This window comes from Delphinus delphis, chromosome 4, assembly GCF_949987515.2.
Source record: "Delphinus delphis chromosome 4, mDelDel1.2, whole genome shotgun sequence".
NCBI classification, from domain to species: domain Eukaryota; kingdom Metazoa; phylum Chordata; class Mammalia; order Artiodactyla; family Delphinidae; genus Delphinus; species Delphinus delphis.
This window is the reverse complement of record NC_082686.1, coordinates 74,888,757-75,177,114: the sequence shown is the minus strand read 5'-3', so window position 1 is coordinate 75,177,114 and position 288,358 is coordinate 74,888,757. Positions and strand designations below refer to the sequence as shown.

At 40.1% G+C, this 288,358-nt stretch overlaps 3 protein-coding genes across 3 annotated transcripts; all 3 read right to left on the bottom strand.

Annotated features, from left to right (window-relative positions):
- Positions 1-1,105: 1,105 nt before the first annotated feature.
- LOC132424409 (probable cation-transporting ATPase 13A5) lies at positions 1,106-103,700 on the bottom strand. Its single transcript, XM_069540652.1, is given in 35 exon segments — positions 1,106-2,684; positions 2,686-2,773; positions 4,178-4,257; positions 6,591-6,679; positions 10,503-10,705; positions 13,481-13,622; positions 13,625-13,654; positions 24,730-24,802; positions 26,815-26,864; positions 26,867-26,901; positions 31,850-31,959; positions 33,846-33,888; positions 36,511-36,590; positions 37,701-37,826; positions 39,413-39,573; positions 40,375-40,398; positions 40,401-40,520; positions 44,436-44,510; positions 44,513-44,585; positions 49,576-49,581; positions 52,311-52,397; positions 55,213-55,363; positions 57,040-57,101; positions 61,317-61,508; positions 65,930-65,967; positions 67,908-68,035; positions 68,996-69,069; positions 78,321-78,360; positions 78,362-78,450; positions 81,024-81,093; positions 86,726-86,806; positions 86,911-86,976; positions 87,181-87,332; positions 88,010-88,183; positions 103,638-103,700. Coding segments are annotated over 35 exon segments (3,255 nt in total). The 3' UTR covers positions 1,106-2,504.
- A 28,477-nt stretch (positions 103,701-132,177) lies between these two features.
- LOC132424820 (probable cation-transporting ATPase 13A4) lies at positions 132,178-277,103 on the bottom strand. The gene is made up of 30 exons (XM_060010933.1): positions 276,896-277,103; positions 231,420-231,593; positions 207,591-207,737; positions 198,804-198,874; positions 198,633-198,713; positions 197,088-197,157; positions 195,449-195,583; positions 191,583-191,652; positions 184,338-184,472; positions 181,817-181,987; positions 180,803-180,960; positions 180,005-180,193; positions 176,922-176,983; positions 171,966-172,116; positions 170,317-170,403; positions 169,935-170,088; positions 168,684-168,795; positions 161,770-161,894; positions 157,115-157,278; positions 156,177-156,299; positions 154,837-154,916; positions 153,377-153,419; positions 152,880-152,989; positions 150,907-151,003; positions 149,105-149,177; positions 141,828-141,999; positions 140,928-141,121; positions 139,408-139,496; positions 137,288-137,368; positions 132,178-132,736 (listed from the first exon to the last, which is right to left on the bottom strand). Exons 1-30 carry the CDS (start codon positions 276,956-276,958, stop codon positions 132,524-132,526), a joined length of 3,594 nt encoding a protein of 1,197 aa, XP_059866916.1. The 5' UTR covers positions 276,959-277,103; the 3' UTR covers positions 132,178-132,523.
- Positions 209,961-210,976, bottom strand: LOC132424137 (developmental pluripotency-associated protein 3-like). Its single transcript, XM_060009949.1, has one exon. The coding sequence runs from the start codon at positions 210,974-210,976 to the stop codon at positions 210,482-210,484; it is 495 nt and encodes a 164-aa protein (XP_059865932.1). The 3' UTR covers positions 209,961-210,481.
- Positions 277,104-288,358: the final 11,255 nt, after the last annotated feature.

Below are 288,358 nucleotides of genomic sequence, written 5' to 3'. Positions count from 1 at the left end.
TTATGGCACCATTTCTGTCTGCAGATAAACCCCCTTCCTGCAGATAAACTCTCTTCCTCCCTGTTCTTCTGGGAGGTGTGTCTCCTACCTGACAGCATGATCCAAAATTATCCCTGCATTTTTATTCTAAATTCAGTTTCGTATCCCTTTTATGTCCTACTCTCAATAGTAAAATTATAAAAGAAAAAAAAAAGGCTCTTTCCTAGTACTGTCTAATCAGGGTGAGATTGGCAGCAGCTTAATGTGTTCTGTCTCCCTGGGTGTGCTTACTTTTTAATAAAGATAACTGCAGAGGACAAATCTTAGCCCTGAACAGGAGACTGGGGTGTGGTGAAATTTCCACACTGGCCTATGGGTGAGGGAATAGAATTGGCAACACAGAGGACATCCTGAGGATCCTCAGGTCAAACCCTTCTAGAGGACTCTGAACATGTCCACTCCAGAAGGCAGTCCTAGCAGTACTGAATAATACTGAAAAGTCACAAGTGTGCTTTTAAATGAAATTCATGGATTCATTTTTCACAGGTAGTGTTCAAGTCTCTAGCAGTTTTCAGCCTTAGAGATAAGCTCACAAAGTTAGCCATCAGTCTTCTCAAAAAGTGGCCACTCTTGGTGATGGGTCGTTTAAGGCTGTCTGGTTTGCTTTTCCTATAGGTGATCATTTGATTATGTGGCCACGTTCATTGTGCTTTCGTCAAACATTTTCCCCAAGACTACTTAACCTTTCTCTGAGTGTATTTTTAATGAAGTCTAGTGTAGAGTCCAACTTTATCATGTCCAGTCCCCACCTTCAAAAAAGATGTGTGAAATAAAGATCATCGCCTATCGGATACCTGATTGGTTGTTGAAAACCTGAGTGGTGGGAGGCTGTACATTTGTTGAAAAAAGATTTAAAAAAAAATCTTTTTATGCTATCTACATGTCATAGTGTATCAATTGAATCTTCTCGTTCTAAAGGTCAAATTACTAAATACAGATATTTCAGCTCAAGGAACCTGAGCTGCCGTGTTTTAGGTTGACATGTATTTCTTAATCATAAGCTAAATTAGACACATTTAAAAATTGTCACTCTCCAAGAGCTGCACATCCAAGAAAAGATTAAAAATAAAATAAAATATTAAATGTTTGTTTGAATAGGAATTTGCATTTATGCTGCTGGTTTGTGTAAAAAGCATATAATACTATTTACAGCAACGAGTTACTGAAATTTGAAAACATTTTTTCAATCCTAAAGATTTCAGAATTGTAAAGACATGATTGAATCCATGCATCACAGCATTAGCCACGTAATGGGCACTCTTAGAATGGGACTGGTTAACTAATTGCCTATGACCCATTAAAGATCCGTTTAATTAGCAAAATTAGATTTATGCTTACAAGGAAATCCTAGTAGGGAATTTAAAATGTTCACTAGGAATAAATATCCTCTCAAGGTCACAGTGAGGTTGATATATGTTAAAGGTAATAAAGTGCAGAATATATTTGTAAAGCATGTACCTGTTCTTGTGGTCCTTAATGCGCATCTGATAATTGATTTAGATTATGAAAAGATGAAATGGAACTTAAGTCATTTAGCATCCTGAGAATTGTCATGCTGTAGATACAAACATTATGGGTCCCTTCCCTAGGATTGCTTCTTTTCAGATGAGCAATGCTGGGTCTGGGCCAACTTTTGGAGTTAGAACTTGAGATTTTCCTGTCAGTAATAAAAAGCAAATAAAGGTGCCATGCTTCTTTGAGTGAAAAGTACATTTTAATAGTTTATTTCATTACCTTTGTGATCTACTCTGGACCTTCTAACTCACAGGCCCCAAAACAATATACTTTGGGAGATGCCAACATCGGTGGTTTGCTTAGATGTTAGCTGTGCCCAAGCCAAGATTATAGGCAGTTATCAGACACCTCCATCATTCTCCACTTCCACACTTACCACAGTTAGAGCTGAATTTTCTGAAGTAAATTTCAATTCTTGTTTCTCTATTAAAACCATATAAAGAAGCAAAACGAGGGATTCTGTGACCTTGGGAAAAGATATATGCATAAATGTTCTTTGCAAGTGAATATAACGTTAAGTAAACATGTGACAATTTATTGAGAGAAGGTTTTTTTTTCAGATTCCTTTATTTCCATAGATGAAAGTAAAAATATGTTGATGAAACTTTCAAAGATCAAACTGTCCTTCATCTTTCCTTTCTTCTATTGATGTTCATACTATTAATTTTACTACCATGAAAAGTTGTGCATTTTAACCAGGATAATGCTATGCATTGTGAATAAAGTTTGTTAGAAAAAAACCGATACTCTAGGAAATGCATTATTTTTCTCAATGGTAGAGGATACAGTCAAAATAAACATATTTAAGGGCCTTTGTTGCAAGGCCCAATACACTGAGAAGTGCACTTTGAATCTTCAGATGGAGAAAGAAAAGATAAGGGTAGACTATCATCACCTCTCTACAGTGTTTTAGTTTCTGGGTAAAAGAGGAATGCTGTTAACAATTCTGATTACAATCTGGTCCAAAAATGTTGCTCTGTGGTTTGGCCTCCCAATTCGAGTTTTTCTTTTGGAATCTGTTCAGAGCTTTCATAGCCTTGGTTGATGTAGAATCCATTTGTGCCATCGCCTGAATAATCTGTCCTGTTTGTGGGAGGCCAGGTTGGGTCTTCTGCCAGTTTTTTTTTTTTTTTGCCAGTTCTTATATTGACTTTTAGAATGGATTCCACATTTTTTCTTGATCAGTAGCCAGAGCTCTCGATTTTGAAGGATGGAAAATCAGGTGGAAAAAACAATTAAACCATCACCCACTTCCCCTGGCAGTCGGGTTGCTTCCTGCCACCCCTTGTTTTCCCAGGCCTTGCTCTAAAGGTACTTATTACTGATGCTGTGGCCCCTTCTCTCTGCAGTCCCACGAAACCTAGCAGCTCCCTGGGTTCTTTCCCTTGAGAATTGAGAGCGTGCTTGTGTTCACAGAAATCTTCAAAAGCTTACAGCCTTTCATTTCCACAGATTTCCTAGTTCAATCCTGGCTGGCAATTCACTTAGAATTATTTTACTGCCGGACTGAAATGATAACAAAATAATGTACTCAAAATCAAGAGAAGAAAAAAATCACTGCTACCTGCCCCATGCCACAAGGAAGGTGTCAAATAATGGTTTGTTGAATGAATGAATGAACTCTAGAAAGCAAATGGGTTTTGCTTTCCATTTTGGGGGTGGGGTCTCTTTTTTCTGTGCTTACAAGTACACAAAATTTTTATGCATTTATAATAATAGAATTGGTCAAATCTTGCATTCCACTTTTGTTTATACTAGACTCTCTGTCATATACAGTTTGTAGCTGCCATCTTCTCAATAATCATTTTTAATGATTGTATAACATCTCTTCAAATTGCTGTATTACTATTTATTTAACCAGCATCTCTACTTCTGAACACTTGAGTTGAATTTAATATTTTACCCCTGTAGATAATACTATGATGAAAACCTTCATACATACAAGTTTCTTCTCTCTTTTTAGGTTGTTTTCTAAAATAAAGTCTCAAAAATGGAACTCCTTTGACTGTGAGAAATTTTATATGCCTTGTGTACAATGGGATATTTGTATATAAGCATATTTTTTCTTAATTTGGTCGATGCCTTTTCCCAAGGAACTTCAGTACATGAATCTTTTTATTTAACTGTCCCTTAAAAAATAGTACCTGAGCCTTTCACTGAGTAGGTAAAGTCATTTAGTGACACTGAGTAGAAGAGAAATGCTATAGGAGAAGACCTTCAAAGGGTAAGAATTGACTAGAATGAGCAATGGCTTCCCTTCCCTCTTAATTAAGGAAGCCTTCCTGAAGACATTTCTTCACTCTAAAAGGTCTCATTGAATTTTAGAGCTAGAAGGTCACCTGGTCTAGTCTCCACCAGATTATTAAAAATACTAGGGAAGTACAATACAATGCCTTCATGTGAGACAAAATTAGTGAATTTGATGTTTTGCTTTCTACACTACAGATACTGAGAGCATTTCTATGCAGCCTTCAAAGAATTTCTCATTTCCCCAAAGAGAACATGTGCAGTATCACTTTGGGGGATTAAAGTGATTGCTCTAAAAACTGAGCATCTGTTGAGAGTCAGTCCTTTATTTATCTCCCCAGAAACATAATAAGAGCTATACAGAGATTTCTTTACCTCTACAAAGAAGGCCACACAGAATTGGGTGAGGGCTGCCAGCAAAATTGAAATCCTCCATGATGTGATGGTTAGGATGAACTGTTGAAAAAGAAATGCTACCTTTATACTTTGCATACCTTACACTTCAAAAGAACACCTATTATCTAATTTAATTTATGTATTTGTAACAACTCAGGGCTTGGAGGGTTGGCATTACTCTCTCCACTTTACAGATGAGAAGGTCAGTACCTTGCCCAAGGAATCAACACCAATAAATAAATGGCACAGCCAGAATTCAAATCAGATCTGACTGCCTCTTGCCCTGTGTTCCCTCCACTGCCTGATAATAGACACGGAGTAAACGTGCCCTGGGTCGCAGACATGAGACTGGACACTCTGGAGCCTGTGTGTCTCTCTTCATCTTTATCTTCTCAAATAGAGGGAAGATTAAATCGTTCATCTAATAATATTATTACTTCTAATTCTCCCAAAGCAAAAGCTACCTGGAGTTCATTCTTTCAGTAAAATTGACATATGAGTTAAAGAAATAAAAGGGGGACAGAAGTTCACGTTTATTTTGATAGAAACTAGGTGAAAAAATTTTGAATAATGTTCCCAGCCCTAAATCTAATGGCTTGATGAAAGTTGAACCTGCCCAACCCACCTCCTTTTAAGGATTAGAGGATACACCTTGACCACCAGATACACTTATTTAATAGGTGTGAGAGCTACAACTTTCCATGGACACTTATTTAATAGGTGTGAGAGCTACAACTTTCCATGGCTGCTTCCATAGCAAAAGAATAGTTATGCAGCTCCTTTTCAGACCCTAAAGGGTATAGAATACGTAGGATGGCTGTGAAGAGGGTGGGCTGTGTTTAGGACTGAAGCCACAGACTTTCCGCAGTGTCTAAATGCTCACCTTTGATTCTCATCCCTATTCTGATAGGGGTTATTTCAAAGTAACACTATGTTATTTTTTCCCCTAAGTGGAGACAGCTTTTTTTAGGGTTGTGAAATAGGCTTCCTGGGTAAAAGGGTGGTCTGGAGAAGGCTGTAAGATTCGACAGTGGGTCAGATGGTAGTGGATAGACTGGCCCTTTCCCTCCTGCTGCCACCACCCTGATCTGGGAGGTCTCTTTTCCATCTGTTAGCCTGGAAGGCACTGGCCACACTGCTTTGGAATTTGCTTCTGTGATGCTCTCCGCTCCTAGCTTCTGGGCTACTTGAGAGTGGTGACTACATCTTACTCTTTGTAACTCCAGTGCCAAACCCACCCTGGAGCTTGATGTTTTGTAAATGACTGAAAGGTCTGGGTTTTCATTTCCTAACTGCTTCTCTCTCCACAGCCTCTCTGCTCTCACATACAGCCTTCCTGCTGTCATCTAACGAATCTGTCTTAGGTGCCCCGCTGAAAAACCTGCCCCGATATCTTCAAGGACTCCCATTGTTCTCAGCATAGAGTCAAAACATCACTGTCCGCCTACCTCCATCCGTGCCTATTCCGCAGCATGCTGCCTCAGTCTTAGCTAATTTTCCAGGTGTTCTGTGAAACAAGGCTTGCTTTTGATTTTTCTCTCTGCCACCCTACATTCTTCTGCATTTCCAAGGCAAAAGAGAATCATTCAGCCCTCTCTGTTTGTGCTTAGGCTGTTGTCCTGCCTGGGGCTATACCCGCCTCCTACTTAGCAAAATCTAGCCTATCCTTCTGGACACAGATCAAGTTTCATCTCCTGCATGAAATCTCCTATGGCAGGAGGATCCTGCCCCAGGGAGAGCTCCTCCTTCCTCTGTCCTTCCCACTTCTCTCTAGTTTACACTCTCTTCAAGCATGGACGGCCTCAGGTGGCCATGCCATCGTTTCACTTGGGTATGGCTCATCTTTGAAACAAAACAAGAGGTAGAGGGCCAGAGTCAATCTTTCTCTTTATTTTATTTCTCTCACAATGCTGGGTCCAAAAATGGGCTCAATACTTCTTAATAAATTTAATTTTAACCCAGCGCACCCTGGGTCCGGTGATGCCCGCTGAACTGAAATTCCTTACAGTCACTGCCTTACAGACAGAACACGATTGTCCTATAAGTCTATTTTTTCTCACTCTTCACAATTACATTATAAAGGATTTCTACTATATGATTTAAAAAATAAACTTGAAGCATTCATTATTGTACTAGTATAACATGGAAGAATAAAATATCCAAACCTGGTGTTCCAGGTATGAACAGAACAAATGAACCCAGCTGATGACCCTAATAACATGAAAACACTCAGAGGCTAGCGTGTGTGCGATGGAGACATGTTATTTGCTCTTCTAGTAAATGAGAATAGCCTCACAACATTCAGTGGCCAGAGAGGATATCGGAGTAAATGACTTGCAAATTACAGTGCAGATGTGGTCCCACTGCACATGAGAGTCACGGATGTCATGTGCCTCCGTCCCATGGTATATATCTTGAAAATCAGAAAACAGAATGGAAATTGTGAGGCCCAAGGCAGATACCAGCAGAAGTGAGAATATATCTGAAGAAACAGCAAACGGTATTTTTAGATGCTAAAGGAATGTTTCCTATAATTTGGCACACACGTTGCAGAATCAATTATCTCTGTTGGGCAAATACCAGATACATCTTCAGATGTTTTGATATATCCTCATATGTTTTAAAATATGTTCTAATGCTTGCAAGACAAAGGTGATATCTTAAAAATCTTTCCTTCAAAGGCTGAGCCTAGAAGCTGTTAATTAAACGTATTCTAGTAAACTCCATAAAGGAGTTACCTCAACTGAGGGGTCCTTGGGGCTGGGACACCCTGCAGTGACCAGCCCACGTAAATGGTCACCAGAGAGATCCTGATGCTTTATCACCTCAGGTCTAGTGTCGTTCATGAATAAATAAACAGTCATTCTTCTTGCTGACACCTCACTCTTCTTCATTGCCTAGAGAATAAAGTCCAAGGGTCTTGAATGATTGACGTTCAAGGCCTTCCACAATCTGGTTCCAATCAGCCTTTCTAAACTGATCTCTGGTTGCTCTTCCCTATGTGCCAGGAAAGTTAAACCACAAGCCTGCTGCTTCCACAGAGGCCCAACACTTCTGTGCCTTGGTTCATAAAATACCCTGCATAGATGATATTCTCCCAGTCTTGGCAAGTTCCGATTTTTCTTTTTTTGTTTTAAATTTATTTATTTATTTTTGGCTGCGTTGGGTCTTCGTTGCTGCGCATAGGCTTTCTCTAGTTGCGGCGAGCGGGGGCTACTCTTCGTTGCGGTGCTCGGGATTCTCATTGCGGTGGCTTCTCTTGTTGCGGAGCACGGGCTCTAAGCATGCAGGCTTCAGTAGTTGTGGCTCGCGGGCTCTAGAGTGCAGGCTCAGTAGTTGGGGCGCACGGGCTTAGTTGCTCCACCGTATGTGGGATGTTCCCAGACCAGGGCTCGAACCCGTGTCCCCTGCATTGGCAGGCGGATTCTTAACCACTCCGCCACCAGGGAAACCCCCAATTTTTCTTAGAAAGCCCAGTTCCAACACCACTTTCTTTTAAAGACTCCCCAGTCTTCCCTTACCAAGTTTTATTTCATATGGTGTCTATCACTCTGCTTTACATGGTCTTCATTTATGCATCCACTAGGCTGTAACCACCTGAAAGGGACTTTTTATCTGCTTTTCTGGGACTCTAATTGAATGAGGAAGTGAGAAACTAGCATGTATATCTGCTGGCTTCTTTATCTCCAACCTGCCCACATTGCTTCACTTTGGGGCGCTCAACTTCTCAGTATGCACTGTGCCAACATCCCTGTTCTTATCCCCCAAACCCATCCACTCCTGTGTCCATCAGAAATTTCAGGTGCTTTGTAGATGGTGCCTTATAAATGCTCTTTGATGGGATGAACACCTTCAGGCTGAAACAATAGCATTTAATCAGTGTTGATATGATATAAATGATTCTTCCAATACTCAAAATTTATAAACAAACAAATTAGATTTTCTCTTATATTCTCTCTACCTCATTTATTCCAGTGTTGGTGGTCTATTGGCTCCCAACTCCATAGAGGTCTATACCAACCAGAAATCAGAGGCAACTGTCCTTCTACAGCAGACCCTACTTTTTGAAGCCACAAAGGCTCGGTTTTCCCCCTCACCACCTACACTCACCCTCATATTCATCCATGCCTCATTTTATATATACAACTAGAGGTAGAACCTCTTGGAAGAATGCCCAGGCTTGCTTGAGAGGGGTGTGAGACAGAAGAAAAGAGGGAGCTGCATCTCCTAAAATAAAGCAATCTGAGCAGCTTGGTGATGAGAATACCCCCAGGAGATGGCTGTATGGATTTTTCACTTACTTCATTGTTTCCAAGTCCCAAGGACCCAGATGCTGGGAAGAATATGATGCCCCAAGTGTCCATCCTGATGAAGGCCTGGTACTCGCTGGAACTGGGCTGACTGCTGTGCACATCACACTGTACTCAGACTAGTGATCTGAAAAGCAGGCCAGGCTAGGGCACAGCTGAGCAGTGTAGAAACAAAATGATAAGGCTCTCTTCTTTAATTCAGCTTTGACTGGAAAACATAATAAAGAACTGAAGTGAATGTTGCCCTCCTTGGTTAGTTGCTATTGATGAGGAAAGTTGAAAGAATGGGCTCTGTTTGCACAGGTGATTTGGGAAGACAAGCCCCCCATTTTTTGTTTTAAAACATAATCTTGATTTACTGGAAATAGAAGGGTATTTTCTTTACATGATGTGGCTCACCTTGAACCAATATTCAAAATCATATTTACAACTGAAAACTACTAGAAGTATTTTTATAAGGGAGTAGGACTATCCGCTATTTCCACTATTGCTTGACATTGCCTTGGAAGTTCTGGACTGTACACCAAAACAGAAAATATAAATAAGCATTTTCGCTATTGAAAAGGAGGAACATTATTAATTGCAGATAATAGTAATTATCTTTCTAGAACACTCAAAAATCAAGGATTTACAGCAAAGTTCAGAAAGGATTCGGAGTAGAAAAATAAATACAATAAACAACACTATACCTTTCACATGTATTTGTGATCACTGATTAGAAAATATCATGGGAAAAAGTCAATCACAATATAAACAAAAATATGAAAAGCATAGAATTAGTGTTTTTAATAAATGTGCAGGATCTATAATGGAGGAAACTACAAATATTTACTAAGAGACATAAAAGAAAGACATGACATGGTCTTAAGTGTGAATACTAAATTGTGTAAACAAATACATTTTTCTCCTAGTATTAAAATCCCAAAGGAGACTTTTTTAAAAGCCTGGCAATTTACTCTATAGTTTATTTGGAAGAATGGAGAAGAAAGAAAAGTAAGAGATTTTTGAAAAATGAAGACTAATGATGATATACCAACCTTATTACTTATTAAATCATTATAAAACTATAATTTCTAAAGTATAATAGTAGATTAAAGAATAGGCTGGCCTATCAATGAAACATAAAAGACAGTCGAGAAATAACTTAATTATATATAAATTAATATATAACATAAATATAATACAAAAACATATAAATTATATATATCAGAAAACCATAAATATACATGTACATAGGTATGATAAAGATGGAATTATATTCAGTTGAATAAATGACCGAAAGGAATGTTAAATAATAAAATCTGCTGGGAGAACTAGTGACTAGTTGGATAAACTAGTTTGATCTCTACCTCAAACTATATGCCAAAATTAACATTAGATTTAAAAAGCATTAAAATAAATTAAAAAACTAAATGAGTGATGATCTATCTGGTTTTGTAATGAGAAAAAAGCTCTTTATGAATAAAGGTAGTGGAAAAAAATCACAAAGGAATAAACAACTCACAAATAAATAAGAAATATAACAGCCGCCAAAAAGAAAAAAAAATGGATATAAAATGTAGACCATTCAGAGAAGAAGAAAGACTAATAACATGAAAATACATTCATTGTCACTGATGATCAAAAAAATGCACAGAATGATTAAAGTGACTTGCCTAAAGTTATAAAACTACTAAGAGGTCAAATTGTATTTGAATTGGTTAGAAAGCCTTTTACAAAATATCTTGACATAAGTGTATGTGCTTAAAACAATTCTTGATGACTCAAATTAGGACAGGACTCGTGACCATTCAATATAGCACGTACTTACGTGCACATGAGCAGGTTTCTGCCCATGGGCTCTACTACCTGTGACAATTATGGTTCAGTACTCAATTTTAGAGTAATGCAATTGTTTCCTTCTCAGCCAATCACTTCACCAGTGAGTTGCAATTCTAGGGATGGTGGGAGAGTAGAAAAAAGTGTTTGAAAAGAAAAATTAAACTTCATAGTTACAGTTTGTATAGATGGGTTTTCAAAATGGCTTTCCCTTAGAAAAGATAAATGTTGTTGTGATACAGTTGATGGTGGTGATGGGCCATAGCGTGGTACTCTCAAAACTTAAAACTGAACTGGGAATCAGAGTTGCATTTCCAGTCCAGTTTCTTTCCAAACTTACATTTGTTGAGAAATTACTCTGGTTGTCCAGAAAGCACTTACTAGAAAAGAATCACCAGCGTTTATGGAACTTTTAATTCTATTTTTATCTAACTGGTACTGGTAGGAAAAAATTAGTTAATCACAACCAGGAGACCTCATCTTGCAAGCTGTTCCAGCCAGTAACTACCAGGACATATTTTGTTCACCTCTTGCAATGACAAAGCATGAATAAAATGCAGAGGAAGTCAAGATTGTTCTTTGTCCAGAATTCCATCTGGAGCAAATGATCTGTCTTGAAAGGGCTTGGATGACAATTTCCTATGGAATCCTTTTCGGTTCGGAACATATGAACTCTATGTGTGTGTGTGTGTGTGTGTGCACGTGTGTGTGGTGTGTTTGCTTTAGTGGACTAATGTAAGCCTCTTAACATGGGTCCTGAGTTTGAATGTGCCCACTCTAATCCACTCTCCTCACACAAGCAAAGCCTCTTCCTGAGGATCTGAACATTCTCCTGCTTATGAGTGTCTGTGTTTCTATTTTGCTAATAAATTAAGTTCAGACTTCTCAGGCAGGCCCAGAAGACCTTCACACTCTGGTGTCAAGGAACGATTTGAGACATCTTTTGCTAGACCTCCCATGCCCTTATATTCCAGTCATAGGGAAATATTCCCTGTTCCCCAATTTGTACACCTCTGGGTCCAGATATCCTATTTCCTCTAAGATCACTGTATCTGAAACATCTTTACATTCAGTCAAGCATAACTAGTGCTCCCCATTCTTCTCTCTAGTGCTGCATTTAGCTCGTTGTTTTGCAGTTATTCCTTCACACATTTTTATTTTCCACCCCTGGGATGAGAGTTCTTTGAATGTGGAATATTTCTTTTGGTTTTACTTTTGTTTGTTTGTTTCACTCAACTATATAACAAATCCTTAGCACCTAGCGCAGTGATGCCACATGACATTTGCTCAGAAAAATATTTTTTTTTAAGACATGGGCTTTCCCATTCTGGATTGATTCATTTGTAATATTCTTTTCTTTCAATAATCAAGCCCAAAAATAAACTTGTTTTCATCAGCTTTCTTGTTCAGCTTGAAACTTTTTACTACTATTATAACTGTTTATAGATAAAATTCATTTTTCAATTGTGAACTCAAATGCAAGACTGAAGTCATATTATCCTTGGCTCCCTAGGCTCCCAAAATGTGCTTTGCGTACAGTAGATGTTCAGTTACTGTCTGTAGAATAAATTAATGAAACAATCAGCAGTCACAAAGCTTTCTTGCATAAAGAGGACAGACAGACTAGAAGGCCTGAATTACAGAATTTAACACCAAAATGTATCCAATCCAGTATACTTACATGGCAGATAAAAAAGTTGAAGACTAGGGCTTCCCTGGTGGTGCAGTGGTTAAGAATCCACCTGCCAATGCAGGGGACACGGGTTCGAGCTCTGGTCCGGGAAGATCCCACATGCCACGGAGCAACTAAGCCCGTGTGCCCCAACTACTGAGCCTGTGCTCTAGAGCCCTCGAGCCACAACTACCGAGCCCATGAGCCACAACTACTAAAGCCCGCATGCCTACAGCCTATGCTCTGCAACAAGAGAAGCCACCCCAATGAGTAGTCTGCTCACTGCAACGAAGAGTAGCCCCCACTTACTGCAACTAGAGTAAGCCCTCACGCAGCAACGAAGACCCAACACAGCCAAAAATAAATAAATAAAATAAATAAATTTATATATAAAAAAAAGTTGAAGGCTAGAATGACATAGCTAGTTAATGACAGAGATAGGACTACCCATCCATCACCCTTTTGGCTATACCATGTTTCCTAGATTCAATCAAAAGGTCACTTCTCTGACTACGTGCACTCCAATTTGGGGAAAAGTCTGGTTTTGAAACAAAAATCAATTCTATATTCTAAGTAATGCTTGAATTGCTGAATTGGGGGTCTAAATGATAGTCTTAGACATCGTTTTGTAGTTTTCAACCTGTCCTTCACTGATCCCTGGGGCTCTGATGCCCTCAGGATGACAGTGGAGCGAGGGGGAGTTTGTAAAAGCCCCACCTTAAAAAAAGCAGCTCTTTCTGCCTTTCCTTTTGGAAGTCAGGCAGGCTTTGTCAAAAAAAATGTTTGAACATCTAAATTCACCTCATTTTACCCTTAATTTATAGTTAAGGAAATTAAAGCCCTGGGAGGTGAAGAGATTTGCCCTGAGTCTACTGTGCGATTCAGTCAGAACAATGATACCATCAATGAACATTTTAACACTCATTTGAAAAACTGAAACTAATTTAAGCAAATCTCTTGTATATCAGTGGCTGGTTAACTATAGCCCATTGGCCAAATCCGATTCACCACCTGGTTTTGTCAATAAAGTTTTATTGGAACACAGTCACACTAACGTGTTTACATGTTGTCTCTGACTGCTTTTTCACTACAACAGCAGAGTTGAGTAGTTCCAACAGAGACCACAGAGCCCACAAGGCCCGAAATATTTACTACCTGGCCATCTACAAGAAATGTTTGCTGACCCCTGGTCTATATGATGTCCAAACCACCAGCAAATGAATACATTCATTCAGTCAACCAGCCATTACATCTATGCATCAACAGCCAATGTGAAGATCTTTCCCCACCCACTCCACATGGCTCACTCCAGCACTCCACCCATTGACTGTTCTGTGTTCTGTCCCATCACTGGTGTTTTGCAGTCTGGAAACAACTTTGGTTAATTAAAAGTTTAGAATACATATTCAAACCAAGTTGAACAGCGTCATTGGGTGTTCATTGTACCACCTTCAGAAAGGAAAGCTAAGAAGCCAAACTTGACCTGTGTCTGTAGACCTCACAATACCAGGGCTGCTGCTTCACATAGAGAAATGCACAGACCTGCGCAATGCAGGTGAAGCAGGTGTTTAAAAAGACTGACAATAGCAAAGGGGGAGAAAGGAGCTGTCCTGCTGGTTGGTATGAGCCAGCTTTGGGTAGGCATGAGTTGAGCTCACTGAAAAGGCAAATGCATTTTTCCATGTTACAATTTCATTATTGAGAATAAAAGATTGAGATGCATGTTACCCTGAGTCTTGTGTTAGGGTTCAGACTCAGCAAACATGAACTGAGGGTTTACATCTAGGTAAACTCACTGCCTAGCTGCACGTCCAATGCTACCAGCCTTTGCCTCTTCCATGCTTTGGTTTCATCTTCTGAAATGAAAATTAATGGGTTCAAAAGTTCTATAATTAATACATGTACCATATTGCATAGTGCAAATATTTTCTCCACAACCAGATTGGCTAGGAATGGTATGTAAAAGAGAAAGATGACTTTCCACATGGATAACAGTACTGTTATCTCTCAGTGATGATGGAAAAGTGGAGAGTTAAGATGAAGAGAGTAAGGAGGCATCTAACTGGACTAATCTTCGTATGCTGGGAAATTTTTTAAAAAACACTCACTCTATTATTCACTTAGCCAACATTCTCTGAGCACTTCAGTGTACCAGGATAGATGCTAGAAGTATGTTCTGCTCCCTCCTGGACAAGTGTGTAATTGGAAGACTGCTAGAGCACATTAGAATTAGTTAGGAAAAAGAACTTAAAGAAATCTTCCCTCCAGATGGGGATGTTAAAATATATTTTGGTCCTAGGATTTATTTTTTAACATTTAAGGGATTGGCAATGGGCAGGGATTAAACAGAATCACAAAAAAAAGAAAAAAGAAAAAAGATGATTACATCCATCTCAGAAGCCTTATATGCTAACAAACTGATGAAAATGGAATGTACTTTACTTCTCAGGGCAGAGCAGGAAAGAAGCATGGGGAGGTCGGGATGTTTCAGTTCTTTACATCTGTTACTTCTCCCCTTTTCATAGCTTAAGACTGGTTTCTTTGATATAAGAAAGTGAGGTATGTATCCTTAGGTCTGTGTTCATGCATGTAAAGGCAGGGCGGCGGGGATTGAGTGTCCAGTTTTAGATAATAGAACTCTAAAGCAGGTCTTTAGTTTGCTCAATGCGTGTTCTGGGGTTATCACAAACACTCTTTGGTTCTTCATTTTCTCATGCATAGAACGAATGTGTTGGAATGTCTAAATGGTCTCCAAAGGCTCTTCCATCTCATTTATCCTAAATCTCTCTGACTGTCTAAAGCTTTTACCTTTATCAATTTAATCAGTGTTTCCCAGGAGGGTGCTGGGCTAGCGGCTGTGAGTTATGCAGAGTTGAGAAGGACATCTCCTCTGCTTTTAAAGAGCTTGAAGTCCAGTGGAAAACACAGATGGGGTGTATAATAAAGAACGTGGCTAGCCTTTGTCTCAGGTGGACCCTTGGAGTGAAAAGTTTGACAGGCCTTTGTCCCCACTTCTTGGGATATATCCTCTAAACCCTTGGAATTTCCTGATTGATAGGAGTATCCCTTCTGTTCATAATGGGCCTAAAGAGAGTTTGTGCTAATGAGATGACTCAGGATGGGAGTTGGCCATGCCAAAAATACCAACTGTATGATTAGAGAGCTGGGGCCTTCAGAGAAGAAGAGAGCTGGAGATTGAGCTCAACCTCATGGCCAATGATTCAATCAATCATGTTTCTATGATGAAACCTCAATAAAAACTCCAGACACCAAAGCTCAGGTGAGCTTCCCTGTTTGGCAATACTCTGCATATGGTCACACATCCACGTGCCAGGAGAGTAAGGCAGACTGACTCCCTAGGGAGAGGACAATGGAAAAGTCATGTTTGAGATCCTCCCAGACCTTGCCCTTATATCTCTCCCTTTGATTGGTTCTGATTTATATCTTTTTGTTATAATAAAACTGTAATCAGATGGATAGCACTTTCCTGAGTTCTGTGAGTTATTGCTGGAAATGATTGAACCTGAGGGACTAGTGAGAATGCCCACATTTATAACCAGCACGTCAGAAGTGTAAGTGGCATTGGGACCCCCAAACTTACAGCTGGTGCCTAAAGTGAAGGCAGTCTTGTGAAGGCTGTCCCTTAACCTGTGAGTTTTGGCCCAGCTCCAGGTAGTTGGTGTCAGAAGTCATTGCATGGGCACACAGAGAAGAGGTACACAATGTGGACTGTGGTCAAGACTGGGGGAGGGGTGCAAGGAGACCACTCTGCAGCCATAGAAAGCAGAGGCTGCAGTGCTTGGAGTTCTCTCTGCAGTCCCGTATCCAAGGTAGAATGTGGCCACAGAGTTCATAGAGAGGCTGTGGGTAGTGGAAAGACGTGTAATTGCACCTCTGGGCATCTGGCTTCTACCTCTTTGGTCTTCTCTTTCTCAGATGTTCATTGTAGTTTCTGCCTTTTCTTTTACACAGGGACTGTGGAAGATTGAATTATTGGCCTCATTGTGGCAAAGTGTACTTTATCTCCCCTTAATTATGGTGTTCACTGTGTAATTTTCTCTGGCCAGAGAGATGTTAGCAGTTTTGAGGCACGCTTGCATGGCTGGGCTTGCTCTCTGGCTCTGCTGTCTTTGATCTGTACTCATAGCATGCTCACGTTTGTCCATTCAGTCCAGCCCCAGAAAGAAAAATGAGGAACAAACCTGAATTAAACACAAAGCCTGGACCAAGACCAACTAATCTACATCCTAAGCAGAGTGGCTCAGGTAAGCCCACCTAGATCAACTGAAGGGTAGTCAACTTATAAAACCACGAGCGGCTATTGTAAGCCACTGAGTTTTGAGAGTGGTTTGTTATGCAGCATTACTATGGCAATTACTGTGGCAATTGATACAGAATCCTTACATAGAGATTATTCTCACTTTTTCCCTAATAGAGATGTTTAATACTTCCTGACAGGGAATCTGTATACTTGACTATAAATAAAAATAAAAACAACCATTTTAGAGTCCCTACTAGGTTCCAGAGGCTGTGCTAAGTGTTTTATAAACATCATCGTTATTTCTTTAAGAAGCAATGCGAAATAGGTATTTTTCTTTACCAGTAAAGAAACTGATGTTCAGAGAACTAGAATCCCTTGCTTAAAGACCCATAGTTAGTGAGTGACATGGTGGTGATGTAAACTCAAGTCTGTCTGACTGTAAAGCCCCATGTTCTCTGCTCTACAGCAGATTGCAGTGGTTTGGAGCTCATGAATTGAAAAGAATAAAATGAGGAGCCCTGGAATACAAGCTCAGGCAGCAGAACAGTTTATCAGCAACTAGAAGAACTTTTCTGAATTGTCTAGGTTTCTTTAAAATGATGATATATATATATCACATTGCATGCAGAGGAATAAAAACTTGTGAAGTGTTATATTTTATTCAGAATTAATCATTACCTCCTCAGAGTTTCCTCAGCACATTACCCATATTGCTGCTATAGTTCAGAATGTCTGGCATTAAGTCTAATTGTTTACATATGTATTCAGCAGACTGTGCGCTCCCTAAGGGAAGAAATCCTGTCTCATTCCACTTTCTGTTCCTTACTGAACCTAGCACAGAGCCTGCTGTATGGGAGGACTTAGCAGCTTTTAAATTCTATTCTCAAAGTATAGTTTTTAACTGTTCGTCATCATTTGGATATTATGGAGGTATGTTTCTCCTAAATAGTTGGCTTACTTGTGTTATGGACATTTCAAGTCACATAAGTCAAATTTCAGGAGTCTTGTGAACTCATCTAAACTACATGCAAAATTTTGATTGTGCCTCAGGAGATTTTTAAGGTGAGAAGATCTCTATCTTCCATCAGATTCTCCAAGGGGACCAAGACCCAGAAGGGGCTCATTGAAGCACTGATGGAACTTAAGAGAGGTATTTCTATAACAGATACAATCCCTCCTACAGCCTTCTTCTCTGTACACTGTGCCTCCTCCAATATGCTGGCGCAATTGGCCCAAATGGAGCTGAATTACATGACTTCACTCATAGAAATGATTGGCCTCGACTGGGCACCTTACCCAAGAGAAGTTTATAAATTTTCTTTCCAAACGATTTGCAAATAACACTGAGAGGTTGAGCTAATTGGCTGTAGTAGGACACGCAGAAAGGTTATGGAAACTCAACAGTAGTCACCATCTGGGGTCATTTGCAAAGTGAATGAGTAGAAGTCAGATGAAAACAGGAAGGATAGAAAGAAGAAGAAAGACAGAAGATGGTCTCTTGGAAATAAAGAAAGAGGACTGTAGCCCTCCTCAAGCCTTGATGCTTTCAACTTTCTGTTCTCAGAATTTTTTTGAGAACTAGATTCCTAAACATGTCCCTTCCTCAATTTTCTTCATCTAATTTGAGTGGGTCTTACTGAAAAGAACAGGGGTGCAGTTATAACAAGTTCCTTTCAAAATGGCTTCTAAATTTATGAAGGTCAAATTGGACTTCAAGACATGCATTTTCTTAATTGACTTTTCTGACTTCATCTTGCTTTTGTCCTAGATTTTTCCTTTCATATATCTTGTCTTATTAGTGGCCTTTGTATGTTGCATTAAAATCTTGTGGATATGCAAATCAATCAATGTGATAATCCATATTAACAAATTGAGGGAGAAAAACCATATGATCATCTCAGTAGATGCAGAAAAAGCTTTTGACAAAATTCAATACCAATTTATGATAAAAAACCCTCCAGAAAGTAGGCATAGAGAGAACTTACCTCAACATAATAAAGGCCATATATGACAAAACAACAGCCAACATTGTTCTCAATGGTGAAAAACTGAAACCATTTCCACTAAGATCAGGAGCAAAACAAGGCTGTCCACTCTCACCACTATTATTCAACATAGTTTTGGAAGTTTTAGCCACGGCAGTCAGAGAAGAAAAAAAATATATAAAAGGAATCCAAATCGGAAAAGAAGAAGTAAGCTGTCACTGTTGCAGATGACATGATACTATACATAGAGAATCCAAAAGATGCTACCAGAAAACTACTAGAGCTAATCAATGAATTTGATAAAGTAGCAGGATACAAAATTAATACACAAAAATCTCTTGCATTCCTATACACTAATGATGAAAAATATGAAAGAGAAATTAAGGAAACTCTCCCATTTACCACTGCAACAAAAAGAATAAAATACCTAAGAATAAACCTACCTAAGGAGACAAAAGACCTGTATGCAGAAAATTATAAGACACTGATGAAAGAAATTAAAGATGATACAAACAGATGGAGAGATACACCCTGTTCTTGGTTTGGAAGAATCAACATTGTGAAAATGACTCTACTACCCAAAGCAATCTACAGATTCAATGCAATCCCTATCAAACTACCAATGGAATATTTCACAGAACTAGAACAAAAAACATCACAATTTGTATGGAAACACAAAAGACCACGAATAGACAAAGCAATCTTGAGAAAGAAAAATGGAGCTGGAGGAATCAGGTTCCCTGACTTCAGACTATACTACAAAGCTACAGTAATCAAGACAGTATGGTACTGGCACAAAAACAGAAATATAGATGAGTGGAACAGGATAGAAAGCCCAGAGATAAACCCACACACATATGGTCACCTTATTTTTGATAAAGGAGACAAGAATATACAATGGCGAAAAGAGAGCCTCTTCAGTAAGTGGTGCTGAGAAAACTGGACAGCTACATGTAAAAGAATGAAATTAAAACACTTCCTAACACCATATACAAGAATAAACTCAAAATGGATTAAAGACCTAAATGTAAGGCCAGACACTATCAAACTCTTAGAGGAAAACATAGGCAGAACACTCTATGACATAAATCACAGCAAGATCCTTATTGACCCACCTCCTAGAGAAATGGAAATAAAACCAAAAATAAACAAATGGGGCCTAGTGAAACTTAAAAGCTTTTGCACAGCAAAGGAAACCATAAACAAGACTGAAAGACAACCCTCAGAACGGGAGAAAATATTTGCATATTAAACAACTGACAAAGGATTAACCTACCAAATTTACAAGCAGCTCATGCAGCTCAATATCAAAAAAACAAACAACCCAATCCAAAAATGGGCAGAAGACCTAAATAGACATTTCTCCAAAGAAGATATACAGATTGCCAACAAACACATGAAAGAATGCTCAACATCACTAATCATTAGAGAAATGCAAATCAAAAGTACAATGAGGTGTCATGTCACACCAGTCAGAATGGCCATCTACAAACAATAAATGCTAGAGAGGGTGTGGAGAAAAGGGAACCCTAATGTACTGTTGGTGGGAATGTGAGTTGATACAGCCACTATGGAGAACAGTATGGAGGTCCCTTCAAAAACTACAAATAGAACTACCATATGACCCAGCAATCCCACTACTGGGCATATACCCTGAGAAAACCATAACTCAAAAAGAGTCATGTACCACAATGTTCATTGCAGCTCTATTTACAATAGCCAGGATATGGAAGCAACCTAAGTGTCCATCGTCGGATGAATGGATAAAGAAGATGTGGCACATATATACAATGGAATATAACTCAGCCATAAAAAGAAATGAAATTGAGTTATTTGTAGTGAGGTGGATGGACCTAGAGTCTGTCATACTGAGTGAAGTAAGTCAGAAAGGGAAAAACAAATACCGTATCCTAACACATATGTATGGAATATAAAAAAGAAAAAAAAAAGGTTCTGAAGAACCTAGGGGCAGGACAGGAATAAAGACTCAAACGTAGAGAATGGACTTGAGGACATGGGGAGGGGGAAGGGTAAGCTGGGACGAAGTGAGAGACTGGCATGGACTTATAAATACTACCAAATGTAAAATAGACAGCTAACAGGAAGCAGCTGCATAGCACAGGGAGATCAGCTCGGTGCTTTGTGACCACCTAGAGGGGTGGGATAGGGAGGGTGGGAGGGAGACACAGAGGGCAGGGATATGGGGATATATGTATATGTATGGCTGATTCACTTTGTTATAAAGCAGAAACTATCACACCACTGTAAAGCAATTATACTCCAAAAAAGATGTTAAAAAAACAAATAAAATAAAATAAAATAAAATCTTGTGGGAACAAGGCAAGGTGTGGATAGATAAGCAAGTAAATAAATAAATAATGTGATAGAATTGTCTTTTTTTTAAACATTCTCTAAGAGAATGTACTAGGTAGATTTATTCATTATGGTTTTTTAAATTAATTTTTTAAAAATTTTATGCAATTTTTAAAGGTTACACTCCATTTACAGTCATTACAAAATATTGGCTATATTTCCCATGCTGTACAATATACCCTTGTAGTCTATCTTACACCCAATAGTTTGTACCCCAACCCCTTTAGTGCCCGTCCCCACCCTCCCCACTGGTAACCACTAGTTTGTTCTCTCTATCTGAGTCTGCTTCTTTTTTGTTATGTTCACTAATTTGTTATATTTTTTAGATTCCACATAAAAGTGACAGTATTTATCTTTCTCTGGCTTATTTCACTTAGCTTAATGTTATGGCATTTTCGTTGTCCCATACTAATTCAGGCTTAGGTTCAAAGTCCTAACTGGGGAACCTGGAAATATAGATGCCATGGTGAGAGTGATTTTACATTGATCATCCAATCGTCAATGACTCTTAATGTCTGCAGATAAATGTCCACAGTTATCAGCCTGTCAGTCAGGATTCTGTGATTTGACCCAACCTACTTCGTCAGATTTTATCTCCTGCTGTTTTTTCCACATACCCTACAGTGTGGTCAAATTGAAAAATTCACCCCCCTATATTTATCAGCTCTCTCTTGCTCATGCTGCTTCCTTCTACTTGAAATGCCCTTCTTTTGGTAAAAGATATTTGAAATCTTTTCACCCTTCCTATTTTGGTGCAAATGCTACTTCTTCCATGAAACCATCCCAGTATCTCTCTTTTCTACATTGCCATCTCCTCCTTAACTGCAGATCATTAGAAACAATATCCCCTTTTTCCAAGCTCCAAAAGCATCTGCTGTTTTCTGGTACTCACTATTTTTGACTTGTATTTCATCCATTCATGTATGTGAATCCTCCACTAAACTCTATACATCAGTGATCAGCCTTTTAATGCCCAGGTACTTAATGTGCATAACACATAGTAGGAGATGAACACTTCTAAGAGGAGGTTCCTCTTGTCTGGGGAATTTTGCTGAGCCTCCTATTTGAGGACAGTGAGAGGTAAGTGCCAATTTAATGTAAAGAAAGATGACTACCATATCTCCATTGTACCTACCAAGAGGGATCCACACTGGTCCTTCAACTGTAAGCATGCCATCCCCCCTCCCCCAGTTACCTATGTACAGACTATATAAGAGTAAACCATGGAGATGATCAAGAGATTCTTTAACGGGAATTGTTAGGAGAAGCAAGAACTGTGGTTTTCTTCCCAGCATCACAACACAAATGAAAGGAGGTCATAACAACCACTCCAGGAGAGACCTGAAGTGGCCAGGGTGGAGAATGGCTCTCATTCCCCTTCCTGTAATATCAAAGGGAAGAGAGAAGGGGCAGCAGTGAGAACAAGCTACACATCTACTATCTGGTACGTCAAGTAGAAGGGATGGAAACTAGCCAGGCTAGAGCTATCTTGGAAGGACTCTGCCCAGTGGACTGTTCAGCTGAGGCTAGAGGGCCCAGCAGAAGAAAAAGGCTTTGTGATATGTACCACTAGAAGGCAGATCCTGAAAGAAATCCTGAGGGGTCAGAGGAGAGAGCGCCACACATGTCAGGGCGTGGTCTAGTCTAGAGCGCTGGACTGGGAATCTCTGAAGAACTCAAGAACTCACCAGTGAGCCCCATGCAAAGTGCCTGAGTTTAGACGCTTACCCTGTTAGAGGGCACTTGACAGGAGAGAACTAGAGTACTCCCACTTAAGCAAAAAATCCTGGGGTCCTGCCGCTTATATTTGCTGAAGCAGGGGTGAAGGTAGAAAACAAAGGAAAAGAGAGACCATGGCCTTCTCTCCCACTGCCTGCTCCAAGCCATAGGTCAGGCTTCATCTGGGGAAGAAAACTTTGCATTGGATGAAAACATGAAATGTTAATTTATAATATCTGGACTTCTTATATCTAAAGATGATGTCGTTTGAATACCTAGAATTGACCAGGAAATGATCTGCCTGTAGGATGACTGAACTTGCAGGGATGGGAAAGCAATAGTGTTTGAAGGCAGGTGGTAAAAACAAACAAAGATAGCAGTTTCCACCCTCTTTTTTCACCTTCACCATTTACTTAGACAGCTACACATTTGTTGAATAATAATTGATAAAGTGCTGTCATTCAAATAGAACACTATGCTTCTGATCTACCACCCTTCTGAGACTTTTCTCTCCCACTGGTAACGGTGGTCCTGCCCTGAGTCATCCAAACTCTCCCACCAAACTCGCTCTGAGATGAGAGGGTAAGTTTCACAGAATGATCAACTGGCATGAGAGTCAGCAGGCTATTGCCATGGGAAAGCATAAAGTATACCCATTACCTTGGGAGTCAAATTCATAACCAGTATCATGGAATTAAGTGTGCAAAAGCTCAGAACAACCTGCTCAAGGTCATCTGGCAATTCTGTGGCAAGGCTACCACCCATGTTTTTGAATTTCCAATCAGTCTACTTGTACACAGGCTAAGTCTTTTCAAGGGCTCATCAAATTAGTCAGTCATCTCAAAAAAAAAAAGACAAAAAGGATGGGTGTAGCACAATATCATTCATCTTGTAATGAGGGCTTACAGGGTGTGATGCACTGTACTATACACTTTACATGTGGTATGTTATCTGATCCTCACAACCTTATAAGGACCTTTCATATGAGTCAGTTATTTATTTAGTAAATAATTTCCCAAAGGTTGCAGAGATAGGGCGTGGTAGAGGATGGCCGTGGCCTTCACTTTCACGCTACTGCCTGCTAGCGTAGCTCTTGGAACATCCTGGTATTCTTTTTTTCTTTTTAACATCATTGTCCATCTTCACAAGTAAATCATGCAAATTCCTTTAAAAAATAGCGAACATTCTAGAAGCAATATCAAGGATTCAAAATTATCCAGTCACGTGAATATTAATAACACATAGAAAATATTTTAGAGGGCTATAAATAGACATTTCAACCCTAAGAATCAAAATTGATATTACTTACATCCCTGACACTGGTAAATTTTGTCATTGGGTTAATATATGACCTCAATATCACTTTCATGTTTCTAAGATGCTACATGGGGCTTCCCTGGTGGTGCAGCGGTTGAGAATCTGCCTGCCGATGCAGGGGACATGGGTTCGAGCCCTGGTCTGGGAAGATCCCACATGCGGCGGAGCAACTAGGCCCGTGAGCCACAGCTACCGAGCCTGCGCGTCTGGAGCCTGTGCTCCGCAACAAGAGAGGCCACGATAGTGAGAGGCCCGTGCACCGCGATGAAGAGGGGCCCCCGCTTGCTGCAACTGGAGAAAGCCCTCACACAGAAACGAAGACCCAACACAGCCAAAAACAACTAAATAAATAAATAATAATTAAAAATGAATATCTGCTTATAAAAAAAAAAGATGCTACATGAAATTCTCAAGGTTGTTAATATCCTGCATTGCTGCATGTTTTATCTGGTTTTTTTCGTAACACTTCCTTTGTTGGACAAGGAAAAGGAGGTGAGTATATCATTCTATTTCTTTGCTCTTTGTTGAGGCAGTCACCTTTCTCACTTACTAAGAGTTAGTATCAAGCTCTAAGTTCCTTGGTAAGAAATACTTTATCAGTGTCATCTCAAAGGAAGGAAATAAGCAATAGCTGCTGTGAGCCGCACCTTGCTTTTGAGAGAATTCCACTACAGTAAAGCGCTAGCATTTGTTCTCAAACGTCAAAGACCTAGAAAAAGTCTGGTTTCACGTCAATGTGAAGCATAGCTGAATAATGGAAAATGACCTTTGGGTTTCAAAGATTTCCCTTCCCGGATTTCTTGCACATTTTTCTTTGTACAAGACACAAACCTACAAAGAACTGAGAATGCATTGACAATTTTGTAAGGCTAAGACCTATTTTCTATCAGGACATTAACGCCAAGTCTGAGGACTTCAAGCCTCAACTTACTGCCAACACCACTTTCAAAAAATTCACAGGTAATGAGGTCTTGGTTGTTAAGATGTGTCATTGTCAGAACCTCTTATTTGTATGAATAGTTCTAGAATTTCATGGATAAATGCAACTAATATGGTTTACTTTGCTAAAGAGCTTACTTGTTAAACAGACCATCAAGGTAGTAGCAACATCTGGCATGAGATACTGGTAAATCCTGAAGAGCTGTAGTTGCTGAAAAGGAAAGAAAAGTAAACATAAGTGAGGCTTCTGCCATCATATTGTCTTTATCATTCCCAACACTGTTCTTGAAAGTAGTCAGGAAGCAGCTGTTACTTTTCTCCCCACTTTAGGAAGAAAGGAACTTACCTAACATCTTTAGCATCTCATTGGATAGAATAAAACCAAATCACTCTTTTCCCAGTGTTTAACTTAATTCCATATTAGCAATGAGAGTCAGTCAGTTGGGAAACACCCTCCTTATTGGCCATAGTAATTCTTGCAGCTGTAGACTTAGCCTGGATAGTTGAACTCTCAACATAAGATATTAAAGCCTGAAAGTTCTTCTGGGACTTCATACTTAAAATTTGAAGTCAAGGCTTCAAATCATTCAACACGTTTTTCTCTCCATCCTCATCCATGGATTGAGTTCACAACATCGTTCTCTTGGAGTCCATCTACTTTCACAAACTGAACAAGCTCCCCACCCCAAGAAAGCCCATTGCAGACTTCATTCTGGTATACCACCTGCCTTTCTAAGGTTTGTGTAGACATAGAACTCCTTTTCAGTTCACATTTATGGAATTGAAGTATTTAAACATGAAAGTCAGCTCGATACTCTCCAGGAACTTGCCTTGCAATACCTTTTGCTGCCAAGTCTGTTTCTCTGCTTCATAGCTATTGACTGAGCACTAAATGATAATCTGGTTCTATGCATATTACAGACCACATTGACGCAAATGAAAATATTTCTGGCCCCTTGGAGAGGGAACTCAAGGCCAAGATGTTTCCAGGTGAAGGTCCTTGGAGGGCACTCTTACTTAGGTCTAGACCATCAGAGTGAATGGTTTCAGAGTAAACTGGTTCCAACTCTATCCATGAAGACTTTGGAACTGAAATTCTGTTTTTGTAATTTTCAGAGAACGCAAATAGTTTCTCAGTGTTCCTCTCATCCTCCAATTCTTTCTCTGTCTTTTTACATTTCCTTCTCATATTCTTTTGCCCTCAGAATGGTAAAATTATATATAAGCAGGTTGAGATGGAACAGGGCTTTTCAAAGACAGCTTTACTTTTTATTCTGGGAGCAGTTTTCAGAGAACTATCCAGGGCTTTGGAAATCAGTCAGCCTGAGTTCCTGGAGGCAGATAAAGGCTCGGCCAAGGGCAAGATCTAATTTGTTTTTAGTCATAGAGGCAGAACTTGAATCCAGGTTTCCTGACTCCCAATCCATTTCTTGTTTCTACCCACCTAGTTGGCCCTTAGCCTCTGTGTATGCTTCTTGCAATCAATAGCCCACTGAGGCTGGAGTCCTGTGGTCCCTGCTTTCACCACTCAAATGTCTTAGGGAAGCAGTACAATAATTCCCTCCCCACAGAGTTCCCTGAGCCTGCTGGATCATTTTACTGTAGAGTAAGTTATGACTGAACCGATGCAGATTACTTTCAACCTATACATATTTCTTCCATATAGCTAATTAATTCTTAGATGATTATTTTTATCATTTCATTTCAAAAGTCTTTTCAAAACATTTTTACAGAATTGTTAATCCTTTACTAATGACGTGTAAGTTCTGGGCAAGTTCAGAACTAAAGCTCCGGTGTGGGAATTTTTCCAGATTTTGAGCCCTTCAAAGTCAAATTCAACAACTTTTCATTCTTTTTATCTCTTCTTAGTCTGCCAAAAATATTCCATAGTTGGAGACTGATGCATTTCCTGCTGAGTTATATTTAGGCTCCCCTGATGCTCTCTCCATACTCTAAGTGAAGAAATAGAGGCTGGAGGAGGTCAAGTGTCTCAGGTTATCTAGAGAAGAACAGCACTCCTAGAAACGGAGCCACATCTACTTATTTCTAGCTCTGTGTTTCATGCACAGCTATATCAAGTTCTCAAGTTTGTAGACATCTATTTTGAGAAATGTCATTTATTTATAAAACATTAAATCCTGTGTAAGAGCTTCACCACCTCCCCCAAATAAACAAGGGATATAAATGCAATTAGAACTAGGAAGAAATTATTTTGGTTCATACCCAGTAGAGCAGTGATGTACCCATAAAGTAGATTATGCCGTACATGATCTCACCTCAAAGGATGAGACGAGAGCAGCGAGGCTTTCTCTGTTTAAGAAAACATAAAAGTAACTGGTTATATAGGACACATATCTCCCAGTCTCTTTTATATTTTAAAAGGAGCTCATTTTAATAGCCTGCTGATATACATTCACTTAATCACTGATTCATCCTCTCAATTATTCATTTAACCACTCATTCACTTACTCATTCTTTCCTTCAATCATTACCTCACCCACTGATTCATAAGTTCACATTTATTTAAGGCTTATAAGGTGCCAGCATTGTGCTCAGAGTCATGGAGGATATAAATGAATCAGGCACAGTCCTTATTTTCAACAAGCCTGCAATGAATTAAGAAGATTAACATGAACATTATAAACACAATACATTGTGACAAGGTGCAAAATGTCAAGTACTGACTCGCCTGTGATTCATTCCATCCTAGCAACACTTGCTCCCCGTGTGTGTTTTAAAGTCCCTTAGAGACATAAAGCTAAGGGCCAGGTGCTCTCACATTATAGGGAGAGTAGATGTGGCACCAATATTTGAGATGAAATGGGTTTGTTGGCTTCAGTACACGAGGAAGAACACAGGGTAATAATGTGAGCTGGTATGGGAACCCAAAGAGATAAAGACAATGGTAAAAATTGCAGCTTAGCAAGTAAATAGTCCCTAGTCAATAATATTATAATAACTTTGTATGGTGACAGATGGTTACTAGACTTATCAAGGTGATCAATTCATAATGTACATAAATGTCAAATCACTATGTTGTACATCTGAAACTAACATAATATTGTATGTCAACTATACTTCAATAAAAAAGAAAAAAGCAAATATTACTAGATTCCCCTGGTGGTGCAGTGGTTAAGAATCCACCTACCAATGCAGGGAACACGGGTTCGATCCCTGGTCCAGGAAGATCTCACATTCCGTGGAGCAACTAAGCCCATGCACCACAACTACTGAGCCCACGTGCCACAACTACTGAAGCCTGGGCGCCTGGAGCCTGTGCTCCACAACAAGAGAAGCCACTGCAATGATAAGCCTACGCACCTCAACAAAGAGTAGCTCCCGCTCGTCGCAACTAGAGAAAGCCCACACGCAGCAATGAAGACCCAACACAACCAATAAATAAATAAATAAATACATAAGAATAAAAAAGTAAATATTACCCTCTTTAAAAAATTCTGTTTGAACTGTTATTCCTTTAACTGGGTCTGGTTGGTGGTGGATTATGACAGGCCAAAGTAAGAGGAGTGGGGAACTTGGCAAACAAGCCCTCCTGCAGCCTCCTCTTGCCAAGCAAGGCAGAAGCAAATCCACATGGGAGGCAGCCCACATCCTCTTGGTTTCCAGTCCCCAGTGACATGGGCACCGCTGCTCAAACATCGTCAACAGGTCAGGGACATGAGAAATAAAACCCAAAGAGCCAAACTAACAACCACATTGTCTTGGACAAGATGAGAAGGTTCTGGTGGGAGATGAGCCAGGATGCTTTGGGTGGATGTTTTCTACCAGGCTGCGAGGTACTGCCTTTTTGTTTTCAGCACAGAGGGTGGAGCAGAGGACCAGCTGAGAATGGCAAGCATGTGAAGCCTGGATCGTTTTCTGACATGCACTTTGTGATTTCATCCTTTTTTCCTACAGTTGTACATTTCCAGGAAAACTGACACCCGGATTTAAAAAAACAAAAAAGTGCAAAAATCTAGAATGGTAAGGCATAAAGAATGTTTGAACCTCCTATGCGAGGCCTCCACACCTGGCACGGGCCTCTAAAATGACTGCTATTCCAAATGGTTGTGAATTTTAAGCGGCTCACTCATTTACTTAATGCATTCCACAAACGTTCATCAAATGCTCTGAGGTACCGTGGTAGGCACAGCAACAGAGAAATGAATAAGGCATAGTCCTTGTCCTAAAGGACTTGAACTATAACAAGTCAATCATGTTTCAAAGAATAAAGATGGAAACCTGCGGATCTGGACCCATGTACCTAAAACTGTACCTCATAGCTCCTCTAGAGGATGTTTTCTCAGGACTAGGCACGCATCAAGAACAGCAAGGGTAAAATCAGCCTAACCCTGAAGTCTTACTAAGCCATCTGCCGCTAGAGAAATTTAACATCCTGACTTGTTTTTTTTGTTTGTTTGTTTTTCTGCGGTACGCGGGCCTCTCACCGCTGTGGCCTCTCGCGTTGCGGAGCACAGGCTCCGGACGCGCAGGCCCAGCGGCCATGGCTCACGGGCCCAGCCGCTCCGCGGCACGTGGGATCCTCCTGGACCGGGGCACGAACCCACGTCCCCTGCATCGGCAGGCGGACTCTCAACCACTGCACCACCAGGGAAGCCCCCTGACTTGTATTTTAAAACAGTATATTGCCTCCAGAAATGCACTGGGCATGAGAAAGGGCATCCAAAGTTCAAGTGCCACTGTCTTTCGGATGAATCAAGTAGGCACTTGGTGCAACCGTCCTGGAGTTTGAACCCCCTATGTAAGGCCTCCACACCTGGCACTCCAGCTTCCCTTCCACAGATCCCATCTGAGAAGCCTTCCAGCCCAGTTTGGCTATCAGGTCCCTGCACCCTCCAATGAAAACCCCATTTGTGAACATGGCTCTCCATTCCCCCACCTGGAATTCCCTCCCACCTCCTTCGCATTTCCATACATCCTATCCATCCTTCAAATTGCTATCTTCCTTTGAAACCTTCCCTTTTGGCTTGAGTTATCATCCTGAACTACTGGAACGATGACTATATTATTGGGACGTTCATTTATTTAAAGCTAATTTATTGAGCACCTCTTCCTTATCAGGCAGAAGATTCTGTGTTATGCGATTACATCTGCATATATCTATACCCTTTACTGGAATGTGAGCCCTCCAGCTCAAGGCTCTGTCTCATTCTTAATCCACCCCATTTTCAAGCACAATATTTTAAAAGACCTGCATGGGTTGTGTTGATGCTGGGAAGCATGAAGTCTGGCAAGTGTCCCGAACACTCTGGATATGTAGTCACCATGACACAAACCAGGTTAAGGCAATAGAGATATTAAGGGTAAGGCTTGGAGAGACTCTCCAAAAGACACACCACTAAAACATAATGCCTGGCTCGCCAGGGATGAGAAAGAGGGAAGAGTTCAAAGCACTCTGATGTTCTGAGCCTCAAAGATGGACTCTAAGGACCAAATGGTCCTCAGAAGCAGAAAACATGGGAGTTAGCAAGGGAAGCTGCTTTGAAGGTAGGGGAGGTGATGTTGTTTGAGGGCATGAAGGACACAGGTACAGGCACCCAGTACTCAGGGAGAGGGGTCAAGCTGTCTTGTTGCCACTCAGAGGCTAGCACATTTAGGTAATTCCCAACGGCCGCTGCACATTCAGATGCACCAAGGGACATGCTGAGAACTTCATGGTTGTCTTTTTCTGTATAAACCTCAACATTCTGTGATGTGCTCCCGACCATCGGCCGTGAAGATGGCCTGAAGTTACCCCACAGTATTACAGGAAAAATCAGAGGGAAAAAAATTTATGCATACAGTATAAAACCTGATGTAAGTCAGAAAGAAAAATTCCATATGATATCACTTATATGTGGAATCTAAAATACAACACAAATGAACTTATCTATGAAACAGAAGCAGATTCACAGACATAGATAACAGACTTGTGGTTACCAAGGGGGGGTGGGGTGGGGGGGAGGGATGGAGTGGGAGTTTGGGATTAGCAGATGCAAACTATTATATACAGGATGTATAAAGAAGATCTTACTGTATAGCACAGGGAACTATATTCAGTATCCTGTGATAAATGATAATGGAAAAGAATATTAAAAAAAAGGTAATTGTATGTATAACTGAGTCATTTTGCTGTACAGCAGAAATTAACACAACATTGCAAATCAACTATACTTCAATAAAAAGGGTATGTTAAATGAAAAAAATTTGATGTTTTATTCTTAACTGTATGAATAAATTTCTTTTTTTTTTTTTTTGGCTGTGACATGTGGCATGTGGAATCTTAGTTCCCCAACCAGGGATCGAACCTGTGCCCCTCTGCAGTGGAAGCACAGAGTCTTAACCACTGGACGACCAGGGAAGTCGCAAGGCCCAGTACTTGGAGTTTTCATAGAAACCGGGCCTTCTATTGTTTTATATCTTTATGTGCTACTTGGATGTTATATCGTCCTTCTCCATTGTCAGCCTGAAGTTTGAGCCATAGCAGAAATCCCTAAAAATGTCATTATTTGTTTTAATGTTAATTTAGAGCAAATGTACGCACAAATACTGAGTGTCTAATATTGCAATCAAAACACTGGTTAAGAATAATAATTCATGAATCTCTACATATAGCTACTGGCCTGGATCACATCATAGGGTTTATGGTTGTTTGTTAGTTATTTAGCCAATAAAACCTTTATTTAACTGATAATAATTAGACCAAAAAAAATATGAGTAGAGACAAGATCAGAAATGAGAGTGCAGTGGATGTAAGGGAGCTATACTGGGAAAATAAACAGTTTTTAATTCCTTCCCCTTCCCTAATCCAATTGCCAATCCATTGTAAAAGTCTCTGGTGCAATCACTTTGGGTAATCACTAATTTGTATTTTGGAGACATAACACTACTGGGGGAAGCTTTCTGGTGGAGGGTTCCTTTTCTCTTTCCCCCGCATCCACAACTCCTGAGATAAAGGTTCCAGTAAGCATCCAACATACAAAATAAAGGAGAGAAGTAAGATATACAATAGGTTTTTAAATATCAACTCTAGTTTTCAACTGTCCACATGACACAGCCACGTATCCTTCAAAGCTCAGCATAGGTTGCCTTTTTGTTGCTTTTACCAGCATTCTCAAGCAGCACTCATGGCCCCCTTAAATGATACTCAGTAGCACTTTACCCGAGCCTCTGCTTATCACTTTCAATTATAGTTGAATTCTGTCCAGAGCCAGACAGTGAGCCTGTCGGTCAGGGGATAGAAAGGGGATAGGTGGCCTACTTGATGAGATGAGACACACACTCGATGTTGGCTGTTTTCAAGGTGAAAGGGCAGGCCACAGATGCCTCCTGTTCTGACAGCAAAATGCCTGCATGAGCCATTTTCAAAGCCTGGAATGATAAAGCCACGTTACACCCACGACTCCTCAGGCCAAGCTCTAACTCTTTAAACAGCGCGAGGCTATTCTTCACGTTATAGAGTTGATAATATTGCACTCTCCCACCCCTGGATCTCTGTTTATGCTGCTCTGCCACCTGGATACACGCAGTCACCAATGAAAGAGGCACCAAGTAAACAATGACCCAGTGGTAGAAGAGTGCGTGCGTGTGTGTGTGTGTGTGTGTGTGTGTGTGTGTGTGTATTGGTTGAGGGGGTGTAGACATGATAAGAAAATGGAAGGACTCATTCCAGAAATCTATTAAAAAGATGACAGAATTTGGATGGAACTTTGTGAAGGCCTTTACAATCACAGTTCTTACACTTATCAGGCCACCTTCATGAACTATAGGAAAAACTAATTCCCACCTTTTCCTAGGCTGCCGGCTGCCTGATCCGGCCAACCAGCTAACTGCTGGGACGAAGTGTGGGGCATACAGCATCTTCACTGGAGGAAAGGACCAGATGCACACATCAGAGAATCGTTCCAGAATATATGTTGTCTCACTAATATAAGGGCTAATTCATTTCTCATCAAGACTGGAAACTGTCCAGAGAATGCCCAGAGCAGAGAGTGGCCAACGAGCAGTCCAGTGAGCCCCTAATCCTATGAGAATTGTACGAACATAAAATGAGATTTCGTATTTCTGTAGCTCTGTAGAAAGTGCAAAGTACCTGGTTACTATGGCCAGTATACACTAAATTCATGTTCAATTAATATTAGAATATTTCCTTCTTCCTCCTTTCTCCCTTAATACTTTATATCTCTGTGATGTAATTTAGGACCATCTACTTTATGTTAGGGTTAGTTTTATGCATGATTTTTTTCCCCCATCAGATAATGAACTCTTCGGAGGAAGAGACTATGTCCTTTATAACATCCAGTTTATTTGTTTTGTTCTAAATTCCACATAATTAATGAGAATGGGTACTCACTCTAGATTTGGAAGAGGAGACTAACAACTAGCTTCTTCTCATGAAGTATGAGGCAGAAAAATTCATAACAGATCTCTAATTATGAACATAGCTGTTCACAGAACTTTAAAGAAAATATTTAAGAAGGAAGTAAAACAAATACCTAGACCTTAAGTATCTAATAGACTTTGGAAATACAAAGCAATTCTCTTTACTTCTCGTTCCACAAATTAGCTCCTAAAATATTTTCTTATGTACAACAATTTTCAAGTAAGCTAATGTTTCAACCATATCTTCGAAACTCAGATTATAAAATATGCACTGCTTTCTATTGTGTTAGAGAAGTAATCTGCTGAGAATCTTGTAATTTAGGTTTGCTATTGTATGTAATGACCAAATAATTTGGCCTATGATTTTGCTGAGTGTAAGAATTTTGGGGTATAGCCAACTTGTAAAAAGTAACCCTGGTGTAGAAATCTGGCAGGGATAAACACAATTTATACATAAGTCAAAGCTTTCCCATCAGTTTCAAATTCTTCCTTCATTAAGTCTTTACCAGCTGCATGACTTCAGGAAAAAAAAAAAAGTATTCACCTCCCTGAGTCTCATTTCCTTATTTATAACAGGAGATATTTAAACCAGCTAGCCTTGAAAAGTCCCTTTTGCGTCTGAAATATGGGAGCCTATGTAGCCTTTCCTTGTCTTTATTATTCTAGGAGTTGCTAGAAAACAGCGGAAGTGACTCATCTCACTTTACTCTAAACCACGTTCAACCCACACTCCAGTAGAAGTGAATATAAACATCAGAATGATTAAGTGATGTGATTGTTGGCAGAAGGGTGAAGAGTCAGACCCCAGGAGATGTGGGGTCCTTAAAAGGGATATCAGTGATCCCCCTGCATTAGAAGAAGTAATTTCTACTCACCCCACAGTCATTAGCTCCATCTCCACACATGCCTACATAATGACTGCAGGGGAAAGGATAAGAAAAATTAATGCTTAATTTTAATTAAGCTTAATGCCTCACTTGAGTAATTTCCATCATAACTAGATCACACGCAATGTGAGTGTATGTGTGTGTGTGTGTGTGTGTGTGTGTGTGTCCCCTGAACACATGTGGAATCAGGCTGAAAGAAAAAGACTTGGAGATAACTATTCCCAGAGGGATAATGCCCTTGTATATTTAAATTGTTTCAATCAATCAATCACATGGAAATGATGGTGATACTGCCAAGGATGTCCACAAAGATGATCACACACTTCAAAAGAAGTCCTGTTGGATTATATCCACCAAGACCAAGCTGAAGTGTGTGCTGTCATAATCACAGCACTTTCCACACCCTAATGCACAGATCACAACCTAGTCCATCTGTGTTTTGGTTGCTGACTGCTGCTGAAAGTTTAACATGTAGACACTAGGGAGAGAAACATTTGGGAAATGGTTTAACAGATATAACTAGAGATATATACACATATTCCTGATGCATCTTGGAGTGAAAATGAGATAACATGGCCCCCACCTATACCAGCTTGGTGTACAAACACAACAGTATAAAGGGAAGAGTAAATTTTAAAGCTATTACTAAAGAAAAGGAGTTTCTGATGCAAGACACACTGTCTTCTATTATAAGTAAATAATACATTGGAGGTATTGATTAATGGCAATACTATTAAAGGCTCAGTGGTAACTTGACAAAAACACATGAAATAACACAATACAGGGAAAAATGAAGTTCTCAGAGAATTTCCTTATTAGTTGACACATAAGAAACGGCCATCTTTATTGGTCAAAAATTGTCACATGTGGGGCTTCCCTGGTGGCGCAGTGGTTGAGAGTCCGCCTGGCGATGCAGGGGATGCGGGTTCGTGCCCCGGTCCGGGAAGATCCCACATGCCGCGGAGCGGCTGGGCCCGTGAGCCATGGCCACTGAGCCTGCGCGTCCGGAGCCTGTGCTCCGCAACGGGAGAGGCCACAACAGTGAGAGGCCCGCGTACCGCAAAAAAAAAAAAAAAAAAAATTGTCACATGTAAACAGATTCATACGGTTTAACCTACTATTTGGCTAGTATATATGAAAATCACCCTATAAACATTTGTTTGTGTTCATGTACATATCAAGACTATACACATTTGCTGAAAATGGCTTCCTTTCTTCAGGCGTAAGGTACATATTTAGTCTTTATATCACACGAGGAATCTTACATCTTCTAGTGTTGTCTGAATAAAGAATAAATTCTGAATGAAGATCAAGATCTGGAAATTGAGAGGATAACTTATTCTGAGACAGCATATATCCTCCTGAATTGATGTTTCTTTAGGGGAATACAGCTTTTCAAAAGTAAGCATTTAAGTTGGCAACATTTCTCAGGTATTTGAGAAGGGTAAAATTACTTTCTTCAGCCAATATCATACAATGACCATGTAAGTAAAATAGTCATTTTAGACACTGGTTACTAACCCAGTCTCGAGGCATTATGGGAGTTAATAAGCAGTTTTGGAAACTTCCCTAAGAATGCTTGGGCAACAAAAAATAATAGTCAAAGGCAGTCTCTTGATTTTATTTACTACTTATCAGCAATTATCTAAGTTTCACTACTCTCCATTCCTTTTCACTTTCCAGAAATCTGCAGTCCAGAAATTGTAACAGTCCCAGCAAGTAATACATAGGTCTGGTCTCAAGAAGAACCGTTTCACTCTGATGTGACTTGGTCATCTGTATTTTTGAAGGAGATAAGAAAGGACTTTTTCTTTTTCTGACTTTGGCCTCAATACCCAAAACAGTGAAAATGCCATTTCATCTCCTTCCTGGAGAACCTGAAATTATTCACACAGCTTCTGATGGACCAACCTCAAATAATTCCAGGTGATAAATCTCACACTTCTCCACTTTTTTCCACTCTGAGCTGTACAAACCCCTGTTGTTTCTATACTCTATATCCAAGCAGGGGATCTTCCTCTAAGATATGCCCTATGGGCCACAGAAGGAATGCTCTCCGGGGTAGACAGCTTCTGAAATGGCCCACCTCCTAGTATTCATGACGTCTAATGCCCTCCCTTGAATGTGGACTGGACCTAGCAACTTGCTTCTAATGAAAGGAATAAAGTGATGGGATAAGATGTTACTTCTAAGATGAAGATATAAAACATCGTCATACCTCTCTCTCTCCCTCTCTTTCTCTCTCCCTCTGACTCTTCTTACTTGTTCTCTCTCATGGAAGCTAGCTGACACACTGTGAGCTTCCTTATGAAATGACCCACGTGGCAAGGAAACAAGGGTGGTTTCTGCCCAACAGCCAGTAAAAAACAGACTATTTAGCCCAACCGCCCACAAGAAACTGAATCCTGCCAACAACACATGAGTGAGGCTGGTGGCAGATCCTTCCCCCGCAAGATGACTACAGTCATGGCCAACACCTCATTACACCTGTGAGAGACCTAGAACCAGAAGACTCAGCTAAGCACACCTGGATTCCTGACCCACAGCAATGTAAAAAAAAAAAAATGGTGTTATTCTAAGCCACTATGATTTGGGGTAATTTGTTACACAGCAATAAATAACAAATACACTCTTTTCATGCAATAACAACTACTTTAATTTCTGAAATTCTTCAATGAGGCTAGATTTCTGCCCAGGGAACATTCTTGCAAAAATTGTTCCATTCACCAGAATCTAAAGAGAAAAACAACGATTGCAAGAAGATTAGAAAGTTGAACACTTTTAAAATAAAAGAACAGTCCTGAAAAATGACTCCTGACCACCGTTTTAATATAGCATTGGGTGGTGTGACATTAGACCAAATGTCAGGAAAGGGAAAAAAGAGAAAAAATATTTAACTCTCACTTTCAGTTTTCAATCACAAGTCTATTACTTTGTTCCAGGCCATTTTTCCAAGATGGGGTAAGCGCTAATGAATAAAAAGTAACTAAAAAGCAGAAGAGCATATAAGATTAAAACGCTTAAGGAAATACAGTTCTTTTTAATAAACACTGTCTCCGTAACTGAAGACTAAGCAGAGGAAAGAGCAATAGATCATGAGTTGAAAATCAGGGTTCTATTCCTAGCTCTGCCCCAAATTGTGCAAACCTTAGGCAAGAGGCAACCTCTCTGAGTCTCAGCTTTCCAGTCTCTCCAATGAGGAACTGCACTAACGCCTTTCTAGAAGCATGGGGGGTCTAGATTCTATGGTCCTTGACTGGTAAGGTGACAGGACTTTCAAGACACTGCTAACAGATGGTTGCTGCCCTGGGCTCGTTCTCCACTTATCTCCTTCCCACTGACAGCACAACCCTGCAGGGCACTATTTGAAAATACACACACAGTGACAAGATAACAAATGATTTTGAGAATAAACCATGAAGTCTTTGTTTCCTTCTGCTGTAATTTAAGAATCCAGGCAGGAAGGGGAATAGAGTTCAGCCTGACATGAGTTGGTGACTTTCAGAGAGAAACAGACACGAAAAACAGGCAGCGTCTTTGGAACTAGCTGGAGGTTCTCTCTGCTCGGGAGGGAGGGAGGAAGGACGCAGGGGCTGGACTGGCCCCAGGGGCGGGGCGAGGGGCAGTACCAGCCTCAAACGCTGAACAGGAGGCCATGCGCATGTGCTGGATCAGGAAGTTTAGGGGGGCGGGAAACTCCTGAAAGCGCAGTGCCTGTTTGGGGGTGTTTATTTCCTAACTCTGAGATAACCTCGCTGATCGTCCCCTTCACTGTTCTCTTACCCTTTTTTATCTCAGTAATTTGAGGAGCAAAACAAAACGCATCATTTCTCCAGTACTTACTTTTGGAAGCAAGCTGTTGAAATGCTGCAATATCACTTGGTAAGATTTCCCACTCACTGCGAAATGGTAACAGCTCCCTCTTTCTCCATCAGGCACTGAACTGTTTCCAATGTTAATGTAGGTTTCCTAAACTCAAAAGGGCATTATTTCTACATTGGCTCTTAAGGAATGTTGTTGCTTTCCTACATTTTACGGAAGGAAGTGTATTCATGTTACACAACAGGGTGAGGACCAACAAATACACAATATGGAATTTACCCATAGAACTTAGACTCATATGAAGAAGATACTCAAAATGCTCCCCCCCAAATTACACGAGCAGAGAATACTTCGGCAACATGATGCTCTGTATCCTATTCTGGGAAATAATACGTGTGATGTCAGTCTACTGAGGAAATCATTCCAAGGTACCAATGAGTGATTCCAAGGAAGAAGAGGAAACATTCTTCCCTCCTCGTCTTTCTCCTCTTCATTCAACCTTTTGTTTCCTAAGATCTCTTACCATTCATTCCTTCAAAAATCATGCCCCAATTTCTTCCCTGTACAATAGGTAGACTCTTTCTTCAGAGCCTAACCTGACCTCTCCCCACCCCACAGGTAACCTATTCCCTCACAGTGCCCAGATCCTCTTCCACATCCTGTGACCCCTGCACCAGCACTACTCCTTTCCTGAAACCCTCTCTGTCCTGTTCTTCACCTGTCAGTGTAGCCCTATCACTGGGTTCTAGCCCCAGCTGGCTCAGCTCCAGGAGAAAGCATCTGATGACTGTGTATGCATTCATCATGTCAATAGCTGGTAATGGCTGTTGATGCAACATTTTTCAGAGGGTCTTACATTTGTGTAGGACTCTAAATTCAGATAGTATAAAAGATGAGAACCTTTTCTTCATTAGAGGAATTCACTGGGGGAAGCACTGTATTTGGAAGAAAAAATATTTTGATGTACTAGACTGGGAGGCAAGGTGATACACCCCTCCCCTTCCAACCTCCATTGTAAAACCGCCAACCAAAGACTTGTTGTAAAGTGTTCACTTGAGGCAGGGACTGGATTCCCTGTGCTTTTCTTGGAAGTCGAGGAGAGAAAGTGGGGTGGGAGGGAGCTGGAGAGGAGCAGGAAAGCCTGAGACTATGATGCGACTTCTCCCTGCAATGACAAACCTTCAGGAGAGGCATTAAGCTCATAAGTGGACTCTTTATTAAAAAGTAGTGAGGATCTATATTCAGTATCCTGTAATAAACCATAATGGAAAAGACTATGAAAAAGAATATATAGATGTATAACTGAATCACTTTGCTGTACAGCAGAAATTAACACAGCATTGTAAATCAGCTATTCTTCAATAAAATAAAAATTTTAAAGCATACCATCTCTATTAAAAGTGGATATAGGTACAAGCAAGATGTAGTTCTCAGCCACATCTGCACATTGGAATCACCGGGGGAAGGACTGATGTCAGTTCCCAGCCCAGAGATTCTGATTGAATCCGTAGTCTTGGCTTTGGAAGCTTAAAAACTCTTCTAGGTCGTTTCTACGTGAGGCCAAGACTGAGAAGTGCTGGCGGAAATGCTAAAAGCTTTTCAAACAGTAAAACTCTGGGCAGATGGGAGGGCTTTTTACTGTGGTGACTTCTAATGCCAAGAGAGAGCTGCCCAGGGTTAGGGCTGTATTCCATCTGCCCCAGCCCATGCAGAACCTTGTAACACTCACTCACATTCTTTCCAGACCCACTCTCTTGGTTCTCTACCAGCTTCCAGGTCACGGAGGCAGGGACAAACTCTTCGGGTTCATTGGCTTCAACAAGGATCACGTGGCTCCCTCGAGGAATCATTTCAGAATTCTTTGCAACAGTAATGGCTGTTTGAAGGTTGTCACCTAGATGACAAAGAAAGTGGGCTTGCTTTGTGTAGAAACCTCTCAGCATCCAGAACTGAGCTCTCCCTCTTCCGAGTGACTGTACCACATTGTTGGTGCTCTTGGGGGCATTTATCGCTTTCTACTTTTTTCATAACCGTTTATCAGGCTTATCTGTCATGGGTGCTCAAACACTACATCTGCATTTCCCTCCCATAACTGCATCATGTCCCAGAACATCGCGTATTTCCAACATATGCACAAGTGAATAAATAAATATTTAAGTGCTTTACAACTAATCCTCAGAAGACTGACAGCTGTCAGTGGTGAAAGTTACATGGGCCTCATCTGATAACATAAAACTATTCTTGGCATCTAGATTCCAATTAAGTAAAGAAAAAAAGCACTTAGGGCTGGCCGTGTTGGATTTGATCATCACAGGCCATGCCTACCCCACCGCCCTGAAGGACAGTCCAGCAGGGTCTCGCCCCCTTCACACAGAGATCTCACTGGGGTTCTTGATAAGAATCCCATTCTCTTCTTTCAACATTTGTTGTGAGCCTATTAGCTCTGCACAGATCCTGGGTAGGAACAGAGGGCATTAGACAAAGAGAATGAGCTACGGTCCTTGTCTCCAAAGCTCAGGGTCATGCTGGGGGTGGGGGAGCTACACATGTTCCCAGGTAACTGGAGCAGAGGGTAGCAAACTTGACAGCCAAGTTTTGTTCTCTCAACCTCAGTTACATGAACTCACTCAGCTCACATGGTATTTTGATTATGCCTGGGATACATGTAATTTGACAGGCTTCCTGAAACCCATACCGGTAATCATCGCAGTCCTGATGGGGCCTAGCTCAGTTCCTTGAAGACTGGTTTTGTTTCCTTTTTCAAGTGATTCTCCATTATGAGAAGTCCCAGAAATGTTAACTCTGACTCCACCTTCTCTCTCTGGATTTGGAAGAAAGTCACTATTAAAGTGTATCCATATAATCTCAACAGTTGGATTTATTGTTTCATTTTGAAATTTCTAAGTTTTATCAATGTAATACATGCACACGTTTAAAAAATCAAAAAGAACCCAAAAGTTTATAGTAATGAAAACCAATGGCCCCTGTCTTCACAGCACCCCACCCCTTCTCCTTCTCAGAGGTAACTACTTTTATATCTTTTAGCTGCTTCTTCCAGTTTTTCAACTCCATTTTTTTTAAAACAATGTGTTTATCTTCCAACTCTTCTGCTGGTTTTTAAAATTTTTTGTTAGTCATATATTTTTAAAACTTTTTTAGCTTGTAAGCATTTTAGTTTAGTAGACATTTATTAAGTACGTACTGCATACAGGATACTATAGTAATAGTTGAATATGGAATCATTTATTTCAGCCTCCATCTGTAACATCCAGTAAATACATGACATCAGCCAAGGATTTGAAGAGTTTTCAGAACTTGAAATGGGAGGCTTGGAGTCTAACTGGGTTACATTAGGTAGTGGGACCTCTCCTCTAAAATAAAATAAATCTCAGGTGTTTCTTAAAAAGTAAATTTGGGGGCCAAGAGCTCTTTCTTGATCCCTCATTTTTTCCTTTTTCTGTCCAGAGTGGAGTTAAGATTTCAGGAAGAGGAAGGGGAAGGATAGGGAGACCTAGGGAACCAACTTCTGTGCCTGCTGTCAGTCCACTCCTATGTTCACTGTCCTCAGTCTCATCCCCACCTTCCACAGTACATGGCATATCAGAGTCTCGTTCTCTCTGGGGTTCTACAGGGTGAACCAGCTTTCCTCCTGCAATCTCTCTGTCTTCGTATAACCTATAGCTTCTTCTATCCTGCTGATTCAGTTACCACTCCTCCATTTACTTTATGACTTACAGAAATATATAGAAATCTCTCATCTACACTTATTCCTTCTCTAGTTTTCTCTGAAACTTTCTTTTCTATCATGTTAGTAGGACTTGGGAGGGAAATGATCACGTGGTCAGTAAACTCCTTTAAGAAAAAAATCAGAGTTGAATTTCTTGATGAGAAATAATTCAACGTGGATAAGAATACAATGAAGAAACTTCTCTCTGGAGTAGAGTATAAGTAGCTACATCCTTCATTCCACAGTCCAGTTACTAAATTACTACTTTATTTTAGATCCTATATTAGGCACGTTGGTGAATACTCAGATAATCAGATATGAATCCTACCTCATGATCTTAGAGAATATTATAAAAGAAAATGCACCTTAATATAGAATTTGTTAAATTCTCATTATTTAACTTCATGACTTTCTATTATAAATTGGATTAATATTTTCTCATTAACTAGAACTAAAAGAAAAATTCCAAAATCTTCTCACCAATGTATTCTGCTTTGAGTCTCTGTTTTATGACTCTTCCCTTTTTCACTGCTTCAGGCACTTGGGTATCTCGGGATTCTACAACATTCTAGCAAAATCCTGTGTCGAGGCCTGTTGCCTCCACTATTCCTATTGCCTGCAGTGCTCCGTCCCTGGATACTTGCATGCTCTGCTCCCTGACTTTACTCAGATCTCTGTTCAAATGTTACCCCCTCAGAGGACTTCCCTAATCTCCCCATGTAATATGGTGCTCTCTGTCATTTTTAAAATCCTTTTAACCTGCTTTTTTTCTTCTTTCAGGGCATTTATCACTGCCTGACAATATTTTATAGATTAACTTATTAATTATTTCCCCCAATTAGGATATAAGCTTTGTGAGGGCAAGGATTTGATTTTATTCACTTCTGAATCCTCAGTGCCTTGAGGGGCATCCAATACATAGTCAAGCTCAATAGAAATTGGCTAAACTCATGAAAGGGTGAATCTTGATAAGGTATTGCTCCTGATTCTTTTTCCCCCTAAGTCATCTCAGGAAACTCTTCTACTTCCCCTTTATGATGTCAGTTTTTTATACATCTTGATTTTCCTAATTGGAAATTTTTGCTGAATATAATTTGACTCAAAAAAAATCAAAACCCTATTCTTTAACCCTGTTTGAAAATGATAACTATATTCTAGGAAGCATGATAAATAGGCTCCTGATATTCTCTGGGAAAACCTGGGATAGTTGGAAATCCAGCACAATTTATCCTCATTTTTAAATTTTGTCATATTTATAATAATGTCTCTCTCACTGGTGCTTTTAAATGAGAACATCACTGTTTAATTTATATGTGACAGCTGGGTGGCAGCTACATTCCACTTCTAGCGACATAAATCTTGTCTTCACACATGACCTTAACTTTCATTATTAAAATTTGTATCTTGAAAAATTACAAAATCCTGTGTGTTATGGGTCTTTATGCTTCCTCAAGAATAGCTAACACCTTGAATGTTAAACCTGAGAGTGCCGTTCATATATTTGTGAACCGCATATATTTGTGATTCTATTTAGAAGATTAAAATGTCATGGTGAAAGGCTTCTTAGAGATCACCCAATCCCACATTTTATAGATGGGGGAAATAGACACAGGGTAAGGAAGGGACGGTGATTACTGATTATATTAGAGTAGATAGACTTAGGTTGTAAATAGTAATGTGGAACCGAGGATATCCACATCTTGTGCAGAGGGGTTAATAATTGTATGTAAGTGAGGATCTCTCTACCAGCAACACAAAATCAAAGATAAGTGATGCAGATGATCTGTTATTCAATTTTCCACAGTATTTCTTTACTCCTTTGTCATAAACAATTCAAAAACAAACTTTAAAAACTGAGAAACTTCGAAAGAAAAAATAATCTACAGATTGTCCTCTGCTGAGGACAATGTATCTCCTGAACGTAATTAAGAATACTGAGTTCTACTTCATCTAAGGAACTCAATTTGCACTCACTACCTCTCCAGACTCGAAGGAGGTGTACTACTGATTCTTGAAAGAAGACATATCTAAGGGATTCTGAAGGTCTTTTAAAGTGCCAACTGTATGAATATGATATTAGCATATGTCAAGGATCAGAATTTAGGACAATAAGAATTGGAAGGGCTACCAGATGAATAAGGGGTGGCAAAGGACACCTGAAAAAAAATGAACAGCCAAGAACAGACCATCAGTCTGTGAAGGATGGAGTTAATGGGAGCTATGAGGAAGATCAAAATCAGAAAAAAGAGGGACTTCTAAAAAAAGACTCGAAGTAGAGAGAGAAGTTAAAGCAATCATTTGTCAAATCTTAGAATTCTGTGCACAAGTTGATGGCTATCAGCAATTTTAAGGAGAATATAGACGAAAATCAGGAGTAAAAAGGCCAGTTTTATCCAAATGAACTCATTTGAATGCAACAATATTCTTACAAATCTGGGCTGCAGCTTAGAGAGTGCATATGTTTATAAGACTAAGAAACAATACAAATCAGCTCAAAATCTGGCCCTGAAAGATGAAATTGCTGTGAAAATGATCAATTACCTTGCTCTAATACCATCTAATTTACTCTAATCACTTTTTTTTTCCCTAAAAGATTTATCTTTTTTATATTCTCCTCTCATTGATCTAAGACCCCATAAGTGATGCCAGCCCCCAGGAGGTGACAGAGCATCCCTGTCTGCAGAATTAATCTAGGGTTCAGACCTGTCTCTTTGGTTCCTTTTAACACTCCTCATTCTCACCCTCCCTGGTCCTCTGACCCCGCTGTAGTTCCCTGTTCTGGCTTCTGAGGCTTGCTTCACACCTCCCTCTCTGATGCCCCATTGTGGTTGAGCTTTTCTGGCTGACATTTACTCACTGCTTCTCTGCTTTTAAGTTACCACCTCTGCCTTAGCAGATCTACTGAGCCCACTTCCCACTTACCGAGAAAATAACCACCTCCACATTCATTGATTTAGGTTGGTTTGCTCTGTGTGTTTGAGCTTTTAAAATATTTTTGCCTCCTGAAACAGATAAGTGTCAGTTAGTACCTGTTTCAGATCTGCAGAACCTAGCCAGCATCTCCGGGGCACCTTTCATATAGACACAAAAATAATCCTCCCCTCCAGCTGAATGACCACAGACATCCTCTGCAGGCTGCAGGAAAATGGAAACTGTCGAAAGATGGCGATGGCTTCCAAGTCGTACGTTGTCACAACGTTGATATTTTTCTAGCTGCGTCTAAGGCGATTCTCTCATCAAGTTGTCTGGTCTGCAAGGCCCTTCCCCTTGGCTGCTTGGAGGAATCTGAGTCATCTTCCAGACCAAGTTTGCAGGGCACCACCTCTGTGGTACTTCTCTCCTAAAAACAGTATTTACTCCCACCTCTGGACTCTCGCTGTTCTTTCTTCAGCCTTTATTATAGCACTTGGCACATTATACTGCATTTATTTGCACCTATATTGATTTTTCTATCAGTCCACATATTCTTCCAGCACAGAGCCCAACATGTCTAGCTTTCTTTTTTTTTGCATTTCTCTTTTTCTATTTTCTATCCTTTTTTTTCTTTTAAACATATTTATTGGAGTATAATTGCTTTACAATGGTGTGTTAGTTTCTGCTGTATAACAGAGTGAATCAGCTATACGTATGCATGTATCACCAGATCCCCTCCCTCTTGTGTCTTCCTCCCACCGTCCCTATCCCACCCCTCTAGGTGGGCACAAAGCACCAAGCTGATCTCCCTGTGCTATGCGGCTGCTTCCCACTAGCAATCTATTTTACATTTGGTAGTGTATATATGTCCATGCCACTCTCTCACTTCGTCCCAGCTTACCCTTCTCCCTCCACGTGTCCTCAAATCCATTCTCTACGTCTGCATCTTTATTCCTGTCCTGTCCCTAGGTTCATCAGAACCTTTTTTCTTTTCTTAGATTCCATATATATGTGTTAGCATACAGTATTTGCTTTTCTCTTTCTGACTTACTGCACTCTGAGTGACAGACTCTAGGTCCATCCACTTCACCACAAATAACTCAATTTCATTTCTTTTTATGGCTGAGTAATATTCCATTGTATATATATGCCACATCTTCTTTATCCATTCATCTGTCGATGGACACTTAGGTTGCTTCCATGTCCTGGATATTGTTGCTTCCATGTCCTGGATATTGTAAAGAGTGTTGCAATGAACATTTTTTGAATTATGGTTTTCTCAGGATATATGCCCAGTAGTGGGATAACTGGGTCATATGGTAGTTCTAGTTTTAGTTTTTTAAGGAACCTCCATACTGTTCTCCACAGTGGCTGTATCAATTTAAATTGCTACCAACAGTGTAAGAGGGTTCCCTTTTCTCCACACCCTCTCCAGCATTTATTGTTTGTCGACTTTTTGATGATAGTCATTCTGAGCAGTGTGAGGTGATACCTCCTTGTAGTTTTCACTTACCTTTCTCTAATGATTAGTGATGTTGAGCATCCTTTCATGTGTTTGTTGGAAATCTGTATATCTTCTTTGGAGAAATGTCTATTTAGGTCTTTTGCTCATTTTTGGATTAGGTTGTTTATTTTTTTTGATATTGAGCTGCATGAGCTGCTTGTATATTTTGGAGATTAATCCGTTGTCAGTTGCATCATTTGCAAATATTTTCTCCCATTCTGAGGGTTGGCTTTTTGTTTTGTTTATGGTTTCCTTTGCTGTGCAAAAGCTTTTAAGTTTCATTAGGTCCCATTTGATTATTTTTGTTTTTATTCCCATTTCTCTAGGAGGTGGGTCAAAAAGGATCTTTTTGTGATTTATGTCAAAGAGTGTTCTTCCTATGTTTTCCCTAAGATTTTTACAGTGTCCGATCTTATAATTAGGTCTTTAATCCATTTTGAGTTTATCTTTGTGTATGGTGTTAGGAAGTGTTGTAATTTCATGATTTTACATGTAGCTGTCCAGTTTTCCCAGCACCACTTATTGAAGAGGCTGTCATTTCTCCATTGTACATTCTTGCCTCCTTTATCAAAGATAAGGTGACCATATGTGTGTGGGTTTTTCTCTGGGCTTTCTATCCTGTTCCACTCATCTATATTTCTGTTTTTGTGCCAGTACCATAGTGTCTTGATTACTGTAGCTTTGAGTATAGTCTGAAGTCAGGGAGCCTGATTCCTCCAGCTCCGTTTTTCTTTCTCAGGATTGCTTTGGCTATTTGGGGTGTTTTGTGTATCCATACAAATTGTGAAATTTTTTGTTCTAGTTCTGTGAAAAATGCCATTGGTAGTTTGATAGGAATTGCATTGAATCTGTAGATTGCTTTGGGTAGTATAGTCATTTTCATGATGTTGATTCTTCTAATCCAAGAACATGGTATATCTCTCCGTTTGTTTGTATCATCTTTAATTTCTTTCATCAGTGTCATAGTTTTCTGCATACAGGTCTTTTGTCTCCTTAGGTAGGTTTATTCTTAGGTATTTTATTCTTTTTGTTGCAATGGCAAATGAGAGTGTTTCCTTAATTTCTCTTTCATATTTTTCATCATTAGTGTATAGGAATGTCAGAGATTTCTGTGCCTTAATTTTGTATCCTACTACTTTACCAGATTCATTGATTAGCTCTAGTAGTTTTCTGGTAGCATCTTTTGGATTCTCTATGTATAATACCATGTCATCTGCGAACAGTGAGAGTTTTACTTCTTCTTTTCTGATTTGGATTCCTTTTGCTTCTTTTTCTTCTCTGACTGCTGTGACTAAAAGTTCCAAAACTAAGTGGAATAATAATGGGGAGAGTGGGCAACCTTGTCTTGTTCCTGATCTTAGAGGAAATTGTTTCCATTTTTCACCATTGAGAACGATGTTGGCTGTGGGTTTGTCATTTATGGACTTTATTATGTTGAGGTAGCTTCCCTGTATGCCTACTTTCTGGAGAGTTTTTGTCATAAATTGGTGTTGAATTTTGTTGAAAGATTTTTCTGCATCTATTGAGATTATCATATGTTTTTCTCCTTCAGTTTGTTAATATGGTTTATCACATTGATTGATTTGTGTATATTGAAGACCCTTGCATTCCTGGGATAAACCCTGCTTGATCATATTGTATGATCCTTTTAATGTGCTGTTGGATTCTGTTTGCTAGTAGTTTCTTCAGGATTTTTGAATCTATGTTCATCAGTGATATTGGCCTGTAGTTTTCTTTTTATGTGGTATCTTTGTCTGGTTTTGGTATTAGGGTGATGGTGGGCTCATAGAATGAGTTTGGGAGTGTTCCTCCCTCTGCTATATTTTGGAAGAGTTTGAGAAGGATAGGTGTTAGCTCTTCTCTAAGAGCTTTGTTTGATAGAATTTGCCTGTGAAGCCAACTGCTCCTGGGCTTTTGTTTGTTGGAAGATTTTTAATCACAGTGTCAATTTCAGTGCTTGTGATTGGTCTGTTTATATTTTCTATTTCTTCCTGGTTCAGCCTCAGAAGTTGTGTTTTTTAAGAATTTGTCCATTTCTTCCAGGTTGTCCATTTTTTTGGCGTATAGTTGCTTGTAGTAATCTCTCATGAACCTTTGTATATCTGCAGTGTCAGTTGTTACTTCTCCTTTTTCATTTCTAATTCTGTTGATTTGAGCCTTCTCCTTTTTTTACTTGATGAGTCTGGCTAATGGTTTATCAATTTTGTTTATCTTCTCAAAGAACAAGTTCCCATTGTTTTTGGTGTCTGTCCCAGCTTTTAGCTTTATAGATTTTTGCTATTGTTTCCTTCATTTCTTTTTCATTTATTTCTGATCTGATCTTTATGATTTCTTTCCTTCTGCTAACTTTGGGGTTTTTTTTGTTCTTCTTTCTCTAATTGCTTTAGGTGCAAGGTTAGGTTGTTTATTTGAGATGTTTGTTGTTTCTTGAAGTAGGATTGTATTGTTATAAACTTCCCTCTTAGAACTGCTTTTGCTGCATCCCATAGGTTTTGCGTCATCGTGTTTTCATTGTCATTTGTTTCTAGATATTTTTTTATTTCCTGTTTTATTTCTTCAGGGATCTCTTGGTTATTTAGTAACATACTGTTTAGCCTCCATGTGTTTGTACTTTTTACAGTTTTTCTTTTCTTATCATTGATAACTAGTCTCATAGTTTTGTGGTTGGAAAAGGTACTTGGTACGATTCCAATTTTCTTAAATTTACCAAGGCTTGATTTGTGACCCAAGATATGACCCACCCTGGAGAATGTTCCATGAGCACTTGAGAAGAAAGTGTATTCTGTTGTTATGGATGGACTGTCCTGTATATATCAAGTCCATCTGGTTTAATGTGTCATTTAAACTTGTGTTTCCTTATTTATTTTCATTTTGGATGACCTGTACATTGCTGAAAGTGGTTGTTAAAGTCCCCTATTGTTATTCTGTTACTGTCAACTTCCCCTTTTATGGCTGTTAGCATTTGCCTTATGTATTGAGGTTCCCTATGTTGGGTGCATAAATATTTAAAATTGTTATATCTTCTTCTTGGATTGATCCCATGATCATTATGTAGTGTCCTTCTTTGTCTCTTGTAATAGTCTTTATTTTAAAGTCTCTTTTTTTCTGATATGAGAATTGCTACTCCAGCTTTCTTTTGATTTCCATTTGCATGGAATATCTTTTTCCATCCCCTTACTTTCAGTCTGTATGTGTCCCTAGGTCTGAAGTGGGTCTCTTGTAGACAGCATATATACGGGGTCATGTTTTTGTATCCATTCAGCGAGTCTGTCTTTTGGTTGGAGCATTTAATCCATTTACATTTAAGGTAATTGTCGATATGTATGTTCCTATTACCATTTTCTTAATTGTTTTGAGTTTGTTTTTGTAGGTCTTTTCCTTCTCTTGTGTTTCCTGCCTAGAGAAGTTCCTTTAGCATTTGTTGTAAAACTCATTTGGTGGTGCTGAATTCTCTTAGCTTTTGCTTGTCTGTAAAGGTTTTAATTTCTCCATCAAATCTGAATGAGGTCCTTGCTTGGTAGAGTAATCTTGGTTGTAGGTTTTTCCCTTTCGTGACTCTAAATATGTCCTGCCACTCCCTTCTGGCTTGCAGAGTTTCTGCTAAAAGATCAGCTGTTAACCTCATGGGGATTCTCTTGTGTGTTATTTGTTGTTTTTCCCTTGCTGCTTTTAATATTTTTTCTTTGTATCTAATTTTTGATAGTTTGATTAATATGTGTCTTGGAGTGTTTCTCCTTGGATTTAACCTGTATGGGACTCTCTGTGCTTCCTGGACTTGACTATTTCTTTTTCCATGTTAGGGAAGTTTTCAACTATAATCTCTTCAAATATTTTTTCAGACCCTTTCTTTTTCTCTTCTTCTTCTGGGACCCCTATAATTTGAATGTTGGTGTGTTTAATGTTGTCCCAGAGGTCTCTGAGACTGTCCTCAATTCTTTTTATTCTTTTTTCTTCATTCTGCTGTGTGGTAATTATTTCCACTATTTATCTTCCAGGTCACTTATCTGTTCTTCTGCTTCATTTATTCTGCTATTGATTCCTTTTAGAGAATTTTTAATTTCATTTATTGTGGTGTTCATCATTGTTTGTGTGCTCTTTATTTCTTCTAGGTCCTTGTTAAACGTTTCTTTTATTTTCTCCATTCTATTTCCAAGATTTTGGATTATCTTTACTATCATTTCTCTGAATTCTTTTCAGGTAGACTGCCTATGTCCTCTTCATTTGTTTGGTCTGGTGGGTTTTTACCTTGCTCCCTCATCTGCTGCATATTTCTCTGTCTTCTCATTTTGCTTAGCTTACTGTGTTTGGGTCTCCTTTTCACAGGCTGCAGGTTCATAGTTCCCATTGTTTTTGGTGTGTGCCCCCAGTGGGTAAGGTTGGTTCAGTGGGTTGTGTAGGCTTCCTGGTGGAGGGGACTGGTGCCTGTGTTCTGGTGGATGAGGCTGGATCTTGTCTTTCTCGTGGGCAGGACGGTGTCCGGTGGTGTGTTTTGGGGTATCTGTGAAGTTAGTAATACCTTAGGTAGCCTCTCTGCTAATGGGTGGGGTCGTGTTCCTGTCTTGCTAGTTGTTTGGCTTGGGGCGTCTAGCACTGGAGGTTGCTGGCCGTTGGGTGGAGCTGGGTCTTAGCGTTGAGACGGAGATCTCAGGGAGAGATTTCGCCAATTGATATTACATGGGGCCGGGATGTCTCTGGTAGTCCAGATTCTGAACTCGGCTCTCCCACCTCAGAGGCTCAGGCCTGACACCAGGCCAGAGCACCAAGACCCTATCAGCCACATGGCTCCAAAGAAAAAGGAGAACAAAATAAAATAAAAAAATAATAAATTAAAAAAATAAAATTATTAAAATAAAAAAATTAAAAATTAGTAATATTTAATTAAAAGAAGAGAGCAACCAAACCAATAAACAAAACCACCAATGATAACAAGTGCTAAAAACTATACTAAGATAAACATAAAAATCAGGAACAGGTCAGTTGCAGACTGCAAACCTTAAGTCTACAGCTGCTCCCAAAATCCACCACCTCAATTTTGGGATGATTCGTTGTCTATTCAGGTATTCCACAGATGCAGGGTACATCAAGTTGATTGTGGGGATTTAATCCGCTGCTTCTGGGGCTGCACAGAGAAATTTCCCTTTGTCTTCTTTGTCCGCACAGCTCCTGGAGTTCAACTTTGGTTTTGGCCCCGCCTCTTCGTGTAGGTCGCCCTCAGGCATCTGTTCCCACCCAGACAGGATGGGGTTAAAGCAGCGGCTGATTAGGGGGCTCTGGCTTACTCAGGCCAGAGGGGAGGGAAGGGAACGGTAGTTATAATTGGAATGCAGGGTGAGCCTGTGTCAGCAGAGGCCAGCATGATGTTGCAACAGCCTGAGGCGTGCCACGTGCTCTCCCTGGGAAGTTGTCCCTGGATCACGGGACCCTGGCAGTGGCGGGCTGCACAGCCTCCCGGGTTGGGGAGGGTGTGTGTGGATAGTGACATGCGCTTGCACACAGGCTTCTTGGTGGTGGCAGCAGCAGCCTTAGCGTTTAATGCCTGTCTCTGGTGTCCACGCTGATAGCCACGGCTCGTGCCCTTCTCTGGAGTTGGTTTAGGCAGTGCTCTGAATCCCCTCTCCCTGCGCACCCTGAAACAATGGTCTCTTGCCTCTTAGGCAGGTCCAGACTCTCCCGGACTCCCTCCCAGCTAGCTGTGGCGCACTAGCCCCCTTCAGGCTGTGTTCACGCCGCCAACCCCAGTCTTCTCCCTGGGATCTGACCTCCGAAGCCCGAGCCTCAGCTCTCAGCCCCGCTGGCCCTGGCGGGTGAGCAGACAAGCCTCTCGGGCTGGTGAGTGCCGGTCGGCCCTGATCCTCTGTGCGGGAATCTCTCCACTTTGCCCTCTGCACCCCTGTTGCTGCGCTCTCTTCCATGGCTCCGAAGCTTCCCCCCGGCCATCCCCTGTCCCCGCCAGTGAAGGGGCTTCCTAGTGTGTGGAAACTTTTCCTCCTTCACAGCTCCCTCCCAGAGATGCAGCTCCCATCCCTATTCTTTTGTCTCTGTTTTTTTCTTTTGCCCTACCCAGGTAGGCAAATTTCTTTGGGGAATTTCTTGCCTTTTGGGAAATTTGAGGTCTTCTGCCAGCATTCAGTAGATGTTCTGTAGGAGTTGTTCCACATGTAGATATATTTTTGATGTATTTGTGGGGAAGAAGGTGATCTCCACGTCTTACTTCTCCGCCATCTTGAAGGTCCCTCCCAGCATGTCTAGTTTTGAAGTCACTTTATGCCTTAGCGCTTAGCACAGTGCTCGAGCATACGTAGGTACCTCATGAGTGTTTGTTGAATAAATTAATGGATAAATTCAGGAATGAAGGAATGAGCAAACTGACCATGGATACTGTTAGGCTAAGACAAAATAATAGGAATATAAAAATATGTAAAAGACAGGGGAATTTCACCAGTTTTAAGGGGGAATATTTATATAATTTAAAAAAAGCAAATCATACCCAACTGGCTTTTGGTCCTGGTTTTATTATTATGTTGGAAACTGATATCCCAAATTTGCAGTAGTCTACATTGCAATCTTCCGTTACCTGTTTTAAAATGAAAACATTCATAAGATTCCTTAGAGAAAAATAATAAGAAAGAAATATCTCTCTAATAAATATCTAAATAGCACTTTAATCTCTTCAAAACCCTTTTCATGTATTTTCTCTTGTAGGCCAATTATCTTAATACCATCATTGTCAAATTTCTGTTGTGTTGATTTATATTAAGGACCTTATTGTAAAATGCCAAAAAGCCAGAATTATTGTGACTACATTTTAAGTAGTAATTGGTGGAGGAAGTGCTAACTACAGCCCATTGGCTCTTCCTAAAAGGCGTGTCTTGTACATGGATGAGGGTTGAAGTGGAGATCTACTCTCCAATATACCTGAGCACACTAGCTCTCAGATGACAGAGGGTTGAGTCTTGAGATAAACACGATACTATTTCTTATGCTCTATCTATGCTACTAGCTTAATTCGTTAGCTAGAGAGTTACAAGTTAGCTGCTAGCAAATTAGAAAGCATATTTGAAAATAATTTGTATTCTTTGGGTGTTACAACAGTATAAGTTATACCATCTGAGAAACCAATGTTAAGCTAAAATATGGTAAAGGCAGTCAGATATATAAATAGCACAAGTCAGAAAATTGGAGACAACATCTGGTTTCCACTCTATCACTTACTTGTTCAACCTTGGGGATATCACTTCATTTCTGCAGATCTCAATTTCTTCTGAAAAATATCATGACATCCCTTCTAGTGCTCATATTCTTAGAGTCTGTAAGGACATTTTCCCTCCCCGTTACGCTTAGTGAAAGGAACTACCAAAAGATATTTAACTAGAGACTCTTTCTCATCCAGCTTTAAACTCAATGAACAATTTGCACTTTCTTTGCTTGGGGTGGATATAACTGGTCTTAAAGACAGTACTTACAGAACTAATACTATAGATTTATGTCCTCACATAAGACCCCAACTTGTATGTCATTTGTACAAAGAGATCAAGCCTCCTCCATTGGAGAAGGGGGCACTGTTAGAACCAGGATCAAAGTCACATACAGCAATAATGACCATGTGCAACTCCTCACTGTGTCAGCACCAATGATGCTGGTAAGGACCTTGCTTATAAAAATTACACTGATTCCTCTCCATTAAGATCCAGAAAAGTGATTTTAGTCTTGCCCTTATATTGTGAATAAAAATATTTCCTGCCATATCAGCAAACAAAGGACATTGGAACCATCAAGCCAGCACATTACAGCTGCCTAGATGGTGAGCCCTCAGGGAACTCGGGATAGAAATAGGATGCCTGCCATCTAGCATTCAGCCTCTGCAGGCACCCCTGACAGTGCACCCTGAGGAGACTCAGGATGAGAAAACACAGGATGCTGGCCCCAGAGAGCTGAGGTGCATATCAAAGGAATGATTTCAGTGAGCCCAGACTCTTGCATTTTCCCATACATAGAAAAGTGCTGAATTCCTTAACTTGAGATATCTTGTTGCCTTTAATTAACAGTAATCTTTTGATTTGACTACCTGGTCTTTGTTGCAAAAACTCCTACGTATCCTGGCTCCCCCTCCCCGCCCAACTTGCCTCTTGTAGTCCGTCAGAATTATCTGAGATGCTGCGCCCTGGGCTTAAGTCCTCAGTTTTGTCTGCCACATAAAATATAACTCTCGACTTTTAGGTTGTGAATTTTTTTTCAGTCGACAATATCAAGCATTTCTCCACAGCAAATGCTCTCATTTGAATGTACTGATACCAGAAATTTCCCTGTTTACCAGGTTTGGCCTTTTATTACTTTGGACTCTAGAAAGCTACAATTTTCCTACAATAAATCTTTGAGTTAGCCTCTTTGTGAGGTGTTCTCCATGTCTGTACAGTCATCTGTTTTCATTCCTTTACAACTCTGTTTAAATGCTGTCCTGTATGTTGTGTGTCACTATAAGTAGCTTTAGAACATTTTTTTGGAGGGCAGAACAATGTAGTTAATTAACTAACTAATGAATGAATGAATACTCTCCATGGTTTGGGCACTTTACAATGCATGCCGCCCCTTCAGGCTCACAGTCTCAACGTGCTCCTGACTGAGGCATTATTACCCAAATGCGCAGATGAGGTCATGACTCAGAATCTTGTTCTGGATTTGGGGTCTTGCATCTAGAGAGCGGCGGAATCAAGAGGTTTTCCCACTGTGTCATGACAGTCACCAGGGGGGAGTCTTATAACCTTCAGCTGTCACCTACATTCACCTCAGGAAACAGAACCCATTGGATTGAGGGACCTCCATTCTGGTTTTGAGACCTATACTGTCTAGTACAGTAGCTACGAGCCACTTGTGGCTATTTAGATTTAAATTAGTTAAAATAAATAAAATTTAAAATCCAGCTCCTTAGATGCATACCCACAGTTCATGTGTTCAATAGCCAGCATGGCTAGTGGCTACTGCATTAACGGTACTGCTTTAGACTAGTGTTTTTCCAAGAGTGTTTTGTACCATGTTTTGGCCTGTCAAGGTTTTCTGTGGTGAAATAGGTTTAGTAAATGTTGCGTATTATATTCCCTCTTGAATATTCACAATGCACCACACTATATTAAAGAAATCCTAAAGAAATCAACTTAACTTTGTTTGAACAGCAGTTCTCAAATTTATTTGATCATGGAACCCTAGCTCATGTTGCACTAGTTAATAGAGTCTTGGAGCAGGGACTGGGAAATTCAGGTAGGATGAGACCCTCATTCACATATTGTTATGAATCTTCTCTGGGTTTCAACCAAAGTTAGAAATGCCTTGGAACTCCTGGTAAGTATTTCTTCCAGTTTTCCTCATTCAGTAGAGCCAAGAAATAATCACCTTACTCAAGCTGTGACCTCAAACATTTTGAGGTCCAGTGGATCTCCCTGGATGGTCCTGTCGAGAAGGATCAGAGAGTGGCAGCTGGCCATGGCCACACACAGTGGGCCCCAGGGCAGAGCTTTGCCAGAGGCAAAGCTGTGGACTTCCTGGAAACTGGTAGAGAAGATCATTAGTGAGTTAAGATCTTCAACAAAATCATTTTGCACACCCTGCCCCTTAAAATCTTATTAACATAAGCTTCAATAATACCTAACCCCTATGCTCAAAAGCTTCAATAGCTCCCCATGCCCTGTACGATAAATTCCGAGTAGAGTACTTGGGTATAATCACAGGGGCTTTTGTCAGGTTGCCTGCCACCAGCCCACAAGGTGGCAGTGTTGCAGGAAGGCACATTGTGGGAAGGCTCAGAGCTGACATCTGTGAACTGCAAAGTTGCTTCTGTAAAGCCACCCAACCCAGGCAAGAAGTCTGCAGGCCAATGGGGTAGCAGGGATGGAAAGGAAGCCTGCCTGCTGGCTCTTTTCTTCTTCAAGTAAAAGCAGGCATGGGCTCAAATATTCTCACTAATTGGCCCTTTGGCCTTCGCCTGTATTTGACAGCAGACTGGCTTGCCTTACCTTCTCTCCTCCCATCTTAGAGCTGAATAATAATTGTTTCTAGTGGTTTCTACTTCCCCCAAACTTTCAGAGTACCAGTGGCAAGGGAGGGAGAGAAGGGGTGGAAACTGCAAACATCCCTTTCCCCTTTCACTGCTCTGGCCAGTAGAGGCCCTACCTGTCTGGACAAAGGCCTGGCCTGGGCATTGGAGCAGCCAGAAGCAGAGACACACGAATAGGGCTAGAACCCAGGTATCTTCTGCAACGTCACACTGCCTGACTGCTGTTCTCTTGTGCCAGTGCTGAACCCAGTCCCGTCACCATCCTGGAGAACGCTTGCATGACTCCTTCAATAACAGGAGCCTCAGCCAGAGTTTGGAGCCCAGGTGGGGTACCCAGAGCTTAAGAGCAGAGGTATCTCCACTCTGACTGAGAAGGCAGGTCCCAGCCCTGCAAGAAACGGAGCTCGGGGGCACTCTGTGAAGATGGGCAGTCTCTCCTGTCTCTAGCTCTGTTCTAGGGTAGTGTCTAAGTGATTGCCCTCTCCGCTCCCGAGTGCCAGTTTTTAAACCATGTCTGTAAAAATTCTAGCCATTCCCCCTTCAAAACCTATCTCAAATGCTGTCTCCTCCAGGTGGTATTCCTTGATCCATTCATTTTCAAAATGAATTCCTACCTTTTATCCACTATGTTATTATAAAAATCAGAAATGTGGTTTTTTGTCTTTTTTATCAAGCAATCTTTATTATGTCTTCTTCTGTTTCGTGATATCTGTACCTTAATCATAATTCTTTTCCTGGCCTGTGTAGTACATTGAAGGTGGGTGCATTTGCAACTTTTATCCAACTAGAGTGTGAACTCCATGATGGGGGGAGATGGAGGTTTTCCTTTCTGGATTTCCACCTCACAAGCCACCCAGGAAGTCTGTGTGGTTTTTAATTAAGCATAGTCCTGATTTCACTCTTTGCTTTTTTGTTTTATTCATTCAACTACCTAATCATCCACTTTATTCTATTCCAGTTTTCATGTGGAGTTTGAAGACCTGCTTTCCCCGTCTGATTCTGAACTTAGAACTCATTTAATTTAGCACGTTAGACTAATGGGGAGCTGGTACCAGCCAGTTATTATGTATATTTTTATGTGAGATTCATCCCTCAACACAAGAAGGATGAATTGAAGTGTCACCTGGGTAGCCCCACCAATCACACACTCCATCTTCGCTAAAGGGCCTACCAGTTGTCAGCAGTAGGAACAGTCCCCCAGAGGTCCAGTCCATCTTCTGTAAGAGTGCCAGTCTACAAGATAATTAGAATGGGTTTTAGCAGAAGATTTAGAGCTTTTAATTATATCATGATTTACACAAAACTCAAGCTCCTAAGAAATTACAGTATATTTAGTTGTCCCAAGCCCTTTTATTTAACATTAAATGTGTTTATTTGAGTAAAATTTTTTTTCATTATTGTGTTTATCCACAGTAAATGTGATACTCAGTTTTCCATTAGCTTTCTTTTTTTCTTCCAAGACAGATTTTAAAAAATTTGTATTCTCCATTTGTTCAAAGATTCCTTTTTAAATTAAATTTTATATTTTATTTTTAGTGAAGTATAGCTGATGTAAAATATTCTATAAGTTACATATATATAATATAGTAATTCACAATTTTTAAAGGTTATACTCCATTTATACTAATTATAAAATATTGGCCAAGCCCTTATTGGTAAACATCAAATTTTAAGTCAGAGAAGAGCGCCTGAAAGAAAGATTCAGCATGTGACAAATGATTCCCAAAAGACGGTGTTGAAAATTAGGTGAGTCCAGTCATTAAACAGTACAAAATGCAAGTGTTTTGTTTCTGTTTGTTTATTGTTGTGACCGTTGCTGTTGCTGAATGAGAGAGGTTTAGTGGATAGAAATCCAACAAGAACCAGCTTGAGTTTGACTTTTCAGTTGGCACCTGCTGTCTTTCTAAACCAGAGCTCAGAATTTTTTTCTTTCTTTGCAAGACTATTTACTTCCCAGTCTGCCATCTGGTTCACAGCTATCTTCCTAAAAATATGGGAGACATGGTGACTGTCCAGATTGATAATGAAATGTTGATAAAGGGCTTTAAGGCTACAGAGGGAAGTAAAGTGCTAATAATAAATATTAATTAATGCCCAGGAATGGGTTTTACTGTTAGATCAAGAGGAAAATGGTTGAGAGAGTTGATTTGCTGTACTACGTGAAAGTATTTGACAGATAATGTAACAGAGAAAGCAAAATGGAACTGAGTACTATCACAGCACTTTTAATTTGCTCATTGCTTCACAGTCAGTTATTAATTACAAACCCCAGTGTCTTTACTCAGTAGGCCAATTGCATTAGGCCTGCTCAACACCCAGTCAGAGTAAGGAAGTGGTTACCGCTGCCTCAGCACTGTCAAGGCCAAGCAGAGCACTGCCAAGCACTAGGGAATATCCTCTTCAACACTGACACCCAGGTCTCTTACACTATTTTTCTTGAAGGTCATCTCAGTATAAGACACTGGAGTTTCTAGTTTTCTATCAAATGGTATCTTTTATCATTACAGCATATAGCATTAGCGTCATGCTTTACAGTGAAGTGCTTACAATGTTTTCACTTCTTACAACTGAGTAAATAGGGTAGAGACATTCTCAGCTTAGGGGTCAAATGAGCAGCCCCAGGGTCTAGGGGCCCGTAGGTTGGAGAGAAAGAACCGGAATCCAGCCCATCTGGAGACTTCCACCAGATGACAAATGTTAAATGAATTCTGCAAAGCATGTGGAGAGACAAAGTCCGTACTGGGCTTCTGGATTAAAGAAGTAAGGAATGTTTGTTTCATTAATTCATTTGAACTTCGTGGAGAGCTAACGTGCCTTTGTGTAAGTTATTCCTTCAAGAACAAAAACCGCAAAACAAAACAAAACAACAAATAAAACACTATCTGCTTCATTTCCCTCCTGTATTTTATAAGGACCCCAACATGTGTGTTTAGATTCCAAATGCTCTTGAGTGGTTCCATTTCAAAAACAGTTAGCAACTTAATTCAAACTGAAATGTTTTTCTGATGATTAGATTATGTTTTAAACATCAATATCTTGAACATGAAAACAGAGATGATACTGCAGCAAAACAGATATGGGACCATGTTATTTCTCTATGTGAAAATGACCCTTATACAATAAAACTAGCCATAAATGGAAAAAAAAATCTAAATTATAGTTGCTGTTTTAAAGGGAATAAGATAGAAAAAGAAAACTTAGCATACATACTAGCCCAGGCTTGGGCTGAATTGAATAGAAAAGGAAGAGAGAACTTGCTTTAAGGAACTTATAACAAACCAACGTAAACTAGAAATATATGGGAAAAAATGTACTCAGAAGCCCAGTGGTGAATATCTTCTAAATTGAAATAACACTAGATGGAAATTCAATTAATTGTGGAGGGCTTTATTTCACCATCATGTTGGTAGAGTTTTATAATATTAAAGCTAGAAAGAAACAGAGATCATTGTAGTTCAACCTTCTTATCTTAAAAAGTCACATGGAAACTTAGTATCAAATTCAGGATTAGTTTCTCATTTTGGCCATTCCCAACCAAGAGTCCTTTGCACAGTAAGATGACATACGGAGTCTGGACACATCTTCTGTTGAGCATCCCTAAGACAGCCTAGCAAAGGAGCACATGAGGTTGTGGAGGGAAAAGCTTTCTATGGGACGGAAACACCTCTGAAAAAATTCGTGTTAGAAAGAGATAAGTAATGAACGCATTTTCTAAATCTCCCTCCTATATTCAGACACTGGGGAGGCTGCTGGGTAAGTAACAGGAATCCCTATTGGGGGCTGTTCTTTGGCCCTGCATCTAAAAGGAAGCTACTGTTAAGTTAACCTTACAGGACCTTCTTTGTCAAAGGAAACTAGAAAAGAATAGAACTGAACTAATGGAAGAGCTATGCCACTTCCACCTGGGGACTGTCTCTGCAGCTTGTATTCTGCTGTCTATTCCCACCCTCCTTGTCTAGGACGAGGAGCCATCTCTTCCATTGTGCCACGGTAGCCTCCTGACTCAGTCTTAGCTCCCTTTCATCCTTTCTCACCAATTCCCCATATGGAATAAAAAAAACATGCCTATAGAGATATCACCATCTTCCTAAAAAATGAGAAGGGCTCCCATTCTCCTCCACCACCAGGCCCCACTCCTTAGCTTAGCACATCATGCCCTGAGCAATTGGGTTCCTCCACTCCAGCTGCATCCCCACAACACAGCCACGTTCTCGCCACCCAGGGTCCTGCCCCCCGCCTGCTGCAGCTCTGGCATCCCTGTGCTGCTGGGCTACTCACCATGGGGCCCATTCTGTCTGACAACCAAAGCCACAGCTCAGAGGTGACCTCCCACCCGTGACAGGTAACTGCCCACCAATGCTTGGCTCACACCCTCCTCAGCACACACTTCACTGCATTTTCATCGTCTATCCCTTTTACCTGCTTCCTCAGCTATACATGAGCTTCTCAAGAGCTCATCTCATTAACGGCACTCTCTGCCAATGAGGGTTAACGAAAAAGTGGCAAGGCCTTGATCAATTATTCTCATACAAATGAACCGAAGACACGGAGGGACCAGGCCAGGTGCCCTGCCTTCGAGTGGGTAAACCTGCTACCCGAGCCGAGGCGGCTGATGCTACAGCCCCACCAGGTCCCCCGTGGGAGAGCCATGGAGAGGGGTCCTGGGGCCTGTCTGATAACAGCTGTCCCCTCCTCTGGACATACTCCCCTTCTGCCACCTTTCCAGGCTCTAAGCACAGGCAACCTGCCCCAGTCCTGAGTCTTGACACCCTGCGAAGCAAAGGAGAAAAGAGGGGCCGGAGTGGGTAAACACGGGTGGCAGCTCCCTCCCTCCCTTTCCTAAAAAGAAGCAGCGGAGGAGAAAGGAATATGCTCGCTTAAGCTCTGGACAAAGAACTTCGGGGAACAGAAATGTTCCTCACGGGCTTCCCTGGTGGCGCAGTGGTTGAGAGTCCGCCTGCTGATGCAGAGGACACGGGTTCGTGCCCCGGTCCCACAGGCCGCGGAGCGGCCGGGCCCGTGAGCCATGGCCGCTGAGCCCGCGCATCCGGAGCCTGTGCTCCGCAACGGGAGAGGCCACGACAGTGAGAGGCCCGCGTACCGCAAAAAAAAAAAAAAAAAAAAAGAAAGAAATGTTCCTCATAAGTTTTGCCTGAAAAAATGTAGTCAATCAGAAAAGCTATTACAGTAAGAGACGGTTTTGAATCCCAAAACAGGCACGAAAATACTAAATTTGACAGGGAAGAAATTCATGATGTGATGGCTAAACCACTTCCTCAGGACTCAGGAAAGCGGGCTTCTAGAATGTGATCTCACACTAGCTCCCTGTGTGACCTTCATGACCTCCGTGTTCCCATCTGTCCCACGAGGGTGCCGGGGTAGACAGGCTTCCCAGCTTGGCTGTGTCTAGAGATCTTTAACCTCCAACCTGGAAAGTTTAGCTCGTACTTTGTCAAAGCACACGAGGTTGATTTGCCTGCACGTATTGATTCTCTGTGGGGAGATCCAGAAGATTTTCTTCTTCTTCAGCCTTCTTTGTGCATACACGATGCCTGTGGTCAGGGAGGGCGGCTGGCAGCACAGGAGGGACAGCATGGAGAGGAGGGGCAGGGCCGTGGTTGCAGTATCTTTTGGAGAGACCTGGGGAGGGGAGGGGCATACAGGTTGGCCTGGCAGAGAGGGCCAGAACCCTTCCTGGCACCATCTCCTGCTGCGCCACTGGGGTTCTAGAAGCTCAGAATAAGCTTCAGTCTTGGTGGGACTGATTGTTCTCTTGGCCGTGCCTGAGGAATCAACTAATTGTCTTCCACCGCAAAACAAAGGAGACCCCGGATCACCACCTCACGTCTTACTGTCCTTGACCCTGCTTCTCTCCACTGAGCCTTCCCTCCGACCAGAGTGCCACCCCTTCTCTGCTCATCAGATGTCCTCACAGCCTCTGGACTTCTGGGCACTGGGCCTCGTCTTGAGTTGTAACATGTCACACATGGCTTGACTGTAGGCTTATGACTCTCCCTCCCCCACTAGCCTACAAACTCCTTGGGCGCAGAAGCCGTGCCTTCTTTATCCTTGAAGTCACCTTGGAATTCATCTTACTCATCTCCAGATGCAGAGCCTAGCGCGGTTCTGACACAGAGGAGGTGCTCAGCACACACACTGAATGCGTGGTGACCTGATGAAAACTAAGACCAAGACTCGGCCAACTTCTCAGCATATATCAACTGCTCTGGGGAAGCCAATAATAAAAATAGCTGTTCTCCCTGGACACACACGCTGGGACAGGCACTGTGTACATACACTATTTAGTTACCTCTCACAACCACCTTGTGACGTAAATACTGTTATTTCCTCCATTTAATGGTAGAGGCAACGGAGACTTAAAAAATTAAAGAGCTTTCCCAAGGCCGCATGCTGGTTAAATGGTGAGGATGTAGACCCTCGTCTATTCAACTCGAGAGCACACATGTGTGACTGGCATATCATATTATCAAGCCAGGTCTCACGGAGTCAGGATTCCAGGCAAATCTACCGAGGCTTACAGGACTAATAACGGCGGGGCCAAGATCAAATCATAGGTTACTTAATGTTCCCATGCTCTGTTGATTAAGGGCTTTCCCTCTACAACCTTGCCTAGGTTTTCATGACATTACGGTAATTTTAGCCATAAAGTTCTCTTTTCAGTATCGGAAACACAGATTCAAGTTCAGTAGCAATGGCTACTAGATACATCTTTGGGCCAATTCTAGTTTAGTGCAAAATCCATCATTCCCTGATTTTCCCAATCCCAGCCACAGAGGAGCTTTAACCCTGAGGACTCAGCCCTGCCTAATGCTGAGCCAGTGCAGATAGAGGCATCCAACAGGTCCACAGGTTCTGACCTACAAGAAGATGGGGTGTGCAATGAGTACACTGCTTTGGTGTGTATTGGATGTTGAGTCCTGCCCAAGAAACCTTCATATCCAATCCACTGCCAGGGCTTCCTGGTCCATAGGAGAGGGCTTTTTGCTGGTTTTCCTGCTCGGTTCTCCTGCTTTCCAGATGAAACTGGCACACTGCCTCAAATTCCAGCCCCACTGGCTTCGACATTCTGCCTCCCTCTTTCCAAGCTCCATTCTCCTTTTGTCAACGTTCCCTGGCCTCCTCTGCCCTCCCTTCCCGTAGAAATGCTCCCTGGGAGCTAATTTCAGATTGAAATGACTGTGCAGAGCTCAAGTTTGAGCAGGAACATTGCCTAGAAATTCTTGTGACTGTCTTTGCCTCTCCCCCACTCAACACACAAACATTTCTATGCCATCGCTGAGCATTGTAAGGAGGCCACTCAACCCCAGTTTCATACCTGTGTTTGGATCCTTTTATTCACAATGTTTTATTCTCCCCTATAAGCCCACAGTGCTAAGATCCCAGCATATCTTACAGAAAAGACCGCACGGCTCATAACAGAATCAGAATCTCAGCACCAGAAAGGACCTCAGAGGTCACTTATCAGAACCCTTTCCTCTACAGCCATGACAACTTTTCAGAGAGACATCCAAATGAAACCAGACATCGTGAAGCTTAAAGAGGGAAGTGGAGATCCATTCAGTACACAGCTCTGTAAAAGTAGACATTTAATTTCATCTCAGAACCTAACAAGAACACAGGGCAACTCATTGACTGTATGGTATGTTGGGTATTCCCTGGACGATGTACACACTCACATACTTCAACACTCTCAAATAGTCTAAACTTCTAGGCATGGCATTCGAGATCCCCTGCAGTCTGATCTAATCTTACTTGCTAGACTTATCTTTAAATTGCTTTCTTGTTCCAGAAACCCTGTGTGCTTTTTCTTCCTTTGCATTTTGCTTACTCAAATTAGTATATTCTTCCTGCTTTCTGATCTGATTGACTGAATATTCCCCATCCTATCAGGCTTGAGAAACATGTATTTTCTCTGAAGCTATTTGGCCTTGGATATCACAAATGCCACACATGCATTTGTGGCATTGGATAACCTCTTTCTCCCATCCAAGTGGTGAAACGAGCTGTGAACTTTGCAGCTTTTGATAGCTGCACCTTTCAATATAATTTCCACTAATCACATGTGGCTATTTAAATTTAAATTAATTAAAAAGAAATAAAACTGAAAATTCATTTCCTCAATTACACCAAGCACACTTCAAGTGCTCAATGAATGCATAGTTAAGGACTACCAGGTTGGACAGTGTAGATATATAGAATATTTTCATCATCCTAAAAAGCTCTATTGGATGACATTGATTCAGAATGATGGGACTTAGAGGAAACCCTTTTGAGTTAGGTTAAGCTCCTTGAGAAAGCTATGCTATTAAAAAGGCTTACTGGGCTTCCCTGGTGGCGCAGTGGTTGAGAGTCCGCCTGCCGATGCAGGGGACACAGGTTCATGCCCCGGTCCGGGAAGATCCCACATGCCGCGGAGTGGATAGGCCCGTGAGCCATGGCTGCTGAGCCTGCGCATCCGGAGCCTGTGCTCCGCGATGGGAGAGGCCACAACAGTGAGAGGCCCGCGTACCGCAAAAAAAAAAAAAAAAAAAAAAGAAGTGAGTGAGAGAGAGGAAGAAAGGGAAAAAGGAAGAGAGGAAAAGATCTGATCTATCCACTGATTATAAGCTCGTCTGACAGGATGTAAATGTGAAATAACCACTTAGGGAAATTCCTGTGTGTCCAACTCAGATCACTACATACTTCTGTACACACTATTCAAATAGATCATTAACTCTAATGAGTAGAGGGAGAAGGGAGGGATTGTGGCAGAGTGAATGCTATCCCTCTCCCCCATAATTTTCCCCAAGAGAATGAGGAGCAGTAGTTTCAAGCATAGGCTCTGGGGACAATATGCCTGGGTTTAGGTGTTTTATTTTCTTCATAGAACTTATAGCTGTTGGAAACTTACCTACTTTCCTGTTTTCTGTTCTCCCACTAGCGTGTCAACTCCATGTGGGCAGAAATCTGCCTTGTTCACAGTTGTATCCCCAGCACCTAGTAGAGCGTCTGCTCCATAGTAGGGACTAATAAACATTTGTCGACTGAATGAATGAATGAATAAACAAATGAATTCAAATCTCAGCTCCACCACTTTTAAGCTGTGTGACCTTAGGCAAATAAATTACCCTCTCTGGACCTCAGATTCTCCCACTTCATGGAGTTGTAGCTTGAATGAAATAGCACATGTAAAATGCTAGCAAAGTGCCTCGTACATATACATATGAGAACTAAGAAAAGTTAGCTATTGCTACCAAGACAAAATTGCCCCTCAGTAAGGCAATAAGGTATTCCCTTATGCCTCTTGACCCCTCCGTGAGGAGCTAAATCTTGAAGGGGATCACTGTCTCGGGAGGCAGAAATAAAGGACAGAGGACTAGCTTTTGAGTTTCAAAAGTCATTCATAAATTTGACAATGGATTTTAGCGACCACCTGAGAGTGAGAACAAAGCTTTCCTGTTCACCATGCCTTTCCTCTACTACTTTCCTAACCAAACCAAAGCAAACCAAACCAAACAAAACCCTGGACTGGGAGTTGGAAGAAAACCTAAAGGAAACTTAGATATCGTGTGTCTTTGAGAGAAGGGGCCTAGACGAAATTAGGATATGGAAACATGTTAGAAGTGTGTAGAAACCGAGAGCAACTTCACCTGGGTCTGCCTCCTTTTCCAGGTAGATAGGCCCTGGATGCTTCCCAAGGTCCACGTGGTGTGAGGCAACAGAAAGAGGAGTGAGCCCCAGACCAGATGCCCCTCCGCAGTGCCTTATGCAACTTCTGTAGCCAGACCAGAGTCGGGAGGTCCTGCTAATTGATGGGGACACCTGACTTGTACCAGATACTTCGTACCGCATACTTTCAAGGGTGGCCAAAATTTGGAGCCAAAATAAAAATGAAGTGTAAAATAAAGTTGTTTCTTGCACAGCCGAGCTCATGACAATAGGATGAGGTTATGAAGATGAGGAGGAAAAATCCCACACTGGGTATGTGCTATGAATGGGAATAACCAGGAGAGAGGAAAAGGTGATGAGACACAAAACACAAAGGCAGTGGCTGAACCCACCCTCAAATCATCGTCCTCACGCCTACGGTCCCTCATGTCTGAAAGCCAATGTCACCTCCAACTCTGACTTTTTTCTCACTAACTGAGCAACCCTGGTCTCTTTTCACCTCAGTTTCCTTATCTGTAGATGGGGTATTATAATAGTTCCTAGTCTAATTTGTTTTATGTTACAATGAAGTGAGGTATAAAAGTTGCTTCTAAAAATATAAATTGCTATAGAGATGTTAGGAGTATTTGCTATTCTTCCTACATAACTAAAGACTTCTGTATAGGCAAAGGACTATTTTTGCACATGGGGAACTACCTGAGTCACATTTGTGGACACATGCCCAGAAATACAGTTGTAGTTTCAGGAATCTAACCCTAACTTGATTGCTCAATCAGGATCCTTTCCACAAATACATACGTGAGCGAGAGGATCTAGGCAGGATGTGTAAGGAAGTATTCAGAGCATGTTGGCACTTAGATCTATTTCAAGAAGTTAAAGAGAAAGAAATAGATGTTTTTCCATTTTATGTGTCTGTTTCTAAAATTGACTTGATCAGTACTTAGGTTACATATATATAAATGCTGGTCACTTTATGTTTCCTGAAATAGACCCTCAGAAAGACCACTGACCATTTGAGATCATTTTAGGTCAACTTTGCACATCTGTTAAAAGGCGGTATTTTTGCCGTTCCTACTTCTCTGAGACACTCTGAGTTTTCATGAGAATCAGGACAAGAACGGTCGCCCAGGTCAGCCGACCCAGGGGAGTAAACCCTGCTGTGTGCCCTCCCCTGTTTTCTCACTGCCATGCTCTGTGTCACCGTGAGGGGTGCTGTTCTTGGTTGGCAGGCTGCTGGGAATACGAGACAATTGCTGCCTCTGAGTGAAGAGCACAGTTTTCTCGGGTTTGAGGTTTATACTTAGGGTACGATGGCAGCATTCTGGATGAAAGATATGATCAGTATGCAAATTCTCATCACTGCCATTACAAGGCAGTTAGATTTTAACACATTAAAGGGGTATTTTGTAATTATACTGAACATATTTGTTTACTACATTTTCCTATCTCAATTTTAATTTAAGCAGACCCATTTTTCATGTGAAATCTACTTGTGTTGAACAATTTAGGAATAGAGAATGCCTCTCTTTATGTTCAGGTGATGTTAAAAAAGTTTTGTGCGTGTGTGGGTTTTTTTTTTCCCTGTCTTTACACCGTTTGGAAACAGAAAAATGCAATAATCTGCAAGCAGAGTAGGCCAATACTTTCTATTTCTGTGGTGTCATATAGTTTCTCCTTCTCTCAGTAAGATGCTCTGTGTATTTTCTTTTTCGCCTGAAGAATATTTTATAAATAGTGCCTTACTAATTACCCAAATTCAAATGGACTGTACAGAGTATAAATGAGGACAAGGATAGTTCAAACCGTAACTAGAAAACCAGTTTTCTGCTCAGTGAGATCAACTGGAAACATGATTCTAGAGAACAGAACTATTTTATTGCCTTTCTGGAATGTTCAACTCAATCTCCTTCCCACTGAAAGCTGGGGCTTGGTTTTCCATCTACAGAGTACAGGGCTGGATAAAATCTCTGCTTCCTGCCAATTGTGAGGTGATGGTTTTAGGCTGTGTTTTGTTTGTACAGGAGTATAAATTATCCGTATATTTATGAAGAGACTGTGCATCAAACAGTATGATGTTCTGACACTCCTCTGAACTCAGAGCACCCTATTCATCCCACTCATCAGGCAATTAACTGATCCCATGTTGTAGAAGTCTTTTCTTCTAGTTTCGTGTGTCTTGATTCCTATATCCTTAAACATTTCCTGTTTGCATATATGGTTTCCATCTGCATGAATAGTCTGGGTATGTCTTCCTCATCTATCTCTCAATACCTTAGCCTTGGTATAAAGCAGGTAAGTGTACACTGAACTACTTTGCTCATCTGGCCTGGCTGTTGGAAGGGAAGAGGAAGCTTCGTGACAACTGCCTACCTGTGAGCATGCCTTCATGCACCACACAGCTTCCACCAATCAGAGCAGCATCGCATGGCAATGAAAGTTTTCCTGGAAGAATAAGAATGTCTCCGGGAACCAAGAGACGGGACTCTAGCTCCTGCAAACTTATACAATGGCAAAGTTCACATGACTAGCTGAACTTTTCCTGTTTATACTTAACAATAAAAACAACTGGAACTCTTATCAACTTGCTGGCCAAGAACTACCCTTGCATGCTCACCTGCTCCTGCCCCTTTCCACTCAACTGCGGATTCCCAGAGAATCAGGATTAGGGAATTGATACCCAGGCCATGGCGAAGGATTTGCTCAGCAACAAGCGTCCCATCTTGATCTCAGTGCCTGAGACAGCGCTCTGCCCACCGAAGGCACTCGGTGGCCTTGGTCAATGAAGGAATGCCCCTTTGCTGCTCCTTTACTCTCTGTGGTTGGGTTCCTGACCGTCCTCCCCACTCCCCCCACACCCCGTAGCACAATCTGTTCTTGGATTGGGGCCTATGTAAACACCCCAGACCAACTTCTGCTGCCCAGGAGTGCAGCTACTCCTTGTTGAGAGTCATGGCCACCCCAGCCCAGGCTAACTCAGAGCCAATGCCAAATGTCCAGCCAGCCATCTATAAGCCTCATGCAGGCCTGGGCTCCAGATAAGAGATTGAAATATATGATGCAAGGTCTGTTTGGGATTGTTAGTCGGGGAAATCACAAAGCCTTAAGAAGGCTTACCCAGTAACATTCCAGTAAGTGAAATATGGAGGACAGAAGGAATTTGAAATAAATCAGACTTTGGACAGAAATGGTTCAATCAGGGCTGGGACCAGGGTGAGGCATGCCAGGTACGTAGGGTACAGAATTCAACGAGGGGCTCACTCCGGCTCCCGCAGGTACAGGCCAGCATTCTCATGACCTTGCCTCCTTAAAATTTGCATCTATGATGCCTTGTTTACCTCACCTTAGCCCCAGTCCTCAGTTTAATGAGAAAAACCTTTTTCTCCTTGACCAATAAAACAAATGAGACTGACTCCACTCTGAATACCAGGATGCTGACGATGGCAGAACCCATCCCTTACCTTTGCCTTTTTGCAATGATTGTAACCTGGACTTCGTTGTGATCCTTCACAAGGTTGTGCAGCTTAACTGATTGCTACCAATTCAAAGTCAGTGTTTAAATATCTAATATTTCCATATCTGGAAAACCACCTGATCTGAATACAGTAAATGCTGAACCTACTGTCACAGCCAAACTGACTCTGGAGAAAGACTCAAGTCTACTTTCCATGCTCCTGTTCCCCCGCCTCAACGCTTACTTCACTCAACTCCCTACTTACAGCAGCAAATATGCTCATTAGTTTAATGCTATTTCAATCCCAAGAAAGATGATGCACAGTCACTGCCACATGGACTCAAGCCAAGGAACCGAGACTTCCTTTCTTGAGGATGCATGATTAGACGGAAGAAAAGCAACGAGACCACTCCCGTTCTCTGTGCCTCTGTTGCCCTGTCCGTAGAAAGCAAAGCTGAGTATGAACTGGAAGTGGCTTTCCATTGTAAGAGCCTGTGAATATTTAGGTTGTATTTTGATCATAAGTGGAACAACCATTGCCTCCTTTATGAACTGGTGGGTTTTCACATTGGATAATTCTGCAGCCTGGAGTCATGCTGCTCCGTTTGGAATCCTGGTGCTACCACTTATGAGTTATTTAGCCTGTATAACTCCCTTTTCCTCATCCAAAGGTGGAGACAATAGCAGTATCTTTTTTTTTTTTTTTTTTTTTTTTTTTTTTGCGGTACGCGGGCCTCTCACCGCTGTGGCCTCTCCCATTGCAGAGCACAGGCTACGGACGCACAGGCTCAGCGGCCATGGCTCACGGGCCCAGCCACTCCATGGCATGTGGGATGTTCCCAGACCGGGGCACGAACCTATGTCCCCTGCATCGGCAGGCGGACTCTCAACCACTGCGCCACCAGGGAAGCCCCAGCAGTACCTATTTTATACGGTTGTTTTAAGTTACTTAAGGCTTATCTTATTTTACTTAACCCTTTGGATAGTATTCATTACTATAGTAAGAGCTCAGTGAGTGTCGATGATTAATAAGAAAGTTGTTGTTAAAAAACAAAACAAAACAGTTGTCTGAGTACATCAGCTGGAAAAATTCACTTGAGGTGGAATTCACTGAGATAGGACCCTGACAAAGCAGAGGAAATGGAAGCACCCTGGAGAGGTGGAGGAAGCATCTGCTAGAATGATTTAGGGGACAGGAAAACAGAGGTGAGAAGGGATGTGATCCACAGAGTTCTCTAAACTGACTGTCAGGGGCGCCACGAGCCAGAGGGAGTACAATGCTGGACCAGCCGAGGCATCCCTGGAAAGCACTGCCCCTCTCTGCATGGATGTCAGTTACTCAGATAATTCTAAGTAGAAGAGGTCTGAATACTGTCAACATGGTTAGACACAGCTTAACATAATTCAAATGTAAAACTTCTTTTTCGATGTTAAATTATTTTTATCTGTTTTGTTGATGATGTCTAATGTTATACATCTCACCAGGCTTAGACAAGCATTCCACACAGTTAGGCATCTTTCCTCTCGAGAGAACACAATGAGTTCAGTGTTAATATTTATATAGAACTATTTATTATTTACTTCAGTTTTGCATGAAAAGCTAAACATCAATTATCTGGACCAGCTGAGTGGAAGAAGTGATCTTGGGCACGTATTCATTGCCCTAACTTGACTCCTTGAGGCTCGCCTGTTGGGGCATTCATTTAATGGTGGGTGACAGTGAGAAAGCGGTTTGGTAGCAACAGCACTGGATTCAGTCAGGATTCCTGTGTGGTGGGTCAGGCTTACCCACTAACTAGCCAGATACCCATACATAAGACATTTCACCTTATAAGTTAGCCGTTTCCTTTGTAAACAGACAACATTGAACTGGATTATTCTCAACTTCCCTTCAAGCTCTAAAATGACATGATTTATTTTGCATATCAGAGATTTATTCAAAACCCCCAAGGCTTCATAGAAGAAATACCCAGAGTATAACAAATGACTCAAATTATTATTTTTAAACAGTTTAGAACTTTATTCAGTCACCATGTGCCAGGTGCTATTTTAGGCACTTGGAATGTATGGCTTGATTTTTTTTTAATCCTCAAGATAATCCTATGATGAAAATGCTATATTACCTCCAAAGTACATATAGCAAAACAAAAACAAAAAAACAGGGGCTTGAAAATGTTAAAGTAACTTGCCCACAATCATTTTCTTACTAAGTATTAAAGTCAAAATAAAACCAGGTTCATCTGACTCTAAAGCCTTTTCTGTTGATGAATATGTTCTCTGAAAGTGCTTGAAAGCAGCTTTTGCCCTTTAAGAAGATAAACATCCTTCCTTACAAATTTCTTTAAGTTATTTTCTTGCTTAGCAAACTCTCTTAGTCAATGTCATACAATTTCAACTTAGCTTAAAAGGAAGATAACACATCTGGAAGTGGTGAAGTATGAGTTAATAGTGCTTGACTGTAATTCTCAAAACTCATGATGGCAGAAAGCTGGATTTGTTTATCAGACTTAGCATTCTGCGTAAACTGCCATGCTTCTGTGCCTTCACTCGAGCTATTCCCTGGGATGTTTACCCCTGTTTTCTACTAGCCAACTCTTTCTAATCCTTCACATAAAGCCCTGCTCAAATGTCATCTCCTCTCCATAAGTCCTTAACACCCCCAGGAAGAATTAATTGTACTGCTCACTGTGCTTCCACCTGTATTAGTGTATAGATCCCATTCCATTAGAGCTATCTGTTTTCTTGTCAGGTCTCCCCTCTAAGTCAGGAGGTTCAAGGATGAGACTATGTATTTATCTGTATCCCCTGTGGTGTATCACGTAGCAGATCCTCAGCAAATATTTATTTAATTGAACTGAATTATTCTATTTCTCCCAGCAACACTACAGTAGGATAATATAAGCATCCTCTTTGAGCGAATGTACTCAGAAACTCTACAAACACAGGTTTCTATGACAACCAACCAGCTAGGAGAAAGCCAGCTCTGTGATGCTTGCCATGATTTCGAAGCTCGCTGCCTGATTTTCATTAGGCCCCCTCTGCTTTCTCCAGTCCCTGTTCGGTGGGACCAGGATCCGTTTCCAAGGCTAATTTGCATACTGTTATTATTTGGTATCTGTTGCTGTGTGTCCTTGTGTTTGCTCTGGCTGGATTTCCTCCAGAGATGAGTAATGAGGGCATTAACTCAGGTGTCTCTTGAGACCAGCTCAGTCCTGAATGAGGCCAGATACTCTCCGCGCTATTGCCAGCAGCCGCCCGTGGAGCCAGTACCGTTCAATGGAAATGCAATTGAGCGCCAAGGCTTGCACTCATACCTGCACCAAACGTGGCAGAAAGGGACTGCACTGCAACGGGGTGCTTCTTGGCTTAGGCAAGGTTAACCTCTCTGTGCGACATGAACTGGGGCTAGAGTAGACGCATGATAAGTGGGATAAGATGTCTTATCCCACTTCTGCCAACACTTCCCCTCCTGCAGTTCTCAAAAGCATGTATTTATTTAGCATGATTTGGAGATGGCAGTAGGTGCTCTTTCTTCCCTTCCTGCCAGCCCTCCTCCCCAAATCTGCTTTTTGTTATAAAATTATTGAAACCTCATCTACTGCCACAGGAAGCTCACAGGTTATGTTGAGATTTTGCTCAATGGCACAGCGACTTGACTTGGAGTCAGGAAACCTGGGACTAAGGTCTGCAGCTGCCGTTCCTGGGTGAGTGTGAGCAGGTCGCTTTACATCCCTGATTGGCCCTGTCCCTCCCTCTCGGGTGATGGGAGGATATATCATATGTGTATCATTTCACAGCTTGCCAAGCTTCATACAAGCACATTCATTATAAATGTCAGAGTCCATTGCAAATTGTAGTGCTAAACAGATATTAATTGTTGAGCACTTTTGGTTTAAACTGCAAAGATACAGTTTCAGGAAACTGGCCCATTTTGCATAGTGTTACAAGATGCCTTGCAGGTTGGGTCAGATAAGGTTTTATTAACAAATGCTAACTGCTAATGGAATTAGTGTCATCATTTCAAAGAAGCCTTTTGCAATATTGCCATCAAGTCTGAAATTCTCGTGCCAGTCATTATTTTGAGTAAAGACATTCAGGGATTCTTTAAGGTGTAGAATCTGCATGTTTAAATTCCATTAAGGACTTTAAAATAAATATTAAGAAAATTACAAATAGAAAAAAAAGAATATCCAGTTTTGGAAGAGGAAAACTTTATAAGCAAAACAAGAAACCCAGAAGCCATAAAGAGAAAGAAACATATTTAACTAGACATATTTTATAAAGTTAGCAAAAGTCAAGGTCAAGAGAAAAAAGACTAAAAAATAAAACTTTTTCACCTATATGATGGATATAAACAGACAGTAAATAAAAATGCAAATCTCTTTTAGACAAAGGAAAGTGTGTGTCTAATCTCACTAGCAGTCAGGGAAATGTAAATTAAAACATCAATGAGATGCAATTAAAAAAAGTATTAGATTGAAATTTTTAAATGTCGAGTTATAACACCTAATGCTGGTGAGGATCTGGGAAAATGAATATTCTCATATGTTGCTGATAGGAGAATGAATTATTTCATTTGGGGAAAATAATATTACAGCATTTATTAATATCCAAAACATACATATCTTTTGATTCAGCAACCTGGTTTTGATTGTTTTGCTGAAAAAAGAGTTGCAAACACTAATATGTAAGGCTACCCTATATTGTAGTTATGTTTAATTCAACATATTTGTGGTGGCAAAAATTGGAGAAGAAACCCCTTATTTTCCATAAAGAGGAGAATATTTGAATAAATTATGGTATACTATGGAATATCACATCATTATTTTGAAACATGATTTAGAATTATTTGTTTATAATGGTGGATGGCCATTATATATATTGTAAAGTGAAAAATGCAAGTTCCAGATAAACACACACAGGACAATTCTGTTTTGATAAAACAAATTAATAAATACCTAAATAAATCTCCATATAAACTTGTACTTCTGTGCATCTGATAGAGTAAAAAGAGTGAAAAATACGTTCAGCTGGTGATGACATGAATAAATAAATAAATAGATATATTTGGGATCTTTGTGCTTGAATTTGCCTTTGGTGTGTTCCTCTGTAACAACAGCTGTTAATTAAGCCTTTAGAATGCATAAAAATCACCTGTTATGAAACTGTTAAAAAGTGTAAATTCCTCTTATTCTGTAGATATTTTGATTTAATAGGTAAGAGTTTAGGAACTCAGGAATCTCAAGTAATTTTCTCACTGAAACATTGCCCTCTGGCCTATAGAATCAAACCTAACTTTTGCTACAACACTTCCCCTACTCCTCCACAGGAATGTCTAAATTTATTTGGGGTTTCCTTAAAGAAAGGTATACCTGAGTTCCAAGTGAAGACCTGGGCATTGTAAAGGAATTTTAAAAGAGAGACTGAAATTTGTCATAAAGATACAGATGGATACTGTGTAGGACAGAGACAATATCTAAGTCAGGGGAAATAGGTGGAAACATGCTAGGGGAGCATAATGTATCAAACAGTAGCACCACATTTCCTTGGGACAAATTGACTGCAAGTAACAGAAACTTGTTAGGCTGCTTTAAGCAGAGGATGAGAATATATGAGGATGCAGGGATGTCTTAGGAAGGAACCGAAGGGTGGGAAGTACAGCCAAGTGTCCCAAGGAAGTTTCCTGAACAGGAACAGAAAACGCTGTGAGGAACAGGTGACTCTGTCTCTGCTGGACTGTGTATTGCTCACCTCTGTGTCTCACTGTGTATTTGGTTCACTCTTTTCCTCTCTTTCTCTGCAGAAGTTTTTTTTTTCTTTGCTTGTCCATACACAGGGATCAAGAGTGGTCACCCTGGTCCTAGCTATACGTCATTTTTCAGATCATTTTCCTAACAGAGTATGACCAGCAGCTTCAAGGCTTTATTCCAGGATCTCAGGCAAAAAGATACGTTGCCATCACGCCTGTTGTTGGATTGGCTTCCACTGGTCGGATGCCCCCTCTTCCAACTAGCTGTGCCAGTGGAAGGAGAAAGCCACATGGAACAAACCAGGTGTGGGCTGTCAGCTCTGGGCTCTGGGTACCCCCAGTTTTCAGAGGAGAGGAGTAGTGGTGGAGCACTGCCCCAGAATATGTGTATTTCGTTCCATACTTGTCTGAGAATAGGAGGCTGGGAAGAGTAACCCAAGTTCCTGGGTCCAGCCCCCCAGTAAAGTCCATCTGTACTTCATGTTCTTGGGTTTCGTGAGCTACTGGTGCATGTTTATGATCCATATGCCTGTTGTGATTAAGGGGGTTTAAACAGGTTTCTATTATTTGTCCACATCCTGACTGAGTAGTCTATGCGGCTAGTTAGTCCAAAATTAATAGGGTCCTGTAGGAATGGACTCCAGTCTCCAAAACGTGCTCCCACATTCCCAGTGGCCAGAAAGTTTCTTATGAGTGTTTTAAAGTTTCCAAGAGCCCTTTTTTCATGCCTTATTGGTGGCCCTGGCAAAATGATAGAACCCTAAAAAGGTGGGACCTAAAGAGACAGAGTTTAACCTCCACTATTTACAGCTGAGGAAAGCGAGTCCAGGGAGGAGAAAAGAGATCCCAGAGCCACACAATAAATGAGTCAGTGGTGGTTAGAAGCCCTGTCCTGGGATGTTCCTGTGCTACTTTCTTGTTCAAGTTATCCCTCCTCCCTTCAGTCTCTGTGCCTCCTTCCATCTTTCCATAATCTACTTTCCCCACTCCAAGAACAGTAATAAAAACAGCAACAGCCGTAACAGTAACAAAAGGTAACATTTGATGAGTGCCTACTAGGTACCAGGAACACAAGTAATTCAGATGCATTGTTTCATTTACTTTTCTTGACCGTAACATTGAACACAAACACACATATCTTACAAATAAGGAAGGTGACCATTAAAGTGTCAAGTAACAAATAGTGTCAACTAACACAAATAGGAGTAGTGAGCAGGGAATTTTAACTTGACTAGATAAGATCTCCCTGCCAAAGTCCTCAGAGCATTCTGTATTTTTCCTCAGAACCCTGAGATGGTTTGCGATGATATACTCAGGTGATTGTGTGTCTATGTATTCCCAATAGAGGGAAGCACATGGGAGAAGACCTGTATTCACTGAGGTTTGACATCAGCCAGAAAGCATATGAGTGGCTCGTAGGTATCAAATTAGATATTCTATTAAAACAAAGATTTCTCAAAACCCAGGAACTAGAAATTTGATATGGGGGCTTCACATTACACACCTCTATCAAATGACAAAGGTAAACGTTTGGGACACGATAATTTCTTTCCTATTGTGGCCGAGCAGAAAGTGCCAGATCTTTTATTGTCCTGGTGTTTATTTTCCTTCTTTTGTTCAAATGCTCAGAGTTCACCAGAAGGACAGTCACTCTGCTCCCTGACTTGGCAGCCAGACAGAAAGGAATTGCCACCGTCAGAGGCAGGTTACTGATCACTGGTAATATTTTTGTGATTTAAATTTGTTCATAAAGAAACGCACTAGGCACTCATTTTTTTAAAAAAAGAAAAAGCCAAGGGGGCTTCCCTGGTGGCGCAGTGGTTGGGAGTCCGCCTGCCGATGCAGGGGACGCGGGTTCGTGCCCCGGTCCGGGAGGATCCCACATGCCGCGGAGCCGCTGGGCCCGTGAGCCATGGCCGCTGAGCCTGCGCATCCGGAGCCTGTGCTCCGCAACGGAAGAGGCCACAGCAGTGAGACGCCCACGTACCGCAAAAAAAAAAAAAAAAAAAAAGAAAAAGCCAAAAAAACAAAACAAATAAATAAATAAAACAAAGCCCTTCTAGTCCTCACTCTCTAGCTCAAAGTGTCTCCATTGACTTAACTTTTCATTTTTAGGTCCTGTTTTCTAACTCTTTAAATATATATTGCGTTTCTTTCATTTCTCATCAAACACTTCATAGCTCAAAATTTGTAGCATCTAAAACCAGACAAAAAGCCAACCTTAGATCTAATATTTGCTGAGTCACTGAAATAGAGTAAAAACAAAAGATCTCCTTCAGTTGGGCTTGTTTAAAGCCTCCATGTCTGCCTTACTGACATGGGCCCAGACTTTACTCTGCTGATAGCTAGAATTCATCTCTCCTCTCACACGTAGGTTTGACTTTCTTCCCCAGCTATGTGCTACTTTGGAAAGTGCTTTTTTATTCGTGCAATTCTATTGCACGTGCAATAGAATTTCATTTATGAGGAGCCGGAAGCCCTGACTCTGTCACAAACCCACTTTATGACCTGAACAAGCTCCCTTGTTTGTTTCCCCTGGAAATCTTAGTTTCCTCTTCTCTAGATGAAGGATGAAGTTTGAGAAAACTAGGTGATTTCAACAGTTCAATAGGGTTGACAGGTGGATACAGGTACCATTGTTCCCTGTGTCTAAAAAGCCAATTTCACAGTCAAGTTTTCAAAAATATACAACAAATACAGTGAGACGCCCTTTGGATGTTGCCTCATAATTTAGCCTGATGCATTTTTTTTTTTTTAAAGAAGATGTTGGGGGTAGGAGTTTATTAATTAATTTATTTATTTTTGCTGTGTTGGGTCTTCGTTTCTGTGCGAGGGCTTTCTCTAGTTGTGGCAAGCGGGGGCCACTCTTTATCGCGGTGCGCGGGCCTCTCACTGTCGTGGCCTTTCTTGTTGCAGAGCACAGGCTCCAGACGTGCAGGCTCAGTAGTTGTGGCTCACAGGCCTAGTTGCTCCGCGGCATGTGGGATCTTCCCAGACCAGGGCTCGAACCCGTGTCCCCTGCATTGGCAGGCAGATTCTCAACCACTGTGCCACCAGGGAAGCCCTAGCCTGATGCATCTTAAGCAAAGTAGTAGAACATTTTCTAGAAAGATGCTGTGGGAAAATGAGATTCAGAAGGGCTGTGGTAAGTAATATTCAGCTAGATTCCACTTCTGAATGTGTTGCTATACCATTTATAAGACTGATTTTCTTTAAAAGGAGGATTTTAAATAGCTGTAAGATGAACAGCGATAGTAAGAGAGACGGACAGGTACTATGCTGTCATCATTAATCCATCACTGTTTTCTTTCCCACCATGCTCAGACACAGCCTCAGAGTCCTGCTAAACATTGTATTCAGTGCAGCCATCAGTTGATAATAAGAGTTTGCAAAGATGTTTAAATCTACCTAGCATTCCTGAAGCCCTCCTCCTGAGGTCCCGTATTTAGTAAGCCCTTGCTTTTTCTTTTGTTATGACTTATGTTTAACAAAGCAACTCTTTGCTTTCAGTGGAAAGGCCATAGGTTTGGCTTCTTGTGCAGCTAGAAGCTAAATAGAATCCAGCTACGATTTCTGTTCTTACCTGTCGCAAATCGTACACACTTAAGACAATGGAGAGAACAGATGATGATGGCCACTGAGTATTCGATGTAACCCTGAGACAGCCACAAAGTGAGGGTAAAGGCTTGAAACACGTAGTATAGATTTAAAACCTATGAAGGTATGAAAAGAGCATCTGGGTCACTTGCATGGACCATAGCGGCAGTCAAGATGATGTCATTTCTTTATAGAATTTTTTCTTCCATTTTTACAACATACAACAATAGAATTCACTTAGAACTCCGTTAATTTCAGTAGAGACAATGTCAAGCACATAAAATGTGATATAGTAGAAGCAAATTTATTTTAAGCACTCAGAGCCATGCCCACAAATTGATCATTCTTATTTATTTTGAATTTTCAAAAATATTTGACCAATAACAAAATCTAACATTTTACCTTTTTAAACAGATGTACCCACAATGGAGAAGACACATGATTCAGACTCTTTTAAAAACAAACTTCAATTTTGAACTTTTTATTGCAGGTTTCTTTTTCATGTAATCACATGCTGCCAATGTAGTCAAGTTGTACAATGAAAATTAAAGATTCCACTTTTATCCAGGTCATTCATTTACAAATAACATACTCTCATGTCACAGGTCTTAGTAAGATCCTCTGAGAGTCAGTCGAGTCAGCATGGACCTTCCCTTGAACAAAGAGGGAAGGTCTTACCCAGGGAAGGGAAACGTCTTATCCAAAGATGCAGTGAAAATCATGGGTAGAATTTGTCACCAGCCCCAAAGATGGTCATCCATGTAGGTATTTTTGGTCTCTTAATAAGATCTTCAACTTTTTAAATTCCCTCAACTGTCCCCATTTTGGTCTTGCTGACTTCACTGTTAATAATAATAGCAGAGAGGGCAAACCCCAGGGAGCTAGAGAAGGTCACATGACCTACACACAGCTTGAATGAAGAGTCCATCTGAGCAAAGCAAGGATTCTTTTCTTGATGACGTGCTCTTTATAATTATTATGAATTAGATGAAATAGTACCTAAAACCACTGCCGCTTTTTCTTACTTCTACTTTCTATAATTCTCTAATATATTAAATAAACTTCTACCTTAGTCCTAAAAATGAACTGACATCTGGTTAATAAGTTAATAGGATATATCTTAAAAGTTTCTTAAACTCTTGGATATATTTTGCACATTAGAGAAGCTTGTGTTCCTTAATGTTTTTATAATTTCCGTTGCAACATGTTTTCTTACAAATTATAGCTCTTCTGTCTGCTTGGCATAAAATGCTTTAATTGTATATTACACATTTGAGATAATATGATTTCGAGTTTGTATAAACTCAGTAGAAAATTGGTTAAATACTTCTTGTAGAAGAAACAACACCATTTAATTTAGTTCCCTTATTCAGTATTCTTTTGAAACCAAATGTGAAGACATAGCTTTACTTTTTTTTTCCTACTAAAGGCCTAATTCATAAGTGCCAGAAAATATTAACACTCTTTTCAAAATAGACTAAATTGACACTTGAAAGAGTCTTTGGTAATTTGAAAATGTACTTGAATAAGAAGTTTAAAAAGCATCCTGCTTTTTTAATAGTAAGAGAGATCGTGCATATGTGGAGGCATGGGGTATGGGGGAAATCTCAGTGCCTTCCAATCAATTTTGCTGTGAACCTAAGACTGCTCTAAAAAAAGTCTAAGAAAAATTTATTTTAAAAAATGGTCACGTTAAAAACCCAAATGACCATCTTTGTGGATTAGAAATAGACTAGAAACATGCAGCACTGAGTGGGGACTGATTGATCAGTCTGTTGGTTTTCATACAAGGACTGGAGATCAATGACTAGGAGCTCAATGCTAGGAGGAATAAGCGTCCCACAAGTGGCAGGGGACAAAACCAGCCTTGCCCCAGAGCAGAGGCTGAGAAAAGTCACAACCAGCAAGGATTCACCAGCAGAGGGAGGAATAGGAGAGACAAGTTGGTGATGCAGCTGTGAACCTGGCCAAGCCCCAAGCTAGCTCGGGGCCTGCATCGAACAGATCCCCAAGGGACAGAACACAAACCTCCAACACAGGCCCTAGTTCTGAACTGGGGACACATGGGGACTAATAAGAACCACCAAAAAGGGAGCGTGAGCACAGAGAGGAAGAGAAATGGAAGAAGGGAAAGTCCCACCCAAGCTGAGCTTACCGAAAGCAATAACTTCGAAGCATACAGAGAAAATATTCTAAAACAAACAAACAAAAACAGCAACCAAGGAAGAAGTCACTCTCAAGAAAATGGATATAATAGAGTGATAGAACAGTATGAGAAAGACCAAAATAATCCTTTCTCAATCCTCAAAGAGATCATGAAATAATAACAACCCTCCCCACTCCCCCCACTCATCACAACCACCATGAAACACCGAAAAGAACAAAACGAACAAACAGGAGAGTATGAAACGGGAATCTGTCCCTCACACTGGGAAGGGATTTGAATTTAAAACAAGTGGTTATTGAAAAGGGCCAGTTAGAATTCCTGGTATAAAATATACATATTTATTGAAATAATAATAAAAAAGAAAACCTCAATAGACAGGAAACGCATAAACTAAAGTCACCGGGCATAACAAAAAAAAGTTGCACAAAACACAGACTTTTGTCTACATCGATTTCTCTGAGTACTAGAAAGAAAAAAGGAAAAAACAGGAGTTTATTTTCAAAAATAAACGAAAACAGTTACCTGTTTAACAAGCATCTTCCACGTGGGTTGGATTTCAACCTCAATGGCATTTGACCCCCACACTAATCTTCTGTAGGAGATTGATCATCTGTTAGTGTCACAGCTACATGCTCATATTAATACGTGAGTACAGACCACACTAAGCAGGAGTCCCTTCTCTACCCTTTAGGGACTTTGTGTCTTCAATCAAAAATTAACGTGCCAATCTCAAAATACTAATATATTTTTAAATGAAAGTTAGTACATGATGGACAAAGTTGTTTTTCTGGTTAAAATATATCTTAAGTACAGTACAACTCAAGAATCAAAATGAAATTAGAAAGGCATTTTGAGTTTTTTTTAAAAAAATAATTTGATTATATTCTAAGAGCAGCTAAAAAGACACAGATATGAAGATATTCCTAGAATTCTCAGGCATTCTAGACTGCCCTTGATGTTGGAGATCATGTCTATCTTACCTTGATATCTCCAACACCTAGGACAGGTCCTTAGCATATGAACTCAATGAATACATGAAGGAATGAGCCAATGAAGTGCAAGATGGTATATGGTCCTCACGGCTAACAACTTGTAAATCCACACATATGTACATTACAATAAGAAGCCCTCAGGGAGGGATAAATTAAGAGGTTGGGATTAACATATGCACACTATTAACATATGCACACTATTATATATAAAATAGAAAATCAGTGAGGATCTATTGTATAGCACAGGGAACTCTGCTCAATACTCTGTAATAACCTATATGGGAAAAGAATCTGAAAAGGAATAGATATATGTACATGTATAACTAAATCACTTTGCTGTATGCCTGAAACTAACACAACATTGTACATAAACTATACTCCAATATAAAATAAAAATTTAAAAAAAGAAGTCTTTGTGTTTGCATAGCAATTTACAAAGTTCTTACAAAAGATTCTCTCATTTGATCATCACAATAGTCCAAAAGATGTGGTACATGTATACAATGGAATATTACTCAGCCATTAAAAAAGAATGAAATAATGCCATTTGCAGCAACATGGATGGACCTCCATGAGACCTGAGAGTCCTGTCTCACCGGCTTGAAGTCCTCAGAATGTCCGCCAAATAAACATAATTCTCAACTTTTAGGTTGTGCGTTGTTTTTTCAGTTGACAGCCATGTTTGAATCACAGACAGGCATGCCCCTTGCTACTTCATCTATTCCACTGTCTCTTGCCAAAAAGTATTGCATGTTTAGGGAATTGTGTACTCATCTCAATCTCAGCACAAGCCAAGCAGAATTTTCAGGGACAGTGACCAATGGCTGAGCAACCGGAAGGAATATGAGGTTTGAAGCTGGGTCACATGAACAAAGTTCCAAGGAACAAAGGAGAGGACATGCCCTGACTTTAGAAATCTGACGAGCTGGCAGGGGAAAAAGAAGCCCTAGAATTATTCCAGGTGGCCTCACAAAACTAAATAGTCAGAATGAAATTAAGCAGACTTGCCTAATATTCAGAACCATTCATTAGGGGAATAATTGCTTCGGACGTAGAAGGTCCCTCTCCAAAGAGATGGAAGGATTTCTTAACAGGGGAAGTGATGAAGGGCATCTCTGCACTGGCTAGGAGCTGTGCTTGAAGGAGCACCATGAGATATTAGTAAACCTGCTGGAAGGTATTTCTGAAAAACCAAGCATGAATGACTAGGAATATTTTCTTTGGCGATGGTCTCTATCTCTTTTCAATGTGATGATTTGTTCATTCATTCATCCATTTATCAATTTATTCACCAAATAATTGTTGAGAATATGTTTTTTGCTAGGCCCTTTAGGCTCCACATGGTGAAGACTAGGCTGGGGGTCCTCAAAGAGGCAGGAGGAGCATGTCAGAATCACTGGTGAGCATCTTCAAACTGCATGTGACCGCTCGGCTTCCATTCTGATAAGCCACCAGTAGAGTCCTTGGCAGGGAGGGAGGCCTGTAGTTTTCCGAACAGTTAATACTAAGCCTCAGGATTCTGGCATGACTCGTTTCTATGAACTGTGGAATTTTTAGGGAGCGGGTTTATTAGGGTTTGAAAAAAGTTCCCAGGTGATTTTGCTAGCTAATCCCTCACTCCCCTAACATACCCACTTTCTAAAGGAAGGGAGAGCTAAGAAATTCACAGATGCATAGAAACGGTACCCAATTTCTGGGATTTGGGTATGGTTGTAGAGTATAACACGTATGTTGGTCTTAGAGCCTTCCCATTAAAAAATAATAATAATAACAAGATAGGCATGTTTTGAGAAACTGCTTTCGGGGGAAACATTCCCTATTTTAGCAGTACTTGAACCTGCTTCTATACTTTATAATTTGTACAGAGAGGATCCGTTTTACAAATGACAAAATGATTTTCTTTTTTCACATTAGTTCTTATCTGTGACCTGTCTATTTCATTTCCTAAAGCACATTTTCAGATAACCTCAAGTTCTTGCAGGGTTTCAAGCCCTATATGTGAGCTAAGTGAGATGCTTCTCATCAGCTTTTGGGGAAAGTGCCTGGAGCATTCCCAGGCATGAAGATCCAGAAAGCAGAGGACCAGGAGGGCATCTGGGGGTAGGTGGGGATGGAGAAATCCCAGGATCTCCAGAGAGACCCAGGACTTAGGCTTACTCGCGCTGCCATAAGGTTTTGCTCTGAAACAAGGCCTTAGAGTTAAGTGATTTTATACTTTGAGTGGATTCAGAGCCATAGAACCATGGGTTATATTTTTACATAAATTATTGACTTCTAACCAAACGCTAAGATTTGAGACAATCTCATTGGATTCCAGAAGAATGAGTAAAGCCTGTCTCTTCTACTCCAACCAAAACTTCCTTGTTCTTTTCTCAAAGAACTGATCTGATGGGTGAGTATCTATATGAGGGCTGTATTCTAAGGATGGAGCTTTCCAAGGGGAAAAGGTCATGGTCTATAGGCACAATTTCTTTTCTGACGTTTGCTTCCCACAAGACCTGAGGAGTAAGAGAAAAGGGTTTCGTAGCAGCCCTAAATCTCTTTCTCTCTCCCCCGCCTTCCTCTTGCTTCTTTTCTCTCTCTCTTCTCCTGGAAAAGCTCCCACCAGCTTGGAGCTGAAGCGTTGATGGCAAATCCACCCTCTTTTGCTGCTGTCACTCAGATTTCTTTCCTCTGGTACTAACAGGCATGCCTTTTTTCTCAGTGGTGTGACAAGAGTTGAGAATTAAGTTTGGTCCTGCAGAATCACCAAGCCAATTATGAGTACCACTTTCACAGCTCCACATTCAGCAATGTCACACTGAAATCAGCCATGGTTGGAGTATTCCCATTAGAGACATTAGCAAACCTTAGCCACCAAAATTTTTTTCTTCTAGAGTTCTGGGTTACCAACAAGGCAATTGGTCTGGAGCTAACCCCTGATTAGGACGTGCCTGGATCTCTACTGCCAGAAAGTTCTCCTTCAGGAGGCTAAATAAAGGAGGCAAATGTAAATAAGCTAAATAAAGGTGGGCTAAGGGAAAAGATGAAGGGTCACTCAACTTAAAAACTGTCCTAATAGGAAGACAGCTTGGATGAATGAGGGATGAGGTAAGTGTGTATTTTCCATAGGGCCCTGTGTCCCTGCGGTAAGAGAATTACCCCAAGTGTCTATGGACTTGTCTGGGACAGGCACTAAGATGCGAAGTTGTGTTCGGTTCATGAATGAATGAAGGTAGGGGCAGGGAACCTCCTGGAATAATTTTCCTGCTTTCTTCCTGATGCCCTCTGGCAATTTCTCTCCAGAGTAAAATTATCACAGCTGATGTCTTGATTTGCTTTTTGCTACAGGAAAGTGAGACTATGAACATCTGTGCATTTTCTCTTTGCCTTGCTGCTATGAAGCCTGAAAGAGGAAGTTGTGTTTAGATTTTGTGGCTTTTTATGATCAGAGATTTCTGTGTATCCCTCTTCCTTTATTTCTTTTACTGAGTCCTTGCTTTTCCTGCAAGCAAGCTCGAATTGATTTAGGAAATTGATAAGCTGTCATTCAACCAACTAATCAATCACAATAAATTTTTGAAAAAACCATTTAGTCTTACACTAAAATATAAAAGGGAAAACTGGTGGGGGAGCGGGGGAATGCTCCCTATTCTACTTGCTTTCTTTACTCTCCAAAGAGAAAAACCCACAAAATAAAATGTGGCTCAATGATTCTAAGTAGATTGTCTCCTCTAGTCTTCATATTTGGGAAACTATATTCTGTGTCTTGCTTATTAGATTGTCAAGTTCTTTACTGTGTGGACCAGATTTAAATTTAATTATGTATGATGTTTACTAAAGATTGGCACTTGATAAATAAGGACAAACATGAGGTAGCTACACGATGGGAAATCTTTCCTGTGGAAACGGTTTCCTAGGCAGAGTATATCTATATTTATCAACTAGATTTCCTAAATGGATCAATCCTTTAAATGTCCTGTGCTTAATGCTATTAAAGCAATATGTTTTTAATGACTTTGAAAACTTCTTGTATTTCAGTGTTTTAAGCATTGTATCTGAAATCTTATATAATGATACCATCTCTAAGGCACTTTGTAATATTGTCATAATCTAGATGCCTGGTTCATTTTGCATAGTGTTCAGTCAGAGGGAAGACTTGAAAACAATAACAGATCAGTAGCTCGCAGGCTTGGTGTGAATACAAATTATGAGGGTGCTTGCTAAAAATGCAGTTTCTTTTCTTACCACCACCCCAGCTTCTACCTACTAAATCAGAATTATGGAGGAGAACCCAAGAACCTGTATTTTAAGTACAAGATTACTTCTTAGCTTGAGAATTTTTGTTTCTGACTAACTGTGAAGATGGTCAGGCACATCCTTCTTCTTGTCCCTAAAACTGGGCAAGAAATGAAGGTGACTATTAAGATTCCTGGGAAGGCTTGCAATGGTTTACTTTCAGTCACCAGGATTCGCCATTTCAAATTACAGATGAGGGAAGCAGGGACTCTAGGTCACTGTGAGTTAACAAGGAGCCTAAGAATTTCCTGTGCTACTATTATACTATGATTTTCTAATCTATTGGCATCTATAGATCTCATTCTCATAATTGTACCACTATTCTTTGTCTCTCTTTCCTTCCAGTCAGTTAATGTCTCTGAGACGATGACTAAGTCTTATTTATCCTTAGGTCCCTTGTGCCTTGCGAAACGCCTGGCATATTAGAGTTTAGTTCACAGATCAATGAATGCATTTACTTATTCATTCCTTCCACACATATCTATTGAGCTTCTACCATGAATCAGGCACTGTTCTAGGTTCTGTAAATAACAGTGGTGAATGACACAATTAACTGAGCAAACAAAATCCTTCTCTCCAGGGCTGGTTCTCCATAGTAAAATGCAATCATCATATTGTCTTTCTGTCTCTCAGAGGATTTGGAGGATTAAGATGCTGATGTTTATGAAATGACTCAAGATTTTTTGAGGAAAGAAAAGACAACACAGAGAATACTGTTCTATAATCCTGAGAGAAAAGATCAAATGTTATTTGCTTGTACTGTTCTTTCGGTCTTTTCTTTTTAATTAGTGTGCCTAAGATGAGAATAAGTTACGACATCTCTCTGATGCCAGTAAATGAGCTGGGGTTATATGAAGCTGATGAAACATTATGCCAACAATTCACTGATCATAAGCGATGTGGTATCTCCATTTCTGCTGGCAGAGTTTACTCCAGGAGTACCACAAACCCCACCTGACCTCTTGTTCTCCACCGGTCAGACCCAGTCCAAACGTATGATGGATGTTGTAGCAGGTGCTGTTATCTTCCAGCAACCTAGGGTGTGGTCAGGACAGGAACCGTACTTCAGTTCATGGTACTTAACAAATCAGTGTTCTTCCCGTAGATCCTGATGAGTGCTGAGGAAAATTCGGACTTACCCAACTTTCTGAAACCTCTTCTCCAAGTGGTTCCAAACATACCTGATTTTCTGCACTTGGATACATTGCAAATGCAATTACAAATGTAATAGAAAAGTTGTCATTCACCCATCAGGGGAGGTGACGGTTGTCTATTACATGCAGCTCTCACTTTCCTTGATACGTAGCTGTAATTCCCAGCCCAGCAGTGTGATTTTCAGAACTTTCATCCAATAAATACATTATTTTCTTGTAACAAAAACATGCCATAACATTGTACTCTTAAAATCACTTACTTTTAATTCTGGCTTCAGTATGGCTTGGTTTATGACGGAGTGGTAGTCAGCCAGCAGGGGTTCTTCTGGGTTCTTGCTTACAGGAAACTTCAGTGTGGATCAGTAGAGGCAGATTACCTTCTTCCTCATATGTCTTTGAAATTCATCCTAGAGAAGAAAATCCAGCCCATAAATTCTCCAATGTTGTTCAATAAAGCACTCAATCAACCAAATACCTACCAAGTGGTAGACCAGTTGTTCCCAAAGTTTGAGCTGCAGATAAGAGCATCAGCATTATCTTGGAACCTGCTACAAATGCAGGTTCTCAGCCTCACCCCAAACCTACTGGATCCAATATTCAGCAGTCTCTGTTTTAAAGATCCTTCCAGGTAATTCTGATTTGGACTAAAATTTAAGAACCACTGTGCTAGGGAATAAAGAGAAAGATACACTTTGCAAGAAACTTTATATCTAGAAAATAGTTTCCAGCTATCTTAAAATCACACCTTGATGTGTAAAATGTATAACTTCCTCAAAATACATATTTCTGAAAAACTGAACAATCATTCCCATGTTATGTCTTTAAGAGTTATAACACGGACAGCCACTGCTCATGTAATGGCTAAGGGCTCTCACAATGAGCCTGACATGGTAGAAATTTCTCCAGGCTGATGTGGAGGAAATGCCCTTCATTCCTGAGTCAAAATAAGACACAGCAAAGAGACGGCAGAGATAGTTTTGCCATCTCCTATTTGTGGACAGGGAAACTTAAATAGAGGAGGATCCACTCTGGAATGCTGGCCATCACAGGCTGTGCAATAGATGCAACACAGAAGGACATGCACCGTTGTCCTTAGCAAAATAGTGTCTGCTTCTTGCAAGGAGCATGGGATACAGTTGGCCCATACCCTCCACTGCGGCTTCCAGTAGAATAACAGGAGAAGGACCCCACAGGTCAGCACGGATGTTATGAGGCAGAGAGCTCTGCGTAGATTCTGGGTCTGGTAACCAAATACCTCCTGGAGAGTAAATAAAAGATTTACTCTATTTTTTTCCCACATAAAAACTCATTCTGTTCCAAGACACACAAACGTTACATTCAGGGGTTGGTTGAGAAACAAATCTAGTTTTGGCTGGTTGAATCAGATTGATTGCATACAGCTGTCAGCTGATATAATTTAAAAAATTCCAGGAAGGACTCATTTTGCTACCTTGGCACATGGAACTAAAACATTAGGAGCAAGGAATGGACAGACTTATTTGGTTCTAAATACTTATAAGAGTCACCTCAGATTTATAAAATACTTCATGTTTTGGATCATATTTACTTCTTTTAGATATAAGGTTTTTAAAAAAATTATTAATGTGAAGTTACTGGAGGAAGATGATAAAATTATGACCAATGTGATCCATACTTATATATCTTGCTTTATTCAGATTCAGATTTGTTTTATAATAATATGATTAAGAAGGATTGAGAGTGTGCATAAGTGTACTGATTTCTAAAACAGTAGGGCAATATAAATTATGAGATTATTTGTGGACATGAAAAACTTTCAAAAGACAGCTTATAGGTATTTACCCTGAGAGTAACATGCTGAAATATTTCTATTTTTAATAATAGGCTAGTTAATGTTTGTCATGAATTGAGTAAAGACTTGAGATGTGGTTTTAGGGGAAGATAACTAGCCAAAAACAATAGATTTGCTTAATCAAAGGTAATTTTTAGTTTCCATCTCCTACAATGAAGTTTCACAGCATTGTTTTTTAAATTTCAAAAACTAGATATTTAGTGTGAAGACCCAGAGGGCTCCTGAGTATGAATGACATTGTTACTCTACCATTATTTTACTTTCTGGTGTTATTTTGTGTGTGTGTGTGTGTGTGTGTGTTCTAAGACTGAAATCCCGGGTCCAGATCATAGGGCTATAATGTCAAGAAGATAGGATTTTACTGAGTTTCTATAGCACTTTCAGTGATGGAATCTCCTGAATTTTATGCCAGTTTAGATCACGCTATAATAAATCTCTTGTCTTAATTCTTTGGAAAAGTTTTCATCTTCACTATGGTCATTTTCATTAATATTTTCTAATAAAGAACTCTGTGGTAGATTAACATTTCAATAACAGTTGTTGAAAGTAACCCTTAGACATATTGAAAAGGTCACAGGCTTAAGAAGCTAAGACATAAGTTTGAGTCACCACTCTGCTAGTTTTCAACTATGTGAACTTAGGTAAATCATTTCACCTCTAGGGAATCCCAATTTCCTCTTCTACAAAACAATTAGAAATATGTGCCTTACAGGGTACTTGTGCTCAAATGAGATAATGTCACCTTAAGTGTTCTGCAAAGTAATTAAAATATTAAGAGTTCCTTTCCACTACTCCTCAACACAATCACCTACCTGGGGAAACAATGACCGTTAAGTTTAGTGATGCTGCCACTCTATTTGGAGATTATTCATGATAAGATTTAAATGTAACTTAGAAACATGTGTTCACTGTGCTTTTAAGCATATTTTCAGTTGGATCTCCTTTCTCTCTCCTCTCTTTCCTCTGATTCTGTAAACCTGTTTTGGTTTTATTTGTGAATTATAGGTTTATTAGACTCAAATAAAAAGTATATGCCAGTTCACATATTATGTCATAAATATGCATTCTTTTACAAAGTTATTTACAGGGGCTATTGCCAAAGCCAAGGTGTGTGCAAAATAGAAGCAGAACAGTTGGAATTTTAGTCCAGCTTGTAGCTGAAATGAACACATTTCAGGAAAATGGCTTTCCTTTTTTCTGTTTACTTACACACAGCAGTGGCATTGGTAATCATAATTCTGATTCCCCTTCAGGTCTTTTCCATACTTTTTTTTTTATTCAAAAAGGAACTCACAATGCTATCAAGACTGCAATGAAATCACTATAGCTACACACTGCTAACAACCTTATAAACTGGAGTAATTCTTTAGGGAAAGCAAGGTGACAAATTGTACTAAGAATTATAAAGATGTTTCTATCCCTTGAATCAGTAATTCTGCACTAAAAAATATACCCAAAGGAAATAATACAGAAAGTGGAAAGTGATGTATATAAAGATGTTCAGCACAGCATTATCTGTAATAGCAAAATTATTAGAAGAAACAAATGATAGCTAATCATTCAATAAGATGTGGGTCAAAACAATGGGCTATTGTGGGGCCATTAAAAACAAAATGTATGAACTCAATGTAGAGTTATGGGACATTATATGATATAATGCTAAGTGAAGGAAAGAACATAGAACAGATAAAGTAGATGGAAAACAAATAGCAACATTATGAACTTTAACCCAACTATACCAGTAATTCCATTAAATGTAAATGGCCTTAATTCTGTGACTGAAAGCAAAGATTGTCAGACTACATAATAAAAGAAGATCTACTATATGCTGTTTACAAGAGACACACTTTAAATATAAAGAAGCAGATAGATTATAAGGATAAAGAAGGGAGAAATGTATCATGCAAAGACTAACAAAAGAAAATCAGTATAGCTATATTAATATCAGACAAAATAGACTCTAAGAAAAGAAATATTATGAGAAAAAGAAGGACAAAGATCCATTCAACAGAGAGACATAACAATCTTAAATTTTTGTGTACCTGTAAGCATAGTTTCAAAACTTATAAAGCATAATTGATAGAACTTAAATTCGCTCTCATCATTGAAGATTTTAACACATAAGGAAGGAAATAAAGATAAGAAGAGAAATGAATAAAATAGAAAGCAGACATACAATAGAGAAAATAATGCCAAATTTATACTTTGTGAGGTTAATAAAATTGATAAACTCAAATAAATCTGAGTATTTTTAAGGTTATAAAAGAAAATGAATGTGTAGCTAAAAGCCTTTCTACCAAAAAAAAAGAGAAAAAAACTAAAAAACAAACTTCAAGCCCAGATGGGTTGTGAATCCTTTCAAATATTTAAGGTAAAAATGATACCAATCTTTCACAAACTCTTTCATAAATAGAGGTGGGAATGCTCCCAAGTCATTTTATGAGGCGAGCATACTCAGATACCAAAATCTGATAGGTATGTTACAAGAAAGGAAAATTACAAGCTAAGATCTGTCAGAAACATGGATGAAATAATCCTGAAATATATCATCTAACTAACTCAGTGATATATTAAAAAGGTGATACATCATTACCAAATGGAATTTATTCTAGGATTACAAGGACTTGAAAATCACTGTATTTGGTATGTTAACTTTCAGGAGGAAAATTATAAGGTGATCTCAATAGATACAGAGAAACTTTCATAAAATTCAATACCAATACATTAAGAAAAAACAGAAAGAAACCTCTCAGCAACCTAACAAGAGATAGGAACATCTTTCAGCTGACATCATGCTTAATGATAAAATATAGGCCTCTCCTGAGATCACAAACAAAATAAGGTTATCAACAATCACCACTAATATCCAGTATAGTACTGGAAGTCTTAACCAGTGCAGTAAGGCAAGAAAAAGAAATAATGTTTACAATAATTGGAAAATGAAAAGTAACAATACTGTATTATATACTTGAAAGTTGCTAAGACAATAAGTCTTAAAGTTCTCACTACAAAAAAGAAGTGGTAACTGTGTGAGGTGATGGAGGTGTTTGCTAACGCTATGGTGGTAATCATTTCACAATATTTAAGTGTATCTAATCAACACGTTGTATACTTTAAACTTACAAATTGTTATATGTCAATTATATCTCAATAACCTTGGGGAAAAAAGAAGTAAAACTCTTTTTATGAGTATATAATGTGATTATGTACATGAAGAAATGAAAAGAATGTACAAACAAATTATTAGAGGTAATAAGTGAATTTATCAAGGTCGCTGGATATTGAGCCAATACAGAAAAACTAATTGTATTTGTATATACTAGTAACAAACAATTTGAAAATAAAGTTAAATATCATTTGCAATACTATCAAGGGAAAAAATCAATTATCTTGTAATAGTTCTAACAAAGTTGTACAGGACCTCTAAATTAAAAACTACATATTATTGCTGAGAGCAAATATCTAAATAAATGGAGAGATATATTAAGTTTGAGGACTAACCATTAGCAATCCCATTTAACCAAGTGTTGATAGAGGTCATAGAACTGTACACTTGAAATCAGTGTACTTTATTGACACCACTGTATTATATATGTCAATAAAAATAAAATAAAAGTGGAGTTTTTTATTAGATATTGTTCCAAGCAGGTGGAAGTTACTTTAATTACTTCAGTGAGATTGGATTGAGAAAGAGAAAATGGCAGGAAAATTTGAAAAGTGATTGAAAAAAGAAAAAGACCAGAGAAGGGGATTTCTATTGGAAATAGGAGGTTTGGTGACCTGGGAATACAGTAGCTGCCTCCTGGTGTGGTTGATTGGGAAGTGCTGACATACATAGGAGCAGAGATAAAATCACATCCCTGTAACCAAGATAAATTTCTGTGACAGACATCGCTTATGGCCGGGGACAGCTCAATCAAAATATCAACAGTTTTTTTTTCCCTATCTGTTAAAAAATAAGTAAGTAGATAGTAAACCTAGATAGCAGATAGTAGATAGATAGATAGATAGATAGATAGATGATAGATAGATATAAAAGACCTTGTTAATGTCAGAGTAACTTTCAGAAATAAGTAGCTCCTTGAGCAAAGATGAGTAGAAGCAATGTTTTTGCTTCTTTGATAAACTGGCCTCATAAATCTTGGTAAAATTCCTTTCTATCATTTCTCAGTTTTCCCAGAGTTTATGTGGCTAGATATGGGACTTGAGGTTTAAGATAAAAGAATCACTACTTTATTTGGTACTCTTTCAATCTACTCCCAATTGGCTTGCCAATGTTTATGTGATTCGAGTTTATCATGTTTCCATTTGACCGATTAATCTCAAGTATAATTTGATTGTTCTAGATGATTAGTCTTCTGATGCAGTAAGAGTCATTCAGATTTCTCCTAAATATTGATTTACCTCTGGTAAAATCCATTAAGAAATGCAGGGTAGAGGAGAGAGCCAGGAACAATATGTGTGCCATGAGAGGAAGGTAAGTAGAATCCAGAGGTCTTGTAAATGTAAAGATACTGGGAACAGGAGTGAGAGCATCAGAATCTCAACCCCATTATACGTGGCTCGTTGCAATAAAGTGAGTTTTGCCACCTATTAGCTATGTGACCTCAGGACTTAACGTCTCTAAGTCTCAGTTTCCATCTCTGTACTTAGGGGATATTAATAACACACACCTGGAAGAATAGTTGTGAAGATTAAACAAGAAGTGTAAGGTGTTGAGCACAAAGGAAGTGCTCTGTCACGGTTAGCAGTGGTCTGATAATAGGTTCATCCAAAGGAGGAGAGAGGTGACTCCTTCAGTTTTGAGTTGCAATACACTGAGTCAAGGATGGTAATGGAAACGGGCTGTGTTCCACAGGGTGAGGACCCCAGATCTGCCACCTATTAGTGGAGTTGAATAGCACAGAGGTTGTGCCCATCTTCACATAGACTTGAATTGTATTCTCTCTAAGCAGTAATGTTCCCTCGCTTTTTTGTTCCCCACTAGAATTCTGTATTCCAGATAACAGGAGAGGTAACACAGCCTTAATTGTCTTTTTCTAGGACCAGAATACGGAGGAAGCAGCTTGGATTAGGAGTAACTGAAATTTGCACATGCCTTTTGACAGGGGTTGTTCCCTAAGGTCACAATTTAGAGCCCTATCCAGGTCTGTCAGCAGAGCCTCTGTTCTTTATAGCCCACCCCATTGCCTTCTAGAAGCTCTCACTTCTATTTCTTGCTCCATCACTTGCCAGTTAATGTGATCTGGGTAAATGATTTCATTCACTGAACTTTAGATTCCTCATGTGAAAAGTGTGGCTGGTTGTAAAACACAGTGGAAGTAGTCTGACGTCACAGTTAAAAGCTTGGGATATGGTGTGAGAAAACCAAGTTCAAATCATGCCTCTACCACTTAACCAAATATCTGACCTTGGGTAATCCACTTTACTTCTGTTGACTCAATTTCCTCCTTCATAAACGGAAATAAGAGCATTAACTATTTTTCTAGGGTTGTTGTGAGAAACTAATGTGATAATGCATGCAAAGCATTTAACACAGTTCCTGAAACATTTTGAACACTCAGTATATGTTGAGAGTAAATATTAGCTTGGTTAATTTACAACAAAATTTCAGTGGATTAAAAGTGGCTAGTCCCATTGGACTCACTGTGAAATGATTTGACCACAGGCAATATTTAGAGCTAAATATTATTTGCCAAAACCATAAGTTGTGTTTCTGAAAGTGATTGATCCAGTGGCTTAAATGGAATTTTTGCTTTTCCCACTGAGCACAAATTGTCAAAACTGAAGTCAAATGCAGGCCCAAAAGAAAACTGCTCACCTTTGTAATATGTGAAACTAGGAAAAAGGCTTTAAGATAAACACCAAACTAATTAAATGATTAACAGATGTAGTAACTATATACAGAGCACACACAAGCACACACACACACCAGTACAGCCATCCTTCACTTGCATAGGAGGTAAACAGTGTGACAGAGCATCCTCTGATGCTTACCTAATGTGACCTTTTATACGTTTACTTAGCTGAGCCTCAGTTTCCTCAGCTGTAAAATTGATATCTGAGTAACTAGCTCATAGGGATTCAATGAGAACATACAAGAAGTACTAGTACAGAAAGGGCATTTAAAAAAACATGTTTTTTCTTTCTTTTCTTTATAGGTAGTTCTCACAGCTGCAATCAGAGACAGAGCTAGGATTGGTCATATTCTTCAGGAAAGGAGAATTACAGGGCCCAGTTTCATCTAAGCATGGTTTCCTCACCAAATTCCCTTTTGGTGGGATCCTCTTAGTCTTATGGAATCACCTCCTAGGGTCTCCTCCTGTCTTTGTTCTGGATTTTTATTGCCTCTGGAGCAGTAACATTTATGAACCACTGGTCTTGTAAACAGGTCTTTTTCAGCTTTTGTAAATCATCTTATTCTTATGTTCACCATTCACGTGTTTATCCATCTGGAATATCTGTTGCATACCCACCATGCAAAGACACAGTAGTGATTCAGATTTTTTTGAATGGGTATTTTGGGTTACTTTCATAACACTTTTACTTCCTCAGACCAGATTCTTACAGCTCAAAGTTGTAAATTGATTTACTCAACCAAGATATCACATAAATAACTCTCAGTACTTCAATTTTCTCCTGTGGATGGCAATGCCAGCGTTTTGCTGTGACATGTTAGGCTTTTCCATGAGTGAGAATGTTCCAGTAGTCTTAGAGTAAGTTATCTCTTTCTGTGTAATCCTCAAACTTTTAGTCCTTTGAATCATGGCCAAGGAGATAATATCTCTGAGTCCTCGTATGATGCTAGAATTCATCATGTTTTATCTTCTTTTTTTAAAACAACAATCACAGCACCCAGTTTCTATTTATTATTCACAATCTACCCTTTGCTGTCTTTATCTAGACATGCCAAATTGTGTTCTTTTATGTGTTAAATGGGAGGATATTCTTAAAATGCTCTCTTATCTCTAACTCTGCCATGTTTTAAAGTTCTTTTCTTTAATGTTAGGATAATATTGTCTCTAGGTAATGAATCATGTTGGTGTGGTATTGTTCCTCAACCTTCTATTACTGGTTTAGTCACATGTAGTAATTTGTGTTAGTTATCACTACTTGCCAAATGTTGTTAATTATAGTTTCCTGTATTTTCCCTGCATTCATGCCATGAAGTGCCTTTTGAGTAAGGATAAAATGTCACGAGTACTTTCACTTTTGTCTGCATTTGGCAATAAGAACTAACCTTTCTGGACATTTGCTTAGGTGTCATTTAATCTTCCCAAGAATCCTATGAAATAGACATTATCATGTATTGAAATAGTTATTATTATTAATAATATTTGTAAGTTATTATTTGTATATCAAAGAAACTGAGTCTTGGCGGGGGGGGGTGGATAAGTTAGGAGTTTGGGATTAACATACACACACTACTATTTATAAAATAGATAACCAACAAGGGAACTAAATAAATATTTTGTAATAACATATAAGGGAAAAGAATCTGAAAAAGAATAGATATATATGTATAAATGAATCACCTTGCTGTACACCTGAACCTAACACAACTTTGTAAATCAACTTCACTTCAATAAATAAATAAATAATAAAAATCTTTGCCAACCCCCCCCCCAAAATAAAATAAAATAAAATGTAGACATGTTGACAAACTAGAAAAATAAAAAAGACACTGAGCCTTGAAGAAGTTTAAAATAGGGACTGTCCTGGTGGTGCAGTGGATAAGTATCCGCCTGCCAATGCAGGGGACACAGGTTTGAGCCCTGGCCTGGGAAGATCCCACATGCCGCGGAGCAACTAAGCCCGTGTGCCACACTACTGAGCCTGCGCTCTAGACCCCACGAGCCACAACTACTGAGCCCACGTACCACAACTACTGAAGCCCGCGTGCCTAAAGCCCATGCTTCGCAAGCCACAATGAGAAGCCTGTGCACTGCAGCGAAGAGTAGCCTCCGCTGGCCTCCCGCTCGCCGCAACTAGAGAAAGCCTGCGCACAGCAATGAAGACCCAACACAGCCAAAAATAAATGAATAAATTAAAAAAAATGTTTTGTTTAAAAAAAAGTTTAAAATAAGTACTGAAATAGCTTAATCTCTTAAATATCCCCCTTATGTTTTTTTTTAAAAACATCTTTATTGGAGTATAATTGCTTTACAATGGTGTGTTAGCTCTTTCTGGAGTAAGTAAAGCCATTCCGTCTTTAGAAGTGTGAATCAAAATCCAGTGCCAAAGAGATGTACATAATGTCACACTCAGCTGTAGCCACGCTCATAAAGTCAGCCAGGACTACTATAGCAAAAGTGCTATCACGTCGTGTTCCTGGAAGTAAAAGTGCAGCTGAGGACCTTTGATGAGGCTAATGGCGACAGAGCGCTGAAAGTACATCAAAAGGGAATGAGGCACATGGGCTGGCTAGCAGGGACAATTTCTAGAACCAAAATTCGCCCTACGTCAAAGGCATGGATGGGGCAACATGGCATGTTCTGTTAAAAGTTATTTGTGGAGCAAGAGCATCACTAAACAGGAGGAATGTCTCAGGAATTATTTGGTTCAAATTTATCTTTTGGAAAAAAATAGCTGTACACCATCTTTCACAGATGAACACCTATTGTCTGTTTTTTTTTTTTTTTTTTTGCGATACGTCGGCCTCTCACTGTTGTGGCCTCTCCCGTTGCAGAGCACAGGCTCCGGACGCGCAGGCTCAGCAGCCATGGCTTACGGGCCCAGCCGCTCCGCGGCATGTGGGATCTTCCCGGACCGGGGCACGAACCGGTGTCCCCTGCATCGGCAGGAGGACTCTCAACCACTGCGCCACCAGGGAAGCCCCTAAGCCATGTAATCTTGAAGGAAGTCCTTGATCTCCAGAAGGAGCACAGTCCAGACAACACTTTAATTTATTAAGCTACAAGCCACTGAATCCTGCCGACAGCCATGTAATCTTTTTTTTTAAAAAAAATCTTTAAACCATGTAATCTTTTTTTTTTTTAAACATCTTTAAACCATGTAATCGTTTTTGTTTTTGTTTTTTTTTTTTTGGCGGTACGCGGGCCTCTCACTGCTGTGGCAGTGAGAGACCTCTGTTCTACAGAGGTCTCCATTCTCTTGCTGGTTGTCAGCCAGAAGTTACTCTCAGTTCTCAGTTCTCAGAGAACACTCAGAGCTCCTTGCTACACTGAACCTTCCATCTTCAAAGATACAATGGAAAACCTCCCTTGCATCAAATCCCTCTCATGCTTTAAGTCTCTCTGACTTCAGGAAGGGCCCAGTTTCTTTTCTCGGCTCTCCTGATTAGGTCAGGCCCATCCAGATTCTCTCTCTCTATTTTTTAAATTGAAATTTAGTTGATTTACAAGATTGTGTTAGTTTCAGGTATACAGAAAAGTGATTCAGTTATTTGTTTTCAGATTATATTTAAGTTATTACAAGGTACTGAATATAATTCCCTGTGTTATACAGTAAATCCTTGTTGCTTATCTGTTTTATGTATAGTATCTTGTTAATATCTGTTAATCCCATACTCCTAACTTGTCCTTCCCTCCCTCCTTCTCCCCTTTGGTAACCATACACTTATTTTCTATGTCTGTATCTGTTTTATATATAGATTCATTTCTATTATTTTTTTTAGGATTCCACACATAAGTGATATCATATAATATTTGTATTTCTCTGTCTGACATTTCATTTAGTATATTCTCTAGGTCCATCCATGTTGCTGCAAGTGGCAATGTTTCATTCTTTTTCATGGCTGAGTAATACTGCATTGTGTGTGTGTATATATATATATATATATATATATATATATACCATATCTTCCTAAGCCAGTCATCTGTTGACAGGCACTTGGGTTGTTTCCATATCCTGGTGATTGTAAATACTGCTGCCGTGAACATTGGGGCGCATGTATTTTTTTTAATTAGAGTTTTCATCTTTTCCAGATATATGCCCAGGAGTGGTATTGCTGGATCATATGGTAACTCTATTTTTCATTTTTTAAGGAACCTCCATACTGTTTTCCACAGTGACTACACCAGTTTACATTTCCACCAACAGTTTAAGAGGGTTTCCTTTTCTGTATACCTTCTCCAGCATTTATTATTTGTAAATTTCTTTTTGCCATACAACATAACATAATCACAGGAATTAGAGCTCATCATACTTTTGGGTGCCACCCACACTCAACCAGAGGGGATAATACAAAGGCAAAGCTCATTGGAGGGGTGTCATGTTAAGATTCTGCCACCACAGGTGATTAGGAAGTTCTTCCATAAGGAAAATAGATCAGGCTGGACTCTACCAACCTCTACTCTGTTCTCCACAACAGCCACTTAACTATTGGAAGACAACCACTGTGATAGTTCTTTGGGGAACTATTTCCAATGTCTTTTAAACAGTTCTTACATAAATTATAGCAGGATTTATTTCCTCTATTCTGCAGAACAAACTCCAACAAGATATCCAAGGACTTTTTTTATAGTTATATCATATTGGCAACTAAAATCCAGGCATAACCAAATAAAGTACTTTTCCATGCATAGCTAAGCCCAAGTCATTGATCCCCTCACCTTGTATTTTTCTAATAACTTAAGACAAAAACTCAATAATGAGGCCTGTTGCACTGCATCTTGCCAACTTCTCCCCTACAATCCAGCCTAGAGAACTTTTTTGTTTGTCTGCACCGCACGGCACACAGCATCTTAATTCCCCAACAAGGGATCAGACCCATGCCCCCTGCAGTGAAAGCATGGAGTCCTAACCACTGGACCACCAAGAAAGTCCCTAGAGAACTTTTTGAATCTTGATTCTGTCATCTATAGTGTTCTCTCTAGTGAGAGTGAGGTGTCAGTTGAAGTTAAGATAAACTTGCTGTCACCCAATCTGTTAATATAAATGGTGACTAAACAGAGGAAAGAGAAAATCAAGTTCACTTTTTAATTTTCAGTTTTAGTCCCTTGAGTTTTGTTTTGTTTTTCCTTGAATGGAAGATGAGGAGAATGTGACAGTGTTTAAAATAATTCAGATGTTCAAAACTCCTGATTTTTCTTAACAACTCTTCACATACTGTTTTTGAAATGGTAGACCTCAAACAATTATCATTCCCCAAGTTTAATCAGAGGCAGGGGAAGTATTCTCAGCATCAATTTCACTTATTTGTATTTCTGTAATTTTTAAAGCCACATGACAACTCCTGACTCCTTGCATGTAAATCTACCCTTCATATTTTCATAGCATTTTCCATCTTTCCTATGTGACCCTCGCAAACTCTGTGAATCAGAAGGGGTAATTGATGTCATTCTTAGGCAACTAACAAGGTCCCAAAAGGTGTCCACAGCCACCCAGTCAGCAGTGGAACCTTGACTAAGATCTGCTCTCTTTTTGCCTTCTGGGGCTGCTCCCACCTGTGATTTTGACACTAGTGTGGTGGGCATCTGTGCAGAGGGGAGCCCCGATGGAATGGTTGGGATTGGCAACCGATACGAATCACGCAGCACTTCTGTCTCAGGAGCAGAATCAAGACGATCTCTGGAAAGTAAATGCAGCAAGCATGGCCAGAGGGGACTCCGAAAGAGAGGATGCTGTGCACATTCTGTGCCTCCCGACATGCCTGGCTGCGGGGAGATATAATGCCTTTTTCATAGAGGAGAGTAATAATAATGCTAAAATGATACCAATCGTTCATGGAAAACATCCCAGCCTTTCCTAAGGTGGTTCCACGGAACAGTAGTCTTGAGGGTATCTGTACGCCCTGCCCAACACAGACAGGAAGGATTCCATGGATACATACATACGTGTGAAATAGAGCACACTGTAATGCCCCTTTTGGAGATTCACAAAGAACCACAGTATACTACAGGCTCTGAGAGGGCCTGCTGTCATTGGCTTGCCTGTTTGACCTAGTATTTCTCAAACCTAACTGCTAGGGGGAAAAAGCAGACTTTTTATACAGTAAATACTTATTATGATATTGTACAACAGAAGATGTTTTTGGAAAGTGTGTCTTACCTCATTTAATCCGCACCACAATTCTGAATGGTAGGTATTACTATCCTCATTTTACGAATAACTCAGAGATGTTAAATAACTTACCCAACAGGACCAGAATTTAAACCCAGGCCTGCCAGAGAACAAATTTCATTCCATTAGGTAGGAGCTATACAGTCCGAAGGCTCCAGGCTCATTGAGGGTCTGGGGCTGTGAAGGATGCTGTGGGCTGTTAGTGAGTCTGTGGGTCCTGAGAGGACCACAGGAGGAGACAAGAAAAGCTGACTGTGAATGGAGGGGCTGATGAAACGCGGGGCAGAAGAACGGAGACACTTTTAGGAAAAAGCCACGTGAAGGAAAAAGAGACCCCTGGGGCCAGATGGGAGTGGGAGGGTGGGAGAGGTTGGGAAGGACAGTCAAGGCCTGTACAGTGAGGGCATCTGTCACATTGGCTGTTGTGCGGGTGACATGAAATATTGCTTGTCAAGCACTGAGCACGGTGCCGACACAGGAGGTATAAGCCGCTCCCCCCCAGGAGGAGCTTGGGGTGGCAGAGGACAGAAGCTGATACAGCAAGGTTCAACTGCGGAGGCTCCTGCCATGCCTTCTGCTGTGCTGAGCTCAGCAAAATGACCCAAGCCTGCGCATGGCTCATCTCGCAGACCCTCACCGCCCGTGGAGACGGTTTCTACCTCACGCCCTCTTGCACATCACAGTGCTTGTTCCCTTGAACTGACGACTGCAAGAAGTCAGATGGGGCCATGGGGAACCTTCAGGAAAGGAAGAGCAAGTGAGGAGAGGTCGTAAAACCACGGACTGACAGGCTTCCAAAGGCTGGGACTAGACTAAGCCCAATTTGACTTTGGCCCACTGATTATCTTAAAAAAGAAAAGAAAAGAAAAGAATTTTTTTCCAAAGTTTATAATAAGGCTATTTTACATAAGCATACAGATTTCTGGCTTCCTTTTCAAACTTGAAAGATCCGACAGCACTGGGCCTGTGACTTATAGGACAGCAAGTGCCCCGAGGCAGGTGGCAAATCCTCTCAGCTGTGCACCTGGGTCACCCCCTGTAGCCTACCTGCCTCACCAAGTTTCCTGATCCACCCGAGTAGGTTTTGCATCTGTGCTCTCTGCCTAAGCTCTTGAGTAAGATTTATGGAGAGGTCGATAGCCTGTCCCCCTCACCAGGATGCCCTGACAATGAGGTAAGCCTAGCTGGGAGTCCCTAACAACGTTTTTTTGGTGGATTTCTCTAGAACTATTTGATCACCAACAAAAAAGAAGAAAAGCGGCTCCTGATCTGTTATCGAATCCTTTGATACTCACGCCCTTTCTATGGTTAAGAGACGGAAAACACGAGGCTCTAAACTTCACCAAAGCAACACCTAGTTAGATAAGAATTAAGAGCAACCAGAGATTTTCATGAACGCTCGTCGACATGCTGAAAAAAGATTAGATCCGGCACAGAGTTGTTCGGTAGGAAACACAGGTGGGTAGGTTTAAGTCTTTGCATCCCTTCAGTCCAAGGATTTTAGAACACTGTCCCACTGTCAAGATCAGTGGGTTACAATAGTGTACGCCACCGATGTGAGCCCCTTTTGTCATTTCAGTTTCCCAGCAGCCACTTTAAAGAAGTAAAAAAAAGCGAGTGAAGTTAATTTTCACAATATGTTTTATTTTACCCAAGCTATCCAAAACATTGTCATTTCAATGTATAATTATTAATGAGATATTTTACACGTTGCTTTGATTAAGTCTTCAAAAGCCTCTGTATTTAACACTAGAGCACATTTCCGTTGGAACCAGCTACTTCTCTAAAACCACACGTGGCCAGTGGTTGCCTTATTGGACAGTGCAGTATACATGAAGTCACTTATTTTCTGTAGGTTCACAAATGCGGGTAGGTGGGGAGAGAGTGGGTATGGATTTCCCATGGATCTCATGGGGAACCAGAAAAACCAGTCAAGTAACTGATACCTTTCTGATATATGAACCACGTCCTCTGGGTTCCTTTCCACCCTCCAGTGCGCCCTCTCTCTTCCATACCCCCTTTTTCTTCATCTCCCTTTCTCATTGCCTAGCTAGAGTGTGAACAGCACGGGGTGTGGAGGGGGAAGGAGTGAACTGGTTTCCCAGCCTGGCCCTTGGAGGCTGAGGACTTTGGGCAAGTTACTTAACCTCCCAAGTCTCAGATTTCTTGTCTATGAAATAGGATTAATTCCTTCCATGAGTTCTGAGGATCAAATAAAATAATAAATCTAAACTCCTCAGCACCAAAGAGCTATTGCAGGAGTTTTCAAGTTTTTCATGATTATTTTTCAAGATTTATCTGTGTTAAGTGGTAGGGGCAGTGTGAAAAAAGAATCGGAGAAATGAGAACTTTTTTTTTTAACGTGTGCTCAATCCCAGGTCACGCTCTATTCCTTCTTCAGTACTTGGTGCTTAAAATCTCTCCTGGCTCTTGTAAGGCATGATTTCAGCCCAAAGCGCTCTGAGACCAAGTTATTCAGATATACTAAAGATAAAAGAATTTTTTTAAAAAAGTGTTTCAGTTTTTGCCTGAATTTGTCTAATTATATGGAGTGCCAGATAATGAGGATGAACACCTCAGTGAGTACCCCGTGGGAGTGTACACCGATGACTCTGCAAAATAGCTGAGGGGAGCTTCTCTGGTCCAATCAATGCACATGAGGCTGGCAAGAATGCCATCATCTAGAAGACACAACTTTCTCGCCCCTGCAGGTCCCCCACTATGAAGGTGTGCCTCGTGGATCTCCAGGAGACTTACCAGACTTAAACCTCTCCAGTTCCTAAAGCCAGCATCACCCCAAGTAGCCCACAGGCTCAGGCACTTTGAGAAACTATAATAAAAAGAAGGGAAGACTCACCAGTTCATTCTCTCCTCCTGGGTTGAGCAAAGCCCGATGGTCCTTCCTACTTTCCTCCTCCATCTGAACTGGACCTCCCGGCTAATTCCTTGGGGAAATGTCAAAACCACCGGGGCTTCTGTGAACTCAGAACAATCACTACTTGTCGTTGCTGTTCTCAGGAGCTTTTAAAATCTCTTAGCACATGCCTTACCTATTAGGCTTACAAAGGAAAGAGAGGAAATACTTTCCTCAGTCACAGGATTGGTCTGTTAATTTATCCTTTTTTTTTTTTTTTAGCAGGCAATGATGCTATTTTTTTTTAATTTATATATTTTATTTTATTTTTGGCTGCATTGGGTCTTCATTGCTGTGCGCAGGCTTTTCTCTGGTTGTGGCAAGCGGGGGCTACTCTTTGTTGCTGTGTGCGGGGGCTTCTCATTGCGGTGGCTTCTCTTGTTGTGGAGCATGGGCTTCTAGGCATGTGGGTTTCAGTAGTTGTGGCACATGGGCTCAGTAGTTGTGGCGCACGGGCTTAGTTGCTCTGCGGCATGTGGGATCTTCCCGGACCAGGGCTCGCACCCATGTCCCCTGCATTGGCAGGCGGATTCTTAACCACTGTGCCACCAGGGAGGCCTTATCCTTTTTTTTTTTAATTCTTAGTATTTATTTGCTGAGCTAGATGCGAGTGCCTCCAGACTTAAGTTGTTGAACTAGGAAGATAAATAATTGCATGTCTGTCCATAAATATCTCAGCCAATGAATGGGATTGGCCACTTTGCCAAAAACCTGAGACAGAAGGGTTAACCAGTGAGAGATGACTGAAAACCTTACGAACTTTGGAAAAGTAGTGAGCATACTGGGGGTGACGATGAAAATTGAAGGAAGAGGTTTTGGTTCATGATGGGGAATGTAGGGATCACTTTGGAACTGGGAAAATCTGAATTCTAATCCCTGTTCTACTGATGACTCTGGACAAATCACTTAAAATCTGAAACTTACGCTGCTAGTATATAACACGTCAACAATGAGCATAGAGTTGATATGAGGATCTAAGATGATGTTTGGAAAAGCCCAACTATAACACGTGGCACACTCAGTAAGAGATCATCATCTTCACATTAACCAAGAAGAAACAAGCTTTTTAAAGGTAAAGTATAATGATAGTAGTTTGATTCCTTTCACTTTCTCTTTTTAGTTTAAAAATTTTCAGGTAAGTAAAGTAGATGGATGGAGGAAGAGCTAGGAAGGCTAAATATTGGGGATGTCATCTAGATTCCAACAGTTGTATAACCACCACTGAATTTGATATTTTTATCAAAAAATAGGTGCACTGTGTTCCATTCAGGAGTTGGTTAGTTTGTTCACGATAAAAACTTTTATGATATTATTATTGCCTTTTTATTGCATCTAGTCCTGATGTGGTAACATCAGGACACAGTAACTGAACAAAACTCTTGCAGCTTTGGCCATGGAAGAAAATTCACTGAGAATGAATACTACTGGAGGATGATGCTTGACTCTTTCCACTGCCTGAAATAGTTGTTGGTTGCCTTGAGGGGAAATGAGTGCCCACCTTGAAGTTCAGGAGAGGTCAACATGCTCTCTGGCTCAGGAGAAAGTGACTGATGAGAATAAACCGACAATTACAGCTTTTCATGCCAGAGTGGCTGCTGAGGTGCCCACATGATAGAAGAACATGACAACACAAATGTTGCATTTGCACCAATCTAAAGTAGAGCTCAGATATGGAGAAGAGTCCTCGATTTTAGTAAAACCTAGTGAAAGACTTGAGGGGCAGTCATCATTCACTTCTTACTGATCAGCTATTCACTCATTTTTTTTTTTTTGCTAGAAGAAACCCTACTTTGTCTGGGCAGCATGACTTCAGATAAAAGCCCCAAGGATGACTCATGATGTGTCTTAGAGTGGGCATGTGACCCAGTTCTCAACAGTAAAATACATGGGAAAGAGCTGGGGACAGGAGTCTTCTGGGAAAGAATGCCCTATTGACAAAAGAGAGAGAACATTTTCTTCCTTTACAAATATGTGAAGATGCAATGCTTAGAGCATGACAGCCATATTTAGATCATGAGGAAGATGAAAATCACCATGTTAATGATGGTGGAGTAAAGGATAAAAGGGCTTAGATCCTGATGAGCCACATGACTAACCTGGAACCACCTAGCTCTAGACACCTTGTTAAACATACAATTAAATGTTCTTAATAAAGCCACTGTTGTTTGTGGTTTCTGTTACAGCCCAAAGATACAAAATATAACACTCATAGCAACTCCATTCAGCTTTTATTCAGCAATTACGCGTTAAACAACAGATATTCCAGACATTGTGCTGAGCCCTTGGGAGTCAGTGATGAAAAGGAGAGAGCCACCACCCTGAAGGAGTTTATAGTTGCTTGGGAGAGACAGGCAAGTAAGCAGCCTCTTAAATAGGAAAGACATCAAACTTAGATTTAATGGGATAATAACAGCTTTCCAAAGGAAATGACACCTATGCTGACATCTCAAAGATGAGCACATGCTAACCACATGGAAGGAATAGGGGATAGTGGTGGATGGTGAACACATTCTAGACCAGAGAACAGAAGAACAGAATGTGTGAAAAGGTTCAAGAGAGGTGAGAAAATATAGCTTATTTGGGGTATCAAGAGATATCAAAGTAAGGCTTGAGAACAGAGGGAATGACGGGGAGTGTTGGGCAATGAGCATGTAATGTAAACAGAGGTGTACCCACCATGAAGAGCTTGTAAACAGAATCGAACTGGTCGATCTTGAAGTTCTATAAGTACTGAGCACTTGCTTCAGCCACCAGAGGACATGCTCAGTATAGAAAATAATCATGTCTGCTTTAAACCCAACCTCCTGGAGGATCTGTAACAGATATTAAAGATTAAAGAATCTACTAACAGATGCCCATAAGCAAGAGAGAGCTAGTCACACCTCAATGGCTTAGCCAGCCCCTTGAAGGCCCAGGAGAGGAAGAGCCATCTACTGTGTTTATGTAGTGAGGGGTGGTGGGTAGGAGTGTTGGGGTGGGAATGGTGGGGAAGCAGACTCAGCCTTGGTGAAAGGGGCTTCCTAGAAGCTGCTTAGCCATAGAGCTCAGGAGGTTGTAACTTAAGTTGACACTCTGCCAATCTTTTCCATCTGAAGAGGCCAGATTCCTGGTTGCCTGTGACCGGAAGCAGAACATAGTGCATCCTGATGAACCCCAAAGGCAAACACCCTACTAATTAGAAGTTGTCAGCATCATATGCCATAAGGTAGGGTCCTCCAGAGGCAGGAAGGGAGGAGCCAGATGAAAAACATGAAAGGAAAATAGAGTAAAATTCTCACTTCACACAAGGAACTGAAGAACCAATAATACCCAGAAGCCAAGTCTTAGCTCTTTGAAGGATCTTTCTATCCAGAGTGAAGCCAGAGGAGGTAAATGACTGAGAGGGTATCTCCCTGGACAATCCCTGACTCAAAATACAATTTCCAGAAAACAAAAAAGAACACAGATATGAAAAGAGGTTTGCTCAAAGCAACACAGCACAATACTGGCGGATCCAGAACACAGAGCCAGGTCTCTTGGTTCCAGTCCAGTTTATTTCAATCAGGAAATACTTCCTCCTTTCCTATTGTATTTTCTCTAAAACTCTGCTCTGATCCTGGAGAGGTGAAGAACATGGGGGAGTACATGGATTAGGGGAGGTGAGATGTCTCCACCTCTAGTCCATGAGACTTAGAAATGAAGAAGCAACAGGCATAGTGGAGTGTATTAGAACCATGTGTCACACTCCTATGTGGCAGGGGCAAGAGTTCCTCTTCCCAATTCCTCATGACCTAGAGGGAAAGCTAGTGTGGAGTGGGATGCCTTATCTAGATTCCTCTACTGACCACTGGAGCCTTACAGAAGCATCCCGTCTCACATACATTGTTGAAAATCTACACAGGAAAGAGCTGGGGACAGGAGTCTTCTGGGAAAGAATGTCCTATGGGCAAGACTGTTTAGTTAAGGTATGCTGACTGCTATAACAACAGTGAACTATAACAATCTTCAGAGGTTTAACACAGCAGAAGCATGGGTCTAAGTTTGTGGTGGTGGGAGGGCATTGGTGGAGCGATGGGGGTGGGGGGTGTCTCCTCCAAACAGGGATTCAGAAGCCTGAGTCCTTCCATTTTGTGTCTCTACCACCTTCAGCAAGAGGCATCCAAGGCTGCTATGATTGTATGAAAGGGGGAGTGTATGGGGAGAGTTAATGAAGGTTTCTATGGACTAGTCCTGGAAGAGGTACTCTGTACCTGTGCCAAAAGATTGGCTGGAACTCGGTCAGATGACCACACCTAACCACCAAGTTGATTAGGAAATGTGGTCCGCCTGTATGCCAGGAAGAGGAAATAAACTGGGTGGTATCTAGCAGTCTCTCCCACACAGAACCTGTGATGATCCCAGTGAGGGGCAAAGGGGTAGATCAGATCGGATCCTTTTACTCAGAAGACTCTGATGAAAGAGGCAAAACCATGCAGAGGTGACTGAAATACAAGGAAGAAGTGAGGGTGGCCTGGGGTATTGCAGACTAAGGAGGAGCATATGTGAGAGGCCCTATTATTATTATATTATATCATAGGCCACTCCACACCCTATTAATCCTCCACGAAATAGACTGACAACACAAGTAAACAAATAAAATTCACAGTTGCTGTGGAGAGAAATGAGGTTAGAAATAGGACTAGGCGATGTCAGTGGGGGTCTGGAGTGAGGGGGTGAGAAACAGAAGGAGATGTGAAGTTGCATTTTAGATAAATTGGGCAGGGAAGGTACTACTGACAAGGTAGTATTAGAGTTAAGGCTTAATGGCTATCTAGGCCAAGAGGGTTCTGGGTAAAGGGAATATCAGGTGTCCAAATGTTGAAGTTGGGGGACAGGAAGGAAGTCAATGTGCCCAAACTTGTGTATGCAAGGGGCAAACCACAGGACTGGAAGTAGAGAGGCAGTGCTGGGTGCCTGGCGTATTTGGCACCTAGAGCAGATAGGTTTTTTTGTTTTGTTTTGTTTTGTTTTGTTTTTTGCGGTACGCGGGCCTTTCACTGTTGTGGCCTCCACCGTTGCGGAGCACAGGCTCCGGACACGCAGGCTCAGCGGCCATGGCTTACAGGCCCAGCCGCTCTGCGGCATGTGGGATCTTCCCGGACCAAGGCACGAACCCATTGTCCCCTGCATCGGCAGGCGGACTCTCAACCACTGCACCACCAGGGAAGCCCGATAGTTTTTTTTAATTGAAGTATAGTTGCTGTACAATATTATATGTTATAGGTGTACAATATAGTGATTCACAATTTTTAAAGGTTATACTCCATTTATAGTTGTTATAAAATACTCTGTTCCTCATGTTGTACAGTATATCCTTGTAGCTTCTTTTATATGTAATAGTTTGTACCTCCCACTTCCCCACTTCCCTCTCCCCACTGGTAACCACTAGTTTGTTCTCTATATCTGTGAGTCTGTTTCTTCTCGGTCTTATTCACTGGTTTGTTACATTTTTTTAGATTCCACATGTAAGTGTTATCATACGGTATTTGTCTTTCCCTGTCCAGCAGATCATTCTTTATGCCTCCTCTTCTATATGATGAATGATTTTCAATTTGTGAAGTGAAATGAGAACAGCAAATAGAAAATAAACATAGATGCCAAAACGATCTTTTATTGGATTTTGTATGTATAATTACATCAGTAAAGAGTTTTTAAAAATAAAACATAGGGCTTCCCTGGTGGCGCAGTGGTTGAGAGTCCACCTGCCAATGCAGGGGACACGGGTTTGTGCCCTGGTCCGGGGAGATCCCACATGCCGTGGAGCGGCTGGGCCCGTGAGCCATGGCCGCTGAGCCTGTGCGTCTGGAGCCTGTGCTCCGCAACGGGAGAGGCCACAACAGTGAGAGGCCCGTGTACCGCAAATAAAAAATAATAATAAAATAAATAAAAAATAAAAAATAAATATTACAGTGCATGAGGAAAGAAGTAATGGATTAATAATTTAAATTTTTATTATTTTTCCAAAAGAAAAAAATTTATACATTGTAATTAATAGTAATATTGTGGTAACCAATACATGAATTTTAATAAAATGACAACTCCTGCAGAAGGTAAAATTTGGGCAATTATCAAATTGTTGTATGTGATGTAAAATTTTATTTTCTTGACCCATTCTTTTTTTTTTAACATCTTTATTGGAGTATAATTGCTTTACAATGGTGTGTTAGTTTCTGCTGTATAACAAAGTGAATCAGCTATACATATACACGTATCCCCATAACTCCTCCCGCTTGCGTCTCCCTCCTACCCTCCCTATCCCACCCCTCTAGGTGGACACAAAGCACCGAGCTGATCTCCCTGTGCTATGTGGCTGCTTCCCACTAGCTAGCTATTTGACCCATTCTTTAATTTTAAAACAAACAATTGAAACTTTGAAAAGAAAAATAAATTTTGATTTTGAAGATATTATTCAAATTCAGTAAAACATTTCAAGTATGAACTAAAATTTGCACTTACCAAACACAAGTATTTCAATTTGCAATATGCACTTTGTTTTACTCTTTTTGAAGAAGAACCTAGGAAGAAAAAACTAGATAAGTAAATGAAAGCCAGAAAATGGAAATCTGAATTCTCTAGCTACAAGTTAGATTTTACATGGTTGGCAAAAGGCGTCCCTTGGAGTTGTAATCGTAGCTCATCAACCACATCAGCTTTTCTCAATTCATTTCTTTTTTTTATATCTCCCCAAATTTTATTATAACAAAATTTTCAAACATACAGAAAAACTGGAAGAATTTTACAGTAAACGCCCACCTAGAATCTCCCATTATTACTCTATCCTTCTATCAATCCCTTCTAATTTTTTAATGTATTGCAAAATATATCATAGGGCTTCCCTGGTGGCACAGTGGTTGAGAGTCCGCCTGCCAATGCAGGAGACACGGGTTCATGCCCCGGTCCGGGAAGATCCCACAAGGCACGGAGCGGCTGGGCCCGTGAGCCATGGCCGCTGAGCCTGCGCGTCCGGAGCCTGTGCTCCGCAACGGGAGAGGCCACAACAGTGAGAGGCCCGCATACCGCAAAAAAAAAAAAAATATATATATATATACATATATATATATATATATATGTATATATATATATCATAGACATCTATCCACTTCTCCCTAAATACTTCAGCATGTATATTATCAGCTAGAGTTCAATATTTGGTTACAGTATTTTTTTTACTTTCTACATAAAATTTATATTACAATGAACGGCAAAAATCTCAAGTGTACATTTGTCAAATTTTGACAATGGCATATACCTGTGTAATCCAAACCCCTATCAAGATATAGAACATTACAGTCACTCCAGAAAGTTCCCTTATTCTCCTTCCCTGCTAATCCTAGCCCTATCCCATCCCCAGCCCCTGCAAAGAGGCAATCTCTTTGCTGGGTTTTATTTTTCCCCTAAAATAGATTGGATTTGCCAGTTCTAGAACTTCACAGAAATGGAATCATACAGCATAAACTTGTTTATGTTAGGCTTCTTTCACTCAGCATAGTGTTTTTGATATTTATCCATGTCGTGTCAGTAGTCTGTTCCTTTTTATTGTTGAATAGTGTCCTTTATATAAACAACAGTTTATTCATCCATTTTCTTAATTGGCATTTGGGTTGTTTGCAGTTTGGAGTTGTTATGCTTCTACGAACATTGTTACACAAATCTTTTTGTGGACATATGTTTTCATTTCTTTTTGGTAAATACCTTGAAGTGAAACGTTTGGGTTGTAGGATAGGTGTATATTTAGTTGTTTTAAGAAACCGCCAGACCTTTCCCATCAACTATTTATGAGATGTCCCGGATATCAGTTTTTTGTCAGATTCTCAATTCATTTCTGCCCACACGTATGAAAAGGTGACATATGCAAAGCACTGTTCTAGGCCCTAAGATGAGAATCTAGTGATGAATGAGGCTGGAACCCTGCCCTTGAGCTCAATCTATTGGAGCCATGCTGTGGAATTGAATTGTTCTGTATTCTCTACTTCCCTCTAGCTGTTCTTAAGACCAATATCCCAGAAGGGCGTCGAAAAGCTCATCTCTCATGGACAGGCTCAAGTTTAGCTTGTCACTGATGTGTAAACCATTCATTGCTTAGCTGGAGCCTTTGAGTTATCTTCCTCCTATAGAAACTGGGTGGTTCAGAATCTATTGGCAGAAGTTATGACTTTTGAAAGTGACTGATTGTTGGCATATCTGAACTTGTAGCAGAACAAGGCAGCCCAGGGACTTCGGATTAGAGTATGTGAATCAAGGGGAAAGAAATATTCCACCTTGCCCACTTACTGCTGTGACCTGGTCGATTAGGAAAAGGCTACCCCTCTTCTGCTGATGGCTTTTCTCTGGGGTTCTCATTTCTGCTCCTATTCTAGGCATGACTGCCCCTCCCTCTGCTCTCCGTAGGGGCAGAGACACAAGTTAGGTAGCTGGCCTAGTTCTTCCATGACCCTCATGGGAGTCAAGTACAAGAACTTGGATCAAATCCTAGGCTCTACGTTGTCTTTATTGTAAAATTTACTTCATGTGGTGCAGATATTGTGATTTGGTGTGGGCCACTGAAGCTCCTGTTTGAGACTTTTTTTTTTAATGTCTCTTCAGTTATTAAATAAGTATTAATTTATTTACTCTATTATGGAGTCAATTCCATTTTCCTAATGCTTTATGTGTCCCAGGCTTAGTGACCCTCACTGCCCTTGGGTACACCAACTTTGCTTTGGGGACTATTCCCGTAGTATTTTATACATAACTCAATAATGGCTCTTATCACCCTCAAGGGAAAGAACCATTCATCTTCAAATCCAAGTACTTAGCTCAGGGAGTGGCAGATATGGCAGGTGTTCAACAAATATTGTGTAGATGAATAAATCACTCTTTCCCGCCTAAGGAATCTGCTTCTCACTATTCATTTTTCAGATTATGTGTATGCTTACAGTGTTTTTCCTTTAGGGTGGTCAGTGGCAGAGTGGAAAATAAAACTATAGTAGACATCGTCTGTGGTGTGTTCAGATCCCCTTGGATGTCTTTGATGCCTCCACAGGCATTTATGTGTTTTCTTCTAATGTACCTGCAACTGTCTGTAGAGGATTGTCCTTGAACTGTTTTGCCTGTCCTAGCAAAAAACCGAAAGTACCTGGAGTTTACTCCCCATACCCACCCCGCCCCAGCAGCCCGGAGCCAATGACTAAGACTGAGGTCTGAAGCTCTTCTCCTTTGTCAAGAGTTGGAACATAGAGATGAAGTTTATGTTCCAAGCCTCCCTGGTAGCATCGAGCTGAGGTTAAGACTTTGCCCAAAATAACATTCTCCCTTGTCTTTTCTTCTACTCCCTTACCAGTTTCTCCTAGGAATACTTCCTTAATAAATATTTGCATATGACTCCATGGCTTAGGGTCTGCTTCTGGGGAATCCAACATCAGAAAAGAACTAAGGATTTGTAATATTTGTAACCCCCATTCTGGATCTATGGTGGCACTCATTTCTTTTTTGGGGGGATGGGGAACTACTTACTGTATACGCAGATTTCATCTTTTATTTCTCTCACCTGGCTCTTACAAAGGTCCCTCACTTCAAAGTCTCCAGTTTCTTCTCTCCCTAATTTAAAGTTTTCCATTCAACTTCTCTGAGTTTGGTCTAACCACTCTTTCTGCCTAAGGTATTAAGATTGTTCCAGGAGAATTCAATAGTTCATTTTAAGCTGCTGGAAATGTATTGACTCTTGTCAAGGACTTTAGGCTTGCCAAAGCGTAGAACAAATCTATACAGACTGCCAATTGCATGGCTTGTCAACTGAGTACTGGAAATGCCAGTGAGAATGATTGTCAAGTGTTAACTGTGTTTGTCAGGTAAGTCACCTACCAGAGTCTGACAAGTGGCCAAAAAGATGCCCCAGTGCTGTCAGATTGATAGGGACAGAGTAAAGGGACAGAATAGGTGATTGAATAGTTAATCCCACTAGGGAATTGTAAGTAGAGAGAAAATTATGGGAGACCCCTAAAAGTTAATGATCACTCAAGAAAGCAGGTTTGCTTAGCAACGAAACCAAGCAGGCTTGCTTAACAACGAAACTAACAACAAAACTAACAACAAAGCTATACATCAGGTCAATGAGACTCACATCCCGCCTAGTGAGGACAGTAAGTTAATGATTCCTAGGATGTGCTCCTCTGTGCATACTAAAAATAAAAACATAGGGGAAGGGTGACATTCCAAAGTAGAAGACCCTCATTATGCTGAAACCTGAGATGACTTACCATATTTTAGCATGTGTTACCCCCTTTCTGCTGATTTGAATAGCTCCATGACAGTCCCAGGTTAACCATGTAGGAACAGAAAACTCCCCCGCTGGAAGTGGAGGAGGAGCTGATGATGGAAGTTTAATGTCTACTCAAGAATGAGGAAGAAGATGGTCTTCTCCCCCTCCCCATTTTTCCTTTGATTATGAAACTGGAGCCCACTAAGTGTTCAGGGCGGTACTCCCTTGCCTGCCCATTTGTATCTCTCACGAGTGTCCTATACTATTAAATCCACTTCTTACCTATCACTTTGCCTCCTGCTAAATTCTTTCTACACTGAGACAAAAGGACCTGAGCCTCAGTAAGTCCTGACACCAGGTGAGCAGTTTTAATTAAATGACTGGCTGGTGGGAAGCTGCTGCATAGCACAGGGAGATCAGCTCGGTGCTTTGTGACCACCTAGAGGGGTGGGATAGGGAGGGTAGGAGGGAGGCTCAAGAGGGAGGAGATATGGGGATACGTGTGTGCATATAGCTGATTCACTCTGTTGTATGACAGAATCTAACACAACACTGTGAAGCAATTATACTCCAAAGAAGATGTATTAAAAAAAAAAGACAGTGGGTTCAAGTCCCCTCCTAAGTCAGGGATCATGGATTCAAGTCCCAGTCTGAGGTGCGGCTGGGTTTGAGTCCCATCCAAGAAGTCTGGTTTCAAGATCAATACCTTTGTGAACACTAAACTCACATCTCTGCTCCCCTCACTGCTTAAAATGCTATTGACCATTGAGACAAATGAAGGATACTGAACAGAAGAACAGTGGCATTTCTGAAACTGGTGTTGTCTCTGCTCAAAGAACAGAAGTTCAGTAACATTTGTCAGTCTAAGCGGCTTCCCCAGAAAGAAAACAGCTGGGATAAGATGGGATGGTTACAAAGATGGGGAATGGACTTAGGCATTCCAGAGTGAGCTGGACCCCAAGATCTATCCTAAGGAGAATATAACCCTCTAAATTGATGTCCTGAAACAAATTGATTTCTTACTAACCAATTCTAGATGATCTAACCTGGTTGGAAAGATGAGAATTCTTTTGAGATAATCAGACCTTTTGAGATAATGGTCCAGGATGAGTTGTTCTTTTTCTCCCTCATCTGAAGGATGGATTAGATTGAACACCTTAAGGAACATAGGCTTTACATACATTTTCTACTATAGCTTCAAGAATACAAGGTATTAAACACCATTCTACCTTTTTGCCTTTGGCTAGTGGTAATGCTTTCCCACTGAACTTAGCCAGCAGGTGATTGTCTTATTAAGAATGGAGTACTTAGTACTCTAACAAAGAGCAGGGATAAATGGGCTCACCTCGAATGGAGAGGTCTGTCAACAGGCTTTCTTCCCACCAGGGACTGCTTTTATGACAGAGTTGAGAATGTGACAGTGACAAACATAGTATTTCCAGAGGAACTATACCACAAAATATTCTCTCAACACTGCGGGAGTTGGCAGAAAAAATTGTATATGAGTCTCTATGAGGACAAATGCAAGATAACACATTTGGGGAAAATAATCTAAGTTATTCTTTTAGGATTACAGTTCATAAATCTGATTCATCATCAGAATCACCTGGTGAGCTTGATAAAGATACAGCTCCCCAGGAGCCATTCCAGGGATTCAGAGTGTGTCTGAGCCTGGGCCCAGGACTGTATTTCTATAATAAGCTCCTTGGGGATTTTCATGATGGGTCAAATTTGAGAACCATGTTCCAAAAAGAAACCTATGAAGTGCTGTAGACAATTCCCTGGAGAGAGTGGGCAAAAAGACCAACTAAACGCTACCTACCAATAGGTCTGGATCTGGACTATTCAGTACAGTTCTTTGCATCTCATGGGAGATTCTGCAGACTTGGAAGTCATCCAAGAAGGGCCAATTTAAAAAAGCAGTCCTTCAGGGTGGTCAGATAATGGGACAAGAAGGGCTCTAAAATGAAGTCTGAAAAGAAAGTTGACTCTTGAAGGGCAAGTAATTGATTCTGTAAACAAAGGCTAGCTGTATCTGTATCTCATTTTAAATAAATAAGGAGATTTGAAAAGAATAATTTTAAACAATTAGTAAATAGATAATATTATCATAGAAAATAACATTTTAATTAAAGTAGAATTATATTCATTCAATTCCTAGAAGTTTATAGTGTATTCATCAGTTATTCATTCTCCACTTATGCATTCTTTTATTTACTCCTTCACTGATTCACACAACACATTAAAAAGCTATACTGTGTGCAAGGCCAAGACTTTAAATTCCTCCTTAAGGGGGTGGAGTCAAGATGGCAGTGTGGGAAGATGCAGAGTTCACATCTCTCCCCAACTAGGGCACCTGCCAGATACTGGTGGGGGACCTTGACACCCAAGGAGATGGGATAAACCCCCAAGCAAACTGGTAGGACATGGGGGGACTGAAGGGGGAGGAGAAGTGGAGGCCGGACAGGACCAGTGCCCCTGAGGGCTGGCTGAGAGGGCAGAGGGGTTCCCACACCTGGAGGCACCCTCAGGGGCCTTGGATCAGGGAAGAGCATGCCCAGGGTTTCCTCTGCCCAATCGGCCGGGGAAGTCTGCCCGGCTCTTGGGCCAGATCTTACACCCTCAGAGGCCCCCTCTGGGTCATGTTGGTCCTGAGAGCGTAGGAGGGAGGCTGGGGGAGAACAGGAGAGGCAGGTGGGAGGGGCCCTCCAGAACTGGAGGAGCAGGAGAGGAGTGGAGGGCATTGGCCCTGCCCACTCGAGCCTGGGAAACCAGCTGGGCTCCCAGGTGGGGTCTCCCACCCTCTGAGACCAGACACAGGAGACACGCCTGGGCCCCTTCTGTTCTGTTGAGCCTAAGCCCCATCCCCCCCACACACACACCCTAGGGCCTTTTCCAGCTCTGTGGGTCCTAAGCATAGGCCCCGCCTACCACCCAACAACCCCCATCCCCCACCCCCGCTATGCCCTGCCCTCCACAGCCAAGGCCTTTTCCACCATTTTTATTTTCTCCTCCTCTTTTTTACTATTGTGGTTCTGTTTTACCTTCCAGTTGTTTCATCGATATTTTTATTTTTATATTCTTTCTAACATATCTGTTAGTTTCCTAGTCTAATTTTACTTTTTACTTTGTTATTGTTCCCTTTTTTTTTTTTTTTTTTGCCACCCTGCACAGCTTGCAGGATCTTGGTTCATGAGCCAGGGGTTGGGCTGAGGCTTCTGTAGTGGGAGCTCCAAGTCCAAACCACTGGACTAACAGAGAACCTCAGACCCCAGGGAATATTCATTGGAGTGAGGTCTGCCAGAGGTCCTCATCTCAGCACGAAGACCCAGCTCTACCCAACAGCCTACAAACTCCGGTGTTGGAAGCCTCAGGCCAAACAACCAATAAGACAGGGGACACAATCCCACTCATCAAAAAAAAAAAAAAAAAGAGAGCACAAAATAATATGTCACTGATGAAGGAGCAAGGTAAAAACCTACAAGACCAAATAAAGGAAGAGGAAATAGACAATCTACCTGAAAAATAATTCAGAGTAATGATAGTAAAGATGATCCAGAATCTCAGAAATAGAATGGAGGCATGGTATGAGAAAATACAAGAAATGTTTAACAAAGACCTAGAAGAACTAAAGAACAAACAAACAGAGATGAACAACACAATAACTGAAATGAAAAAATACACTAGAAGGAATCAATAATAGAATAACTGAGCCAGAAGAACAAATAAGTGAGCTGGAAGAAAAAATAGTGGAAATAACTGCTGAGGAGCAGAATAAAGAAAACAGAATGAAAAGAATTGAAGACAATCTAAGAGACCTCTGGGACAACACTAAATGTACCAACATTTGAATTAAAGATGTCCCAGGAGAAGAAGAGAAAAAGGAAAGGGTCTGAGAAAATATTTGAAGAGATCATAGTGGAAAACTTCCCTAACTTGGGAAAGGAAATAATCACACAAGTCCAAGAAACCCAGAGAGTCCCATACATGGTACACCCTAGGAGAAACACAACAAGACACATATTAATCAAACTAACAAAAATTAAATTTAAAGAAAATGTATTAAAAGCAGCAAGGGAAAAAAAAATAACATACAAAGGAATCCCCTTAAGGTTACATTCAGCAGAAACTCTGCAGGCCGGAAGGGAGTGGCAGGATTTATTTAAAGTGACGAAAGAGAAAAACCTACAACCAAGATTACTCTACCCAGCAAGGATCACATTTGATGGAGGAATCAAAAGCTTTTCAGACAAGCAAAAGCTAAGAGAATTCAGCACCACCAAACCAGCTTTACAACAAATGCTAAAGGAATTTCTCTAGGCAGGAGACACAATATAAGAAAAAGACCCACAAAAACAAACCCAAAACAATTAAGAAAATGGTAATAGGGACACACATATTGACAATAACCTTGAATGTAAATGGATTGAATGCCCCAACCAGAGACACAGACTGGCTGAATGGATACAAAAACAAGACCCATATATATGCTATCTACAAGAGACCCACTTCAGACCTAGGGACACATACAGAATGAAAGTGAAGGGATGAAAAAAGATATTCCATGCAAATGGAAATCAAAAGAAAGCTGGAGTAGCAATACTTGTATCACATAAAATAGACCTTAAAATAAAGACTGTTACAAGAGATAAGGAGGGACACTACATAATGATCAATGGATCAATCCAAGAAGAAGATATAACAATTATAAATGTTTATGCACCCAACATAGGAGCACCTCAATACATAAGGCAAACGTTAACAACCATGAAAGGGGAAATTGACAGAAACACAATAATAATAAGGGACTTTAATATCCCCACTTACACTGATGCACAGATCATCCAAACAGAAAATAAACAAGAAAACACAAGTTTTAATGACACAATAGACCAGATAGATTTAACTGATATTTATAGAACATTCCACCCAAAATTAGCAGAATACACTTTCTTCTCAAGTGCACATGGAACATTCTCCAGGATAGATCACATCTTGGGGCACAAATCAAGTCTCAGAAAATTTAAGAAAGTTGAAATCGTATCAAACATCTTTTCTGACCACAATGCTATGAGATTGGAAAGCAATTACAGGAAAAAAAAAAAACAACAACTGTAAAATACACAAAAACATGGAGGCTAAAGAGTGTGCTACTAAATAACCAAGAGATCACTGAAGAAATCAAAGAAGAAATAAAAAAATACATAGAAACAAATGACAATGAAAACGGAATGACCCAAAACCGATGGGATGCAGCAAAAGCAGTTGAGAAGGAAGTTTATAGCAATACAATCTCACCTCAAGAAACAAGAAATATCTCAAATAAACAATCTAACCCTACACCTAAAGCAACTAGAGAAAGAAGAACAAAGAAAACCCAAAGTCAGTAGAAAGAAATCATAAAGATCAGAGCAGAAATAAATGAAATAGAAACAAAGAAAACAATAGCAAAGATCAATAAAACTAAAAGCTCATTCTTTGAGAAGATAAACAAAATTGATAAACCATTAGCCAGACTCATCAAGAAAAAAAGGGAAAGGATCCAAATCAATAAAATTAAAAATGAAAAAGGAGAAATCACAACTGACACCACAGAAATACAAAGCATCATAAGAGACTACTACAAACAACTATATGCCAATAAAATGGACAACCATGAAGAAATGGACAAATTCTTGGAAAAGTACAATTTTCCAGGACTGAACCAGGAAGAGTTAGAAAATATAAACAGACCTATAACAAGTAATGAAGTTGAAACTGTAATTAAAAATCTTTCAACAAACAAAAGTCCAGGACCAGATGGCTTCACAGGTGAATTCTATCAAACATTTAGAGAAGAGCTAACACCCATCCTTCTCAAACTCCCCCAAAAAACCGCACAGGAAGGAATACGCTCAAACTCATTCTACGAGGCCACCGCCACCTGGATACTAAAACCAGACAAATATACTACAAAATAAGAAAATTACAGGGCTTCCCTGGTGGCTCAGTGGTTGAGAATCTGCCTGCCAATGCAGGGGACACAGGTTCGAGCCCTGGTCTGGGAAGATCCCACATGCCGTGGAGCAACTAGGCCCGTGAGCCACAACTACTGAGCCTGCGCGTCTGGAGCCTGTGCTCTGCAACAAGAAAGGCCGCGACAGTGAGAGGCCCATGCACCACAATGAAGAGTGGCCCCGCTTTCCACAACTAGAGAAAGCCCTCGCACAGAAACGAAGACCCAACACAGCAAAAATAAATAAATTAATTAAAAAAGCTCCTACCCCCAACATCCTCTTTAAAAATAAATTAAAAAAAAAGAAAATTACAGACCAATATCATTGATGAATATAGATGCAAAAGTCCTCAACAAAATACAAGCAAACAATCCAACAACACATTAAAGGGATCATACACCAGGATCAAATGGGATTTATCCTAGGGATGCAAGGATTCTTCAATATATACAAATCAATCAGTGTGATACACCATATTAACAAATTGAAGAATAAAAACCATATGATCATCTCAATAGATGCAGAAAAAGCTTTTGACAAAATTCAACACCGATTTATGATAAAAACTCGCCAGAAAGTGGGCATAGAGGAAACCTACCTCAACAAAGTAAAGGTCATATATAACAAACCCACAGCAAACATCATACACAGTGGTGAAAAACTGAAAACATTTCCACTCAGATCAGGAATAAGACAAGGATGTCCACTCTCACCACTCTTATTCAACATAGTTTTGGAAGTCTTAGCCATGGCAATCAGAGAAGAAAAAGAAATAAAAGGAATACAAATTGGAAAAGAAGAAGTAAAACTGTCACTGTTTGCAGATAACATGATACTGTACATAGAAAATCCTAAAGATGCCACCAGAAAACTACTAGAGCTAATCAGTGAATTTGGTAAGGTTGCAAGATACAAAATTAATGCACAGAAATCTCTGGCATTCCTATACACTAACAATAAAAAATCCGAAAGAGAAATTAAGGGAACAATCCCGTTTACCACCGCAACAAAAAGAATAAAATACTTCGGAATAAAACTATCGAAGGAGGCGAAAGACTTGCACTCAGAAAATTATAAAAAACTGATGAAAGAAATCAAAGATGACATAAACAGATGGAGAAATATACCATGTTCTTGGATTAGAAGAATCAATATTGTGAAAATGACTATACTACCCAAAGCAATCTACAGATTCAATGCAATCCCTATCAAACTACCAATGGCATTCTTCACAGAATTAGAACAAAAAATTTTACAATTCATATGGAAACACAAAAGATCCCAAATAACCAAAGCAATCATAAGGAAAAAAAAAAAGAACTGGAGGAATCAGGCTCCCTGACTTCAGACTATACTACAAAGCTACAGTAATCAAGACAGTATGGTACTGGCACAAAAACAGAAACATAGATCAATGGAACAGGATAGAAAGCCCAGAGATAAGCCCATGCACATATAGTCACCTAATTTATGACAAAGGAGCCAAGAATGGCTTCACAGGTGAATTCTATCAAACATTTGGAGAAGAGCTAACATACAGTGGAGAAAAGACAGCCTCTTCAATAAGTGGTGCTGGGAAAATTGGACAGCTACATGTAAAAGAATGAAATTAGAACACTCCCTAACACCATACTCAAAAATAAACTCTAAATGGATTAAAGACTGAAATGTGAGACCAGACACTATAAAACTCTTAGAGGAAAACACAGGAAAAACACTCTTTGACATAAACCACAGCAAGATCTTTATTTTTTAATCAGTTTACTGTTTTGTTTTTATTTACATATTTATTTATCTATCTATTTATTTATTTATTGTCTGTGTTCTGTCTTCATTGCTGCACCTGGGCTTTCTCTAGTTATGGTGAGTGGGGGCTACTCTTCATTGCGATGCGTGGGCTTCTCACTGTGGTGGCTTCTCTTGTTGCAGAGCACAGGTTTCTAGGTGTATGGGCTTCAGTAGTTGCAGCACGCGGGCTCAGTAGTTGTGGCTCACTGGCTCTAGACCACATGGGCTTCAGCAGTTGTGGCACACGGGCTCAGTAGTGTGGCTCGTCGGCTGTAGAGTGCAGGCTCAGTAGTTGTGGCACATGGGCTTAGTTGCTCCACAGCATGTGGGATCTTCCCAGACCAGGGCTTGAACCCATATCCCCTGCACTGGCAGGAGGATTCTTAACCACTGCACCACCAGGAAAGTCCACAGCAAGATCTTTTTTGACTCACCTCCTAGAGTAATGAAAATAAAAATGAAAACAAATGGGACCTCATTAAACTTAAAAGCTTTTTCACAGCAAAGGAAACCATAAACAAGATGGAAAGACAACCCTCAGAATATAGAAAATATTTCCAAATGAAACAATGGACAGAGGATTAATCTCCAAAATATACAAACAGCTCATGGAGCTCAATATCAAAAAAACAAACAATCCGATTTAAAAATGGGCAGAAGAAATAGACATTTCACCAAAGAGGACATACAGATGGCCAAGAGGCACATGAAAAGATGCTCAACATCACTAATTATTAGAGCAATGCAAATCAAAACTACAATGAGGTATCACCTCACACCAGTCAGAATGGCCATCATTAAAAAATCTAGAAACTGTAAATGCTGGAAAGGGTGTGGTGAGAAAGGAACACTACTGCACTGTTGGTGGGAATGTAAATTGATACAACCACTATGGGGAACAGTATTGAGGCTCCTTAAAAAGCTAAAAATAGAACTACTATATGACCCAGCAATCCCACTACTGGGCATATACCCTGAGAAAACCATAATTCAAAAAGAGTCATGTACCACAATGTTCATTGCAGCTCTATTTACAATAGTCAGGATGTGGAAGCAACCTAAGGGTCCATCGACAGATGAATGGATAAAGAAGATGTGGCACATATATACAATGGAATATTACTCACCCATGAAAAGAAACGAAACTGAGTTATTTGTAGTGAGGTGGCCGAATCTAGAGTCTGTCATACAGAGTGAAGTAAGTCAGAAACAGAAAAACAAATACCATATGCTAATGCATATATATGGAATCTAAAAAAAAAAAAAAAAAAAAAGGAGGTACTGATGAAGCTAGTGGCAGGACAGGAATAAAGATGTAGACATAGAGAATGGACCTGAGGACATGTGGTGGAAGGGGGAAGCTGGGGTGAAGTGAGAGAGTGGCATGGACATATAGACACTACCGAATGTAAAATAGATAGCTAGTGGGAAGCAGCAGCATAGCACAGGGAGATCAGCTCGGTGTTTTGCGATGACCTAGAGGGGTGGGATAGGGAGGATGGGAGGGAGGCTCAAGAGGGAGGGGATATGGGGACATATGTATGCATGTGGCTGATTCTCTTTGGTGTACAACAGAAACTAACACAGTATTGCGAAGCAATTATACTCCAATAAAGATCTATTAAAATTTTTTAAAAATTATACTATTGGAATAAAATAAAAGATCTATTTAAAAAAAAAGAGTAAACCCTAAAAAAAAAGAAAAAAGAAATCACCGTTTTAGCAACATGATGATACATCATCCTTGCGTTTGCATATGTATAATTTTCTCTGAAATACCTTACAAGGTAACTGAAATTCCAGTTTCCAGGCTCAGCAATGCTCTGGCACTTGTAACTTCCCCTCAGGTCACACTTACATGGGCTTCCCTTGGTAAATCTTGAGTTCAGCCTTTGCCAAAAAGCAATCAGTCCGACCACTGCTTTCTCTGGCGTTTTTCCATAGGTAGTAGCTGCCTCTTCCTCATATGAATGAATTTCTGATTGCACAGCTGAAAAAGAAGTGAGAAAATTAAGTCAATGGATTCTGTCTTGGAAGCAAAATTGCTGATGTTTCACATTAATGTCAGTAAGAACCAAATAAACAGGGACTGTGATTAAGACTTACCAATGAGCCAAGTGCAGATTGCCCTCCAGACTTTTCGCCCCGGATGTCTTTGTTGACAAAGAAGTGTCTGGCTTTTGAATCAGTGGGGCATCTTTTGGAGGGACTCGGGTTTCTCATGACAACACAGACTTTTGTGTGTGTGTGAGCCTGAGGGACTCCTTGCCATACAAGGCTATAGTGAGTAAAGAAACTCAGTAAGGCATAAACCACTGCAAGCCTTACATACCATAATAATGTTGTGCCTCCACGGAACAAGACACAGAACAAAATTGAGGACACAAAATTCTTTTCATTTTAAAGCCTTCACTGTTGAAGATTCTGTTATCTAAGAATTACCTTCCCTTTTCTTCACTGATTATTCATCGTCTTAAGTCACCATCCCTACAGATTTTTCTAGAGTTGCTAACTCGGCAGATTTGGAAGCTTTAATTCTCTGACCACTTAAAACCAGATGTCACGTCTTAAGGTCAGATCAGAGGACGCTACCCACCTGCCTTGCTAAGAACCTTGTAAATATCTACTCTATGCCAAAATAAATTTTGAAATGTTCTTTTATCAAAAAAAAAAGATTTGAGAGATGTAGGGGAAAAATTATGTGCCACATTTAATCTCTTTTGATTTTTGCAGTTATGAATGAGGTAATAAATTATATGCTCATGCCAATAGCCAGGGAAACTAAGATGCAGACATAGTAACTAATTTGTTCAAAATCACAAATCAGAGAATTCTGGGTTAGAGCTCAGACCTGCCTGACTCCTAAGCTTATACTCTTAGCTGCCATATGCCATTGCCCGAAAGCGACACTTTTGAGATTGACTTTATCTATCTGAGCGCTGTGTGGCCCGCATGATGAGGTCAGACATGGGGTACTTGTCGTGAGCACATGACCTCAGCTAGCATCGCTGTTCCTACGCCCCCAAAAGCCAGCTCTGCCTACCTGCACAGGCTCCAGGTGCAGGCCTGAGCTACCCAGTTTGCCCTGGGACACCCACTGTGCTAGGGTTAGGTGTGGGCAGACACAAATATTTGGCCTTTGCCAAGTATGACTCTTGGCATCCAGACCAAATAGGTTACAGGATCCCTCTAGGGAGGATCTGAACCTATAACATTGTCCCCAGATCAGACCAGTTTCTAATTAGTCATAGATTGTGGCTGAATTCTTGAGGCTATTTAAGAAGCCCTTATCCAATTCTCAAGGCTAACCTTGAGCTGGGTCAAGAGAGAACGGACTCAGCTTTCAGGAAAAAGCATCCAGCCAGCTGTGGAGCCACTTTATCTTGTACTTTGCCTAGGTCCTGAGCAGACCAGGAACATGGCATGGCCTTGGGGCTCTGAGCTGTTTTCTCAGAGTGCTTTACCCCTGTTCCTGCATATGCTTCCATGAAATGCACCTTCACCTCCTGGATAGGTCTCTCCCCTATCTTTCTAACCTATGTTTCCCTATCGTAGTCACAAACAGGATCACAGAAGCAGTGCCACGCTGAAGTCTCTCCTGAGTCACTGAGAAGATCCACGGAATACTGCAGTAGGGCTCCTGGTGACAGGACGCTCTTCTGTCCCACACAGACACACAGAGCACCACTCCAAGATGATCTCTGCTGCTTCCATGAAGCTTCTGTGGGCTTTATCTGACCTGGAGGTTGGTTGCAGGGGACCCCAAATTGCACGCCACTCTAGTCACACCTCCCCATTTTTCATCTTCTTTCGCCACTTTCTACCTCCCTTAGCCATTTGGAGACATGCTCAGACTGTTTATAATACTTATAGGTCTCTGTGTGACACCCTCAGCCAGTAGCAAAATGCATCTTCCTCTGGTGCTCACACAGTCGCAACACTGCAAAGTGACAGAGGCCACAGGTGGATTCCCTCCACTGTGCTTTTATCACACTCTGACACACCGACCACAGAGTGGGCCCCTATCTCCATCCCTCCCCCTATCTCTATCTCTACCCCTACCCCTATCTCTGTCTCTATCCCTATCTCTTTCTCCATCTTTATCTCTATCCCTATCTCTATTTTTTATCTCTTTCTCTCTCTTTTCATCACAGCTTTCTGTTCCTTGGGCCCCTGCAAAAGTTGGTAAAGATAGGGTGAAACCAGAGAACAAATCGGAAAATACAGAGCCAATTATACTGAAATTCTCCCCCCGTTCCCTAATATCCATTGTTTGGTTTTCGAAAAAGTTTGCTTGCCTCAATTCTCTCTTCCCTCGGGTTGAGTACCTTTCTAGGAGAGCCTTTTCACTCACAAATAAACCTCTAGTGTCCTCTACATATAAAGATGGTCTTTGTAGCATATACCTAGCTCTTCTAAGTCCACAGCGCACCTCCCCCACCCGCTATACAAACCATGTATATATATATGTATATACCTATGCGCCAAACTCATTAAGCACAACACTGGAATCACTATACTTTTATACTTTTGGTTGTTTTTATTCATAGCCCTAATGTTTTAGTTAAGCTTCTTTGTATTGAATGGAAAACAGATGTTCACAGACAAAGAAGGAGAAATAAATCAACAAAATGTCCCAGTGATTATATTTTTTATTCAATCATGCCACAGCTGCTTGCGGAGACCCAACCATGGCCCTGTGCTGCGTATAGCGTGGGAAAATGAAATGAATCAGGCTTGGGGCCTACCCTCAGAGAATGTGCTCCTAGTTAAATGGGGTTGTGGAGGCATTGGAGGAAATGAAAACACTACTGGACGATAATACAAGGTAGAAAGAACTGTCTGCTACCCAAAGGATGGGTATGTAGAGCAGATAAAAGAGGTCTCCCATTTGTTTTGGCAGATCCAGTGGCATTATAACTGGATCTTGAGAAATAGGTGGGATTTGGGTGTATGAAGATAAGAGTAATAATTATAGAGAAAACAGCATGGGAAAAGGTATTGTGGTGAGAAAGGGGTTATTGTATGCTGCGAATAAGTGAATTACAGAGTGCTGGGAATAATAAGTGAGTTACTGAGTGTGGAAATGACAGTTGGCTGCATTATAGAGTACAAGGATGAGAAATGTCTGAGATGAGGCCAGATGTGGCCAGTGCAAAGAGTCTTAAATTCCTTACTAAACAATGTGTATTTTATTTGGTAGATAATTTAGACTGTGAAAGGTTTCTGACCATGGACGTGGCATGATCAAGTTGGGCAATAAAATTCATAGGGACCTTGGGAAGCAAAACCAGAAGAGAGACTTCAGTTGGGGAGACCAGATAAGAGATTCTTATATTCAGGCAGGTGGTGGCCAGCGTCTTGGAGGAGAGGAAGTTCTACTCAAGAGATACAGCCAAGAGAGCGTGCAGGGATTTAAGAACTGATTGGAGGGGGACAGGTGGGACTCTTCATTGCATGCCCATGTTTGTGGTTACACAAGGAAAAGTCCTCACTTACCCACAAAGCCTTCCTGATATCACACAGAACCACCACTTTTGGCTTGTGATACAATGTGAATGGCGCCCCCTTGAGTTGTGCAGTGCATAATACATGCAACGTTATGTGAGACCTTCCGGCAGCACTGTCACCCTTAGCCACAACTTCAAACTCAAGAGAGTTTCCATAGTCAATATGTGTGCAGCCTTTATCACAGGCCAGGGCTTTATCAGATTCTTCATGAAGCTGAAACACTAAGGAGAGAGAATCAAAAGGAGATGGCAAGGAAGTAGAGCTGGGAGAGTCTGGATAGCCCTTTGAGTACTCTACATTCAAACATGGACGCTCTACAACATGTTACATTCTTTTCCCCTAGTGGATTAGATGATTTGATTAGCAGAATCTGGCTAGGAGTGAAAAACATAAAGGACCTTCATTTGGAAACCTATAGACTAGGATTTTAGACTCAGGTCACCCATTTCCTAAGTGCGTGATCTCAAACAATTGGGATTTTTTCAACCTCAGTCTCCTAAAGGGTTGCTCAAGTATTATGTAGAAAACAAACCGAGGTAGTGGGGTGAGGAAACCCTTGGATAAAGTGGTCGGGTCAGGGCAGACTTTTTTGAAGAAGTGACCAGTGAGCTGAAACCTGAAGGAGAAGGGAGTCAGCCAGGAGGGTAGGGGTTGGTGGGAGTGGGGGCGGCATTCAAGGCAGAAAGGATGGCAAATGCAGTCTTCCCAGGGAAGGAACAAGCTTGACATGTTTGGGAATGCCAGGGTGACTCACCCCTAAGGCTCTGTCAACATCTCTAGGAGAGGTGTGTTTTGTCATTGTTGTTTTTATTTGTATGTTTTTCAATTTTGAGGAAAGTCATTTCGTTGATAAAGTTTAGAGGGTTCTTTTAACAAGTCTAATGGAACCCAAAGGACAGCCAATGTTGTGTGGCAGCAATTTTCAAGGGTTTTTTCTTAAGCATAAAGAAGTGAGCATAGTACAAAACCGCAAGAGAATTCATATAACCCTAAAAAAAGCTGTACAAAGTAGGGGCTGAGGGCTTCCCTGGTGGCGCAGTGGTTGGGAGTCCACCTGCCGATGCGGGGGTCGCGGGGTCGTGCCCCAGTCCGGGAGGATCCCGCGTGCCGCAGAGCGGCTGGGCCCGTGGGCCATGGCCGCTGGGCCTGCGCGTCCAGAGCCTGTGCTCCGTGGCGGGAGAGGCCACAGCAGTGAGAGGCCCGCGTAACGCAAAAAAAAAAAAACCCAAAAAAACAAAGTAGGGGCTGAGCAAAGTTCAAGCAGAGATACAGGTTTCTGCTTCTGGAGACTGAAGGCAAAAACCAGAGCTTTATGTGATCTCATGACATAGGCTCACAGATCTCTGGTTTTATGATTTTACTCCCTCAGCTGTGGGAGTTGACCTCTTCTGTGATTGATGGAAAGAGAACTTCTAGGAAAACTAACAACTCTTTCTGGAGGAATCCATACTCATGATGGCAATCCATTGTACAGCTGCCTTGCTTGCCTCCTTGATTGTTGGTGCTGCAAACATCCTGGGGAAAACAACATGGAAGAGTGACACAGCAGAGACTTCGCAGGCAGAGAGGTCCCATGTCTGAATGCAGCTCCAGTCCCTCCACTCTCGAGTTGTGTGTCCTCGGACAAGTTACTAAGCCTTTGGAGGGTTTGGTACCTCATGAAAAGAAGGAGGATAGTAGTCCTTGCCCTGCCTTCCTCCTAAGACTGTTATGTGGCTTAAATGAAAGCACGAGTGTACAGGTGTTTTGGAGACTGTAACGTCCTGTAACAAAGCAGGGAATAATAGCATCTGCAGTGTTAGAAATGCCTGGGACTTTGTAAAGATGTTGCTTTGACTCAGCATTACTGGAGGAGACCACACCATTTTATTATCCAGAATGAAAGACTTCACTGCAGAGAAAGAGAGACTGATTTTAGAACAACAGAATGATAGATTTTACTTGCCTCCTTCGTACAGAATAAATTATTATCGCATAAACAACATACAAGCCTCTGAATATATAATCCCTTTTTCCAGTCATCACATCTGCAAGTGTGTAACGCACACTTCTGTGAGCACATAAGGACGTACAAGGCACAGCTGTACTTCCATCCTCTATTTCCATCATTCCATATTTAGCAAGGCGAGCCAGGAGTCAGGGTTCTTCTCTATGGGTAAGAGCCGTATACCTTGGAGTAAACATACAGGGGACCCTCCCAAGTGGTTTGGACCAGGTGACTATGTCCTTTTCTCCTCCAAGTCCTGGTCAGGAAAGCATATCGGGCACAGGTAGCACTGCCCTTGGGTTTGGGGCACTGTCCCATGTTCTTTTTCTCAAAAATTTCAAACACCTCTTTCTGAGAAAATACTCACATCAGAAGTATCCCCCAGTCGTCAATTTGGCAGTCAGGGCCCCGCTCTGTGCAACTGTTGTCTAGGTTCCTGTCCCATCAGAAGCCACCTTCCAACGTACAGAGCAATCAGTCTGTGCATCCTCACCATGGGACCTCCCCAGCCTAGCCCCCCACAAGGTCAGTCTGATATTCTGTGTGGGCAGCAGTCATAAAAGGTTCGCATCCCAGCGTGACACTGAGACACTGGGTGTATCAAGCCTGAAAGGAATCCTGCAGGTAATTGAGTTTCATCTGATACTTGACTTCCCTTGCGAATTGGTCTTTGAATATCTGCTGCAACCACCAATGTCACGGAGTGCACACAGAGGTCACCAACTTCCACCTCTGGCAGTGCTGACTGTTAGGGTAGTGGTCTTCGTGTCAGCCTGAAGCCACTCCCATCGTGCTCTTCACCCACTGGTGGTGACACCGGATCCAGGTCAGAGCTTTCTCTCTCACGGTAACTCCTTCAAGTGTTTGACTACCATTCTGGCGTCCCCTGAATACCCATTTTTCCAGGCTAAGCACTTCCTGGTCCTTCACTCACTGCCTCTAAGATGTAGTTCATCTCAAGAACGATCTTTAGAATGAGTCCCTTTTGGCCAAGGTTTTATGGCTGTTTGGCTGGTGAGGAGCTAGAGTCCTCCGTCCCTGTTCCCTCTGCTGAGGATGGAATCACTTCAGATCAAGATAAAAGCAGCTCAGAATTGCAGAAAAACAGACACCTGTGGTTTGGGGGTTGGTTTTGTTTTTAACACACCTCTAGTCTAAGGCTGGCAGGATGCCTTGCATTCATTTGAACAGAAGGCCCTGGTATTAGCAAAGGCTTGCCTCCTTGCACCTGGCCAAGAAGAAATTCACTCTTTGTTTGACTGTGAGATCACACCATGCACCCCTGCCCTGTTGGAGCTTAGTAATTAGGAGGTATTTGGAGGTAACATCAGGTTCGCTGAAGATTTGTGTCCAAGGTCTGGGTGTGCTCTCCTCACCCTGCATCTCAGCTTTCTCATCTGTAAAATGCTGATGGGAAGCCCTTCCTTGTCTGAGTTCCAGGAGGATTATGTAATTCAGATGGCTAGTGGAGGTGATAGCACTTGGTGAGCGGCTTTTCAGAGTCTGAACGGTGCGCCCCACACTCGCTCGTCACTACGCTGCAGACTATCTCCAGCTTGCCCCTGCCCACAACTTTCGGAAAATGAGAACAACTATCAGTTTTAGAAAAAGACATTCAGAGCTTCCATATCACTGCCAAGGCTGACTTTGTCCAAGGAAACATTTCTTTCTGTACTAAGACAAAGATCCTGCAGCCTGCTCTAATGATTCTTCACACCCTATTTTAAACCCAGAGACGACAAGGTAACTTTGTGGCTGAGAAACACCATGTTCCAGAATTATCTGCACCATGTCCCAGAACCACGCTCAGGAGTTAAGCCGGGTAAGGGAATGCTTGCAGACGCTCTTAAGTAGCCAACCAGCCAGGGACTCACTCCCTGCCCGGAACATTCACTTAGGATTTGATGTTTGTCATGAAAATGTTGCTTTTGCTTTAAAATACTATTTGTGGAAGTTTACCTAGAATTCAGTGTTGTCTGCTGAGCTCAATATAACCAAATTGTACTAAGGATAAAATAAGGGAAATTTTTGTTTTCTGAAATCTAAAGCCTCAAGCTTAAGAAATGCGGACGTTGTATGAGGACTTATGTTAATGATAACATATAATGTTGTAGCACAAGACTAACTTTTCTCAAAAATAATAGAGCAGAGGAGTAAAACTTCCTGGAATTGGGCACACGGGATGTGGTTCCTGGAATTGGGCACACGAGACGCGGGGTTCCTAAAACACAGACGTCCACAGAGTCAGGAGCCAGAGGTTAGGGGACAGTTCTAGTGCTCTTTGATTTGTGCTACTTTCCTTTCTTTTCCAGGAACATAAGCCAGACCAACTATGTAATCTGGGGGACCCTTATTAAAAATAAGCACTTTCAAGATGCCAATAGCAGAGTATTAAGCCAACAATGGGACCTTTCTGAGCATGAGGCCCTATGCGACTGCCAGATTGTATGCCCATGAAGCCAGCCCTAAATACAGGAGACTGTGCTTCCCAGTTTCTTTGCCAAATCCCTGGTTAGTGTGGTGTGAGTGATGGGAGAGATGTGCACCACTTTGACACAGTGAAGAGCTCCCATCCTCCTTCCCCATTGCAATATACATGGCGTCCTTGTGTTGAGTCGGCGGAGCCATCAGATTGGAGCAGTCGCCACTCCGAGGAGGGCTATTCTAAAGGGCCACCCGGCTCAAGACAGAAGCTCTTGAGTGTTAAAACACTGAGATACTGGAGCTGTTTGTTATTGCAGCATCGGCTAAGCCTATCCTTACTAATACTTAGGGGAAGGCCAGAAATGGAAGGAAACATCTCAAATCTGAAAAGTACCATAAAGGAAAGGAAACCAGACAGTGAAGAGTGGTGTGATGGTTCTCATGCATTTGTTTTTCCATCAATGAAATAAGAATTCAAAAATGATCTTTAACATGTTTACAATTCTATGCTACCTTCCCTCAACTTATTTAAAAAATATATTATCTAAGAAGAAAGACTACGTACTCTCCTTCTCCTTTAGCCTCTCAGTCTCTTGGCCCATTGCCATCCGTGGACCATTCTTGAATCACTGAACACCTCTAATACTTTCAGAAGCCAAGAGAAAAACACTCTCCTAGGGCAGTGTTCTGCTCTGTAGAAAGTATTTTATCCAAAAGACTTTAATTTGTCACCATGATTGGGCAGGTTTTTGATTCCAAAAACTCTAGCTGATATTTGTAAGAGTCTCACTGCTTAAAAACAAATCACTGAAACTGGTCCCTTTTGTCATCGTTACTATGTTATATAAACTTGGATATCACATTGCCTTCAAAGTTGCTCCTCGTTGCTCTCAAACACCGGGTTGCTATAAGACACTCCCCTGCCACACGCCGGCATGTCAGAGTAGGAGGTCTGGTTTATGGGGGGCCAACTGGGGTCATTTGCCAAGGCCCTCTGCCATATCCGATACTGGCTTTTTGATTGATAGCCAAAACATCTTTTGATTATCATCCACAGGGCTCTATTTTCAATGATGGCCTCCTGCAAAATAAAAGAGTTACTGTTTACAATCAGAGGTTAGGTGTTTCCAGAATACAGCCTTCCATAGACCCTCATAAGGCACTACTGCACTGACTGCTTCAATCTAGCTTGACAAACAACTTGAGCTTCTGACAAATCCAAGGTGATTTCATGTGATAGGTCATGGCCTCTCAAACTTTTCCACTTAAGAAACTCTTCTGGAAGAAGAGAGAGAAACAGTTTCAAGAATCCAGAAACATAGCTTGAAGTAGTCCGCCTCAAGGATTTCATATGTAAATTAAATATAAAAGCATCCAAATTCTGCAGTTCACTCCATATCACATCCGTATGTGATTTAATGTAAATGACACTTAAAATTATCTACTACCAAACGGTATTGACCTTATAGAAAGATAGGCCATGCTTATGATGTGACTCGGGTGTACCCTGGGATGTCACTGCGTAGTCACGAACACAGGTAAAATTTGGGATGTGGGCCACAGTTTTGGAGCTGGACAGATCTGGATTTGAATCCCAGCTCTGACACCTACTATGGGCAAGTTAATTACCCCATCTGAGCCTCAGTGATTAGAAATAATAATTCCTTCCTCTTATATTTGTCAGTAGGATTATATAACTCCCCTTACAATGCAGAGCATGGCATGGCACAGCTACTTCCCTTTACCATTCTCCTGAACTATTCATCTAACAAACGGCTGTGCATTGCAGCCTTATTCACATAAGCCTCCAAACTTCACCTACAAATATTTCATTGCAATGCGTTCTATAAGATGACAAAAGATATGTCCTTTGAAAACATTTTGGATTGGCATTTTACTTCATGAGTTAGACTGAGCCTTGAATAGAGCCCAAGTTATAACTTATAATACACAGCACATGAGGGATTATGTTAAATTCATTTTTTTCATCCTATGTGGTCACAAAGATTGACCATCTTATAAGTTACCATGAAAGAAACAAAGAGGAAAATATGAGGACCCAAGCTGTCCCACAGAATTAGAACTGGTTTTGGTGTCTGTCAGTGGTATCTTTGCGAAACTGAAAGAGTTAATTCTGTAGGATTCTACGAGGAACTTTGCTAGAGATAGTGGTTTCCTAAAATCCACCCATCTTTGACATCTGAGTCCACTGCCCATGGAAATCATAGAGAACAGCTAGTCTGAACATTCCTCTAAAAACTGATCATCTGCCGACAGGCTGTTAAACACCCACACAGCCATCTTATCAGCATCTTGCAAACCTCAGGGATCACCTAGCCAAACCTGTTCCTTTACTTTCCCAGACCAAGGTTTTTTGTCCTCTTTAATTAACAAGAGAACAGTAGTTCTCCTTAGAGCTGAGATAAGGCAGGATCATAGGTATTCAATTAAAGGTTTCAAAATCTAACTTATGTCCAGGAAATCTTAGCAGGCTTCGTACAAAACAAATGAACACACACACACACACACACACACACACACACACACACACACACACACACAAGACATTAGTGCTCTACACAATATCTTGAGCTTTGTTACAATTCTACAAATGTGATGACTTGTATTACTTTGATGCCCTGAAAAGGGAATCAAAGAAAGCACTGAGAAATAATCCGTCCTGTCACTGTACATTGTAAATTAGATGTAGAATGAGAAACAAAAGGAAAGCCTTGATGATATACCATTTCTTAAAGAAAAAAACAAAACTTCATCACATGAGCTCTTCTGACAGACATTCAAATAATTCATATATATATATATATATATATATACACACACACACACACATACATATATACACACACACGCATTCACACAATGCATAAGTAATAAAAGGGAGTGTGTTAAAGCTATCCACATTAGCTCCTCTGCCTGTTAGCAGGAGGTTAGATCATGAGACCCAGCAAGTAAGGATAAGGTCTCACTCAAACTTGTTTCGTGAGTATCAAATTACTGTCTCCATCTGCTGGGGGTGGGCAGGCTTACTTCTTACATTTAAGAATTGAATAAACCTTTACCCAGCTCCTAATAGAATAAAGCAGTTGTTATAGCTAGTAAGATGACTTCTTGCCATAGTTTAATGGCAAGCAAAAAAAGAAATTTATACCCAGATAACCATAACGCTTGTCTTCTTTCTCCCTGTAGACTGTGAGCTCTACCCCTCTGCTATTATTACCCCTTTCACATCATGCCCTAGTACATGGCACAGGTTCAACAAATGCTTGTGGAAAGAGTGAATGAATAAATGATTGCTAGACACAAAGTAAGGAATGGTAAGTACCACAAGAGATAGCCTAATAATAGGAGCTTATATTTACTAAGCGCTTACTGTGTGCTTTTCACTGTTTACATTTCATGCTCACAGTCACCCTATGAGATAAGGTACCATTATTATCATCATTTTGCAGATGAGGAAACAGAGACACAGAGAAGTGTAGTGACTTGACCAAAGTCAGACAACAAGAAAGGGTGGAGCCAGGATTCAAACCCAGGTAGACTACTCTGCAGCTATATTCTTAGCTGCAAATATTCAGAAGGAGAACGGCTTCCTGCTCGGGGATTATGGCAGACTTTGTTACTTGATTACCCTACAGCCCATTCCTCCTGGCTCTTCCCTGCCCACCTTAAAAAAAATCATAACTAGTCTAAACCAATTTGTCTAACTTTTTGGCATAGATCCACTTTCCCAGAGTCCTTTTCTACTAAAGCTGACTATGAGAGTTCTAAGCAATGAGGCATAAGAGGAAGCCTTCTGGTGGGCTGCAGGACATTTTTTGCTTCCTGATAAAAGGTTCATACTTGTGGGAATAAGAGCTTGCTGGTACCTCTTCTTCCATGTTTTTCCTGCACTGAAAACAGACATAAAGCCTAGCTACATGGGAGCTAGCTGGGCCCCATAAGCAACAAGCACAACCATGAAGGCCAACATCTAAGGATGGTGAGACAAAAAGGTGGAAGAATGCAGAGCCCCAGTGATGCCACAGAGACACTAAACTAGCCCTGAAGCCACTGGCTTCCAATCTTCCTGTTAAGTGAGTCAATAAATATCTTTATTGTTTAAGCCACTGCTTGCTGAGCCTTGTTACTTGCCTAACTGATCCAGGAATCAGGAAAAATTCATGAACAGGCTAATACTCTAGCTGCGCCACAGAGGACGGAATGTTATTTCAATATGCAGAAGTGGGGAAAGATGTACTAGACAGAAGAAATAACACGATCATGGACAGGAATACGATATACACATAAGATTATCCCTTAAAGGACAAGGACCATCTTTCTGCAACTCCATAAGAGGACTCTCATGGCAATGCTCTTTTATTAATTCGGTGGCTTTGGGGACCATTTGGTTTAGCACAGTACTCCTCAGTGTGATTCCTGAGTCAGCTGCATCAGAATTACCTGGCAACTTATTAGAAACAAAAGCTTGTACCTACTTCAGACCTACCAAATCAGAAATGCTGGGGCAGTGCCGGACAATCTGTGTTTTAACAAGCCCTCCAGGGAATTCTGATGCCCACTCAAGTTTGAGAAGTCCTAGTTTAGCAAAGAGATAGATGCTCCTTATCCTAATTCTATGTCCTGTTCTGCCACCAGCTCCTGCGCAGCCTTTACCCTGCTTAGCAATGAAGGCTCCGGAGCTCCTGCATACAAAATACTGCAGGGCCGTCAGGCCCCAGGTGCGCCAGCCCACCACGAATCCCCCCTCACTGGAACCAGTCTGGGTTTGTAAGTGAAAGCAGGAATGGGGACAGATGGAGTCTTAAAGCTCATCCCTCCTACAGAATGGATGCCTTTTCTGGGGCGCCCCCTCCAAGAGTGGGCTTTAAGAAATGGGGATTGTGTCTAACAGCATTGAAGGAGGAGAGAGTAAAGCGCGTAGCAAGGCAAAGGGGGAGCGGAAGCTCATTTTCCTGGGGAAATGGAGCATAAAGAATAAAAGCTGGGAAAAGCTCACTCTGAATCTCATTTCCCATCTGTAAAGTAAAAATGATAGAAGTTGTTCAGTGAAAGAAGCCAGACACAGAAGGCCACATACTGTATGATCCCCTTTATATGAAATGTCCAGAATAGGCATCCATAGAGACAGAAGGTAGTTTAGTGGTTGCCAGGGGGTGAAGGAAGAAGAAGGGGAAATAAGGAGTGATTGCTAATGGGTGTGGGATTTCTTTCAGGGTGATGAGAATGTTCTAGAATTAGACAGTGTTGGAGGTTGCACAACTCAGTGAACATATTAAAAACCACTGAATCGTACACTTAAAAAGGTAAATCTTATAGCATGTGACTCATATATCAGTTTCTTTTGAAGAAATTTGAACGAATTGAGTTGGGTCTCTGTTTGTGAATTTTAGAAATGGATAGGACCTTCTCCCATCCTCCCCAGCCCCACTTTACAGATAGGCAAATGAATACCTTGTTTGGAATTCATCAGAGGGAAGCATCATTGCTCATGTTGGCAAGGAAGGGAGACCCTTGCACTGTTGAGCCTTGTCCGCTAAAGCTGTTCCTTTTTCAGACTCCCAGAGATGCCTCCGCCACCCCAACTAGCAATGAGCAGCCTGAGGCCACTTACCTCCACGACAAGGGACGCGATGAAATTGGAGCCGAGCATAATGACAATGTAGACCCTCCACAGGACAGGAGTGCAGAGCAGCTGGTGGGAGATGAAAAAGCAAAGTCAGTCTGAAGACTAATTATGCTGCAAAAACTTCATGCTGTTCACAGTGTACATGCAGGCTTCTAACCACACTCATTCTTGTGAGACGCTAGACACCTCTGATGGGCAACTTTGGCTTGACTTTCTTGGAATCTCGCTGCAGTCTGAAACTCAACTCATCCAGCTCGCGTTCCTTCCCTCTGTCCTTCGCAGGGGTCAGACCCACATCATAGTGTGGCATCCTCCCCACCTCCACTGGCTTCCTAATCTTTTTTTTTTTTTTTTCCTTCATAGGTAATTCTTCCAATAACTTTCTTACACATCTCACCTCACCTGGATATCTCCATCTCAGAAGACTTGGACAAATGTAACAGTTTGTTACTATTTGTGTAAACGTGGTAGAATATACATATAAGAAATGTATATGTACACGTGTAGAATACATATCTGAAAGTATGTAAAATAAACTGGTCTTATCAGTTGTCTCCAGAGAGAGGAACTGGTAGTCGGGGAACAAGGATGGGAGGGAGGTTTTCACCACATAACTTCTCTAAACTTTTGAATTTTAAACCATGGGAATGTTTTCTCTATTTTAAAAAAATGAGCAATAATTAGGTTACAAAGCAGCACGATTCCATTTAAAATAAAATAAACTTCATAAATCAAACACACATTTATAATATATGAATATTAAACATGGAAGGCTATAGTTAATAATGTTATAATTTTCCTTACCTGCATAGTTACATTTTTTAAAATGCACCCATAATTTTATGTAATAAGAAAAATAATTATTTTTAAGGTGAGCAATAATCCTTTGCAGAATCTTTTGAAGTCATGCTGGCAATGACTCTGCACAGGTTCCCTCCAAACCAAATACATTCCTTATTTTGTTACAAGAGGTCCCAGCCCCTCTGAAACAGTCTTCACTAACTTAAGAGTGTAACTAAATCCAACATGTTTTAACCTTAACTTCGGCAGGATTAAGGAATTTTAACTCATTTAGAAGACTAGTAGGCAAGGACTATTTATCTCCATGAGTACCCAATCTAATTCATGAATACAATTATACTGTTAACCACAGTAATACAATTATAAAAATGAAAAGCCGAATGTAGATATTAGTTTATATGTCAAATGTCACCATGGGTTTGTGACGGTGTTGCTGGTTTGGAATGCACTATGTACTCCAAATGCTTGTCTACATTTAGGAACCTGATCTGCAATGATCAGTCAGTCAGTCATTGCCATTATGTGCCATTCACTATGCCAGGCACTGGTAATACAAGAATGAATAAGATAGGATCTTGGCCCTCATGAAACTTGTCTTTGAGAGGGAGAAGCAGACAGGCAATTTTACAAAGAACTGAAAGCTCAGGTCCTTTTATCATCTCTTCTGTATCCTATTTATTGGTCTAAAGGACTTTTATTAATGATTAACTTCTAATTCAAAAGAAGAATAGATTAGAGGAATCAAAATATACATTTTCCCTTGCTTGAATATGTAAAATTTCTGTCTCTTCTAGAGTTTCACAGTTGTCTCAAAATTACAAAACTGTAAGAGAGTACTTGAGGTAAGATACACATCTTCGAACGTAGGTTTTGCAGACATTAAGTATGTAATACAGAAAAACAAGTTTTTAAAGAGTTTTTAAAAAAATGTAAATACAGATTTGAGAATTAACCCCAAAAGTGTTATAGGCAAAACTGTTTTAAACAGCTTCAAAGCAAAACCATTTACGAGAAAATTCTCTTTAAGAGAAAATGTATAAATAGAATTTCCAATCTTACAGAGATCTTTTAAAGGAAAAATGTTCAATGCTTTTGAAATACTTGAAATCAAGGCTACACAGAATTTTATTTCCCGACCAGCTTAAATAAAAAATATGAATAAATTCAGCATTCATTTTAACCCTACCATCTCAAAAGAATAATACGTGTCAAGAATCCATGTCAACTGCAATTGCGGCCTGCTTTTTGAAGTCGGGGTGTTATACAACTATAAAATATCATCATATCCCAGAGATAAGACTTACATCCAGACGCCTATATAATTCTGGAATATCGGCAAATAGAATGAATAGACACACACTCAGCTGTATGATCAGCACAAGGACAAATATATCTGAGGAAACAAGAACACAAGCTATCATTCAGAGAAATCTGAGTCCAGAGTATCACATCCATTGATACACATATTCTAGGTTAACACCGATTAGATTTACTTGATTTCTACAACCAAACTCAGCAAAACAGATGAAAAGTACTCACTTCTATGCAATGGGTCTCACCTCTACAATTTCTATGTATGTCCTTGAGGTAAGTGGAAAATTTCACATGCATGTTATATGTTTCAATTAATAAAAATGGGACATACATATAGGGTAATACTGACAAAACAACGTTTTCAATAAATGCCTTGGAGATATCCAAGTATCTGAGTCTCTTTAATGCAAATCATTCACTTCACATGTATGTGTATAGCTGATTCACTTTGTTATAAAGCAGAAACTAACACACCGTTGTAAAGCAATTATACTCCAATAAAGATGTTAAAAAAAATCATCTGGGCTTCCCTGGTGGTGCAGTGGTTGAGAGTCCGCCTGCCGATGCAGGGGACACGGTTCGTGCCCTGGGCCGGGAAGATCCCACACGCCGCGGAGCGGCTGGGCCCGTGAGCCATGGCCGCTGAGCCTGTGTGTCCGGAGCCTGTGCTCCGCAACGGGAGAGGCCACAGCAGTGAGAGGCCCGCGTACCGCAAAAAAAAAAAAAAAAAAAAAAAAATCATCTGCCTCAAATCCTTTTCTGGGAAAAAGGAGGACTGTAAATAAACAAATGTTTGAATTGCAATCATGCGGAGGTCAGCATTCGATTGCTTCCTCATCCCAAGAAGAAGAGCAAAATAATTTTCTCCGAACAGATTTTTCTAAGGATATTGATTCTTCAACTTGTGCTTCTAAATTTTCCCAATTAGAGGGGTAGTGATGCTATGCAAATACATGTCCCAAAAGCTAAACAGGTCACCTACTTCTCCTAACACTCACCCCCACCCTCAGCCCGGACTGTAAGGAGGTGAGAGGTACTTTGGCCAAGAATCTCAACAACTTTCTATAGTCAGGCTCCTCCAGGCTGGACCCGCTCCCAGAACTGCCAATCACACAGTGTCATCCCGACCATTGTATTCATGGCAGGAGACACTTCCAACTGAGCGCTGTGACCCTTCTCCCCACCTCCTCTGAGATGAATTCTGACAAGTACTGACAAGCAGAGAATTAAACGTGTCTTCCCAATTTGGAGTGAACCCATGAAAAGATACCTAGAGACAAATTTATAGGGAAAGGAAGTGGTGGATTAAGAAACTCTAGTATTTAACACAGCTTTGAGGGAGGTAGCAAAGGACCAGGAAATAAGGCTGCATGTGTTTACAGAGCCCTGGAGTGGAAGTCAGAAGACCCTAGATGAGTGCCAACTCTGCAATTGCTCCTTGAGTGACCCAGGAGTATCTGTTCTCCTCTCTGATGACCTCTCACCTCTGATATGGTACAGTTCTACTCACAGTTTGTGTATGTGGGCTGCCTAAATGGTTTTCCTTTGGAGAAGACAAGAGCCACAATGATACAGTTGATTGTTCCCAAGAACCATACAGTAGTGTTCTCAAAACTTGTGAAGACACCATTACTTCCGATCTTATCTGGAGCAGTTGGAGAAATGGTTAACTTTGAGATGGTCTCATTTTGCACTGTGCAGGTACTAAAAAGGAAACCAAAGAAGCTAATGAAGTGAGATGACAAGCCCTTACGAAGCATATGTATCTACACAACTACATGTCCTCAATGCTTCTGTAATTGCCTACGCTTTGGGAAAGAATATACTGAAAAGTAAGGAGAAAGAAACCAGCATGTATAGATCTATATTTTGGGTAGATGGATAGATGATTGATAGATAGATGATAGATATAAATAGATAGATAACAGATCCAACAAGTTATTTATTCAATAAATTGGGCACCAATAATGTCGTAAGACTATGTGAGAGAAAAAGATATGAGTAAGTCATGACACTTCCCTCTATTTGCTTCAGATTTCTGAACATTTACAGATAGTGTGACTATACAATTTATCATCCAACAGGCACAGATTTGAATGTGAAAGGAAAAAATATAATCATTTCTTTGGGATATCAGGCTTAAAATAGGGCTGCCTAGCCAAACTATAATGCATGGTCACCCTAGATATAAAAGATGGTCAGAGTTCACTATCATTCAAGATGAGCAAAGATAAGTGCTAATGAATGATGCCACCAAACTGTGCTACAAAGAAGAGATCACTGGAAAACTGCCAAGGGCCTTAAGGAAGCCAAAGCTTTAGTAGAATGAAGACCCATCTGCCTCCCAACATATGGGCCAGATGATGTTTGACAGAAATTAGAATGTGACAATCTAAGGCTGTGATCATACCTGTGCATCCCCATGGAATACCAAGGCTGCCTCTGAACCAGAATGAAGCCCACAATGTGCATGGCCAGGCTGAGAAGAATGTTGAGAATCACAGAGAGCAGCAGAGGCGGGGAGATCAGCCGTCCTGCAGGTCTGAAAGGCACCAGCTTGGGATAGGCACCATTCAAATTCACTACAAAATAAATTCAAGTTTTATATGTATATGAGAGCAGGAAAATTTTGTATTCTTCATCAGAAGAATGGTGTAACTTCTTGGGCCCATATAGCTGAGGAAATTGACAAATTGAAATATTGATACATCACAAAGTAAGGGAATAAAACAATGAATGAATTCAAACTCAAGTCATATGAGGAATTCTTGAAAGAGAAGACAGAACAACAACAAGATGCCCTTCCCCCCCTATTAAATAAGCAAAGACTATTACATTATAGATGAGGAAGTGATGAAGTGAGCACTCTCATACACTGCTTGTGGAAACGTATATTGACACAAAAATACCTTCTGCAGGGCAGTTTGGCAATAAATATGAAGAGATTGAAAAATGTTCATAACCTTTAACATAGCTATTCCATTTCTGGAAGTTTATCCTAAGCTAAAAAATCAGAGATGTAGGAAGATGTTCATCACAGCATCATTTACAATAAATTATGGTACATCTCTATAATGAAACAACATACAGTCACTAAGAAGTAATGTTTTCAAATATTTAATAACAAAATGAGGAGTGACAGATTAGCAACTCCAACATCCCATCCCTCTACAGAAACACTGAAAAACAAAAGGAAACTGTCAGAAGCAACTTTGTCAGAACTCTGAAAAACAGATGAAAGTTACAGCAAACAAGCAAATGCTGAGTCAAGAAAAAGACAACTTAAAAATGGGAAGAAAGCTTTTTTTTACTTGCCCTTGCCCATTTTTACTTTCCCTTGCCCCCCTCCCTCCTTAGCTCAATGGCAGTCTTGAACATGGTTGTCTGCATTCCCAGCGGGGGATCCTGGTTACAAAAGGGGAAAAGCAGACTTTATCCACAAATTATTGTGTATGTCTGTTCTAACCTGTCTGGAAGCTACCTGGAGAACTGATGCAAGGTGTTCATCTCTGTTTTGCCTAATAAAAAACTTAGTCAGGGCGGAAAAGCAGCATACACTCCTTAAAAACACTGTAAGGCTAACAAGCTACCCATAGTCATGGGGAGCAAAGGATTACAGTTGAGACATAAAATAACAACCTGAAGCCTAGAAAGAAAAGTTAAGGAGCATTTATTTGGAAAATTATGGTATTCAAAAGTACCTGTGCATGTTGGGGAATATAGAAAGCCATGTGCCTGCCAAAGATGTATGCTCAGAAAAGACCAGAAAAGACCCTAAGCTTTCAGCCCTGAATAATCACTAGACTCAGCACAAGCTTAGTTAAGTGTTGAAGTGCCCCAGCACAGAACTAGTCTGCAAAGACTGGGAGAGGTATTTCTTTGTTCATGTTTTTAAACTCATGGAATTCAACTTATGGATATCTCTGTTAAAACACTAGCTGAACAAAAGCTAAAGCAATAGAGATTTTAGTGACCACACATGACAACTGATCTAATCTTTCCAAAAACAGTTTAGAAAAGTCACTAAATAAATGGACTACTACAGTCTTCAAAAAGCAGCAAAACAAAAAACATCAAGCCCTGGGGAGGGGAAAGAATCTGATTTCCAGAGTTACAACATTATAATATTTAATGGAATAAAATAAATTGACAGAAATTATTTCTGAGGAAGCCCAGACGTTGGACTTACTGGGAAAAGACTTTAATACAACTGTTTCTAACATGCTCAAAGAACTGAAGGAAATCAGGGAAATAATGTGAACAAAAGGAGAGTGTTAAAGAGATAGAAATTTTAAAATGAAGCCCAAAGACATTCTTTTTAAAGAATCCTCTTTTATGTCTATCTCTTTATTGGCGTACTCATTTTTCCCAGTAAAGGTAATTATTTGGGCAAATATAAAATCCTATATTATTGTATTTGTGTTTTTTAACTCAGCTTTTTATTCCTACATGATTTAAAAGACAAATGCATAAAAAACAATTATATATGTATGTTACTGGGCACACAGTGGATAAAGATGTAATTTGACAACAATAGCATAAAAGGAGGAGACAGACCTGTAAAGTAGCAGAGTTTTTATATGCTACTAAAGTTAAGGTACCTATTCAAACTAGATTGTTACACATTTAGCATATTACATGTAATCCTCGTAATTATATATTATGTAATAAAAAACCTACAGTTAACATCACTCTCAAGGGTGAAAGATTGAAAGCTTTCCCCCCTAAAATCAGGAACAAAACAAGGATGCCTACTTTCACCACTGTTATTCAGCATTGCATTGGAAGTTTTATCTAGAGCAATTAGAGAAGAAAAAGAAATAAAAGTCATTCAAGTTGGAGGAGAGAAGTAAAACTATCTCTATTCACAAGTGACATGATACCAAATATTGGAAATCCCAAAGAATCCTCAAGAAAACTGCTAGAGTTGATAAATGAATTCAGCTATGTTGCAGGATACAAGATCAACACGTAAGAATCAGTTGAGTTTCAACACATCAACATTAAAATGTGGTATATATATAATGGAATATTATTCACCCATAAAAAAGAATGAAGTTCTGACACATGCTACAACATAGATGAATCATGAAAGTATTATGCTAATAAGATATGCCAGAAATAAAGGGATAAACCTTGTATGGTTCAACTTATTTGAAACATCTTGAACTGGCAAATTCATAGAGACAAAAAATAGTTTAGCGGTTATCAGAGGCTAGGTGGAGGGGCAATGGGAGTTATTGCTTAATGGGTAAAGAGTTTCTGTTTGGGGTGATGAAAAAAATTAGAAATAGACAGTGGTGATGGTTGCACAATGTTGTGAATGCAATTAATGTCCCTGAATTGTACACTTAAAAATGGTGAAAATGGCAAATATTATGTTATGTATAATTTAGCACAATAAAAAAGAATGAAAATATGTACACATAAAAAAGTGGTCATAAAGTTAAACTAAAAAAAACAGGATGCACAACTATTATATAGAAAACATAATTCAAATTTCTTTATCTATACGTGTGTGTGTGTGTGTGTGTGTGTGTGTGTATGTGTGTGTGTATAATTGGAAGGGAATACATCAAAATGCTTTAATTTGTTAGCTCTGGATAGCAGGATATAGGAGGATATAGGTGGTTTTTCTCTTTGTTATCTCTTGCAATGTTTTCCATCTTCTTTTCACAATGAATTATATTAAAAAATAGAGAAAAATCTGGAGATGCTTGTTATGGGAAAGAGAATAATCACAGAAGAAATGAGAGCTGTTTTCAAATATCTGAAGAACTGTTCTGGAGAGAAAAATCAGACTATTCTCTGCCACCCCAAATGGCAGAACTGAAGTCTGAGATGGGTGAAAGTTACACAGAGGTAGATCTGGCTTGATGTAAAGGATTACTCTGTTAACAGTAAGGACTGCCCAAGGATGTTCTTACAGTAGATTTAACAAATATTTAATGAGCTCCTTTGATATGTCCGGCACTGTTAGAAGTATTGGGAATACAGCAGTGATCAGGATAGACAAGGTGCTGTTCTCACGAAGTACACACACTGAGTGAGGGAAGGCAGGCAAAAACAAATAAAAACTTAGGTAAATATCATAATTTTGGATTGTGAAAAGTAGTGTGAAAAAAATAAAGCAGAACGTGTGGTGATAGAGAATAACTGGTTTGGTCACTATTTAAAGTGACCTTTCTGAAGTGGTGACATTTTTCTGACTAGAACCATAGGAAGATCTACAGGGAGAGTATTTTAGGCAAAGAAAATAGCAAAAACAAAGGTGCTGAGGTGCCCACAAGCTTGGCAATGCTCACAAGACAGAAAGACCAGGGTGCCTGGAACAAGTAAGTGGGTAGCAATATGGTTAGAGGTGAAGCTGGAGAAGTAGGCCAGAGCTGCATCATGTAAGACTTTGGATTTAGTGGAGATGGGAAGGATGACGATAAAATTTACATTTAAAAAACAACAGTCTTACTACCGTGTGAAAGGTAAATTGGGGTGAGGAGAAGTCAGCAAGAGCAGAAGCAAGGTCAGTTGTGAAGGTATCGCAGTAATCCACAGGGGAGGTGACATGGCTTTGTGACAGTGGCTACAATAGGGATGGAGAGAAGCTATGTAGGATGTGTTTCGGAGGTAGAGCCAATAGGAATTGTATATATATATATATAGATATTATATGTAAAGGTGAAGAAAAGAGGGGAATTAAGGATGACTCCGGGTCTTCGATGTGAACAACTTGGTAGATTGTGGTACTATTTCAATAGAATACAAGCTCCATGAGGAAACGAATTTCTATGGTTTTTTCCACTGACGTATATCAAGTGCCTATTACCGTAAGTAGAACAAACCAGACACTCAGTAAATATTTAATAATTTTGTTGAAGATCAGATCTGATAGAATAAAGCATTCTGTTTGGGCACATTAAGTCTCCGTCCTGGTAAATATCCAAGATTAGATGCTTAGCAGCTGCATTTCCAGAATTTAGGATAGACATCAAGCCTAGAGACATAAATTTGGGATTCATCAGCATACAGATAACATTAAAGCCATAGCACTGGTTGAAATCACTTAGGGAGATTGTGTAGACTGAAAAGACAAGAGAACCTAAGAACAAGCAAGCCTTGGAACATTCTAAAAGTTAGAGCACAGGTAAAGGAGCAGAGACCAGCAAAAGACATGAGGAAGCTGTATTCATTAAGGCAATAGATAATTCAGCAGGGTGTGGCATCACAAAAGTCAAGAGAAGAAACCTTTTGAAGGATAAGAGTGCTGTTGAGAGATCCAAGTACAATGAGGAAAGAGAAGTGATCAGTACTGTTGACCGCAAGGAATTCATTGGTGCACTTGACAAGAGCAGTGTGGGGGAAGAGACAGCCGAAGTGTGCATAGTACTTACTCTCCTTGCATATGTTCTCTGAAAGCAAAGCTTTTGAGCAAGTTTTTTAAACCATAAGTTGGCGTGATAGCTGTTAAGATTATGACGACAAGGTATAAGATGAAATAGTGGAAACAGTGTGAAAGCAAGACCAGGAGGCATGTGGAAGAGGCAGTCTAAGATTGGTACTTTTTTTTTTGTATCGAAGTATAGTTAATTTACAATGTTGTGTTAGTACAACAAAGTGATTCAGTTATACACACACACACACACACACACACACACATATTCTTTTTCAGATTCTTTTCCGTTACAGATTATTACAAGATATTGAGTATAGTTCCCTGTTTTATACAGTAGGTCTTTGTTGTTTTCCTACTTTATATACAGTAGTGTGTATATTCTGGTATTTTTGAATGTATCAGTAATGTGGACCCTCCCAGCCAGCGGTGTCTGGAGTTGGCTCATACGAGCTCACAAGAGCCAACTGCCACTAAGTTTGTAAGCCAATTATTAAATATGGCCATTATTAGAAGAATACTATATAAAGTTGCAATTAAATAAATATTATCTTAAAAACAAAGATAATGGGGGCTTCCCTGGTGGCGCAGTGGTTGAGGGTCCGCCTGCCGATGCAGGGGACACGGGTTCCTGACCCGGTCCGGGAGGATCCCACATGCCGCGGAGCGGCTGGGCCCGTGAGCCATGGCCGCTGAGCCTGCGCGTCCGGAGCCTGTGCTCCGCAACGGGAAAGGCCACAACAGTGAGAGGCCCGCGTACCGCAAAAAAAAAAACCAAGATAATGAATCCTCAGAACTGATAACGTCCTAATGATTTTACTGCAGTTTAGCATTATCTCTGTTCTTAAAGTTAATAATGGAGATTGAACTTAAACGTGGGTCACGTCTGTAGCCATTACATCATGAACAATTGTTTTTTAACTGAGGAAATATTCTTCCAGATTTCAAGAACTATTATCCAGATTAGCGAATAAGTTGCTCACATGACTGATGAATGATTAAAGTTTCAGCATAAGTCTGTGTTGTTTTGCTCACTCAGGTAAAGAAAAACGTCAACAAACATTCATTCACATCAGACCTATTTCAGTCATCAATCACAACAATATATTGACTACGGATACAAGACTTTGATGAAACTCAGTTAAAGCATTCTGTGAGAATACACTGGCTAAATGGAAACTGCAAGAAGGAGTAATGTATACTTTATTGTTATTTGATAATTGCTCACTACACATTTTTCTTTTTAGTAAAGCTTATAATAAGCTTCTATGCATATGCATACACATGCATATCTACAATTGTTTGGAGAGCTGGCTGTTACATATGTGCCAGGAAACCACTGCCTTCCACCAAACAACTGCACAGGCCCAGAATCCGAATTCATGCCCGTGAACGTTAGAATCCGGCTGATGGAAATGAAATGACAATAGAATTAGAGATGGCAAGTGGACAAAGTGGGTCTACTCAACTGTTTGGGAAGTTTGAGAATAAAGGGGACAATAGCTAATGGTAGGTTGGAAAGTTTGAGAATAAAGGGGACAGTAGCTAATGGTAGATTTGGGGTCATAGAAGAGGTTTTAAAGAAAGAAGATACAAAAATATATTTATCTGCTGATTGGAATGATCCAGTGGACCAGAGAAAAGTTGGTGATAGAGAAAAAGATCATTCCAGGAACAAAATCCTTGAGGCGGTAGGAGCAGGTAGGATCTAAAGTACAAGTGAAGCTGGTGGCATTCATATATAAGAGAGAAAAGCAGAGAATATGGTAAAGATGATGGATAGTGGTCAGGCTGGGGAAAAATCCCATAGCGGGGAAACTGGGGAGACAATTCATGTATCAGTTAGGAGGTGGTGGGTGAGAGTGGCATAACGGCAAGATTACATTTAATCTCTGTTCTAAATCCTCAGAGGTTAGGATTGGAAGTGGGAAACATAAAAGCCATTTAACTTCTATAAATTGGGCACATTTGGACCATAACTATACCTAAAAGCACACTGAAGTCAGTTTTCAAGGTGCTTTTTTTCATTTTAAAGGTTTAGTGACCATTTATAGAAGCTCTATATTTTGTGGAAAACAGCAAAACAACGAGCCAGCTTTTCCTCTGCTAACACTTTCAACACTTAAAAATGAAGATTCTATTTCCCCTTTCTCTCTCTGCATACCATAGCCCTTTGGGAATAAGTCACTCATCACTGCGGCTATAGCTGCTACCCCTCAATGGTGAACTAACCCTGCAGGGGCAGAGGGAAGCAAGTGGAGGGGAGTATCTCTGAGAAGAAAATTTAAAAGACATCTTACTTGTTACACCAATAAGAGTTGTAATGGCCAGATCCTGGAATAGAAACTGGTAATTTGAAAGGCTGTTTGTCTCCTGAAAATAAAAAGGAAAGTGGCTCAAAAAAGTTATAACCTTCTGGATGAAATGTGACATCAATTGCACTCATTTTCTCACTGCAACATAGGATTTTCAAGTAAATTACCAAGGAGATGGTATCAGGGGCCTGGTCGTGTCGGCAGGGGTACCAAAGACAAGCCTGCAAACTCCTTTCTAGCCAGGAGGGCCACTGCAGTGTGCTTTCTGGGCTGCTCCTTTGAGCATCAGTGTCACCCCTGTTGAGGGGAACATCTCACTCTGATTCATCTCTAGTCTCTTTTCTACTTGTTAGCAGAAAGTTTGGGGTTTGGTCTGACACAACAAAATGACACATTCCCAATGGTCAGTGACAAATGTGTGGTGATCTTACCTAAATTTCACCAATGGAAAATGAGAATAACTAAACCCACTAATTGCATTCTTGGGTGTTGTTAGAAAGTCCTGATAAAGCATCTTGATATTCTTGAAAAAAAAAAGTTCATGTCTTACTGATTTCAAGAAACTTGCTTCCTCCCCCCCCCCACCCCCTTCGTGGAAAGGAGATAATGATGACCCATGTTTAACTCTACTTTTGAGCATAATGAGTTATTGGGATTCCAAACTAGGGACAGATTTCTATAAACAGCCTCTCCTTTTCCAGCCCATTCATCAGTGAGAGGAAAAGGACTTATATAATCTGAAAATAACGGAAGTAAAAACCCTTATACCAGGAGCAAGGGGGCAAGACATAGAGATGAATCTACATACCTTCAGCACAAATGGAATTCACTTTCTCAGTGTTACTTAACAGAATAAGCCCAAGTGTTGAGCTCACAAATACTAGATATGTCTTTTCTCCTTTCATATTTTGTTAAATAGTAAAAACCATCACAAGACCTATGTGCTTTGGGGGGCATGATATGCCAATTTTCAAGTCCCTGTATTCAGGGAATCAGTGATATGCTGCTTTGTACTAACTCATGAAAGTCAACTGCTAAAGCTTCACGAATTCTGTGAGCTGGTTTTTAAACACAGCCAATATAAAAACTTAAATTATACAAATTTACCATTAAATAAATTACACTAAAAACACAGGTAATAGCCCAAACTCATCACTCTCTAATCATTTTCCTACATTTAAATATTATCAATGGTCTTAAGGTTATTTACAACTCTTGTATCTATATGGTGCAAGTACTATAGAATGGTATGCTACTGTATAATACATCTCTTCCCAACTCCATGTTCAGTGACGTCAGGTAGATAGCTTGAAATCAGCCATGGTGGGAGTAGTTATGCCATTGAAATTGGTAAACATTAATAATCGGGGCTTGTGTTTCCAGGGAGGGCCAGTTATGAAACATTTACCAGAACCCCAATTAGAGAAGCACCTCTCTAGCGAATGTTATGCTAGGGTGGAGCCACACTGGAACTGGGAAGGTAAGAGACCTGGTCCAGGCAAGCCAAAACGACAGTGAGAGAGAAAGTTTACCTTCAGTTCTGAACCTCAGCTACAACCAGATGAGAAACTTCTGTCAGAGAGTCAGAGAACTGACACCAACGACTTTTCCTTTGTATCCTTGTCTATTTCTGATTTACTTTCAAAAACGTTAAAGATAGTTTTAGAGAGGCTGTTGGTACTCGACACATCCCACGTGCACTCTTTCTTTAAGAGGCTTTGCAAATTGCCAGTGACCGCTATTTGTTTTAGCTCTCACTAATCAAGAGGCTAGGTCTCAAGTCATACCCAGTAGAGCAGCAGAACACCAACATACTGAATCATGCTGTACAGAGCCATGTACTTAAACATGCAAAATGAGGTAACGAGAGCTGCACGTCCTTCCCTGTGTGAGAAAAGAAATGAAAGAGTAATGAAATGAAAGTCACAAAAAGAAATGAGGTCAGTTATTCTGTGCTGTTCAGCTGAGCTCAGAAGAAAAAAATCAAAGCCTGATAATTCGATTGTTTGTCTGACAGACTGGACAGTCTTGAGCCAGTGGGAGCCGGCAGTCAGTGTGCTAGATGTTCAAGGAAGACTAAATCCAGGCCAAGGTCCACAGGCCTTTAATGGAGCTTTGGAGCCCGAATGTAGAGTTACTCTTGTCCTGTCTGCAGGCATTATTTCAGCTCTGAGTCAGGAGACCTGGGAACTGGTCCCAGATCTCCTATCTACTCACTAATGTGATTTGAAAGGTCATTTTCCCTCTCTTGGTCACAGTTTCTTCATCTGTGAACTGAGGAATTTAAATAAGATTGCAGGTTTGGGGGCTATTTTCATGCTTCAGGTGCTTCAGGAGTTTGCAAACATCTCATTCAAATTTCATTTGGCAGTCCCAACTTTTTCTAAAACTGAACTAAGACAATAGGCGCGCTCAAATTAGGCACACATCAAATTTAAAGAGACTGGAATCAATAAGCCTGTTCATTTGTATTACTGTTGATTGACTTTGAATGAATAGTATATATTTAGAGTGTAAAACAGAGTACTTATGAAATGCCACTTTTATCTCATTCATTTGGGAAAAAATAGAGTTTAAATTTAATTCTGGTCAGAATGGTTTCCTGGGATTCCAAAACCTGATCCTCAAACTAGACTTTTTCCTGTATCAGGGCTTTGCTGCTGCTGTTTATCCCGCCTAGAAGGTGGTTTCTCCTCCACACCTCCTTAGAAAGGCTTCCCCACACCACCGCATCTGAAGCAGCCGATTCTACTGCCCAAGCCATCTTCCAACTTTTCACGCTACCCCTGATTTTTCTGTGTGTGTTTATTGCCCAGCTTCTTCACGGGAAGAAAGCTTCGTGAGATCAAGGGACGTTCGATTTATTTGCTTCTGGGTCCCCAGTGCCTCCAACTGTTCCTGGCCCTAAGTCTCTACTTTATAAATATTTGTCAGATGCATGAATACATTTTTTAAACGGGGAGCACCTAGTCAAATCATTATTTTAATGTGGTGGAAGGAATATGATATTTGTATATAAAACACATTGAAACAAAATTAATTCTAATGCAATCTTCAATCCTATATGGCTGTGAGCTTCGATACATCAAGTTCTCTGAGCCTCAGTTTCTTTGTAAAAGAAATAGTGACCATCCCTACAATTCCAGGCTGTTTTGATGTATAAGATACTAGGCATTAAAGCACTTTATAAACTGTAAACACATACTAGTTATAATAACCAGAAGCAGCCACAATGCTAACCATCTCCATCATTCAAACAAAATGCAGCAGAAGTACATATTCTGGGGTTGGGGGAGGGGAACAAAGCACCAAGGGAAATTGTAGCAGAAGCAGCAAAGATGAATAAATATTCTGAAAACTGGGGATAGGAAGGATATTCCAAGGAAGCATAAAGAGGTAAGAGGAAAGGAAAGCAAGTAGGGAAGAGAAAGTTTCTGTCAATTCTCCATTAAGAAAGTATCTAAGGAGATTCATTTAAAATAATAATAAGAAGAGTATGATTGACATTTTCAAAGCAGCAACAAGTTCCAGATTCTAATCTTCTAAAAATAATCTATTCAGTGATTTTCATTAGAAATGCCACTGTTTTCCCAGGAGGTAAGTCCACTCCAGAGTAGAATGTTTGACTGCTTTCTCCCACAAAGCACCCTCCCTGCCCAGGGACACACATTTCCACTGGTCTTTGCCTGGCAAAACAAAGGGGTCTGCACCTAAAAGTCAAGAGACATTAAAACAATGCTGGGGAAAAGTACCTACTTACTTGATAAGGTGAGGTACACATTCAATGTTTGGAGTTTTGGAAGTGAAAGGTGAGGCCACAGATGCCTCCTGCTCTGATAAAGAGATGCCCACGTGAGCCATTTTCAAAGCCTGAAAGCAAAGAGTCAGCTTACTGTATAGATGCACACTCACACACATGTCTCCTGAGGCCACACAAGAAAGGCTAGTTAAGCTGCCCACGAAGTGGCTTGTGGGCCCAAGCAGTGGCCAGGAGATGATCAAATTTTGCTCTGCCTGCCACATAAGAGAGAGGTGGCACTGGGACACCTAGCTAAAGAAGTGGGGAATGCAGAACCAAGTTCTTCCCCATTTAGTCTGTACTGACCACTGAGTCATTGTGTGGCTTTGGTTAAAACCTTTCCAAACCGCCCACATCAGTTTCTCCTTCAGGAGGAATGGAGGTGGTATATATCCCAGGGGATACTATCTCTTACAGGGCTTGAAGCAAGTACAATTGACACACTGACAGCTACTTACCCCACAGTCATTGGCTCCGTCACCACACATACCTACAAAGTAACTAAAAGGGGAACCGTGTCAATTGTAGGGGAGATCAAAGCAATCTTACCTTCTAATTGCTCTAATTAAAAAGATAAAATGAGCTTCATTACTTAAGGCTCAAACTTATTATTTATTTTAAGGTAGTTTCCCTAACAGTCTGGTTTGACTAAAATAAAGTATGACTCAGCAGTTCCTACAATGGATTAAGAAATCCCATACAGGCTTCCTGACTCCAAGCGATTCAAGGAGACCCCGCACTTCTCTGTCTAGGAGACAGCTCTGTCAGCTGTAAAACAGGATGCTCACGATTATATGACAGCATGGCATGGTGGGGAAGGCACAGAATTTGAAGCCAGAAGATCTGGATCTCTGACCTGATCACTTCCCCATTTTGACTATCATTTTTCTCCCCTACAAGCATTATGAGTATTCAGTGAAGTGATGTATTCTAAAATGATAAATAAGAATTATTGTTGGTGACATTAATAGTAACTGGAGAGGAAATCCACCGTGTCAGCTGTCACTCAACTCAAAAATGTGGTGCCAGGACCAGAAGTTGAAGAAAGAAAATATATCCCCATTTCAGGATAGCTTTCTGAGGCCGGATGAATACCGCTCTCTTGAATTGTTGACGAAGACAGTCTGCTTTTTAAGGTAGGAGCACTCTGACAGTGTTTGCAGAATTTGCTGTACTTCTCTTCCACACTGCTACCTAAGGCAACGAGTTTACTGTGGAGGTTTTTAGCCATATTGAGAAGATAGGGCTTTTTGAATATAGATCTTTTGCCTAGTGACTGAGTCAATGAGGATGAGGGTGGACTAGGGATGGGTAGGAGTTGGAGCTGTGTGAGTGTGGTCCAGCACCAGAGGTGCCTCTGAGACTCCATGGGCTTCCATTAACAGGAAATAAAGGATCCCCAATGATGGGATTCTGACAATGGAGACCCTTTGTGTTAAGAATAGTTTTCTGATTTAGGATGGAGAGGATGCTTTGGCATAAGAATGTTTTAATATTTTTAGGGTTATGTGAATCTCTTGTCATAGGGACCTCCCTGTATCATAACCGTGAAAATAATTTGTAAAAGTGAAGTCTAAATTTTCATTGTACCTTTAGGAGCCAAGTTCAGATGACCTTTCCAGAGTTATTTCTTGTCCCCCTTATGTTCTAGTTCAGCGGGGTTCTCAATTCTGGATGCATAATTGACTTATGAAAGGAACTTTTAAAAAATACTGATGTCCAAGTGCCCACACGAGCAATTGAATCAGAATCTCTGAATGGTGGTGTCCTGGTATTGCTAATTTTTCAAAGCTCCCAAGGTGACTGTCATGTGTAGCTACGTTAAGAACCACTGCCCTAACCAAACTGAGTGACTTCCTTACTCTCCCCCTGTCATGCCTCCATGCACTTCACACCATCTGAATTGGTAAAGACCTACTCTAGTTTCTGAAATTCTTCCACCAGACTGGATTTCTGCCCTGGAGACATTCTTGCAAAGATGGTCCCATTGATCAATATCTGTAAAGAACGCAAAAGGGAAAATTTTTTTATTATGTCAGCTGGTCATACATGAAGTAATTGATAACATTCAGAACACTGACTGGGTAATGATATCCATGAGTGAGAAAAATATTTGTTTCCAAGAAGTCCTTCTTTGGATTTTAAGACAGATGTTGAGACTTTGGTCATCAGATAAGTGATCAGGAAGACCAAAATCAGTAAAAATGACTACTTAATAGACATAATTGATGAAAATGATGACCTACAGGCATTTAGCTCAGGGGCCATGAAGGAGGTCGTCCTGAAAAACCCTGAGCTTGATGGAACCTTAAACCAGTAAAGTATGAGAAATTGCAAGATAACAAGAGGTCAGGATCCCAGGAGAAGGAAAGGAGGCAACTGCTTCTCAGAAAATTGTTCAGATCTAGCAGAAAAATAGCCTAGAGATGAGAGGGTGACTATCTGTGGTCTTTGACTTAACCATACCATCTGGGCTTGACCAACTGTGAAACTCAGTTGATATCTCCAGCCTAATTTGGGCTCTGAAACATTAATGGATTGTCACATTAATGGATTGTTGTATAAAAACCTGTACCAGCTCCATCCACCTGAACCCCATCCTACAGAGTCCAAATTCTTCTGTGTTACAGCTGTGTGCTCCCTGCTCTTCTTGGCTGTAAACTCAGCTTATTGTTCACTCAGCTTTAAAGTCTTCATTCTTTTTTTCTTAGACGGTACTTAAGATAATGAGCAATTGAATACAAATAAATTATCTTTGCTTTACACTGGACACAATCTTTTTCTAGTTTGCTCACATGTTTTCTTATGTATATACCTTACCTGCCCTCATTGTGGGTTTGTTCTTCATCAGAAAAGTTTTAAGTTTGACCCTCTTTTGTACAGATGTCCTCTATCAAAAACCTAATGGAATTCCTCTATTTGGGGCCTGCCTTCCTGTATAATTGCTGGATTTACACTATACTGTGAGATCCCCTAACCTTAGCAATATAGTGACAGCTCCCCCAAAGCAACCTTATCACTTGAGAAGTCACTAATATTTTAATCCTATAGATGATGGATAATTAGTTAATCAAATTTACTTATTTTAAATCTAGCAGGAAATGAAACAGCAGTGACCTCTGCAAAACTTATCTACTTCCCTTATGATACATTCGATAGGTATGTCTAACCTAGTTAGAGGTTTGAAATTACTTACGATCATGCTCCGTGACATTGTTAGCATCTTTACTAGGAGACTGGTACCCTCTTAGAACTTACCTTTGGCAGTAGGCTGCTGAAATGCTGACTTATAACCTGGAAGGATTTTCCACTTAGGGCAAAATGGTAACTTCCCTCTCTGCTGTTATCAGAGACTTCTTCCCTGATGTTAATGTAATTGTCCTGCAAGGCAAGACGCAGTAATTTTAGACTTGATAGAGTGGTTAGGACCACAAGCATATCTGAGCGAAGGCAACAATGACAGTCTGGGATCTCTCTATAAAAGTCACACTCCGGCCCTGATTCCTCAGAGAAGCACTTTCTCTTTGCTGGATCAATCTTTGCACATCAACAGCCTCTAGTGAACAGGGGGGTAACACTTACTCTCGTCCTGTTCTCATCCTGATTTGATCTCAGTGAGTCCCAGAAAAAAGCACATTTCACACATTTCAAGGGTAAAATACAAAAGAATTGCAGCTTAACAAATCCCTCCCTGAGGTGAGAACTTTCCTTTTTTTTTTTTACAGAATTAATATTGTTTCACAAGGACATAATAGACATAGGATACTGACAAGATTGGAGATAAATGAATAAAACTTCTTCCCACCCTGAAGATATAGTCTGATTTTCCAATGCACACAGCAGTGTCTCTCTTAGGGACTAAATGCCCTTTGAACCCAGTGGGATGGCTGGCAAGCAAGGGAAAAAATGGAAAATTAGACTTGCAGCCCCACTTACTATATTCTTTCTAAAGACTTTTTTAAGTTTAAAAGAATGGATTATTTCCAGCACCCAGGAAAGCACCATACCTTAAAGCTCAGTAGGAATGGTATGGGAAAATGATATAATTGAGTTCTCTGAACTGTATACATGTTAGACATTTGGAGAAGTATGTTGACCCTAGGTCACCTGTACACCTCTGCCAGTCAAAGCTGCTCAGTAGTCAACACTGTGTGATGAGTCAGATAATATGGCAGAAGGTCTGCTTTTGGGTATACCTGATTCCTATAAGCAATATGTTTCTTCTCTTCGACTAACTGCCAAGATATAGATGCTGATGAGGACTCAGTAGTTTCATTTGCTTCAATGAGAATGACTTTCTGGCTTTCAGAAACCATTCCAGACTTTCTGGCCACTGTTATTGCAGTCTGAAGATTGTCACCTAGAAGAAAGGAAAAGTATCCCAAGATGAGATTGAAGAGACAGAACCAATTCACGTAGAACCTAGAAAGCTAGGGTAAGGAGTTCAGACCTTATTTTTGGTGCGAGAAGAACTAGTCTCTAAGATCTCTCTCAGCCCTGACCTTCCATGATTCTGTGATCCCTTTCCTTATTATTGCTGCTTTTCATCTGGTTACTTTATGACCTACTAGTATATTTTTGCCAGGGATTGGGAAGTAAAATTAAAAAGGAAAAGTTCAAATATATTTCTGTTATTTGTCAACAGCTTAGTAAATGTTTAGCAAAACTCTACTGGTTTAATATGACATCTCATGGTTCCACTTCCAGCTAATATGGAGTAAGCTCACTAGAATCTATCTCTCCCACTGATTACAATGGAAAACTCTGGAAAAAATACCATTAAAAAAACCTACCTGAGGACTTTGAAAAGTAAACACAAATGGCATAATGTGAAAGGGAGTCAAATTTGGAGAAATAATCTACAAGGTGGAGAGATTCTCAGCTTTTTTTCTCTTTCCTCTCATGTAATTTGACCTGAGTGTGAGCCCCAGTCCCAGAGCTATGCAGATAGCTAAAACTCCAAGAAAAACCTACTTTTTTCTGGCCAAAGGAACCAGGAAAGGGGCACTGGAGGCCTGAAGAGTTGTGAGGGAAATCCTAGAAAGAAGAGAGCTAGACAAGGAAAGTAATTCAGTGTATGAACTATGTAAGCCCCAAGCTCAACCCAGAGCTGTGCACGTGCGGAGCAAACCTGAAGAAGGATAGCAAAAGCTTCAAGAATTGAACTATGATATTAGTCACCTCCCATATTCCAGAGTTTTGCTTGCTAAAACAACAAACTCAACATTCTCTAGAGGATTTTAACAGGATCCAAAGTATCCCAACATAATATTCAAAATGTTCAGGATTCTCAACATGTGAAAAACCTGGAAAATCTGGCCAATTCTCAAGAAAAAACAATTCAATAGTTGCCTGTCTCAAGATGACCCAGATGTTGGAATTATCAGACAATGCTTTTAAAGCAGCTATTGTAATCCTCCTCCATGTGGTGAAGGTTAATACTCTTGAAATAAATGACAAGATAGAAGTTCTCAACTGAAAAAACAAAGAACAAAGATTGAAGAATATCAAAAGAACTCACATTCATGTCATTAGAGCCCAAGAAGGAGAGGAGAAAGATTGGAACAGGAAAAAAGTGTTTTGAAGACATAATAGCAGAAAACTTCCCAAATATGGTAAAAGATTTAAATGTACAGATTCAAGAAGCTCAGTGAATCCCAAACAAGATAAATTCAGTGAAAACCACACCCAGACACATAATCAAGCTGCTAAAAAACCGAAGATAAAGCAAATATCTTAGGAGCTGCTAGGGAAAACAATAAATTACATATAGGGAAACAATTCAAATTATCACAGATTTCTCATCAAAAACCATGAAGGCAAGATAATAGTGGAACATCTTTAAAGTGCTGAAAGAAAAAAATTGTCAACTCAGACTCCTATAGCTAATGACAATATTCTCAGGAATGAAGAAGAAATAAAGACATTCTTAGATAAGGGAATCTAAGATAATTTGTGCCAGCAGATATGCTCAAAAAGAAATACTTAAAGAAGTTCTTTAGGCTGAAAGGAAATGATACCAGAGGGAAACTTGCAACATAAGACATGAACATTTAGGAACAGAAATAATAAAGAGCTGTATAAATATAAAGTCGACTTTTCTTCACTTATGTTCTCCAACTCTTGACTGTTGAAATTTAAAACTCTAACATTGTCTGGTGGGGTTTCATTGTATGTCATACACATATATACACAACAATAACAGAGGAGAGAAAATAGGGGATGTTTATGATGATAAGCCTTCTTGAAAGGGTAGGTACAGATATAGTGATTCGTAGAGCAACCACTAAAAATAAATAATGTAACAACCGGTTGGCTATCCCTAACATGGTTTCTCCCAGGTTTCTACCAAAATACTTTGAGAATCCTCAGAAGAGCTAACTGCGGGGAGGGAGATGCTCTAGCCTGAGATCAGAAGAGTACAGGGAGCCCTGAGAGTGAGAGGCTCTTCCACATGCCTCAGCAGGGCGACAACAGCCATCTGCTTTGCAACACAGACCGTTTTGCCATCTGTCACCTGCGAGAGGTCTGTTGTTTAGGACATGCAGCCCAGGCCTGATCCTCAACCATCTGACAAAAAAAGATAAAAACCTACTTAAGAAATTCTGGAAGCTAGATAAGGAAATATAAGGCAGAACAACCAGAACATGACTGGTAAAGCAGGCTAGCTGCTGGAGACAGAAGAAAACTGCATTAAAAATAATGAGAGCACTTAGGAAACTCAAATGGAGCACAGGTAAAACATGGTTTTCTAAAGTCACTCCTACTCCAAAACACAATTTAAGAACTTCACAATTCAAGAGGTGATTTGAAGGAGATCATCCTCATTTTTGATACCCGAGTTTGCAGTTTGAAAAAATTCGGTGCAAAAAAAGAACCCTTAAAGCTCAGAGAAAAATTATAAAAATATGAGAGTTATGTAAGATAGACTAAAAGGATCTATGTACAACATGGGAAATATAGCCAATATTTTGTAGCAACTGTAAATGGAATATAGCCTTTAAAAATTATATGAAAAATTTTAAAATATGAGTTACAAGAAAAAAACATAAGAGACTGAGAGGATAGATCCAAGAAGCCTGTCATGTGAATAATGGAAATTCCAGAAGGGAAGAAGGAAAGAGAGAGAACAAAAGCCCTAATTAACAATAGAAGAAATTTTCCTGAGAAGAAGAAGACAGATTAAAAATGCTCACAATGTTCCAGACTAAATTAATGAAAAAAGACAAACATATAGGCACACCTTGGTAACATTTCTAAACTCCAAAGTTAAAGGAAAAGGATTATATGTAAACAGAACAAGTTACCTACAGTGGACTCCACTGGCCTTGTGATATGCAATACCAAAAACTGGAAGACAAAAGAATAAAACCTACAGACCATTAATAAAAAAGGACTCTATATATAAAATAGATAACTAATAAGGACCTACTGTATAGCACAGGGAACTCTACTCTGTAATGTAGAGTTCTCTACATTAGTAGTGTAATATAGGTCTCTGTAATGGCCTATATGGGAAAAGAACCTAAAGAAGAGTGGATATATGATAACTGATTCACTTTGCTGAAACTAACATAACATTATAAATCAACTATACTCCAATAAAATTTTTTTTAAAAAAGTACTCTAACCCAAACATACTATACTCAGGCAAGACATCATTCACCTATCAGACAGAGCAAAGAAAGATAATTCAGGGTATATAAAAGATCAGAGAGCATATCACCCTTCCAACCCATCCAAGGACAATTCTTCAGAAAAATTACAACCAAGCAAGGAAAGAAGCAGAACAGAAATTTCAATATGAAAGAAGTGAAGAGGGAGTGTTGTGAGCGATGAGCTCTTACTTCTACATAAATCTAACTGGTAAAGGATAGATTCTGAGACTGTGTAAAATAAGTGCTAAATAAAAATTTTGAAACAGAAGGGTCATAATGTAAGGGGAATTCTAATAAGTAGTAAACTAACTCAGCAGCACCTAGAAGTTGGGCAGAGGGGCTAAGAAGGGAGAGGGAAAAAGTGATCCAAAAGTCTCTTGGACTGGAGGGTGTGGTAGTGGAGGGGGGTGGAGAAGCTCCAAAGGGGAGGTGAATGTATTCTCGAGTTTCCAACATCAAATTGGGTTCAAGGACAGTGGGATAGGGAGAGACTGCTTTCGTGGGGCAAGACTGTATCTTGATGCCAGAATTCATAGAGTTAAATGCATCTGACTTCGAGAGCAGAGAAAGGGAAGGCAATACACACTCAAAAATCATGAATGCATTAGGAAATCACTGACTCTCTACTCAGAAGCATTCATTAAGAAATTTCACACATTTCTCTTGCACCATCTTTTCTCACTGCTCCCTTGTTTGTGATTTGGAGTTTGGGAGTGGGAGTAGAAGGGACAGCATTTTTTAATCTCCAGAATTGTAGCTCTCATTGATGGGCCTTCAGTGTATTTTACAGACCATGCTGACTAAGCATTCTTCTTCTCCGAACATTTAATAATAAATATCAACATCTTTGCATGGCTTATGTCTTCTTATTCAGGTGGTATTTCAAACGTTCCCTCTCAGAAAGGACACCTCATCTAAAGTAGCTGGTCAGACACACTTTACCACATCACCTGTTTTATGTGTCTCATAACACTTATTGGTAGCTGTTTATTCAATTGAATGATTGATTTTCTATCTTAACCCATGTAAAAGGATGCTCAGAGTAATAACTTTGCCTATTTTGTTGTCCATGTCCAGTGTCTAGAACAGTGTCTGGCCCATAGTAGCAAGTCAACAAAATTTGCTAAATGAGTGAATCTCTGCCTATTTCCACATCAAATTCTTCCTGTTTTCACACACACTTTGTTCTATACCTGTGATCATTACAGTCCTTATCCGGGCTGAGATGAGCTCTTCCAGGGCAGGTTTTGTCTCTTCCTTCAGTCGATTCTCCAAGATCAGCAATCCCAGAAATATCAGGTCTGATTCTACCTGGTCCCTGGAAGTATATGGAGGATGGAACAGAAATCACACATTACAGTCTTTCTTACAGGAAGCAAAACAAAAACAAAGTCAGATATCTTCCTCTCAGAGTGGTCCCCACTCACTCGTTCACGCACCATTCCTGGGACACTGAATGTGTGCAGAAACTATCCAGAAAGAAAACAGGAGGGGGCACAAGGATATAGAGACTTTTGTTCTGACAGAACTGAAATGAAGAGAGGATGCTTATTAAGGATGAGATTAACTTTAATCTTTGTAGAGAATGAATTAAATGACCACAAAGCTGTCTTCCATCTTCTGTGGTGATTTTCATCACCATACCTGTTAACAGCCACCAGGGAGTTCTAGCTCTGGGAGAAAACACCATAAGTGAGGTGAGGCGCCTTCAAGATGGCGGAGGAGTAAGATGTGGAGAACAACTTCCACCCCACAAATAAATCAGAAATACATCTACATGTGGAACATCTACTACAGAACACCTACTGAACGCTGGCAGAAGACCTCAGACATCCCAAAAGCAAGAAACTCCCCACGTACATGGCCATGTGGCTGACAGGGTCTTGGTGCTCTGGCCAGGTATCAGGCTTGAGCCTCTAAGGTTGGAGAGCCGAGTTCAGGACATTGGTCCACCAGAGACCTCCTGGCCCCATGTAATATCAAACAGTGAAAGCTCTCCAGAGATCTCCATCTCAACACTAAGACCCAGCTTCACTCAATGACCAGCAAGGTACAGTGCTGGACACCCTATGCCAAACAACTAGCAAGACAGGAACACAACCCCACCCATTAGCAGAGAAGCTGCCTAAAATCATAATAAGTTCACATACACCCCAAAACACACCACCAGACATGGTCCTGCCCACCAGAATGACAAGACCCAGCCTCATCCACCAGAACACAGGCACTAGTCCCCTCCACCATAAAGCCTACACAACCCACTGAACCAACCTTAGCTACTGGGAGCAGACACCAAAAACAACGGGAACTATAAACCTGCAACCTGAAAGAAGGAGACCCCAAACACAGTAAGTTAAGCAAAATGAGAAGACAGAGAAACACACAGCAGATGGAGGAGCAAGGCAAAAACCCACCAGACAAAACAAATGAAGAGGAAATAGGCAGTCTACCTGAAAAATAATTCAGAGTAATGATAGTAAAGTTGATCCCAAATCTTAGAAATAGAATGGAGAAAATACAAGAAACATTTAACAAGGACCTAGAACTAAAGAGCAAATAAACAATGATGAACAACACAATAAACGAAATAAAAAATTATCTAGAAGGAATGGATAGCAGAATAACTAGGGCAGAAGAACGATAAGTGACCTGGAAGATAAAATAGTGGAAATAACACAGAGCAGAATAAAGAAAAAAGAATGAAAAGAATTGAGGACAATCTCAGAGACCACTTCGACAACATTAAACACACCAACATTCAAATTATAGGGGTCCCAGAAGAAGAAGAGAAAAAGAAAGGGATGGAGAAAATATTTGAAGAGATTATAGTTGAAAACTTCCCCAATATGGGTAAGGAAATAGTCAATCAAGTCCAGGAAGGGCAGAGAGTCCCATACAGGATAAATCCAAGGAGAAACATGCCATGATACATATTAATCAAACTATCAAAAATTAAATACAAAGAAAAAATATTAAAAGCAGCAAGAGAAAGGCAACAATTAACATACAAGAAAATCCCCATAAGGTTAACAGCTGATCTTTTAGCAGAAACTCAGCAAGCCAGAAGGGGGTGGCAGGACATATTTAAAGTGATGAAAGGGAAAAACCTACAACCAAGATTATTCTACACAGCAATGATATCATTCAGATTTGAGGGAGAAAATAAAACCTTTACAGATAATCAAAAGCTGAGAATTCAGCACCACCAAACCAGCTTTACAACAAGTGCTAAAAAACTTCTCTAGGCAGAAACACAAAAGAAGGAAAAAACTTAAAATAACAAACCCAAAACAATTAAGAAAGTGGTAATAGGAAAATACATATCGATAACTACCTTAAATGTAAATGGATTAAATGCTCCAACCAAAAGACATAGACTGGCTGAATGGATACAAAAACAAGACCTGTACATATGCTGTCTACAAGAGACTGGCTTCAGACCTAGGGACACATACAGACTGAAAGTGAGGAGATGGAAAAAGGTATTCCATGCAAATGGAAATCAAAAGAAAGCTGGAGTAACAATTCTCATATCAGACAAAATAGGCTTTAAAATAAAGACTATTACAAGAGACAAAGAAGGACACTATATAATGATCAAGGGAGCAATCCAAGAAGAAGATATAACAATTGTAAATATGTATGCACCCAACATAGGAGAACCTCAATACATAACGCAAATGCTAACAGCCATAAAAGGGGAAATCGACAGTAACAAAATAATAGTAGGGGACTTAAACACCCCACCTTCACCATTGGACAGATCATCCAAAATTAAAATAATTAAGGAAACACAAGCTTTAAACGACACATTAGATGAGGTGGACTAATTGATATTTATAGGACATTCCATGCAAAAACAACAGAATACACTTTCTTCTCAAGTGCTCATGGAACATTCTCCAGGATAGATCCTATCTTCAGTCACAAATCAAGCTTTGGTAAATTTAAGGAAATTGAAATCATATCAAGTATCTTTTCTGCCCACAACGCTATGAGACTAGATATCAAGTACAGGAAAAAAATCTGTAAAAAATACAAACACATGGAGGCTAAACAATACACTACTAAATAACCAAGATATCACTGAAGAAATCCAAGAGGAAATCAAAAAATACCTAGAAGCAAATGACAATTAAGACAGGATTACTCAAAACCTATGGGATGCAGCAAAAACAGTTGTAAGAGGGAAGTTTATGGCAATACAATCCTACCTAAAGAAACAAGAAACATCTCAACTAAACAACCTAACCCTACAGCTAAAGCAGTTAGAGAAAGAAGAACAAAAAAACCCCAAAGTTAGCAGAAGGAAAGAAATCATAAAGATCAGATCAGAAATAAATGAAAAAGAAATGAAGGAAACAGTAGCAAAGATCAATAAAACTAAAAGCTGGTTCTTTGAGAAGATAAACAAAATTGATAAACCATGAGCCAGACTCATCAAGAAAAAAAGGGACAAGACTCTAATCAACAGAATTAGAAATTAAAAAGGAGAAGTAACAACAGACATGCAGAAATACAAAGGCTCATGAGAGATTACTACAAGCAACTCTATGCCAATAAAATGCACAGCTTGGAAGAAATGTACAAATTCTTAGAAAAGCACAACCTTCCAAGACTGAATCAGGCAGAAATAGAAAATATAAACAGACCAATCACAAGCACTGAAATTGAGACTGTGATTAAAAATCTTCTAACAAACAAAAGCCCAGGACCAGATGGCATCACAGGCGAATTCTATCAAACATTTAGAGAAGAGCTAACACCTATCCTTCTCAAACTCTTCCAAAATATATCAGAAGGAGGAACACTCCCAAACTCATTCTACGAGGCCACCATCACCCAGATACCAAAACCAAAGATGCCACAAAGAAAGAAAACTACAGGCCAATATCACTGATGAACATACATGCAAAAATCATCAACAAAATACTAGCAAACAGAATCCAACAGCACACTAAAAGGATCATACACCATAATCAAGTGGGGTTTATCCCAGGAATGCAAGGATACTTCAAAATATACAAATCAATCAATGTGATACACCATATTAACAAATTGAAGGAGGAAAACCATTGATCATCTCAATAGATACAGAAAAACTTTTGACAAATTTCAAAACCAATTTATGATAAAACCCCTCAGAAAGTAGGCACAGAGGGAACTTACCTCAAAATAATAAAGGCCATGTATGACAAACCACAGCCAACGTCGTTCTCAATGGTGAAAAACTGAAACCATTTCCACTAAGATCAGGAACAAGACAAGGTTGCTCATTCTCACCACTATTACTCAACATAGTTTTGGAAGTTTTAGGCACAGCAGTTAGGGAAGAAAAAGAAATAAAAGGAATCCAAATCAGAAAAGAAGTAAAACTGTGACTGTTTTCGGGTGACATGATACTATACATAGAGAATCCGAAAGATGCTACCAGAAAACTACCAGAGCTAATCAATGAATCTGGTAAAGTAGCAGGATACAAAACTGACACACAGACTTCCCTGGTGGCGCAGTGGTTGAGAGTCTGCCTGCCAATGCAGGGGAGATGGGTTCATGCCCCGGTCTGGGAAGATCCTACGTGTCGCAGAGCGGCTGGGCCCATGAGCCATGGCCGCTGAGCCTGCACGTCCGGAGCCTGTGCTCCGCAACGGGAGAGGCCACGACAGTGAGAGGCCCACGTACCACAAAAAAAGAAAAAACCAAAAAACTAATGCACAGAAATCTCTTGCATTCCTATACACTAATGATGAAATATCTGAAAGAGAAATTAAGGAAACACTCCCATGTACCCCTGCAACAAAAAGAAAAAAATACCTAGGTATAAACCTACCTAAGGAGACAAAAGACCTGTATGCCGAAAACTATAAGACACTGATGAAAGAAATTGAAGACTATACAAACAGATGGCGAGATATACCATGTTCTTGGATTGGAAGAATGAACATTGGGAAAATGACTATACTACCCAAAGCAATCTACAGATTCAATGCAATCCCTATCAAATTACCAATAGCATTTTTCACAGAACTAGAACAAAAAATTTCACAATTTGTATGGAATCACAACAGACCCCGAATAGCCAAAGCAATCTTGAGAAAGAAAAAAGGAGCTGGAGGAATCAGGCTCCCTGATTTCACACTGTACTACAAAGCTACAATAATCAAGGCAGTATGGTACTGGCACAAAAACAGAAATATAGATCAATGGAACAGGATAGAAAGCTCAGAGATAAATCCATGCACATTTGGTCACCTTATCTTTGATAAAGGAGGCAAGAATATACATGGAGAAATGACAGCCTCTTCAATAAGTGGTGCTGGGAAAACTGGACAGCTACATGTAAAATCATGAAATTACAACACTTCCTAACACCATACACAAAAATAAACTGAAAATGGATTAAAGGCCTAAATGTAAGGCCAGACACTATAAAAGTCTTAGAGGAAAGCACTCTAGAGGAGAACACTTAGAGGCAGAACACTCCATGACATAAAACACAGCAAGATCCTTTTGGACCCACCTCCTAGAGAAATGGAAATAAAAACAAAAATAAACAAAGGGACATAGTGAAACTTAAAAGCTTTTGCACAGCAAAGGAAACCATAAACTAGATGAAAAGACAACCGTCAGAATCGGAGAAAATATTTGCAAATGATGCAACTGACAAAGGATTAATCTCCAAAATATACAAGCAGCTCATGCAGCTCAGTATCAAAAAAAAAAAAACACAACCCAATCCAAAAATGGGCAGAAGACCTAAATAGACTTTTCTCCAAAGAATATATAGAGATTGCCAGCAAACACACAAAAGGATGCTCAACATCGCTAATCATTAGAGAAATGCAAATCAAAACTACAATGAGGTATCACCTCACACCGGTCAGAATGGCCATCATCAAAAAATCTACAAACAATAAATGCTGGAGAGGGTGTGGAGAAAAGGGAACCCTCTTGCACTCTTGGTGGGAATGTAAATTGATACAGCCACTATGGAGAACAGTATGGAGGTTCGTCAAAAAACTAAAAATAGAACTACCATACGACCCATTACTGGGCATATACCCTGAGAAAACCATAATTCAAAAAGAGTCATGTACCACAAAGTTCATTGCAGCACTATTTACAATAGCCAGGACATGGAAGCAACCTAAGTGTCCATCGACAGATGAATGGATAAAGAAGATGTGGCACATATATACAATAGAATATTACTCAGCCATAAAAAGAAACAAAATTGAGCCATTTGTAATGAGGTGGATAGACCTAGAGTCTGTCATACAGAGTGAAGTAAGTCAGAAAGAGAAAGACAAATACCGTATGCTAACACATATATACGGAATTTAAGAAAAAAAATGTCATGAAGAACCTAGGGGTAAGACAGGAATAAAGACACAGACCTACTAGAGAACGGACTTGAGGATATGGGGAGGGGGAAGGGTGAGCTGTGACAAAGCAAGAGAGAGGCATGGACATATATACACTACCAAACATAAGGTAGATAGCTAGTGGGAAGCAGCCACATAGCACAGGGAGATCAGCTCGGTGCTTTGTGACCACCTGGAAGGGTGGGATGGGGAGGGTGGGAAGGAGGGAGATGCAAGAGGGAAGAGATATGGGAACATTTGTATATGTATAACTGATTCACTTTGTTATAAAGCAAAAACTAACACATCATTGTAAAGCAATTATACCCCAATAAAGATGTTAAAAAAAAAATAAAATAAAAAATAATAAAATCCCAAAATAGCTAATTAATTACCAAAAATAATTTAAAACCAAACTTATATTTGGTTCAAAATGGGGGCATGACCACAATTTCAAACCCTCTGAAACGTGGGCTGTATTCGTATATCTGTCTTCACAAAGCTGTACAATCACATCATACTTTACCATTTATACAGCTATTTCTCATCAGTTCTCCCAGTCAGTGTTCACATCAGCTTTGTGATTTAGGCAGGGCAGGGATGACTATATCCCCATTTACTACGTTCAGAGGCATTTCAGGCACACAAATTCAGTAAGCTGTGTTGCTGGGTCCACTGCCCAGTCTGGTGCGTCTTCCCGCGAAACCATTCTGCTTTATCAAAACTCCCCCCACCCCATTTACCTCATCAAGGCAGTGGTATGATGGTCCATTTCCAGCTTTTTGTAGGCCAGTCCTATGACCCGGAAGCCCTGTGTCGTGTAAATCTGAAGTTCACTAACAAAACTAGTTGGTACTGTTCAGAAAATAACACAAGATTAGTATGCAATATGAACTCAGCTAGAACTGGGAGAGAAATTCTTTACAAAGAGATCCAACTCTTGCCCAAGAAAACACACCTCTAAAAATGTACACAAACAAGTCAGTGGGAATGTTAAATATTACTACATTGTCACGATTGACCTCTTGGGATCCAGTGAAGCAGAAATGAAAAGGAAGCATTCAAAAAACAAAAAGAAGAAGAAGAATGGGAAAAGTGTATGATTCTTTTTTTCTCCAGTTTAACCATCAAATATTTATTGAGTCTACTATGGGTCAGGAATTAGCTATGCAGAGATTGCACTGCAATTGCCACCCTGAGGATCTTTGTCTAGTAGGGTAACAGCCAGTAGGCTAACAATACAATCGAATGAGATCCTTGCTATGACCCAGGCAGTTACAGCATGCTATGGAAACACTTGGTGCATCTATCAGACAGGGAGGATGCGATTAGATGGAGAAGGGAAAGGGCATTTTGGCTGAGGGAGCATCATGTGCTCAGGCACAGGGCCATGAGACAGCAAACCTTGATAGTTCATCTCAGGGGGAGCACAGGATGTGAAGATAGGAGTGGTAGGGAAACTCTGGGAAGTTTGATAGGAGTCAGATCATGAAGGCCTTAGATATGATCCTAAAGGAGATTATCCTGGAGTCTATGAGAAGCAATCCAAGAATGAAAGCAGGAATGTGCTAACATAATTATACTGTGTGACAGAAAAAACAATCCGGTCACAGTGTGAAGAGTAGGGGACACTGTGGGGCAGGGAACAAATTCACCAACTATGAAGTGATCCAGTGGAGGGATGATGAGGGCCTGAGGTGATGGAGTGACAGGGCCATGGATTAGCAATTGACAAGACAGAGGCACTGAGGGAGAGAGAGGAATCCAGGAAGAATCCTAAACTGGGATGGGGGAGTAGTACCTTCATTCACTAAGATGGGAAATAGAGAGAGTGAGAAAGATAAGCTTGGTTTTGGTACCGAGTTTGAGATGCCAGTGAGTCATCCAATTGGTGATGGCCAGTGGGCAATTGGATTCAATGATCAAATGCTGAGGGGACATATGTGGGTTGGAAATACAGATTTGCCCATTGTAATATAAGTCTGTCCACTTACCTGTCTCAGGTTGGCAAAAGCTGGCCACCCTCTCTGGTGCACCTTTCATGAACGCCAGCCAGTCACCCCCCATCTCTTGGACAATGACTGTCATCCTCTGCAGCGCTGATGAGAATGGGAACTGATGCAGGATTGCGATTCCTTCCACTGGGACCTGGGTGAGGGATGGGGAATGGAGAGGGACACACCACATGGCTTCTAGCTATTGGAAATTAATTACTCCTTTTCCAATCCTTAGCTTAGCAAATAAGGGAAACAAGGTCTCACCAATTTTCACATGTGGAATTCAAAGAGACACATCTCTGAGCTTTCAAAATTGTGGGCCTGCCAGGACTTTCCTTCTGAGTTGGGTTTTGTGGAGTGGAGAGCAGGCAAGGCTTACCTGGCTGGCTGTTTTGCAGGGCTTAACAACCATGGCGCATGCTGGCGCTCCCTTGATGTGGAAATCATGCCCGGAAACCACCATTTCCTATTTCAAACAGGATGTTTCATTGTAGAGATTTCTTTCTTGTTCATCCACTAATACTGTGCTCAAACCCTTCCCTTGAGAAAATCTCAAGCTGTCTCAATATTTTCTCCTCCCTCAGCTACACGGAGGTGAGCCAGACTAAATTCGCCACACACAAAAATAATGCATCGGAAATGCTAGGAACTTGAAGGGCAGACACTTCTGAATTATTCATGCAATTTCTCCTGCTTTCTCTGCTGGAAGGTGCTGCATAAAGGCTCATTCTCCATTTCTGAAGGGCTTAACTTGGAAACACTGAGCGTGAATAGCTCGCACCTTTCTGCCTTTTTTCTCCTGGTTCACTCTCCTGCTCTTCCCTCTCTGTCTAATTTGGATTGATGATGCCCACGGTACAGCAGGGCAGGGACTGTGACGTATGTGGTTAATGTTCAGTAAACACTCGGGAATTGCTATAATACAGACCCTAAATTATAGTCAGAGGAACCTTTTACTCAAAGATGCCAAAATGCTTTATAATCATCTCATTGGGTGGCAGAAAAAAATCTCAGAGAAGAAATTATAATCCCTACTTAAAGGTACAGAAACAGTAACCCAAGAAGGATGGAGAAAGTTACATCAGACTGCTACAGAACCATGCCCTATGAGTGATGAAAGGGACCCTAAAGATTGTCTCCTTCAGTGGGGCTCACACATGTATCACAGGGGCCTGGAGCTGAACCAGGCTATACGGGGGGGAGGCGGGCTTGTAGCTAAGTAGGTGGGGATGTGTGTTCCCTAAGCTGTGCTTTTACTCCCCATTTTGCTATCTCAACCAGAGTAACCCAACGATTTGTTTTGTGTAGGATGCTTTTGAATAAAATTTCCTTTTAAGAAAAGATTCCAGCTTTTTTGTTTTCTTTTAGGTGAACATTGCTGGTCTAATTCAATCCCCTCATTTTAAAGTTATGGAAAACCCCAACAGGAGAGATGACCTCACGAGGTGAAGGAGTCAATCAGAACAGAGTCAAGACTAGAACCGGGAGAGCCGGATTCCTCCTCCTGAACAAGGCCATTTGATCTGAAATCTACTTCAGAGTCTCAACAAAATCCCTCATGGTTTTCCTTTTCATTGTCTAGTCTTAGAGACAAAATTAATACTAAAGTAGTAGGAATAAAACTCCTGGTAACAACGAATTATCCTAAGCACTGGGGACAGTGATGTTTCCTAATCCCCATGTTCTAGATAACTCTGAAACCAGACATGGCTCATACTACAGCTGGAAAGGGTTAGAAAATAATTATATAATAATTATACTAATACTATTGAGCTGGTAATATATTCCAGGCACAGCACCAGGGATTTTTTTTAATGCGTCCTTCCACTTAATCCTCGCAATAACCCTAATATGGAAATACACTGTACAGAGGAGAAAACTGGGGCTCGGATGAGTTTGCCCCTCACTGCCATATGTACTCCATATTGGAGACCTCACATTTTTATGAGTATTGAATAGCTATGATAACACCTGGCTTGGTCTGGCATTGAAGAAGCTTCTTAGAATCTTTGCAGAACAGAAGCTTACCCAGGTAGTAGCTTCAAACATTTTGAGGTCCAGTGGGTCTCCATGGATGGTCCCATCCAGGAGGATCAGAGAATGGCAGCTGGCCATGGCTGCATACAGTGGGCCCCAGGGCAGAACCTTGCCCGAGGCAAAGCTGTGGACTTCCTGGAAGCTAAAGGAGAAAAGGGAAAGGGCTTTAGTCTATTCCTGCAGGCCAGAATGGAGCTTCTAGAGGTGACCATCCTTTTAAAAAATAAGTTGATATACTTTGTCACATTATACATCTACACTCTAATCTCCCCAAATGAATAGTGCTTCCTTCATCCATCATCCTTACATAAGTTCAAAGAGTATGAGAAAAAGTCCTGAGGTTCTCTCAAGCTCTTTCTTCCCTCTTTTCCTTCACCTCTCTCTGGCACTGACTTAAATCCAGAGGTATAGAAAGAGCTAGAAGTATCACCCTTAGTTCTAAGTGCGTCCACTCCCACCTGAGCTTCCAGACCACTTTATCTCTTATGCTGTGAGACAGAACAGGCTAGCTCATACTATAGCTACTTGTGTATATCTGTGTATCTCCTTCAATCTATTCTTCAGGGCAGGGCTGTCTCTTCCATATCTCTCTCTCCAACATATCTGATGTTTGGCCCACAGCAGACAGTCAACAAATTTAAGAGCAAATAAATGAATGAGTTGGTTACTGGAAATCTGAAAGACCATAATGGTAAAGAAATGAATTTTTTTTTTTTTTTTTTTTGCGGTACGCAGGCCTCTCACTGTCGTGGCCTCTCCCGCTGCTGAGCACAGGCTCCGGACGTGCAGGCTCAGTGGCCATGGCTCACGGGCCCAGCCGCTCCGCAGCATGTGGGATCTTCCCGGACTGGGGCACGAACTGCATCGGCAGGCGGACTCTCAACCGCTGAGCCACCAGGGAAGCCCCAAGAAATGAAATTTTTAAAAGACATTTTGAAAAGGACACGGCATTCTCCTCTTCCACCCCGGCATCTAGGATCTATATTGCAGCCATCATCACCATTGCTTTCTGTAGAAAGTCCCCTCATCTAAAATCTACCGAGATACAACTCAAACATCATATGCAGGGTTCTTTTACTAACTCAGAGTTGAAGTCATCAGGTTTGGCACTGGGCCTACAAAAGGATGTCCTCTGGACCTTATTGGTCAGTCCCTTCTTACATGTTTAGCACAGTAAGTGGTTCACAAGGCAGGCCATACTATTTGGTGGACCCTGAGCGGCTGAAGGTGCTTCCTGGATTAAGGCCAAATCTGATTCTTGGAGCCAGTCAGAATCTACTTGTTCCTCCTCCTCCACATGTCAACTTCCTTCAGATCTGTGGCCAGCTTGGCTGTACCCCCTTTAATACTCCCTTCCTCTGGGATTACACAGGAACCTCTAGCTGTGCTTTCAATGTGCAGTTTCCAGACCTCTGACCTTCCTAGTTACTGTTTCTTGAAAGAATTTGTAATTTTTACTATTTACCATAGTTTGTCTTAAAACACAGTCTCCAGGATCAGACTATTATCTCTCATGATATGGACCCTGCCTTTCCTTCGGTTGCTCTAGCGTTTTGTTCCTGAAAGCATGTACATCGGAATGTTAACTCGTAATTCAGCCACATTTCTTCCTGGTTTCCCCATTCAAGCTTCCTTAAGAGCTCAAAAACCTCTCCACGGAGCCTGTTGATCATATCATTATATATTGAAAGATCAAGTTATCTCAGTGGTTACAATATGTCTCTGGTATTTTAGTAAACATCTAAAAGGAAGCAGTCACCATCAGTGATTAACACAGATTCTCAAGCTCACGCTGTAAAGCAAACACAGATCAGGAAAAAAGAATCTTATCTTTAAGATGGCACACAAACTGTCTTCCGTATGTAATTCTGAATACACAGTTCTGAGTTTGGGAGGATCGGGCCAGACCCTGGTTTGCACAAAAATAAATAGAACCCTCTGTCATCCCTGACCTTGAACTATTATTTGAATGTTTATGACTTATCAAGACCAGGTAGCTCAGGTAGACTTCCAATGACTTTGAAGTACCTGGCACATTAGGCAGGCCCTCTTTGGAAAAGATAAGAATTATTAGAAATGAGCTTACAGTTTACAATAAGATATTTAACAGCGACTAAGTCAGGTGCTGACTTCTTGCTTAGAATTTAATCTGTTTTCTCTTATTCTATCAGTTAAATTTGTCAATTAAAAAAACTTTGGGGGAATTCCCTGGTGGTCCAGTGGTTAAAAATCCGCCTTCCAATGCAAGGGACGTGGGTTCAATCCCTGGTCAGGGAACTAAGATCCCACATGCCGTGGGGCAGCTAAGACTGAGTGCCGCAACTACTGAGCCCGAGAGCTCTAGAGCCCATGTGCCACAACTAGAGAGCCCACATGCTGGAACTACTGAGCCTGCGCACCACAGTTAGAGAGAAGCCTGCACATCACAACGAAGAGCCCATGTGCCGTGACTAGACCTGATGCAGCCAAATAAATAAATAAATACTTTAAAAAAAATTTTTTAAAAAGGTTTAATTGCTCTTTTAGTCATTTAGAGCCAACTTTGACCTTTTTGAAGGAGGGAAAGGAGGGAGGGGGTAGGAGAGTGACAGGTTGGATTAATCTATCAATAATCTAAATAGTATATCAATTATTTTTATTTAAATTTGACAAGTCACTTTTAGAAACAGAAAGTTTTAAAAGTTTTGTGAATAAGAGGATGTCAATTCAATAAGGAGAAGAGCATTCAAAAGATGGAACATATTAAGTTCACTTTAAATAAACAAACATTTATTGTGAATCTACTATGTGTGCCTCCTATAGTGCTATATGGCATTAGGCACACAAATATAAATAAGAAAAAGACTGCTCTCTGAATGCTCACATATTTGAATAAATGCATATAGTTTTTATAGACACTGAAACAGGAAAATAGTAAAAACAAGAAGACCAGGTATATATCCAAATCTATCTTCAAGAGAAAATGAAAAGAACTTTAGAAAGTTACCACTTGTAACAGCCTCCTTCTATAGACTAAAATGGTTAGAAGCACCAGGATTAATTTTTCAACTCCAGAAATGGACTTGTTTATAAATAATACATTAATATGAAAATGTGTTAAACATATATAATTAAAACATTTTATGGATAAATCATATGTCATTTGCATAATGCAGAAGAATCATGAGGTACCTTTTATGTATAAGATGCTTTGTGATTTAGGTTGCAAGTATGAGAGGGAAATATTTTCATTAAAAAAACAAAACCTGCTGGCTTTCCGAATAAAGTCGTATTCCTTTGCCTCAAAAAAAACAAAAAACAAAACCTGAGCTCATGCAGCTCAATATCTAAAAAACAAACAACCCCACCAAAAAATGGGAGGAAGATCTAAGCAGACATTTCTCCAAAAAAGACGTACAGATGGCTAAGTGGCACATGAAAAGACGCTCAACATCACTAATTATTAGAGAAATGCAAATCAAAGCTACAATGAGGTATCACCTCACACCGGTTAGAATGGCCATCATCAAAAAATCTACAAACAATAAATGCTGGAGAAGGTGTGGAGAAAATGGAACTCTCCTACCCTGTTGCTGGGGATGTAAATTGATACAGTCACTACGGAGAACAGTATGGAGATTCCTTAAAAAACTAAAAATAGAGCTACCATATAATCCAGCAATCCCATTCCTGGGCATATATCTGGAGAAAACCATAATTCGAAAAGACACATGCACCCCAATGTTCATTGCAGCACTATTTGCAATAGCCAGGTCATGGAAGCAACCTAAATGCCCATCGACAGATGAATGGATAAAGAAGAAGTGGTACATATATATGATGGAATATTATTCAGCCATAAAAAGGAACGAAATTGGGTCATTTGTAGGGATGTGGATGGATCTAGAGACTGTCATACAGAGTGAAGTAAGTCAGAAAGAAAAAAACAAATATTGTATGTTAACGCATATATGTGGAACCTAGAAATATGGTACAGATGAACTGGTTTGCAAGGCAGAAATTAAGACACAGATGCAGAGAACAAACGTATGGACACCAAGGGGGGAAAGTGGCAGGGGGTGGGGTGGTGGCGTGATGAATTGGGCGATTGGGATTGACATGCATATACTGATGTGTATAAAATGGATGACTAATAAGGACCTGCTGTATAAAAAAATAAATAAAATGAAATTCAAAAGCAAAAAAAAAAAAGACAAAAAAATTAATTAAAAAAAACCTGAAATCACCTATACCTCAATTTAAAAAAAAAATCCCTCAAAACCTGAACTTGTCATATGTTCGTGTTCTGATAAGGCTGGAAGTTGCAGTGGGGAGAAAAAGCAGGCAGAGAAGCAAACTCAAACAAGAGAGCCCCAGCAGAGGGACATGGAAATCTTTACCACGTTAAGTTGTAAACTGCCAAAACGGAGTCCATTCTGGCCAGAAAAGAGGAGTTTCTGGCAGCCAGAAAGTAGTGTTGCCAGAACTAGAATACCAAGGAAAATGAAGTACACTAGCTGTGGTTCCACAGATGTTCCTCGTTCTGAAATTCAGTGTCTACAAGTCAGGGCAGTGTTCCTCCTAGCACATGGAAAAGCTTCAGTTTGTACAAGAAATGTTACCTCCTTGAAGGACAGTATCTTGGTACTGTCCAAATGACACACACTGGCCCTGAACTAATATGCTGACAGCAAATCACATTTTAGCAAAGATTTAAATGCAGTGTCAAGACTTGCCCTTCATCTCCTTGGTTCTGTGAGTGTCCCGGGGCTGGGACTGGGGTGGAGGAAATATGCACGTTTTAGTGAGCTTTGGAAGTAGTCAAGAAGAGAAATTAAATGAAGATACTCTGGCAACTACTGCTCACCAAAGCCAGTGCCAAAATCTTTCCATTATTAGTATTCAGGAAGAAAAACAAAGAGTTCTGGGAAAAGAGAAATGACAATGCATTTGGTCCCAAGTACTCACCCACTCCTATCACAGGGCACGACTCCCCAGAGATCCAAGCCATCCCTTGTTAAGGTACCTGTCTAAACAGAAACAAGAGCTCGGTTGACTCTGAAGATGCAGCAGCCCCACACTGACACTGATAAGCTATGTTTTAACAGGAAAATATATGTCACAACACATGATCAAGATCAGCTCTTCAAGGAAGGACACAATAAGGTGGGTATCTGGAGTCCTGGGTGGAAGATTTGATGAACTCACAGCAGTTGTGTGACAAGCTGGCACTTAATCTCTTTGAACTTTAGTGTTCTCAGCAATAAAGGGAAGAAAACGGTACCTGCCTTACATATTTCAGAGGCTTGTTTCGAGAACTTAACAGAAGACTGAATGGATGGGAGAGTCCTTGGTAAGCCTGCTTTTAAGAGCTATAAAATGGGTGAGTCTCCACAGATAAAGAGAACAGCCTTGTGGTTGCCAAGGATGGGGGCAGTGACGGAGGGATGGATTGGGAGTTTGGGATTAACAGATGCAAACTATTATATATAGGATGGATAAAAAACAGGGTCCTACTGTATAGCACAGGGAAATATATTCAGTATCCTGTGATAAACCATAATGGAAAAGAATAAGGAAAAGAATATATATATGTATAGCTGAGTCACTTTACTGTGCAGCAGAAACTAAACACAACATTGTAAATCAACTATACTTCAATACAATTTTTTAAAAATGGGTGAGTCCCAGCACTTATAGCAAAGGTTAAAAGTATGTCATCAGAAACAAGTAATGGAAGTAGAATTTTTCACTGTTCTAAAGAAATATTATAGTTTGCTATTTGACATCTATTTGGTAAAAAGGGGTTTGTTGGTATTTCTCTCAGCGCGGTGATGAAGAGCTTGGACTGGGCTAAAACACCAGCTGTGTGACCTGCGCCAATTATTTAATCCCCCTAAACATCAGAGCCCTTATCAGTAACATGGTCATAATCATATAGGGTTGTTTTAAAAATTAAATGAGATACTACAAAGTGCTTAATGTCTGGCATAGAGTAAGAGCTGAGAATAATGATAATTGCTCATAATTATTACTTAATTCTTTATTCAAATTCATATCACAATTATCTTTCCCACCCCCTGTTTTGTTTTCCAAGTCCAAGGATAACATGATCCTAGAACCAGAACATCTTTTCTTATGATGCTAGTTTGATCACAAAATAATATTGAGATGGTGGCAACAGCCATATTAACCTTCTGTTCTCGGTAGATCTCTCTGATATTCAAGTAATTATAAAATACAAGTAATTATAAAGTAATTACAAGTAATTATAAAATACAGCTCTGATCCCATTAATTCTCTGCTTTCAAAAACCTTCACTGTACCGTTTAATGGGTACTGAGTTTCCGTTTGGGAAGAGGGAAGAAGCTCTGGAGATGGATAGTGGTGATGGTTGCACAGAAATGTGAATACACTTAAAGCCACATAAAAATGGTTAAAACGGTAAATTTTATGTTATGTATCTTTTGCCACAATAAAAAATAAATTAAGAAAATGGAAGGCAACAATAAAAAAAGAAGAGAAAACACCTTCGATGGCTCCCCACTGCCTAAAGAGTATGTAAAAATTTCTTAGCCATACATTTGAAGTCTACAACACCCTCTCCTGTTACTAATGTTCTGCTCTGATCAAAATCACACTCTATTGCTCTCCTGACTCCTTGCCCACATTCGCCTGCCTACAATGTCCTCGGGTTTTATATCTTTTCGAATTTTCTGTATATAATGATATTTGACATGTTACAAAATCTCTCTCTCTTTTAAATCCATTTTTAATTGTGAAAACGGTGGTTTACATTCTATGTTATAACTAAAATTATATAAGTTTTGTGTGTACAGCATTATAGTGCTACTTCTGTATACCATACAGTGTGCCCACCACCAAAAGTTTAACTTAAGAAACCTTTCTGACGGACAGACTGCCTCCTTGGGGCTAGCCAATTCTTAGAGATAACCAGGGTCTCGGCCAACAGCATGTCTTTGATATGCAAACTAACCAGTCAGGAGTCATACCTTCTCTATCTGACCAGATTCCCCAGGAAACACTCTCTCTGACTTAATCACCCCAGCGCCAGCTACTAGACAACTAAAGACCGTTCCTATAGCCCAAAGCCCACCAAAATCATTCACACTAGCCAACTGTCAGCTGTGTACCCTGCTCTGTCTTGCCCTTCCTGCAGAAACTCCTATAAAGGCCATAACCCAAGCACTCGCCTCACTCCTGCTTTGCTTCCTGATCAAAATCTGGCATTCCTCCTGGGGCCTTGCCTGGTGAGACTCTTCTGTCTAGGGGAACTGTGAGTAACATTAAACTTTTCTTTCAATGGCATCGACCTCTGCCTGTGGTCACTTAGTCACCTTTATAAATTAAGACCCAGGCAGAAAACAGCCCTTCATTTCCATCTTACCCTCTTACAGCTCTCACCTTCACGCCAGCACACGTGTATATAGACAAAAAGAATATATTCAGGAGAAGGTAGAATAAGAGGCTGATTGGGAGTAACTGGCATGGGATCAAGGATTATTTTAAGCAATACACTGCAGATGGGAAAATACAGTAAGGGATTGACTGGGGATTTATTTTAACCAAGTCTCATAGTAAGACACAGCTAAATAAACTCTTCCTTTTTTATTCATTCATTAATTCAATGAATATTTACTGAGCACTGACTGTGTGCCAGGTAACGGTCCTAGCATTAGGGATACAGTAGTAACCGTAATAAAAGTCTTAAATTTTGTTCTTTGCATGAGGGTATTGACTACAGAGGGACAGAATGCTATTTTAATTCATTGTGTTTCATAGAATATTAGAGGTGGAAGAACCTTAAAATATTCACCTATTCCGTCTCTACTCTTCCTTCTCTAAACCCTAGAATCTGAGAGCTCAAGAGATGTATCTGTCCTAGATCACACATCCAACCAGAGACAAAATGAAGTCAGGTACCCAGTACCCACATCTAATGTTTCCTGCCTCACAAGAGTGTAAAGTACCTGTGCATGATGACAATGATAATAAAAATGTCACTGAGGATAAGAATGAAACACACATACCTTGTCAAAGCAGACAAGGTTTAATTGTCCACATACATTAATCCTCTGGGGGCTAATACAAAAGATGCCTCTCTTCTTCAGCCTCCGCTGGGCATAGATAATGCCTGTGGTCAGGGCAGCAGGTAGAGCGGGAGGAACCGCAATTGTGATGACATCAAGGGCTTTCTTCACCACCTCCTCCGGAGGTTCCTGGGAAGATAAAGTCCCTCTTTAGCTATTACAGATAAATCAATTGTGAACACTTTTATGCATATGACTTTTTTCTTCCTTTTTGTTTACTTCTTTAGGTCAAATTCCTAGAAATGATGTGAGTGGGCCAAACGTGGTTTAAAGGGTATGAACATGTTTAGGGCTCTCAATAGATTTTGCCAAAGTGCAATGAAAAAGCTTGTAACAGTTCATACTACTACCAGCGGAGAACAATGTACCAGTTTGCCATGATCTCACCAACACTGGGTTTTATTTTAAATTCCTCGTTTAACAGCTATAAAATACTACACTATTGGAATAAACATCCTCAGACTGAAGATGAAAAAACAGTGTAAGGAAAAGTCCAAGAGTAGAGGCATGTTGATATCTCAATAAACAAACTGTTTTATCGCACTAGATCTGATGGCTATTACGGAACTTGGTGATCAATTGCTTATATTGGGCATCTGGGAGTATATAAGCAGGTTTCAGTGTTTGGCTTCGCTTTCCCAGGTTTGAAAACTGCGACTTATATTAAGGTCAACATGGAGAGTATAAATTATAGATGAGTGTACGTGTGCATGTAGTAAAAGAACAAAAGCTGTTTACCCCACTGAGCACATAGACGCACAAAGTATAGATCATCCCGATGGTGGCGGTCCCTACGAGGCACAGGAGGAACCTGATGGCATCCCTGTAGAGCTTAAAATTCATCGGCTTCGGGTACAGAATAGATCTCACGAGGTCCCCCTTTGCAGTGTTGAATCCTGAAGCAGCAAACACACACCTCATACTCTCAGGATGACAAATACTACTGTTAGTGCTCTTCTAATCCTCAACACAGCTTTTGTTTTCTCTAGAGATACTTAAACAGTGCTTAAGCCCAAATGCAATTCAAGGATAATTGGCCAAATACCTAAGTGCTAGAATGGATATACCTTAGCTCTTTCAGAGCCTATTCCTCTCCGGCTTTCCTTCCTTATACTTTTAATTTCAATGCATCCCAGAGATAGGAAAGCACCGTATGGGGGCAGAGCACAGCTTTTCCAAATACAGCTTCATTTTAAGGAAAGGATTTGTAAGTGTGCATGGACGTGCACACACACACACACACACACACACACGCACAGAACACCCGAATTTAAATTAAATGGCCCAGTAAATACAGATGGATTCAATTTCTAATACTTTTCATCATCAAGTTTTCAGTTTCTAGTCCTGCCTGGAAAGAAGTTGAGATTTGTTCTCTGGGTTAGAATACCTAAGCTCTAGGTCCAGCTCTGTCAGTGAGCGGCTGTGTGATTCTTTTTAAACTTCACTTGAACTGTGCGGGCCCCAGCCTATTCATGTACAAAATGAGGACAGGCATCTTTGTTCTGATAATTTGATATGTGGAAATAGTTTATAAATTACAAAGCATATGAATAATAATTGCTGTCATCAATGTTATTATTTTTACTAAAAGATATAGGCCATAGCTCAATTCACATTTTAAATATCTATATTTACATATATGGGGTCTGTCATCTAAAGACTGCTCCTTACCTAATTCATTTAAGGCACTAGACAAACTGAGCAAAAATATTTCATCAAAATAATAAAATGAAGGAGATGCTAACTAACCTGTCTGCAGGACTACTGCTTTCACGGCGCCAGAGCAAGCCCCCCTGGCCTGGATAACCTCTGTTCCACAGAAGAGGACATGCCGTTTGTAATCCGCTTCACTCTGCGTTTTCCAGGGCACAGAGCTATCCATCTTAGGTAATGGAGTTTTAGTGACCGGAATACTTTCTCCTACAGAAAACAAGCATCTCATTTCGTGAGGTGGGAGGCCTTCACTCACTTAAACATGCAAATACTAACTCATCACACAGCAGGCATTTTTTGGAGGCTGCCACGTGGCAGGAACAACCCTTGGTATAGGGGATACAAGGAGAAGCATAGTTCTTGTTAAGAGGTTTGTAGTCCAGAGGGGGAGACAGCCATGGAAACAAATAAGTATAATGTCATATTATAAATACTATGAGTATTGTAAAATGAAACAGAGATGCTGAAATAGACTGGAAATAAAGATTTAGGGAATAGCAAGTTGTGGGGTCTAGGGAATGAGAGGCCATGAGAGCTATGTAGGAGCCAAAGCGTGGAAGGCCCTGCATGCACATACTTAAGTGTTTAAATGTTTTTCTATAGGCATTGGTGGCAGGAGGGAAATAGGGAGATATTTAGCTGTTTGATTCAGGAGAGTACTATGACATTTACGTACAAAGAGAGTGTACTCTGTCTGCAGTACAAGGAATGAATTGAAGTCTGATGAGGTTGGAGGCTGGATATCCAGTTGAGAAAAAAATCACAAGAGGCCTGCTTAAAGAGGACAAGGTTTGAACTATGGCAACTGGCAGTAGGAGTAGAAAAGTGGCACTGGTTTTGAGAAATAAGAAATTGAGCAGCTACAAAACTTGGGGAGATTTTTATATTGGCAGATCATAGGGACAGAGGAATTCTAAATGGCTTCCTTGTTTCTGACTTGGAAGAAAGAGCAGAGGGTAGCATTAATCATCAACACAGGGATTATAGGAGGAAGGAGGAAGGAATTGCCTTTCGGTCCCTGATTTGGAGATGCCTTGTGGAATGACCATGTCGAGACGCTTTGTAGGCAGTTAGATATTTATTTGGGTCTGGAGCTCAGGGGAGAGGCCTTGACCAGAGATATTTAGTCACAGGTCATCACCTTATAAACAATAATTAAAGCCACAGGAAAAGACAAGATTACTTAGGGTTCGAGTGAAAGGTTAGAAAAGGAAAGGTCCAGGACCCCTGAACAACATCAAAAATCAAAGAGGTGGAGGAAGAGGAGAAGTGTAGGAAGCTGAATGGTATTGTCAGTGGTAGAAGAACTTGGAGAGTCAGCACTGACTTGGAAGGTTAGAAGAGTGTTTTCAGAAGGAAGAGATGGTCAGAATGGTTAAATGCAGCAGATAGGCCAATAAGATGTGAAATTTAAAGAATCCATTGGATTTGCCAATTGGGACCTTTGTGACCCTTGCCAGCACACTGGGAGGGGCAGATTTCAGTGGGTTAAGTGGCAATACAAGGTGGTTGAATGAGTTGTGAAAGTAACCAAATAAAGAATAAAGCTTAGAGAATAAAGCTTATTGAAGCCCTCCACCTCCATTTGTAGAAAGGACAGTATAAGATCAGGGATATGTTCCAGTATACTAGGGCCACTTTCATTAGGAAAATTGCACTTGGCTTTGTAAAAGTCCCAGCACGAAAGGATTTTTATCAGTCTATGGATTCCCTAGAGAAAGGAACCTGACCTGTCACACCTGTTTTGTTTTGTTTTGTTTTGTAAGTTCACATAGGAGGGAGCCGTGTGCTCTTGTCTGCATTTAATGCCTTCCTGGTCTGCCAGGAGAAATAGACTCGATTTGGACTTTAATGGGAACCACAGTACTGTACATCAATACGTATTTACAGCCTCCAATTCCATCTCTGAAAAAGGCTTTATGATTCTTTAGCTTACAGAAAGGTAGGCACAGCATCTTCTCATAAGTGCATATGTGAGTAAGAACTCAAAGCACCGTGACCTTGAGAAGTCACTTCTCTCTGAACCTCAGCTTCCATACCCATGATATGACGTCCCTCCCAGCTCCAGCATGCGATTTAAAAATGAAACACAGTTAGTCCAAAATATCCAGTGTGTATTCTGAAATTAGCAGATTTGGCAAATCCTGCCTCAACCACTTTTCAACATTTTCAAACCAAGCTAGGAAGAGCCTGGCCTTGACCAGGGTGGGGCAGGGTTGTGGGGGAGGTGTTTCAGGATTTCATTAATGGTTTTCAAACCCTCTGTGTTTTTCTGAAGATGTATTTTATAGAAAAATACTAAACATAAAAGTCACAGATGATTCTGAAACATCTAATGACCTCTAAAATCTTTAAAGGTAAAATGACAGGGTTGTAATATCTAACCTAGTACTAGAAAGCAGCTTTAATTTGAACTCTCAGATCCATCCAGTGCAGGACTGTTAATAAGATTTGTGGGGACAGGAAGGTCCCACAGCAACCCTGTGCTTTGCCATTATCATTCAGGAAAAACCTGGGAGAACCAGCAGAGGCTGTAAGCTAGGAGGTAGAACCATACCTGTCAGCATGCCTTCATCTACCACACAGCTTCCATCTATCAGAATGGCATCACACGGCATTTGCACTTTGTTCCCCGTCAAAATTAATAGATCTCCAGGTACCAGGAAGCGTGATTCCAGCTCCTGGACTCCAGCTGAAAGTGTGAGGAGACAGAGTTGAGTCAGGTTTTTTCCCACAAAAACACAGTCCAACATCTACCTAAATTGGAAATCAATGAAAAAGCAACCAGGGCATATATAAAAAGGAAGCCATTCCTCAACATTGATTTGAAATTTGCAAACTATAAGAAAAAAGGGTAATACATTATATTACATAAAATAAAAACCTTTGTGTGGCAAAAAAAAATAAATAGGCAGAGAAAAAACTAATGACAAATTCAGAGAACATGTTTGAAACTTACATTACAGACAAAAGATTAATATTCCTAATAAACAAAGAGTTTGAGAAAAAAAAGACTATAGGAAATGACTGTATAGCAAAATTGCTGGAGATGTTAACATATAGTTCACACACACACACACACACACACACACACTACAAGTGACAGGTGTTAAACATTTGAAAAGATATTCATTCTTACTCATAATAAGAAAATTGAAAAATCTGTCCTTCCTTTCTGCCTTCTGTCCTTCTTTCCAGTCTTCCTTTACTTCTTATCTTCCTTATTCATTCCCAAAGCCCAAAGTTATAGGGGGTTAAGCAAGACAGACATCCATGCAGGGGGCTGGGTGAAGTGGGGATGGGAGTGACAGCACCTACCACATGGTGGAGCCTAAAATGGATGAATGGGTGATTACATGGCCTGGTGCAGAGTGTCAGAGCCCAGGGAGGGAGACAGGATCCCCATGGTGGCAGTGGCCTGGTGTGAGATATTGGAGTCCAAGCAGGGTGAGAAAAGCAGGATTGATACAATAACTAGATATAATGAGGCTAATGAGAGCCAGGTTTCTCACTGAAAAAAGGAAGTTACAAATAGAAATAGAAATAAAAGCAGAATGAACTCTGTGGTATTGGACTAGAATTGGAGACAAGAGTGTAAACTGATGGTTTTCAATAGAGAAATAATATAGATGTGAATGTGTATGTATATAAGAATACATGCATATGTATTTGCTTGTCTTTTTTTATATGTACATGCTCTAATTCTATTCTCTGAGAGGGCTGAGAGCAGTGAAAACCCACTAATGATGTGCACACCTCGTGCCCAAATTTTGGTGTCTAAATTTCATTTCCCTTCAAAAAAGAACTAGGGTTCTTTAAAGAAATGGCTGATTACAATGCTGGGCCAAGAAAAGTACAAATAATATAAGGTAGAATGTCCTGCTATGCCACTAAGTAGGGAAGTTCTCAGAGAGCAATGGGGTCAGATCAAGAAGATATCAAAGCCAACTTACAGAGCTCTCGCTGCCTAAATCTGTAATAATTTGAGCATCAAAGTAATGAATAATAATAATGAACAATAACCCATCAAATAAAACAGGAGTTCATTAGTCCATAATGACATAAGTAAATGAATAAATAAGTGAGGAGAAAAGATAGCTTTTTCTTACAGTAAATTGACAATTAATTATCATAGAAGGAAAGAAAATCACCATTTGGCCATTATCAAAGCAATAATTAATCTAGCCAAGAAACATCAATGGATACTAAAACTAGGGGGTGAAAATTTGATGAGGGTTGTTTATTTATAAAGTCTCAAAGTATATGTCAACAAAATAACTATTAATTAGAAAGAGAAAAAAGTAACTGTACAATAGAGAAACCTGACAGACACCATTTAATTAAGTAGTCCAAGTTAACATCACCAGTAATAGGACAAGTTTAAATTATGTACGACCTAAGAGAACATGGCATCACTTTTGTAATATTCCAGCCAAAAGAGCGTAAGCTGAATTTAACTGTAAGGGAATATCAGGCAAATCCACGTTGAGGGACATTCTACAAAATAACCAAAGTGGGAAGAGTCAAGGTCGTGAAAGTCAAGGAGAGATTAAAGAGATATGGCAAACAACAGTATTCGGTGATCTTGGGTCCTTTCTTATAAAGAACATTATTAAGACAATTACAAAATTGGAATGGGACTGAGCATTCTTTGGTACTAATATCAATATTAACCGTCTGATAGTAATGTTTGAATTGTTGTTACATAGAAGAATGCTCGTGTCTTTGAGAAATATACACTAAAGCATGTGGGAGTCATGGAGCCACTTATTTTCAAATGGTTCAAGAAAAAAGTTATTTGATCTACTCTTGTGGCTTTTCTGTATGTTGTAAATTACTTCATAGGGAAAAAGAAAAGAAAGAAAGAAAAAGACAGAGAGAACCATACATGAAATAGCATTGCTCACCTATCTGATTAGAAGAATCTAAAAGTTTGTCAGTATATTCTGTTGGCAAGATTATGAGGAAACAGGTACTTTCACACATTTCTGGTACGAATGGAAACTGGTACCTTGTCTATGGAAAGAAATTTGGCAATATCTCTCCATCAAAAATACATATGCATTTATTATTTAACTCAGCAATTTTACTTCTCAAAATCTATGTCAAAGATAGACTGGAAAAATATGGAAAGATAAATGCACAAGGCTTTTTATTACAGCATTATTCGTTATAGTAAAAGGCTGGGAAAGAATCCTTCAACAGAGAACTTACTGAATAAACAATGGTTCCTCCATACAAGAGAGTATTACGCAGCTGAAATATGAATGAAGAATATCTATATATACTGCTCTGAAAGGGTCCCTGGGAAACATCATTAAGTATGTAGCCTACACACCCGGAAATATAAGTTAAATGTGTAGGATACACCCCTGCAGTCTAAAAAGCAGCAGTATATGTATATATCCTATTCTGTATATATACTATGTCACTATGACTATTATCTATAATTTGTATTTTTGAATGTAAAAATTTTTTAAATGATTACTATTGAGAGTATGAGTACACAGGTACAGAAGGAAGGTTAGGAAATTGACTCTCCTGAATGTCTTTTGTTTTATGGATTTAACTTTCAAATCCTATAGATATTTTATATAGTAACTACACAAACTAACACAAAAATAAATTTGAAAAGCTAACATTAAAAGGCTAAAACAGAATCAATGAGGTGAACCTGTTGTTCACCTAGTTGTGAACATAACTGTTGTTGGCATAACCATACAGAGAAGAATTATTTTGAGTGACATTAAAACATATATTTTCAAGTATAATTTGTACCTTCCTCATGGTGTATCACAAATAGGAGAAAAAAAGAACTTTAAAAAAATTCTTAAATTGTTTTTAGGAATCATATTGTTGCTGGGTGTGTTGGTTTGTTACTCTGAGATTACTATGTGTAATGGGATAAAGCAAATGAGTAATTTGTTGCTGTAATTGAGAATCAGGACTTTTGGTATGGAGAAAGGAGAACTAGAAGGACAATCAACAAAGTTAAGTTAAAAACCCTTAGTTCTAAACTTAATCTGGAAATGTCAGTATGAGCTCATAATTCACATTTATCTTTAGAATATTATTTTCTAGGTATGTCTTCTCAAAAGGCCTGGAAACAATGACTAACACCACAGAAATGAGCATTCCTAACACTCTTACTGATGTCTCTAAGTACCATATGTAAGAGGTCTTTGGAAAATTGGATGTGTCCAGGTTTGGAGCAGGAATTGTCCAAGATGAACTTGGAATAGCTTATCATACCAGAAAGCAATACAATTTTCAAAGATTACTGGGGTCATGTCAAATGAATTTGAGAGTCAACATGAAAAAGTCTGAAAGGCCAAAGATGGGCATCTTGAACAACAAGAATAAAACCTGCCGTGGATGAAAATATCCCAACCATGTTAAAATTATACATGTATAATGACACTAAAATTTTTTTTAAAGCCTTTGGAAAATGCTAAAAGATCAACCCATTATTTTGAAAGCTGGTAAATAAGGAGAAATAGTCAGATATTTATCCTGAAACAAACTGAATCTCAGGGTAATGAAATGGTTGAAGAAGCGTGTCTCTCTTTATGGAAATATTCCAGTTAACGTATGAAGATGGAATATATTTTAAACTCAATGAAATAATAAATCTGGGTCATGAAGATTTACGTCTGTTAATATCACAAGAAAAAGACAAATATTATGTACCTCCTATTAGAAATACACAACACCAATTATGAAGTACTCTTGCCAAAAACTCAAGCCTCAGATCTAACCACCAATTTATAGGAAGTACAAAGAGTAGAAAATCATGTTAAATTATTCCATGAGTATGCAATCAATACACTCAAAACCGTGGAAACCACAGGATGAGCCACTTACTTTCTTCAACAAAAAATTTTCAAGGAAAAAAATAGGATGTGGAGGAGGGAAAGTGTGAATTAAAATAAACTTGAAACTTAACCAATTGCAGTATATGGACTTTATTTGGATCCTGATTTGAAAATATATATAATAAATATATATTGTATATCATATATATCATAAGTATATACACACACTTGTGATTCAGTTGGTGGAAATTTGAATACTGCCTGTAGAACTGATGATTTTTTAAATTATGTTTTTGGTTTTTTTTAACACCATTTCAGAAATCTCTCTTGTTCCTCCTACTTCACTGCCCTCACTCTTATGTTTTTTTTAAAGCTGTGATAAAGGAATTAAAAAGGAGTCTTTATATTTTAGACCTATACTGAAATGTTTTCAAATGAAATTATATGATATCTGAAATAGTTTAAAAATAATCCAGGGTGAGGGAAGAAGTAGAACTGATGAAAACACATTCAGTGACTTGATAATAATTGAGTCTGGGTGATAGGTACATAGGGTTTCATTATTGTATTTTCTCCACTATTATATGTAAAATGTTTTATCATAAAAAGTTACATTTTTATGTAACTTTACATTTCAGGACATTTTTAAAAGGTAAAAATTCACTTCTAGCAAAGATATAGCAAAAAGGAGCAAATTTATCTTCCCACATGAAACAACCAAAAGTCATACAAAATATATGAAACAATGGTTTTAGACACTAAATATAAGCAACAAAAGAAATGGGAAACAAATGAAGATGCCCTGCAGCTTACTGCCTGTAGAGGGTTTCCAGGCCACTATGAAGGAGGCGGAACCCAGACAAAGTCCAGAAGACTCTTAGTTTGGAACAGACATAAAAGTCTATGGAGATTAAGGCATCTTGAGTTCACAGAACAGAATACTGGAGAGAAAGTAATTGCCCAGAGGGAGAGCCCCAAAGGCCCACAGAGGTTCCCTTTTAGTATTCAGCAGACTAGTAATCAGCACATGCATATGAGGGAACTACTAGCAAATGAACATGGGACATTTACATTTAAAATATCATTTAAATAGCATCAAAATATGAAATATTTAAAAATAAATCTGAGAAAGAGTGAAAAACTGTACAATGAAAACTACAAAACACTGCTGAGAGAAATCAAAGACAAATAAATGCAGATACACCATGTCTGCAGGTCACAAGACCCAAAATTGTTAACAGGTCAGTTTTCCACAAATTGATCTATAGATTCAACACAATCCCAATCAAAATCTCAACATGTTCTTTTGGTAGAAATTGACAGGCTGATTCTAAAAGTCATATGGAAATGCAAAGAGCCCAATATTGCTAAAGTAATTCTGAAAGAGAACAAAGCTGGAGGACTAACATTATTCTAGTTCAAGACTTATTATAAAGCTACATTATGTGGCATTGATATAAAGACAGGCAAATAGAACAGTAGAATAGGATGAATAGGATAAGGAGTCCAGAAATAGATCCACCCATGTACAGGAAACTGATTTTTGGCAAAGATGCAGAGACAATTTAGTGGAGAGAGGACAGTCTTTTCAACATATGGTATTGGGACATTTGGATATCTGCTTGCAAAAAATGAACTTCAATCCAAAAAAAAGAAAAAGAAAAACAACTTCAAAATACAACAGAGATGAAAATGTAAAACTTAAAACTATAACACCTCTAGAAGACAACGTAGAAAATCTTGATGACCTTGGATTAGGCAAAGATGTCTTAGATATGACAAAAAACATGATCCACAAAAGAAAAAACTGATAAACTGGACTTTAACAAAAGTAAAAACACCGGCCCTTTTAAAGACACTGTGAAGGGAATGAAAAGACATTATAAGTTACAGACTGGGATAAAATATTTGCAAATCATATTGGAAAAAGGACTTGTATCCAGAATGTAGAAAGAACACTCAAAATTTAATAATAAGCAAACAGTCTAATATGGAAAAGATTTAAACAGATACCTCACCAAAGAAGATATACAAGTAGCAAAGAAGCACTTGAAAAGATGCTCAATGCCATTAGTCATCAGGAAATCCAAATTAAAACAACAATGAGATACTACCCCTCAGCTATTAAAATGGCTAAAATTAAAAAGACTGACCATACCAAGCAGTGGCAAGAATGTGGAGCAACTGGAGCTCTTACACACTGCTGGTGGGAATGTAAAAGAGCACAGCCACTTTGGAAAACAGTTTCTTTAAAAGTTAAATATTTATTTATCATATGATCCAGCCATTCCACAGTTAGGTATTTTCCCTAGAAAATAAGAAATGAAAGTGTATGTCCGTAGAAAGACTTGAACCCAAATGTTCAAGTGGCATTATTTGTAATAGCCCCTAACTGGAAATAACCCAAATTTCCATCAACAAATGAATGAATGAACAAACTGGTCTATCTGGACAATGGAATTCACTCAGAAATAAAAAGAAATAAACTATTGATGTTCTTAACAAAATGGATGAACTTCAAAATTATTATGAACTTCGATCCCCCAAAAATTAACCCAAAATATACTATAAAAGACAAAAAAATGCATACTATACAATACCATTTATAAAATATTCTAAACATGCAAAGTGGTTGCCTGAGGATGGGGATGAAATTGTGAGAAATTGAAAGGGAAGATTACAAACAGGCACAAGGCAACTTTTAGGGGGGATGGACAGTCACCTTTATTGTGGTGATAGTTTCATAAGTAGGTACACATGTCAAAACCTATCAAATTGTACACTTGAATTCAGCTTACTGTATGTCAGTTTTACCTCAATGTTTTTTTAAAAGGTGAAAAAAGTCTCCACTTCCCCACCCCTTTAAGTAAATGCACAGGAAAAGATACATATGAAGATGAGAGTAGTAGGAACAATCAGGAATACAAATTTAAATACTTTTCTCATTTCATATGGACAACACACAGATCTAAAATGAAGTGACTTACCCTTTTTCTCACATACAGAGACTGTAATGCTATTATGTGATTCAACTAAATGGTGGAGCTTTACAGATTGCTGAAAAAGAAGAATAGAAAATTTTAAAAAGCCTTTTCTATTTGAGGATAGGTCCCAGATATTATTCAGTAAAGTGTTAGCCTTCTTTAAAGATGGAGCCAACTGAACGTACTGTTTAAAAACAAGACTGAGTAGCCTCCTACTCAACTGAAAAAGCATCCAACTTGTGGTGCTCTTCAGCCAGTGATAAGAAGTACGTGTTGTTTAATAGAAAGGAAGTTCCCAGCATGCTCTGTCCACTCAAAAGAACTTTGATCATTCAACATTTACGTTTATACCTAAATAGTTTCAAGAACCAAGCATTATTTCAGTTTGGGGTTATCCCATATCAGAGTTCCTAATCTAACTTCATAAGGAGTTTGATTGTTCCTGTTATTCCCTCATAGTATTTGCTGTTTTAATATGTGAAATATACGGGACATTGAGAGTGAATAAATAAGAGGAGACAAAAATAATAATACAATTATATTTGATTTCACATTTATTAAGAAATTATTGTGTGAAAGACCTTTTACATGGTCCTGGGGATTACAAATTCCCAATCATTTAGTGTTTTCATTTTTTTATTCTGATTTTGTCATTTAAGACTCTCCCTTAATCTCCTAGCTTCAAATCATTTACAAATCTGATTAATATGTCCTAAGAATGATGAACAGAATCATATAAGGCGAAAGAGTGTTCTCCTATTAACTTATTCTTTTATTCATTCATACATACACTCAACATTTATTGAACAACCTTTATGCTGAGAGGTTGGGGTGGAATGGTCAACAAAACATATGATTCTTAGCATCAGGAATTTACAACCTACTGGGTAAATACATTTAATCAAATAATCACACACATAAATATATCACTGCAATCAACAATAAAATGAAAACAATAAGGTGTTTTGGGAGCATATATAGCTAATGAACCAATAGAAATCTTCCCTGAAGAAGTGACATTGAATCAAATAGGTTGTTGAATCTATGTGTCTCAACTCAAAAGAGATATTTGGACTTAAAATACATATATAAATTCGAAAGTCATTAGCATATGCCTTTAGAAGTCATTAGTATATGCAGTATAAGAATAATGAAGACTCAATGTACTCACATGAAAAGACCCTCAAGACAGTATTATTAATAATAATAGTAAAGCTAGGTAGGAAATAGTGTAATTATGCTCCCTCTTACATAAGAAAGGAAAACAAAATAGATGTATATTCCAAAAACATTTTTGGAAGAATGCCCAAGAAACTAAAAACTGGTTGCATAAGTGGAGGGGTGGAGGAAGAGGGAGCCTTTATGTGGTGAACATTTTCATATTGTTTTGATATGAGACACCCATTTTTTAAAAAGCCAGGTAGAGGAGGATGAACTATAAAAAGAGAATGGAAGAGCAGCTAGAGAGGTGGAAAGTGTGTTGTCACTGAAGCCAAAGGGAAAGCTCGGGAGCAGTTAACAATGCCAAATGCAACTGAGAGGTTTAGTGAAATCTACGCTGTGGAAGAAAGTATACACTGTGGGAGGGGAATCATGAAATCAGCAAGCAAAAGACCAACCACTCAATAAAAATTAATGAGGGACATGAATACGGTTCACAGTAAAAGAAATACAAATAGCTTAAAACACGAGCAAGTGCTCAACTCACAATGGAAAACATGCTATTATAGTTATGAAATTCTATTTTCATTTATATTGGCAAAAATAAGGAAAATAAATAAACACTCTTGGGAGGAGTGTATATTGGCATTACTTGTTTAAGAGGCATTTGACAATGTCTAGTAAAAAATATATTTAGCTTATGATTAAGCAATTTCAAATACAGAAAATTTATATCTCTTTATCAATACAGATATGTTATACACACATTTACATGTAATATAAATTATATATACTTGTGATTTATACATATTTGCAAACACATATATGTGGATGTATGAAAAGATATATACGCAAATATCCTCAATGCAGCATTGTTTTAATAGCAAAAGACTAGAAACAGCCTAAATATCCATCAGTATAAGACTGGTTTTAAAATCATGGTACATTTAGAGAAAATATATTTGTGCAGATACAGAAAGATATTTAAGATACATAGGTGAAAAATGCAAGTGCGTAACAGTGTATATAATAGTATACTTCCATTTGTATAAAACAAATAAACGCATATGTGTTTAACAGTGCTAAAAGTATATAGAACATCTGGTCCCAGTGGATGCCTCTTAAAAGGAGATCCAGACACTGAAAGAACTAAGGTGGGAGGAGTATTTACTACTCATTTACACTATTTTGTTCTTGTGAACTTTTTTTATTATGTCCATATATTACTCCTTCTATTAAGAAAAAAGACTAGCTAGTTTTAAAAAGTACTGTTTTTTTATTTTAAAACTATCTATGAGGGCTTCCCTGGTGGCGCAGTGGTTGGGAGTCTGCCTGCCGATGCAGGGGACACAGGTTTGTGCCCCGGTCCGGGAGGATCCCACGTGCCGCGGAGCGCCTGGGCCCGTGAGCCATGGTCGCTGAGCCTGCGCGTCCAGAGCCTGTGCTCCGCAATGGGAGAGGCCACAACAGTGAGAGGCCCAAGTACCGCAAAAAAAAACAACAACTATCTATGAGCCTTAGGATTATAGTGGTGACCTTAGCAAGAGCTCTTTGAATGGAGTCATAAGAGAGGAAGCCAGCTCCATATAGATGAGAAATGAGAGGGAGATGAGTAAATGAAGAGAGATGCATAATGAGCTTGAGAAGTTCTGCCGTCAAAGGGAGAAAAGAGGTAGAATAGTAGCTGAAGTTTGAAGCATGGTCAAAAGAAGGGATTTTTTTCATTTGTTTCTGTTTTGTTTTGTTTTGAAGTTGGGAGAAACTTGAGCATGTTTAAATGCTGATAGGAAGGCTGTTAGGGAGAGGGAATGAGGAAAAGAGTCATTCACTGACCCCATAAGCATGCTGAGAAGGTGAAAAGGATGCTATCAAAAGCACAAGCAGAGGGCACCGCCGCCTCTGTAATGAGAGATCAGGTCAGGAGGGAGGTGGAGACAAAAGTCATCTGGCAGTAGGAGGGTGCGGAACTGAGCAAATTCCGATTTTATGATTTCTATCTTTGTGGGAAAAAAAAAAGCAATGAGATAGATTATCAGCTGAATTAGAGGAAAAGTGGAATGTGGGCAGTTAGGCATCTCAGAAACTTGAAGGAAGATTTGGTTTAAGAACTTAATTCCAGAGAATGGGAGAGCACATTGACCAGAGACATATAGAAAGCTTGTGCAGATGAGGTCGGTATTCATGGATTTATAGCACAATCAACCAACGTGTACCGTGTGATTTTTTTCCTGGCAGTGCCTAGATCCCCTTGTGTAGGCATAAAGAAAGCCAAGAGTTGGACTGGGGTTTTGACAAATGATTACCAACCAAGCATAAAGGACAAAGATATTAAACACTCCTTATTAAATATTAAAGATTCCTCCACCTTCACCCCTTTTCCACCATCTTCAAGACCCATCAGTAGTCTCTACACATATTTTTTCACTTATTCACAATTCATAAATATTTGCATTTTCTTCTCAATAATCAGCTTTAGTAAGCTAAAGAGAGGGAAAAAATAACTTGAAAGGTTAGGGATTGGGATGGGAAGGAAAGGAAAGAACTAGAATTTGTTGAGCATCAGCTATTGTGCTAGATATTTACAAACGTGGTCTCATTTGTTATGGAGTGGGCAATGACTATTTTCCGATTATACGCTTTTCAAACAAAGTTTCAACAAAGTCACAACTCTTTCTTTCTCAGACCATACGACTGGTGGAAAAACTCACCTCTCTGAGATCATATACGGTCAAAGTGATGGAAATGATCGACATGATCACGATAGCAAAAGCATACTCCTTATAGTCTTCGCTAAACCACAGACAGACACTGAAGAGCTGAAATATGTAAAATGGATTTAAAACCTGTTGGCAGCATAAAAACAGGAAGACAAGGGAGATATTTAGGTTTTATACTTAGCTATTCATTGACTTGTTTGTTATCATAATCGTCTCCATGACAAATCGTCCCACCCAATATTCTTATTATATTTATGCAGCAATTACTATGTGCCAGATACTGTACTAAGCAACTTTACCTGAATTTACTCATTTAATTCCCATAATTATCTTATTATCCAGAAGTTATTAGTTATCTCCATTGTAAAGATGAAGAAACTGGGCCTTATATCTTGAGAAACTTGCCCAAGGTCACAGAGCCACAACTGTTACAGACCAGGACTTGAACCCAGGCAATCTGGCCCCAGTGCCCTTACTTTTAATCACCACTGCACCTTATAATTTACAAAGTATTGTCTCATGTATCACCATGTTGACCATCACAACAGTTGTGTGAGGAGTAGATATTATCATGTCCAGTTTACATTGAGTGGCCTTCGGAACCTGACCTACTGGTCAGGTTTACAAAGTTAAAATGCTTTCTAGTTGTTCTTCTCTATGACACAACATTGCTATATCTGAAGCCATTAAAGTACTTTAGATTAATGTACGAGTTGAAGACTAAATTTTCTCATAAATAGAGAGCCAAGCTGAAAGGAATAATCTAGATAATTGAGCATCTAGAACACTAGGGGAGAAAGCAGAGATTAACTCCAACAGTTGTAATCCTGCCTGGGATAAAAACATTTTGTGCCCTTACTCAAATTCCCTCTAGTTGATTCCCATCTTTCTAAAATAGGAACAGTTATCTTTGCCTCTGGTTAGGGAACAAGCCCACAGAAACTTTTCTTATCAGCTTCTTCTGCTCTGTTTCATGACTTAAAACTTGCTAGAAATATTGAGAAAGTAGCTGGAGTTTAGTAAGTCTTTTTTAAGTCAAGGAGGAGTGGAGGTACCATGCAGGAGAGGACCCAGAGTACAGCTGTAAGGTTGTAGGTATCATAATAATCACGGTAAAATGAAAAATGAGCCCAGTGATAGAGTCCAACAGAAAAAATTCAATGTAGTAAATTATGGTCAAATCTTTCTTTCCCTCCCACACACACATTGAGATCAGTAGAACTAATAAGGCTGAACAGATGTTTTCTTCCTACAGTTTTGGATGCTAAGGCAATTGTATATGTTGCCCATAAGAAAGGGATTGAGTTGTTTAAGTTTTAATTATTATTTTAGTTTCACAAAGATGAGACGGGATAAAAAGTATAGGATTAAGAAAGAAAGAAAGAAAGGAAACCCTGTGTTCATCTAGTCATTAAAGGATAAACAGACACACGAACATCACATCTTATGCTGTAACAGGAAATGTGTGTGCAAAAATGGACCACAAGAAACAATAGAGATATGAATATGCTTTGCATTCTTTTAAAATAGCCCAAATTACAGTTACTATTAACAAGTAGCATTCTTGATCATTTGACTAAAATCTAACCTTTTTATTTTCTAGCCAGCATCAAGAGAAAATACTGATTACCTCCTTGATGAGCAGTTTCCAGATGGGTGTGATTTCAACATCGATAGTATTTGGCCCACATATTAACCTCCTATAGGGAGAGATCACAGCCTACTCAGTTACCCATTCAAAAAAAAGACTATTCCATGTTCACTTTCCCACTTGTGGGATCAACATATGCCTCCCTTATTACATAACATCACCATCTTTCTCAAAATAACTGGAGAGGGGGAGGGTTTTCAGGTGTAAAACCAATAAGCATGATCATTTATTGAATTAAATATTTCCCTGATGGTAATTTGGGTATTTAATTTTAGTCATTTTTCCATTCAAGTAGTTTCAGGATTAGCACTCTCTCAACTCTGTCTCTCCCGAACTCTTGGCTCCATGGATGTGAGACGGAGGGCTCATTACAGGGGAACAGTTTTACTGATAAGGAATACTGGGCCTACTTTTCCTCCTCCTATTCAGTGCTGGGAAGCTGCAGAATTTGTTTTAATGTGAGTGAAAAGGTGCTGAACTCTCAAAAATAGCTCCACAGTTATAACGCCCTTTAATTGAAAACTCAGAGATGTGTTTCTTTGATTACACAGAGCAACGACACTCTATGAGTTATCTTGCTGTTGGGAATGCTAAACACTTTCTCTGTGCCTTCTACGTAGATGCTCAGACCAAAGAGCTTAACAGAATGTAAATACTACAGCAGTGCTTCTCAAACTTTAATGTTTATACAGACAGCCTTGTGGTCTTGCGAATGGGAAGGTTCTGATTCAATAAGGATGAGATGTGACCTGAGATTCTGCATTTCTAACAAGCACCCATGGTGATGCTGCACTCTGAGTCCATTCAAAGTACCACCGAAGCTCCACCCCAACATGGGGTGGAGGGGAACACAGTAATCACAGAAACTTAGAACTAGCAAGGTGTTTATAGAGTTCTCCTCCCCTTTTTAACAGTTAGGAAACTGAAGCCCATAAAGGAGAAGCCATTTGCTCAAAGCCACACAGTGAATCAGTGACAGACTCTTGGCATTCAACCCAACGCCCTTCCCAAATCTCGCTCCTCTGCCCAGTAGCTTATTTAGAATTGTGGAGCTACAAGTCTTGCATGATATTCTTCTGCTGCTCTACAATTATTATTTAACTATGCTGTCATAGTATAACACATATGTCCTGATCACAGTCAAAACTGGTTCAACCTTATTATTATAGTAACCTTGAGGAACATTATGCAGAGTAGAAAGACAACTAAGCCTATAGTCAGAGATGCACTTCTTCCTCTATCACTTCCATCTGTGTGACCTAGTTCAGGCCACTAAACCTCTCTGAGTCTCAGATTTTTCATCTGTTATACTGAGATGATGAGGATGTCTGTTCTAACTTCCCCACAAGGTTGCTCTGTTGAAGTGAGATAATGCATACAAAAGCATTTAATTTAATAATACTAAATAGAGCATTACAACATATTCTGATGTTGACCAGTTAAGATAACCGTTTCCTGGGCTCTCTTTTTCACTAACTGGTGACAGTCGTTCTGAGCTGGTGTAGATAAAAGTATACGTGGTACCTAATCTCTTGTTCTTCTGTTGTTAGACCTGATCCAAACTTTACATGTATCTTGGCAGAACTGAGCCAGTCTTCCAAAGAGCTAAAATAATAACAATGAGAAAGACATACTGAGCAAAATATTTTTGAAATAATATTTTTCTTTTCAGATGCAATTGCTCAAACAACTTACCCAATTTTCTGGAACTGTCCTTCTAAGTTGTTCCAAACATATCTTATTTTCTGGACTTTTATGCATCTCACCTGCAATGGAAAAGTACTAAGAAATCTCCAGTTTAAGGATCAGCAAATACATAGTTCAGTGACTAAAGAAGCATTCGTGGAAGAAGCAAAGATAGAGCCCTAGTATACTTATTTAAGATTTATCCTTTCCTAACGAATCCTATCCTTGGCTACTACACAAATGGCATTCTTTATTAGAAATCATCATTCAAGCAATGTGTATCATGGGCCTACTACACGGATGAGTATATAAGTAAAACTCACCCTCTGTGTTCCACTACTTGATAACCAAACAAGGGAAGAAAATATGTTATGAAAGGGAAAACTATACCATACAGTCAAATTATGCATGTGTCAAAGAAATGAAAACATAATAAAGAAAAAATTATAGTATTGAAATGCCGTAGAAATACAGAGAGTTTAGATGACAGAAGGTATCATGGAGAAGAAGAATCTGAGCTGCATCCTTAAAGGATTGGAAGAATTTTGCTCAGGTGAGAAGGGAAGAAGGCATTTCAAAGAGATTATACACAATTTAGTTGTGAGGGAGGGGTAAGTGAAGGGAGCCTATTTGACAGCAGAATGGAGAATGAGGCTGGAAGGATAAATAAAGACCAGATGATGCATCCTTAAATGCTAGCGTGAGTATTTAGAACTTTTCTTTTGGAAGCAACGGATTTGCAAAGTAACCTATGGAAGAGACACCGAAGACACAGTCTAAAAGATTAGACTGGCAGCAGGTTCTAGAAGACAGTGAGATGGCTAGTGCAAGAAAATGAACTCTACAACATCTGAGGGTGTTGGCAATGGAAAGAAAGGTTAATGCTTATGACGTAATGCCTTCTGGTTTTTGATTTCTTTAAGCAACTTTACATATAAATCTGAACTCCCATTAACAGGTGACCTAATTAAGTACAAAGAGAAATGGTAAGACTGTCATATTGTTATGGAGCAACATATGAGCAACAATGAGGTTATAACCTCATTTTGCCCATTGGAATCAACTGGGGAGTTTTAAAGAATACTGATGACTGGGTCCCACTCCCAGAGAGATTCTGATTTCCTTTGTCTGGGGTACAGCCTGGGCATAAATAGTTTTAAACTTCCTCAGGTAATTCTAATGTGCAGCCAAAGTTGAGAAACAGTGTCCAAGACTTCCTTCTATAGCTACTCTTATCATTGTGTCCTTGAGAAATTCAATGAAATTTCTCTGCACCTCAATTTTCCCATGAATAAATTAAGGCAATTGGCCAGATCATTTCTAAGTTCCACTGCAACTCCTCTGAATATGTTCTATACCTATGAGTATTACAGTCAGTATAAACATTAGATAAAATCTAAAACTTGGAAGAGCATATAGTTGGTACATAACAAGTGCTCGACACATTTTTTATTAAATAAATAAATGAGTGCTTTTCACAACCACATGTCAACTAGAAATAGAATTATTTTTCTTTTTTATAAATTGAAGTATAGTTAATTTACAATGTTGTGTTAATTTCTGCTGTACAGCAAATTGATTCAATTATACTGTATATACTTTCTTTTTAATATTCTTTTCCATTATGGTTTATCACAGGATATTGAATTTAGTTCCCTGTACTATACCGTAGGACCTTGTTGTTTATCGATTCTATATATGCTAGTTTGCATCTGTTAACCCCAAACTCTGACTCCATCCCTGACCCCTTGGCAACCACAATAGAAATAGAGTTTAAATCCCTAAGCTCCAAGACCTGGGTTACTTCAAATGACTTTTAACCTTGTCCAATAAATATATGCATGTAAACTTACTGTGGTAGTCATTTAATGATGTATGTAAATCAAATCATTATACTGTACATCTTAAACTTATACAGTGCTCAGTGCTGTGTGTCAATTATATCTCAATAAAACTAGAAGAAAAAAAAATATGTGTATGTGTGCACACATTCATAGTTACCAAGTGAGCGTATTAAATACTGTATTTTTTATTTTACAGAATGGATTTATTTCAGTGTGTTGGCTTCAAAATAATATTAAAAGAAATCCTATCTTCCAATTGACTTTCAGTATAAAATTGGAGTGAATTGCCACTGGGAACAATTCTTGCTTCACAAGTTACAAGTTAAGGTGAGGAAACATGACCAGCTTGGGGTGTGTTAGCTGTCATGGCCCATCTTGGAGAAGCCCACAAACCTACAGCCCGTGCTCCGCAACAAGAGAAGCCCCTGCAATAAGAAGTCCACTCAACAAAACAAAGAGTAGCCCCTGCTCACCGCAACTAGAGAAAGCACATGCGCAGCAACGAAAACCCAACACAGCCAAAAAATAAAATAAATTAATTAAAAAAAAAAAAAAGAAACAGGGCTGGAAATTGAACTTGAGCCCCTCTAGCCCCCAAGTCTAGTCTCTGAAGGATCTAATAGTCAAGCTAGTCTCAGAAGACGGTCTGAAAATCCCATAACTTCCAGTATTCAAATTGTATAAAGTGAGGGTTGCTTACTTTATTAATTCTGTAAGTTCAGAAATTCAAGTTAGAAAAAATGTAAAAGACAAACGATGGTAGAATGTGAGACCCCTGCTCAGTTAGAGAACCTAGATCAATAGGCTGTGAGAAAGTTATATAACATAATAGATACAAACAGCAGATGAAGGCAGCAATAATGAGGAATAAAGAGGTTACTGGTAAGTTTTATGTCAGGCCAGAAAATGGAAAATCCCATTATCTCCTGACAATTTCTGAAGCTATTCTTCACAGAGTGAGAAGAATGACTCCATCATACACCTTTTAAATATCTTTGAGATTCCCCAAGCAGGAAACACCTCTGCCTGGAGTTTCTCAGCTTCCCTCATCATGTCCAGAGACTCTGAAAGCTGATAAGAAGATGTTAAGCATAATATTTGCAAAGGGTGCAGTTTATTTGCCCATTGCCTGGAACTTCAGACCAGGAAACAGTAATTAGGAAATCAGGGATCAGCTGTGGGGTGATTTTCATCTTTCCGCTCAGAACCAGAAATTGTTCCAATCCTCAGGCATCCCACTCTTCACTTCTGTTTAACAGGTTAAGCCATGGGTTTCACTTTTGCATGTAATCCTACAAAATAGCCCTTGGAGTCCCCTCTTAGCCTACATTTGCTGCAGTCTCCAAACTCCCCCTATGTGGTCCTGAACGGTTATCATTTTGGTATTGTGTTATTGCTGTCATTGTCATCATTGTTGCTGTGGCTAAGCCTGTGACGTATCTTCCAATTTTAATAAAAGTTTCAGTCCTTTATATAAATATAGCTCATTATCACTCACAAATCACCTTATTATTCTTCTTTTCATTTTAGTTTCATGACAGCCCTGAGAAACAGGCAGAGAAGGCATTACTACTCTTGTTTTATAAATAAGAAACTCAAGGCCCAGGGAGGCAGTAACCAACCAAACTCCCTATGCTGTATGCTGGTAAACAAAGATATCAAGCCTGGGTGCCAGAACTTTCCATTTCAAGACCTCTGCCCTTTCCTCACATTTTGTTTGTTTATTTGAACATTTCTCCATTTGTCTGTCCACTTATTTGTTTGATGCAATAAAAGATGGTGGAGGTCAATAATATTCTGAGGCCATGTCCATAGGCTGATTTGCGTTGTCTATCCTCAGGTGAATGGCCATCTAAAAAATTTAAGCAATCTGTTGGTTGGGTGCTTCATCTCTTTTGATTTTGTTTATTTTGGCAGTTAAGACAACTGGGTGATAACAATTGACAGAAAAGAAACTGCTCAGCAATTGACTTTTATTATTTTAAAAAGTTGACCTTGAGCTTCCCTGGTGGCACAGTGGTTGAGAGTCCACCTGCCGATGCAGGGGACATGGGTTCGTGCCCCGGTCCGGGAGGATCCCACATGCCATGGAGCGGCTAGGCCCATGAGCCATGGCCACTGAGCCTGCACATCCGGAGCCTGTGCTCCGCAACGGGAAAGGCCACAACAGTGAGAGGCCCGCGTACCGCCAAAAAAAAAATAATAATTGACCTTGAGCTCATAAAACCAATTTAAACAGTTGTCTACACATATATAGATTGAAGAGAAAGCAGTCTGTGTTATAAAATATGTTTTTAATATGAATGTTAACTAGTCATAATCCAAGTAATACTAATTTAATATGATGGGGAAGGAGTAAACCAAACACATTTGAATGATAATATCATTTTACAAACATAAACTACGTAGAACATTTGGGGGGGGGGTTACCTTTACCGTAAGACAAGCCCTGCTGCATAGATTATAATATAGGGCATGATGCTACTAACAGTTAATATGCACTGAGCATCTACTATATACCTGCCACCATACTGATTTTTGTATTTCTTAATTTACTGAATTTTATCAACTAATATTAGAGGTAGGCAATATCATCATTTTATACATGAGAAAATTGAGGCTCAGCAGAGTTTAGTAACTGACCCAAGGCTGCACAGTTTTGAGGGATGAAGCTGAGATCTGAATTGAGCTCTGTCTGGCTCCAAAATCCATGTTCTTTATAATGTCCTATACTGTCAGTTAAATATTGTCACAGTGGAGGATCAATCGAAGAAGAAGATATAACAATTATAAATATATATGCACCCAACATAGGAGCACCTCAATACATAAGGAAAAGGTTAACAGCTATAAAAGAGGAAATTGATAGTAACACAAAAATAGTGGGGGACTTCAACACTTCACTTACACCAATGGACAGATCATCCAGACAGAAAGTTAATAAGGAAACAAAAGTTTTAAATGACACAATAGACCAGATAGATTTCATTGATATTTACAGGACATTCCATCCAAAAACAGCAGATTATACTTTCTTCTCAAGTGCACAAGGAACATTCTCCAGGATAGATCACATCTTGGGTCACAAATCAAGCCTCGGTAAATTTAAGAAAATTGAAATTATATCAAGCATTTTTTCTGACCACAATGCTATGAGATTAGAAATAAATTACAGGGAAAAAAATGTAAAAAACACAAATACACGGAGGCTAAAAAATATGTTACTAAACAACCAAGAGATCACTGAAGAAATCAAAGGGAAAATCAAACAATACCTAGAGACAAATGACAACGAAAACATGACAAACCAAAACCTATGCAATGGAGCAAAAGCAGTTCTAAGAGGGAAGTTTATAGCAATACAATCTTACCTCAAGAAACAAGAAAAATCTCAAACAAACATCCTAAAGTTACACCTAAAAGAACTAGAGAAAGAAGAACAAACAAAACCCAAAGTTAGTAGAAGGAAAGAAATAGTAAACATGAGAGTAGAAATAAATGAAATAAAAACAAGAAAACAATAGCAAAGATCATTAAAACTAAAGCTGGTTCTTTGAGAAGATAAACAAAATTGATAAACCTTTATCCAGATGCATCAAGAAAAAGAGGGAGAGGACTCAAATCAGTAAAATTAAAAATGAAAAAGGAGAAGTTACAACAGACACCGCACAAATACAAAGCATCCTAAGAGACTACTACAAGCAATTTTATGCCAATAAAATGGACAACCTGGAAGAAATGGACAAATTCTTAGAAAGGTATAAGCTTCCAAGACTGAACCTAGAAGAAATAGAAAATATGAACAGACCAATCACAAGTAATGAAATTGAAACTGTGATTAAAAATCTTCCACCAAACAAAGTCCAGGACCAGATGGCTCCACAGTTGAATTCTATCAAACATTTAGAGAAGAGCTAAAACCCATCCTTCTCAAAACTCTTGCAAAAAATTGCAGAGGAAGGAACACTCCCAAACTCATTCTATGAGGCCACCACCACCTAGATACCAAAACCAGACAAAGATAATACAAAAAAAAACATTACAGATCAGTATAACTGATGAATATAGATGCAAAAATCCTCAACAAAATACTAGCAAATAGAATCCAACAACACATTAAAAGGGATCATATACCATGATCAAGTGTGATTTATCCCAGGGATGCAAGGATTCTTCAAAATACGCAAATCAATTAACGTGATACACCATATTAACAAACTGAAGAATAAAAACCATATGATCATCTCAATAGATGCAGAAAAAGCTTTTGACAAAATTCAACACCCATTTATGATAAAAACTCTCCAGAAAGTAGTCATAGAGGGAACCTGCCTCAACATAATAAAGGCCATATACAACAAACGCACAGCAAACGTCATTCTCAGTGGTGAAAAACTGAAAGCATTTCCTCTAAGATCAGAAACAAGACAAGGATGTCCATTCTCACCACTCATATTCACATAGTTTTGGAAGTCCTAGCCGTGGCAATCAGAGAAGAAAAAGAAATAAAAGGAATACATATGGAAAAGAAGAAGTAAAACTGTCACTGTTCGCAGATGACATGATACTATACATAGATAATCCTAAAGATGTCACCAGAAAACTACTAGAGCTCATCAATGAATTTGGTAAAGTTGCAGGATACAAAATAAATGCACAGAAATCCCTTGCATTTCTATATGCTAACAACAAATGATAAGAAAGAGAAATTAAGGAAACAATCCCATTCACCACTGCAACAAAAAGAATAAAATACCTGGGAATAAACCTACCTAAGGAGGTAAAAGACCTGTACTCAGAAAACTATAAGACAATGATGAAAGCAATCAAAGATGACAGAAACAGATGGAGAGATATACCATGTTCTCAGAATGGAAGAATCAATATTGTGAAAATGACTATACTACCCAAAGCAATCTACAGATTCTATGCAATCCATATCAAATTACCAATGGTATTTTTTACAGAACTAGAACAAAATATCTTAAAATTTATATGGAGACACAAAAGACCCCGAATAGCCAAAGCAATCTTAAGGGAAAAAAACAGAGCTGGAGGAATCAGACTCCCTGACTTCAGACTATACTCCAAAGTTACAGTGAGCAAGACAATATGGTACTGGCACAAAAACAGAAATATAGATCAATGGAACAGGACAGAAAGCCCAGAGATAAACCCACGTATATATGGTCAACTAATCTATGATAAAGGAGTCAAGGATATACAATAGAGAAAAGACATTCTCTTCAATAAGTGGTGCTGGGAAAACTGGACAGTTACATGTAAAAGAATGAAATTAGAACACTCCCTAACATCATACACAAAAATAAACTGAAAATGGATTGAAGACCTAAATGTAAGGCCAGGCACTATAAAACTCTTACAGGAAAACATAAGAAGAACACTCTTTGACATAAATCACAGCAAGATGTTTTTTTTTTTTTTTTTTTTTTGTGGTACATGGGCCTCTCACTGTTGTGGCCTCTCCCACTGGGGAGCACAGGCTCCGGATGTGCAGGTTCAGTGGCCATGGCTCATGGGCCCAGCCACTCCGCAGCATGTGGGATCTTCCCGGACCGGGGCACGAACCTATGTCCCCTGCATCGGCAGGCGGACTCAACCACTGTGCCACCAGGGAAGCCCAGCAAGATCTTTTTTGACCCCCCTCCTAGAGTAATGGAAACAAAAACAAAAATAAACAAATTGGACCTAATGAAATTTAAAAGGTTTTGCACAACAAAGGAAACTGTAAACAAGACAAAAAGACAACCCTCAGAAAGGGAGAAAATATTTGCAAATGAATCAATGGACAAAGGATTAATCTCCAAAATATATAAACAGTTCATGCAGCTCAATATTAAAAAAACAAACAACCCAATCAAAAAATGGGCAGAAGATCTAAACAGACATCTCTCCAAAGAAGACATACAGATGGCCAAGAAGCACATGAAAAGCTGCTCAACATCACTAATTATGAGAGAAATGCAAATCAAAACTACAATGAGGAATCACCTCACAGCAGTTAGAATGGGCATCATCAGAAAATCTACAAACAACAAACGCTGCAGAGGCTGTAGAGAAAAGGGAACCCTCTTGCACTGTTGGTGGAAATGTAAATTGATACAGCTACTATGGAGAACAGTATGGAGGTTCCTTAAAAAACTAAAAGTAAAATTACCATATGACCCAGCAATCCCACTACTGGGCATATACCCAGAGAAAGCCATAATTCAAAAAGTCACATGTACCCCAATGTTTATTGCAGCACTATTTACAATAGCCAGGTCATGGAAGCAACCTAAATGCCCATCGACAGAATGGATAAAGATGTGGTACATATATACAGTGGAATATTACTCAGGCCTAAAAAGGAATGAAATTGGGTCATTTGTAGAGATGTGGATGGATCTAGAGACTGTCATACAGAATGAAGTAAGTCAGAAAGAGAAAAACAAATACTGTATATTAACTCATATATGTGGAATCTAGAAAAATGGTACAGATGAACCAGTTTGCAAGGCAGAAATAGAGACACAGATGTAGAGAACAAATGTATGGACACCAAGGGGGGAAAGTTGTGGGGGGGGGATGAATTGGGAGATTGGGATTGACATATATACACTAATATGTATAAAATAGATAACTAATAAGAACCTGCTATATAAAAAGTAAATAAATAAAATAAAGTTCAAATTTAAAAAGGAGCTTACAAGTAGAAAAAAAGAAGATTGGCACAGTGGAGGATCTGAATTTAATATTTTTGTATTGAAGTATAGTAGCTGTACAATATTATATAATTACAGGTATACAATACAGTGATTCACAATTTTTAAAGGTTATATTCTATTTATTGTTATTCTAAAGTTTTGGCTATATATAAATTTAATCTTGCACTTGGAGGGAAAAATGATTAAATTTCTTTAGCACCTGCAGGAGCCATAAGTGTACTTACCTTTAGGTCTGGCTTTCTTATGGCTCTATTTATGATATATTCCTCATCTGTGATGAGAGGGTGATCAGGAATGAGCCGAAATGCACTGTTCAATGCTGACAGGCAGATCCACACTACCTTTTTCCAAGAGTAAGTTTGGAATTCATCCTGAGGAAATAAACACCAAAACCCCCGTGAAGTTAAGAGAGGTCATCAGTCTAGAATTCAACCTGAAAAACATTATTTGAATATAATTCTGTATGTTTACAGAGTTAAACATTCTTGACAGGGTCCTATGCCTTTGAAATCTGGTAGATCTAGAGCCTTGAGGGGAAAAGTCTTGCCATCACTTACTGAGGAATCAGGATGTGAATACTGGCACACACAACGCTCAAGAGTCATGAGGCAGATGCTCAGGTAAGAGCTAGTTTTCCCTATTACCCTCCAACCATGGGGCTACGGCCAGATACAAATTTCACAGGGGAAAAAAAAAAACAAGCAAGCATTCCAAAGTGTTTCTGTATGTCTCAAGGTTTAGGAGGCCAGGTCAACAGAACCATTCCCATGTTTTGAGGCTTAACAATTCCACCTCTTCCAGAACAACCTCTTTAACACGTTCTTCGGTTGGGGGGGTGTGGTTTGGGGGACTGTCACTATACTAATTCTAAAAGATTTTCACTGTCCTTCTCTTGTGCTCCCAATTACCTTCTGCCTTGCATTCTCTTAGTTCTTCTAGACTATCTTGAAGGTAAGGACCATGTTTTACCGTCCCTTATATCCCATCCACGTGGGGAATTTTGATCTGCTCAGTGAAAGTTTGATGAGTGGATGGGAAAAATACTGAAAATATGAACTGAGCATGCCCAAGGATAATTGTCAAGATGTTAGCACAGGTAGCATTGAGGAAGGTATCTTCATGCGTGACCCTAATTGAAGCTGCTTCCCTTTGCAGTTCACTGATGACTCCAACACAGAATAAAACTAGAGGGAGCAGTGCTGGATTGAGTAACAGGTACCACAATGGTCCCTTAGAGACTGATGTGATAATAGTTTACTATCTGAATGGGTAAATGCCACACATAACTTCCACTTGGATGTCTGGTAAACCTTGGGAGCTAGGAAGAATGGCCAGGGAAGTCAAGCCTGGGAAACAATTTGATGCGTGGGAATGTAGGTCAGAACAAGGGACTGTCTCCACCACACCCACTTTTGCCATGAAGAGTGTCTCAGCTGACTCTGCAAAAGGCAGGGAGAAGGGTTAGTAGTTGTTGTAGCTAATCTCTTACATTGATTTTCCTCAGGAGAGGCCCACCTCCATGCCTTTGCTCCTGCTGCTTCCTCAGCCTGGAATGCGCATCCTTCTCTCCTCTCTTTAAGTCTTCATGGGGCTAGATCTTTTTTTTTTTTAATAAATTTAACACAATTACAACAAATAAGTTTTTTCACTAGTCAATGATTTTCAAATGCATACAGCAGTCAAGACGGCCTTGCCTCTAGGAACAGCTTGCAAGTTTAACAAAACCTCAAGACCACCCACATTCACCCATGCTGTAGACCATGATGGTTTGAGTAGTTCTAAGTAGGACAACCTCTGAAGACCTACTTTGATGGGTATTAATATTTAATATCCCTTTTTAACATCACTGTTGAACTTCTTTGCCATTTGTTTGCACAGTCGTCCAGGTTTGGGCTATTTCTGCTTCATTCTGAATACCACCAGGTCTCTAGTTGCTTTGCAACTGGATCCTCTTTTTTTTTGGCCACACCATGCAGCTTGTGGGATCTTAGTTCCCCAATCAGGGATCGAACCCAGGCCCTGGGCAGTGAAAGAGCAGGAGTCCTAACCACTGGACCGCCAGGGAAGTCCCATGTACCCAATTCTTTAATATATTTTTAAAGTGAACAAAAGATAGTTGGATGGCAGAAGATGAGTTTTATGTATCTCTTTTAACCCACAAAGAAATCCAGGTCTGTGTACACTTAGGTTATGAAAGAAAATAACTGAACTAAAACACCATTGGGGCTGCATCTTCCCTTAGTATTATATACCACTATCATTCTTTCAATTCCCTCCAACCAAGATCAACTGATAACTTCTTCCAAGAGGTTAATATGTGCAAATGTCTGTGCCCTTGTTTTCTAACCTTACCCAAATGTATAAACTTCCTTCCCAACAGGACAATATCACAAAATATTAGAATGCTGGATATTTACACCCTGGGAATATGATGGGGATAAGTATTATTCAGTTAATACATAGCCAGCAAAAACAAGTCTAGGGCTTCCCTGGTGGCGCAGTGGTTGAGAGTCCGCCTGCCAATGCAGGGGACACGGGTTCATGCCCCGGTCTGGGAAGATCCCACATGCTGCAGAGCGGCTGGTCCCGTGAGCCATGACCGCTGAGCCTGCGCGTCTGGAGCCTGTGCTCCGCAACGGGAGAGGCCACAGCAGTGAGAGGCCCGCGTACCGTAGGAAAAAAAAAAAGAAAAAAACAAGTCTAAAATAACAAGAATTTTTTTAAAGGTACTCAAATAAGTCTCAAATTTTAATAAGATCCCCTATAAACACATTTATTTGCTACTGAAAATTGAAACAGCACGTCAAAAATTTTTATTACAATTCAACACGCTGTTCTAACAATGCTGTGGTCAAGCCACCCAACGTTTTCTTCACTTTCCTTCCACACAAGTTAATTTGTTTCACAAAGTGGAACTGAAATATATTCAAGTCATTCAAATGCAAGCTACATAGATTCCTTATGAGTTACTGTATTAAGGTAGTAAAGAGATGCAAGAAAAATGGACATCACAGAACTTGTAATATAGGTTATCAAAATATTGGTGCACAATCTTTCCCAAGCTTCATAATGATCCTAAAATTACCAGGAATAAAAAATAGTACAAGAATAAGGTTTATGGCTCCTTCGACTCCATGTCATAATTACTGTAATACTTATTGTGGTAATAATTCTCATAATTATCCTCAGAAGGATCTCTGTGAAACCAGCAAAAACGACAGCTACTTCTAAACCTTTGCCCTCTTGACTGAGTCTCAACATCATTCTGCCATGGTTCTCTTTGAGAGTCAGACCGAGGAACTCCTTTGCTGTAGCGTTTTTTAACAGATTGAATCAGACGTTCTATCTTATCTCTCCGATCAGTTAACACGGTCCTCACCCCTCTCCTATAGGGTATGGTTTCACCAAGTAACCGCCCAGTTGGTTGACGTAGACATTCTGGTAGAATGAATGGCAATTTGATACTCGGGTTGGGCGTCACGTTACTGAGGTTCTTTATTAACACTTCAGACATAGGTTGAGAGGCAACTGGAATTGCCTGGGAATTTTCATCGATGGATGTTTGAGGAGACTCCAGGGTCCAGGTTGGGTTAACCTCAGATGAATCCATTGGGAGTCTTGTCACAGCTTGAAGCTCCTCCTAGACCTTTGGGTTCCAGTGGCAGGTGATGCTTTAGACTCAAATTGCTACAAAGTAGCCTGGAAGAACTATAGAGCTAAGAAAGAGGGAGAAAAATCCAAGCTGACACACCGTGGAAATCCAACCTCATGGGGCTAGATCTTAACCATCCTTCAGGGTCTGGCTCAAAGTTCATGTCATGGGAACCACCCTAATTTCTCTGGGTGATCTGTCCTCTAAACCATCAGGGTATTTGAGATTCTCACCACATTCTACCTCATGGCATTGCCCTTTGCCCCCTCACCTTATCACTCCTCTTGGACTGTGGGTAGGGATCATGTTTGATGGATGTCTGTGCTCCAGCCAGGCCTGGCACAGATTCTGAGAGAGAGAGAGGGAGAGGGAGAGAGCAGTGAGAAAAGGGAGAGGAGAGGGAAAAGCAAAGCAAAGGAAGTAGGGAGGGGAGGGAAAGGGAGAGGAAAGGAGGGAAAGTGAAGGAGGTTATGGAAAGAAAAGAAAAAGAGAGGAAAGGAGGGGTGGGAGAGCGAGGAGGGGAAGGGGAAAAAAACCTTAGTAGAAATTTGGAAGTTAATGAATTAATTTTAAAAACCAGTAAAATTGGCTATTACCGCATTTTTTGAAAAGATGACTAAATTAAATCAAATCAAATTTGTATGGAGTTACCTTCAAAGCCTAAGAATGACCAAAGATGGCTACATTTCCAATGACTAAGCCACTGAACTTGTGGACATGTTCTAGATACTGTGGAATGTGCCAACAACTCCCTAGATCACACCTTGACATAGCTCAGCATTATACAGCTTTGCCTTTGACCACATCAAAAGATCATGTGGTCTCTGTTCTGAGAACAATTTTGAGTTTCTAATAATAACAGTAATAAAAACAATATTTGTTTAGCACTTATTATGTTCTAGGCACATAATGCCACATGTGTGTTCTTTCATTTAAAGTTTAAAAACCCTATGAGGTAGTTACTGTTCATTACCAACCCCATTCTACAAGTGAGGAAACTAAGTCGCGGTTGGTAAACATTAGAGCAGGGGTTTGACACCCTCATCCCCCAGCCCTTCCAGAGTCCCATCTTACCCTCTGCTCTATTCTACATTCATTGTTCAACAATACAATTTGACTGGACTGACACTTTTATATCCAGCCTGAACTAGGATTGCCAAAGAACAAAGTTTCAATGAAAAACTTCATAAGAAAACACATAATTTGTAGGTAAATAGGAACACAAATTATAAAAATGGCATCAGGACCAGAGACCTCAGGCCACCAAGTGAGAACAATAAGGAAGATAAGCTCCTGTTGGTCCTCTTAAATGAAGCAAAATAATACTAACTACTAATTTTCAAATGATTGCTTTGCAGTTTATAAACACTTTTTGTGTCAGTTTTCCTATTTTAGGCTCACAATTCTCCAAAGGCAAAACTATGGTATCCATTTTGCAGATGAGAAAACTCTTCATCAACAAGGCTTAGAATTGCCCAAGCCAGTCTGGTATGGGGAGCAGGAGGGAACAGAGACCTGAGGTCAGGTTTTCCCACGCTATACCTTGGCTCCTTCCTCTTTGTTTCAACAAGTCGTCCCCACGGTGTTTGTGACTCATGTATAAAAATCACCTTGAGGGACTTCCCTGGTGGTCCAGTGGTAAAGAATCTGCCTTCCAATACAGGGGACACGGGTTCAATCCCTGGTTGGGGAACTAAGATCCCACATGCCACGGGGCAACTAAGCCCACACCACAAATACTGAGCTTGCACACCTCAACGAGAGAGCCACGTGCTGCAAAACTACAGAGCCCACGTGCCCTGGAGCGCACGAGCCACAACTAGAGAGAGAAAACCCGCACACCACAACTAGAGAGAAGCCTGTGCTCTGCAGCAAAGAGCCGCACACTGCAAGGAAAGATCCTGCATGCCTCAACGAAGGTCCTCTAGGCTGCAATTAACACACAGCACAGCGAAAAATAAAATTAAATAAATAAATAAATAAAATGTTAATAAATCGATAAATATCACCTTGAATTCTACACTCTGTAACAAATAGCGTCCAGTTGCTCAGAATTTCTATCTCTTAGCAACAGAACATCTGATTCCCCAAATCAAGCTGTCACCCTTTAGCCCAGTGTGAAAGCAAACAGACCTCTAGACTGTAATCCCTAAAAAGAGAAAAGCAAATTGGACCATTGAAACTTCCCAGCTCCCACAGACCAGTGTTAATCCAATGCACCAACTGCATGCTTTAGTCTAGGCGAGACTGGAATTCATCTTATCACAGTCTGTAGCATCGCTAAATTGAAGGTGCTTGGATATATTCGCCTGTAAGCTCCATTCCTGTCATCACTTTTACCTCTGGGGTCTTTTAACTCGTAATTCTGTATAATGTAAAGTAGGTTAATGTATAACCTACTTATACATTTATTTATACTTATACATTTATTTACTTATACATTTTACTTATACATTTATTTATACTTATACTGTATAATGTATAGGTTAAATAAATATGCCACAGTGAGACATTTTTCTTAGAATAAGGTAGTATCACTGGCTTTTCTCTTGTTTACTACTCTGTTAAGGACTCTGTAAAATCATGCATATTTTAATAACTATAAATGAAAAGTAACCTTTAAAAATTACATAATTTAAAATTTTTTTAATTAAAAAAAAGAAATTCATCCAACTTTTTAAGGGGGAAAAGAAGGCAAAGAGAGGGAGGGAGGGACTTCCCTGGTGGGGCAATGGTTAAGAATACGCCTGCCAATACAGGGGACGTGGGTTTGATCCCTGGTCTGGGAAGATCCCACATTAGTTGCCGTGGAGCAACTAAGCCTGTAAGCCACAACTACTGAGCCCATGTGCCACAACTACTGAAGCCCACGTGCCTAGACCCTGTACTCTGCAACAAGAGAAGCCACCACAATGAGAAGCCTGCGTGCAGCAGCGAAGACCCAATGCAGTCAAAAATAAATAAATAAACCAATAAATAAATTTAAAAAAAAAGAAAGGGAGGGAAAATGTGTCACTGTGAAGTGGTCACTGTGGGTGACCTCATCAACTTCTCTCCATTTTCAGCTTGGTGTTGTCCAGTATGGAAAGAACATGGGCTCCTTTGTGAGTTCAAATCTCAGCTCCAAACCAAATTGAAAAATCATTGCAACTCTCTGAACCTAATTTTCTTTATCCAGGAAGTGGGGATGATGCTACACATTTCATGGATGCTTGAAGAATTAAATGCATAATGTGCGTGACCTGGTCCGAGGTCTGGCCCGTAGCTGGGTGTGACAAATATTGGTTGGGTGTAGCTCTGTACCTCATTTCCACAGTAGGTTTCTCCTGAGATTTTTCTGTAACTAGGAACTTCTTTTCTCTTTAAGGAAACTTTAGAATCTCTAGGAGTCTATTTTTCCTTTCTGGGAAAGAAGTGTATTTACCTAGAAACAGCTATTTCCACTTCAGTCTGTTTCCCAGCTCTCTCAAGCAGTTAATGATCTATAAAATACTTAAATGCACCAGAAGACCTACCATGTTAAATAACTGCTTTGTAATGCAGATAGTCCAAATTGTTTGCCTGGCAAATCTAGACACTTTAACACCTCAAGTCTCCTCTTTACCTCCTCTTTACCAAGAGAATTAACCAGACCAGTCCTTGAACTCTAAAAGAGTAGGATTTAAAATAACTCAAGAGTGGATTTCAAAGAATGGAATGTATACAGAAGACTTAGGTTTGACCTGGACAGAAAAATAAAGAAGCAAATCTGGGCATTTTTTATTTCCTGTGGACTTGGACTTTCTGAACCTGAAAATGCCAGACTAACTCTTATATTGAATGAAGTGAGTGACCTTGCTTATCTTCTTCCAACCTTGCTATAAGCGCCTCATCTCTTGAAATTTAAAAGCAAGTTGAGGCCAATTCTATGACTTATCCTCTACCCCTTTTTATCCTTTTTCCCACACTACCAGCAGGATCTTAGTTCCCTGTAGAAATCAAACCCGTGCCTCCTTCAGTGAAAGCAAGGAGTCTTAACCACTGGACCTCCAGGGAAGTCACTGACTCTTATATAGGAGTTCATTCCACAACATGTAGTACTTCTGAGCTTGCCTTAAAAAGAAAATGTAACCCATTGTGAAGTTCCAAAGAGGTATTAGGAAATCAGTATTTTCCTAATACTGATTAGGAAAAAGAAAAAAGAAATTTCTTTTTTGGGTGATGGATACATTGCGGATGGATACATTGTCTTGGATCTGAGTAAGGTACCTGCAAGAGTCGAGCTCTATTGTCTCCTTAGTGGTCCCAGAACTTGGTTGGAAGTCCTCTGTACTGAAACCTCCCACCTTGGTAGGAGACAGGGTGTCCTCTGACCAGCTACGGTCCTCCAGGATCTCACTCCCCATCTTCTCTGTTTTGTTCAAGTGGCCTTCAGGATTTCACTTCCTCTTTTGTTTGGGCTGCCAGCTTCTGTTCTTGGGATTTTGTTTTCCTTTTTTCTTTTTCTTCCTGGTAAATAATTACTTTTGGAATATGAGAAGTTCACTCTCTAAGGGCAGCCTCTTTCTTCATTAAACTTCTCCTGGTTTTATGTATAAGAACTATGGGCCTGGGCTTCCCTGGTGGCGCAGTGGTTGAGAGTCTGCCTGCTGATGCAGGGGACACAGGTTCGTGCCCCGGTCTGGGAAGATCCCACATGCCGCGGAGCGGCTGGGCCCTTGAGCCATGGCCGCTGAGCCTGCATGTCCGGAGCCTGTGCTCCGCAACGGGAGAGGCCACAACAGTGAGAGGCCTGCATACAGCAAAAAAAAAAAAAAGAAAAAAAAGAACTATGGGCCTTAGTCCTGCAAGTATTTGTCTTGCTGGACTACAATTACCTGGGATGATTTACAGTAAAATTGGCCAACATGGGGCTCCTTTGAAACTCCTAAATTAGTTTGGGCAGTCAATTAAGAAAAGGATGTAAGGCAAGAATAGAAGCATATCTCAACTGGTATTTTTGACGGCTCAGAAAAACATAACAATGAATACACTATTGCTTCCCTCAGAGAAACTAACTCACAATTATCTCAAAGGATTTCAGAACTGGAAATTCCTCTGAGGCTTCTGAGAGTTCTCTCCCTCTCTGTCTCTCTGTCTCTTTTACTCTTACACCCTCTCACTCTCTCTCTCTCTCCCTCTGCTCCTTCCTTCTCCTCTGAATGTCGTCCTCCTTGCTATCCATCTCTTTCTGAGCTTTCTTTTTATAACAGCAAGATTGATCCCCACAGAAGGCAACAACAATTCCAGGGGCCTGATGAAAATGTCTATGATTATTATGACCATTTTGAAAACAAATTTTTTGAAAAAAAAATTTTTTGAAAAAAATTCTGACCCTAAGGGGACAAAAGTCCTTCTAGGAGGAGCTTGTATTTCTCTCCCTCTACCTTTGAAATATAAATGTTTTACCTCATCTTCTCAGGGAACCCTTATCTAGACCATCTCCAATTCCTAAGACTGAAAAAAAAAAAAAAAGAAGAGGCCTTTTAATTCAAATTGCTAGAAGGACTCTCTTGCCCAAATAACCTCCTTAAAATTACTTGTCAAGGGCAAATGCAAAGCTGATATCTTCTCCACACATAATAAAAGGCTTTAGCCATCCGAGCTAGCAGATGTAATTCATTCCAACTGTTATTTATAAACTAGTGAGTTTTTGTGGGTTTTTTTGCGGTACGCGGGCCTCTCACTGTTGTGGCCTCTCCCATTGCGGACCACAGGCTCCGGACGCGCAGGCTCAGCGGCCACGGCTCACGGGCTTAGCCGCTCCGCGGCATGTGGGATCTTCCCGGACCGGGGCACGAACCCGTGTCCCCTGCATCGGAAGGCGGACTCTCAACCACTGCGTCACCACGGAAGCCCGTGAGTTTTTTTATTGTACCTGATTCATGACTAAAGCTTTAAAACTAAAACTATGAGACTCTGTCCGTGCCTATCTGGATGTATGTATGTCCATGTATGTACCTTACAGATGTAGTATGCTTCTACTTTTGAATGGTATTGTCAAAATTAATTTGTAAAAGAGCTCTATTTAATTGCCTTAAAAAAATTAAGCTCTTAAATAAAATAAATTCTCAGAAATATAGTAGTAACCCAAATGAATTTCAGGTTCAAGAGAGCTGGGAAATATTCAGTATTAAAGTTAAAGTTCATTGATTTAATTAATGCAGACATGCCTTTAGTCACCAACATTAAGTATAATACTTTTATTGTACCTAGGTTTACTAAAAGTCAAATAAGTTTGTTATCTCTGTTACAAAATTTGTCAGCAATAAAAATAATTCAGTATGATATTTTCATACATACATTAAATAAATGTAAATGAGTAAGAGTTTTTAGGTAAACTCTTTCAGAATAGTTATGTTTTATGATGTGTCTATCTCAAAATAGTTCCCCCAAACCTTTTTGGAAACTTTAAAGTTTTGCTAGATTAAGTTAAATGATGGAAATTTATTAAATATCTAAATCATTTCCAAACAAAATAAGGTACTGAAACATTAATTACTGAATATAGGCTTCCTTTTACAGAGAAACATAAGATATTTGGGACTATTAGCAAATATTTTTGGTGCCACACTGAAATATTTTCTATAAGAAAGCACAAGTTTTTAAAAATTATAAAAAGTAATTATAAGTTTGCCAATCTACAGAATACAACTGGAAAAGACAGCTCATAATTGCTTATTTCTTAGTTTTTACTAAAAATTAAGGTTTCTAAAGCTTAAAAATTCTAATTAATATACATAATTTAAACTATTAACATTAATAAGGAAAACATTTTCATATTCAAGGAAAAAAAATTTTAAAGGTACAGAAAACTGAAATACATTTTGTTAAGGGAAAAGAAAGTAATTTTGTCCTAAAGCTGGTTAGTTCTAAATGAGAAAGAAAAAAAGGGGGAAATTAAAACAGACATAGAAAGCTGTAGAAAATTTGTGGGAAAAAAGAGTCTTTAGGGGCTTCCCTGGTGGCGCAGTGGTTGAGAGTCCTCCTGCCGATGCAGGGGACACGGTTTCGTGCCCCGGTCCGGGAAGATCCCACATGCCGCGGAGCGGCTGGGCCCGTGAGCCATGGCCGCTGAGCCTGTGCATCTGGAGCCTGTGCTCCGCAACGGGAGACGCCGCAGCAGTGAGAGGCCCGCGTACCGCAAAAAGGAAAAAAAAAAAAGAGTCTTTAGAGAGGAATTTTATGTGCCATCAGGACTGGCTAAGGTTAGAATGAATAAATTTCAATATCAAAAGTAAGCTGGTACAAAATTTGGTTTTCTGTTAAAAGGACAAACTGTTTTGAGATTAATGGTCTGGTCTTAATGAGAAATTATAAACAAAGATTTCTTTACCTTAATGTAATCTGTCTAGAAAAACAAAGATTCTATACTTTGTAGCTAAGACGATTTACAACTATATAACATTTATATTTACCTATGAAGTATTTAATTCTTATTTTGTTTAAATGAATAACTAAGCATTATTTCACAGTGACTCATGATCCTATTTGACCAAGTGTTTAAAAACAAAAATTTGATATATTTGACAAACTTCCCAAAATCAAATTCTAAACGAAGTCTTTTAACTTAGATCTAACTTTGAGATATGAGATGTTTCAGAAGGCCCCTGAAATATCTCAGAGATTTGTCCTCTCTCCTTATAAAAAGGGAGATGTTAAACTAATTACGCTTATTTGACATGTTAAATCACACGGGAGGCATTGTCAAAAAAAGAAGTAATACTAAGCCTGCTTTATGTTGTGTCTGTATAGGTATATAAGTGTTATAGAAACTATGAAATTTCTGGAATTCTGATTGTCCTGGCATAATGTTATCAATCATAATCCTAGTTATTATCTTAAAATGGTGTATGTCACAGAGATAACTTAATTTCCTTGTCAATTGCACTGTAATCAGCACTTTAACCATGCATTTTTCTTTTTAACATCTTTATTGGAGTATAATTGCTTTACAATGGTGTGTTAGTTTCTGCTGTATAACAAAGTGAATCAGCTATATGTATACATATACCCTCATATCCCCTCCCTCTTGTGTCTCCCTCCCACCCTCCCTATCCCACCCCTCTAGGTGGTCATAAATCACCGAGCTGATCTCCCTGTGCTATGTGTCTGCTTCCCACTAGCTATCTATTTTACATTTTAACTCTTTTGTCATTTATAGACAGTTACTGTTTTACTGTGATGCTTTTACAAATATGTTTCATCCTTACAGAGATTCAGAAAGGCCTCTGATACTTTGTCTAGAGTACAGTTTTCTGATAAACTCTCAGATCATACTACTGAATTGGGTAAGAATTTACAGAACTCTAATGAAGAAACAGATGGCTTCAAAAAAGTGCTAAGAAAAGATCAAGAATTAATTCCACAGGACTGAATGAACTGTACAGGATGATTATAATTTTTGTTTAAAACATTGCTGGTTCTTTTATGTTTTGCTTTTCCAGATTTAAGGAAAACTTTTCTCTCAAGCTATCTATGACTTGCAGCAATTTGATAAATGATACCTTTGTAAACAAAGATAGAACATTTCTCTTTTTCTCCCTACCTGATCCCTCCAGAATTTGGAAACTCTTAGTGAGTATTCTTATTTTCATGGCAATATAGTACTTGCATAAGTTCAGTAAGAATCTGTTCTCCTTATAACAGGACACAATTGGAAACATTGGTTATATTATGAAGGCACTGACTGAAATGTCGTATTTGACAGAGGCATTATTGACTCAGATATGACAAGACAGCTTTAAAGTACTAAGATTGACTTTATGGAGCCAATAATGACTCTTGGAAATATTTACCTAGTACCATGCATACAGGGTTTCCAGAAGTCTTACCAGGTGAGTAAGGAAGGTCAGTCCCTGGCAAGTGCAGGAACCTCAAGATAGTTTGGGGACCTCAAGAAGAGAGGAATTTACCCAAATCTGTACATATTGCAGTCAGAGTCTGATGGCAAGTCCTTATTTGACTTTCCTGGCTTGAGAGGCCTTTGAAAAGTTCAATCTGATATTCCTTTTAAAAAGTTCCAGAAAAGCAGATTGAAAAGAGCCTATATGACCAGTTGTTATTCTTTTCTTTTAAATTTTTATTGCAGTATAGTTGATTACAATGTTGTGTAAGTTTCAGGTATAGAGCAAAGGGAATCAGTTATATGTAAACATATATCCACTCTTTGGTAGATTCTTTTCCCATATAGGCCATTACAGAGTACAAACCCAAAAACAATTAAGAAAATGGTAATAAGAACATACATATCAATAATTACCTTAAATGTAAATGTATTAAATGCTCCAACCAAAAGACATACACTGGCTGAATGGATACAAAAACAAGAACTGCATATATTCTGTCTACAAGAGACCCAGTTCAGACCTAGGGACAGATACAGACTGAAAGTGAGGGGATGGAAAAACATATTCCATGCAAATGGAAATCAAAAGAAGTCTGGAGTAGCAGTTCTCATATCAGACAAAATAGACTTTAAAATAAGGACTATTACAAGAGACAAAGAAGGACACTACATAATGATCAAGGGACCAACCCAAGAAGAAGCTATAAAAATTGTAAATATTGATGCACCCAACATAGGAGCACCTCAATACATAAGGCAAATGCTAACAGCCAAAAAAGGGGAACTTGACAGTAACACAATAGTAGGGGACTTTAACACTCCACTTTCACCAATGGACAGATCATCCAAAATGAAAATAAATAAGGAAACACAAGCTTTAAATGACACATTCAACAAGATGGACTTAACTGATATTTATAGGACATTCCATCCAAAAACAACAGAAAACACATTCTTCTCAAATGCTCATGGAACATTGTCCAGGATAGATCGTATCTTGCGTCACAAATCAAGCCCTGGTAAATTTAAGGAAATTGAAATAGTATCAAGTATCTTTTCCAACCACACAGGTATGAGCCTAGATATCAATTACAGGAAAAAATCTGTAAAAAATACAAACACATGGAGGCTAAACAATACACTACTAAATAACCAAGAGATCACTGAAGAAATCAAAGAGAAAATCAAACAATACCTAAAAATAAATGACAATGAAAACACGACCACCCAAAACCTATGGGATGCAGCAAAAGCAGTTCTAAGAGGGAAGTTTATAGCAATACAATCCTACCTCAAGAAATAAGAAACATCTCAATTAAACAACCTAACCTTACCTAAAGCAATTAGAGAAAGAAGTACAAAAAAAAAAAAAAAACCAAAAGTTGGCAGAAGGAGAGAAACAATAAAGATCAGATCTGAACTAAATGAAAAAGAAATGAAGGAAATGAGAGCAAAGATCAACAAAACTAAAAGCTGGTTCTTTGAGAAGATAAACAAAATTGATAAACCATTAGCCAGACTCATCAAGAAAAAAAGAGAGAAGACTCAAATCAACAGAATTAGAAATGAAAAAGGAGAAGTAACAACTGACACTGCAGAAATACGAAGGATCATGAGGGATTATACAAGCAACTATATGCCAATAAAATGGACAATCTAGAAGAAATGGACAAATTCTTAGAAAAGCACAATGTTCTGAGACTAAACCAGGAAGAAATACAAAATATAAACAGCCTAACCACAAGCACTGAAATTGAAACTGTGATTTAAAATCTTCTAACAAACAAAAGCCCAGGACCAGATGGCTTCACAGGCAAATTCTATCAAACATTTAGAGAAGAGCTAACACCTATCCTTCTCAAACTCTTCCAATATATAGCAGAGGTAGGAACACTCCCAAACTCATTCTACGAGGCCACCATCACCCTGATACCAAAACCAGACAAGGATATCACAAAAAAAGAAAACTACAGACCAATATCACTGATGAACATAGATGGAAAAATCCTCAACAAAATACTAGCAAACAGAATCCAACAGCACATTAATAGGATCATACACCATGATCAACTGGGGTTTATCCCAGGAGTGCAAGGATTCTTCAGTATATGCAAATCAATCAATGTGATAAACCCTATTAAAGAACTGAAGGATAAAAACCATATGATAATCTCACTAGATGCAGAAAAAGCATTTGACAAAATTCAACACCCATTAATGATAAAAACCCTCCAGAGAGTAGGCAGAGAGGGGACCTACCTCAACATAATAAAGGCCATATATGACAAACCCACAGCCAACATCATTCTCACTGGTGAAAAACTGAAATCATTTCCTCTAAGATCAGGAACAAGACAAGGATGTCCACTCTCGCCACTATTATTCCACATAGTTTTGGAAGTTTTAGCCACAGAAATCAGAGAAGAAAAAGAAATAAAAGGAATCCAAATCGAAAAAGAAGTAAAGCTGTCACTGTTTGCCGATGACATGATACTATATATAGAGAATCCTAAAGATGCTACCAGAAAACTACTAGAGTTAATCAATGAATTTGGAAAAGTAGCAGGATACAAAATTAATGCACAGAAATCTCTTGCATTCCTATACACTAATGATAAAAAATCTGAAGGGGAAATTAAGGAAACACTCCCATTTACCATTGTAACAAAAAGAATAGAATACTTAGGAATAAACCTACCTAAGGTGACGAACGACCTGTATGCAGAAAACTATAAGACACTGATGAAAGAAATTAAAGACTACACAAACAGATGAAGAGATATACCATGTTCTTGGATTGGAAGGATCAACATCGTGAAAATGACTATACTACCCAAAGCAATCTACAGATTCAATGCAATCCCTATCAAACTACCAATGGCATTTTTCACAGAATTAGAACAAAAAATTTCACAAATTGTATGGAAACACAAAAGACCCCAAATAGCCAAAGCAATCTTGAGAAAGAAAAATGGAGCTGGAGGAATCAGGCTCCCTGACTTCAGACTATACTACAAGCTACAGTAATCAAGACAATATGGTACTGGCACAAAAATAGAAATATAGATCAATGAAACAGGATAGAAAGCCCAGAGATAAACCCATGCTCATTTGGTCACCTTATCTTTGATAAAGGAGACAAGAATATACAATGGAGAAAAGACAGCCTCTTCAATAAGTGGCACTGGGAAAATTGGACAGCTACATGTAAAAGAATGAAATTAGAACATTTCCTAATGCCATACACAAAAAATAAAGTCAAAATGGATTAAAGACTTAAATGTTAAGGTCAGACACTATAAAACTCTTAGAGGAAAACATAGGCAGAATACTTCATGATATAAATCACAGCAAGATCCTTTTTGACCCACCTCCTAGAGAAATGGAAATAAAAATAAACAAATGGGCCCTAATGAAACTTTAAAGCTTTTTCACAGCAAAGGAAACCATAAACAAGACAAAAAGACAACCCTCAGAATGGGAGAAAATATTTTCAAACGAAGCAACTGACAAAGGACTAATCTCCAAAATATACAAGCAGCTCATGCAGCTCAATAACAAATAACAAATAACCCAATCCAAAAATGGCCAGAAGACGTAAATAGACATTTCTCAAAAGAAGATACACAGATTGTTAAAAAACATATGAAAGGATGCTACTAATCATTAGAGAAATGCAAATCAAAACTACAATGAGGAATCACCTCACACCAGTCAGAATGGCCATCATCAAAAAATCTACAAACAATAAATGCTAGAGAGGGTGTGGAGAAAAGGGAACCCTCTTGCACTGTTGGTGGGAATGTAAATTGATACAGCCACTATGGAAAAAAGTATGGAGGTTCGTCAAAAAACTAAAAATAGAACTACCATATGACCCAGTAATCCCATTACTGGGCATATACCCTGAGAAAGCCATAATTCAAAAAGAGTCATGTACCAAAATGTTCATTGCAGCTCTATTTACAATAGCCAGGACATGGAAGTAACCTAAGGTTCCATCAACAGATGAATGGATAAAGAAGATGTGGCACATGTATACAATGGAATATTACTCAGCCATAAAAAGAAACGAAATTGAGTTATTTGTAGTGAGATGGATGGACCTAGGGTCTGTCATATATAGTGAAGTAAGTCAGAAAGAGAAAGACAAATACCGTATGCTAACACATATACATGGAATCTAAAACAAGAAAAAAAAATGGTTCTGAAGAACCTAGGGGCAGGACAGGAATAAAGACGCAGAGGTAGAGAATGGACTTGAGGACACGGTGAGGGGGAAGGGTAAGCTGGGACGAAGTGAGAGAGTGGCATGGACATATATACACTACCAAATGTAAAACAGATAGCTAGTGGGAAGCAGCCGCATAGCACAGGGAGAAGAGCTCGGTGCTTTGTGACCACCTAGAGTGGTGGGATAGGAAGGGTGGGAGGGAGAAGCAAGAGGGAGGGGATATGGGGATATATGCATACATGTACCTGACTTGCTTTGTTATACAGCAGAAACTAACACAACATTGTAAAGCAATTATACTCCAATAAAGATGTTAAAAAAAAAGAAAAAAAATGCTGAACAATTCAGCATAAATTTTGTTTTCACTGCTTACAGCTGTAACACCACGAGCATTTCTTTTCACTTCTTTATGTCTCCAATGTAAAATGGCTAAGAAATAATCTCTACTAGTAAGGACCAAATGAGACAACATATATGCAAAAGCTTTGCAAACTATAAATCACAATAGAAATAGCCCTGTTTTATAATAGATAACGGCCTCAGAGCTATTTATCTTTAAAAAAAAAAATCATCTATGAGAAGCCAGCCCATAGAATCTCAGGGATTTCTGACTGAATGCCTAACAAAAAAATGGTTTAAAATAGGGGATGGGGGGGACTTCTGTGGTGGTGCAGTGGATAAGAATCCGCCTGCCAATGCAGGGGACATGGGTTCAATCCCTGGTCTAGGAAGATCCCACATGCCGCGGAGCAACTAAGCCTGTGCACCACAACTACTGAGCCTTCACTCTAGAGCCCGCGAGCCACAACTACTGAGCTCATGTGCCACAACTACTGAAGCCAACGGGCCTAGAGCCCGTGCTCCCCAACAAAAGAAGCCACCGCAGTGAGAAGCCCGCAGAGCCCAACCAAGAGTAACCCCGGCTCACCACAACTACAGAAAGCCCATGTACAGCAACGAAGACGCAACACAGCCAAAAATAAATAAATAAATAAATAAACGTATTTTTAAAAAATGGGGGGATGGGGGAATAGGATTCAGAAGAAGGAATGAGTACCTAAAAGGATCATACTATCTTCTCTTACATTCTCATCCGTGACTTTTCACCTTAGGGTCTTTGTTATAAAGTGTTGGTAGAAACCATGAGACCATTTATTACAGATTTAATTCATTTATGTAATTGAATTAAATAATTATTGAACACCCACTGTGGACACGTGCTAAGTGTTGTGGGGAATGAAAAGCCACAACTGTCTTCTAAAAGCTTCTAGTGTAATAGGAGAAAAAGCTATAAAAAGGAATGTAGCATAGGGCTTCCCTGGTGGCGCAGTGGTTGAGAGTCCTCCTGCCGATGCAGGGGACATGGGTTCGTGCCCTGGTCCGGGAAGATCCCACATGCCGCGGAGCGGCTGGGCCCGTGAGCCATGGCCGCTGAGCCTGCGCTTCCGGAGCCTGTGCTCCGCAACGGGAGAGGCCACAACAGTGAGAGGCCCGCGTACAGCAAAAAAAAAAAAAAAAAAAAGGAATGTAGTATAGTGGGGGAAAGCGCTGGGCTTAGAGACTCAAAAGACAGGTTCAAGTTCTTTGTCCACACTACCCCCTTTACCTGGACCATTCCCCATACGCTCCTCCCCACCAGCCACCATCACCTTTTTTTTTTTTATATTGGGGTCTAGTTGCTTTATAATGTTGCATTACTTTCTGCTGTACAATAAAGTGAATCAGCTATGTGTATACATATATCCCCTCCCTCTTGGACCTCCCTCCCACCCCACTCCCCCCCATTCCACCCACCTAGGTCACCACAGAGCACCAAGCTGAGCTCCCTGGGCTATACAGCAGGTTCCCACTAGCTATCTCTTTTACACATGGCAGTGCACATACGTCAATCCCAATTTCCCAATTCATCCCACACCCCCTCCCTGACCACACCCCCCAACTCCCCTCACCTCCCCGCTGTGTCCACACATCTGTTCTCTAATCATCCTCTGATGGCTCAGGAAAACCTTTCCTGGTTTTCTTGACTTGATCAAATCCCTTGTCTATAATCTTACAATAACCACGAAGCTTTCCTAAGTACCACTTATAACAGTTGGATTTTTGCATTTATTTGTGTAGTTGATTTGACGAACTCCGTGGAGTCAAGAACCCTGATTTTACTGTTATACTCCCTGCCCCCTGCGCTGTCCATGAGATAGCACTGTGGCTGGCATACAACCTGTGCTCATCAAATTTATGAAGGAAGGAGGAAGGGAGAGGGAAATCCTGGCTGACATTTACTAGGTTGCAAAGTTATTGTCCTCTCTGTATCCTCATCAGTAAAATAAAAATGATAATGCCATTTCCTATGGTTGTTATGAGAATTAAATAATATAATCAATGAGATGCTGTTTTATAAAATGTAGAGCAAATAGCATTTTAATAGAAGGCAGAATGCACTACAGCAGTCAGAGCTAACAAATACAGAGCTAGGAGAGAAGGAAGGACAGGAATTAATTCCCTCTGGTATTGGGACAGAGAATGGATCAACTAAGATTTAATAGAAAAGGTGGTATATGGCTGAAGAATGAGTAGGTTTTGATAAGTAGAGATAGAACACCTACTGTCTATATTTACTGTACAGAGAATGTGTGTATGAGTGTGTACAAGTGTCTATCAGTTGAGTCCTCTCCAGAATGTCCCTCTGCAAGGATTTCCGTCTGTTTTGTTCATAGCTGTATTCCCAGTGCCTATAACAACGTCTGGTACTTGACTGGTACTCAATAAATACTTGTTGAATTAATAAGTGAATGAATGAATGGGGGAGATAGGGAATATCAGAAGAAATTTTATGAGTAAAAGCATAGACAAAACAAACTGTCTGATTCCCTTAGAAAGTGGTGCCAATGTGTGGAGCCTGGGCTTGGAGAGACCAGGCTGCAGAAGAGGAGGGAGGGGAGGAAGTAAGGGATCCAGGAAACATGAACACAAATGCTGGTATCTGATGAGCATCCTGGTGGGCTGGTGGACCCAAGATGCCATTTGCATGGCTGATTTTGGGGATTTCTAAGTTTTTAAGCTAAAGCCCCTACCACTGACATCTTTCGGTGAAACTGAAGGGGAAATGTTCCCCACTAAAACATTGAAGTGAAATGCCCAGAGTCAGGCCTAACAGCCAATCATCACAAAGTTCTTCTCTGAACATTGTGAGTCTTTGGCAACATGTGACATACAGTGACAGTGAAGGAAAAATGTATATGTAATTATAATAAAGATAAAAACTACGAAAATCATCAGGAGCATCTGAATTCAAAACACCAATGAATATAAATCACGTTATTTGCATAGAAATGTGGCATCGCCACAGATATTGGTTAAAAGTCAGAAGTAGATGAATAATGAATAAAATGCCACTTTTAAATTATAAAATAGAAATGTAATTACTCTTATCTTTTGGAAAAATCTCACTCTTAGAGGTGCTTAATAAGAGGACGGGAACAGAAAATAAACTAGGTGCTGAAGATTTTCAGTCAGTACACATCATGTTACTATTTTTTTAATGTTAAAAAATGACTACCTAATCAGTATCTGGGATAATGATCTGTAATCTTACCAGTGTAAGACTGATGATAAATATCAAGTACTGATTTTTTAATAACATGAAAAACAGATATGCAACATATTTTCAGGTAAGAGTCATCCAGTCTTTCTTACTGGGAAATCTTTACTGAACAGCTATTATAATATAATTCAAATAATATCTTTCTTAAGGTATCATTTTAATGCAAATAACCTTACGGCAGACTTTTAATCTATTGACTCTCAAAGCTTATTTTTATCTAAGGCTCACATAGTAAAAGTGTTTGAAATAATCGGGTTCTTATCTAATTACATAAAGACTAATTTAGCACCTCATTTATTTGGAGAGTCTCTGGCATAGCAAATCCATTTAAAATGAGGCACAAGAGCAGGTAATTAAAAATTAAGGTTGAAATCAAGATGAAAAAGACAAGATTGAGGCTGGTTTCAATAGCTCTGATTAGTTGCAGAGGGCAGTGTAATGGGAGAAAGGCTTAATACACTTTCAAAGAGCCAAAGAAAGGGGCAGGGTGATGGAATGCAGCTCCCTGAGGCACCGATGCCTTTTTGAATCTTTCTGCTGTATGTCCAGTTCAAAGCTGATCACATGCAACTAGGAGAGGTGACCTACTTGAGCACATATGAGTGTTGGGGATTTCTAGTTATAGGGCATCTTCCCCATGTCTCCTGTCCTGGAAGGAAGTGCCAGGCCTCCTGGATAATAAGGGAAGGACACAGCGTCCAGATGAGCAGGGCCGTTATACATGGGTGCATCGAGGCTATAGCAAGCGCTTTCGTACGTCAAGCTTGTGAAATTGCTATATCAAAAACACATACACAATCAAAATTGTCTTTGATGATGCATTTTACAGTTTGTAAATGGTTTTTACATATGTAATCTCACTTCATCCTCACACCAACCCAAGAAAGAACAAGTGCTTTTACTAGGCCCATTTTACAGATAGAGAAACTGAGGTCCTGAAACGTTAAGTAACAAACCTAAGGTGTCGTGTACCTAAGGTGCTGGGACTAGAAGTCAAAACTTTTGACTCCGAATCCCATAATGGACCAGCTCCGTGTTGGTTGATATTTTTTTTATTTCTTTCACTCTTACCAGATCTTCTTTTCTTTCTTTGTAAATTTTAGGTTCTATTATTGAAGTATAGTCCATTTACAATATTATATTAGCTTCAGATGTACAGCATAGTGATTCAGTATTTTTACAGATTATACTCCATTAAAAGTCATCACAAGATAATGGCTATAATTCCCTGTGCTGTATAATACATTCTTGTTGTATATCATAGTAGTTTATGTCATACATAGTAGCTTGTATCTTACTAGATCTTTCTCTTTTCTCCCTCTTTATTTTTCTTTTACCTATTTCCCTCTCCTTTTCTTTCATTTTGCTCCCTTCCTTGCCATTTCCTTGTTCACTTCCTCTTGCTCCTCTCTGTGCCTTGACTCTGCCAGCAACCTCGGAGCTTATAGCTCAGCCAACCACATGCTCTCAGATCTGAAGAGTCTGGTGATACACTCTGAAAGACAGAAAGCTTTTCTGTTTCTGAGGTTGTTTCTGCTGCAACAAAAGCATTGCCCCCTGAGAACTAGCTGGGCGAAATGAAAGCACCTGCAGGGTAGAGTGAAGTACTTTTCCAAATCCTCCTTTCATGACAAAAAATAAGAATCTCATAGGTCCTTAAGTTCACATGGAACGGGTTGAACTATGAAAGTATCCCAAAGATGTGGTCTTCCATAAGTCCTTACATCCCTACCCTGAGCCCCAGAAAATAAACCCCTCTCTACCCCTGCTCCAGCAAGACACTAGGGCTGTATATAGCAGGACCACTTACAACACTTTGCTAAATCTGGATCCGTCCCCTTGAGACCATATAAATATATATTGGCTGAGCCATAAAGCAAATGTCCAGGCCCCTGTTCCTCTCCCAAGGACCAAGTAAGCTCGCCAGTGGGAGTGGTGACTATCTGCAGCAGTTTTGCTCAAAGTATGGTCCCTTACCAGAAGCATTAGCATCATCTGAGAACTTGTTAAAAATGCAAACTCTGGAGCCCCAATGCAAATCTAAAGAATTAGAAGCCCTGGGAGGGGGGCCCAGCAATCTGTTCATAGCCCTCCAGATGATTCTAAGGCTGGTTGGTGTTTGGGATCTACGTGCAGTTGTGTGGGGACAACCCTGAACTAGGAACTGGGATATATGGTACTTCTTCCTGGTGAGGCCCCTAACTCATCAAGGAGTGTGGCTAAAATATGCACCCTCTCCAGACCCCATTTCCTCCCCCAATCAAATGACGAGATCTTCCTTGGTGAGCGCCAGGCACTCTTCTCTCATGCATATTCTGTGAGCCTTCATGAAGTATGGTTTGAGGCAGCAGTGGAGCAGGGCTCCCAGCCCAACATCATCAATATGAGATGCTCTGACTCCACTATCATCTTGCCTTCTTAATGTCTTGAAGGCTATTCTCCAAGAATCTTGAGTTAAATTATAGTTGAACTTGGGTGGAGCTGCCTCAGCTCTCATCTGTAATATGGTCCACGTGTCCGCTAAGCCGGGACATAGGACGGGTGGCTCTTGAAGTGACCAGGAGCCAGAAATAAGGGATGGGGCTGAGCCCTGGGAGGGCAGGTCAACAAAGACAAACTTCATCCAACTGCCAGTTTCACTGAGGTCTAGCTCCAACTCAGAGTGAAATGTGTAAAAAAAATTGGGGGCCAGTTATAAGACTTGCTGCTATCCTCTTCTCTCACTGAAATGAATAGAATGTTTATCTAGAGAGGTCGCTACATAAAAAAAGAAGCTAACAGCCTAGTAGAGTTTGATTTATCAAGAATTTGGTTGTCATTCTGGGTCATTTGGTTGTCATTCTGGGTCATACTAACTTTTACACACTCAGTAAAAGTTAGCCCGAAAAGGGTCCTCTGTGAGACTGCACTTTGACTTCTATCAAGAGGAATGTCCACTTTAGCCTGTCAGCCACCACATATGTATGGAATCCCTACCATGTGCCGGAACTAGGGATGCAGTTAACAAGTTAGAGATAGTCCCTTCTTTTGTGGAGCTAACAGTCCAGCAGGAACAAGGCACTTCGCCTAAGTGTAATGAGTGCTAGAAGGAAGTGTTATCAGAGCCAATACAGGGGAACTCCCCTAACACCAGGACCTTGTATTAGCAGAAAGCGGCAATCTACTCAGGGACAAGATGGCCACGCTTTTAAACCCTAGCATATCTACAGGATGCAACAGACTCCTATCAATAACCATGGCTCTCTCAGAGGAGCAGGGGAAGACAGGATCCTCCTCAGAGGGGTACTTCCCACCTCCTCCCCACCTTCCCTTCCCCCAGGGATACCCCAGTGGAGGGGGGCTGGGATAGGCATTGATATGTCAGGATGGGGGTGGGGAGAAGGATGAGTATGAACGTTATAACCTATAGCCTGACATAACTACTTCACACTATTATTTTTAGCTGTTAGCATGGTTATTCCCTATTCCGACATTCACTAAAATCACAATTTAAAAGGAATACCCTATGAATTAGGTCTTCTTAATGAAATCCAATCATACACAAATTATTGAATTCTTGGTAAGTAAATGTAAGGCTGTGATGGAGCCTGAGGCTGGACATCCAGCTGCCGCCTGCCTTGTGTTCATCTCCCCACAACCATCCCATAACAAGGTGTCCAGGAAAAAGGGCCACCAGGTACAGAACCAGGTACACACTTACTGTTGTCCTCAGCAACACGACGTCTGCTTCTTGCAAGGAACACGGGATGCAATTTGCCCACACGTGCCAAGCGGGTCTCCAGTAAAACACCAAGGGGAGGATCCCAAAGGAGAAGATAGATCCAGCAAGGCAGAGGGTTTTCCGGCAGCTCTGAGTCCGGTAGCCAAATATCTCCTGGGACAGAACCAAAATGACCCCAAACATTGATTAAGCACAACAAACAACAAATGAACAAATTGGAATTTTGGTGATGAAACTGATGGGAGGGGCAGAGAGTGAAGAAGCTGAGGAAGGTAAGGGGAGGACAGAGTGAGGGGTTGAGGAAGTGAAGCATCCCTGACAAAGATCCTTCCTTAAACATGATCCCAGCCCTCCAAGAAGTTGTAATCTAACTGGGAAATTCAGTTTCTACAATTTCAGCACGTGGCTACCCCATGCCAAACACTATACTACATGATATGCTATATGGTTTCAGTCTCTCAAGCATCTCCTGAATAGGGTAATATGACCCTCACTCCAAAAATGATGAGGCTTAGCTCAGAAAGGCTGCATGTAATGACTTGTCCGAGGCCACACAGCTGGCAAATTCTGCTGCCCTGATTCAAACCCAGATCTGTCAGCCTTCAGGTCTTGAACTCAACCCACAGACGTGATCATGAGCCATGTGACAGAAGGACTGGGTGACGGCAGCAATGAATGATTCCCTTGGCTGGAACCAGGGAACCACCATGGGCAAGAGGGGCTAGAAAAGGCCTTGAGTTTGGAGTCAGGATTTGGTGAAAGTGTTTGACCAAAAGAGGATGAACAACTAAATCCCAGCTTGCCTTTAAGGGTTTGCAGTACAGGGAGCTATGCCTTCCTAGCCTCCTCTCTTGTTTAATAACAAAAAGAATTTTACATCAAGGGGAAAACACCGCAGAGACAATTTAGTTTATTTCAACTATGGAGCAGCTGTTATGTGCCATGAGGGTACAAATAACAAAAGATAAGAGACCGACCTCTAATAAATGTATAATCTGGACAAACTTCTTCCTTCCAAGGAAAGCCTGGGACAGAATGGAAAACCACACCTGAAGCTTATGGCCTAGGTCCCACAGCTATATCCCACAAAGTCATAGGTGTACTTTATACCGGTTATAATGGCTACAGTTGAGAGGAAGGAGAGGGTCCGAGTTAAAAGCACATTCTCTGGACCAAAACACTTTGAGTTCAAAGCCTAGTGTGCCCCTTACTGGCTGTGACCTTGAACAAGTTAGTTAACCTCTTTATTCCTCAGTTTGTCATCTATAAAATGGGGGTGCTGATAGTACCCCCGTCCCAGGGCTGCTGTGTGTTACTGTGTATAAGTGCTATGTAAACATTTACTGCTGCTGCTACGATTTTACTATTTCCCCTAACATAGACCTGAAATTCGACCCCTGGGTTTACTGGCATTTAGAGCTAAGAATTAGTATCAATAGTTCTGCTTTTGTTAGAATTGCCTGTTAGGATAATAAGGGAGCTGGAACATGCATCTTTAAATCCACCGACTTCTCTGTCTCACTTGGTAAAGATATATTATCAGAAAAGTTTCTGTGATCCTTGACGGAAAGCTGCTTTCATGTGTAGTTACTAGGTCCCTTTCTCTTATTAGCAGTGCACGCAGGTGCCAAACGGCTTCCTTAGGTAGTGTCCACATCTGGCATGCCTTTGATAAAACGCTTACCTCGCCTCAGAAATACAAGCTCTTGACTCATTTTGCAAAGTAGAATGTCTATCCTGACATAAATATTCTTCTGTCCCACACTCAAGCTATTGCTCCCCAGATGCCAAGCCTGAGATGCTCTGTCCCCTCACCACGCTAGAAACAATGCTTTGTTGGTTTCATACCAAGCAGGGTCCCAATTCTAAATTCCAGACACCTGTCTGAGTCCATCCCACTGTCTTTTCCCACATGCTTTTATTATATTCCTACACTTTGGAACAGATCAACTTCTATCCGCCCTCCCCATCTGTCCATTTTTTCATCTTTTTAAAATATTATATTTAAAAGGTTGCTTATCTTGCCATTCAATCTAGCTCCTCATACAATATAACGAAGTTATGCCAGTTCTATAAGCACAAACCTCCCTGTCAATGTGCATTCTTTTACAGGCTATGCAATGAGAGCTCTGTGTAGTTTCCAAAGTGTCTTCATGTTCATTATCAAAGTAAAGCAGGAATGATGACCTTCCATTTCCAGCTAAGAAAACTGGAAAACTGAAAAATTTAAAGTAATTATAGGACTTCCCTGGTGGCGCAGTGGTTAAGAATCCTCCTGCCGGGGGGCTTCCGGGAAGATGGCGGAAGAGTAAGACGTGGAGATCACCTTCCTCCCCACAGATACACCAGAAATACATCTACACATGGAACAACTCCTACAGAACACCTACTGAACGCTGGCAGAAGACCTCAGACCTCCCAAAAGGCAAGAAACCCCCCGCCACATACCTGGGTAGGGCAAAAGAAAAAAGAATAAACAGAGACAAAAGGATAGGGACGGGACCTGCACCAGTGGGAAGGAGCTGTGAAGCAGGAAAGCTTTCCACACACTAGGAAGGACACTTTTCCACACACTATTCGCGGGCGGAGGCTGCGGGTGGCGGAGGGGCAAAGCTTCGGAGCCGCGGAGAAGAGCGCAGCAACAGGGGTGCGGAGGGAAAAGCGGAGAGATTCCCGCACAGAGGTTCAGGGCCGACTGGCACTCACCAGGCCGAGAGCCTTGTCTGCTCACCCGCCGGGGCGGGCGGGGCTGCGAGTTGAGGCTCGGGCTTCCGTCGGAGCGCAGGGAGAGGACTGGGGTTGGTGGTGTGAACACAGCCTGCAGGGGGTTAGTGCGCCACGGCTAGCCGGGAGGGAGTCCGGGGAAAAGTCTGGACCTACCGAAGAGGCAGGAGACTTTTTCTTCCCTCTTTGTTTCCTGGTGCGCGAGGAGAGGGGATTAAGAGCGCTGCTTAAAGGAGCTCCAGAGACGGGCGCGAGCCGCGGCTAAAAGCGCGGACCCCAGAGACGGGCGGGAGACGCTAAGGCTGCTGCTGCCGCCACCAAGAAGCCTGTGTGCGAGCACAGGTCACTATTCACACCCCTCTCCCGGGGAGCCTGTGCAGCCCACCACTGCCAGGGTCCCGGGATCCAGGAACAACTTCCCCAGGAAAACGCACGGCGCGCCTCAGGCTGGTGCAACGACACGCCGGCCTCTGCCGCCGCAGGCCCGCCCCGCACTCCGTGCCCCTCCCTACCCCCGGCCTGAGTGAGCCAGAGCCCGCGAATCAGCAGCTCCTTTAACCCCGTCCTGTCTGAGCGAAGAACAGACGCCCTCCAGCGACCTACACACAGAGACGGGGCCAAATCCAAAGCTGAGCCCCGGGATCTGTGAGAACAAAGAAGAGAAAGGGAAATCTCTCCCAGCAGCCTCAGAAGCAGCGGATTAAAGCTCCACAATCAACCTGATGTACGCTGCATCTGTGGAATACCTGAATAGACAACGAACCATCCCAAATTGAGGAGGTGGAATTTGAGAGCAAGATTTATGATTTTTTTCCCCTTTTCCTCTTTTTGTGAGTGTGTATGTATATGCTTCTGTGTGAGATTTTTGTCTGTATAGCTTTGCTTCCACCATTTGTCCTAGGGTTCTATCCTTCCTTTTTTTTTTTTAATTTTTTTTCTTAACAATTAATTGTATATTAATAACTTTATTTTACTTTATCTTCTTTCTTTCTTTCCTTCCTTTCCTAATTTAGACAACGAATCATCCCAAATTGAGGAGGTGGACTTTGAGAGCAAGATTTATGATTTTTCCCCTTTTCCTCTTTTTGTGAGTTTGTATGTGTCTGCTTCTGTGTGAAATTTTCTCTGTATAGCTTTGCTTCCACCATTTGTCCTAGGGTTCTATCTGTCCTTTTTCTTGTTGTTGTTTTTTTTAATTTTTTCTTAATAATTATTTTTTTATTTTAATAACTTTATTATATTTTATCTTTATTTTATTTTACTTTATCTTCTATCTTTCTTCCTTTTATTCCTTCCTTCCTCCATCCCTCCCTCCCTTCCTTCCCTCCTTTCTTTCTTTCTACTTCTACTAATTCTTTCTTTCTACTTTTTCTCCCTTTTATTCTGAGCCGTGTGAATGAAAGGCTCTTGGTGCTGCAGCCAGGAGTCAGTGCTGTGCCTCTGAGGTGGAAGAGCCAACTTCAGGACACTGGTCCACAAGAGACCTCCCAGCTCCACATAATATCAAACGGCAAAAATCTCCCAGAGATCTCCACCTCAACACCAGCAGCCAGCTTCACTCAACAACCAGCAAGCTACATTGCTGGACACCCTATGCCAAACAACTAACAAGACAGGAACACAACCCCACCCATTAGCAGACAGGCTGCCTAAAATCATAATAAGTCCACAGACACCCCAAAACACACCTCCAGACGTGGACCTGCCCACCAAAAAGACAAGATCCAGCCTCATCCACCAGAACACAGGCACTAGTCCCCTCCTCTATGAAGCCTACACAACCCACTGAACCAACCTTAGCCACTGGGGACAGACACCAAAAACAATGGGAACTACGAACCTGCAGCCTGCAAAAAGGAGACCCCAAACACAATAAGATAAGCAAAATGAGAAGACAGAAAAACACACAGCAGATGAAGGAGCAAGATAAAAACTCACCAGACCTAACAAATGAAGAGCAAATAGGCAGTCTACCTGAAAAAGAATTCAGAATAATGATAGTAAAGATGATCTAAAATCTTGGAAATAGAATGGACAAAATGCAAGAAACATTTAACAAGGACCTAGAAGAACGAAAGATGAAACAAACAACGATGAACAACACAATAAATGAAATTAAAAATACTCTAGATGGGGGCTTCCCTGGTGGCGCAGTGGTTGAGAGTCCGCCTGCCAATGCAGGGGACACGGGTTCGTGTCCCGGTCCGGGAAGATCCCACATGCCGCGGAGTGGCTGGGCCCGTGAGCCATGGCCGCTGAGCCTGCGCGTCCGGAGCCTGTGCTCCGCAACGGGAGAGGCCACAGCGGTGAGAGGCCTGCGTACCGCAAAAAAAAAAAAAAAAAAATACTCTAGATGGGATCAATAGCAGAATAACTGAGGCAGAAGAACGGGTAAGTGACCTGGAAGATAAAATAGTGGAAATAACTACTGCAGAGCAGAATAAAGAAAAAAGAATGAAAAGAACTGAGGACACTCTCAGAGACCTCTGGGACAACATTAAATGCACCAACATTCAAATTATAGGCATTCCAGAAGAAGAAGAGAAAAATAAAGTGACTGAGAAAATATCTGAAGAGATTAGAGTTGAAAACTTCCCTAATACGGGAAAGGAAATAGTTAATCAAGTCCAGGAAGCACAGTGAGTCCCATACAGGATAAATCCAAGGATAAATACACCAAGACACATATGAATCAAACTGTCAAAAATTAAATACAAAGAAAACATATTAAAAGCAGCAAGGGAAAAACAACAAATAACACACAAGGGACTCCCCATAAGGTTAACAGCTGATATTTCAGCAGAAACTGCAAGCCACAAGGGACTGGCAGGACGTATTTGAAGTGATAAAGGAGAAAACCCTGCAACCAAGATTACTCTACCCAGCAAGGATCTCATTCAGATTTGATGGAGAAATTAAAACCTTTACAGACAAGCAAAAGCTGAGAGAGTTCAGCACCACCAAACCAGCTTTACAACAACTGCTAAAGGAACTTCTCTAGGCAAGAAACACAAGAGAAGGAAAAGACCTACAATAACGAACCCAAAACAATAAGGAAAATGGGAATAGGAATATACATATCGATAATTACCTTAAATGTAAATGGACTAAATGCTCCCACCAAAAGACACAGATTGGCTGAATGGATACAAAAACAAGACCCATATATTTGCTGTCTACAAGAGACCCACTTCAGACCTAGAGACACATACAGACTGAAAGTTAGGGGATGGAAAAAGATATTTCATGCAAATGGAAATCAAAAGAAATCTGGAGTAACAATTCTCATGTCAGACAAAATAGACTTTAAAGTAAAGACTATTAGAAGAGACAAAGAAGGACACTACATAATGATCAAGGGATCGATCCAAGAAGAAGATATAACAATTGTAAATATTGATGCACCCAACATAGGAGCACCTCAATACATAAGACAAATACTAACAGCCATAAAAGGGGAAATCGACAGTAACACATTCATAGTAGGGAACTTTAACACCCCACTTGCACCAATGGACAGATCACCCAAAATGAAAATAAACAAGGAAACACAAGCTTGAAATGATACATTAAACAAGATGGACTTAATTGATATTTATAGGACATTCCATCCAAAAAAAACAGAATACACATTCTTCTCAAGTGCTCATGGAACATTCTCCAGGATAGATCATATCTTGGGTCACAAGTCAAGCCTTGGTAAATTTAAGAAAACTGAAACTGTTTCAAGTATCTTTTCCGATCACAATGCTATGAGACTAGATATCAATTACAGGAAAAGATCTGTAAAAAATACAAACACATGGAGGCTAAACAATACACTACTTAATAACGAAGTGATCACTGAAGAAATCGAAGACAAAATAAAAAAAATACCTAGAAACAAATGACAATGGAGACACGATGACCCAAAATCTATGGAATGCAGAAAAAGCAGTTCTAAGAGGGAAGTTTATAGCAATACAATCCTACCTTAAGAAACAGGAAACATCTCGAATAAACAACCTAACCTTGCACCTAAAGCAATTAGAGAAAGAAGAACAAACAAACCCCAAAGTTAGCAGAAGGAAAGAAATCATAAAAATCAGATCAGAAATAAAGGAAAAAGAAATGAAGCAAACGATAGCAGAGATCAATAAAACTAAAAGCTTGTTCTTTGAGAAGATAAACAAAATTGATAAACCATTTGCCAGAATCATCAAGAAAAAAAGGGAGAAGACTCAAATCAATAGAATTAGAAATGCAAAAGGAGAAGTAACAACTGACACTGCAGAAATACAAAAGATCATGAGAGATTACTACAAGCAACTCTATGCCAATAAAATGGACAACCCAGAAGAAATGGACAATTTCTTAGAAATGCACAACCTGCCAAGACTGATTCAGGAAGAAATAGAAAATATGAACAGACCAATCACAAGCACTGAAATTGAAACTGTGATTAAAAATCGTCCAACAAACAAAAGCCGAGGACCAGATGGCTTCACAGGCAAATTCTATCAAACATTTAGAGAAGAGCTAACACCTATCCTTCTCAAACTCTTCCAAAATATAGCAGAGGGAGGAACACTCCCAAACTCATTCTACAAGGCCACCATCACCCTGATACCAAAACCAGACAAGGATGTCACAAAGAAAGAAAACTACAGGCCAATATCACTGATGAACATAGATGCAAAAATCCGCAACAAAATACTAGCAAACAGAATCCAACAGCACATTAAAAGGATCATACACCATGATCAAGTGGGGTTTATCCCAGGAATGCAAGGATTCTTCAGTATACGCAAAACAATCAATGTGATAAACCATATTAAGAAATTGAAGGAGAAAAACCATATGATCATCTCAATAGATGCAGAGAAAGTTTTCAACAAAATTCAACACCCATTTATGATAAAAATCCTGCAGAAAGTAGGCATAGGGGGAACTTTGCTCAACATAATAAAGGCCATATATGACAAACCCACAGCAAGCATCATCCTCAATGGTGAAAAACTGAAAACATTTCCACTAAGATCAGGAACAAGACAAGGTTGCCCACTCTCACCACTCTTATTCAACATAGTTTTGGAAGTTTTAGCCACAGCAATCAGAGAAGAAAAGGAAATAAAAGGAATTCAAATCAGAAAAGAAGAAGTAAAGCTGTCACTGACTGCAGATGACATGATACTATACATAGAGAATCCTAAAGATGCTACCAGAAAACTACTAGAGCTAATCAATGAATTTGGTAAAGTAGCAGGGTACAAAATTAATGCACAGAAATCTCTGGCATTCCTATACACTAATGATGAAAAATCTGAAAGTGAAACCAAGAAAACACTCCCATTTACCATTGCAACAAAAAGAATAAAATATCTCGGAATAAACCTACCTAAGGAGACGAAAGACCTGTGTGCAGAAAATTATAAGACACTGATGAAAGAAATTAAAGATGATAAAAATAGATGGAGAGATATACCATGTTCTTGGATTGGAAGAATCAACATTGTGAAAATGACTCTTACTCCCCAAAACAATCTACAGATTCAATGCAATCCCTATCCAACTACCAATGACATTCTTCACAGAAGTAGAACAAAAAAATTCACAATTTGTACGGAAACACAAAAGACCCCGAATAGCGAAAGCAATCTTAAGAACGAGAAACGGAGCTGTAGGAATCAGGATCCCTGACTTCAAACTATACTACAAAGCTACAATAATCAAGGCAGTATGGTACTGGCACAAAAACAGAAATGTAGATCAATGGAACAGGATAGAAAGCCCAGAGATAAACCCACGCACATATGGTCACCTTATCTTTGATAAAGGAGACAGGAAGTACAGTGGAGAAAGGACAACCTCTTCAATAAGTGGTGCTGAGGAAACTGGACAGCTACATATAAAAGTATGAGATTAGATCACTCCCTAACACCATACACAAAAATAAGCTCAAAATGGGTTAAAGACCTAAGTGTAAGGCCAGAAACTATCAATCCCTTAGAGGAAAACATAGGCAGAACACTCTATGACATAAATCACAGCAAGATCCTTTTTGACCCACCTCCTAGAGAAATGGAAATAAAAACAAAAATAAACAAATGGGACCTAATGAAACTTAAAAGCTTTTGCACAGCAAAGGAAACCATAAACAAGACCAAAAGACAACCCTCAGAATGGGAGAAAATATTTGCAAATGAAGCAACTGACAAAGGATTAATCTCCAAAATTTATACGCAGCTCATGCAGCTCAATAACAAAAAAACAAACAACCTAATCCAAAAATGGGCAGAAGACCTAAATAGACATTTCTCCAAAGAAGGTATACAGACTGCCAACAAACACATGAAAGAATGCTCAACTTCATTAATCATTAGAGAAATGAAAATCAAAACTACAATGAGATATCATCTCACAGCAGTCAGAATGGCCATCATCAAAAAATCTAGAAACAATAAATGCTGGAGAGGGTGTGGAGAAAAGGGAACCCTCTTGCACTGTTGGTGGGAATGTAAATTGATACAGCCACTGTGGAGTATGGTATGGAGGTTCCTTAAAAAACTACAAATAGAACTACCATATGACCCAGCAATCCCACTACTGGGCATATTCCCTGAGAAAACCATAATTCAAAAAGAGTCATGTACCAAAATGTTCATTGCAGCTCTATTTACAATCGCCCAGAGATGGAAACATCCTAAGTGTCCATCATCGGATGAATGGATAAAGAAGATGTGGCACATATATACAACGGAATATTACTCAGCCATAAAAAGAAACAAAATTGAGCTATTTGTAATCAGGTGGATAGACCTAGAGTCTGTCATACACAGTGAAGTAAGTCAGAAAGAGAAAAGACAAATACCGTATGCTAACACATATATATGGAATTTAAGAAAAAAAAATGTCATGAAGAACCTAGGGTTAAGACAGGAGTAATGACACAGAACTACTAGAGAATGGACTTTAGGATATGGGGAAGGGGAAGGGTAAGCTGTGACAATGCGAGATAGAGGCATGGACATATATACACTACCAAACGTAAGGTAGATAGCTAGTGGGAAGCAGCCGCATGGCACAGGGAGGTCAGCTCGGTGCTTTGTGACCGCCTGGAGGGGTGGGATAGGGAGGGTGGGAGGGAGGGAGACGCAAGAGGGAAGAGATATGGGAACATATGTGTATGTATAACTGATTCACTTTATTATAAAGCAGAAACTAACAAAAAATAAAAATAAAATAAAATAAAAAAGAAATCAAAGCAATTTACACACTGAGGACATATACTCAATCCTGAGCACATTGAGAGTCTGTTTTGATGAATGTGTAAGTCGAGTGCTGGGAACAAGAGACAAACTGTAGGACCAGCTCAAGATGGGAGTTCTAGTAAGACATAGCTACACAGAAGGAGTTATCCCAAAGGGCTATACCCACGGTGTAGCAGTAGACCAGAAATAAATTAAGGCCCTTATAGGGAAAAAGACAAGAAATATTTTCATTTTCAGCCTTGGCTCTGGGTGAAATGGAAGTTTTCTTTGTGAATTCTTAATCATGAGCCAGCCACATTTTCAGGATAATCCCAAAGACCTTAAATCAAGATATATGTTAAATTTGTCCTGAATTATTGGTAGCTCTGGGCTTTTGGCAGAAGCAAATCCTCTAGATGAACATACCTTCAAGAACACCCCATAGCAGCAATTTAGATAGAGTTCCACTAAACAGTAGCTCAAATGGAAAAATCTCAAAACTCACAAGAAAAGAAGGTACAAAAAGAGAGCCACACAAAAAACAAGACTCCAGAATGGAAAATATCAGGCTTATAATATAAAAATAAGTATTTCAATATTTAAATGAGTAAGAGAAATATTACTCAGCCATAAAAAAGAGTGAACTAATGCCATTTGCAGCAACATGCATAGATCTAGAGATTATTATACTAAGCAAAGTCAGACAGAGAAAGACAAATATAATATTACTTATATGTGGAATCTAAAAAACAGTACAAATTAACTTATTTACAAAACAGAAACAGACTCACAGACATAGAAAACAAAGTTATGGTTACCAAAGCAGAAGCCGGGGGAGGGATAAATTGGGAGTATGGGATTAACAGATGCACACTACCATATATGAAATATATGAATATATATAGGGAACTATATTCAATACCTTGTAATAAACTATAATGGAAAAGAGTAAAAAAAAGAACATATTTACATTAAAAAAAAAAAAAAGAATCCTCCTGCCAATGCAGTGGACACGGGTTTGAGCCCACGTCCAGGAAGATCCTACATGCCACAGAGCAACTAACCCGTGCACCACAACTACTGAGCCTGCACTCTAGAGCCCGTGAGCCACAACTACTGAGCTCACGTGCCGCAACTACTAAAGCCCCTGTGCCTAGAGCCCGTGCTCTGCAACAAGAGAAGCCACCGCAATGAGAGGCCCGCGCACCGCAACGAAGAGTAACCCCGGTTTGCCGCAACTAGAGAAAGCCCATGCACAGCAACGAAGACCCAACACAGCTAAAAATAAACTTAAAGTGATTATAGTAATAGTTATTATTAACAACTAATAATTTGAAAACAATGACGGCAGCTAACATTGGTGGAGCACTGAAACGCCTTTCACCAAGCACTTTATACACACTTTCCTTTTGTTGAAAAAGACTAAAGTTTCCCAATGTACGATGCTCATAAGTGACTCAGAGCTGGGCCTCCAGTCCAGCCCTCGGCAGCACACGGAAGACAATGTGAGCTGACCATTTCTACTCTAAAGCCGTTCTTCATTCTGTTTTTAATATCAGTTCAATTGAAGAAATATTTTTTTTAAGTGTCCAGAGAATAGCAGGCATGTGCTAGACACAGAGATAAATGAGACAGTGCTTCCAGCGTCAAGAAGCTCATTAGTTTAATGGGAAGCTCCAGAGGCACATAAACAGATTAAACAAGTTTAGAGCAATACAAGTGTTATAGAGAGAGGTGACTATATAAATTGTCGTCTGAATTGGGTGCTATTAATAACAACACAGGTAGACCAGAAGTATCCCAGGAAAGCCAGATGAACACCCCCTAGTCATACCAGAGTGGTACCCTAAAAGCTTGCTTGCTGTCAGCCTGTGGACACAACACCAGTTAGTAGCTCATGACCCATAACCCATTGCCAAATTTTCAGTAGAAAAGCTGGAATAATGTGGACAAGGAGTGTTCAGTTATTGCTTGTTGAAATGAGCTGAACTGTACTGACTTGAAGTGAATTACATTGCAGGGACTATTCATAGATACTGGGTTTAAAATTGCAAAACTTAGCCCAGTGTTGTTTCTTATCACCCCATATCAATTTCCTTCCCGCATTACAAAGTACCTTCCATGTCTCCAAAAATGCTTGGGAGAACTGTCCCTGCTACCGTGCACTCCACCCACCCTTCCTCCCACAAAAAGGAGTCAATCAGTCAAAAAAAAAAAAACATGTTGGGAAAATGTCCAAAGAATATTACCCTCATGGCAGTCTACATGCATTACGGAATAGCGTGCTATCACTTTCATCATCCCCCTCCAACCCACAGATTCTCCTCCTCCCTCTGTCCCAGGGCATCTACATCCTTTGCACCCCTAAGGGCTTAAAGTCTGTCTTCCAGGTGTGCAGGCCTTCTCCCTTCTTCCCTATACTCAAGAAGTCAAACTATGCTCCCCGGAGCAATGATCTAAACTACCTCAGCCAACAGAACCTCTTAAGAGTCTACAGACCCTCTCCCTAGAAACACACACACATAAAGTTCTCCATAGAGATTCAGGGGGTTCCCAGAATCTAGAAAAGACCCTGCCCTAGAGGGTTCATAAGGCTAAATCAAGGCTGATCTTTCAGAGTTTACACTCTTTATGTGAACCTGGGGTCTGGCACTAGGTAAGCACTTAGTGAATGCAGAAGTGTGAAGACAGGAACTCACGGAAATGCAGGGGAGAGTGAGAGGGTGACAACAAAAGCAGAGCAGCGACTGACTCCAAAAAGCTCCATCGGGTGACATTATCACCTGGGAGCCAGCAAGTCCTGAGAATGGTTCCCGGCCTTCTAGTCCCAGAGGCTGCCAGGAGAACACCTCTCCCAGAGAATACTCACATCAGCCAGGTCTCAGAAACCGGGGTGTCATGAGAGAGGGAGATGCATGTGCCTGTCACACGGACCAGATAAATACACGCTCAGGTATTAAGAGTTTGTTCTCTTCCCAGCGGCACAATTTCCACAGTTGTGATTGTCCTGCCGATGGAGCTGTAATCAAGCACAGTGCCTAAACTGGGCTCTGGAATCTTCTCTGACGAATTCTCTCACCCTGACTGACATGCCTTCTTTAAACATATTCAATCAAGTACAGTCAGATCCTGTTGGCCTGAGAGCCATTTATTCTCTTTAAGACAATTTTGCATTTCTCTACTGGCTTCATTAAACATTGAAAAGTTTAAGTGATTCATTTTTTAAAAGTTTACTTCCCTAAAGATAAGCTCTTTTCCCTTATTTCCAAATGTTGGGAGTGAAGAGAATGTTTTGCTACAATTTCCACGCGGTACAACAAGTTGTGCTACTGGAATGCAGTTTATGTTACTGCCGATCTTCACCACACACTCTATTTAAATTTCTGTCTGGGTCATTTCCTGTTTCCCACTCTTTTGTGCTAAAGAACATTTCCTAAGTGTCCTCTAAATTAAGTTAACTTCTCCATCCAGCTGAGAAATTCTCAACCTGAATGATCTCATCTTAAACTGGAGGCTCAGAAAGAATGGCCTGCAGACAGGTTTCTTGTTGGCCTGATAAGTATTTCTTAAAACTTTAAATTGGCCCAATTATTTTCACATAAAAGCTCTACCTTTTCTTTAAAATTAATCAGAAATTGTGACCTTACTGTATTCACATTCTTGCACTGTAAGAATCAACTGGGGACTAAAAAATGATACAAATGAACTTATTTACAAAACAGAAACAGATTCACAGACACAGAAAACAACCTTATGGTTACCAAAGGGGAAAGGTGGGGAGAGGATAAATCACGAATTTGGGAGGAACATATACACATTACTATATATAAAATAAACAACAAGGACCTACTCTATAGCACAGAGAACTATACTCAATATTTTGTAATAACCTATATGGGAAAAGAATCTGAAAAAGTATAGATATATATATGAATAACTGAGTCTCTTTGCTGGACACCTGAAAATAACACAACAGTAAATCAACTATACTTCAATAAAAAAAATAAAATAAAAAATAATCCTCTGGGGAGCACCAAGAGACATGTACAAAATAGCCCAGGAACTAACCCAACACCACCCAATGAGACAGGGGACGATGCACTGTGATGTGTTCACACTACAAGATCTGATACAGCACTTCAAACAAATCAGCTCCCAGCAACACCCAACAGTAGGGATGACTCTTAGTAATACAATAGTAAGTGAAAACAGTCAGTGCAAAGGCTTACGTCAGCATGACAATCTTTTTTTTTTTTTTTTTTGCAGTACGCGGGCCTCTCACTGTTGTGGCCTCTCCCGTTGCGGAGCACAGGCTCCGGACGCGCAGGCTCAGCGGCCATGGCTCACAGGCCCAGCCGCTCCTCGGCATGTGGGATCTTCCCAGACCGGGGCACGAACCCGTGTCCCCTGCATCGGCAGGCGGACTCTCAACCACTGCGCCACCAGGGAGGCCCATGATAATCTTTTTATAAAGTTAAAAACGACTAAAATTTTAAGAATATTTTAAGGATACGCTTAAATAAAAGAAAACTATATAGAAAGGAAGGCAAGGGAATGATGACCGCATGGTACAGGACAATGGTTACTTATATCGGGACGAGGCAGGGAGAGAAGGGACACATTGTCAAATGTAGGTCATTGTCAAAATTCTAGATTTTGTTTGAGTGGTGGGGTCATCACATTATTATAAGGAGTTAATTAAATGACTAAATTAATGCAATACAGCATGGGCAAAGAACGAGTGTGTCATGCACCAAAGATTATGGACAACTAATTGTGAGCACCTGAAGCCTTAAGGAAAAAAGGAAGAATCAGCCAGAGCAAGTGAGAGATGCCCCCCTTTAAACGAGCAGGTGTTCCCCATTTCCCATGGTCTCTGCCATGCTTTCTCTTTTCCCCAACACTGAGGCTCTATGTCAGCTTCTGTTTCTCATCTCATCCTGGGCCTGTTCACTGGAGATACAACTTCTCTCTGTAGGCCAGTGGTTCTCAACCAGGAGTTATCTCGTCCCCCTGAGGACATTTGGCAATGGCTGGGAGTCACTCTCACCTGGGTAAGAGGTGCTACAGGCATCTGATGGGTAGAGGCCAGGAATGCTGTTAAACATCCTACAATGCAGAGGACAGCTGCCCCCAAAGCGCCACACACACACAAAAAAAACATTATGTGGCCCAAAACTGTAGAGCTTGAGAAGCCTGCTATAGGCATTTGCCCCACCGAGGCAGGCCTCTAGGTCCTAGTGCCTAGAACGTCATCTTCAGCACCCAGAGGAGAACTAGAAATTTTTGATTTTGAAATCTACAGTAAACAAGGATAAGCACTTAATACCAAATGACCCTAAGGTCAGTAGTGGTCATAGGAAGTCATTTTGCAGACGAGGAAACAGGACCTAAGAGAGAAAGCCAGCTGCCCCTATGGACTACACCCGCTTCCCTCCCCGAAAAGAACTACCCCTCTATCTCACTCTGCCCCAGCCACAAGGACGTTTCCTTAAACTCATGGAGCCCTATCCTGCCTCAGGATCTTCCATTGCCTGGCGACTTCTCATCCTTTTTTTTTTTTTTAAACATCTTTATTGTATAATTGCTTTACAATGGTGTGTTAGTTTCTGCTTTATAACAAAGTGGATCAGTTATACATATACATATGTTCCCATATCTCTTCCCTCTTGCGTCTCCCTCCCTCCCACCCTCCCTATCCCACCCCTCCAGGCGGTCACAAAGCACCGAGCTGATCTCCCAGTGCTATGCGGCGGCTTCCCACTAGCTATCTACCTTACGTTTGGTAGTGTATATATGTCCATGCCTCTCTCTCGCCCTGTCACAGCTTACCCTTCCCCCTCCCCATATCCTCAAGTCCGTTCTCTAGGAGGTCTGTGTCTTTCTTACCCCTAGGTTCTTCATGACATTTTTTTTTCTTAAATTCCATATATATGTGTTAGCATACGGTATTTGTCTTTCTCTTTCTGACGTACTTCACTCTGTATGACAGACTCTAGGTCTATCCACCTCATTACAAATAGCTCAATTTCATTTCTTTTTATGGCTGAGTAATATACCCTGAGAAAACCATAATTCAAAAAGAGTCATGTACCAAAATGTTCATTGCAGCTCTATTTACAATAGCCCGGAGATGGAAACAACCTAAGTGCCCATCATCGGATGAATGGATAAAGAAGATGTGGCACATATATACAATGGAATATTACTCAGACTTCTCATCCTTTTAAGTCTCCTTCAAATGTTTCCTTCTCAGAGAAGCCTTAGCCAATCTCCTATATAATTATAAGCCCCTGATCTCATACACCCTTTATAATACTTTTCTGGCATTTTCCCAACAGGAAATTTGTATTTTTTTTTTTTGTTTGCTTTTCTAACTGTTCTTCCTTTCTGTCCCCACAAGGCTTTAAGTTCTGTCAGTTTGGGATCCAGTCAAGTTTGTTTCCTCCAATACTGTTTACCCGGTACCTAGTATATGATCTGCACGTAGTCGGCACTGAATGAATGAATAAATAAATGAGTTATTGTACTGAGGGAAAGAGGGAAGGAAGGAAGAAGGAGGGAAGGATTAAGAGAAAGAGGAAATGAAAATTAATAAACCCTACTTTCCTTGTTCTATCCCAAGAAGTTTAACTATATCCTATTTTGGGGCATTCTAAAAATTAAATCAATGTACTGGAGGTCAAAGAAAAAAGGAGGCATAAGCAATCCCCAGACACTGTTCTGTGCCTTGGGCCATTAGGAAACGTTAACTAGTCTCATCATTTACATCACACTTAATCTCTAAGGCTAGGTTTCTTGAACAAGTGCTTTAATTTTTCTTTTTCTTCCTCCTTATCTGTCTCCAGGAGTTGAAAAGATGCCAGGGGTAAGGCTGAGTTTCCCAAGCTCCTCACCTTCAACAGAGACAAGCCAAGTGCCTGGGCTGGAAGGGACAAACTGATTCGGACATCTGCCACCCAGGCTCCTGCTCTGGACCAAAGGTGAGTTCACAATTACCTTTGGGTGAGCTGTGCTAACTTCCTGGTCTTGGAAATTACAGTAAAATGATTTTTAAAATATATAAAGAGGGCTTCCCTGGTGGCGCAGTGGTTGAGAGTCCGCCTGCCGATGCAGGGGACACGGGTTCGTGCCCCGGTCCAGGAAGATCCCACATGCCGCAGAGCGGCTGGGCCCCTGAGCCATGGCCGCTGAGCCTGCACGTCCGGAGCCTGTGCTCCGCAACACTGGAGAGGCCGCAACAGTGAGAGGCCCGCGTACCGCAAAAAAAATAAAAATAAAATATATAAAGAAATACTCTGCAACAATAACTACTTAACCACTGAGTCCCATTTTCCATTAACAGTGTTGTCATCCATTGAATGGTGCAAGTGTGAGCCTTGAGGGAGGGGATCCTTGGGAATCTAGTGACCTGGCTGCCATTCACTGTCCTGTGGCAGAAAGTTAGAATATCATTAAGCTCAATTTCATTCTCAGGTCTGGGATTTCGCTTCTCTCTCATTCCTAGCTTTGGAGTGCCCCCTCTCTGGCCATTGACTCCCAGTTTGCTTGTTCAGTGTTACCTCCTGAGATTGCTATGGGAAAGAGTGGAATGACTCTGTCCGGCCCCAGAACAAAGGAGCTCCACAGGAAAATGTTTAGGTGCTGCATCCCCACTGTAAAGTCTTCAAGGCATTTTTGCTTCTGTTCAATTTATATTGTCTACTGTGTCTAAGGCCATGGGTAAGGTAGGTCTGTTAGAGATAAATTTCCCACCCTCAAAGAGCTGACAGGAGAGGTGATGGATTAAAAAATACAATTCAGGGCAGAAAATATGAAGTGTCATGTGAAAAGCACAGAGAGAAAAATGCTATTAGTTTAAAATGATGATGATACCCAACTGAGATGATAATTAGAAAAAGCTTGCCAGGAGGATTGTGACTTGAGGTGAACTTGGGGAGAATTGTTAGAACTTCAGTAGTTGGGAAAGGAGGGTAGGAGGAACAAGCCTCGAGCAAAGGGACAGCATCTGGAAACATAGAGTGTACCAAAGGACAAAATGTGATTTCAGGTAGCACAGGTCCGTGTATGGTGGTGTTCCAATTAACCCCATCCTATATGGCCAGAGAATGCAACTTTGGGTGAGACTCGGATTCTAAGACATGTCTTGTACTCCAGCTAGCCATTGATCAAAAGAGAGTTTGCCGAACCCTTAAAAACGACACCTACATCTCTCCCCCTCCACAACAAGCAAGCAAACCTCTTGCAACTTTCATAAAGCTGGCGTCCTTGGGCAAAGTCAGGGACAGAGAGGCCTCTGCCTATGGCCTCTGCCTATTCCAGCTGGGCAGCAGTCTGGTTATGGAAGCAGGAAGATGTGTTTGGGGCTTCAGTGTCCTTTGACCTAATCAGGGTTACCCTTCTCAGCCCAGGAGGCTCCCAGCCTGGGCTATGGAAACTTCTCCTTGTCACACCAGTGGGCTGGCAGAAAAGCAACATGTCCCACCCGTCAGTGGCAGGCAGGGTGGTGCTCCCCTGCCCTGTGGATAACTGTGCACCCAAACTTGGCAGAAGCTCATGAAACACACAGTTTGTGAATAATAACTTGTTATTATGTCCCAGTCACCCTAAATATCTTTTTTCCATATTCTGTTTTAATCCTCATAACCCTACAAGGAAGGTAATATCACCTGGGGGTGAGACTGAGAAAGGTAAGTTTCAAGGAGGTTAAGGAAGGCCCTCAGAGTCACCCAGCTAGTAGGTCACAGAGAAAACTCTTTCCACCAATAGGGCTGCCTCTCGTGCAGACACTCCCTCCCCTGCTCTCTGATAGTCTCATTTGGCAGGTGTCACCAGGGACAGTGCTTGAACTCTTGCTGATTGTTCACATCTGAGCTAATGGATGCATTGCCCAGACAGGTTCTTAGGTTCCCCTTAAAGAGGTTTTCATAAGCTTCAAACTGCAGAGAGAGAGGAAATAGGAGAAAAGGACTCCACCCAGCAACCAGAAGGTGGTTTCTGCAAGCAACATCTTAATTTTCTGGTCTGGTAATCTTGGGCAAGATGCATTTTCCAGATTCCCATGTGATGCTGAAATGAAAACTTCTCTTGCTGGTGATGTCTGAGTAGTGTAAGACAGGTAGAACTCAGATAGATCGGTATCCGGGACACCATCTGGTCTGGGCAGCCTCCTCAGTGCACAGGAGAAAGACCCAAGACAAGGCAGAGCAGGGGGAAACGTTCAAGACCTGTTTCTGCCACTTACTAATTATAGCATCTGGAAGTCCCTACCCCACCTAGAAAATAATAATTGCACTAATGCCTACCTCACAAAGCTGTTATTGACAATAAAATGGGACAACAGTGGTGAAAGCATGATTCAAATAGAAGTTGTTCTTATTATGAAGGCAGTTAGACTTAAAGTTAATTGATAAACCCTCATGGATGCCCTGACATGGCTGCTTCCACCCCCTTCTCAGATCTCAGCTTCCCTGACCACACAGCCTAAAGAAGATACCCAATCACTCTCTTCCCATCATCCCTTTTAAACCTCTACAAGCCCTTATCTTTATCTGATATTTTTCTTATTTGTTTATTTTTTTATGATTGGTTCCTAGAATGTAAGTTTCACAAGAGCAGAGCTTCGGTCTGTCTTGTTCATCGCTGGATCCCTGCACATAGCAGAACACTTCCTGGGACACAGGAGGCCCACTCATATTTTTTGATTGAACAAATGCCTCCAATTACATTGCTGAATATTACTAGACTCCTAAACAGGGAGGCCAAGAATGACAATTCCACACTGTTAGCATGTGACGAATCTTAGCAAATATCCAGTCAAACATCATTTTTTTTTTTTTTCCAAACATCATTTTTCAAGAGGAGAAGTCTGAGATCTTAGGAGAATTCTCAAACAAGGGCACACAGAAAGAGAGAAAGCATAGGAAAAAGCAGTGATCTCCTTCCAAAGTCAGACTTCCACTCTTTGATCAATGGAGCATTTATCTTGACAATTGACTGTATCCTCAAGGATTCTTATTGGCCTTTATCCCCAGGTATGATTATTTCTCACTTACCTTAGGATTTTAGAAAATGAAAGAGGGGGAAGTATGCTATCTGAACTCTGAAAGAGGGAAGGGTCAGAGATCCGATCCTACATTTCTTTCACAATATGAAACACCCACACCTCCAGTGAAGCAAACTCTACTTCCTGGGGAAGTCTGTTTCATTTTCAGACAACCTTACTAATAACTACACCATGTACCAGACACTGGGCTGACGCCCAGAAGGTGGTACTCTGAGCTCAAACAATTCCCTCTCAACCAGAACAACTCCATTTCTATCTGTCCAAACAGTATAAAGTCAGTATAAATATATTGATCTTCCATTACAAATTTATGCCTAAACAAGGGCTTCTGTATATAAAAATCATTTTGAAAATCATTGTATCTATTACCAAGCTCTCTTGCTGAGATGGCCTGAAATCTTTTCCATATAGTAGAAGTGGGTGGAAAGTATGCCTAGAACAACTGTTACCACCTTTTTAGAATGAGAAGCCCTTTCTTAACATTGCTGGTGAGAGATAAATTGTTAAAACTGCTTTGGAAAGTAGTTTGGCATTCTATAGCAAGGCTAAAGATATGCATGCTGTGTGATCCAGCAATTCCACTGGTAAGTGTCTCCTCTACAGAAATGTATGCACATGTGTACCAGGGGACATGAACAAGAAAAACTCAAAGGTTGAAACAATCCAAAAGTCCATCAACAATGAAACTGATTTTTTTTAGTATAGTTCTACCATGATCTATTCTGACACAATGAAAATGAATAAGCTCTAATTTTATGCAATAATATGGATACATCCATATTAGCAAAACACAAAAGAATATAATCGATGTGATTTCAATCGTATAAGCTTCAAAAATATTGTTATGGAATGGTTAGAAATTTTTTTTTTTTTTTTGGTACGCGGGCCTCTCACTGTTGTGGCTTCTCCCGTTGTGGAGCACAGGCTCTGGACGTGCAGGCTCAGCGGCCATGGCTCACGGGCCCAGCCGCTCCGCGGCATGCGGGATCTTCCCGGACCGGGGCACGAACCCATATCCCCTGCATCGGCAGGTGGACTCAACCACTGCGCCACCAGGGAAGCCCGAAAAAATATTTTTTAAGGCAAGAAAATAAGAATTACAGAAGACAAGTAAGATGTTACTTCTCCATTGGGGGAGGGAGACAGAGATGGGTTATGATTAAGGAGGGACCCAGGAAAACATCTTGAATGCTTGCAGTGTTCTACCTTCTGATCCAGGCAATGACCATATGAGTTTCGATTTATTATTAAATTGGTTGTATATATTTTTTGCACATTTACTTGACAGTTTTTAAAATGCTGCACACTCTCAAATGATTGAGTTCCACTTCTGGAGAACTGTCAATGCTTGGAGGCTGTCAATACGTGTTGGGCATACAAGTCCTTGGACCCGTAGCGATAACTCTTGAGAGTCGTAGCCGACAGACAGGTTTGCAAACACTGATGTAGAGGGGAAAGACCATTGGGTTGGAGATGGGCAAGCCTGGGCTCTAGTCTGAACTTTGGTTTTATTAAATAATCCCTTTCCCCTCTCTGGGTCTCAATTTCACCCTCTGTAACAGAGAGGGTGGAATTATATGATCTCTTGAGTCCCTCTAAATTCTGATGTCTGTAGTTCTTATAACAATAGGAACCTCACGAATATCACCTATGTGACCAGCTTGCAGTCCCCTCATAGGTGCACATCAAAGGTCATAAATCCCTTCCATGGAGATGCCTGCCTCCACTTCAAAGCTGCCCATGTGGCCTTCACTCAAGCTTTAACATTCCTTTAAGGAAAAATAGAGGGTGGTCTCTATTGCACCATTTGTACAAATTGTTGCCAACGTATTGTGCAGACAACCTGCTTGAGACCATCAGACAGCCCTCCAGAAGAGGGAGCATGCCACATGCAGGGAGCCCCTTCCCGGGCCCTGAGGATGGGAGCTGGCATGCCACCCCCATTGTGAAATTGTGTGACTTCCTGGCCACTGTGCCATATTCATCAACTGAGCATCGGAATTCCCCAGTGTGAAAAGACTACATGATTCATTTCCACAACTGGTATTAAGACCTAAGCACCACCTTGGGGAAGGTTTCTTGCAATTCTGTAAGACGGCACCACCAAGCCATGATGCTTGATTCTGGTTTTAACTGACAGAAAAGAGGCCTCAGAATCTGCTGGAGAATTTCAAGCAAATGGATCTAAGTGGTAGATGATGAAGTTAGGATAGGTGATAAGGAAATGAAAGACCCAATAAAAATGGAAAATTGTTTGGGAGAGTGGTGGGGCAAAAGGGAGACCAGAATTTCTCTCTTTTCAAAATATTCTGGGATGTCACACCCAACTAGAGGATAATTCAAGACACAATGCTGGGCCAGATAGTTATGATATAATCTCAGGTATTCCTTTTATGCTTTTATTATTACAGAAGCAATACATGCACATTTTAAAGATTAGAAAAGGAACATACAACAAAAAACTTTACATTCCCACAACTCAGAGATTCCCGCAGTTAACAACATGCTGCATATATGTTGTTTCTTTCACCAAAATGAAACCATACTATAAATGCTCTTTTCTGATCTGCTTTTTCATTCACTGGCCTCCATTTGTCCATGTCAGTGAGATTTTATCTCAACTAAAACCCAAATTATATTCAAATTTTTCAGTGGACACACTAAGTTCCACTACAACTGGTTTTTCCAAACTGGTGTGGCACTACTCTATTTCTTAACCTCGATGATAATTAATAAATTTTCACCTTATAATTATCTATTAAGTTGTACAAAAATGTTTCTTGTGCTTTAATATAGGTATTATTTAATATTTCACAATTAAAAAAAGGGGAAATGTCACACACTCCTATGTGATTAACATTGTAATTTTCCTGGTTCTTTTAATCTAGATCTTTCCCTATTTCATGATAATGACTTATGGAACAGCCAGTACTTCTGCAAGAGTTCAAATGTTAATAGCTACATTCCCAATGATTTCAGATTTTGCACAAAGACAACAAATAAATGACCTAATCTTCAGCTGCTTTTACTTTAATGGGTTTTATTTTAGAAATAATAACATCTATCCCACAAAGCAATAGTTAAAAAAAATCCAAAGTTTTTGTTTATAAAGAATTTAATCATTTCAAAATATATATGTATACCAAATCATCACACTGTACACCTTAAACTTATACAATGTTATATGTAATTATGTACCGATAATGCTGGGGGAAAAAATAAAAAGTCTATGAGCAAGAAAGAAGACAAAGAACTTAATTTTTGTTTTGTTATTTTGCATTCTAATAAAAATAGAGGTGTGATTTTATGTCAATTTAAGTATGACTATAAACCAAACCAAAAAAGGGATTTCCTCTTGCGAGACGCAAGTGGGAAGAGATATGGGAACATATGTATATGTATAACTGATTCACTTTGTTATAAAGCAGAAAGTAACACACCATTGTAAAGCAATTATACTCCAATAAAGATGATTTAAAAAAAGAAAAGGGATTTCCTTAGCACAGTGCTTCCAAATCTTTTTTACACACAGTGCAGATCAGATAAGTAGATGAGGCTGCTTGAAGCTGGAGGGGATCAATATCTCAACATTCCTATATGAACCCCTGTAATCCATCTGTAGCACCCCCAGCGCCATCCATGATATACCAACTGGGTAGCCTTGCCTTATCCTATATTTATAGTAAAACAACACCTTCTTTTCTCTTACTTCCCTCAGTCTAATCAGAGTCGTAACAGGCAAATTTGTACTTAAAATGAGTATGTCCTATAACTACACATCATTCTTAGAAATACCCTCTTACCTACCAATATGTGTTTATTCAAGCAGATTTTTGTTTGTTTCTATTTTGCAAATGTCTGCCCCTACCTTGTTGCTCCTTCACCTAGGAAAAAAAAATCCTAGCAATCTTTAAATTTTATTCAAATAAAACTTGCTCTATGAATCTTCCTCAGTCAGAATTCATCACAAGTTTAAAACCAAACTCATTACCCACACCCTCTTCTCTCTCTGAATCACCACTACCACCACACAGCCAGTTAGTGACTCAGAAATCTAGGGATTCCCTTTAATATTCTCCCCCTCCTCCCTCAGCATCTAATTAGCTCAAGGTCTATGGATTGTTTTGTTTTTTGCGGTACGCGGGCCTCTCACTGTTATGGCCTCTCCCATTGCAGAGCACAGCATCCGGACGCGCAGGCTCAGCGGCCATGGCTCACGGGCCCAGCCGCTCTGCGGCATGTGGGATCTTCCCGGACCAGGGCACGAACCCGCGTCCCCTGCATCGGCAGGCGGACTCTCAACCACTGCAACACCAGGGAAGCCCAAGGTCTATGGATTGTATCTCCTAGATTTTTCTCAAGTTGGTCTCCTCTGCTTCATCACTGATACTTCTCTCCTATTAGTTCAACCTCTAGGCTTACTAGAATCACTGCAAGAGCCCCTGTTTCAGTTCCACGAGCACCTGCACTGTTGTCCATACTGCTACAGAGTTACCTTCCCAAACACCTGCTTTCAGTTCCTTACTAGAGTAACCAACCAACCCGATTTGTCTAGGATTGAGGGATTCTTTGGGATGTGGGCTTTCAGTGCTAAAGGCCAGAAGGTCCAGGTAAACCAGGATGGTTTCCTTAGATACACCCTTCAATCACTTTATACAATGGCAGGCAAAGCTCTTCCTAACCTTCTCCACACTATCTTCTGAGCCTCTTCTCTCTGTTCTTCCCATCCCACTCCACCACACACACATACACCCTGCATACCAACTTTGCCAAGCTACATTCAGTTCTCCGAATGGAATGTGCTCTGTCTCTTTACATCTCAGTTCCTTTGTACATTGTGTCTCCTTGATTCAGAATGTTCTTTGTCTTATCTGGGCTTGCTGGTTAACTCCTATTCGTCCATCTAGATTATTTTCAGTTGGCACTTTTTCACTGAGGTCATCCAGGAATTGGCTGTAGCTTCCTCTCTGTTCCCACAGCACCTTGGATATACTGCTGTCATAACACTAGCCCACTGAACTCTATCCTCTACCAGATATTTGGCCCTAGGACTTTTCTTTGTATCCCTAATACCAAGCACAGGGACTCATACACAGAAAGTGCTCAAGAAGGAAGAAAGGAATGAAGGAAGGAAGGAAGGAAGGAAGGAAGGAAGAAAGAGAGGGAGGGAGGGAGGGAGGGAGGGAAGGAGGGAGAGAGGAAGGAAGGAAGGAAGGAAGGAAGGAAGGAAGGAAGGAAGGAAAGAAGGAAAGGTATGTCCTTAGATCACTTTGCCTTCCGTGTAGAACTTATATTTGGGTTAGTTGAATAAAATGTTTGCTTCTTCCATTAAAGCATTAGGTCATTGAAGGCTATATCTATCTCCACAGTATCCACACTGCAGAGACTCATTACATTTGTTCAACTGATACGGTTTATCTATAGTCTAAGGCTGAGAAAAGATGGTGACATGAAGGTCTTTGCTGGGGGACATGTCAAGAGGAACCGCAGGGATGTATACACGTAGTCTAAAGGTATAAATTGAGTGCTATCCCTTCCCTGTATGTGACTGCCATGGATTTACATTTGCAACAACCATTTCTCTTAAGGGGAAATCACTTTATTGCTAAACAGATAGGAGAGTGGAGAATTGGAATCTCCCAACTAAACCAGGCACTGGAAACAGCTGAAACAGCTCTACCCTTAACTAGCTTCTCTGCCTATTGAGAGAAAATGATTCCTTGCTCAGTTTTCATATAGCCCCTATTTCAAAGCCATAAGTAAATATTTATACCAGAGTGTCTAAATGTGGGACTGCCAACCATATGCATCAGAATCACATGGACGTTTTTTAAAAATGCAAATTCCTGGACCACCACCCTAAATTTCGTAGGGTAGGGCCAGAGGACCAGGGCATTTCCAGCTCAGTATCTCTGCTGATTCTTATGCACATGGCATCTGGGAAAAGCTGATCGATACAGTGAAGGAGACTCTGCCATTTAGACCAAGTAACATTTCTTCTCTCAAATGACTATTATAATGGTAACTACCTAATAGGGTTGATGTGACAATTAAAAAATATGTTGCCTATAAAGTATTTACACAATGCCTAACACAAGGCAAGTGCTCAGTATGTATTAGCCAGTACTGCTCCTAGACTTTGAGTTCCTTGGTGAAAGAACATGCCTTTTTCATCCTTGTATTGACCTTGACATTTTGGCATCCAATATATGAACCTACAGATAATCGGCCCCCAACAAACTGAGTTACATTGAACTTTGGTCTTGAATAAGGTTGGAGGGAAAATTTAAAACAAAATGCCATTTTTACTAAAATTGGCCAAGATCTTTGGCAAGTGCTGAAAACTGACCCAAGAGAGTTACAAGGGCATTTTTTTATAAAGTTGGTAGGATCCTTCATAAAGTGGCACAACCTTTCTAAAAAGCGATTCAGCAAATTTATCGAGTCTTAAAAGTGTTCCTAATTTTTATTGCAATAACATAATTATTATTTCTAGGAATTCATCATAAGGAAATAATCTGAAATGAAAAGGTAAAATTCTACGTTTTTATGCACAAGAGTAAAACATGCACACGCAGTAGAAAGAACTTAACTGTCTGACATTTGGAGAAAGTTAAGTAAATATGACACCTCCACAAAATAGAATGTTATTCAGTCATCAAATTGAAATTTACAATAAATTTTTCATGACATAGGGAAAATCTATCATGTGTTAACTGAACAAAAGCATTTATGGGTTGAGTCCAATAATGTTGAAGAAAATTTATAGAAAAAATAGCTAGCCGAAAATATATCAAATATTAACAATGATAGAACCATGGTGATGTTTTCGTATTTCCTTATATTTTTCTGTGCTTTCAAAATTTTATAAAGTAGAATAAAATATATTTTAAAATAAAGTCAGAAAGTAATATTATCTTTAAAAGTAACTGAGACTTTTACTTCTGGAAACATGGAGTAGACTTACTTTTTCCTAGTCCTCCCAATAAGTTCAACTAAAATCCGTGAACGTTTTATAGAAAACAAACATAAGAAGGTTGAATGGTGGAGAGAAGGCAGATTGACTACAGAACTTGGGAACCAAGGAACCAATGACACAGTAGTGGGTTTTCTCTTTGCCTCATCTATGACTTGGAGCAAAAGAAGCTGGCAATGGGAGAAGACACACACACACACACACACACACACACACACGCACGCACACACGCACATACCAAAAGCCTGATCTCTCTAGCCAAATGACCAGGAAAGGATCCCAAGTTCACACACAAAAAAACTGTGGCCCCACCCCACCTACACCAGCAAAGGCCAAGTGGGGAGTCTAGACTGCTCTTCTCCACATACTGTAAGGAGGAACCTCAACCCCAGCGGGAATGATGTTAGATAAGGCTGCATAAGGAGCCAAGACTTTCATTCCCACCAAGTAATAGCAAGCACCCTTTTCCCTGTGGTATCAGTGGAAACTATGTGGAGCCTAGACCACCACTCCCAACCAGCAGTAACAAAGCTCCTCTCCTCCTCCTCCTCCTCCATGCTAGGGTGTTGTCAGAGGAAGCCCAAGGAGAGCAAGATTTTTTACTACCACCTAGCAGTAGTAAACCCCCTCCCGCGGCATCAGTGGAGGTCATGTGAGGAGGAGCAGTGAGGCACTTCTAATTCTCCAAGCCAGAGAGTTATCACTGGAAGCCTAGTGGTGCTGAAACTTCCACCCTCAACCAACAATAATGAGGCGCTTCCCCCTCCTCAAGTATCAATGTCGATTGAGTAGGTTACCCGGTCTTTCCCCACCAACTGGCAGTAATGAGGTGGTGCCCTACTCTTCCTCTGCTGGAGCAGTGGCAACAGAAGCCGACTAAGATATAAGTTTTAAATAAGATCCAGAGTCTCGCAGCATAATACCTGAAATGTCCAGTTTTTAATTTTTTAAAAGTCATACCAAAAAGAAGATCTCAAACTGAATGAAGAAACAGAATCAACAGATGACAATGCCAAGATAACAGACATGTTAGAATGATCTCATAAAGATTTTAAATCAGCCATTGTAAAAATACTTGGAGGAGCAACTACAGTCACACCAAAAAAATGAAAAAAAAGAGAATATCTCAACAAGAAATAGAAGATCAAAGTAGAACCAAGTGGAAACTTTAGAACTGAATAATACAGTGCCTGAAATTAAAAAAAAAAAAAAACCTTCAATGAATGGACTCAACGGTAGAATGAAGGGAAAAGAAATAATCAGTGAAATGAAAGATAGAATAATAAAAATTGCCCAAACTGAACTACAAAGAGAAAATAGTCTTTAAAAAATAAAACCAGTGAAACTATTAAAAAAGATCTTATTATTCATTTCATTAGAAGGATAATAGATAACTTGAATAACCCTGGAACTATCAAGAAAATTGAATCTATACTGTTGAAATTTCTAAAAAGAAATCCCTGGGAGTTCCCTGGTTGCCTAATCATTAGGATTCTGGGCTTTCACTGCCCTGGCCTGGGTTCAGTCCCTGGTTGGGGAAGATCCAGCAAGTCTCATGGTGCAGCCAAAGAAAGAAATCCTTAAGTCCAGGTGGTTTCACTGAAAAATTCACTAAACATTTAAAGAAGAATTAATATCAATTCTTCACCATTGCTTCCAGAAAATAAAAAAGGATGAAACATTCCCTAATTCATTTTATGAAGTTAATTTTACCCTGACACAAAACTAGACAGTATTAAAAAAAGAAAGAAAGAAAGGAAAAAGAAAGCAATCAAACTGTAGACCAATATCCCTTAGGAGTATAGAAGCAGAAGTCCTAAATGAAATACTAACAAAGAGAATTCTGCAATATGCTAAAAGAATTATGCACCATTATCAAGTGGTGTATTCAAGGGATACCAGACTACTTCAACGTTCATAAATTGATCAGTGTAATCCATCATGTTAGCAGAGTAAAAAAACCAAAAAAACAAAACAAAACAAAAACACAATCATATCAATCAATACAGAAAATACATCTGACAAAATTTCACAGCTATTCATGTTGAAAATTCTTAGAGAAATAGGAATAAAAGGGAACTTCCTCAACTTGACAAAGAACATCTTTAAAAACATACAGTTAACATTATATTTAATGATGACAGACTGAATGTTTTCCCCATAAGATCAGGAACAAGACAAGGTGTCTATTCTCACGACTCTTATTCAAACACATTACTGGAGTTGTAGCTAGACAAGAAAAAATAAACAAACAGCATACAGAAATAAAATTGTTTCTACTTGCATATGGCATGATTTCTATTACAGAAAATTCCAAGAAATCTACAAACAGAAAACCTCTTAGACTCTTGGAACTAATAACTGAGTTCACCGCAGTCACAATGTACAAGATAAACATACAGAAATCAATTGTATTTCTGTATCCCAATAATGAACATGTGAATACCAAAACTAATAATACAAGATGATTTACCGTCACTCAAAAAATGAAATACTTAGATGTAAATATAACAAAATATGTACAGGACTCATATATTGAAAGCTACAAAATGCTAATGAAATAAACTAAAGAAGATCTAAATAGATGGAGAGACACACCATGTTGATGGTTTGGAAAACTCAACAGAGTGAAAATTTTAATTCTCTACAAATTAATATATGGGTTTAATATAATTCCTATGAAAATGTCAGTAAGATTTTTTTGTAGATATAAACAAGATTATTATAAAATTTGGAATATGGAAAAGCAAATGAACTATAATAGCTAAAACAATTTTGAAAAATACAAATGAAGGAGGCAACAAGTCTACCTGATTTCAAGACTTATTATATAGCTGCCTTAATCAAGACTGTGTAGCGTTGACACATAGCTCAGCAGAACAGAATAGAAACCAAGAAATAGACCTATAAAAATAGGCCCAGCTGATTTCTGACAAATGTGCACAAGTGATTTAATGGAGAAAAAAATAGCCTTTTAAACAAATGGTACAGGAGCAGTTGCACATCCATAGGCAAAAAATGACCCTCAATCTAAGTCTCATACCTTATACAAAAATTAACTCTCAATGGATTGCACACTTAAATATAAAACATAAAACTTTAAGACCAAAAGCAGGAAAAAATATTGGGGCCTATGGCTGCACAAAGAGTTCTTAGACTTGTCTTCAAAAGCACAGTCCGTAAAAGGAAAAAATGATAAATTGGAATTCTTTAAACATTCGCTTTGTGAAAATTTTTGCCTTTTAAGAGGAGGAAAGAAAATCTATTGACTGAGAGAAAATATTTGCAAGCCACACATCTGACAAAGAACTGGTAGCCGGAATGTATAAAGAACTTTCAAAACTCAACAGTAAAAAAAAAAAACAATTCAACTAGACAATTGACAAAAGACATGAAGATGCAGATGGCTAACAAGCACACAAAAAGATGTTCAAAATCAATAGCCATTAGGGAAATGCAAACTAAAACCAGAGTGAAATATCACTACATACCTATCAGAATGGTTAAAATTAAAAATAGTGACAATGGTAAATGCTGGTGACAATGTAAAGAAACTGAATCATTCAGACATTGCTGATGGGAATGTAAAATGGTGCAGCCACTCTGGAGAACAATTTGGTACTTTCTTTAAAAACTAAACATGTAACTTCCATACAACCCAGTGATTGCTCTCCTGAACATTTACTCCCAAGAAATGAAAAGTTACATTCACACAAAAACCTATACACAAATGTTTATAGCAGTTTTATTCATGATAGCTAAATACTGGAAACAACTCAGATGACCTTTCATGGATGAATGGTTAAATAAAACATGGTGTCATGGAATACCACGGAACACTACTCAGCAATAAAAAAGAATGAATTCTTGATACACACAACAACCTGGATCAATCTCAGGAAATTACACTGAATAAAAAAGTCAATCTCAAAGTTTACATACTGTATGACTACATTTATATAACAGTCTTGAAATGATGAAATCATTGAAATAGAGAACAGAGTAGCGATTGCCAGAACTTAAGGAGGGAGTGCAGATGAGAAGGAAATGGATGTGGCTATGAAAAGGCAAATGAAGTATCCTTGTGGTAATGGAAATGTTCTGTACCTTGATCGTATCCATGTCAATTTCCTGATTGTGAGATTGTACTAGAGTTTTACAAGATGTTACCAATGGGGACACAGAATCTGTATTATTTCTTACAACTGCATGTGAATCTACAATTATCTTTACCAAAAAAAAAAAGACAAAAAAATGAATGTGTTGGACTAGATTATTTCTGAGTGACTTTCTATACCTGAAATTCCATGATTTGAGGGGTCTAAGGATCCATCTGGCTCTTGGTGATAAATGGCTGTACTATGTCTAGCAGGCAAAGCTTCTTACAGATCTGGGCAACCTCAAAATGAGGACAGGGATGAAACTAAATCGGACAGATCCTACAGATCTATATCTATTTAGAGATGGAAGAAACAGAGGCCTGACAAAGGAAATTCCTCACACAAAATGAATGGTTAATGGAATAATTCATGCTCGAAAGAGCCCAGGCTTCTAAACAGGCCCTTTCCACCACGGCAGTTTGTAAATATCTACTGCCCTCACTGACAGCCTGTCCAAACTGTTAAACACCACCCAGCCCCAGTCCTTTCAGAGCTCTACTAAATGAGCACTGGTGGATAAAGAAAATGTGGACAATCTTAACAAGTAACATTTTACTATGGCAATAAAGCAAAAGTTTTTTTAAAAAGAATGAGGCCAGAAAGGAAAAGAAAAGAACAAGTCGATGTTTTCTGTAAAGTACCAGATAGAAAACATTTTCAGCTTTGTAGGCTATACAGCCTCTCTCACAACTATTCAGTTCTGCTGTTGTGGTGCAGAAGCAACCAGAGACAATCTGTAAACAAATGAAGGATGTGTTTTCCAACAAAACTTTATTTACAAAGCAATCAGTGGGCCAGATTTCACCCACAATCTGTAGTATGCAGACATCTGCCACAGAAGAACAACAGAAGCATTTAATGTTTGCACCTGTAGTGACAGTACCTACCTAATGGGGTTATTATAAATTTAAAATGAAGAAGCACATGAAAAGTGCTTATCAAAGGACATAGGTCCTAGTAAGTAGTCAATAACTAAGACTATTACAATTATTAGGCAAGAATTGTAAGCAGCTCTTTTGCCCCTTTTCTGTTTGTCCATCTCTGTTTCCCTCAGACCTTATTATGAGATCACTAGGTAACATTTAACCTAACTCCTGGCTTATGCTCTACTGAATGTACACAATGTCTTGTCTAACTTGTTGATTTCTTTCCCGGATTAAAAGGAGGAAGAATGAAGAATTAAGTAGTTAAAGAATGACTGACTCTTTACCCCCAGCATACCCCTTAGCAAATTTGCAGGTGGACTAAGCGGGCAAGATAGCATCCAAAGGAAGATCAGGAGAGGTCAGCAAATCTGCATGGAATGGAAACATGACAAAGAATCTCACCCCCTCCATTAATGGTTAACTGAGATTATTTCCCCCTTTTCCCTTTAACGCTTTTCATGGCCTAGCAGAATCTTCAGAGTTGGTTTTGGGCCATGAGTCCACCTTCTCCCCTGGTTGCCAGTCCTGATTAAAGCAACCTTTCCTTTCCAACCAACAATTGTCTCTTGAGTGTTGATTTTTCAAACGGTGAGCCGCCAAACCTGAGTTTGGTAACAGAATCAGACTGATCTAATACCTTCTGGCTCTGAACAGAAAGGTCTGAGCTCCTATTGTCAACAACCTTGGTGACACAGTAAGTGGCACTTCTGTTCCTCCTGGTAGATGCCCCTTTATCCCAGAATCTCTGTGGATTTCAAAGTGAGAATTACACTAAGAGAAGGTAGCTTCTTTAAATTATCATTCCAAGATTTTCTGAAGTAAATCTCAAAGAACTATGACACATGAAGAGTGACTGAAGGAACTCTTTAGATTGGAGAAGAGATACCTGGAGGGGTGGGGTTGAAGGACATACAAGAACAATTTTTAAATGCCTGACTTGTAGAACTGGAAGCTGATTTTTGACAGGTAGCCCCAAAAGGCAAAAGAAGTAAGACTAATGAATTCAGGTTAATAGAACTATATTTCAGTTCAACATAAAGTAGAATTTTTTAAATTGTCTGCTCTGTCTTACAAGGAAATGATTTATCTTATGCTGAGTTTCCTTCTCTGAGGGCATTTAAGGAAAGGTTAGATGGGTGAGGTAAGGGGTAGGAGAAGGTCAGATAAACTTTGAAGAAGCTTTTGGCCTGAGACTCTGATTCTATGGAATGAATCTGAGGTGAAATGAAGTGTCGTAAACTAGGCATCTATTTCTCTCAATTCTAATCCTTATTTACCTTTCAATTTGTATGCTGTTTCATATAATTTTGGAATGTAACTGTAACTAGCTACATTCATCCATCATTCATTCATTTATTTAGTCCAAAAATATATATTGTGCACTTACTTTGTGCCAGGCATTTTTCTAAGCATTGGAGATATAGCAGTGAATAGTTGATCAATAAGCTATGAAATATTAAGTAGAAAAGTGTATCTTCCTTGGGATAATAAAATATTCTACCTCTATTTGCATATCTTTTGCTATTTTCAATTGGTCAATTAATTTATACAGGAAGCCTTTGTAGGCAATTATTTCAATGATGTAAAACTCAAAAATAATTTTTTTCCTGCTCTGTGATCTTGTGTAAAAGTTCAGAAAGAAGATGATTGGGCTTTTCTCCCTATAGTGTGTGAAAGCCCCATAATCAGGCCTTTATTAAAGAACGGATACTATAGCTGTGACCACAGGGGACAGAATTTGATACCAAAATAATAGGAATTCTATCTTTAATTTATTACTCCTAGGGTAGAAACAGCAGGGGGAAGCTACATAGAAAACTTTCCTGAAATGAAATATGAAGCCTCCCTAGTCTATTGCTATAGCCCCATTCACCTCTGCAACATGGGACTGCTGTGGTCAGAACTGATCCTTTATATGCACATGATGCCTTTTGCCTGAAAAGCCTTTAAATAAATAGAAGCTTCACAACTTTCTATTACACACTTCCTCTTCATAGTTTTCTGGGATGGAGAATGGGAAACATGGCATTTCTGAGCATCAAAATCATATCCCTTCTTGCAGTTCCACATGAGTCTAGATCTCTACTCCTGAGAGGTGTTTTGAAAGCCAGTCTGGCTTTACAAATGCACAGACCCCCCTGAAGGGTATGATTTTAGCAACTAGGAAAGACTGTCTTTAAAAATATCCCTCTAACTTATACAAAACACAGACAAGATTTGTATGCATTTATATGCAAGGTTTATATTAATATTGTAGATATTCACTGCAATATTACTAGTAGTAGTAATAGAAAGCTACCTATGTATATAAGAATCTGGTAATCATTAAATAATATTATATAGCCATTAAATTAATGTTTAAGTATTTTTAATAACATGGGGAAAATGTGTATGTACTAATATTAAGTGAAGGGAAACAACATAAAATTATGCAGTATGATTTCAAATTTAATTGAAAAAAAGGTGAAGCACAAACCATAAGTGACTGAAATATAAATGTATAAAATAAAATACTCATGGTATTTGCCTTGGGTGATGACATCATTGTGATTCTTCTTTTACTTCTATATTGTGCATATTTTAATCATTGAATATGATTAAATGAACTTTTTTAATAACCAAAATTATTTTATTTTTTATTTTACACTGGGGCATAGTTGATTAACAACGTTGTTAGTTTCAGGTGTACAGCAAAGTGATTCAGTTATACATATACATGTACCTATTCTTTTTCAAATTCTTTTCCCATTTAGGTTATTACAAAATATTGAGCACAGTTCCGTGCGCTATACAGTAGGTCCATGCTAGTTATCTCTTTTAAATATAGCAGTGTGTACATGTCAATCCCAAACTCCCAATCTCTCTCTTCCCCTCACCCTTCCCCCTGGGAACCATAAGTTCGTTCTCTACGTCTGTGAGTCTGTTTCTGTTTTGTAATAAGTAAATACGATTCAATGAACTTTTAAAATCAGAAAAACAGCAACATGGATGGACCTAGAGATTATCATACTAATTGAAGTAAGTCAAACAAAGACAAATATTATATGATATCACTCATACGTGGAATCTAAAAAATAATAAAAATGAATTTATTTACAAAACAGAAACAGAATCACGGACATAGAAAACAAACATAATTACCAAAGGGGAAAGGGAGATAAATTAGGAGTATGGGATTAACAGATACACACTACCATATATAAAATAAACAGCAAGGATTTACTGTATGGTACAGGGAACTGTATTCAATATATTGTAACAACCTATAAAGGAAAGAATTGGGGGAAAAAGATATATATACAGAGAGAGAGAGAGAGAGAGAGAGAACCGAATTAATTTGCTGTACACCTGAGACTAATACTGTATTGTAAATCAACTATACTTCAATTTAAATAATTTTTAAAAATGAAAATGAACATGTATTTTTAAAAGCTCTTTTCTACCTCTTCACAGATATCTAAAATACCTTCAGCAAAGCTCTATATTTTATATTCTCTGAGGCAAAAAAAATCACAGGGGTACCCAACCACTTTAAACATTATTTGTTCCGTTCAGCTAACCTATTATTTATTGACTATCAGATTGGAAATTCTGTTTGTCCGTTTGTATTTTTTTGTCTAGACCACCAAATCCCCATTTATTTCACTCCAGGTAATAGCATCCAATACCCCAATTTTCTTCTGTCAAACCACTCCCTTCACCACCCTCTGCTGATGTGCTTTATGCAGAGTTGACTCTGACCCCACCTCTAGGACCGGGCATGTGACTAAGACCATGGCATTCTCCTGTCCACACTAATAAATTTGAAAAGGGGAGATGGTCCAATCAGAGCCAGTGAGAAAAGATGAGTCTGTTTTGCTCATCTATTTTACTGAGACTATTGAAAGAAAGACAAATTGTTTCTTCCACTGGCTTAGTGTCTGGGGATATGTAATCCTGGAGTTATCAGAAGGCTGCATGTGAAGTTTGGGACTAAAACCAGTACCATATGACCAATTTGACACTGCTCAGTTACTTCCAAGTAGGAAATCCTCTCTGATGCAAGCAAAACTCCATTGGTGCTGGATGAAGAACGGAAGCAAAAATCCTCTACCACTTACCATCCTGAAACCAGGATTCTACAAAATCATGCTCAAGAAACTGTGATCGGAGGGGCAGGAAACTCCCATCTCAGACCACTGACAGATAGAAGACAGAGGTGGCTACCACGGAGAGGATGAACAGGAGTATTGACAAGGAACCACTCCCTGAAGTCCAAACACAAAAGGACTGGCTAGGATTACCTTCTCTGCCCCTACTAGAAGCCTAGTAACAAGCCAAGGAGGACACACTGGTGGAGGGACAAGAACATGAAGAGAGGCCACTTCTGTAATGCAGGCAGGCACGGATGGCTGAAAACTGAAGGGGAATCCGGGTGACCTGATTCCAGTACCTGTGCCCTTGTTCACTTTTATGCCCCAAAGATCAGAAAGCTATGACTTTTACAAAAGAGACCCAGAGGTTTTGCTTCTCACAAACTCAAAATGAGCCCTAAGTATAACATAGCTGCTAAACTAATACACACTGTGTTGGGCTTATTTTGTAGCTGTAGTAGTGGTGGTGGTAGTAGTGGTGATAGTCGTGGGTAATGATAGTAGTAGTAGAGATAGTGGTATTAGTAGGGGTGGTAGCAGTAATAGTAGCCAGGAAACTATTGGAGTTAGAGCAGGAGATTTGGAATCAACCTGCCAAGGTTCAAGATCTGTTTTTGCTGCTTCTTAGCTTTCAGATTTGGACAGATTATATAATTTCTCAGTACTTGTTTTTGTAAAATTCAGATTAACAACTCAATTGAGTCAGGAAAGAAGAGGAAAACTCTTGTAATATTTGCATAAAATCTTCAATCTATCTTATCAGAAATATATTAAGTAACTTCAGTGTTATGTGTGAGATATAGACATGAAATAAGATGCAGTACCCGCCCCTACCAACTCGCAATCTGTTGGGGGAGAAAGATAAACACATGACTCTACTACAGAACCCAGTGAAAATTGCTATAGTAGGCATTCAAATCCACTCTAGACAAGGAAGGGACCAAGTGTGACCCAGGGGCTCCCAGATGGCTTAAAGAAGGAATTCAGATTTGAGATGAGTTCTGATGGAGGGACAGGGCTCTGATGGCCAGATATTAGGGTGAAGATACCACCCTGACAGAGAAAGTATATAATATATTCTGGGAAGAGCAAGAAGACCACATTTTGGTGATAAAAGAAAATGGAAAGTAAAAAATTGTCTCTTGGAATTGACTAAAGGAACGACCTGCACAGGGTGACGTGGCCTCCAAGCTGAAAGATCCTTATCATGCTTGGTGATTCCAAGCTGAAGGAGAGAAAACTTGAAGGTAAATGTATGCCATAAAATTCAACCTTATTCTTTCATTAAAAGCAAGTAGAAGGAACCACTTATCTACCCAAACTGCATTCTTGGATGCTTTTGTTTTTGACCTGGCCTCAAAAATTGACCTTTCCTCACCTTTCTTTGTACTGATCCTGAGACTGGAGTACCAGAGATTCAAAATCCTGCAGCCATGGTTCCCCCAAGAAGATTCTGGAAATGCTAAGGTGATGACAGTCTCAGCCAGAGCCCTGTGTGTGCAACCACTACAATCAGAAAGTGTTCTGGCCTGAGGGACATAATATTTCTCTGGAAATCACCCAATACATTTGGGCCTCCTTCTGTTCTTTTTCTGAGGGGGCTTCTAGGGCATAACTGTGCTCATTGTACATAAAAGTAGCCTCAGGGTGAGGACGGATTTGAGGAGGCGATGTTCTGAGCTGCCTTCCAACTCTACCCAGCTGTGGTTTCAGGCAACTCACCAAGGTTTACATGATGGGCATCTAGAAATAGCTGTAGCCCATTTAGATAGATGGTCTCACTCTGGCTTGTCTTCAAGAGGCTTTGACATAGTCACAAAGTCTTGAAACTGGTGCCCAGGAATGAATTTCCTCTGGACATATCACCAAATCACCAATTCTTTTGAAGGCTAAGTTCCTGTGCTCTGTGTCTTCTGTGGGCCTGAGGGAGCTGTAGGGTTTAGCACTGGTTAATTATTTATGAATAGATTTACTCCTTATTCCTTTATTCATTGAGTAATTCATACAGCAACTGCCATCAATTTCCATCTCCCACTTAACGTAATGTCTCCAGATATGTTCGCCTTTCCATGACTAAAAAAATCTCACAGCACTTTGAAAAAATCAAGAGTATCACTTAAATTTCTTAAGATGTTTCACAGAGATTGTATCCACCTGTTTTAAAACTTTTTAAACCATATGTTGTATATGCACTGGAGAGTACACCAAGAAACCATCTGCATTGGTCTCTGGCTCAAACCAGTAAGGTATTATTATCTCCATCTTGTAAATGAGGTGAAATCAAAGAGAGGTGACCACGATCTACTTTAATAATGGCAGAGTCAACACCACAGTGCTGGTCTCCAGACTCTTAATGTTGTGTTTTTTTCGATTATGCCCTGCTGTTTTGCAACCATCAACAACTAAAGTAGTGCGTCCAAAATTAAGCAAAACCAAGAGGCAGTAAATTATCGTGTTTAAAGCACAAACTTAGACTATAGCCTTCCATTTACTTAGCCAGATGAACCTGTGCATGTCATTTAATCTCTCTGTGCCTCAGTTTCCTCATTTGTAGAAGAGAGATGCTCATCCCTCCTAGGGTTGTTGAGAGGGTTAAATAAGTTACTATATGTAAAGTTCTTAGTCCAGATCAACCACCATATGAGTATTTGCTGTGACTATTGCCATCCCCGCTCCCAACCTGTTCCTACTTTTCCCTATGGGATTAAGTGGTAGCATCATCCTCTCCCATCGGACAAAGTAGGAACCTTAAAGACTTCCTTAATAATTACTCATCCTGCTCACCCCTTCTCTCTTATACCACAGTCTACGGATCATGAAGTCTTTTTAATTCTAATTTTTAAATATCTCTTATATCCAGTCTCCACTCAGCATCCTGAATCTCTCACCTGGACTCTTTCAAACACTCCTTCCTTGTCTTGCCTCCTCCAACCAAACTTCCTCATCCCCTGATGTAACATCCTTTGGAAAGGCAAATCCTACCATATCATTCCCTGTTTCAAATTTTTCAGTAGCTTCCCCATTGCGTCCATCAGGTTGGCATTACATCTTTCTGACCAAGTCCAACTCAACAGTCAAAGATTCTAATTTAGTAGGCCTGGAATGGGGGCCTAGGAATCTATTTTATTGTACTCCCCAACTTGATTCTGGTATGGTTTTTTCATGGACCAATGCTTGGGAATCATTGGAAAAGGTAAAATGTGTACTCATTAGGATGTCTTACACAGTCCTTCAAAGGCTGGCCTTCACCTACCCCTCCAGGGAAATTAAATGTCATCTTCCCCCTTGGAGTGTTCTTTGACAGAGTTGCTACTTCTTCTGTGCTCCCACAGCTCTGTATGCATAAGTCCCACAATGATACCTATTTCAGCACACTTTCATTACATTTGCATCCCTGGTCCCCCCAATTGTAGGACAGCTTCATGAGCGTGTGGCTTGTGCAGTCACACAAGGCCCTGCTTTTGGAAGGATGCTCTGCTATAGTGATCTTGAAGTTCTTAATAATTCTTGAACCAGGGACACCTCAGTTTCATTTTGCACTGGACCCCACAAATTACATACTCGGTCCTGCCGACTCTACTGTGAAATCCTTGAAAACAGAAACTGTTTGCTATTCACTCGAAACCCTCTTTGGTTAGCACAGAGGACTCCTGGCACAGAGTAAGGGTTTGGTAAATATTTGTTGAGTTTATACGTGAACAGATGAAAAGGTAGAATAAGGTATCTCACAGAAAAATAGTGTAGCATGGCTAATTAACTCTGAAGAATAAGCTTTGTTTATGCCTGAGGGAGAGAGCAGTCAATTGATAAATTCATAAGATGACTGACAATCCCCAATAAATAACATAAAATTTCCTAGGTTTCTCTTTAAATTTCTCAAACTGTTGCAGGCTTTGAGCCTTGCTACCTCCTTGTTCTTCTCAGAATGCAAAATTGCAGGTTAATGGGGCTTGCAATTGTGCCATCGGATATGCCCTGAGTGTTTGTGCCAAGAACTGTGCTAAATTCTGGGGGGGAGCGGGAAAGGGGAGAAGGAGGCCATAGAAAGGTGAAACAAGCAGGGTCCCTCTTCTCAAGAAGCCATTAAATCGTACTTTTCAAGAGTTTCAATCAAAGATGAGTTGACTTCATGGGAGTTCTGCAGCAATGAATCAAGAATAAAGACCCTAGACTTGGCCAGTGGCCCAGCTTCCTGAACATTTCAACTGACAAAATGTCTCAGTCCGAACACAATTCCTCCACTATGAGATCTGTGGGTTCACTAGTTAACATTGGCAACCAACTCGGAGGTGCTCATGGAGCATAATAAATAAGTAGCTATTGAGGTGGGGGGAGGTGCTTTTGCTCCCTGGTGTTAGGGAAGAAAAGGCCAACATCAGCTATCAAAGTGAGCCAAATAATTTCAGGGGACAGATGCCCCTAGCTCACGCTGAAGGCGCAACAGGACTTCCCATGTGGCAAAGGCCACACACCACCCTGCTGCTATATTATGTGCCCGTGGCACTAACTTCTTGCTGTTCCCACAAATGACTTGGAAGTTCAAAAAGAGTTTCTCTTGCTTTTCCACATTCACTAGTTTTTAGTTACCCAGTCTACTGGTTGATATAACATCAGTGGTAGCATTCATATATTCTAGTAAAGAAAAAATGTTAAGAAACATATAGCGATGTGATCAATTTCAAATTAAGGAAATGAAAAATAATTCCGCCATAAAATATCATTTTCACATTCCAGATGAGCCAAAGTCAAAAATACTGATAATGCTCAACATGGGCAAGTATGGTAGAGAAATCAAGTATTCTCAAAAACAGGCTGCCAGTCAGAGTATATTTTTGTACAACCGCAATCTTAGGGAGGGCAATTTGGGCAATGTAGGGCAATGTATCAATCAAAATTTAAAACACACATCCTCTTTATTGCAGCAGTGCTTTTTCTAGGACTCTATCCTAAGGAAATGATCTGATAAATATTTTAAAACACATGCACAAAGTTGTCCATCACAGCCAAAAAAATTTAGAAATGACGTGAGTAACACGAGAGATTTGCTTAGTATAGCATAGTCCATCCAAACACAACTTAAATATTAAAATGGTTATGTGGAGCTGTAAATGTCAAAAGGAAAATATGTCCCTAATATATTTTAAGTGTAATGAAAAGCCAGCTTTAAAAAAGAGTATAAATGGAATGACTCCATTTTTTGTTTTAAAAAATTACGTATTTGTAAATAGGTGGTGCACATTCTTTTAAGAATAGATTGTGATTGATTGTCTTTTGTTTTGGCATGGTGCATAGTGCAAATAAATGGGTGATACCCAAACACAATATTCTTATTCTATTCAGACATGTATGGGGGTAAGAAGGGAAGTCTTGAAGAAATAATATGTGCTGTGGTGTGCTGGTAGGTATTTAACAGCAAGCCTTCAGGTGGGGCAGGTAGAAGTTCTCTGTAGCACTTACCGGTTTCTGTGGCGTAAATACTCCCAACATTATTCATTTCAAGCTACTAATGTGACATCACTGAATGCAGAGTTGGGAAGAGATGTACAGTAACATACCATTATGTAGTATTTCCATGATATGGATACAACAGATACAAATAATCATGAGTATAGATAATATTAAAATGCAGTAAAATATTAGAAGGTGATGTTTTGTATATGCATTTTTTATAAGTCTGGAAGGAGAGTCACCAATATAATAATATTGATCATGTCTGGGTGGAAAGTTCATGAATCATATTTACTTCATTCTTTAGACCTTTATATGTCATTTCAATATTTTTATAGTAAACATATGTTACCTTTATAATCAGAAAAAATTTTCAAGGTTTTTTTTTTTCTTTCTTATTTGCTAAAATCTAGGAAAGAAAGAAATCAGAGAACACAACTTTTAAAATAAGTCTGGCTGTAACAAAACACTTCCCCGAAAAGGAGTCTGATTTCATTAGAGTATAACTAAAGATAATGGTGAGTAAAATTTGAATCAATTAAATCATACCTTTATTCAGTTATGGTATAAGGAGACGAGCACTCAGTGTTTCTAAGGCCTTTCAAAATATAAATATGCAACAGCTGAATACAAAGGAATCTGAGCTCCCAGCCCATCTGACACTCTCCCTCTACAAATAAGGACACTGAGTCCTATGACTGGCAGGTGTTTTCCAAAGTAAGCACTACAAAGCAGGTTATAAAGTAACTCAGCTCCTCTCCATTTATAAATGGTCTCTATAGCTTGTGGATAAAAGTATATATTCCTCACTTATCATTATTTAATGAGAAGAGATGACCTCATGGGGGATGGGTGGGCAGGGTAGTATTCGTTCATTTGTAATTGCTGAAGCCCTCACTCCTATCTTTGCATAGACCTCAGCTTATGCTTCTCCAGAATTTTATACTTCTTCAGACAATGCCACATAGACTGTCTTAGTTGATCCTCATAAGAGCCCTGTGAGACAGGTAAAGTAAGGAGGACAACTCCCATTTTACAGCTACAAAAACTGAGGCTAGAGCAGGCAAGTGGCTAGCCTAAAGCTAGTGAGAGCCTGGTCTCTGGTCCCATTATGGTGCTGTCTGGGAGACAGTCTCCTCTTTGAGGCCTTTCAGAGGCAGTCATCTGGGTGAACCTTCTCAGACGGTCACTTTCTCCTCTTTCCTGCCTTGTCCTCCTAACAAGTTCTTTCTTCCATTGGCTCCTATCTCATTTTGCACTTAAGGATATTACTTTCAGGTCACCTAGAGTGTCTCTTTCGTTCCTGTTTTATTAGTTTTAGAGTGGAAGATAGTCCCAGGCATCATTAGGCACGGAAATATTCTGTTCTTTATTTGACATGAGGGCTAAACCCTAGAATGCTGTTTTCTCTTGAAACTTGCAGTCATTTCTATCATCGGAGGAATGACTTCTGCAAAGGTCCAAAGAGTGTATATTAGAAAGCAAGAAACTGTAAACACTTTGGTGTGACATATTTCTAGACAATCTTGATTTGCTAAAAGGGATTAACGTTGAGGCCAAACAAGATAGACTGACTCAGGAAATACAAATCATGTACAACAAGAGATCCTGGGAAATCTAAGTGGATGAGATGGATCTAAGCTTTGTTTTATCAGGGAGGAAGTGTGTTCTCCTATTAAGAGTGCTATATCCTCTGCAAAAGCTGAAGAAGGCAACAGGAGGCTATGTTCAGGTCTACCAACTTAACCTATGTGGGGTCTCGGCTCCTGGTCTTCATGGTTGATGTAACCTTAGATGAGCAAATTCTCAGTGTATCAGTTTTCTCCTCTTTCAGGTGGGAAGCATAGCACCTGCCTCACAGGGTGTAGTGAAAACCAAGTTAGCTAGTAGGCAAGAAACTATCGGTAAACTAAAAATTTCTAAATATACGTGGCATACATTTAAGATATCCTGCTAATTTTTGAAGGTTACTGCTCTGGGAGAAGGGAATGGAGTAACGAGTTTAAAAGGGACAAAGTGTCAGACACAGCAACAGGCAGGTGGCCAGGTTTCTCCAGGCAGAGCAGGATGGAGAGCTCAAGAGTGCATACTAATTGCTGCACCTCAACCGAGACTACCGGCCAGATGACTCATCTCCAGAAAACACAGCGTCCTTTCCTTGTCAAAGGCCCTCTCCTAACTGGGCTTTCAGCTGCATGCAATACTAAGCTGACACTCTGATGCATTGACTGGGTGACGCTATTATGAAGATGAATTATTAACCACTGCTTCACTAGGATACGTAGGCTAAAGCAGGGGTAGTAGTTTCCCTTGAACTAGGAAAGCCTTGACAGAAAGTAGATGATTCTTCATGACTCTTGAATGACAAATTGTGGAAGAGAAGAAATGAGTGTGGAGGAAAAGAGTAGGTGTGTTTCCATCTGAGGATTTGAGGGAGAATTTAAAAAACCAGTAGAGAGAAGGAGACTCTGCCTTCTGGTGAAGAATATTCAAGATGAGGATCAAATTTTCAACTTAATACAGAGAATTCTCTTAATTCTCTTCATATAGAGAAAACACTCTGGAGAAATAAGGATGATATCCAACGTGGGTCAGAAGGTCATTTCTGGTGACATCTGTGTAGGGCCTAAAGGCAACTGTCATTTGGTGGTCAAACCCAAAAGAAGTAAGGAGATGGTTAAGAAAGTCATGTAAACTTGGGTGACTTTGATTCCTTTATAATTTTTTCAGCTTTGATAGCAGAAGGCATCTACTCTTGAAGGTCCAAAAAAATATTGTTGCTATAGGAACAGGTAAGCAGATTAGACTTGAAAGACCAGTTCAGAAACAAAGAATTTAATAGCCAGGGCTAAAGCAACTAACCAAGAAAACATTTTAAGTAAATATCTTTTGGGTTTGTTATTTATATATTAATTCCAGGAAGATAAAAATGTTACTGTAGAATGAGAGCTTCACATTTTAATGTTTTAATTACACCATTACTGGCATAAAAGTCTACGCTTACACAATTAGCAGAACAGCCTTATTAACAGAAGTACACGTTCCTAACTCTCTCTTGATTATATTGTAATTGAGAAATACAGCTTTAATTTCAGCAAGAGCATAAGAATCATCTTTGATTTTTCCGACAGTTTCTCAGATGGGAACACATCTAAATTAAAAGAGACAGTGAACTCCAGAAATTTTCCTGAAACCAATCTGTATGTAGGGAGCTACAAGTAAAATTCTAGAAGTAAAGAGAAATGCATGTAGGCTGATAACTGTTAATATTGTATATGTTTTCCCTGTCCAACAGTCTTTGTGAACACAGATATGTGAGCAGAGAAGAAGGTCAGAACCCCAGCTCCCCTCCTACTTCGCTGTAGATTTGCTACTTCTTCCTATCAGGGAATACGCTGCTCCCAACATTAGGGATTTGCTGAAATTATTAGACGTTTTGAACAGAACTTGCTATACTGATAAGTCTCAAAAACATATCATGAAGGGGCATTGTACTTCTCTCCCTTTCAATTTTACTTCAAAACATTCTTGATAAAACGAATACAATATTTTCCATCCTAGCAAATTTCTGCTGTCAGAGGTTACATTTATGAGAAAGAAAGATTTCTTGAACATTACCTTTTCTCACATAATGCCAGAATCAAATCGCAGAGAAGAGTGTGTGTATGAGTGTGTGTATGTATGAGTGTGCGCGTGTGCGTGTGTATGAGTGTGTGTGTGTGTGTGTGTGCGTGTGAGTATTGGAGGCTGGGGAGTGGGAATGGAAAGAGGGGGAATGTGGCTAGAATCTTACCATCTCATTCTCTTCTCCTTCATTGAGCAAAGCTTGCTGGCCCTTCTCAAAGTGGTCCCCCATGGAAAAGTGATTCCACTCCTCCCTGACCTTCTGGAGCAGATGCGTCCAGGACGAACTGAACTTGCCCAGCCACCGCCGCTCACCAGCTGACTGAAAGACTTAATGATCCTCCAGGTTAAAACTCCCTCTGGAGCACACACCTTCTTTCAGCAAATGACAGTACTTACTTAGCAAACTGAACTCCTCCTACGAGCCACCCTCTGCTTGGAGGAATTTCTGCAGGCTCCTGGCTAACTGCATTCTCTCTGAGCAGCTGTCCCAAAGGAGGCTGCTGCTCCCATGCTGATCTTTTTGTGCCCAACATACAGGGAAAGAACTCATTGCCTGCACAGTGCCTGCCAGCAGAAGACATCTGACTGCAAATCCAGCAGGACAATGCAGAGTTGGCAGGACCTCTCCGAGGAGTGGGGAGCAGGCACAAGGACTCCCAGATTTATTCACAAGGAACTGGGGTGGGAAGGAGGCTAACAGAGCTGCAGAATTTATTTGATTAATGAAAGCCCTAATCCATCGGCTTTTAATAGGATCCTCATTCATTTTGCTTACCAAAGGTACAAATTGTGACTAATCCTCTTCAAAAGGTATTTGAAATCGCATTCCTCTGTGTGCAAAACACATTCCACTTAATGTGTATGTGGAATTGTTTACTTTTTTGAGAAACTTGCAGAAAAAAGACAAAAGTGTAACCAAGCTATTCTGTGTAGTCTCCTCTCACTAAATACTGGTGGTTAAACTCTTAAGGAGTCTAGACTCATTTTTTAATTTTTTCACACATTCATTCAAGTCACATTATTTGAGCACAGGGACTACATATATAAATCAAGTCATGTTTGCCACCCTCAGACTGATGTAGAGATTCAGATATGCAAACAAGTGTGATAAAATGCGGTTAGTTATTATGAGAGCTGGAACAGACGTCTAAGATAACTGTCAGAAGTCCCAGAATGGTGGAGGGGAACACACATCCATATCTGCTCTGGGAAAAAAAAAAAAAATCCAGCTGCTTATCTGCGCTGGCCTCGCCACGTGATCATTTAACCTGCAAGAACTGGCTCTTCTCATCCAGTAATTGGAGGAATTGAATGAGGGCTTGGGGAAATGTATCGTACAGCTCTGATCAAGGGCTGTTGTTATAATTAAACTAAGCATCCAATTTAACAGCAGTCAGTGGAGCACAGTTTCTAAGGGCATGTGCTCTGAATTTGGAGGGACTGGGTTCAGATTTGGACTTTCCTAGTTACGCCACCTGGGATAACAAGTTTCATAAGCTCTAGCAGCGTCCATCTGCTCACATGTAAAATAAAGATGATAATAGAACTTACCTCCTAAAACTGTTATATGAGGGATAGTGCCCGGGGAAACAGCATGTATTCAATAAAGGAGAGTTATACCTTCACTGTGTCCACTCCCTCTCCGTCAAGCTATGCACAAATGTTGGCAATGATATTCCCAACCTGATATGAAAAACCCTAACAAGACCAAGACTAAAGTGTGTGTGTGTGTGTGTGTGTGTGTGTGTAAAACATTGAGCAAATGGTAAAGTATAACTAAGATAAACATTAAAAAGTAACCTATTGTAGTATTAATTACTATATTATACATACATGCAGTTCTCTGAATTTCTAAAACTTATCAGCACACTTAACCACGTAAATAACCATTTTATCACAAGATCAAAATATGAGGAGTATGAGGTCTCTTTTTAGGGGGATGAAAATGTTCTGGAATTAGATAGTGGTTATGGCAGCCAAACTTTGTGAATATACTAAAACTCACTGAATTGTATACTTTTTAAAAGGGTAGATTTTATGAATGTGAATTATATCTCAATAAAAAATTATGTCTCAAAAAAAGTAACATTTTAGAGCTCTAACAAGAATCATTTAAATATTTAGCAGAGAAAATAGCAAAATAAGAAGATTTTAAACTTTATCTCAACTTATGGGGATTGAGGAATGTTCGTATGTGAAGTGGTAAAACTACACCAGTGCTAGTCGGCAAGTGAGAAAGAAGTGTTTCATTCTATTGTCTATAACTGGTAATTCCCGCATTGTTTCCTTCTGGCTGGGTTCCTGAATAAACTTGGCAATTCCTGCACCACTGTGGGGTTAAGATGAGTGTGTAATTTATTAAGAATCTCAGGGAAAACCGCACATGAACTCACCTCATTAAACAGATCTGGTTACGCCATAACAGTATTTAAGCCAAACTTGAATAGCAAAATCAGTCCCCAGGAACGTAAAAAATGTTTATGAAAACTAGGAACCAATAGAAAATCATTTCAACAGCATGGTCCAGGAGAATGAGGACTTTGGAACAGTGTTTCCTCACCTCTCTCCAAAAGTTCTAATGGTAAAATGTCCAAGTGCCTCTACAGCCACACGGCTTCTGGGCAGTCTCCTTCCCCGTTCAGCACTGTGAGTCCGCAAGCATGAGTGTACCCAGAAACAGAGCTAGATTCCACGGAAAAGGAAACATTTACAGAACATGTCCATATACCAGGCACTATTCTGAGCATTTTACACACACATTCACAATCCTTCCAATGGCTTCTGTAGTCAGTAGTATTATTATCCTCCCCACTTAGCAGACATGGAAACACCAGCACAGAAAATAATTAGTGAAGAGTGAGCATTTGGCCATGGCAATGCAGCTCTCCCAGTCCATGATCCTAGTTACTAGGCTAACACGGCTACTGTACGTTCATTTGGCACAATCAAAGTGCTCTGTGAGGGATGTTACATCTAGATGACCAGGAGAGCCTCTTTGTGAAGGGAGCATTTGAGAAGGGCCTTGAAAACAGACAGAGAAGACTTCAGTAGGTGGAGTGCTGGGGCCTACGCTGGAAGTGGGCCATAGGAAAGAGCATCTAAAGCAAGGGAGCCATCAGAAGGAGGAACACACGGGCTGGTCCAGAATAAGTCCATCACCTTTGCCGCAGCCAGGGTGTGTGTGAAGGAATAAGGGAGTGAGCTATGGCAGGAAATAGAGATCAAGATCATTACACGGAAGTCTTGAATTTGAGGCCTGAGTCTGGGCTTAATACAATAAGCGATGATGTCAGTGAAGACAAACTGATATAAATGTGCATCTTTTTACGGATCAGGATGTGCTTAAATATTATACAGATCATTGCACAAGCAAGTTCTAAAGTAACCCAGTCTTTCTAAACAATATTATGTGTATATAGACGGTTTCTTTGAACCCTCTCAGTTAAATCTTCTACTTCCCTTTAGAGCATTGTTTGAAAGTTAATTATTATTTATAAGTAAATGTTAATATTAAATAAATTTCAATAGACTTTTTTTTAGAGCACTTTTAGGTTCACACCAAAATTGAGCACAAGGTACAGAGATTTTCCATATACTCTTTAAAAACACACATCCTTCCTACCCCATTGGCATCCCCCGCCAGAATGCTATATTTGTTAACAATTGAACCTACATTGATTGACACGTCATTTTTACTCAAAGTCCACAGTTTACATTGGAGTTCACTGTTCGTGCTGTCCATTCTGTGGGTTTCAACCACTGTAGTATCGTATAGGGCAGTTTCACTGCCCTAAAAATTCTCTCTGCTCCCCCATCCATCCCTAACTCTCCCATGACCCATGGCAGTCACTGATTCTTTTACTGTCTCCATATATTGTTGGCTTTTAGAATGTCATGTAGTTGGAGTCATACAGTATGTTGCCTTTTCAGATTGACTTCTTTCGCTTAGTAATATGCACTTAAGTTTCTCCTTGTCTTTTCCTTGTTTGATAGCTCATTTCTTTTTAGAGTTGAATAATTCTCCATTGTCTAGATGCACCACAGTTTATTTATCCATTCACCTACTGAAAGACATCTTGGTTGCTTCCAAGTTTTGGGCACTATGAAAAAGGCTGCTATAAACATTCACGTGCAGGTTTTTGTGTGGACAAACGTTTAGGAACAACATTTAATAGTCAGGGCTAAAGCAATTAACCAAGAAAACAATTTAGGTAAATATCTTTCGGGTTTGTTATTTATAATCAACTCATTTGATTATGTCATCAGGAAATTGCAAATTAAAATAACAATGAGCAATCACTACACACGTATTAAAATGATCAAAATCTGGAACACTGACAACACCAAATACCAGCAAGGGTGTGGAGCAACAGGAATTCTCATTGCTGATAAGAATGCAAAATGGTACAGTCACTTTGAAAGACAGGTTGGGAATATTTCACAAGATTAAACCTCTTACTATATGATTCAGTGATCCTTGGAATTTACCCAAAGGAGTTGAAATTCCTTGGAATTTACCCAAAAGAGTTGAAAGTTTATTATTTCAATCAGTCTCTCTTTCCCTTAATTTTGCCTGTCCAAAATTTCTATTCTACCCTATGTGTGCCTCACAGGGTGTGATATGACATGGTGAGAGTAGCAGATGTGGCTTTGGTGTGGTCTAAATTCGAACCTTGACATTTTGCTGAGAGAGACCATTCATTCATTTATTTAACACTTATTTAATTAACTTCAGTGTGCCAAGACTTGTACTAGATGAAGAATGTAAATTAATAAAATATACCCTGGAAGAGCTAAGTCTATTAAGAAGCAAGACAAACACCAAAATATGAATTCCAAAACACGTGCTAATCACAAAGGAGTGGCAGAGGAAGTTCAGGTAGGAAGTTAGGCCAGGAAGACTCTATGGATGTGGGGAGTTCTATACCAGCCTAGATAAATGGAGATGGATAGAGGAAATGTCTCTAACAAAGAAGACTGAAAACAAAGGCCCAGGGGAGTACCTGCAAGTGAGCCCATCCTTGGGAATCTGAATAATATGCCTATATTGATAACTTAGAATTGAGAGGAATGCCCAAGAGGAAATGTTGCTTCAGCCACTCCCTCTCAAACACTCCATCTCAAATAAAAATGGTAAAGAAAAAAAAAGAAGAAAACTAAAAATTAGCTACCTCTTTTCTGATCTGGTATCTCAACTTGCTTTCATTTATCCCAGGAGCATCTCTGCTGCCCTGAGCACCTCTCAACCTCTTTGGGTGTATATAATAAGTGCTAAATGGAAATAATGGCATTCCTGGTTTCTGCTGGGACTGTGGGGATGCGGCTACTTCACATACCTAACCCATTTAGATAGTGTGAAGGTAAGTGGTGATAATGTTTCATCATATGTTAATTTCCACCTTTCATCTGAGAACTCCACAGCATATGACAAACACTATTCCTTGAAACATTTCTATGAAGTATGAAGATGAGTAGTATTATTGCCCCCACTTGAGAGCTGTAGGAACTGAGTCACAAAGGGGTCACAAAGACCTGTTCAAGGTCATGTGTCCTCAACATGGAGTGGAACCCGAAATGAGCACAATGTTTCTGCTTGTCATCATGGGCAATGAGCTGCCTCAAACTTCCTCTTCAGTCCTCCTTCCTCAAATCTGGCTATTTGCCAAGTGCTTGAGCTCTTTAGTTCCAGAGCTTTATCTAAACTCAAGGTTTTATTATTAATTATCCTAATCTACATTAATGCATAATCTGTGGATGACACCGGAGCAAGCAAAGGTGTGTTGTGTGGAAGAGGAATTACCTGCCTCAGGGTGGCGATGTGAAGTTTCATTGAATTAATTAACATGTGTGAAACATTTAGCAACCCCTAGATGAAAGGGTCTAATATAAAGATACAGGGCCTCCCCATTAATTACAGAAGAAAAGAGCAGGTTAACACTGTCTCTACTGCTCAGAAGCATTGCTCTCAACTATCCCTGCTTGGCACTGGGTTCTGACCTTCTTTAGGGTGGCTTTGGGGGGCCCATTGGTCCACCTTCAGAAGAGCCCCCCTTTTGTAAAAAAAAAAAAGCTTTTTGTAAATAGCTTTCTGTTATTTACAAAAATAAAAACTAAAAAGCTCCTTTCTGGAGGTAAGGCAGCTTCCCTTCTGTGAAGCGTATTTTATTCAGCAACTATTATGACAATCCCAGATCATTAAGGACACTCTACAAAAACAAAAGCCAAAGAGTAAATTCTCAGGCAGAAACTTCATGCCAGTGTACTTAATTTTGAGAACTTCTAACCTGAATTTTTTTTTTTTTTTTTTTTGCAGCACCGCAGTACATGTGGGATCTTAGCTCCCTGACCAGGGATCGAACACACGTCCCCTGCATTGGAAGTGTGGAGTCTTAGCCACTGGACTGCCAGGGAGTCCCCTAACCTGAAATTTTGAATGTACAAAACGATGCATGTTAAGGTATAACTATTACGAATCACAGACTGTTACAGCTAGACTGGACCTAAGAAATTACTAAATTACCTTCACTGTTTCTCAGGTGAAGAAAAAGTTCCAGGAAGACTGTATAATGATTTTCCGAGGTCACGGTCTATGAGAGGTGGGCCTCAAATACAGAACTTGTCTTATATAAGGTACTTTACATTACACCATATTTCTACCCACTTTTTGTAAAGGAATCAGAATAGGATTCTTTGAACAGTCTCTCTAGCATATTTAAAAGAGGATTTCATTTGGAATGTTCGATTTAAATAGAATGTTTGCAGAATCCACTAATTGCATAAAGTCATAGCCATATCACTGAATTGTAGGGTGTATCCAACTACTTAGGCAAAATAGAGAGGATGTGGACACACCCAATGGAGTAAATATCTGTACTTGGGGAACTGATGGAATTACAGGTGCTAACAAAGTAAGTTCAATCTAGCAGTTGAAGTTTATGACAATCTTTGCTTACAGCTCAGGAGAGCAATTGGCCAAGAGAAGGGAGGCCATAAGACATAAGTGGAAGGGACTCTGTGCTTCCAATGCAGGGGGCTTGGGTTCGATCTCTGGTCAGGGAACTAAGATCCCACATGCCGCGTGGCACTGCCAAAAAAAAAAGAAGAAAAGACAGAAGTGGAAACATTTCCAACAGGCAGTTAAGTCCAGCCTTGAGGAATATGGGGCAGGTGATATTTGGAAATCCAAACAGGAATCTGGCTCTGGAGTCTGTCCTCTAGTGGCCAAGCCCAGCCAGAGACTTTGGGCCTGGGGCAGTGTTCCAATTCCGGGTAGGAGCCTGGCAAGAGAAAGGCTAGTCCTTACTACTAGGAAGGACCTGGGGGTCGAGGCAGGCTGCCAGACAGGAACTTGGGAACAGTAGTACCCACAGGGGATCTTATGTTTGGGAATTAGGCAGAAGCCCAATTTGCAGAATCAGGACACTGCCTCCAGTCAGGCTGGTGGGGAGTGTGACTTCGGGCTGAGTGGTGGAGAGTGAGGCTGGGCTGGGTTTGGTACCCCTGCCATGGGATGACCCAGGAACAGGGCTGAGCCTCCTAGTGGGAATCAAGAAGAGGTCCTTGCTGGAGATGGAGAAAGAGAGGCAAAACTGGGACTGGCTATTAGGGCTCCCTGTTTACCATCCTCCCTTATGTCCACTTTAGGATGACTTGTGCTAGTTATCACTTTCGTCATTCATCAGCAACAAAGATCCTGCACAGACGGGAGGACACTCTCAAGTGGATCAACCAGTGATATGTGGGGAGGGAGAAGAGACTGAAATGAATGCCTCATGAAGTTCAGAGCGTTTATTTGTTCATCTTACATATGTCTTCCAATGCACTAAGCAAATCGGTGATGGAAAGCGTTATTTCCTGATGGGAACATGAGCGGAAATTGGAATGGATGCACTCCCAGTACTCAGACCCGCCCCTCCATAGCATGGCATCAAAGGAGGCTCGCTGAGGTCTTTATCTCTCCCAAACCCTCCACTAACACCGCCCAAGCATCTCAAATTAACTATCTGAGGAAAAAGTGAGTTTTCTATGCAAATGCAACTTTAAAATAAGTCGCCCAGCTTCCAGCTCGATCTCTGTTCTAATACACGTGTTTGGGGACTGTCACTGTCTTGTCGCTGCCCTCCTGTGCAATGCCCCGTGAAACACCACTTTCTTCCCACGTCCCTGTACCTCTCCTCACAAAGGGAACTGAGTGGCTTTTTCTCCCTTTAGTCTTTCTCTGGCCCCAGGACACTTGTCATTGGCTGCCTACTTTGTTGTTGCTATGTTTGTTTATATCCCATTCATCCTACAGGGGGCACCTACAAGAGCAGAAGTTCTTTACCAGGGGTGCCTGTTGTTTACCTGGGAACTCTTCTAGACTCCCTGCAGCCTCCCAGCCCAGACCTACCGAATCAGAGTCCCTGGGAGTGGAAGCATCTACACTTTTGGCAAGTAGGGTTATGTTGGGCTTGTACTACTTTTTTTAAAAACGGAAAATAAAAAATAAGGTAGACCTATTGTCATGGTAAGCTGTCTATGATACATAAACTGCCAAGTTAAGTTATAGAACACTATGTGGAACTTAATCCTGTTTTTGTAAAAGCAGAAAATATATATATTTGTGTGTGTGATGTGACGTATTCGAAGGTATTTAGTCAAAGAAATCCTTGCACCTGGGATTTTAGCCACTGTTTCCTGTTCTCCTCAGCCACTCACCTCCCAAATCCTTAATGCACTGAAATTAGTTCCAGCCGTAGAATCAGACAACTTATATCATGAGTCTACCCTGTAATAGCGATGGAAAATTTGACAAGTTACTGAATGACCTTAAGCTTCAGTTTTTCACCTGTGAAATAGAATGCTACTACTACTCTGTTCTACAGGGTGCTTGTAAGGATAAACAAGATAAAGTATACACGCCCAGTCTAGTGTCAGACAAATTATAAGAATATTTTTAAAGGAAAAATTAGTGGAAGTTGAAGATAACTGTACTTGGGATATTTTTCTTCCCTAAAACAATTTTTATATGGAATACATGTATATATAAATACAAAACATATTTATAAATAGTATTTGTATATTTATTCCATATACATACATAAAATTGAAAAAAAGACAATTGAATAATTTTATTTTAGCGGGGAAGGGCAAGACGGGGTACAGGATTAAGAGATACAAACTGCAATGTATAAAGTAGATAAGCAACAAGGATATGTTGCACAGCAGAGGAAAATACAGCCATTATTCTGTAATAACTTTAAGTGGAATATAATCTATAAAAATACAGAACCACTATGCTAGACAGCTGAAACTAATATAATATTGTAAATCAACCATACTTCAATAAGGATAAAAAATAATAAAATAAAATAATTTTATTAATCTTTCTAAAACAAACACAAACAAATTGTTTGGTTGAAGGATATCAGTCTATTAGGACGAGAGCATTCAGAGCAGGCCAGGCTAAGACAGAGACATCTGAACCCTTGGCCACTGGACCTGCCTACCTGGGCCTTGCTGTGGGCACTGCTACCTGTCACCTACAGGCCTGGTCCCAGACTGTGTACTCTGTGACAATAGCTGCATGGCTTTTGGCAGATTGAAGAATCATCCAAATATCCAATTACCTGGGCAAGATACATATGGGAGGGTTAACAAGCTGATAAGAGAAACTCAGCTATGTCCCATGAAATGCATTTGCAGAAACTCATAGCGGTGCTTGAGGAAGCACAAGTGGGTCATCTTCAAATATCTGACTGCTTGGCATACAGGATGAGAATGACACTGATCTAGTGAAGCCAAGGGAAGGACTAGTATTAACAGGGAGAAGCTGCTGCCTAGTGGTTACGAGTTAGGGCTTCAGTCCCCTTGATTGTGGTGATGGTTTCACAGGTATACACTTGACATATTTTATAATTTATATGTGCTCAGTTTATTGTAATCCAATTATACATCAATAAAGTAAAAAGCATATGATCCTTTACGTCCAGTGGCTCGGCTCCAATTATTGCCTTGCCACTTACTATCAGTGTGATCTAAAACAAATTCCTTAACCTCGGGACCTTCAAGATGGCAGAGGAGTAAGACGTGGGGATCACCTTCCTCCCCACAAATACAACAAAAATACATCTACATGTGAAACAACTCCTACAGAACACCTACTGAATGCTGGCAGAAGACCACTTCCCAAAAGGCAAGAAAATCCCCACATACGTGGGTAGGGCAAAAGAAAAAACAGAGACGAAAGAATAGGGACAGGACCTGAATCTCTGGGAGGGAGCTGTGAAGGAGGAAAGGTTTCCATACACTAGGAAACCCCTTCACTGGCGGGGACAGGGGGTGGGCAGGAGGAAGCTTCGGAGCCGCGGAGGAGAGCACAGCAACAGGGGTGCAGAAGGCAAAGCGGAGAGATTCCTGCACAGAGGATCAGTGCCAACCAGCACTCACCAGCCTAAGAGGCTTGTCTGCTCATCCACCAGGGCAGGTGGGGGCCGGGAGCTGAGGCTCAGGCTTTGGAGGTCGGATCCCAGGGAGAGGACTGGGGTTGGCGGCGTGAACACAGCCTGAAGGGGGCTAGTGTGACACAGCTAGCCGGGAGGGAGTCTGGGAAAAAGTCTGGAGCTGCTGAAGAGGCAAGAGACCATTGTTTTGGAGTATGTGAGGAGAGGGGATTCCTTCCCCATTTGCCCACAGAAGGCAGAGCACTGCCTAAACCAGCTCCAAAGACGGGCGCAAGCCATGGCTATCAGCTCAGACCCCAGAGACGGGCGTGAAACGCTAACACTGCTGCTGCAGCCACCAAGAATCCTGTGTGCAAGCACAGGTCACTATCCACACCTCCCCCTCCCTGTGAGCCTGTGCAGCCCACCACTGCCAGGGTCCCATGATCCAGGGACAACTTCCCCGGAAGAACACACGGCACGCCTCAGGCTGGTGCAACATCACACCAGCCTCTGCTGCCACAGGCTCACCCTGCATTCCAATTATGACTACCATACCCCTCCCTCCCTGTGACCTGAGTGAGCAAGAGCCCCATGGTCAGCCACTGCTGTAACCCCCTCCTGTCTGGGCAGGAACAGGTACCTGAGGGTGACCTACACACAGAGGTGGGGCCAAATCCAAAGCTGAACCCCAGGAGCTGTGAGAACAAAGAAAAGAAAGGGAAATTTATTTGTGAAGCCTCAGGAGCAGCGGATTAAATCCCCACAACCAACTTCAGGTACCCTGCATCTGTGGAATACCTGAATAGACAACGAGTCATCCCAAAATTTAGGCAGTGGACTTTGAGAGCAACTGTAGACTTGGGATTTTTTTGCCTGCGACTGATTTGTTTCTGATTTTTATGTTTATCTTAGTTTCATTTTCAGCGCTTGTTATCATTGGTGGATTTGTTTATTGGTTTGGTTGCTCTCTTCTTTTTTTATTATTATTATTTTTTAACTTATTATTTTAATAATTTTTTTATTCATTATTTTTGTAATTTTTTTTCCTTTCTTTTTTCCTCCGTTTTCTTCTGAGCCATGTCGCTGACAGGGTCTTGGTGCTCTGGCCTGGTTCAGGCCTGAAAGTCTGAGGTTGGAGAGCTGAATTCAGGACACTGGACCACCAGAAACCTCCCAGCCCCACATAATAACAGTTGACAAGAGCT

Excerpts from the sequence above, each read along its gene's own strand:
- LOC132424137 (XM_060009949.1), bottom strand. The coding sequence starts at position 210,976 with ATGGATTCATCTGAGGTTAACCCAACCTGGACCCTGGAGTCTCCTCAA.
- LOC132424820 (XM_060010933.1), bottom strand. The coding sequence starts at position 276,958 with ATGGGGGACCACTTTGAGAAGGGCCAGCAAGCTTTGCTCAATGAAGGA. Across the intron at positions 180,961-181,816 it reads AGCAGTAGTCCTGCAGACAG|GATTCAACACTGCAAAGGGG; the intron begins GTTAGTTAGCAT and ends TTGCTGCTTCAG. Across the intron at positions 141,122-141,827 it reads TATTCCATGGGGATGCACAG|TACCTGCACAGTGCAAAATG; the intron begins GTATGATCACAG and ends TTTCCTTTTTAG.